This window comes from Hypomesus nipponensis, chromosome 10 (genome assembly GCF_054491055.1).
Source record: "Hypomesus nipponensis isolate SF chromosome 10, ASM5449105v1, whole genome shotgun sequence".
NCBI classification, from domain to species: Eukaryota; Metazoa; Chordata; class Actinopteri; order Osmeriformes; family Osmeridae; genus Hypomesus; species Hypomesus nipponensis.
The window spans coordinates 14,563,101-14,838,761 of NC_140370.1; the positions used below are offsets into that span (position 1 = coordinate 14,563,101).

The window sequence follows — 275,661 nt, forward strand, 5'->3', positions numbered from 1 at the left end:
AGATTTGGTTTCATTCCAGTGTAGGTAAATATATCGATCCACTTGTAAGAGGGTCTGGACTTTAGTGATACCTATATTTATCAATGATAACAAACACGGAGCCTGAACGATACACTCTCCAGCTGACGCTACCAAGCTGAGCGTGTCACAGGATGTTTACAAGGGAGCTCAAAATATGAATAAAATATGAGCTTCACAACTGATTAGGTAGAGAACAACACGCAGGTATCCTCGGGGCTATACCTGATGTAAAAAACACACACTGCACGTTTCTTAACGCCACACTAATACATGCCATCTTCGCATACCAGCGGTGAAAAGTGCTGGTTAGTGCAGCATACCGGTGTGCCAGTTTGTCATTGAGGACAGGTGATGTTGAGTGGAGGTGACATACAATGTTTACAGGTGACAGACATCTTTTGCTGCTTCTCCTCCTTTTCTGATGCCAAAGAATCCTGCCATTTCCTATCTGTGCTCTACAATCCTCTTAAAATGAAAACTGATTGCCACAGCCAGAAGATATCGTCGCAGTTCTCATAACACAACATTATATTCAGAAATAGGTGAATATAGATGGTATTCAACATGGATTTACTGTACCTAAAAACTATTCAGCAGTCTTCCTGTGTGTGCCGGTAAGAAAACAAATTAGCCACTCGTAAAGACATCAGTCTTACTGAACCCCAGCATCAGTCTTAATGTTTCTTTCCGGTATCTAAAACTACTAAAGAAATACAAACAGAACAATTGACACACACACATACGTACACCACCCCACCCCAGACACACCCCGGACCCCCCCCCCCCCCCCGACACCCTACAGTACCGGGTCTTTTGGCAGGCGGAGCAGAGCCAGGTTTTGTCCTTCTTGCTGTAGGCGCGGCAGGCCTTGCAGACGTTGTAGCGACAGTCCCGGCAGGACCTCTTGGGGTTGAGCAGGAAGCTGAAGGGAGAGCTGCAGCGGATGCAGCAGCGCTCGTTGAAGTGGCGCTGGCGAGACAGCAGGGAGCAGCGTTTACCCTCCTCATCCAGATCCAGCTTCATCTCACTGGAGAGGAAGGGGGGCGGAGGGAGGGAGGGAGGGAGGGAGGGAGGGAGGGAGGGAGGGAGGGAGGGAGGGAGGGAGGGAGGGAGGGAGGGAGGGAGGGAGGGAGGGAGGGAGGGAGGGAGGGAGGGAGGGAGGGAGGGAGGGAGGGAGGGAGGGAGGGAGGGAGGGAGGGAGGGAGGGAGGGAGGGCAACAAAGAGAGACATTTGGTGTTAGAGATCTAGTGGAACTAATCTCTTTTGAATGCACAGTAATTCCAGTAATTGGTGTATGTTGCATACTGGACATGAAAGCTATAGCATCTCCCACAGCAGAATCTGTCGTTGATCATCTTCTCACTTTCATAATACACAACAACTTAGATGAGTACACCCCAAGCAATACCCAAATTGACATATTTGGAGGGAAAATTACAAATGTGCATTATCATCACATGACGCTATTTTAACTCGAGCAGAGTTTCAAAAAGAAATTGCAGTAGTCTGTGCACATTCAATAGTCTTGACTTCATTCCTGTGATGGTTTGGCTGCACATTTGCAGCTAATTTCAATGGTGCCCAGAGTTGTGTAGGTCCCTATAAATTAAATATCTCTACTCTGCATCTAGAACTACGGCACCATGGCTACCAGTCAGACAGAGAGAGACCTCAATAGGGGGGAGAGAGACCTGTCAGACAGAGAGAGACCTCAATAAGGAGGAGAGAGATCGGTCAGACAGAGAGAGACCTCAATAGGAAGGAGACAGACCAGTCAGACAGAGAGAGACCTCAATAGGGAGGAGACAGACCAGTCAGACAGAGAGAGACCTCAATAGGGGGGAGAGAGACCAGTCAGACAGAGAGAGACCTCAATAGGGAGGAGACAGACCAGTCAGACAGAGAGAGACCTCAATAGGGGGGAGAGAGACCTGTCAGACAGAGAGAGACCTCAATAAGGGGAAGAGAGACCAGTCAGACAGAGAGAGACCTCAATAAGGAGGAGAGAGACCTGTCAGACAGAGAGAGACCTCAATAGGGGGGAGAGAGACCAGTCAGACAGAGAGAGACCTCAATAAGGAGGAGAGAGATCGGTCAGAAAGAGAGAGACCTCAATAGGAAGGAGACAGACCAGTCAGACAGAGAGAGACCTCAATAAGGAGGAGAGAGATCGGTCAGACAGAGAGAGACCTCAATAGGGTGGAGAGAGGAAGGGATTAAGAGAAGAAGCAGGGTGGGTAAAGAAAGAGAGGGAGGAGAGAAGGAAGAGTGTGTCAGTGAGTGAGAGAGGGGGGGTAGAGAGAGAAAGAGAGAGAACCAGGGCACTGGATAATCTTGTCAGATTAAATAGGAGCGGAAAAAAAAGGCTTAAGTAAACAAAGATTGCGTAATGACATAATATGCAAAGATAGTATGCTAATGCACCTTTTTCCAGCCAATGTATGTTGAAATTAGAGAACAATATAAAGTGAAAAAATATATTTTCGAATTTAAGTACTATGAATCATGTTAATCCAAAACATTCAACGGAAAAACGGAAATTAAATTCTTCCAATGAATCCTTGATATTTCAGGATATGTGGTCAAACCAGCAGAAGTGTGCTTACACACACGGCCAAGGGGCCAGCTCGGGGCAGGGAACAAGCCTCAGAGAGGCCTGTGCTGAGTCACGGTGAATAATCCTCAGAACACTCCTGGTGATCTGATGAAAACAACTTGGCCACCACAGATTCCTAGTCTCAATCAGAGAAGATTATTATCAGTGTATGTGTGTATTTGGCAGGGAGAATGCCATGTGCCACTGAAGAGAAGCACATGTCTACCATCCTCGCTCCCTGCATTTGTGTGTGTGTGTGTGTGTGTGTGTGTGTGCGTTTGTGTGTGTGTGTGTGTGTGTGTGTGCGTGTGTGTGTGCGTGTGTGTGTGTGTGTGTGTGTGTGTGTGTGCGCGTGTGTGTGTGTGCGTGTGTGTGTGTGTGTGTGCGTGTGTGTGTGTGTGAGTGTGTGTGTGTGTGTGTGTGTGTGTGTGTGTGTGTGTGTGTGTGCGTGTGTGTGTGTGTGTGTGATGGCATGCATTCTCATTCTTGAGGCTGAGAAAGAGAGTTTTTATGACTCAAGCTTTCTCTGTGCATTATTTGTGACCTTTAGTCAACATGTAATTGCTTCCACCTTCCATGGTGTCCTCTGCAGCCCTGCTAGCTTATAGTAACACATGATTAATTCACTCCATGTAGCTTTTACTCATACCGCCCACCGATTGGCTGAACCCTTTCACAAGGTCACCGTTGACTACACAATCCAGAGTGCACCAAAGTTCAGAAAGAAATTCTGTGGACTGGGACGACTGGTTCACAGTTATTTTATTGACTGACCCCCAACATTTTGGCCTTATTCTGTAGAAACAGCCTTTCCTTGCATCATGTTTAATTCCATATCTTTAAGCCCATATTACCATACAGCTGAGGGGTATTAGCTGAGAGAGAGAGAGTTAGCTTTAAGCATATGGAACACTGCAGTGGCCTACATTAGATACAGTACATCACAAGACCAGTTGTACACATTAACATACAGTACATATACAACATCAGGAACCAAATGACTGTTGTCCACGGCTAAGTGACCACGTTGCTAAGTGACCACGTTGCTAAGTGACCACGTTGCTAAGTGACCATAACATGGTAACCAACCAGTCACCATGTTAAATCTGAACAACAAGTTGTTTTTATAACGGGTATGGGCAGCATGTCTAGTCACTGAGAAAGGGGGTTTTGTTCAGCTTTACCCTCTGCTGTAGAAACACAGCACCACATGGACTGCTGGACACGCCATGATCTACCAAGATAAAGTAAGACCACACATGCACAGGAGGAAGAAGTACCGTAGGCGTAACTATGTGCTGCTATGCCCTTTTTATAATCAAGTAGCTGTGTAAGTCTACCAAAGTTCCGTCGAGAAGCCACGGTAAAAAAAAAGACAATAAATGTGAAGCTGTGAATTTTCTATCAACAAAACAGAAAATAAATCAGGTATTGGTTATGGTATGTTATGAGAGACTTAAGTCCGATGATGCTTTTACAATAGCTGCCGGAGTGGAGTGGGTGTGTGTGTGAGTGTGTACGTGTGTGTGTCAGTGTGTGTGTGTATGTGTGTGTGTGTGAGTGAGTGTGTATGTGTGTGTGCTGGGGGGAGAGCAAGGAAAAGCTATGTCTTTCTGAGTGTGTATGTGAGAGGAAATTGATATTGTGTGTTTTTCGGGAGGAAGAAAAAAGTGACTTGACGATGAACCCAACTTCCACATTTTGTTTTGCAAAAGTGGTTTTACGTGGGAAACAAAAACCCAGATTAGTTGTTGGTAAGCACCCGGTAATCAAAGGGACGTAATCACCTCTGACGGAATATCACGCGGAAGCACGTAAGACGACCGTCTGGTTGGAAAAGGTTGCAGACAACAAGTGCGTTCAAGATTATACATTTCAAGTCATGAATCTCCAAGTGGAATTTGGGTTGCATTTGCCACTGTGTGAAAGGGTTTATTTAAAATGATGCCAAAAGTAATGAAAGCAATGTGAGAAGCAGTGACTGATATGACCAGAAAACATTTATATTAACAATTAAAAAGTGTATAACTGCCTTTATCTCCTTATTGTTCCATTAAGCATTTTCACAGTGTTTATCTTTGGTAAACTAAACTAAGGGAGTGCTAACACACTGTGGAGGCTGGGCTTCACAGGCTTGCAGGCGTGCAGTGAAACTCTACACACAAGTCTGCATTAACCAGCCAAGAAAGACATCATCGTGTAATTCGTAACCTCTATATGGCCACTCGCTCACACTAATGGCTTCCTGCCATTGTGTCCATGGAATGACGGGAGTTTACACAACACAAAGCAAAGAAAACCTCAAAGCCTCAGAGAAATCTTACAGTAAGCAAGACATATACTGGAGGGTCTATCATCATTGTGTGAATCCTTACATAAAGTATGACTGGCCCTGGAACCCGGCCCCTGGAAGTGGAAAGGAAATGAGTCATAGTAGGAAAGGGCTGGCTCTTCCTGTCGCCTGTTTAGGGAACATAGAAAGTCGAGGCAGGAAGGGACATATCCGTTGGTCTCAAACAATCCATTTACATTTAGTCATTTAGCAGACGCTCTTATCCAGAGCGACTTATAGTAAGTACAGGGACATCCCATAGGGGGAAGTGCCTTGCCCAAGGACAAAACATCCTCTGGCACGGTCCGGAATTGAACTGACAACCTTCTGATTAATAGCCCGACTCCCTAACCACTCAGCCATCTGACCCCCCCAACAAAGCTTGTCACAGAACTAGAACATTGGATCACTCGACTGTTCGTGTTCTGTCAGTGCTGAAAAACGACACCCTCCACCTTCAGATGAGGATAAGGTGAAAGGGGATTTTTTCATCTTCATAGTCCAAAACAAATGGCCTGACTGACCAGATATAAACAGACAGAGATGAGAGAGTGTGTGTATGTGTGTGTGTGTGTGTGTGTCTCACCTGAGCCGCTCCTCCTCCTTCTTGCGGAGCCTCATGTCCCTCTGGACCACCTGCAGCACATGCTCCGCCTCGTCCTCTGTGAGACCAGACAGGTCCAGCTTACGACCCATGGCTCACTCACCCCTCAAACGCTGTCACTCGAACACTGAGACCGATAGGACCACTCTGGTGCCACCCCTGTGATAGGAGCTATCTGATTCCTCTCAACCTGTGAGGGATGAGAGACAAACATGAATTTAAGGGAGGGTCAGATGGCTGAGCGGTTAGGGAATCAGGCTATTAAGCAGAAGGTTGCCGGTTCAATTCCTGGCCGTGCAAATTGACGCACTTTACCCTACTTGCCTCGAGGGGAATGTCCCTGTACTTACTGTAAGTCTCATCACTCTGGATAAGAGCTAATTGTTTGTTGTCTTTGCTCTGTGATTTCAGTGATAACCACAAGGAATATACCCTTTAATCGCCATAGAGATCGAAATTAACACAGTAACACACTGAACCCTTTGTAAAGTATCCGATATACAGGATGACATAGAGATGGCCTTACAGCAGGAGCCTGGGTTCAAATCAAGCCCCAGCTGTTTCTTAAGTGTGCTACATCTCTCTCTCCCTTACATTGTCTTGTTTCTCAATCTGTCCCATCATAGCAGAAAGGTCTTGAAATACATGTTTAAAATAAGAGACACTTAAATAGTTATGTTTGGCAGCCATACTCTCAGCCTGAAAGCACTGCAGTGGCTTGACTATTCAGGTACCATACTTGCACACCTGCAACTGGTTTACAAACCCCTGATTAAGACATGAGCCATTCTGCTTGGTGAGGATCGTGACCATTTTACTTAGAGGTTAAGTCATCCAGTTCAACCTGATACTGCAATTTAACACTGACCTGGATTGGGTTTGACTTGACCTGACTCTATTAATTTAAACACTGCCTGTTCGTTTTAATCAAATTGCCCAAACATGAACATTCTGATATAGCCATCTGAAAATAAGGAATCATTTCCGAAAATATGTCTTACATTTACATTTTACATTTATTCATTTAGCAGACGCTTTTATCCAAAGCGACTTCCAAGAGAGAGCTTTACAAAGTGTATAGGTCACTGATAATAACAAGATAGCCCCCAAAACATAGCGAGGTGCCAAAACATCAAGCACATATTGTGAACAACCTAAATAAATGCCAAAGGGAAGAACCATAAGAACTACATAACCATGTAGTTAAGCAAGTTACAATTAAAAAACATGAACTGATATAATTGCAAGTGTACCTGTAGAAAAAGCAAGCAACAATACAAATATATATATTTCCCAGCGAGTACAACTATTTAAATCAGTGTCTTAGACTCTTCTCAGAATAACTGAACATGAAATGTTGTTAATATCAGTCTTTCACACCACAATTATAGGCTTGTGTCGGCACCAAAAAGGGTATACAGAACTATGCAAAATATGGCAGAACCCTCCGTTCATGCGCTTCCCATTGATCCCTTACCGGAAAAATTGACCGATTAAGGAATAATATAACCTTGCATACCTTAAAATGGTTGGGAAAAGGTTTAAAAGCATAACTGGAGTGTCTGCAAAAAACAGCAGTTTAGTACCATTGCTCTAATTGTCCGAGATATTTACAGGGAAAATGTTTAATACTCACTGAGCCTTATGTCGCCTAGCTCCCACCGTTAATTCTCCGGATTGGTTTTGCGCAAAGCAGCTGCGGGCGCGTATTGAAACGAATATTCTAATCAAAGGGAAATGAATCACGTTTATCCGAATGAATCTAGTTAAATCCTGCTTATTTCCATTATATATCGTTACGAAAGAACGCAAGAATTTGTACAGTATGAATCAAAAGAAGAAAATAAGTTGGTTACACCTGCACCGTGCACTTCCTAACCAACCAATCGGAGTCCTACCAGAATCATTCTGAGCTAAACGGCAAATCTCAGCGTCTAAATTGTCCTGCAAAAGTGAAAGACTATGGTATGTGCAATCGTGTTGATCTCTCACTCTCTCCCTCCCCCTCTATCTCTATGGGACTCTCTCTCTCCCTGTCGTTTTTTAATCATTCCAATCATGTATCCACTTAAATCGCAGCAACAAAACAGTGAAAAATGTGAGTATGCCATCACTTTTGGATTCTTCATCCCTCTCCTGTTCACATCTGAAACTTACACTCTCCAAAGTGTAAAGTGCACTGGGCCGCCCAGGTGCTCACTCAGGTATCTTGCCAGTTGCCACCTCTACTGTGTGCAGGGGCGGTTCTACACGGGGGCCTACAGGGGCCAGTGCCCCTGTAAAAATACCTGGCCCCCCCTGTGGCCCCCCTGAGCTGACTGAATTTTTTTTTTTTACACGTTTTTCTCCTTCTAGTAGTCATCATGAAAAGAAAATGGAATATTGCTGCCTTTTTTTCCCCAGTAAATAAAAAAGTTAGAGAAACATATCAAGATATTGAGAGAGCTGAGGAGCTGGAAGAGGGAGAGCCAGAGCCGTTTGTATGATTTAATGTAAAGCAAAATTAAAGTATTTAATGTTTAAATCTAATTTGTTTTTCATGTGCCCCTCTGATTAAACACTGGCCCCCCCCATGCCCCCCCCCCCCCAGTAAAATTTGTCTAGAACCGCCACTGACTGTGTGTATGTTCTGGAGGAGTTTTTAGTTCTCTGATTCACACATACATTTGGGACAGAGAAGGTGGAGGAGAAGAGATCATGCTTGGACCGACTGCAAATAATGTAATCGTAATGTAACGATGACACCTCCCAAAAGCAGTGGTGGTGTGCAACATTTGAGCAATTGCAATTTCAAAATAGTGTTGTTCAGTTCCAGTAACATATTAGTTACTTAACTCAGTGTGGAAATCAGTAAGAGTATAAAGTGGTGCAGACCATTTCCAGGCTCTCCACTGGATCACAATGGAGTGGACTGTGCTGCTGTGTCTGCTGTGTGTGCAGGTCTGTGTGCTCACCTCCACATCCCTGCAAGCCCCACACAGAGCAGCTCTAGCAGAGGAGGGGATCCATGACAACAAAACTACGGTATGAATTTTACTCTCAATCTAGAAGTTGTGTTGTCACACAGAGGCTTTTAGATGACATGGTTTGACTAAATGTGTGTTTTGGAGTTTGGGGTGTATTTTTTGGGGGTCTTGTAGCGCGACCAACATTTAAAATCTCCATGAAGCATGTTGAATCAACTCTCTCTACTTTTTACAAATTATGTTCAAGTCAAGATTTATATTTTTGAGCTGTACAAATGATCTCTAAGTCATCTGCTGAGTTCACTTAATGTCTACACTTAGTCCACAAAAGAATATTCAATATAGAACTACTCACCCTAGAAGTGCTCACTCTCAGTTCTGTCCTCAGAAGGACACTTGATTCATGTGAGGCATTATGGAGTTATGTGAATCACTTGAAGTTATAACGCGAGTCTTATTCTGATGTCTGGAGGAGGTCCTTGATGAGCTGTGGAATCAAGTGGAGGCTGTCACAGACGCTCCTTTCCCAGAAGTAGAAGGATGCCAACACAGACGAGGGGGGTGTTCCCCTTTAGCCCCCAACCAGGTGAGACACGTTGTCCTGAATGCAGGACTGGTCTGGTCGGACTGATCCAAGTTGTGTTCTTACAAAAATGTGTTGTTCAAATTAGCAACCAAAACTGCATTCTGTCATGCCCACATCCAAACTGAGTACAAGTGAGTTGTACTCAGGAATTTAGTTTTTAATTTCTGACATCATTTCTGACGTAATATCAGGTGTGGATAATAATTTGGATATTAATTTCCCTATTTAACTTTTAAAGGGGTTAGACGGCTGAGCGGTTAAGGAATCGAGCTATTAATCAGAAGGTTGATAGTTCGATTCCTGGCCGTGCCAAATGACGTTGTGTCCTTGGGCAAGGCACTTCACCCTACTTGCCTCGGGGGGGAATGTCCTTGTACTTACTGTAAGTCGCTCTGGATAAGGGCGTCTGTTAAATGACTAAATGTCTAAATGGTGAAATTTGAGGGACACCGGGAGAAGGTAAATCCTGCTAACAGAACATGTACAGGTACTGGATGTTTGTCTCATTTCTGTTCGTCAGAGTTCCAGGATTAAGAGGCAGACTAGACGAAGGAACAGACGACAAAGGACTCGTCTGGGATCCAGAAGTCTCATTGGTTGTAGACCCTCTGACACCCAGAGGTCTGGATGTTTGTCTCGTCTTTCTGTTCATCAGAGTTCCAGGACTAACAAGCAGAGAAGGAAACGACCAAGAACTCGTCCGGGATCCAGTAGTGCCCTCCGTCCTGGACCACCCAACCCTACGTCTAATATTCTCTCAAGCTGAAGCTTCCCTCTTAAGATGTTTTGCCTTAGACAAGCAGCATGCGCCATCTTGGGTCAACTGATTGCAGATCAAGAGGTCCTGGGTTTATGTGTCCTTTATTTTGCTTTCATTAGAAGCGTCTGCTAATAAGCGGCATTTGTTTCCTCTTGTTTTTGACTGCTGTGTCCATTTTAATGAGTCTTGCAGTTTTAAACTGACTTTGGAGTGCGTTTAACAAAGATCCTGAAGAAGTATAGCTTCGGCAGAAAATGATTTACTTTGGTTACCAGATTCAGCACGTAATTTCTGTTTCTACCACTGGGTGACAGCAGTAAGCTGTGATGTATCGTGCAATTGTTTTGTTATTCATAATTTGAGTGCTTGGATAGCTTGTTAAACGCTAAATAAAGTCAGTAACAAAAATACACATCAACATGCATATTAACTGTGTGAAATCACTCACCTCACAGGCCTGAGAAGTCAGTGTTTATTCAAAAAATATACTAAGATAATTTCATTCCAGAAAGTGCGTCTCTTAATTGGCTGTGAGAAATTCAACAGACATCTACCATATGAGATAGACACACTGCAGAGAGAGCAGGGATGACACTTATAATGAACACTGATGAAAACAAGTTACAACTCCAGCTGTCAGCAACGTTCCAGTAGAGCTGTTTATCAGCTTGGGACTTCACTGGGTGGTGCCCTGGGCTCTGTATCAGGAAGCACAACTCAAGAGAAACACATTTAAGAAACCAATCATAAACTGGTTCATAGACTTTTCAGGATCTTATTAATTGCTCTTCCATGCTAATGAAAGTACCAGGAATACTCTGTTACTCTTACTGTGGAATTTCAAAACAGGGTTGTTCTGTTCCCGTAAAATAGTCCAGTTGATTAACTCAGTTTGGAATAATCAATCAAGTCTGTTTTTTTCTGACCAGTAAATTGTACTCTGTGTAGATGTGTATGTGTGTGTGTGCGTGTGTGTGTGCGGGTAATGCGTGTTTGTGTGCATGTTATCAAAGGCATTCTTACTCTCATCTGGAAGTGGTTAGTTGTGAGAGTATAAAGTGGTGCAGACCATTTCCAGGCTCTCCACTGGATCACAATGGAGTGGACTGTGCTGCTGTGTCTGCTGTGTGTGCAGGTCTGTGTGCTCACCTCCACATCCCTGCAAGCCCCACACAGAGCAGCTCTAGCAGAGGAGGGGATCCATGACAACAAAACTACGGTATGAATTTTACTCTCAATCTAGAAGTTGTGTTGTCACAAAGAGACTTTTAGATGGCATACAGTAGTTTGACAAAATTTGAGTTTAGGAGTTTGGGGTGTATATCTTTGTGCTTGTAACACAACCCAAATTTAAATATCTCCATGAACTTGTTGAATCCACTCTTTCTACTTCTTACAAACTATGTTCAAGTCAAGATTTATATTTTTGAGCTGTACAAATGATCTCTGTCATCTGCTCATTTCACTTAATGTCTACACTTAGTCCACAAAAAAATGTTCAATCTAGAAGTGCTCACTCTCAATTCTGTACTCAGAAGGACACTTGATTCATGTGAGACATTATGGAGTTATGTGAATCACTTGAAGTTATAACGCGAGTCTTATTCTGATGTCAGGAGGAGGTCCTTGATGAGCTGTGGAATCAAGTGGAGGCTGTCACAGACGCTCCTTTCCCAGAAGTAGAAGGATGCCAACACAGACCAGGGGGGTGTTCCCCTTTAGCCCCCAACCAGGTGAGACACGTTGTCCTGAATGCAGGACTGGTCTGGTCGGACTGATCTGAGGCATGTTGTTCTGCTTGAGTGTGCCTGATGATGTTATAAGAGCACTGGTGAACTTAAGTTGTTAGTTTGTGTTCCTGCATCCTGTCATGCCGACATCCAAACTGAAAACATGTGAGTTTGGGGGGGGTGGGGGGTACAGTGTGTGGTGGACCACTCCTTTAATAAAAACATTTGCAACATGCAAGAGATACAGTGTGTTTGCCATACTGGCAGAGTTTAGACATTATGTGATCTGTGTTATACTGTTTGTTCTTACACAGTACGTTATTCTACATGGACCTATGTGTCTGATACGGAGTTCAATTGTATTTCAACTGTCAGAAAATTGAAATGTTGACTGAAGAACCAGCATGAATAAACTATAGTACTGTGGTGTGGAATAAGGTTGTCAGATATGCAAGCTTCAGATCCTTTTCCAGGTTTTTAGGGACAAACGACAGACCGACTCCAAGAGAAAAAGGGAAAGGAATGCAAAGCGACCGTCCAGAAATGGAGGTTTCTCCCTGCTTGGTGTACGTCCTTCTGTCTTATACATCAATCTACATTAGGAATTTGGTCTTTCAATTATGACATAATTTCTAACTTAATGTCAGGAGTGGCTGAACTTTAATTTCCTATCACCTACTTAAATTTAAATGGTTTAATTTAAAGAGACACCGGAAGAAGGTAAATCGTGGTAACCGAACATGTAGCAAGTACAGGATGTTTGTCTCGTCTTTCTGTTCGTCAGAGTTCCAGGAAGAAGAGGCAGGAGAAGAAACGACCAAAAAATCGTCCGGGATCCAGTAGTGCCCTTGAATCATTGAAGATTGACGTCTCAGATTCTCTCGAGCCGAAGCTTCCCTCTCAAGATGTTTCAGCTTAGACAAGCAGCATGCGCCATCTTGGGTCAGTCGTAGAGCAACTAATTGCAGATAAAAAGGTCCCAGGTTGATGTGCCCTGTAGTTTGCTTTCATTAGAAGCGTCTGGTAATAAGCGTCATTTGTTTCCTGTTGTTTTTGACTGCTGTGTTCTCTTTCACGAGTCTTGCAGTATTAAACTGACTTTGGAGTGCGTTTAACAAAGATCATGAAGAAGATCAGCTTTGGCAGAAAATCATTTACTTTGGTTGCCAGATTCAGTACGTCATTTCTACCGCTGGGTGATACAGCAGTCAGCTGTGATGTATCATGCAATTATTTTGTTATTCATAATTCGAGTGCTTGCATAACTTGTTAAACGCTGAATAAAGTCAGTAACGAAAATACACATCAACGTGCATATTTACTGTGTGAAATCACTTACCTCGCACAGCCAGGAAGTCAGTGTTTATTCAAAAAATCATTTCATTCCAGAAAGTGCGTCTCTTAATTGGCTGTGAGATATTCAACAGACATCTACCATATGAGATAGACACACTGCAGAGAGAGCAGGGATGACACTTATAATGAACACTGATGAAAACAAGTTACAACTCCAGCTGTCAGCAACGTTCCAGTAGAGCTGTTTATCAGCTTGGGGCTTCACTGGGTGGTGCCCTGGGCTCTGTATCAGCAAGCACAACTCAAGAGAAACACAAGAAACCAATAATGGACTGGTACATAGACTTTTCCGGATCTCATTGATTGATCTTCCATGGCATGTTCTGGATAAGCTCCACCACTTGGCAGTTTTTAGTTTTCTGATTCATACATTTGGGACAGAGAAGGTGGAGGAGAAGAGATTGTGCTTGGATTGTCTGCAAAAAATGTCATCATAATGTTACGATGATATCTGCCAAAAGCAGTGTTGAGCAACAGTTGAGCAATTGCTCTTATTGTGGAATTCAAAACAGGGTTGTTCGGTTCCCATAAAATGGTCCTGTTGATTAACTCAGTGTGGAATAAATAAAGTCAGTTTTTTCTGACCAGTCAATGGTACTGTGTGTAGATGTGTACGTGTATTGCGTGTTTGTGTGCATGTTATTGAAGGCATTCTTACTCTCATCTGGAAGTGGTTAGCTGTGAGAGTATAAAGTGGTGCAGACCATTTCCAGGCTCTCCACTGGATCACAATGGAGTGGACTGTGCTGCTGTGTCTGCTGTGTGTGCAGGTCTGTGTGCTCACCTCCACATCCCTGCAAGCCCCACACAGAGCAGCTCTAGCAGAGGAGGGGATCCATGACAACAAAACTACGGTATGAATTTTACTCTCAATCTAGAAGTTGTGTTGTCACACAGAGGCTTTTAGATGACATACAGTAGTTTGACAAAATTTGAATTTAGGAGTTTGGGGTGTATATCTTTGTGCTTGTAGCATGACCCAAATTTAAAGACCTCCATGAAGCGTGTTGAATCCACTCTTTCTACTTCTTACAAACTATGTTCAAGTCAAGATGTACTTTTTTGAGCTGTACAAATGATATCTAAGTCATCTGCTGAGTTCACTTAATGTCTACACTTAGTCCACAAAAAAAAATTCAATCTAGAAGTGCTCACAATTCTGTACTGAGAAGGACACTTGATTCATGTGAGACATTATGGAGTTATGTGAATCACTTGAAGTTATAACGCAAGTCTTATTCTGATGTCAGGAGGAGGTCCTTGATGAGCTGTGGAATCAAGTGGAGGCTGTCACAGACGCTCCTTTCCCAGAAGTAGAAGGATGCCAACACAGACGAGGGGGGTGTTCCCCTTTAGCCCCCAACCAGGTGAGACACGTTGTCCTGAATGCAGGACTGGTCTGGTTGCACTGATATGAGGCATGTTGTCTAGTTGTACTGCTTTAGTGTGCCTGATGATGTTATGACTGCACTGGGTTGGTAGTTTGTGTTCTTCCAAAAATGTGCTGTTCAAAGTAGCAACCAAAGCTGCATCTTGTCACATCCACATGTCACATCCACATGTCACATCCACATCCACATCCACATCCAAAGTGAGTACAAGTGACTAGTACTCAGATATTTCGTCTTTCAATTATGACATCATTTCTAAATTAATGCTAGGAGTGGCTGAACTTTAATTTTCCATCACCTGTTTAAATTTCAATGGTTTACTTTGAGAGACACCGGGATAAGGTACATCGTGGTAACTGAACATGTAGCAGGTACTGGATGTTTGTCTCGTATTTCTGTTCGTCAGAGTTCCAGGACTAAGAGGCAGGAAAATAAACGACCAAGATCTCGTCCGGGATACGGGAGTGCTCTTCGTCCTGGACCACCCGACCACAACGTCTTAGATCCTCTCAGGCGGAAGGTTCCCGATATTTCACCTTAGACAAGCAGCATGCGCCATCTTGGGTCAGTCGTAGAGCAACTGATTGCAGATAAAGAAGTCCCAGGTTGAAGTGCCCTGTAGTTTGCTTTCATTAGAAGCGTCTGGTAATAAGCGTCATTTTTTTCCTGTTGTTTTTGACTGCTGTGTTCCCTTTCACGAGTCTTGCAGTATTAAACTGACTTTGGAGTGCGTTTAACAAAGATCATGAAGAAGATCAGCTTTAGCAGAAAATGATTTACTGTGGTTGCCAGATTCAGCACGTAATTTCTGTTTCTACCATTGGGTGACAGCAGTAAGCTGTGATGTATCATGCAATTATTTTGTTATTCATAATTTGAGTGCTTGCATAACTTGTTAAACGTTGATTGTCAGTAACAAAAATACACATCAACGTGCATATTTACTGTGTGAAATCACTTACCTGATGAAAACAAGTTACAACTCCAGCTGTCAGCAACGTTCCAGTAGAGCTGTTTATCAGCTTGGGGCTTCACTGGGTGGTGCCCTGGGCTCTGTATCAGGAAGCACAACTCAAGAGAAACACAAGAAACCAATCATAAACTGGTTCATAGACTTTTCAGGATCTCATTGATTGATCTTCCATGGCATGTTCTGGATAAGCTCCACCACTTGGCAGTTTTTAGTTCTCTGATTCATACATTTGGGACAGAGAAGGTGGAGGAGAAGAGATTGTGCTTGGATTGTCTGCAAAAAATGTCATCATAATGTTACGATGATATCTGCCAAAAGCAGTGTTGAGCAACAGTTGAGCAATTGCTCTTATTGTGGAATTCAAAACAGGGTTGTTTTGTTCCCATAAAATAGTCCAGTTGATTAACTCAGTGTGGAATAAATAAAGTCAGTTTTTTCTGACCAGTCAATGGTACTGTGTGTAGATGTGTACGTATATTGCGTGTTTGTGTGCATGTTATTGAAGGCATTCTTACTCTCATCTGGAAGTGGTTAGCTGTGAGAGTATAAAGTGGTGCAGACCGTTTCCAGGCTCTCCACTGGATCACAATGGAGTGGACTGTGCTGCTGTGTCTGCTGTGTGTGCAGGTCTGTGTGCTCACCTCCACATCCCTGCAAGCCCCACACAGAGCAGCTCTAGCAGAGGAGGGGATCCATGACAACAAAACTACGGTATGAATTTTACTCTCAATCTAGAAGTTGTGTTGTCACACAGAGGCTTTTAGATGACATACAGTAGTTTGACAAAATTTGAATTTAGGAGTTTGGGGTGTATATCTTTGTGCTTGTAGCATGACCCAAATTTAAAGACCTCCATGAAGCGTGTTGAATCCACTCTTTCTACTTCTTACAAACTATGTTCAAGTCAGGATGTACTTTTTTGAGCTGTACAAATGATATCTAAGTCATCTGCTGAGTTCACTTAATGTCTACACTTAGTCCACAAAAAAAAATTCAATCTAGAAGTGCTCACTCTCAATTCTGTACTGAGAAGGACACTTGATTCATGTGAGACATTATGGAGTTATGTGAATCACTTGAAGTTATAACGCAAGTCTTATTCTGATGTCAGGAGGAGGTCCTTGATGAGCTGTGGAATCAAGTGGAGGCTGTCACAGACGCTCCTTTCCCAGAAGTAGAAGGATGCCAACACAGACGAGGGGGGTGTTCCCCTTTAGCCCCCAACCAGGTGAGACACGTTGTCCTGAATGCAGGACTGGTCTGGTTGCACTGATATGAGGCATGTTGTCTAGTTGTACTGCTTTAGTGTGCCTGATGATGTTATGACTGCACTGGGTTGGTAGTTTGTGTTCTTCCAAAAATGTGCTGTTCAAAGTAGCAACCAAAGCTGCATCTTGTCACATCCACATGTCACATCCACATGTCACATCCACATCCACATCCACATCCAAAGTGAGTACAAGTGACTAGTACTCAGATATTTCGTCTTTCAATTATGACATCATTTCTAAATTAATGCTAGGAGTGGCTGAACTTTAATTTTCCATCACCTGTTTAAATTTCAATGGTTTACTTTGAGAGACACCGGGATAAGGTACATCGTGGTAACTGAACATGTAGCAGGTACTGGATGTTTGTCTCGTATTTCTGTTCGTCAGAGTTCCAGGACTAAGAGGCAGGAAAATAAACGACCAAGATCTCGTCCGGGATACGGGAGTGCTCTTCGTCCTGGACCACCCGACCACAACGTCTTAGATCCTCTCAGGCGGAAGGTTCCCGATATTTCACCTTAGACAAGCAGCATGCGCCATCTTGGGTCAGTCGTAGAGCAACTGATTGCAGATAAAGAAGTCCCAGGTTGAAGTGCCCTGTAGTTTGCTTTCATTAGAAGCGTCTGGTAATAAGCGTCATTTTTTTCCTGTTGTTTTTGACTGCTGTGTTCCCTTTCACGAGTCTTGCAGTATTAAACTGACTTTGGAGTGCGTTTAACAAAGATCATGAAGAAGATCAGCTTTAGCAGAAAATGATTTACTGTGGTTGCCAGATTCAGCACGTAATTTCTGTTTCTACCACTGGGTGACAGCAGTAAGCTGTGATGTATCATGCAATTATTTTGTTATTCATAATTTGAGTGCTTGCATAACTTGTTAAACGTTGAATAAAGTCAGTAACAAAAATACACATCAACGTGCATATTTACTGTGTGAAATCACTTACCTGATGAAAACAAGTTACAACTCCAGCTGTCAGCAAAGTTCCAGTAGAGCTGTTTATCAGCTTGGGGCTTCACTGGGTGGTGCCCTGGGCTCTGTATCAGGAAGCACAACTCTTATGGACTGGTACATAGACTTTTCCGGATCTCATTGATTGATCTTCCATGGCATGTTCTGGATAAGCTCCACCACTTGGCAGTTTTTAGTTCTCTGATTCATACATTTGGGACAGAGAAGGTGGAGGAGAAGAGATTGTGCTTGGATTGTCTGCAAAAAATGTCATCATAATGTTACGATGATATCTGCCAAAAGCAGTGTTGAGCAACAGTTGAGCAATTGCTCTTATTGTGGAATTCAAAACAGGGTTGTTCGGTTCCCATAAAATGGTCCTGTTGATTAACTCAGTGTGGAATAAATAAAGTCAGTTTTTTCTGACCAGTCAATGGTACTGTGTGTAGATGTGTACGTGTATTGCGTGTTTGTGTGCATGTTATTGAAGGCATTCTTACTCTCATCTGGAAGTGGTTAGTTGTGAGAGTATAAAGTGGTGCAGACCGTTTCCAGGCTCTCCACTGGATCACAATGGAGTGGACTGTGCTGCTGTGTCTGCTGTGTGTGCAGGTCTGTGTGCTCACCTCCACATCCCTGCAAGCCCCACACAGAGCAGCTCTAGCAGAGGAGGGGATCCATGACAACAAAACTACGGTATGAATTTTACTCTCAATCTAGAAGTTGTGTTGTCACACAGAGGCTTTTAGATGACATACAGTAGTTTGACAAAATTTGAGTTTTGGAGTTTGGGATGTATATCTTTGTGCTTGTAGCATGACCCAAATTTAAAGACCTCCATGAAGCGTGTTGAATCCACTCTTTCTACTTCTTACAAACTATGTTCAAGTCAAGATGTACTTTTTTGAGCTGTACAAATGATATCTAAGTCATCTGCTGAGTTTACTTAATGTCTACACTTAGTCCACACAAAAAAAATCAATCTAGAAGTGCTCACTCTCAATTCTGTACTCAGAAGGACACTTGATTCATGTGAGACATTATGGAGTTATGTGAATCACTTGAAGTTATAACGCGAGTCTTATTCTGATGTCAGGAGGAGGTCCTTGATGAGCTGTGGAATCAAGTGGAGGCTGTCACAGACGCTCCTTTCCCAGAAGTAGAAGGATGCCAACACAGACCAGGGGGGTGTTCCCCTTTAGCCCCCAAGCAGGTGAGACACGTTGTCCTGAATGCAGGACTGGTCTGGTTGCACTGATATGAGGCATGTTGTCTAGTTGTACTGCTTTAGTGTGCCTGATGATGTTATGACTGCACTGGGTTGGTAGTTTGTGTTCTTCCAAAAATGTGCTGTTCAAAGTAGCAACCAAAGCTGCATCTTGTCACATCCACATGTCACATCCACATGTCACATCCACATGTCACATCCACATCCAAAGTGACTACAAGTGACTAGTACTCAGATATTTCGTCTTTCAATTGTGACATCATTTCTAAATTAATGTCAGGAGTGGCTGAACTTAAATTTCCCATAACCTATTTAACTTTTAAATGGTTTAACTTGAGAGACACCGGGAGAAGGTAAATTGTGGTAACCGAACATGTAGCAGGTACTGGATGTTTGTCTCGTCTTTCTGTTCGTCAGAGTTCCAGGACTAAGAGGCAGGAGAAGAAACGACCAGGAACTCGTCCGGGATCCGGCGGTGCCCTTGGACCACCTGGAACACCTGAACTATATGGACCACCCGCCCCAAAGTCTTCTCTCAAGCTGAAGCTTCCCTCTCAAGATGTTTTACCTTAGACAAGCAGCATGCGCCATCTTGGGTCAGTCGTAGAGCAACTGATTGCAGATAAAGAGGTCCCAGGTTGATGTGCCCTGTAGTTTGCTTTCATTAGAAGCGTCTGCTAATAAGCGTCATTTGTTTCCTCTTGTTTTTGACTGCTGTGTTCCCTTTCACGAGTCTTGCAGTATTAAACTGACTTTGGAGTGCGTTTAACAAAGATCATGAAGAAGATCAGCTTTGGCAGAAAATGATTTACTGTGGTTGCCAGATTCAGCACGTAATTTCTGTTTCTACCACTGGGTGACAGCAGTAAGCTATGATGTATCGTGCAATTGTTATTATATTCATAATTTGGGTGTAACATAGCTTGTTAAGCAATGAATAAAGTCAGCAACAAAAATACACATCAACGTGCATATTAACTGTGTGAAATCACTCACCTCACAGGCCTGAGAAGTCAGTGTTTATTCAAAAAATATACTAAGATAATTTCATTCCAGAAAGTGCGTCTCTTAATTGGCTGTGAGAAATTCAACAGACATCTACCATATGAGATAGACACACTGCAGAGAGAGCAGGGATGACACTTATAATGAACACTGATGAAAACAAGTTACAACTCCAGCTGTCAGCAACGTTCCAGTAGAGCTGTTCATCAGCTTGGGGCTTCACTGGGTGGTGCCCTGGGCTCTGTATCAGGAAGCACAACTCAAGAGAAACACATTTAAGAAACCAATCATAAACTGGTTCATAGACTTTTCCGGATCCTATTGATTACTTTTCTATGGTAGTGAAATACCAGGAATACTCTGTCATCTATTTTACTTCATATACTGTCATAAAGGACACAATTTTAGTCTCCAATTTAATGCAATATATGAATCTTGCCAACTTTTTGTCTCGCCATATTCATCTTTTGGTTTAAGGAATAATCTATTCACAGTCCATTTAACAAAAAATTCCTAAAACCAAAGAGCAGAGTAAGGAGTGTCTTCTATTGGCCGTCTCTCTCTTTCTCTCTCTCTCTCTCTCTCTCTCTCTTTCTCTCTCTCTCTCTTTCTCTCTCTCTCTCTCTCTCACACACACATTATCTCTCTCTCTCTCTCTTTTTTTATCTCTTTCCCTGTCTCACTCTCCTCTCATTTGTTCTTCTCTCTCCTCTTGCCCCCCCCCCCCTCTCTCTCTTTCTCTGTCTCCCACCCTTAGTCAGAGTAACAGTACAGTGAGGTGACATATTCCCAGAAGCTTATCAGTAGATTCAGACCAGACCGGTGGATCTAAACCAGGGGATTTTATAACCTTCCCAAGACAGAGGAACAAAGCACACAAGGTAAGAAAGACAGTCAGTTACAGGTATTATGAGTATTGTTATCATACATTATCTTCAGAAATGTGAAGGAAACTCAACCTGTATAAAAAGTATTATGTATACAATATTTGATTATTTACTGCAAAATTCAGTACAGCCAGAAAGTAATTATAAAACTATAAAGTTTAACTAAAAGGCTTCACCATGCTTTCCATTAGTTTATTCAACACTTCTTTTGTGTTTACATCTATAAATTGCATTTTCAAATCCTATGTGATGTTGTTCAGCTAATTCAGTTCAGAGTTTGCTTACCTAGTAAACAGACTTCTGTAAATGAGCAAGAATCTAACACAAAGACCTGAGCTTGGGTAGGTGTCGGATTTTGACAGAGTGCCGTCTCCATCTGGACCCAAGGAATGTGTTTGTTTTGTTGGTCCTCACGCTTCCTTTCTGGAAGTTTGGAAAAAAACTTTAAAAGGGTTAAATTAATATAGTCTTCTATTTGCAGCTTTACTGGTGACACATTGCACAGAAAAAAAGCTCACTCGAATTAAATTAGATCAAAATGGGTTAATTACTACCAACTTGCACCTACTTCCTGCTTGTCTTAACAGAATCATCCAATCAAAATGGATCTTTCCGAGGGAGAAGACTACGAGTACCATGACAACATGAGCCTATTTTACCATGACAACTACAGCTACGAGGACTACCACACCGTATGCGAGAAGAGTGACGTGCGCTTCTTTGCCCGGATCTTCTTGCCTGTGGTCTACGTCTTGTGCCTGGTGGTGGGGCTGGCTGGCAACACCTTGGTAGTGGTCGTCTACGCCTACCGCAAACGCCTGAAGACCATGACGGACGTATACCTCACCCACCTCGCAATGGCCGACCTCTTCCTGCTCTTCACCCTTCCGTTCTGGGCCGCCAATGCTGTGCAGGGCTGGGAGCTGGGCGTGGCTCTCTGTAAGATCGTCTCAGCCTCTTACACGGTCAACTTCACCTTCTGCATGCTGCTGCTAGCCTGTATTAGCCTCGACCGCTACTTAGCCCTGGGTCGAGCTCAGGGTAGACAGCAAGGAGTCCTGGGAAGGGCTCTCCAACGGCGTCACAGCGGGAAAGTGTGTGTGGCGGTGTGGGCCGTGGCCCTGCTCTTAGGCCTGCCTGAATTGATCTTCTCCACAGTGAAAGAGTCCACCAGCAGGAGGATATGTCTGACCGTGTACCCCTACATCATGGCTCAAGAACTCAAGGCTTGCCTGGAGGTGGTGGAGGTCCTCCTTAGCTTCCTGCTGCCTCTCCTGGTCATGGTATACTGCTACTATCATGTGGGGCAAGCACTACGGGGTCTCCCTGAGCAGAGCAGGGGCAGGAAGTGGAAAGCTGTGCGGGTGATGCTATTGGTGGTGGGAGTTTTTGTGGTTACCCAGTTGCCTTACAATACAGTGAAGGTGTACCGTGCTATGGACTCAGTCTACACGCTGGTGACCCACTGTGGGACGAGCAAGGCTTTGGATCGTGCGGCTCAACTCACAGAGAGTTTGGCTCTGATACATTGTTGTTTAAACCCAGTGCTTTATGCTTTGGTAGGGTCCTCTTTCCGTCAACACGTGCTGAAAGTTGCCAAGATGGTTGGAGAGAAAAGGAGGAGAAGGAGAAGAGAGGCAGGTCAGAGGGAAGAGCAGGCGGTGGAGATGTCCTTCAACTCTCATTCAGCCTCTCAGAAAACAAGCACTTTCTCAATATGAATGACTTACTGCTACTAAACTATTACTGTCAGACATGGGTTGAAATACTTTTTTTGTATTCAAATTAGGTAGGGTTACCTACTACCTATAATAGCTGTGCTTGAAAGGTTGTTGAAATGTTGACATGTATTTACATTATTATCAACATTGTTAGTTATTAGAGTTAGTCACATATCAACATATTTAGTGAAAATATTGTAAATGTATATGGAAGCCAATAAAAAGTATGTCTAAATACAACAAAGCATTTTTCCCATTGTGGAACTACATGAAAAACAGATAATAAGGTACAGTATTTGTAAACAAAGCTATTATCTGGGCTGGCATTAGCTATCCGAAGCCAGTCGTTTCCAGAAATGTGGTCAGTCTAGATTTCCGGCAAATGTTTACATATTTGCCTATTAAATGTCAACACATCTGCATTGCAATTGTAGAGGATTTCAAAATGATACTTTTTCCCCACATCTCCAAAAGTAGTTGTAGGCTAAGCAAATTAAGTTAGTTCAAGCACACTGTTTCAGTCGTAGTCTTACATCAAGGCCTTTAGATAAGGGTATAGTTAACAAAGTAGCACAATCTTCTCTTTTTTCCCAAGCAACCAAGTAAATAGTGCTGCAATTAGACAGTTCTAGGAAGTTGCTGTTTGTTGTTGCATGGTCTCAAATGTAGCACTCACCCTTGTTAGGGTTAAGGATCGTCGCTTTGGATAAGAGCGTGTCCTAACTGACTAAATGTAGGATTCTTCCCCATGCTGAAAAAGATAAAGGGTGTTTTTCACCCACAAATTAACAATACCGTATCAAATACCGTCGGTTTATAAACAGCTGGGTAATTTGGTAGGATTGTAGAACCCGCCAAGTTGCCAGGCATGACGGAATTCACTCTTTTTTTATGTGAACAGTTGCTTATTGTGACCTAAATTCCTCAGGACATCTGAACCCCACATTTACTCCACATCATTCTTCCGCGTGACAATAAGCAGGAAGCAAGCATCAACCCTCCAGGAACAGATAACGAGCCGCTCCCAGGATGAGGTAAACGCGTGTTTCTGTCCTTCCACTTTGAAAAAAAGATTACCTTGGAGTGTACAGTGTAGTATACTTCGTGTCTTTACTTACAATGCCCTTGTGAAAAAAACAATGGGACTTCTGTGGTGAGTTTCAGGTAAGTGTTTGTAGGATCTGCCGATGTCCCTGCCAAAAAAACCTTGCCAGACAGGATGTGGAAGGAAAATTGAGGCTGCAATCATTCATTTCCTTCAGGAAAGATTGAATAAATGCTGCACTGGTTGGCATTTGAGCTTGCAAAAAATGTGGGATATTCATGCCATTCTGTCATCAATATTTCCTTTTTTGTAAATTCAAAGAGGGACTGTTGATGCTTTGCTACCCCATGTGTTTTCACATATGGGAACTCCTACCAATACCATCCATCTGTTCTCCCCCCCAAACAAATAACACATGTGCAACACACACACAACTTTCCACAATCTGGGGTTTCTTTGAACACCCTGTATTGTTTGTATTTAGTTTTTTAAATGGTCAAAGAAAGTAATTATGTGGGTGATTAAAGTTGAGAAGCCCCATGATTTAACAGTTCACAGCAGTTTAATGTTTATTATAAAAACTTTGGTCCAAAAATGTGCAAATATAACAAAACAAAAAGTTATTTTGATTAGAAAAAATAACATAACATTCAAAAGTGCTAGATATGGCACTTCCAATTTGTCTATGAACATAAAGACAATAATTTTCTAAAGGCTGATTGAATCATCACAATAAGGCAGTTGACTGGCATTCTTCAAGTTAACAAAACTAGAAAAAGGAATAATTTCCTTATAAATTAAGTACAAAATAAAATAATATCTATCCAAATATATAACTTTAAATACTTATTAGGAAAAATCACTTTAGCCTATGATGTGGCAGTGTCACAGTCATTTAGAAATAATAATTAAACAGTAACGATCATATTAGGTTTGCAGCAATTCAACATATTATGGTTACTAACAAAACCAACATCATGTGAACTCATGCAATCTACAGCACCAATCTAGATAGTGATGGGATATACTGCCTGTTATCAGATTATACTCTGTAACTGTATAAAGAGACATGCATGGATTCGCTTAGACATTAAGATGGTGTCCTTCTCAGTAAACAAATGTTTATATCTGGGTCTTATAAATCTGTTAAGCATCTAGAAAATGGTTAATAACAAGTACAGAGAACACTGAAGGAAGGGATTCTGGGTTAGAAAACCCTGCAGACCTTCGAAGCACACTACACCCCTGTTGGATACAAAACTGAAGAAATTGAGGTCAACATATAAGGATGTCTACTCCTTTTCTACAGCGCTGCAGACTTCTTCCCTTACATGGAACCTAAATACGGTTTCATTATTGTTAACATCCCAAGCTGTCCCAAAAACTGAATTAGCAGTTTTTCCATGCATCTATATCCTATGGTATATGTGTTAAATATATCATTATTGATTTGTACTTAAATCCCCTCTTATTCTCTTTATTCTGTCATAATATGGCAGTTGGAATCGAGAAATGAAACAACGCCCATGTTTGTGCGGGAGGAAAAAAAAAAAAAAACAGGGAAGGGATGAAAGAGTGCAACCGTTAATACAGGAATAGGCAGTGAACCTGAGGCTGGTAATGCAAGCCTTATTCTTGGACATGGGTCAATTCAGTAATTGAGAATCTGAACGTCAAACAGGTCGCAGACTCCTTCGTTGTCGTCCAGGTTGAAGTTGTAGTCCCCGGCCGTGCTTGGGGACAGCCGCAGCAGGGGGAACACTGGAGGGGGAGGGGGAGGAGGAGGAGGGGGAGGAGGAGGAGGGGGAGGAGGAGGAGGAGGAGGAGGGGGAGGAGGAGGAGGAGGAGGAGGGGGAGGAGGAGGGGGACACAGGTCAGGCTGCAAAGTTTCCAACCTCATTATGGATTTTCTTTGTAACACTTTAAAATTCAGTCTCACCATCTGAGGACATCAGCTCATCTATCAGGTCAGCAACTCCTGTGAGGGACGAGGAAATGTCACAGGGTAATATAGCACATACAGGCACAAACACTGTGTCTCAAGCACACATACATTTCAAGATATTTATTGTCATGTATACGGTTTAACAATAAAACAATATAACAATAAGAGAAATACCAAATATTCAGAATTTCACCGTAACAGCCAACCTCAACCTTCACTCTGTTGCTCCCCCAATCACCCTTCCCCATCTACCTCTTCCACCACTCCTAGTCCCCCCAGACTCACCCTCTCTCTCTCGTCCCCCCAGACTCACCCTCTCTCTCTCGTCCCCCCAGACTCACCCTCTCTCTCTCGTCCCCCCAGACTCACCCTCTCTCTCTCGTCCCCCCAGACTCACCCTCTCTCTCTCTCGTCCCCCCAGACTCACCCTCTCTCTCTCGTCCCCCCAGACTCACCCTCTCTCTCTCTCGCCCCCCCAGACTCACCCTCTCTCTCTCGTCCCCCCAGACTCACCCTCTCTCTCTCTCTCGTCCCCCCAGACTCACCCTCTCTCTCTCTCGTCCCCCCAGACTCACCCTCTCTCTCTCTCGTCCCCCCAGACTCACCCTCTCTCTCTCTCGTCCCCCCAGACTCACCCTCTCTCTCTCGTCCCCCCAGACTCACCCTCTCTCTCGTCCCCCCAGACTCACCCTCTCTCTCGTCCCCCCAGACTCACCCTCTCTCTCGTCCCCCCAGACTCACCCTCTCTCTCTCGTCCCCCCAGACTCACCCTTTCTCTCGTCCCCCCAGACTCACCCTCTCTCTCTCGTCCCCCCAGACTCACCCTCTCTCTCGTCCCCCCAGACTCACCCTCTCTCTCTCGTCCCCCCAGACTCACCCTCTCTCTCGTCCCCCCAGACTCACCCTCTCTCTCTCGTCCCCCCAGACTCACCCTCTCTCTCTCTCGTCCCCCCAGACTCACCCTCTCTCTCTCTCGTCCCCCCAGACTCACCCTCTCTCTCTCTCTCGTCCCCCCAGACTCACCCTCTCTCTCTCGTCCCCCCAGACTCACCCTCCCTCTCTCTCGTCCCCCCAGACTCACCCTCTCTCTCGTCCTTCATCTGATCCCCAGTCCCGGGGTGGAGCTTCAGCAAGCTGCCCACGTCCAGCAGAGACTGCAGCTCCTGGCCCGACACATTCACCTGCTGCTGGGGGCTGCCCACGTCCAGCAGAGACTGCAGCTCCTGGCCCGACACATTCACCTGCTGCTGGGGGTCCAGAGCCGAGCCCAACTCTGGCAGCTGCATGCTCAGCTCTGGCTCAGTCTGGGCGTGGCACTCTGCAAGAATACAACACAGCCCGTCTGGTAAACACATAAAAGATATGTTCAAAGCTTTCCAGAAGCCTAATCGATGAGTCTTTTAGGAATACATTTAAATGGCATTGACTTTTTTTTTTTTGCCTTTAGGCTTGAACTGATTTTTCTTTCCAGAAGATGGCCTAAACTGCTGAAGTGAAGCGAATATACCACAAGAAAAATTGAAATCGGAACCGCTGTATCCTGCCCACATATCTGGAGCTCTGGCTCATTTCCGTACCCATATGCATGTCAGGAGGGGTGGAGGAGGGCGTCAGGTCCTCCTGGCGCCCCAGCGGCGCCATCTTGTGGCTGACGGCGTGACCCACGTCATGCATTCCAGAGGGACTGGAGGACGGGGTATGGGGCTGGCCCTGGGCCTGGGCTGAGAGCATGGGGAAGGTCTGGAGGCTGGCAGGGGTGGTGGGGGGGGTGGGCATGGAGGACAGGTCCTCGAGAGGAGGCACAGAGAAGACCACAGGCTTGGAGGATTCATGCTCCCTGTTAATGAGCATCACCTTGATGGGAGCCGACTGGCTCCGCAGGTTCACCTGATATTTCTTCTGGCCCTTCTGGCCCTGGATGGAGACGGGGGAATGGTGGTGAAGATCCAGACTTTATTTTTTGACAATATAAAAATAAGACGATGTTATGTAATTTTAGGATGTTCAGGGATGTGTATGTACATGTGCGGGGCATGCCATGACTGTCCATCTGTGTGGAGAATAACGTTTTTCAGTTTGATTCGAACATACTGTATGAGAATGAGACAGGACCAGAGAGGAGACTATGGAAATGGGTCAAACAGCACACGACAGGCTGCAGGCCATGTTGGATGAAAGCAAAGTCTCTCCACACAAGACATTACATGAGACCAAGCTCTAACATGCATTTAAATCATCCCACTTTTATGACAAGGCCTCATCTAATATTGTAAAAAAAAAAAATAATGTGTGGAGAAAGAATGTGAGGGGAGAAAGAATATTCAAAGTTACCGTCTCGGGCATTGGTACCTCCAGTTGAGTCCCAGAGGGCGCCACCACAGCCAGGAGAGTGTCTCCGACGAAGGCATCACACACATCCTCATGTGAAACGTACTTATATGTATGTAGGGTTAAGGAATAAAGAGGGGCTTCAAGGGAAGGGGGAAAAACTGTACACGAACAATCATGAATAACTGGAAAAACAAGATCAAGTGGCTTACACTTGCAGGAGATGAAAACCACACCACTGCACAGACACAGTACACCTATAAGAAACCTTCCTCTGTTCAAAGAGCAAACAATAGATGACTGAGAAATGCATTTCTTTCAACTGATGTCAGGGAAATCTCATGACTGCTTAAGACAGTCACAGAGACTAGTGCTCACGTGTGTCAGGAAGGGAAACAGATATGGCCTTGAAAGCTGAAGTGGAAAGGAAATGGGAGTAAATAAGTAGTATCAAATCGTTTTTAGGAGAAAAAGATATCGACTGACAACGCTGTCCTCATTCATGTGTGTGATGCTCTGCTCCAGCCAGGCCTTCTGACTGTCCAGTTCCATCTCTTTTCTCTCCAGTTCAGATATCTGAGCCTTCAGCATCTCCACCTGGTCCAGAACCTCCTGAGTCTGACAGCCCAGGTTCTCCCCCCTGAAAAGCCAAAGACAAAGGGAGTCAGATGGCTGAGCGGTGAGGGAGTCGGGCTAGTAATCAGAAGGTTGCCGGATCGATTCCCTGCCATGCCAAATGACGTTGTGTCCTTGGGCAAGGCACTTCACCCTACTTGCCTTGGGGGGGAACGTTCCTGTACTTACTGTAAGTCGCTCTGGATAAGAGCGTCTGCTAAATGACTAAATGCAAATGTAAAGACACAAACACGGCGTCACACATCTTTCTTCCATGCATGTGTGGCTTGTTTAGAACAACGTCCACCTCTCGCTAACCTCCACTGGATGATGTTCTTGGTTTTCTTCTCGATAAGCCCCACCCCTTCCAGCACGTTTGTGATGTCATAGATCCTCCTCTTCTGCCGCACTGCCAGACTGTCAGCAGCCTGTGGATTAAGATGGGGGGAAAAAAAGAGACATTTTGTAGGTTGTGCTTACAACTTCCAACCATGGAATTGTTCACAAAGATGCTGGCATTTTGGCAGGCATTACTAGGGACATTCTAGTGAAGGAGAAAGCACTCAAGCATGAGCAGAGGGAAAGGCACTTAATTAATTCAAGACTCTTACAAAATCAAGCTTTACAAACAAACCAAATGCACTCCACACACAGAAACTACTAACAATTACAAGAAGGGAGGGGGGTGAGGGGGAAGGGAAAGGAGCCTTGCTGAGTAAACATTAGCTTGCTTTGGCGCGCAAGGAAGGAGGGAAAACTCCTTATCATTACAGTGAATTGAAAGGAGGAAATGAAAGAGTAAGACTTGGCATCTTAGTGAATACTGAGTAAGTGCTTAAGGTATTAGTAGCAATGGTCACACTACAAGTAAAAGCCATAGTACTGCAACAATACCTGGGACTAAATACCCAGCAGTATTAAACACAAATGGTTTCTTATTTCATAAATCAGACGGGAAATCCCGTAAAGAGATTTTGGAGCAAAGGTAACGAAACAGTTGAGATGAAGTGAACAGAGGGAGAGGGGGAGGGGATGAGGGCGTGAAGGGGGTATGCGCAGGTGTCCCATAAACGTGAGTGGGGAAATGAAAAGAAAAAACAGGAATGACTTGAGAGTCTGAATGGACCACTTTCACAATTGTATTACGTTATGCCGTTTTTCAAATTTTATTTTAATCACTGATTGATGAATAAGGGGAAATTGGCTAGCTTTTTACTAAGCTGCGTGGGGAATTTAATGATGTTGATAAAACGTGACTGTCACAACGATTACAAACTGACTTTAAGCCGAGAAACAAAGCACTTGTTTCTCAACCCAACCAAGGTATCTAGCTAGTACAGTACGTGTCTAAAAAGTCTTATCAGTTCGCGTTGCCTGCGGTAGTCTACCTGAATGAATATAACCAATGCACCTGACTTGACACTGGTGGCACGATGGTGAAAGGGGCTAGCTGTCCTTTGTTCACGTTTGCTGACTGAACAGCAAGGAAAACAGACAATTTACAAACGAAGCTTGACCAATACAAATAATTGCTGTGTTCCAACTAAAGTTCATAACTAACCACTTTGAGATCAAGTACGCCGTCCTTTGCCTCTTGTAGCAGTGTCACAAACTTGATGGTAAGGAGACCCAAACTTTTCTCGTGGCGACTAGATCCCCCGTTCGACTGACTCGAGCGCACAGACTCAGCCATTGTCTCGAGCTCCAGTGTAAGAAATGTTTCTTCCACAGAAAACTTTGATAGCAGTATTACTTATCTGTAAGACAACGACTTTGATTCACGATGAGTTGTAAATTCACCTAATTTACCTCAGGAAGACAGCAAATCGGTTTGAGGGGTGTTTAAATGAACGGATATTACGTTAGGTTACAGTTGTCAAGGCAACGACACCTCCTTAACTCCACCTCTACCCCTAGTCACATCCCCCTTTAAAAGATTACTAATTGAACTTCATATAAAATGCAAACAGAAAATAACTGTTCAAGATAAAGACGGCGGGTTTATACTGATTTTAGGAAACCACAATTATTTTATTGCGATGTTGACGATTCATGATATAAAAACAATTGTTAATAACTTAATAAAATATTTACAAAACGTAAACTTGGCACAAGGGGTGAATTTATAACTTCATATTCACCTATCACTTCACAAATATTGGTAAAGATTGAATCCTTTAAATGAGTTTAATCCAACTTTTTCGACCTCATGTGTGTAATTAATCATGTAAACTGAGGTTAGAAGTCTTTCAGCACACTGGTCAGTCGTTTCATTTTGTCCTCCATGGTTTTCTTGCTGCTCTCCGTCTCCTCAAGAAGCTGTCGCATTTCCTCCTCCACCTGAAACACTCTCTGATTGGCCTGTTCAATCTGTTTCTGCTTCTCATTAGCCAGTCTCAAGAGCTCTGTCTGATGGGACACCTGCAGACACTCCAGCTGCCTTCGAAACGCATCGTCCATGCTGTGGAGCTTCTCAACTACAGTTCTGGAGGACAAAGAAAATAACACAATTCCACATCGAGCTGAAAATAATTCTTACTTTAGGTCACCAATTTAAAGATGTAAAAGTATGTTGTAACTTTAGTCTAACTTGTGTTCTTCCAAAGCCTTGTCCCTCTCCTCCAGAAGCAGGGTTTCTTTAGAGTCAAAGTTGTCTTTCATGCGCTTCACCTGGCTCTCTAGCCTAGTCAGCAGGTCTGCCTTCTCCTGCCACTTCTTATTGGAGGCACTATGGGAGACAGGAGACTGTAATCACACACATGCAAACACACACACCATCTCACACACACACACACACACACACACACACACACACACACACACACACACACACACACTACCTGTAGGCCCTCTTGACCTCGTCCAGCTCCAGCTCCTTATCCTCCAGCTGCTGTTTGAGCTCCTCCTTGCGGAGGCTGAGTTGCTCCAGCCGGTCGCGGAGCTCCACCAGGGGGCCCGTCTCCTCCTCCAGCTGCTGCTGGAACCTCCTCTGGGCCTGGACGCTCTCCTCACGCAGCCGGCGCACCTGCTCATCCCGCTCCTGCACAGCCTGCCCACGGGGAGGGAGGGAGGGGGAGGAGAGAGGGTGGGAGAGGGAGGAGAGAGGGGAGGAGAGAGGGAGGTGTGGGGGAAGAGGGGGAGGAGAGAGGGGGAGGAGAGGGGGAGGAGAGAGGGAGGAGAGAGGGCGAGAAGAGGGCGAGAGGGAGGTGTGGGGGAAGAGGGGGAGGAGAGAGGGCAAGGAGAGAGGGCGAGAGGAGGAGGAGAGAGGGAGGTGTGGGGGAAGAGGGGGAGGAGAGAGGGAAAGAGGGGGAGGAGAGAGGGCGAGAGGGGGAGGAGAGAGGGCGACAGGGGGAGGAGAGAGGGCGAGAGGGAGGTGTGGGGTAGAGGGGGAGGAGAGAGGGGCGAGAGGAAGGTGTGGGGAAATAATATAAGGGAGGTGGGGGGGGTGAGGGGTAAGAGAGGGCAAAGGAAGAGAGGGGGAGGGAGGTGAGGGGGAAGAGAGGAAAGATAAAAGATAGTGGCCGTGACAGAGATGCCAAGTGGGTACATATAATATGCTGTATTAATATACAATGATGTATCAAAGTGAATCCACGACTGATGGTAGTGATGACACTGACGTCACTAGCGGGCTAGCTAGCTACCTCTTTGAGTTTGCGGATGGTCTCCGTCTGGTCGTCGATGACCTTGGCTTTGATCCTGAGGGCGTCGTTGTCTCGTTCGTTCTGTTTCTTCTGCGACTCCAACTCCGTGGACAGCACCTCGATCTTAGCCTCCAGACGACCCCTGTCCTGAGCCAATGACGCGCCTGCGTGAGAGAAGGGGGAGGAGTCAGACACGGATGAGTCAAGGACGGGATTGGATGTGTGAGAGATGGGTTACTGGGTTGATTCGGAATATAATAAAGAAGACGTGAAGGCTGTGAGTGAAAGTGAATGGCAGAGAGCCTCAACGTCCCACATGGTGTCATGACGCAACAAAACAAGAAGCGGCCCAGTCATTGTGGTTATGCCTGCGTATATTCAGATGTCCACAAGATGGCAGTAGCATTACATTTGCTCCTCTAAATTCAACACAGAGTACGTCATGATCTATATCTGTATTTGTTTAACAGTGTTGTATACTGCGGGCGCCCTGTAGACTGGCGCCGTGGTACCTTGCTGTGCCAGCTCCTGGCCCCAGATCTTCCTCTCGGCCCTCAGGCCGTCTATGACCGACTCCTGGGCGCTGAGCTGAGCCAGGAGGCGGGACTTGTCCTTCTTCATAAGCTCCAGCTGCAGGTTGAGACGGCGGTCCTGCTCCACCCCCGCCTCCAGGGGGCGCAGGCGAGCCTCGGGAGAGCAGAGGGACAGAGCGTGACCAGGGGGCCGTGAGAGACAAGCAGAGGGAGAGAAAAAGAGAGACAGGCAGAGGCACAGAGACAGAGACAGACAGTGAGACAGGCATGGAGACAGACACAGAGAGACAGGCAGAAGGGAGAGAAAGAGAGACAGGCAGAAGGGAGAGAAAGAGAGACAGGCAGAAGGGAGAGAAAGAGAGAGACAGGCAGAGAGACAGGCAGAAGGGAGAGAGAGACAGGCAGAAGGGAGAGAAAGAGAGACAGGCAGAGGCACAGAGACAGACAGTGAGACAGGCATGGAGACAGACACAGAGAGACAGGCAGAGGGAGAGAAAGAGAGACAGGCAGAAGGGAGAGAAGGAGAGAGACAGGCAGAGAGAGACAGGAAGAAGGGAGAGAAAGAGAGAGACAGGCAGAGATACAGAGACAGACAGTGAGACAGGCATGGAGACAGACACAGAGAGACAGGCAGAGGGAGAGAAAGAGAGACAGGCAGAAGGGAGAGAAGGAGAGAGATAGGCAGAGAGAGACAGGCAGAAGGGAGAGAATGAGAGAGACAGGCAGAGATACAGACAGACAGAGGGACAGACAGAGGTCACTCTCGACAGAGGAAGCCAGATGGATGGTTAGCTGCCGCGGCATATTTTATCACCGTAAGTCCCTGAGGCTTTTCCCTCAACCTCTCACTGAGACTCATCATGAAGAGGGGAAAGACACAGACAGCTTGCTAGCTTTTGCTAGTGAAAATTAAGACTTCAAATACAATCTCAATGCCACCTGGAAAACCACACATCCCATGAATACCTTGAGCTCGGTAATTGCATCCTTCTTGGATTTGATGAGCTCAGCCATGCGATTCTTCTGCTCCTTGACCATAGCAGTGAGATCCTGCACCAGAGAGCCAGACTGTTTCTCTCTCTGCTGGGAGCGGGCCAGGGCCGCCCTCACCTCCGACACCTCCACACTCAGGTGATCACATCCCTCCTTCACCTAGAGAAAGAGGGGAGATCGAGAAGGTGTTCAAGGCCCTGCTCAAAATCTCTTCAAATGCCACGTTCCTTCGACATTCACCTGGATGATTCAGAGTCTATTCAGTGTATCTTAGTGTTATATTATTTATATGTTAGTTATATTGTCCAGTTAGGGTGGAAGGATACATTTCAAACAAGAGCATTTGAATGACATTAATTAATAAAGAATGTCAGCAAAAAGTTAGTCAGATGTCAGATTTGACTGCACATGTTTTTCATTCCATAAACTTGATGACTTTGGTCTTGGTCTGAAAGTATGCAAACTTCTTCCATGGCATTTACATTTTTATCAATCAATGTCTAAACGTTCATCAATCAAAGATTATACAAGATTATACTATTATACAAGGTCATCTAGAAAACCTGTCTGTCTCAATTGGACCAGCAATTTGTAGGTACTCAAAAACACTGTGGTTAAGGTCAAAGTTCAGTGTTTCAGAATTGGCAAGTTGGTACCATACATTAGTCTCTCAAAAGGGAGTGATTGGAAAAAACAACAATTAAGATAGAGCTGTATTGGAATAGTTTCAGTGTAGACTGACAGGAGATGTAGAGGAGAGGACATACAGGAAATGAACATACAGGAAATGGCTATACGGGAAATGGACATACAGGAAATGGCCCAGGCTGGAATCGAACCCTAGCCTACGTGATACGCTCTCTCAACTGGTAAGCCACTGGGGCGCCCTCACGACGATTTTAGAGGGTGATTAAACTCTTTCCTCTCAGGGGACGCTAGCAGAAACACGCTACTGTGTTTCAGCTGAGGTACGGACAGACCTCAGTGAAGCCAGGACAGACCTCAGTGAAGCCAGGACAGACCTCAGTGAAGCCTGGACAGACCTCAGTGAAGCCAGGACAGACCTCAGTGAAGCCTGGACAGACCTCAGTGAAGCCAGGACAGACCTCAGTGAAGCCAGGACAGACCTCAGTGAAGACTGGACAGACCTCAGTGAAGCCTGCACAGACCTCAGTGAAGCCTGGACAGACCTCAGTGAAGCCTGGACAGACCTCAGTGAAGCCTGGACAGACCTCAGTGTAGTCTGCACAGACCTCAGTGAAGCCTGGACAGACCTCAGTGAAGCCTGGACAGACCTCAGTGTAGTCTGCACAGACCTCAGTGAAGCCTGGACAGACCTCAGTGAAGACTGGACAGACCTCAGTGAAGACTGGACAGACCTCAGTGAAGCCTGGACAGACCTCAGTGTAGCCTGCACAGACCTCAGTGAAGCGCGTGGCCTCGATGGTGAGGGCCATGCGGAACTCGTCCTCCAGGGCGGCGTACTGATGCTTTCCCTCTGCCAGCCTCTCCTCCAGCTCCGACACCCGCTGGGCGTGTCTCCGCTCGGCAGACTCCGCCTCCCTCGCCACCGCCTCGCGGAACTCCGCCCCACCCGGCACCAGCCTGGACTCCAAATCCTTTCTATGAAAAATAAATAAATAAAGAGCCCATCAAAACTAAGTACAAAATCAACTTTCATCTACATTGTGATAGTTTCATTTTAGTTGTATTGGAATCTTTGGGCCCGTAAATGTGTCAGCCAGGGTCTCTAGAAAAGCAGCAGCACTGTAGCATGAACAGGTCTGGTGTTTCACCTGTGCACCTGTTCCCTGGAGGCCAGCAGTTCATGCAGCTGCTGCTGCTTGTCTTTGTGCTGCTTGGCCATGGCCTTGTGGATCTCCACCTCTCTCTTCATGGCAGCAGCCTTGTTCTCCAACTCCTGCTGTCTCTTCATCTGGAAGGTCAACTTCACTGGTCAGAGGCTAGGAATCTTCTGGTAGCCATGACGCTTTATCCGTAATGGTGGCCGATTATGACCATCATAAAATAGACGGGCCTAATCTGCATCTGATTTGATTAATCTGACATCAAGGTAATCCTATCTTGATATTCAAATCATCCCTTGCCCAGCTAGCTACCTCCTCAGCCTGTTGGCGGGCCCTCAGTGCTTCCTTGTGGGCCACGCTGTCCTCCAGGCTGCGTAGCGCCCTCTGCTGGTGGTCCTCCTGCTGGCGCGCCTGCTCCAGCTGCAGGGCCAGACCCTGGCACCTCTCCTCCAGCTCCTCCACCCGAGCCTGCAGCCCTGAGCGCTCCGAACGCTCCTTGAGGAGCAGGTCCTTCAGCCTGGAGGGAGGGGAGGAGAGGAGAGGAGGGAAAGAGAGAGGAGAGGAGAGGGGGAAAGAGAGAGGATAGGCACAAACAAAAAAAAAAAAAGGAAAAGAGGGAGGGAACAAAAGATGGACACAATTAGACAAGGTAGAGAGTGGAAGATAGGGAGCAAAGTCAGCCTGTGATGGGGGTGGGGGGCGGACAGGGTCATTAGTGCTGGCCGGGGAGCTGCAGCGGAGATGGCAATTAAGACAAATTCATGCGTCACCACTGACATATGCTTGTCACCGTGACTGCCATAAGCACGATTTATCTTGGGAGGGTGATAAAGACAAGGGCAGTACATCAGGACACAGCAAAGCGCCGCCATCTATCTCTGCAGAACTCACCAGAAGGATGCACTGTTTTAGTGACACAGACTCTTTGAATGGTTTAAATTATGGATAATTAGGCCCCGCATGATAAAATGCCAAGGCACACGCAGGGTAGATACACTGTAGATAGGTGTGAAAGCTCTTGCTAATGCAAATGGTCCTTCTAGGTAGGTGTGTTGCTTTTATGTAATGGAAAATGAAAGCCTGAATTTCAAAATCTACTGTGAAGTACATTCCATTTAATGTGCCATTAGTGCATTAGGGTCTATCTAGTACGGCAGTGTTAGTGTGTTTCAGATATTTTTTATGGGCTGTACAGGACCGACTAGAAGAATGTGTGTGTGTATGTGTATTTATGTTTACATGGCCACGTGTATGTGTGTGTGTGTGTGTTGTGACCTGTCTGTGGTGTGCAAGGCCAAGCTCTGCAGGTCTTTCTCCTCGCTGGCCTGTGTCTGTAGGCTCTTCATCTGCTCTGTCAGCTTCCTGACAGCCTGCTCTGCCTTCCAGCGCCTCTCCCTCTCCTGGTCACGCTCCTCCACGATGGCCTGGCACACACACACACACACACACACACACACGCACATGCACACGCACACACACATAAACAAGAATCCTTGATCTTCTGCTGTACTTTCTTTCTGCACAATTCCTACTATGTCTCTTTGGATAAAATCGTCCGCTCAAATAAATCAAACGTAACCAGAAGAGACACAAAACACACGGCACAGACACACACACACACACACACACACACAATCTAATACACAATCACAGAGTCGTGCACAACTGGCACACTAAAGAGACTACATCCCTGCCCCTATTAAATCAATCCAAGTACAAGTACATGGCCAACAGCAATGCACGAGTCCTCGTCCATCACGGTCCTTACCCTGTAGGTCTCCTCCTCCACAGCAGACCTGCTGCTCCTGTCCCCTGGGGCTCTGGGAGGGTTGAGGCCCTTCCTGGCTGGCCCCACCATGTCTGCAGGGCCCGGGGCAGCAGATGGGCCTCCCGCCTTCCTCCAGGTGCCCGCTGCACACTTTGAACCTCTGCTTTTCCGGCTCTCTGGGTCGCTGTGCGTGTAAAAAAGCGGTTTATTTGAAACAGCTGAAAAAGTGACATTGTAAAAATAAAAAATAAAAAGAGGAAAAAAAAGGGTGTCTTCTCCGATTAACCGGCTTGCTTTGAAAGGTTTCTAAATGAGTCTCAAAAAAACTATTTGGTGGACCGGCAAACTTTTCACACCACCTTGTCTTCCACGAGGGCATCAGAGACTGCCAAAACAAAATGAGGGTGAGTCAAAGCAGGTGTCATGAGAGGCTGATGAAGTAAGATGAGGGGGCAGAGCCAGCCTCGGAGTGTCATCTATCACATGTAAGTGATGACAGGTGTAATCTGAAGGAGTAGAGGAGGAGAGTTTAAACCATGGGTGGGTGGGAGAGATTGATGGGCCAACCTACCGAGGATCAGGGGAACTCATTATATCACCCAGGTACTCATTAGGCTGTTGGCTCATAAACAAGGCAAAGAAGAGAGGCAGTATATCCTCTAACCCTAACGTACCGTCATCCTGACAGTAAAACGGTATATTGCCAATATATGAGCATTTATGGGCAATATTGTTTGGGAACTATTTAGACAGAGGACACGGTGCCCTTTTGTACATTTTGTATGGTATAATTATATATATTTTTTTAATATATCATAATCATAAAATGACAGGTTATAATGCTTATCAAGTAATTTAAGTGTTCAGTATTAGCCTTAACCCATGTCTTGTGTTTGTAGTCTTAGTACCCAGTGACTGCATTAAGTGTAGATTGACATATGGAAGACAGACAATGCCTCCACCTGTCTGTTCTCCTGGCCCCGACCTCCTTAACGGGCCTCTTCACTGCGGCTCTGCCTCTCCTCTGCTGGGCTGCCGCCATCCTGGAGCCACGACGGGTCTCCTTCCCGCTGTCACAGTCACTTTCTGACGTGTTGTCAATGTCCCTCTTGGGCTTCTGTAGCTCCACTGAGGGGGCAGAGTTGCTGCTGGCATCACCGGCAGGTTTCTGAGACAGAGGTTTCTGACTAGGGGTTAACACGGGTAAACAACAATATCCAAAAACAAACATCTTCGATAATCCCCAGAACAAACCAAACTGGGGCTTGTGGGTAAATGGTGTTAACAGGTGCAATCTTCTACAGTTCCAGGCTCACCTGGTGGAAGAGCTGGGACACCTGGTGTTCTAGTTTCTGAATGCGCTGTTCGTTGTAGGGGTCTGCTGCTGGGCCAACCTGCAGTGGGTCGGTCCGTCCGGTTGGTGAGGGGGGCTCCCTGGGGCCCGCCCGCTGGCGGTACTGGCTCATCACTTTATTAATACGTGGGGTGGGGAGAGCTTTGTCTCCTCTAGCCTAGATGTGCATGCATGACACGTGTAAAGGTCAGACTAGATTGGATCTTTGGTTGCCGGATCGATTCCCCGCCGTGCCAAATGACATTGTGTCCTCGGGCAAGGCACTTCACCCTACTTGCCTCGGGGGGACTTACATACTGTAAGTCGCTCTGGATAAGAGTGTCTGATAAATGACTAAATGTAATGTAAATGTAATTCTTGATAACACTTGAGGATGGAAAACAACCAATATACCTATGGATAACAGAGGTTAGATTTCCTGCCAATCTAGTTTAACATACAAAGTGTTCTTTTTTTCTATGAAGACATTTATTTAAAGGCAGCTTTTTTTCTTTTGAAATACAAACATCCATTATTACCAGGTCATTAGCACTGGTGTCTGAGGACAGCAATAATTCCACATAGTCATCCAGACCAGGGATATCGATAGGACAGTCCTCTCCCAAAGAAGCGTGGTTTCCAAGCCGGTCCACCCTGTCCAGGCTAGAGATGTGAGGCAGGGCCTGAAACACCATCTCCCTGTAACCTGATGAAAGAGAACACTCGCATAATAATCACAGCAAATACCACAAAGATCTAAAATGACAAGAAGACTATAAATCATTCACAGCGCAGTCTTACCTGGTGAACTGCAAAGAGGGTTATCTTTGCCATCCACACACAATGTGACTTCCCTCAAGCTCTGCAGTCCCAGCATGCACTGCAGCAACTGGTTGATGCTGCCCAGGCGGTTGCTATGGAGACTGAGGTGTTTCAGCTTGTATTCGGCTCCATGAAGGTACAGTAAGCCTGTAGATTTTAAAGTGCTTATGCGTTAAATTTAACATCTGGATGTGATATGTATGATATATAAATTTGTGTAATAAATGTTAACCAATAGTAGGATGGATTCATGACCCACCTGTGAGGTCACTTATGTGATTGTAGGATAAATTTAATCTAGTCAAGTTCACTAGTCCATTAAGTCCTGTGTTACAGCAAGAAAGGGTTTTAATACTACACACAGTGGGGAAAAGTTTTCAACATCTGAAGTAAATTAGGTAATCTGAAGCTCACCTTCAACTTTTGTGATTAGGTTGCAGGACAAGTTTAGGGTTCTCAATGAGGTAAGGGAGCAAAGTCCCTCAATACGAGTAATGTGATTGGATGACAAGTCCAAGTGTCGGAGACGCCAAGCCGACGTCAAACCCTCTAGCCTCGATATTCTGTTACAGTGAAGATTCAGTGACGTAACACTGCTGCTCAGCGGGACCTCCAACAAACTTTAAAACAAATAATAATAATAATAGAAATCGGAAGATGAGGGTCAGGAAGAGTTACAGACCAGTGGCCTTGTTTTTTTTTTTTTTATACTGGAGTTTCAATAGATAATTGGAAACGTGTAGGGAAGAAAGTGGAGTTGGGATTACCTTGATATGTTCTTGTCTATCAAGCACAACTCTCCATCCGCCATAACCTATAACATTAATTACGAGCTCTTGTAGTCAGTATCTTAAAAGGCTGGTTTAGATGGTGCAAAAACAAATATATCACAATTCATAATAACATTTTATATTTCTATGCATTTGCTGATAATTTGGTGAAGAGATGACATGGCAATGAACATGGCAATGACGGATCCAGTCAGAGCTACTTGGGCAAAAAAAAGTCGTGAACGACTTGCTTAATTGTATGTGTTAGCTTGCTTATGACATTAGGATATTAGGCGTGTAACCAAATATATACACAATATGAAACTGCTTCTAACTTTACATGATATCATTGTCTTTCAGGGTTTCTTTCAGTCAAACATACTAGTACTGCATGCACTCGGCACAAGCTGCTATGCTTACCAATCGTTTCCACACCAGTCATACAATGCAGACAGACAGTTTTGCTAACTTTTTGCTGTTGTTGACATATCAATATCAGCAACTCAAATACAAGCAAGCCCCCATCGGCGTCTCACAAAACAGTATTTACATTACAACATCAAGATAAACTAAATGAACTTTTTTCATAATAGTTTAAGCATTTGTTTTTGTTTTACCGCCGCTTGAATTGAATTAGCCGCTTTTGGCAACCCACTTGCCACTTCCTGGTTACGCTAACTTAATGACGTTGCTCCACTTCCGTTTGTCCGTGGACCCTGGAAAAAAGTTAACGCTGTGCTGCAAAGCAAGGAATCTCTGTGGTTTTATAGTGGGATTTTAGGGCAATGAGTGTTGACTGTCCAACGATTATCTCAAGAACCGAGCACCGTGCACAGTTGTAATTCTGTAAGTGTCCGTGTCAGAACCCAAGGACGTGCGGTGCCGCTGGTGACGTTGTGTGGATGAGCGCCTGGAGATCCCTTAAAAACAATTCGCCACCAGATTCGCGATGGATCCCTTTCAGCGATGCTGAGCCGGTAGGGAGGCTACTATATGTAGAAGGCTGTGCACGAGAGGTAGATGCCATAGATGGCTCTGCACCAGCCATACGAAAGAAAGATTGCCATACGCATACAAATTCAAATTGTACCATTACCGCTGCAGGCAGCAGTCCATTTGGGAAACAAAGGAATATGTAGCTAAACACATTTTAGTGTATTGTGCAGAACCTGTAAAAAAAAAGGAACAAAAGCATGACATTAAACGCTGTTTATTGTCGCCAAAAATCTCACCAGAAGTCACTATTGGCTCTGAAAAGTCGTTCACAGTGGCGAGATTATATGTGATGACGGATAATTGGGCCTCATCCACATCCAGTTTTCTCCCGGGGCGAGGATGCGACTTTGTTTGACAACACGAAAGACATGGCAGTTATTTTGCTGCTGCTCCACAATGAAAACGGAAGATATCCAGTTGCATAAAGTCATGACACCTGATTTGTCGCTAGATTTTAAACTTTTAAAGATACTTTTGGAGTCTTCTTCAGTTCACCTTCAACTGTTGTGAACACTACTGAAGTGTTGTGTCTAGAAGGTGTGACTGCATTGTCATTTAACATAACAGTCCTTGTGGTGCAAATTAACGACTGTCCAGTGAAAAAGGGATTCAATTACGCAGGTCTTGACCAATACAGCCAAAGGCTAGAGTATTAGGATACTGATTGGATGAACGGTTTGCGACAAATAGACAGTTGCCACCATGTTCGTCTGACATTCTAATAGCAGACTTTTTTCAAAGTTTCTCAGTTTGTTGATCGTCACTCAGCTTTATAGACATTTCTCGAAGGACACTGATTTTTGGGGTCATCATCACGAAGGTGCTATAGGCCTTAAATTAATGGAGTAGGCCTAAGCCTGTGTTTTCGCTACCCCCAAGCGAGCCAATTTTGAGTAATTGTAGCCTAAAGTGTGGACATTGCTTAAAGTTGTCGTGTTAGTAAGCATGTGTTGAGTATTGAAAGTCATGTTACCATTTCCCAACCGTAGGCCTACATGCATTGATTGTTGTCTTTCCTTCCACAGGATTTTTGGTTCCACGCCCTGAGTGAGCAGGTTAACGTTCCAGTAACATGCCTCGAAATACCCGGACTACGCGGGAGAAGCAACGTGATGCAAAACGCCGTATACGTGCAGCTGCGTGCACCAAAGCACGAGATGAGGAGGCCGCTCAGCAGCAAGCACACCGTCGGGCAATCAACGCTGCGTGTGCGGCTAAGGCGAGGGCACAGGAAACGGCCGAGAAGACAGCAGCCCGTCGTGCCAGCGACGCTGCGCGCATGGCTAAGGCGAGGGCAAGGGAAACGACAGAGATGACATTAGCGCGTCGTGCCAGAGATGCTGCGCGTATGGCTAAGGCGAGGGCGGAGGAAACGGAAGAGGTGAGAGCAGCCCGTCGTGCCAGAAACGCAGCGTGTGCGGCTAAGGCGAGGGCACGGGAAACGGCAGAGAAAAAAGCTGCCCGTCGTGCCAATGACGCAGCGCGCATGGCTAACGCGAGGGCACAGAAAACTGCAGAGATGCAAGCAGCGCGCCAGGCAAGGGACAGTGTGCACCATCAGGAAGTTAACCGTGCGCCCCAACAAGCGCAACCTTGCACGGTATGATGATACTGATTTATTTCAAGAGGAGCTTCATGGCCGTTACAGTCAGACACTGAGCAAAACCTCACTGCTTCTCTGTTCAGAATGCTCACATTGTGGTGCTCTTGTGTGTTTAGTTCTGCTCCTTTCCGCCTAAAAGGACTACAAAATTACTATTGAACAGCCCAGCCGGGCAACGCTTTATTTGCTTACTCAAAACGTACAGTGCAACCAACGTGCATAACACGATCAACTCCCCCTTCCCGTGCCACATTCCAACAGGTCCGTGTTGACACAATTAATATTGTTACATTGTGTAACATATGTGTGTTTGTCATTGTCTGCTATGTGGAATAGATTACAGGCATAAGGGGTGTCCATTTGTATTTGATGCCATTGTTAACGCACATGATGTAGGCAAATATGCTTTGTAAGATAGCCTTCTGCACATTAACCTCAACAAAGTGAACATGAACAGAACTCATCTGACAAGTACACACTCAGGCTATGTCATGAGTATTCGGTGCAGAATAATGCAAAATACCTATTGCTGTATGGTATGCATTACCCTAACAAGTGCAAAATGGTGATTTATGCAGTCAGTCCCACACTGAGCTACTACCCATAGTGGAGCAATGAAAGATGAGGGTCGTTAATGGCTATTGGCCATGCAACGACTGATTTAACCAATTACCTTCAGTACAGCAACTGCCCTCATTAACCTGGGGAAATGATGATCTTGTGCTAATGAAAAGAGGGAATTAGACGCACCATCTGTTGCTGTCCCAATGCCACTCATCTCTCAGTCCAGCTAATTTGAATTTTCAAGGGCGTTATCTGAGAGCCAAAATAAGGTTGAGTAAATCTGTCCAAACCTATGTCTTTTAACACACAACAACATACTGTATGGTGGGAAAGTTGTGGGCCAAGGTTATATGACATATTTTTGGTGAGACCCGCTCTATTTGTCGTTTACGTGTTTTTGCATTGGATTTCAAAAAGCCCCTTAAATTCACCACCATGTATACCTGCAAATAGTTGCAGAGTGAAAGATTTATTTCAAAATGTGGTTTACTCCATTAAATAATATCTTTACTGTACAACAGAACAAATAGACACATATTAGTCATCACATTCCAACCTACTGTATGTGCCACCCCTACATAAAAATAGTCTTTAGCTTAGATTTTGCCAACCATGAACAGGACCATTCCATAATAATGCCTTTTGTGTTTGTTTTTCCATCCACAGCCATGACAAAACAATCTTCAACATCTTGAAGAAATCTCATTCAAATCTCATACATATTTTATCTCTTCTTAACGTGGACAGAGGACAACAGAGCAGAGACATTACTTTACGTTGTATTTGATGAAACATTGACTTTTGTATACATCAAATAAACCACAACAGATTGATATGGATGATTCCTGCCCAACCACTGAAGAAAATAAAACGCAATAGTTATTCATGTTTGCCTTATGGTCTGAGCACATTTGCCCAGAAAGAAATGACACAGCTCCCAAGTGCTACCAATGTCGTAATAAAGTCAACAAGCGCAAAGTTTTTGAGTCTCTTTTTTTGCAGGCATTTACTTCATTTCCCTTTCATGATAAAGGTCCTTCTGGCCAGATGGTCTGAGCTGCTGGTATCAGGTCTTACAGCTCCCAATAATGCTTCTTTTTGTTAACCTGAAGGGAAGACCAGACACAAACAAACAAAAATCACTGGTATCATCCTCATCTTCTCATTACTGCAAAAACTGAAAGGATTGTTGAAATCAAAAGTACTCAAAACAAGAATTCAAAAGAAGAATTGTGGGACTTCTAACATGTGTTTGCTGCAGGAAAGAGGATTAAAGAACTGTTTTGTTTTTTTTGCAAGTTACCAAAAGATGAAGAAAAAGCTGTCCTGTTAATGCTGAGAGACACATTGTCTATTACATTTAATTCAATTATTTTCATAGTTTGGTCAGGTTAAAAACAATTACTTGAAAAATACAATTAAATGATTGTATACTGCAAAAAGTCGAACATACCTAAACCTGTTCAGTTATCTATGTCCGATATGTGGTTTTCTATCTGAAAGCCGAAAAAAAAACTGTTAATAGTCCTGTAATTCCACCCACCTTCTGTCAGGCAGACATATTTCAGTGACTCAGCTAAATACGTAGTCCAAAGTAAAAAAATTCCCATCTGATACTATACTCCATCCTGTCTGGGAGACAAGCAAAATGACCTATCCAGACTCGAGATTACACAGTGGACTGATATCGATCCATTCACCATGCCGTTGGTGCCATCGTCGTCAAAGTCATCTTCGCCGCCATCCGTCATCTCCCCCACCTCCACAGGCCCTTCTGCGTCATCTTCTCCAGACAGCTCCGCGGTCCCTCCTTGGAGAGCCTCGTAGATCATTTCCTGTTTCCTCTGGGCCTCTAATGTGGAACAAAAGTGAAGAGTGAGAGAAACAAAACCAGTTCAGGTGTCGTTAACATCAACGCCAGAAGAAAAGATACATTCAAGAACATAATTATTTTCTATGCCACAGCTTTCATAATACATTCAAACGCTTAGTGTCAGACGAAATTGTGCATTCAAGACTGTGTTCATGACAGGGTTAACCCTTGTGTTATCTTCAGGGTCATTCTGACCCATCAGTCATTGTGACCCACCGTCGTATTGCGATAACTTTACCGCATACAAAAACAAAGTGAAGCATTTTCTTTTAGCCATCGGGCTGTCTCAGACCTTCCACATCGCGAAGGTTAAAAGAAAATACTTTTTATTTGTTTTTGTGTTGGGTAAAATTGGGTAAACAACGATGGTTCGTTGTGAACCTTTGGGTCATGTGACCCGAAGGCAGCACAAGGGCTCATGCAGTCTCTGTGTGGGACCTGTCAGCCGCGTACCCGGCTCTGTGCGCTGTTGCCTCTCAAACTTCTCCAGCCTCCCCAGCAGGGAGTCAATCTTGGTCTTGATCTGAGACAACTCCCGTTTGATGGTTTGGAGCTGGTCGGATTTCACTGAGGACAGACGCACATGGAGGATGAGACAGTGTTTGCCAGGCACATGACACTCGTTTTGGACTAGACAAGGCGCCGTTTTTCACCTTCTGATCACACCCACAGCACAGAAACGCCTGTTAGTGGCTGGTGTCTTCCAGCATAATCCTCCTGTACAAGTCTAAACTTTAACTCCAAGGATGTCAGTGATAATGAGGCATCTCTACCTGAAAGAATAGTTAACTAACTAGAATGGTGTTGTAGGGTGTTTGGTTAGGAAGAATGCATTCAAGCTACAGAAAGGATGCATAATGAGCTATGGTGAGGACCTATCAAGGACTATCTGAAGGAAGGGAATACGGAAGGCGGAGGGATGGAGAAGATTTGGGGGGGGGGGGGGGTGGAGATATGGATGGCAGAAGATGGGAGGTCCATGACAGAGACAGGTAGCTACAGAGACGTACACCGAGGGCCTGTGGCCAGGGACCCTGGGGTGAGCAGTCGAGAGGAGGAAGAGGAGGAGGAGGAAGACGAGCAGGTCCTGACGGGGAAGGAGGATTTTGCCCTTCGTGTGGACGGGGCAACGACTCTGGAGCGCTTGATGGGGATCGCCGCCCTGGTGGGGGGCAGCACACGCCCCTGGTACTCAAACAGTCTGGAGAGTTTTAAAGGGGCAAGGGGGCAACATTTAAAAATGATTATAGTTGCGAAACAGAACGGCCCTCTATCACATCTGCTCAATTGACGTCAGCAATAACCTGTCTTAACTAAAAAGCTGTAACTAAAAGCTCTTACAAAGATGGTCCATTTATGCTGTTTAGCCAGTGTCTTCCCCAGTTGCGAAAGACTCATAATGTGTAGTTTAAAGTCCCCATGAAAAGATTGCCCTTTTTGAATGCCTGCAGTCCTTCAAAACGGACAAGGTAAACAAAATAATAAAAATGTCATAGTGAAGATGCATGCACTTCCAGGTCGGCGTTAAGCGGAAAGCTAGACAATTGTCTGACATTCTAAATGTGCCTGTACAGATAAAAGAACCATTAGCTGGCCAAATGGAGGGAAATAAACTCATAATGACATTCACTACCATTCTTGTAATGTGTTCCATTCTTGTTGCATTTCAAAATACTATTCCTTCCAAGTCTTCCTCAGTAAACAGTAACTTGATAGAGGTCATAGAAAGATGCGAAGGTATAACATTTAGAGTTTGAAATTGAAGGATGAGCGAGGGTAGGTACAGATGGAAGGAATAAAAAATAGAACAGGGAAATTATTCTACTTTTTTGATGACACTGTTTACGTCTCAGACTGCCGTCTTGCTTTGTGAAAGACAAATCAATTTAGACTTTCCTTAAAAGCCTTTCTTTTAACATACCTGCTGTAGAAATCATCTCGGTAGTAATCATAGTCAAATTCATAACCACTGTGGAAGCAAGGAAGGGATCACAATAAACAAATACTGACTGCAGGTGTACATGAATTTGTAAGAAGGCAAGGAGAAAGAGAAATTAATCTTGATGAAGATGGAAATGAGCGAATATATCCTCACCTGTAGATAGACGACAGAGTCCGTTTTGAACCAATCTTTGGCCTGTAGGGCTTAGGCTCTCCTGCCATGTTAATGTCTGTCACAGAAACATGACATGATATTAGACGTGTTGTAGTAATAACACATTTCACTGTACTGTAAAATGAAATGAACTGACACAGAAAAATACAAACACGGAACATCCCTTTTTCATGCGTAAACAGACTTTCAGATAGAGCAGATTACTTTTTAAGACACAAAAATATGTCTTAAAAAGATAAAAGAGAGATAAAAAGTGGTTTTGACAGACTAGCTAGGCAGCGCTGGCTAGCGTCAGACAGCAAGAACTCCTCACACGGTGATGCTGCACAGGGTTTCACGCCGAGTTTGAGTCAGATCAACATTGTTTTCCGAGAAATTCTTCTCAGACTGACACTTGCATGCAACAAAACCCAACCTTTCAAAGTGAGAGTGTCTACAGAGTGTTAGAAAGCAACTTTTTTTTTGTCAGGTTTCCAAGCCTGATTTAGTTTTTGTTTAAAAAAAAAATCTCTTGCAGTAACATACAGTACACAGCCATGGTTAAAAAAAAACGCTTCATCACTTTCTCACTGTGAGTGACAGCTTCTTTGATGCTAGTCTCAGATGGTGTCAGTGGTTCAGCATGTCTGCCTGTCTTTGTCCCCACTCAATCTCCACCCAATCAGCCCTGAGTGCTTCTCAAGGTCAACTCAGACACAGCAGCTACAAAGTCTCTACAGACAAGCTCATTGCTTGTGAGGAGTCACTATTCATGGCTTTGAAACTCAAACAGGCAGCCAGGATTTTCATCAACCGCCTTTGGTGATGAGGGGCCTCTGTAATAAAATGTTATTGGGAGGTAAAATGTGGAGCAAGACATTGTGGGCGGTTATATTTATTGTTTCCAGTTCATTATGAAAAACAACTTTACTTTTTCCATTCCATGCCCAAGAAGGAAGATGTGCTCAAACCAGTTTGGTTTTAAGTTCCCCTAGTGGGAAATTAAATAAGTGAGGCACTTACTTACAATCTTTTGCTAATGGATGAAACTGTGTCATTTCATGTCACACTGTATTTTCTTAATATTAGACTTGGTAGACATCAGCGATCATTCTAACTATAAAGCATATTCTTCAGGTCCCTGCTGGGGTCACTAATGAGAGTAGGGCACACAAAAGCACTCGAAATCAATGCCAGTGCAATTCAGTCAGGGACACACTGAGCTATGATTAATTGTAGCCATTACTATAATCATATACAAGAGTTAGAGGATGTGTGTGTGTTCACATGTTCTCAAAGTGAACTAGAAAGATGTGGGTAATGTGTTGCTAAGCAATAGATTGAGGAGTATGCTGTAACGTTGGTAACAGGATTTGATTTGTTGAAAAGATGATGTCAGGTCTAATTCTTTTGAACTTTGAAACGAAAAGCCTTCATTCATCAAATCAAATCCAATCAAAATGTATTTGTATAGCCCTTTTTACAAGCAATATCACAGAGGGCTTCACATACGCCCATAGAACTGACCCTCAACCTAAATCCTCAAGGTAGACAAGAAAAAAACTCCCAGAAAAACTGACAAGGAGAAAAAAATTAAAGAAAACCTTGGGAGGAGCAATTCAGTGAGTGATCCCCTCCTCCAGAGACGGTTAATGAAAGAGAGGTGCAGAACACCAGTCACTGGGGGTGTACTTGTTAAGAGGGTTTTCCAAGGCTTCTAAATGACGATGTGCCTCTAGGTTGTGCAATTTTTCACGTCTTTGTGTGATAGAAGTAGTGTGAAGACTATCGTACTCCAAGTGTTTCAGGGTTTTTTGTTGTTGCCTGAGACCCAGTGACAATCAGTAGGCTTTAGCTTAGCGAGATAAGGTGGTTCGAGCAAGAACCATTCAACCTTGGAATGAGTTTGAACCGAAAAATCAGCATTTGAACGAGAACGTCTCAGAATGTGTGTTATTATAATTTATTTTGTGGGATTCAGTATAATCAAGGTAACCTCTGCTCTTTCTACGCACCCTGGGAGTATTATGAGATGAATCGTTGATCGTTATTCAAGAGCATGAAGACTTTTCTCTTTTCATTTAACATCCGAGTGTGTTCCCTCAGGAAGGGAGGGCATGTGACAGACGGAGACGGAAGTAGAGAGGGAGGGTGGTGGAGTCTGTCGCCAGGTGATGACTTCCAGTTCACTCAAGAGAACAAGCTTGATCAGTTTTGTCTCGATACAGCCGTCATATGGGAGTAGTCACACACTGTAGACCTTCAGCTGATTTAAAAAGAGTACCTCCTTGTTAAAGTGAAGTACTTTGATTAGTATATTGTTTGTCGAGGTTGGCCACGAAGACGCTAGACAATTTTTTATGATGGTAGCAGACTGTTCTGCACTGCTCCATGGTACTCCATGTTCCCAATAGACGCACTGAAAACAAAGATTGTGAGGACATTTTATGACCAAGAGGCTCTGAACAGCATATTGCAATTTACTCTGGAAAGATAATTAGGCCACCAAGGCTTTTACGGAACAAAAAATACAGTGTATTCCCAGTCCTTGTTAGAAACAGCTTTTTTAGTATACCAACAATCTTGGGTTTAGTTCCTTTGAATGATGAAATCTAATGAACATTACAGTACATAGCCCAAAGTGGACATGATTGCTCGACTTTCATCTGGTCCTCTTCTTTACATTTCACAAGTCTTTCCTGTTCTGTTTTTTTCCTCGCTTTTCATGATGTAACCGTGTGAGTGGCGAGTGCAATGTATTGTATTGTAACGATCTGTCCCCGGAGGAGGGACATCACTTCCTCTACACTCACACTGGCTGATGTGCGCTCCGGTTCAGCGAAGCACGCGCCCACACATCTGCTAGGGAACTTTGATCTCTCATTCACGAGTCTGTTGTTCTGAAGTCTGGACAGTTACCAAGACACAAAAGCCACAGCAGAACCTTGTTATTCACTGGGCTGTTCATCACTTGGATTGGCCGCCTCACCGTCGAGGTACAGTGATTCAATAGGATAGGCTGATTCACAACAACGTGCGATTTACAAAAGTATCTTAGACAGATTTTCTGAATAATGGCTATTTTAGATGAATATGCTGTAACAATGTAGCTCAACATGACTTTGGGAAACACTGTCTTAAACGTTAACACTTGTGTAAAAATCCCCTTGTAGATACAGAATTAATAGAATCTATAGCTTATGTATTTCTTCATGGCTTGAGTGTAGGCCTATATTTACAACAACTTTGGGTTTTACCGATTCTGCTTCAAATGCAGTGAAGGAGTTAAAATAGTTTTCAACAAAGAAGGTATTGAGCTAGTAGCCTATGGTGTTAATGTCGGTTGTATAAAGCTCAATGTCATGTCACGTTTGACTCATCTAACAACATTGTAGGTATAAAGGTGTAATCAATGCATCAACAAATGGGTCGTAATAATGTTTAACAAGTAATTTAGCCTTGCTTTAGTAACACCACTCTGTTGCCGTTATTTTCATAACTATCCTTAGGACAAAGAAGGGACAAGGCTAGTTTACTGTGACACCCTGCAAAAATGTCACATCTGTTTGACAATCAAGGCAATAAAGGTCAAATCAAGCGTAGCCTAGGCTACATGTCAGAACCTTCTTAAGAACTCAAATAACTAGTTCAGCATATTTAAAAACGAAATAATTAAGCAAAGCCTACTTTTGTTTTCAACGCCAATTTCACATAAAATTGTAATGTTCAGCAGGTTCTCAAGCTTAAGCTGTATAAAACATTTTACAGCGTTTCGATAAATCTTTCTTCTAAACTAGTTCATAAACGACTGTTAATATGTTTTACAATACTTACATCGTTGATTGCGGCGCCGGCCTTTGTACATCGTCATGACAGTGATAAACACAGTTTTATGCGAGTAGGCTAAAGCTCCAGTCCTGCTGACGACGTGCCGTTTCCTTTGCTCAAAACGCCCGGCGCAAATCAAGTACACTGGGAGGCACAAGCAACACAGCCACCTCAGACCATACCATTGCTGGACTGCTTAGGGGAGTTCTAAAGGTTTCCTCAACACAGCGATTAAATTCTATAGCTCACAATCGGAGAAAAACATTCTTCAACTACACATTTTCTTTAACTGAAGCATAACACCAACTGGCATATTTTGCGTCAATGGTCGTAAAGTTAAATGCTACCCTGTAATATTCAGCCTGTCTCTCCCTGACACAAACACATTTTTATTCACATTTGAATTAATTGTCTACAAAACAACTAATTACCAGTGTCATCTCGTACAAGTCAGGGGGGATGATATTTGTGGGTCAATAAAGTACAGATAGAAAATATGTATGAACATGTAGGCCTAATGTGTGACAAACTCATGGTAGGTATACATTTTTGGTATTCAAACTCACTCTCATTTAATTGTACTAAAAACGTTAGGCTACATAAAAAGGGGGATTATGCTTAATTGGTTTACACAGGGCAAGAATTAGGCAAGACAATAAAACATCAATTCTCAAGCCCTATTCAATTAAGTATGTAAGTCACATGAGACCTGCCTATCCAATGATGGGCTATAGACTCCAAATGTATGTCTTCAGCACAGAAAAAAATACTCTGGGAGGTTCCCCAGCTGTTCCAGCAATTATGCCTGCTGAGGATGAAGTCTCTAAATTGTTATATCTAATTACACTGACAGGGCCTGTGCAGCTGTCTGGCCCCCTGGCTCACGTTCTTAATAGTCTCACAGTTCTTTTGTTCCTCGCCAGAAAAGAGAGGCTTGTTATGAGCCTGACAGCTTGATACTATGGTAAGAAGCCATTCTTTTTAGAACTACTGACATTTTACTAAATCATATATAAGGAAATCTGTAAAGAATCTAATTGAAATAAATTGGTTAAAAACCTGATGGTTGTATGAAGGAAATTTAAGACTCACCATTTTTCTCAATCAAACCATCATCCAATCTTCATCATAATCACCATGAAGTATGGTGCATGGGCACAATACAGTACACATACAGTATATATTGTATATGTACCATGTCTGACACTTTATCCATGGGAAAATTGCATATCAAATGCCACAGACTAGCTACACATCCCAGCATTAAAGCCTTCATTTCTATAAGAAAAATAAAGGGATCATATCTATATATTTAATGTTTTGTAGTTCAGCACCTTGTAACTTTTGTTCTGAAAGGCACTTTATAGATAAAGTTCACTAATTGAGTTGACTGATTTACAGTCCTAATGATTTCATCACTGTTCCAGTTGCGCCATCTAGTGTTTCTAATAAGTGTGACATTGATTTTTATACTTACATTATCCTGTCATTTATACCTGCCCCTACCTCTGTCTATCTTTCCAAACCCCAAATACAGACAGCAAGCTATCAACCATCTATTTAAGACAGCAAGTAGGTATAAACGAATAACATCCTCTTTATCACCATTCAAATAGAAGTGTGTGCTTCACACACGCTTTACTATGTCTTTGCTTTTTCAAGCACCAACAAAAGACCATGAGAACCACAGATCGTTCAGAACAGACAACTTAAACTGCAGTAACTACGTCTTCCACCAGAGGGCAGTCACAGACCATGACGAAGTCACTCATTGAAACAACACATCGGTTTGAGTCATCCTCAAAAAGATTAGATTCCACTGTTTTGTTTATGTGACCAGGAGACATCTTCATGTGCATCTCTATGGTCCCAGGTTACATTAGTGTGGACCTCATCTTGGGTCGCATTCATTCATATTTGGAGAAGGCAGGCTACCTAAAGTCCTTGTGTTGGCAATCAAGCCATGTCCAATGAAATTAAATTGAGTGAATGAAAAGACTGAGCTGCAATATCTCCTGGCTATTAAAGTCACTCAAGCATTCCAGTGTCTCCTCACCTGCAGTCCACACCTGAAGCGCTGTCACAACAGAGCTGAGCTCAGTATTATTTACAGCAAATGGCCTATCGAGGCTGCCGAACAGAAGTATATGCAGTGGGTGACATTTACCAAACCCAGATATCAAACAAGGACATCTACAGTTCATCTGCAAAATACAGATATGCATACAGTTTTTAATAGTCTTTGTTTGACTGTGGATGTGTGTGGGTGGGTGTATGATAGAGAAGAGAGAGAGAGAGAGAGAGAGAGAGAGAGAGAGAGAGAGAGAGAGAGAGAGAGAGAGAGAGAGAGAGAGAGAGAAAGAGAGAAAGAGAGAAAGAGAGAAAGAGAGAAGAGAGAGAGAGAGAGAGAGAGAGAGAGAGAGGGAGAGAGAGAGGAAAAAAAGACAGAGATTAACAGGCTGCAGTAATCCCAGTTAGAATGTTCCTGTTGGTAAATTACCTTAAATTCCAAATTCTCAAAAAGGGAATACAAAATAAAACAAAGTTTGGACTTTTACACATATGTGCAGACCAATGTATAGTTTATTTTGGCTCTAGTTTTATTCCTGTGCACACTTTGGCAATTCCAAGATGTTTTTAATGCCAATAATGGAATATTACATTGAAGAGTGATTCCACGCATCTTTTATGTTCCAGGAAATGTGTCTCTGCTGGTCTTTCACAGTCATTTTTATAAACAAATTGTTGGAAACCAGTGCTTAGCCATGAGACAAGCTGTTTTGCATTCAGTCACATGCTTACCAAAATAAACATAAACAGCATCTCTGCAGGTATAGTCACGAATGAGGCACACATTTCCTTTAGATTTGAACATGTCCATACAACTACAACAAACTCATAAATTTGATATGCCATAGTAACATGGATATAGTATGAACATTAACTGAACTATGACATTACTTCACCAAACATATCCTAATCCTACTCTTGCTTCAACAAGAGCTCTATGAAATGTGGTCCGGTAAACAAAATGCTAGCTTTGCAATCTGCAAAGAAAAAAAGTGTGTCCGAAGATGCATGGTAGGAGAAGACGAGGATGGAATTTCAGATATGACCTCGGGAACCCTTATTCATATTTAATAAGAGTCAGACTTAGAGAGATTTTATTTTTCACAGAGGAAGGGGAAAAACTAATCAATAAGTAATATAAAGAAGATTTATTGTATGGGAGTTTAGTGTACATGTAGAGATTGGTGCAGTGTGCGCTCTTTCCTCTTCTTCTCCTTCCCATCTCTCATAGTTCTCTTTTTCCTACAGTATATATGACGTTTTGACACAGTCCTCCATCGATTCACGTAAGCAGTGAAAACCAAGGTGTTGTGTTCCGACCTTGGGGCTATTTGAACACCATGTGTTCTGTGAGTGGGCTTATGACTAAAGAACACATGAAGATGTGCACACAGAATACAGGCACAACAAGATACAAGACACACACAAAAACACACACAGACAAACAAACACAAACATGCAGACAAACACACAGACACACGCAGACACGCACCAATATCTTTACCCATCCCTACCCATTCATTATGATGCCAATTCATCATACCCATCAATCACAGAGCAACCATATATCACCATAGCAACAGAAGTTTTTTTATAAAATGTTTTTACCTAGCGACTGTCCGGCAATGACCCTGGTGTTCTCACCGGTCACAGCTGCGCGGGCGTTCCTCTCGCTGACGTACTGGACGAAGGCGAAGCCCTTGTGGACGGAACAGCCCACGATCTTGCCGTACTTTGAGAAGATGGCTTCGATGTCGGCCTTGGTCACCACGGCCGTGTTGAGGTTCCCGATGAAGACCCGGGAATTGAGGGAGCGAGGGTCATTCTTATTGGTCACGTTGCTGGTCTGGGTCTTACCAGTCATCCTACACACACGCACGGGCCAGCTGGGGAGACAGGAAGAGGTCAGGGCTAGAGGGGCGGGGTCAGGAGGACGAGGACGCAACACACTAACAATCATGCACTCACACACTCTTGGTTCATATTTCTTGGTTCAACGCTTTCGCATGTCTGGTTGACTTGAAGTACAGGCACAGATGTATGCATGTTTTTATTCCAACCATGCAGCATGTCTGTTACTGTGGACAGGTCATTCTCGTCCTCCCCAGGGCTTTGCCGAGACGGAAGTGTGGTCCGTGTGAGACAGACGCTGGCATGCAGGAGGTGAGGGACGCCTCGGCTCAGGAGGAAGGAATAAAAAAAATGGACGACCGTTGCCACGCCTTCATAAAGTTTGTCGCACTCACTTCCCTCTCCGCCTCTCACCTTCTCTCTCCGCCTCTCACCTTCACCTTTAGTGGCAGAAGAGTAATCACGTCTGGAAAGCAGCCTTGCTCAGAGGTGTGGTTTGTGTCTTGCACACACGGGAGCTTTGTCATTAATCTTAATACGTCGCTGATGGTGAATCTACGCCAGTGACCAGAACAGCAAACTTTTAAAACGAACTATGGGAAACATTGAGTGTCCTCGTGTCTTTAATGACTTAAAGACAACTAAATGGACACGGCTTGGGCAGAACTATAACAAGGAATCTCAAAGAAGATCTGGGGCTATTCCCACTTTGGTGTCCCTTCCCTCACATCCAACCCCCTTTTACTCTAATTACAATCAATTTCCACTGTAATTTTCTAGGTAAGAAAGCGTCCCCACTGCAATGGGCAACACACCTTTTCATAAGGAACCTATTAAAGGAAGCTCCTGGAAGGTAATTGGTTCCCAAAAGATTCCTTCAACAATTTTCTGTTTTTGTCAGGAAGTATATATCGTGCAATATTAATAAGACCAAAGCAATTACAAGCCTTCCTTGCACACATCTCACAGGCCACTATAGTCATGACAAGTGGTATTAAGTCACCACGCCTCATTGTGAATCTGGAGTGTGTGTGAAGTGTGCCAGAACCTGAGGCAGCTGTGGACATGAACCTGATAGCTTGCCACGTCCTTCAGGTAAGTCCACACACACACACACACACACACACACACACACACACACACACACACACACACACACACACACTGACAGACAGGCAAACACAGTTCTCCCTCTGTCTCTGTCTCTCATACACAAAAACCTGACACATTATAGTTCAAGGTTGTGTGATTTGAATCATTAATGTAAATTTGTGTTCATTTCACCAGTGTCAGCTTTGTACACTGGCACATTATGAACCTTCTGCGATAAGTGGAGTTTGAGTACGTTACGTTTGAAACTCAGTGGCCATGCTGTTATATCCATTAGAGCTAGTCTATAGAGACTATCCCATTAGCGGGCTAATCAACCAGGCGGGGTACATGTTAAGTGGGTTTAATTGAGAGAAAAATGAGAGCGAGCTTACCTCTGTTCACGCAACTGGCCACAGAATATCAGTCTATTGGTGGCAAGTAGGAGTACATGACGTCGTTGGACAGTGAGTGATAAAGGATGTATTGTATAGTTACCTATTGACCTTTTTTCTTAAAGAAATAAACCTGTGCATTATTCTTGAATAATGTCAAAGGTTGTGGAGTTGATATGGTCAACCAAGCGTCAACCAATAAGATTTCGAGGTCGCAACTACCTGTTGTACAGATCACATTCCCATAGATTCTTCAGTCTATTTGCCCATATTGACACAAACATTTCTCTTGTTTCTGATAACTAGACTGCAAATCTGCTTAAATGTAACATTTTTCCAGAATAATTTTCAGTTACTAACTTAATAAGAAAGATCAGAGCATGGCGATATTCAAACATTGCTACAGCACGGTAGAAGGGTTGTCCAATTGGAAAAAAAAGATAACTTCAAAGGGTTACTTTACAATATTCATGAGGCTTCAAATCCTCAAAGAATTTTAAAAAGCATAACAAGACTGCTGGCAAACACTCATGGAGACTGTCCCAGTCCAGTGACACTACAGCATTGCTTCAAACCAGCTCCAGATATATTATCAAAGACAGAGAATGTATTCAATCTCATACTTGGCTCTAACATAAATGATTAATAATATGTTTTCAAATGCATTGTTGATGCCGTCTATGGACCCATTGTTGTCATGGTATCCCAAAAACAGAAGCGCTGACTAACTAGCCAAGAGTTTATTTGGGAGTCTTTTAGCTTTCACAGACTTTGGAAGGGATTCTAACTGTTAACTGTGATCAAGCCAAGGATTACTGCATCACAGGCCCTTCAACACAATTAGACCTCAGGCAGATGTAAAGTATTTGGATTCTCCTGGGGAGAAACTGGGGGAGGGAGAGGGGAGGAGGGAGGGAGGGAGGGAGGGAGGGAGGGAGGGAGGGAGGGAGGGAGGGAGGGAGGGAGGGAGGGAGGGAGGGAGGGAGGGAGGGAGGGAGGGAGGGAGGGAGGGAGGGAGGGAGGGAGGGAGGGAGGGAGGGAGGGAGGGAGGGTAAGGAAGGCCCTTTTAGTACTCACAGCCTCTCAGTGACTCACTCTGCTGTCTGCCAATGATGAAACAGGCCTGTCTTCTGTGACATCCATGACATGTGAGGAATAGGAACAGTCCTCACTCTCTGGCAGTGTGGTGTACGTTACGTTTCATCCACATAATATGTTGACAGTTGACAACTGAAAATGCCAGAGCCAATGTATCATTATTAAGGGAGATGCTCGGGTCTGACTCGCCTACTTCTTTATTCATTTCCTGTCAACAGTGAGATATCAACATTTGTCCCACATACCGAAGAGTGAAGGAATTATGGTTGCCTTGTCAGGAATTACACCCCTTAAGACGGTTCCAAGATGACGGTTCTTTTATCACTCTAAACTGGTTTATTCTGCGGAAATCTCAGATTTGTAAAAAAAAAAAACCAGCCATATGGATTGTTTGGGAAATTGAACTGCTGTGTAGAGAATCAGGTTTTTGAGTTTACACAGTTATACAGTTAAATGTTTCACTGGTACCACGCAAGGACACTCTATTTATAATGTTCTGTCCTTTAAGAAACAATGACCTCTTCAGCACTCTGTCCTACATTCTTGTTCCACTGCAGTCATGAGTTACTCAGCTAATACCTTGACTGCAGCGCAGCTATTGCTGAATCATTAAATATACCTCAATTAGCAATTAGGACCAAAATCATAGAGGTTCTTACTTGGCCCTTCTGGACCTAGCCCAACAGAAATCGGTTGAGTCTAATCACTCCTTCAGGACCAAAACAATCTGCTGCCTCACTCACCTACACTCACAGTGCAGGATGTTATGACAAACTAGACTATTTTAGAGTCTACTGACAATACAGTATCAACATACAAATAAATCATATCCCTATACTTCATACTCTATTAGTATCTGTTAGTTAGTATTAGCTGTGAGGTGCTTCACATTAACAGACAGTCTGACAGACAGACAGACATACATACATACAGACAGTCTGACAGACAGACAGACAGACAGACAGAGTCTATGTACCACATTGGCTGAAGCCTTACTGCAGTGGGTTCAAATCCAGCCTGGGTCCTTAGCTGCATGCCATCTCCTCTGTCTCCCTTGCCTTTCCTGTCGTTCTAAACAGTCACCATAAAAATAGTAAAGGTAGAAATGCCACAAAAATCTATATCTTTAAGAGAGAGAAGGGGGGGGGGGGCGGGTACAATGGTTGGTGGAGAGGACTTCAAAAACGGGGGAGAGGGGCCTTTTCAATGCCAATCATCTTCAAGGAGCTTAGAACTGAGCCAAGGACCAGAATATCAAAGACCAAACTGCAGGAGAGACACACATACTGTATAGGGTTAGTAGTGAGTCGCTGTGCATTTTCATAGATTTACATATTCCTTTTTTCTCCATCCAACATTTTAATTCTTGTTTTATTTCTTATTCATTTGTGTAGAACCAGCATACATATTCTAACAGCCCAATCTCTCTACCTCATGGGAACTATGTTTCTTAGACCATGGAGACAGTGGGAAAATACCCAAGAGCTTTATGGGGATGCATTCTGATTCTGAGTTTAACATAGATGGGCAACACACAGTACGACACCACAGATGTAGGGAGAGGAAAAGGGAGGGAGAGAGAGAGAGAGAGAGAGAGAGAGAGAGAGAGAGAGAGAGAGAGAGAGAGAGAGAGAGAGAGAGAAAGAAAGAAAGAAAGAAAGAAAGAAAGAAAGAAAGAAAGAAAGAAAGAAAGAAAGAAAGAAAGAAAGAAGAGATGCAGCCTGGTGAAGACAGTCATTATCAGTCTGATAAATCATATCTGCATCTTATCATTAGAAATTGCTGTGAGAAATAACTGCTTACAGTAGATGTGGGCTTTGATAATGTGTGCAATAGCTCATCGCACAAACTTTGTTTTTCACACTGTCCTGAAGTCACCCAGTAAATACATTAGTTCCACATTTCTAATAACTCTTCAAATATTAAAACACAACCAGCACTATAATGTTAAGAGCTTAACACTTAATCTTGTCAATGACGAGTAATGCCCCTCATAATGGAGTAGAACATTTGGATTCCACACAACATGAAAACGAAAATCAACAATACCTTGCAAATGGTTTTCTGCACTAGAAAATGTAAGCATTACAATATCGTACATTGTAATAATGGAATACATTCCATCAAAGCTATAATATATAAAAGTCTCACCACTACCCTAACTCAAACAGAGACATGAAGCAATGAGTATCCACAGCCTCCTGCTGGCCAGTTTGCTCTGTGCCAAAGGCCCAGCAAACATATGCCATGCTTTCGCGTACCTCTTGGCACACTGCCAAGTGTGGATATTTCTCCATTTCTTTAATTCCTCTCTTGTGTGGATGCCAAATATAGCTTCCATTCCACCAGGCTAAAGTAACTAGGTCACTGGCACTGGGAGTAATTAGCTGATAACACAATATGGCTCAGCTTTTAAGTGGACAGATAGAGGCAATGTGACATTGGGCAACACCAACACTGGGTTGTAGATTAAATGACTGTAAACAGGGCAATGTCCGTAGGGTTCAACAAAAGCATTCGCTGAATTCCGTCAAACTTTATAGGCCTACGGTTGTTGTTTTTATGAAGTGGTTGTTGTCACCCAATGGCTAAATTACATAATAGAATGGATTAGAAACTAGAAGATACTCTATTTAGAATTCCCTTAAGTCCCCTGATTGGTTGACACTTCAAGTTTTTTTTCTTTCTTCATGATATGTACGAGAGCAGAGGCTTTGTCTAGTAACAAACACACCGCATACACACCGACTCAATGGAATCCATGGAACAGAACGCTTGAATCAGAACGCTGTCTATGGTGCTGAAAGCTGTGCCGCTTAGAACAACGAAGGAATGGAACTGACCATGGTTCTGAAACAAATAGCGCAACGTGAAGGGTAAGGTATTGCTATGAGTCTGCACGAGATACTGCAGACAAGGCAGAGGTTCTGCATCTTGAGTTCACTGAGGGTTTGTCTGGCCATGCTGAAACCGATGGATCCCATCAGATTTGTTTTGTCAAACATGACATGTTCATGATGCGTGGAATACACTAAACCTTCTAGAACACAGGAAATGCAATGGGGTGCATTGGTAATGGGTACTGCAGAAAATATAGTTCAATGAAACGCCAGTTTAAACGGTCATAAATACATATGTTCACAGGAGCATATACATGCAAAATCACTTTCCCTCTCTCTCTCTGTCTCACGCACATGTAGACACCCACAACACAAACACACACAACATAAACACACACAAACAAAAACACACACATACTGTGAGGTTTCTCAGTCCGAGCTTGTCTGGATTCCACGCCCTATCATGGCACGGGATAGGAAACTCTGATGGTGCCAGATATCCACACCCCGCCACAGAACAGAAGTTAAGCTCCTTCCTCCAACAAACTTTGTCCACACTCAGAGCTCATAGACATTCATTTCAGAAGAAGCATTCAGAGCTTGTTTCTCTCAGTCGCCATTCCAGGCCCAGTCTCCCCCAGCATTCCCAGCGAGAGATAAGTATTGTTTGCATTAAAGCATATTTCATGCTTGGCTTCCCCCACCTGTTCCCAGACCAGCCTGTCAGTCTGTCTTCAAGTCTGAATGGTGCAATGGTGATTTCTTCCCTATCTTCAGTTTAACTCAAGTTGAGCTTAGACGTAATTGGAAAAAATGGGATTCTAATGTTATTCATTGAGACAAATGTAGCCTGCAAAAGGGAGTTTTGTTGTCAAGGTCAAGTGATTGATCGTATTTGTTAATTAGGCGACCTCCGTTTGTATTTGCATACGAAATTATACCGCATAACTGTAGGTCCACTGCACCACCTGCAGTACTGTTTACTTTAAAACACTCAATTCCACCAATAAAATGTCTAGCCTATTGTTTTAAATGTTGTATATTACATAGTATAAGTTCAGAGTCCATTTTGCAAAAATAATACTTACAATAAAAAAGTTTATAAAAAATCGAATAGGATATACAGTACACCTATGTGAATTGTACCATAAGCATATTTTCAATATAATAATGTTATTTTGATCATAAATAGGCCCTAGGTCTCTAACGAAGTTTTACAAAACAGTAGGGACTTGACTTGAAAGTAAAGTGGTTTAAAAAGTTTTTTTAAAAGCAACTCGAATGAAAGTGAAATTCTCACCTATGTCAAAAAGAAAATCCTGTAAGGTGAAAATCAAAACACTACATTTTCAGCACTGAGAACAACAGCAGGAACATCGAGAAAGACCAAAATCACACCAAAATAAGTCATGACAAAGAAAAGGTAAGAAAGAAAGAATAAGAGGCTGCATCTTTCTGATTGGGCTGATTCTGAGTGGGGAAAAAATACCAAAAGGTCCGCGAGCATGTATTTATCAGCGGCTGTCGCCGGAGCCCCAATATTGTGCGTCCAAAATTTAAATCATTGCATGCAGAAAATGAGAAAACACGGGTAAAACCATAATTTCCCATGTCGACACACCAAGACAAAGAAGAAAAAGAGGATAAAAAATATGTTACGAAAATGTCAAGAAAAATGTACTCACCGAGCGGGAGTAAAATGTTTCAATTAAAAACAAATTGGGCGTAAAGCGTTGTGTGGCGTTGTGTAAGCTCGTGTGTCGAAGCTCAAGCTCTGCGTCCCTCGCGCTCTCATTCTCTGCCTCTGACTCTGTCATGTGACAGGGGATTGGATTGGTCAGTTTTTGAATTTATCCACGTTTTCCACAGCCAAAGTATTCAGTGTACAGCCATTCTTCACGCTATGTGCTACTGTACCGACAAGAGCTATCCCACACTAGATGTGCAACACTCTTCGTGGTTCACGATGGGTTTTCATTGGATGATTTAGACCAATTCCTGTGAGAATATATCGAGAGCGAGGTCAGGCTTGCATTTGAAAAGATTCTATAAAATAGCCTTTACTTTACGTGGTATGCTACAGTATTATCAAACACAATGTGATCCAATATCGTTATTAAAACTAATTCGTGATTATTTCTAAAACTAAATAGTTTGCACTAACAGCTCATTTCAGTCATGTACTATAGATGGTGTACATGGATAAAAGGCTCAATCACTAAGTGATTGGTAGACCGACAGTAGATAAGTATCTATTATTGGCCTATTTACCATCTATTAACTAGGACTGTGTCATTTAATATTCACTGCTATGTTTGTATTGTAGGTTTGATGCTTTGGGTATCTTTTTTCTTTCTTTCTTTCTTTCTTTGCCAAATGAAAACACAGATTTCGTAGCTAATACTAGTACAGACTGGGTGACACAAAGGTTGTACCCAGGTAAGAAGTAAAACATTCAGTTAGACATAATCTTGGGTAAGCTAAGTGAGGGGAAAAAAAAGACCTATTCAGTTCCCGCTCTCTGAAACACATTTCTGGAGGCCATTCCAATTCCAGACAAACATGGGACTAGCAGGGATTGCAGCTTTATCATTTTATCTCCTTCCACTTTCCTCTGTCCAGTGCACATGGTAATGCCTTGGCCCAGCTCCTGAGCATGTGGATCGGATAAACAAACAGTAGCTGACAGATAGCTTACGTGCTCAGCTAGCTTCCCTGACACCCGGCCATGTCCATGTGTACGTATAGCTACAGCACTGTCGGACGTCCGGGGGGGGGGGGGGGGGGGTTGAGGGGATTGGGCTGTGGCCCTTTCCCTACACTACCTCACAGAGAAGCATCTAGTATGTTGCTATGGTGAGCAACTGTGCGGAACATCTATTCCGTGGTGGGGGACTGGGCGAAACGTCTGTTCTAAACAGTGGAATTCAGCGAGGAACATGCATTCTATAGCAGGGAACTGTGAGGAACGTCTGTTATCTACTGAGGAACTGTGAGGAACGTCTGTTATCTACAGTCTGTGTTGAACCAGGGCTATAACTAAAGTAGAGACAGGGAGATGAAATAGAATAAAATGAAAAGTGTCCAAAGTGTCTTTGTGCTAGACTCTTACACAATATCCTTGTCTGATGCATCCTTCCACGGAAAGGAGGTAAGACACATTGAAATGGAGTAAGCTATATGATGTACTGTAACTACTGTGGGATTGTGCAAAAGCCAAGACAACATCAACAATTGAATATTGTGACAGAAACACAATTGAATGAAGGTTTTTCGTGATTGTTTGAGGGCCTCAATCCATTAGGGCGTGATTCAAGGGAAAAAAACGGTGCCACTTACTCAAAGGAAATAAGAAAAAAGTTGTTTACCTTTCCTTGCACCTTTCCTGCTGTTTACAACCTGGAGCTACTTGGGTGCGTGTGTGAATGTGTTTGTGTGTGTGCATGTGAGTGTGTGTGCGTGTGTGTGTGTGTGACCAATGAAGTTAAAACCTTATAATATGTTTACACTCTGACATTTCCCGGGAACTGTCAGGTTTCTCACTGAAACAAAATGCACTTGACATTCTAAGACACACTCTACTCGGCTGTCACAGCTGTCATACTGCACAACACCAAGAAATCACAACCACATAAACGATACCGTGGTGAAATGGTTCACTCTATGAAATGTGATTTAACCTTCCTTTGTACTGGTTCAAAACAAAAAGCATTATTCTAGTCAACAGCAAGACAAACCGTATACATATGTTCATAAAAAAAACATAATCATCGCCACTTCCCTATTTTTGTCACAGCAATTTAGTGTTGGTTCAGACTCGTAAAACGCAGGTCTGAGCCTTTAACATTAGAGGTCAGTCATTTAGATAATCTTCCCTGACTCTACACCTCCTGACTGTTGGAGTTTGTGTCCATCTGGTTTGTTCCTATCTCAATCTGGCCTCCCATATGGTGGCAGCAGCAACCTTAATGGTGTGCACAACCAGGAAGAAAGAACCATAAATACAGTTCAACTCAAAACGTAAATCGCGTTATAAAGAGATGGAGTGGTTCATATGTATTCCAATGCTGATGTACAAACAAAATTCACAATGATCTGTTTCCTTGAAATGAAATGAGTAAAACGAACATTAGGAACCCTTTGTTTCTCATTCAGGCAGTATGTGCTTGACCATTTGACATGGGTACTGTTGTCATTGAAGTGGACAGTGTATCAATATTGCTGAATGGGTGAATGGGAATGGGACCAGCTCCCTCAAGGCTTGGCTCCCCGCTTCATGTGCGAAGGCTTGTCGCTAACCCAGATTGGGGATATACTGCAAATGTTGCATGTCATCCCCTCTCTCTCCCCTGCACTTCCTGTCTCTCTATTTGGTAAACACACCACACACACACACACACACACACACACAAAGTGACTCTGATTTGTGAAGTGTTAAGTCTTGTTCAGATTGCTCTGGTAAGAAAAAAACCCTAACCCTATACTGTCGTGTCAAGTCTACCAACATTACATTACGTTTACTCATTTAGCAGACGCTCTTATCCAGAGCGACTTACAGTAAGTACAGGGACAGTCCCCCTGAGGCAAGTAGGGTGAAGTGTCTTGCCCAAGGACACGTTGTAAGTTTGCATAGCCGGGAATCGATCCAGCAACCTTCTGATTAATAGCCCGATTCCCTAACCGCTCAGCCATCTGACTCCCCTACCTATCCTCCTGGGGATAGTCCTGGGCATAGTCTTGCCACTTAGATCTTAGTGCCGACTCCACACTATTACGCAAAAGGCTAATGGAGGCAGACTGTTACTTATCTCTATTCTGCTCGAGGGTGGGAAGTTCAGTTTGGGACGTGTGGCGTCAGGAGACACGTCACAGCAGATGGACAGCCGCACTGTCCCGAAGAGGACTGGACTCTTAATACATTTAGACAACAGAGAAGTTTGAAGGGACCTCATCTTCCCCTCTCCACGATTCCAACTGTAAGAGGATACTGACAATTCTCTTGGGATGAAAGGTTCTTAAATCTTCCACAGACAATTTCCCAAACACCATTTTTGCACACAGCTAATCACAACTAGATTATTCCATGGCAAATTAAAAACATCCTATTAAATACTTACATAAGTATAATATACGTATAGAAATATGCCAAAGCAATTGTAGCACACAATAAAAATCATTGCACGCTGTGCTCTAAATCCCACAACAGTAGGTTTCTGTCTTTCCTAATCCATCCAGACAAATCACTGGAGGATTGCTTTGTCCTGTTCAGCACACGTCATAGCCCAGCATGCTTCCTCTGTCTTCCAGCCCTCAGACCCACAGCTTGAATTATAAAGCCGGTTCCGTTGGCCCGGAGCGGACGACGAGGTGGTGGATTACTCCTCCGCGTCCCAAGTGGCAGAGGGGGTGTTAGCACTGGCACGACGGAGCGTCTCAGGACCACGCTCCCTTTGGGCTCGGAGCAGAGCAGTACCGGGAGGAACGGTGGGATTCATGAATACATCAAAGGTCACGCCGCAGCGTGTAATAGAGGCTGGGGCTTACGGTGATAAGTAGATAGAGCTGTGCTGACATTGCCTTTGCCTTTTGATATTTCAAAACACAAGGGAGAGGAGGAGGTTGGGAACCATGCCGGCTACGCGACGATCTGGCCCCAGGCTTGTGGTTGGAACTGATGCAGCTCATACATAAACCACATCTGTACGTTAGGAATTAGGGAGGAACAGCAGGCACCATCCATATGGACTAAAATGGCTTTCATTCTCTTCATAATGAGCCTCAATGAAACATTTTTAGGGTTTAGTGTGGGTTTCGGTGTTTCTGTTTGTGTTCTCGTGATGTTTAGTTTACCTGAGACTGAGAGGGATCTCTCTGAGAGGATCTTAATAGGTCAGACTAAATATGCATGTCATCTAGTTGCTGGCTTTATAACTTTGGCTTAAATGATCTCCTGGTCTCCTTCCTTCCCTGATACTGTGGATTTGGCTTTCCGTTTTCCTTCCAACGCCTTCCGTCACCCAGTGAGGATCTCCGCCCACGTGTTGCAGGCGGAAGACCGGCGGGCAGATGTTCTCTGAGAGGCAGCAGGCCTCCTTCTTCAATCGAATCTTGACAAAAATCATCCTCTCTCAAAGTCTGTTTCCATCTAGGTTGAAAGTTGAAGAGCTCTGCTCCTCCACTGAGTGCAGGTCTGTTCCTGCAAAATGTTTTTTTTTTTTTACATCGTTCTCTCAAGGCCTGATATACGGTGTACTGAAGCGGTTTAATCTCATGGTGTTTCAAACCTGGTGACTGCAAATCTCGACCTCTCTCACCGACCGTAAGGATTGCTGGTTTGCTTGCAGCCGATGATGACGTCCACTTCTGACTTCAATGGTAAGTTCTCTGGTGACTGTATAGTCCTGTCCTGGATCCACAGGTCTTGTCACAAGTGGGACATGTGTAGGTACGAGTCAGGTGGCTGAGCGGTTAGGGAATCGGGATAGCAATCAGAAGGTTGCCGGATAGATTCCTGGCTCGCCTAATGATGGTGTGTCCTTGGGCAAGGCACTTCACCCTACTTGCCTTGGGGGGAATGTCCCTGTACTGAATGTAAGTCGCTCTGGAGAAGAGCGTCTGCTAAATGACTAAATGTAAATGTACTAGTGGTGGTACTGGCAGCCTTGGTTGTGTTTCTACACATACACACACACATGTACACACAAGGACAGGACAGACACACAAACGTAGCCACACATAGACACACACACATACACAAGTTAGAGGGAACACGGTTGCTGCTGAGGTATGTTCTTACTGTGATGTGAAAATGACTTTTTCAACGGAAGGAAACTATTTTTTGATTCACCTTGAAATCTGGTAAACATCTGTTAGCCATAGCACCCAGTCATTTACTGCGTACTGGTCAACGTTTCATACCTTCAACATACACTAAACATAAAACCCTCATAGAGAGCACTGTTCTCCTACTGCAGTAATGAGCAGCCACTGAACTTTTGTTAGACACTATGTTCCGGAGGCTGAGAGTAGTTTTTTGAAAGAAAAATAAGCTCAGAAAAGAAAAGAGAGTGAGCCTTCATTCAAAGGGAACTCCATATGAGTCCTCTGTTCTCGTCGCCCAGAAAGAAGAGAGAAGGATTTCACGCCTAGCACAGTGTTGCTGCTGAATCACGCTATGAGAAAAAGAGGTCCCAGTGGAACCACTTAGTTAGAGCGAGTCTCCATCTGATACACCGCAGAGAAGAAGCAAATATTCTAGTCCGAAACAGGTGGATGACAATCACCAGAGTCCTCACAGGACATCTACTGTACAGCCATGCATTTACAGTGACAGGGGTGTAGGGCTTGCTCAGTGTGTTCGCTGGTGATTTTGAGGTAAATTACAATTAACTGCAAAAATAACATATTGAGGTGAGAGACTCCAAGAGAGGGAGGGTTCAACAGATTAACAAACATCACATTTTCTTCTGCTCTGGATCTGTCAACCTCCGTGATGTTTTCTAGGGCTGCAGCAAGCTGTGTTCTTCTACTGCCACAGATGTGGTGTGACTGTGTCAGAGGGTGAACATATCAGCAAGAGATGTTCTAGTTGTCCTGTTGTGGAAAGCGTACAAGATTGATTGGGATGAATGAGAATGCACTCAGAAGGCTTCAGAGGAACATGTGTACACATCTTTTTTGTGTGTGTTTGTGTGTGTGTGTGTGTGTGTTATGTCTGTGTGTGTGTGTGTGGGGGGGGGGTGTGTGTGTGCATACATGTGATCTTTTAGTAAATAATTGAGACATCTACTGAAAAACAGAAAGGTAGCACTTCAATCCACATACCTATTTGTCACTTAGGTGAGGGAATCTCAGCCAGGTTTGTTGCAAACATGGAGGCCTCCACATTTCAAGGTTCGTCTTCATTCTCATTTGGAGACCAACTGTCAAATTTTGCTTCAAACATTTGATGAACAGTCTGTCGCCTCTCTCTCAGGCTGTGTGTTGAATTCAAATGCACTCCACTTTACACCCAAACTCACAACCAGAGGGTTCTACAGATATACCCAGGCTCAAGTGAATGAATGTAAACAAGGCTAATTTTTGGTTGGCGTTTTCACCCACTCTCGCTGATCCTCATTACAATTCATGAGCCAGTTTGATAGGAGCTAATGCTGTTCCTCTGGTCTCCAGGGCTGAGGAGGCCACAGAAGGCCAGTCAGCAGTATTTGTGTTCGGGGCTGCTAACCACAGCAGCTGAGCCACTCCTGGGTCTTCACCAGCCTCTGAGGCTACAGCTTACGAAGGAGCTGTTAGAGGGTGGTCAGTCAGCTAAAAACCCCAGTGCACCCAGAATGACAAGAAGGTACGGATAAAATGGATTCCCACTGTGGGCCAAAAGTCTTTATCTCTCTCTCTCTTTCATTCTCACTCTGTATGTCTCTTTCTCGTCCTCCTTCCTTTTTTAGCCCTCTAAACACAGCTGTAACTTAACACAATGTACTATTGCGTTTGACAGTCTCTTGTGCTCGTGCAGTGGCAGGATGGAGGACTCCATCGCAGAGCAGAGCCAGCCACAGAAGCGATGCTCTACAGCATGTTTGTGAGGGGGAAACAGATCGATGACAAAGGCTGTCAGAGCAGCTCAGTGTCTCGTCTGTCTAGATTGGGTTTGAAAGGCCATGTGTCATGTGGTTAATGAATTAAAGAGGTGCACTGCCAAGTTGGATCAGGGCTTGTGACAACCATCAATATCTCACATGCGTTGCGTTCTCCCCTGGAGGAAGTGATGGAGGGTAATGTCACAAGAGGAAGTGATGGAGGGTAATGTCACAAGAGGAAGTGATGGAGGGTAATGTCACAAGACAATATGACAACGTCCTCACATCATATGCTTTGTGAACATGCTTGATGTCTGTGGTTCTCAAATCTCTGATCACTACCCACATATAGGGATATAGGCATATTGATTTTAAGGCGTTGTTTTAGTTCAGTCTGGTAATCATTTATCACAGGCTTTTAACTGCTTGACATTGGTTTTGGACTAAACATTTCTAAAATTTAGAATCTGTGGTTGTTATGTTTTAAAGATCAAATTCAAATTGTAAGAAGTGAGCACTTCTATTTAGCTCTGAATGAGATAACAGGGGGTGAGCAACAATATAAGCAATTCAACAGGTTAATCTACCGCATGCATAATATCAAAAAGTTGGAACATAATTGCTTGGTACAGTATAATTACTGGCCCGCAAAACACCACAGGGAGTATAGAGAAAGAAAACAGCAACAGTCAGATTTCCTCTATTTATTTATTGCTGCCAATGTTTATGTGTGAAAATAGATTTGGAAAGTACATGCAATAATATACAAGAATACAGATCTCTGTGGGGCTCCTCTTCACAATTGGCATCTTGCTGTGAGGCTCAGCTATGTTTTTAAATTGAAAAGTAATGAAATCTTCAAGGAATACACTTCAAGGTAGAAAGAGAAATGTGGGTTTGAGTTTGGTATTAGGTTTCATAACCTCAGTTGACTGCAGTTTACTGTTGCTCCTCTTAGAAAGCTACGTGTTGTCTTCATACGTGATCTTTCACAGAGCTTCTCCTGGATCTGGAAACAAGTGAAAGGAAACCATTTCAAACACCACATCAAACAAAAACAACTGAACAATCATGCAACCTTAAAAACAAATACATGTAAACTGAATTTTTGTCATCATCATCGTCGTCATCATCATCACTGATTAGTTCACTGATCCCAGGCCCTCTGTCGACCATTCCCACCTTCCTTTCATTCAATCTTGTCATCCAAAACCAGAGATCTTAACAACATCCCAGAACACTTTAACATGTTTTATTTGACATCAACAACAAGCCATTACAACAACATTCAGGTTCTCCACCCCCGAGTCAATCCCCATTTAATTATCCCTACTTTAAAATTCCATCACTGAAATAGTTACAGCAGTGTGTAACCTACAGTGGCAGCACAGCATGCAGTCCCAGACACTATAAAGCCGGGGACCTGTAGACACACCACTCCTGCTCCAGTTTGTAGTGTTTTACTACATGGACACTGAACTGGTGCTGACAAATCAAGCAATAAGTAACACATCAGTGCACTTATATCTCTGCTTTTATTGTCCCTTACCTATCAGAGAGAAAACTCGACACCAATACATAGAAAAGGAAATTAAATTCCATGCCTCATAACGGCAGTTGACTTTATCAGTGCAGTGGAGAGGGATTCTCTGTGGTTCTGTAAATGGGAGGTTAAGACTTCACTGGGCATCTGACAGCCCTCCAAACACACATATCTCTTCCGGCCCACTCCAATTTCAGATTTGTCCAGCTGGAAACCAGCCCAAAGAGTTATTAGTCCATGTCAACTCTCTTGCTCCCATTGGGCCATGTAGCTGCTTATGAAAGCTAGAGTAAAGGCTGAAAATAAATGATGTTCAGATTGCAATCATAATTTAAGGTTACAGTTCTGGTGGTGTACTGAAGAAGTAAAGAGACTATTTGTGCTTCATGAAGAATCAGCAAATTACCATGACATGGGCAGTTTGGATATAGGATACGTGTACAGTAAATCCTTTTATAATTCAACATGGGGGTTTTCAATCCTATTATCATGTAATATTAAAATGGTGTTGAAGGAATTTACAGCAGAGAACCACGTGAATCCCCATGACAGAAGGAGACAGACAAGCATATCCGTAGACTGTCTCATTACATGGAATTATCAGTCAATAATTAACAGTAAATGCCTATCTAGGAATATTCATTTTGATAAATACGTTCCACGCACTGAATTGCTCAAAGTCATTTTATAACATGATAAAATCTGAATCCCAATAAATTCATTCTCAGAGGTGTGAAATTAATTCATAAGATATTCTATTTCCTCTAATTTCTTCAGACAATGATTTGATCTTGAACCTTCAGAGAATAGTTTTTATACAATTCGATAATGAACAACAGCATTCTCTCTTCGTGATCTTTTTACCAAGGGAGTGTAACATTACTCTGCATCTCCCCTGTCCTGTGGCGCTTGACTGATTTCTGCTTAAGAGAACGTAGTGAGTTTCTGATGCCCCCTTGTGGAAGTAGCAGTAAGCCTAACAGTCTCTTCCTTCATTTCTTTATATTTTGAAGGACGCTTCGTAATCCTTGTTTAAATATTGAGCTGTTACAACTAGTCAGTCAGTCTCCCTCCGCTTCTACATGTCTGTTTTTTTAACTACCGAATGCAGCTGAACACGCGAAGAGGAAGGTCCGTTTCAACCCGAGGAAAGGAGAACCCTCCATAAAACCATACGTTTACTAGGAGACACCTGCAATTAGGGAGCATATTTCCCCCGGCTTCCAACGGAGCGTGTTGACGTTCAGGTACTCATTACTGTGTCCCGCTGCGTGCTAGCTGCCTTTAAAACTGTCAGCAGCGGCCGTAGCCCTCAGCTTAGGGTGTAGCACGTTGGTGACAGCTCAACCATAGGGTAGGCCTCGAACCCCTCTGTTTGACACAGATGCTGTTATGCAAATTGATAGCCATGGTAAGCATCCCAACACCAGTCTTATTCAGTCCTTTGTTTGTGCGCAAAATTGATCCAACATCTTGATCAAGATGACACAACTGAACTGAAAGCTGGGTTTGCTGGGTCTTTGTTGTTTATTGGTCTGTCAGTTCTGTAAGGTGCCAAAAAGGTTGGTTCTCTGAGCGTTTCATCTCAGCCTCTCTACTTCTTGAACATGTTAGGAATGTGTGTTGTTAAGAGTACGTGAAGTGGCAATGTAAAAGACAAGACAGCAGTGGATAGAGTTTGTGACTTGCATGTGGGTCTGTGTCTAAGTAAGTACAGTAATACGTACAGTGTATCTTATTGTACAGTTTTAAGATGTGAAGGTAACTTGAAAAAAATCATCTTGTTTTAGTTTCATTGATGTTTCTTTACAATTCGGTTGAATGTGCTTGTGACTTGACTTGTCAGAGCAATAGGTTATCATGTCCTCAAAAGTAAACGACAGCTTAGTTTCAGAACATGTCTTTATTTGGAACTTTAAAAAAACAAAATAGTGGAGTGTGTTTGAGGTCTACAGCTACAGAAAAGCTATGAAAACAACATTAAATACACTTTAGAGAGAATAATGTTCACAAATCAATGTACAACACGGGGAGATGCTTTGCATACACATGAATTATGACTAATCCACCTTCAAGTACAGTACTCTACTCTAGAACACACACCATTTACACAGAGAACTGCTCCTGCAAACATGCAATGTTGTGTTTAATTCACACATTTGACCTAGTTTTCTATGTGACCATAAAACCTATAGAAACGTATAGCCCACTAATATAACTGACTGCAACTGGAACATATCGGGACATTAAAAGTCTCTGTGATCAGAGTTTGGATCCCAGATCTGGGTGTCAGTGTTGATTAGACCCTGTCACCCTGCTAGACTGGGTGTGTGTGAGTGGGAGAGGGTGTGCCAGTGCGACACATAGAATGGCTCGCTATCGTGACCGTGTTACTCGGATGATTCACTTCTTCCTGTACTGGCTCATGTATCCCCTGAGGAAGTCTTCGAACCGTGGGCCGGCGTACTCGGGAGCTGCGTAGCCAGCAAAGGGGTGTGGCGCTGCGGCCTCGTGGCTCGGCTCCTCCTGCTGAGCGGGTTCATCGGCGGCGGCGGGGTCGGCGCGACGCAGGCGGCAGTTGTAGTCGACCTCGGGGTCGCAGTCGGGGTGTGGCTCGATCACACCGTTCCTGGAGGGGCCGGCGACGGGGGCGGGAGCAGCGAACTTGCTGCAGGCCGGGTCAAACGGGTGGCAGGCGGGGGCTGCGGGGGCAGGTGCAGCAGCCTTGGCATCATCGCTGGCCTCCACGACCGCGCAGCCCTCGTCGTAGTGGATGTAGCAGTCGTACCCCTCCTTCGTCTTGCCCTTGACTCCCAGGCGGGAGCGGACTTCGTACTGGGGCAGGAGCTGGGGTGGCTTACGCAGGGCGGCGGCCGCCCTCAGCAGGCAGAAGGGGTCGTAGGCGGGGTCACAGGGCGCCAGGGCGGGGCGGAATGGGGCCGGGGCAAGGGCGGGAGGCGCCGGCTCGTCCTTGGGGGAGAACTCCAGCACGGGCTTGGTGAGGCTGGACAACTTGGTGGCAGTCAGGGGGTTGCAGCCCTCGTCGAAGAGGGGGTTGCAGTGCTGCTCCTTGGGGGCTTCCTCGACCGCAGCAGCCTCGGGAGCGGGCGCTGGCGGGGCTGCCACGTTGGCCACACACAGGGGGTCGATCTCGGGGTTGCAGGTGGGGTACAGGTGGTAGTAGCCGGTGGGGGCCTTTTGCACCAGCAGGGGCTTACAGTAGGGGTCCTTGGTGGGGTCGCAGCCCAGGGCCGAGTAGGACGGTGCGGGGCCGGGGGCGGGGCGGTATCCGTAGGCGGCACGCAGGTGGTACTGGAGACACTCGACGTCGGAGGGGTTGCAGATGCGTAGGAGCTCCGTCTTCTGCTCGGCGCTCAGGAAGGGCTCCAGGACAGGGGCGTAGTAGTAGAAACCTGTGGGGGACTTCATGGGGATGGGCAGCATGGGGGTCAGGATGGGAGCTGGGACTTTGGCCGGGGCTGGGGCCGGGGCAGGCTCTGGGGCTGCGGCCTTGGGCAGCAGAGGGAACAGGCAGTAGGGGTCGTAGTAGGGGTTGCACAGCCTGACGGGGGCTGCCTTGACGGGAGCGGGCATGACCAACTTGGCTTTGGGCTTGCTGGTGGACTCTGCGATGCACTCGGGGTCGTCCGAGTCGGCGCACGACTTGTAGATCTCGCTGAGGTGGGTGAGGTAGTGGTTGAAGGTGGGGCCCTCCTCAGATCTGTGCTTGTTCTGCAGGTAAGCCATGTACATGCGGTCCAGGTCCTCTACCTGGGGAGCACAGAGAGGGAGAGAGGCAGGGAGGGAGAGACATCAACATCAGGAAATAATGCATACAATGGGAATGTATTCCCATGGTTGCTTTCATACAGTGTACATACTAACCCTTTACCCAAGAGTGACTGACTGTCAAACTGTCAAAATGTCAAGTTATTTTGTACCCAGAGAACAAAAAAGTCTAATAATAATCGTTCCCGCTGTCACTCACTCCTTCTTGATTTCCAGTCTCCATGAAATACTTGTACCACCCCCAGAAGTCTGGCAGACGCTTAAACTGGGGCAGGCTTCTCGTGTTGCGAACCAACTTCTTCAGGTTGGCCATGGCATGGCTTTTCACCTCACTAGATACGGCAGTGTCTGATCAAAAATGGAGAATGTCGATAAATCCTATGTAAAGCTGTGTGTGTGTGTGTGTGTTTATGAATGTACCATACAGGAGTTGCATCTCCCATCCTCCATGAGCGATACATCCAGACTCAGCATGTTCCTCTCACTCACCCTCCCCCTGCTCCGGCTGCCCCACAGGCACGGCCCCCAGCAACTCTGTAAAACAGGAACAGGGACATGAGAGGACTGGAACCAGATGTTGTGTTCCCTCCTACAGCAGGGGAAAATGCTGACCCACTAACAAGCCCGAGGAGGAGGGGAGTCGACGGCAGGCGCAGGGCAGCGTTCTGTAGACCCCCACACTGCTGCCTACCTTTGAACACAATCACAAGTATACAGGGTCGCAGCGGGGGGGGGGGGGGGGGCTGTGTGCTCCTGATATTGGGGGGCCCACTGGAAGTCGAGCCATAAAACTACAAAGCAACATGCTCAAAGCAACCCAACACGTACACACACATACACACCCACACACCCCCTCCACTCCAATTATTGAAACATTGTGAAGATGACAAGAGGGGGTGACATGTTCAGCGGGCATCACAGCTCCACACGTATGTACTTAGCGGCAGGGGTTGCCTTTAGAACTTTACGACTTGGAGGAAAAAGCACAGTCAGCTGATTATACATAAGCCCCTAGTCGCTCACCTTCACCAAGGAGAAATAGGGCTGCTCTGAAGTATTAATGACATACTGTCCTGACAGAGTGAAACACACATAAAAGGCTGTAACGAACGATCATCTGAATCCATTACATTTCATCTAACGACCTACGACTATCCATCATCTCTGACATTTAGGCATCTCATAAATCTATTTGTATACTCTTTATCAATGACTTGTTGGTAAAATGTTTGCATAAAGTTTCATGAGACTTTGGCTTTATGGGAGACAGCTGCAGTGTATTGTGGCTAGAGTCATTTACTTTTGTAGTATGTTTGCCTATCAGTTAACGTGTATATGACAGCTTAGACAATGAAACCCTGAAATCTCACCTGGTAATAAGACAACTGCCAGCAGGATTCCAGTGTAGATCAGGGAAAACCGTCTTCCAACAGGCGCCATTTTCTGTCTCCTTTTTCTTCCTAAGGTAGATGGAGGAGATTCTGTCTCAGTGGATCCAGTGGGACAAACAGTTACCTTCGAGTCCAGAGACATGACCTCTGAAATGGGATACTGACAGTCTCCTCTAAGTGCCTTGTTAGGTGATTAACTTTAAGGTAAAGTACTTGATCTCAAATGGAATCTGTGAAATGTCCATTTGTAGTTAGCGACTGTATACAAGTCAAGAAGATCCATTGAAGCAAAAAACACATGTTAAATGTGAAAAGACAGAAAATATGAGAGTTAGTGGAACTCAAAGCTGAACTGGTGTGAACTGAGAAACTGTATTTTTTCACAACACTGTTGGCTGTGACTATAACCGTAACCCCAAAAAGTACATCTCAATTCATTTACAAAAGCACTAAAAAGGCATTATTTCTGTCCACACATTACCCAGTTTTGGTTGAAAAACAAGAATTGCTGGACCCCTACCTGTAAAGGTGTTGAATGTTCAGACCTCCTAGGATCACCTCAAGAGCCGCCGCAGGCTCTCTGGACTGAGTGCTGAGGAGGTGTTAGTCTGAGATGTGTACCCTCTATCTCTCTGCTCCCTGTATGGGAGAGTTGGTCTGGGCAACATTTTTAAGGAGCCTTTTAATCATTAAAAACAAAAAGACATGTCATATGGCTGAAGCACGCTGTTAGGAGCGACAGGATTGGCTCCTGTACCGTTGGGCCAGCCAATGGGAGTCCTGTAATTAGGGCGAGGTGAACAGTAAGACGAGTCTGCTGAAGGACCATCCACAGGGTGTTATTTATGTGTTGGATACAAGTGTCTGCTCTGAGATGGAATTTATGTGCATGATGACATACAGAAGACAGACAGGAGACAGAAAAAGAAGAAGAAAAAAAAAGTGATTTCCACAGACAAACGGCTTGTGAACATTTCTCGCTCAATTACAGTCAGGAGTAACTGTGTTGGGGTAACAGTATAGGAGAGACCGTTACTGTATGTCAATGTATGTGTGTTCTGAAAGAGAAGACTGAATAAAGCAAATAACAGAAATCACCCTAGTTCTTTTAGCCACAAGTCCACCTGGTCTCTGAGAGATGCAAAAACATTGAATGAAGCCAGAGAAAAGCTGTTGCAGGTTTATATCAAGTGATGGTCTCTTATGTAAGAACACGCCATTTCACTCTGAATCCAATGGACGCCCTCTTTGTACCCAGTGAATCTAATACATACGTTTGACCAAGCATGTTGATCATTTGGGACAATCTCTATCTCTCTCAATCTCTCTTGATACTTTTGAAAGACACAGTGAAAATGTTGACTTTTGATTTCTGTTTCAATAAAATGTATGTTCAGATTCTGTATGTTATGTGTGTATACATATGTATACATGCATTGTGCGAATTATACAATGACAATAGGGGGGGTCAACTTCTTCTCCAGGGCTTGTATTGACCCCCCCGACCTGTTGAATTTACCTCTTTTGGGGGGGTCCAAGTCTTACTTGGGGGGGGGGGGGGGGGTTCAGACCCCCCTAAACCCCCCCGTAATTCGCACCCTATGTAAATGTATGTTAAGGTGTGTGGCATTTAGCTAACCTTTTTCTTTGTACTTCTCATGTCATTAAGGGACAGTGTGTGTCCTACTGGAAAAGTATTGAATTTAATGTCACAAATTGTATTTAATGCTATTGCAGCCATAACAACAAAATACAGAAATTCTTTTTTATAAAGATGGGGGGGGGGGGGGAGGTTTGTGTGAAAGGTTAGAAAGCTGTTAAAAACTAAATGTGAAAGGAAAACTCATTAGAAAACCAGACCCTTGTTGTAAAAATAATGACGCCCTGACAACCACTTTCACATAAGCAGTTTTACTATTGTGCTCCTTAACATGTAATAGGCCTGTACGCAACAAGAATTTAATGTTATGAGTTTTTATTATTATTATTATAATATTATAACTTTTTCAATAGTTAATACATTTTAACACAATGTCACAGAATATGCTGTATTTAATATAGAGGCATACTGTACATTTTGTGAGATTGTCATAGAGTGATTTGTGTGAGCATAAATAATTCTTACAATTTTTTCTTTTTTTGCAGACCTCAATTCATCATTTGCCATCTGCAGTAAGTTTAAGGTGACTACATATAGGACTCTGAAATTACATATGTAATTATTTGTAAAACAGGTGTTCTTCAATGCTTAGAAACCTACAATTCAGTCTGGAAGCAGTTTAGAACACGAACATGATAGAAACTCATAATTTTTGCATACCATATATGGAGTAATTTGGGGGATTTGGAGAATTTCACAACATCTGGAGCCAGTGTTGACTTTTTAAGAATTTGGTCAAACCTGGAACTTACATGAATGAAAATGACATGTCATTTACACTTTAAATTGATAGTGTGGCAAGTAAAAAAGGATGAAAATAGAGTTTTGTGCACTTATCTGTTAACATATCAAAACTTTAAAGATGTTGAAACATTTTACAAGATGCCATCATCGTCAAAGAGGTCTTCAAAATCTGTGAAGACGAAGATGAAACATAACAAATGATGTCATGTCGGCCATATTTCAACATCATGCAAGCAAAGCATTTTCCTATGAAGTTTAAAGTGGGAATGTTGGGTCGCAGAGGAGCAAGGGGATAAAAGCAAAGAGCTCTGGGAATGCACTTGTTTCCAGTTCCTTCCTGGGTGTCTGAGTCAAGGTCAAAGGTCAATCTGAGAACTCTGTACAGACACGACCAGGATATCGTCTAATCCTATCTTGTAGAAACACATTATTTTGCCTTAAAACCCACATGTGGGTTATTTAGAAGACTGAACCTTCTAAACTCTAACTGTTCATGTCAGTCTTTGCATCAAAATGACATGAACCATTGAAGGCATGTCACATGTGAGCTCTCATAAGACTGTGGTATGCAGACAGCACTGAGCTGTCTTTGTTCTCAGTCTACGTTCCGTTTTCTGTGCTTAAAAGCTGTCATCTAAAACCGCAGCTACACACAAAAACAACAACACTGACGGAAATTAAAGACTTTACCTATGAAACACACATATATATTACCTGTTCCCCCAGATAAACTAGGCACTTAAATGTTTGTTTTTTCGTCCTATGTCATGTTGGAGATTTTTGTACATGTTATTTACTTTTAAGAGACACATTTGTAGACACAGTGCAAGCCTTCTCAATCTGCTTTTGTGAAATGCATTGGAAGAAACATATCAATTTAAAGAGCCACAACAGTGCTTGGGTGGTGCACATGTCTTTGAATAGATATGTGAATTTAATATTTTCTCCGGTTGATCAACATCTAAACTCCTCATCTAAGCAATTGCTCCTGGATTCAAGATATCAGTTATCTGTCTGGTTTACAAAATAACACTTTTTCCACTTAGGTTTTGGGATGTCTTTCCAACAAGACACTGGATACCTATTTAAAGCAGTAAAGCCGGTCTCTTAAAGTGAGCATGCACACCTAACGAGTCAAAGTGTTCCCACAGTGGAGGTCTGGGATGAATCTGTGTGGCATATGGGAGAAGTCATGCCTGTTTGATGTTGTTAAGCCTCAGGGCAAGGATCACACTCCACGATACAACTCACTTTGTAAAAAGGGAGGGCAGTAAACCTTTTCCTGCTGCCCCAGAGCCAACAGACTTCTGAAGTCTACAAGTGGAAAGCATCTGCTAATAGATTCAATGTGGCCCTTAAAACTCTTCAACTCTAAAACTATTCAAACATTTTTTTTTTTAAGAAAACAGGATAAGGTTCGATGCCAATCTACTTTAATCAGTTGAAAAGATCCACAGAAATCTTGGTGTGAGCGGAGTACAACTGGATTTATGCTATAAGATTTGCATGTGTACCTTTATAGACTACAGCCTTGGCGAGCCGGCGAGCCGTCGAGCCAGAGACCTAGGAGCCGGGGGTTGACACGTTCGATGAATTAAACTGATTTGTTGGAGGTCGTTCGAATAAAAGGCCTCTGCTGTTCTCATCCCAGAAAATGAAACTATGACCTGATAAGTGCCGGTGTGTCAAAGAAAACCTGCTAGTTGTAACAAACAGTGCTTTCCTTTTCAGTAAAAAGCCTAAAAAATATAGCTACACGAAGTAGGCCTATATTGTTTCAAGCGAAGGCTTTTCAATTTCGAGGGACATCAGCAACCATGAGGCTACTACACTGCTGGACCTGGCAACTCAGTCAGCAAATCGCATCAATACCTATTTACGCATGGCCTTCTAGGTTATACAACTGTACTTTACAATAATGCCGCATTCATATTGCCTACACTAATACTGTAGGCCTACCTCACTTAAACTTTAGTTCATATATCGAACTCCCTAAACGTGTCTCAAACCACATGGTGGCAGTAGACGTCCGCCAGTGCTGCATGACCGAGAGAAAGGTCTTGAGTCAATCAAGTAATCATTGAACTTTATTAAATCTAATACGTGACCTCACGTTTTCACTTTATGGCATAAACATGTTAATTAGGTCAGTTAACTTCCTGCGATACGACACAAATGTACTGTATGCCTGAATAAAATACAATTTAAATACAAAAGACAACATATTACTGTACATTACAAGTAGGACTCCGCTCAAGAAACACGTCTGAAAACCCATCAATGAGGCATAGCCTACATTTGTCTTGGTAACATAACTTGGACGTGTGAGTTTATTTAAGTAAATTGATCGAGTAAACAGACTAATAATTCTGCACTGAAAATGTCAACTAAGATCACTCAAAGTGTCTTGTCGCACCCTTGCTGCCTGCTAGCGATCATTCTGCTAACGTCAATGTTGTTGTTGGTAAAAGTTGCCTTGGATTTTTCAATGGTGGCCTCTGGTAGAGTTCTCGTGCGACTGAGGATCCAGGCGAAGTCCACGTGGAACAGTCTCAGGACGTCAGTACATGAGTAGATCAAGGCAAAGTTGTCATAGTCCGTGGACAAAATCCAGTATGGGGAATAAGGCAGGACTGTGGGACACACAGAAACAACGAAAACGTTTATTTCAGTATTTTCAGTGAAGGCTAGATTAAACCAATGCGATCACATTATCCTTCTTATAAGGTCAACGAAAACAGGGGCTAAGCACACACTGACACGCACACACAAACACACATACACACACACACACACACACACTCAAACACACACACACTCACTCACCATAGGAGTAGCTGATCCCAAGCTTGGCAGGATTCTTCAGATCCTCTGTGACTCCTGTCCCCTCAATAGTCCTCACCTCTCCTTTTCTGAGGGTCAAAAGCTCATGTCAGTATCAAAATATGTATCCACTAACTGCACTATATAATAAGGCCTACGTCTTTAATCGAGCTAAAGCTAAAACCGTCCAACTGGTTTGTTATCTTGTATTCAGTAAGTGCTGATACTCACAGTATTTCTGAGCTGACAACTCGAATGGTTTGATCAAGCTTCATGGTAAAGTTGGTTTCAATGCACCTTCCTTTCTCAAACTGGGCTGGCAGCTTAGCGATTTCAAACCATCTTCCCATGAACTAGAATTAGGCAGAAAATAAAACACGCAGCCAAAAAAAATTGAGTGCATGGTTTTAGCCATGTAATTTAGGGTTAAACAACTAGAGAAAGTAATCATCTTTTATGTTTTATGTTTTTTTTTTACATGTACAGTATAGGGGTCAAGATATGTCCTCGTCGGTCAGATAAAATAAGAGGTGGTGTGGTACCTTCTTGATGCTGAAAGAAGCTTGGACTGCTGGTTCTGGGCATGGGCCCCAATGGGGCACTTGGGCACTGACAAGGGGCAGGAGAAGGGGCAGAACTAGGCTAAAAGACAGCCTCATGTTTCCCAGGGTTACTGTCATCTGAGAGGAATCAACAACATTTTTTAAGTTCGTTTTTAGACGCCTGTTTTGTCACTTATCTGTGTGTTCCAGTGTTCCAACCAAACCTACGCCCTTGTCTAAAATTCGATTTGTCTGCATCCAGCAGTTCTTAACCCTTGTGCTGCCTTCGGGTCACATGACCAAAAGGTTCATAATGAACCATCATTGTGTTTTCCCAATTTTACCCAATACAAAAGAAAATGAAAATAATTTTCTTTTAACCTTCACAATGTGGAGGGTCTGAGACAGCCCAACGGTTAAAAGAAAATGCTTCACTTTGTTTTTGTATGCAGTAAAGTTGTTGCAAACGACGGTGGGTCACAATGACTGATGGGTCAGAATGACCCGAAGAGAACACAAGGGTTAAGCTTAAGCATCCCGAGAGCATGCCGGGACATTAAACATTAGATTATAGATATTTATGTTAAATATGAAATTAATCTTAACTCATTTAACAAGGGCTATAGTAAAGCATGTGAGATTGGATGATTTATTTGTAAATGTACAACAACAATGGACACTTCTTCTATCCACTAGTCAAGTCATATGAAAATAAAATGTTTAAAAAATAAAATTACAAAATCCCCCCTCTAAAGATATTACAGCAATAGCCATGCTCCACATATGAATACAGTAAACAGAAAAGTTATCACAATCTTTAAATCTAAACCAAATGTCAATTTACATGACATCTTACATTATCTGTAAATAATAAACATCTTGTCTTACCTCTGTGGGCTCTAGGTCTACAAATCTGGTGCAGCTCTGGACACTGTGTGTTTATAAGCTACGTTGGCTCCCTTAGGTCACGCTGCACTTAGACCCAGACTCCTGAAAGAGTTCCATTGTAGACACCAGGGCTTATTTCTGACATAAAGTAAACAATTATCTAATTAAAGTCATGGGGGACACACCAGGATAAATGTTATAAAACAATCTGGCCGGCTGGCCTCTTCTTTCGGGTGGACAGATCCTTTTCTAGGATGTTTTTGTGAGATTTGTGTGGATTTCCAGGCCTTCTGAGGCCTTTGAGATCAGCTTTTTTTTAAATTCTCCAGTGCCTGTTACGGGTATTTATTTGCAGAGGGAATAATTTATGGTTTTGTTTGGAAGCAACACACAATTTTCACAGCACGTGTGAAAATCTAAATCAAAACAACTTCACACAAAACACATTTTATTATTCAGATATTTAATAAGGGAGGTTCATTGAATCAAAGGACGGTGAAATCATTACAAGTATTCCCACTCCTCTCCCTCAATCAGCGGAGTCTCTGTCACTGAGGCATGCTGCTGCAGTCGCTCTGGTTGCTGACCTGGAGCTTGTCATAGATGCCTTGAGACCTCAGGATGCTGAGCAGCTCCTCCACGGTGTCGGCAGAGAGGGTCCTCTCTCTGCTCATGATCCAGACAAAGACCCTGTGCTGCAGGTCTTCAACGTTGGTACAGGAGTACACAAGGCTGTAGCTGTCGTAGTCGGTGGACAGCACCCAGTAAGGGCCGGGTCTGGAACCTGAAACAGACAACACCATCGAAGCAAAAAGCAAGATGGACTTATTTAGCTTGTTTTGATTATGTTCTGCACATTTTAGGTTACGACTAACTGTGAAAATTCTACCATAGATAAGTGGATCAATCTAATTCTACACAACATGCACTTTCAAGTACAGTTCATGATTTTACTAGAATTAAACTCAGACGGAAGGGTTAGATAGAAACTTTGGGACCAGATGTGTTCAATGTGAAGGACTGAAACTTATCCTCAACATTGTGAAAAAAGTTGGCCCTACCTGTGAAGAAGTTCACTTCCAGCTTGGCAGGGTCAGAGGGGTCTACCACACGGGCGATTCCCTCGGAGGAAGTGACACGCCCATCGGACCTGCAACAGCATCGTCCACATGTGTTCAAACAACCGACACATTCATTTCCATCCCTGCCTTCAAAAATACAATTTTCCTCATACTCACCGATTTCTGTAAATGCTCTCTCACCTGTTAACCCCTCCCCTCAGGATTGTTGTCCTATTCATCCCCATGGTCTGTCTGTATGATCTGTTGCCAATTGTCTAGTTTAGCCCTACTGTTGCACCAATGTTGCCCTGTCTGGTTCTCACCTGCCTGTATCCTCTGTTCATTCCTGCCAATCAGTCTGTCTTGATTGTGGTTGTTGTCTGGTGTAAATAGTCTGTGTCTTGCTTTGTATTCTTGTGCTTTATATTTTTATCCTCTCTGATTCCCTATGTACAAATTCCCTGCTTGTTTTTCTTATGTATGTTGTACTGCTGTAGTTGTGTGGTATTATGCTTTTAACCAGATTTTTATTCCATAGCTCCCTTCCCCTGTCCCTCAAAAAGCTTTTGCTTTTTGCCAGGCCATCTTTAGAAATAAGAATTTGTACTTAAATGATAATGCCTGGTTAAATAAAGGTTAAATAAAAAAATAACAAACAACCCTCGCTATGCTCTGTAAACCCATGGACATTGTGTATACTCACTGCAGGGACTGATTGATGACCTCCACTGTGCCGTCACTCTGAAGGCCATAGGTGGCCTGGCTACATTTTCCCTTCTGGAAGAAGGCAGGCACTTTCTGTATGCCGTGCCACCTTCCCATGTACTGCACACACAACACAAGTCTGCTTTTAAACACTTACTGGGAGACTGAATGTCTTTGAGATTCATAAAAAAAAGCCTCCATTTACGTTAAGTCATTTAGCAGACGCTCTTATCCAGAGAGACTTACAGTTAGTACAGGGACATTCCCCCCGAGGCAAGTAGGGTGAAGTGCCTTGCCCAAGGACACAATGTCATTTGGCACAGCGGGGAATCAATCCGGCAACCTTCTGATTACGAGCCCGACTCCCTTACCCCTCAGCCATCTGACTCCCTGAGAAATTTACCCGAGAGATATCAAAGCCCTGCTGCACTGGGGGCACAGGGCACTTCCCAGGAAGGATCATCTGCCCGTTGGTCGTCCACAGGGACAGGAGAGCGACACCAAGCACCATGAACATCTGCATCTTAAGAGCTGAGACAAAGGTTCAGTCAGTCCAGTGAAGAAGGTTCAGAAAGAGAGAGACATAACATCTACAAACTAAAAGTTGATGAACGTGAGAATGAGTCAGGAGGAGCCAATAATGTCCACGTTGTTCATGTTCACCATGTTGTGGTTTAATACGGTCACAAATCTATTTTAATGCTTGACAAAAATGCAATACCTTAACCCCTTAAAGGTAAAGTAATTGCAGTAGGATTTAATTTCCGTACAATGGATACTGTAGCATTTTCACATGACACCTTGCCATGTAGTGGTGAAATTGGTGCTTACCTGTGCTAGAGACAGTCTGTGTGTCCGATGAACGTGGCTACACATGGTTTCTATACATATACAGTACATAAAGATTGTTTGCATAATGATTATACAAGTGTCGGTGTTGCGAAACAGTTAAACCTTCACATGCCACTGTGAACAGTCCAAATGTTGGAGCATGACACCTGTATACACACTAGGGCTCTAACTTGCAGTCGGACAGACTCTCGCACACACACACTCACACACACACTCACACACACACTCCTGCAACTCTGCCTTCTGTTGATAAACACCTGAGGTTCTTCCTGATATTTGATGTTATCCCTGGATGTTACATAGACACTTTCTTTGATTAGGAGTCACAAAAATGTATTTATGAAATTGTTTTATGAAACGTTTGTTTTTATAAATTCATGTATATCTCTGATCATTTAGATTAGTCAATGATTGACTTAAATTGTCCGGTCCTAATTGACCTCACTGTATCAGTCATGGCTATGTTTATTTTTTTATACAAAAACATATTATGATGGTTATATTTGTTGTATCTAATTCATTGATATTTTTTTATAATTAGCAGTTTAAACATTTCAATACAAGATTATTTGACTAACAGTCATTTATTAAACATTGTAGATGGGTCAGCCAAGGGCATGTTTGCTAGATCAAACAATGTTTACAGGTGTCTCCTTTCTCACCAATCATCCATAATGAGAATAACTGTGATAGCAAATCTATACGCTTGCAAGGGGTTGGGCCAGAATTTTGCACAAGAAATGGGTAGTTTGGTATCTATAAATACACATGAAAATACTTAATTCGAACCACAGAGATCTCCGAGGTGTATTTTCTCTCTCTCTCTTATAGTAAGAAGATGCAGGCTCTACAAGTGCTCTCACTGACTCTGCTGTCCGTCCTGGCAGCCAGCGCTCAGACCTTTGTTTCTGGGAAATGCCCCAACCCTCCCGTCCAGGCCAACTTCGATGTTGCCAGGGTAACTACTTTTAAAAATATCTAATCAAACAGCATCCACCATAGTTTAGTAGATGGCAACAACTAGGTGTAGGGGAAAAAATCGATTCACATTTGAAGGGTTAGGGTTAGGGTTAGGGTCACTAAATCACTAACCGATTTACATCGATTCACAAATGTAAAAAATGTGGGCTTTTTTTTCTCACATTACATTTTGTAATGTACATGTTTTTGTTTATTTTATAATTATATATATATTTTTTTTTTATGGCAAAAAATCGTGAATCGATTTGTGACCCCAAGAATCGAATTGTGAGGTACCAAAAGATTCCCACCCATAGTAACAACATCAGTAGATTTCCGAAAGAGGCTAAATGAAACATTTCAGTCTTGTTGACCTGTAAGTTAGTCATCCACGTTAGTAGCGTGAAAAAGTAACATGGCTAGACATTGTCTTTACCAGTCCACCCAAGTGTCGAAATCGACATGGTTTTTTTAAATTTTATATGATGCTATATTACGTAATGTCTTCTGCAGTACCTGGGCAGGTGGTATGAGATCGAGAAGCTGCCTGCCATCTTCCAGAAGGGGGAGTGCGGCCAGGCCACCTACAGCCTGCAGAGCCCTGGAGTGGTTGCTGTTCTGAACGAGGAGCTGCTGTGAGTAAAACACACTGACCTTTAAAATGTACTTCTGTCAGCCATGCTAGGGATATTTTATTTATATTCTCTCCCTCTTTCTTTCTCTCTCTCTCTCTCTCTCTCTCTCTCTCTCTCTCTCTCTCTCTCTCTCTCTCTCTCTCTCTGTCTCTCTCCCTCTCTCTCTCTCTCTCTCTCTCTCTCTCTCCCTCTCTCTCTCTCTCTCTCTCTCTCTCTCACTTTCTTTCTCTCTCTCTTCCCTCAGTCTATCTTGACTAATCCCGTTGCCTTGCTGTCTCTTCTTCTCCTTCAGGGTTGATGGGAGAGTCAATGCTGTCACTGGCACTGCCAAGGTCAAGGACCCAGCCGAACCCGCCAAGCTGGAGGTCAGCTTCTTCGAGAGTAAGAATCCTTCCTCACACCTCCACAGTTGGAACCACAGAGTACGGCTTAGACGTTGATTTGAAGCAAAAAGAGGCGCTACACTGCAAAAATACACTCTCAAATTGAAGTAAAAAAATATCAGTTATGAGCTTAGTTATGCTTACTGTAAAACTAGTAAATCTGACTGCTAGTAAAGTAAAAAAATTTCACGTGAGAAGTTTTCTTAAAATAATTTGTCTTATCATTTCTTAAATTAAGTCATTAGAAAAGCCATTTATACTAGAAACAAGTCCAACTAGATTACAAATGTTGAAACAAGATTTTTATTACATGTACAGTTTTTGCAGTTCACCTCGTTTTGTCTCCCTCTCTGTGTCATCTAGACCAGCCCCCCGGTCCTTACTGGGTGCTGTCCACCGACTATGATAACTACACCCTGGTCTACGGCTGCACGGATTACTTCAACCTGTACCACGTGGAGTTCGCCTGGATCCTGAGCAGAGAGCGTACCCTCTCCGCCGACACCATGGAAGAGCTACGCAGCATTCTGATGTCTCACAACGTTAGCGTGGACAAGCTCCAGCTCACGGGCCAGAGCGACTGCAGCAGCATGCCCGAGTAACCGGGACTCCCGACCTCAGAGGGGGAAGAGGAGGATGGATGGATGGACTTCCAGACACTGCATGCATATATGATGTGGTTGATGTTCATTGACTGTGTTTGTGCTGTACATGGGATATCTGTGCATCGATGCAATACACCTGCAATTGGAAAAGAGACTGATGTCTTGCTTACTTATTTGAGGTGTTTGATATATATAATACATATCCTTTCCTGAATCTTCAAATTCTTCAAATCTTAGAGATGGCACCTGTGTTCACTAGCGATCGGTTATAAGAACATTTTGGAGTCAGATGATACACTGTCAATTATTATGAGGTTTGAGAAGTGGGCATTTCTCACAGAAATCCACCTAAAGCACATGAAATCAAGACATAATTTCACAAATAAATTTTCAGCAATGCATTTAAAGGGTTCTGTATATAAACAACTGCAGATACATGATGAAAGGATCTAATCAGACCACAACTCCCTCACAATAGCCCTATAAACTCAACTTAATGTCAGTGTTTACTCAATGTCTGATGCACTTGGTATATTTGGATAGTTCCACCATACTTCAAGATACCTGTAATAAATGGACTCTCAAGCCACTGTGGAAAAACTTTCTAAAGGTTTTTCAAATATTTTCACAAAAAGTTTTTAAAGGTTGAAAGACATTTTCAATAAACAGTTTTAAAAGTTCAACGTCTTTGGCGAACTATTTCGCTGGTGATCAACACTACGAATGGTAAGAACAGCCCTCCGCTTCGGGTCGGGGTGCTGTTCGCCCTGTCGGGGCTTATTTTCCCGATAACGACAACGGCGTTCTACACATTATCCCTTACTAAACGTTCTTTTTGGCCAAGCAAACTTTGTAGTTTGTTTTCACATGCCGTTGCAGCAACTCCTGACGTTAGAAAAACTACACACCGGTTCCAGCTAGACCGGAAACAAAACAACAGGCACGCAGCAGTGCACACACTTTGGGCTTGCGAGCCGGCTAAGTTGTAGTAGTAGGCTAGTGTTACATGTTGAGTGGATGGCGAGCGCGAGACGCCGAAATGGATGTCAACACAATTCTGAATGGAACAGTTACTTTAAAAAAGTTGCCAAATGGTTCCATTGACAAGACTATAGTGATTTTTGTGTTTTGTTGTTGTGAACTGAGCTATCATCGCAGCACTTCCAGTCTGAAATACCACTTGATTGCCAAGCACACAGCTGATGCGAATTATCCGCTCCCTCGTCAAAGCCAGGCTATTGCAATGTTGTTTTCAATAAAAATAAAAAAACATTTGCACTAAGCAGTCCGATCCACTTTTCCGTGTAAATAAGAGCATCAAAATGAGAAAAACTAATGGGACAAAAAGAAATCAATGGACATTTAGAATAGATAAAAATGTGTGATGAATTCCGATTAATCGCGAGTTCACTATGACATTAATGTGATTAATCGCGATTAAATATTTTAATTGTTTGACAGCACTAGTTTAAAGACGAGAAGACTTTTTCTAAGTTTTCTCTCACATGCTACTTTACACAACATAGGAACATTTCCTGGAAAAATGTGAAAACCATTGCCAGGTAACCTTGTTTACAAACATGCCAGTCATTAGAAAGGTTAACCAGATGCCTGTTTAGTATATATAACATCTGTTTGAACAGGTGTGCCCTTCTCATGTATTCTCTATCTTGAGTGCACTTCTGAGATAGCCCTACATGTTAAAATTGACCCCCATGATCAGGCTAAAACCACACTAACCTTGTAGTATGGGACCCATACATCTCCGACCAGCTGCCAATCCAGTTGCACATGCTGATTGGACCTATTATACTGCATTTGAAACAAAACAAAATAAGACAAAAGAGAAATACTCAGTGTTGCTGAAGATAAAACAAACACAAGTTTGTGCTGCATTTTTGTATTTTATTACAAACCCTAATTTTGTTAGTAAATAAGCCAAACTCAATATACCCATGCTTTACATCAATGGCCAAATGTGATTTAAACTATTGAAAAATCTTGAAATATGCATTATGCAACATATGTTTTGAAGCAAATGTTTTGACTCCCACTCTCTGCGATAGCCTGATGTAAAGGTGAGGGGGCGGGACTGAGTTGTGCATAATCAAAAACAGGCAGTGTGTTTTTTCTTTAAAACAGCAATGAAATCAGATTGATCTCATTACCTTGAAGTGCAAGTAAGAAGTCTCTCTCTCTGTCTCTCTCTGTCTCTCTCTGTCTTTGTGTCTGTCTTTGTTTCTGTTTTTGTGTCTGTCTTTTTCTCTGTCTTTGTCTCCCTCTCTATCAACCTCTGCTCACATTTTGTGTTTTTGCTCTCCTCCAGGTTAAAGTAAGAAGATGCAAGCTCTACAAGTGCTCTCACTGACTCTGCTGTCCGTCCTGGCAGCCAGCGCTCAGACCTTTGTTTCTGGAAAATGCCCCAACCTTCCCGTCCAGGCCAACTTCGATACAGCCAGGGTGACAACTCAACAATCTAACTAAGCAGTATAAAGTACTATTAGTTTGATGGGATCTGTAGCTATCAATTAACCACTTTTCCTCTCTTTTAATGAAAACAAATCTCCACGTACAAATCAGACATTGTCTTTACCAGTATACCCAGTAACATTGTTATGTTGTCCCTTAACCTCTGCAGTACCTGGGCAGGTGGTATGAGATTCAGAAACTGCCTGCCATCTTCCAGAAGGGGGAGTGCAGCCAGGCCACCTACAGCCTGCAGAGCCCTGGAGTGGTTGCTGTTCTGAACGAGGAGCTGCTGTGAGTAGACTGACCTCAAACGGGACTTCTGTCAGACACGGTTAGGCATTGATGGTGCTTCTATTTTTTCCTGGCTCTGTCTCTCTTTTTCCGTCTCACTCTCTCTCTCTCTCTTTGTGTGTCTCTCTCTCTGTCAATCTCTCTCTCTCTCTCTTTGTCCGTCTGTTTCTTTCTACTCTCTCGCTCTCTCTATTATGTTTCTGTCAGGGATGATGGAACCATCAACGCCATCTCTGGCTCTGCCACGGCCATGGACCCTGCCGAGCCTGCAAAGCTCGGAGTCAGCTTCTTTGAGGGTACGGACATTACAATCAAAATACTTTTTCATTTCAAAATAATCTCAGACGAATTCCATAAAGGTCCAGCGGGCTTTTATTTCTGTATTCTTCTGTTTCTTTTGGAGCCAAAGTAACCCCCCCCCCCCCTTCACGGTTTTTTATTACTCTCCCACTCCATGCAGGCTCTCCTCCTGCTCCTTACTGGGTGCTGTCCACCGACTATGACAGCTACACCCTGGTCTATGGCTGCACTGACTTCCTGGGCCTGCTACACGTGGACTTTGCCTGGATCCTGAGCAGAGAGAGGACCCTCTCCGCCGACACCGTGGAGGAGCTGCGCAGCATCCTGAAGTCTCACGGCATCCCTGGTGACAAGCTCCAGGTCACCGACCAGAGCATCTGTAGCAGCATGCCTCAGTGATAGAGAGACTCATGACTTCCGGGCTAGAGAATGGATGGGTATGACATGTGGTGCATATACAATGTGGCTGATTGGCTTGGTTGTGCTTGTGCTGTTCGTGTGATGTCTGTGTACATCTGTGCAATACAACTGCAACTGGAAAAGAGTGGTGTTCTCCTGTCTTATTTGAGGTGTTTTCTGTTTTCCTGAATCTTCACATTTCACATGGTTCAAATCTTAGAGGATGGCACTTGTGTAAACTGGCATTTTGTCATGAGGAAACGTTGGAGTCACATGATAGGCCCGTAAAACAAAACTTAGAAAGAGAAATGGATGTTGTTGATCTTCTTTGGGTTAGTGTGGGTACTCCTGGTGTCTCGCTACTTAGTTAATAACAAAGTGTATTTGTTTTCAGGCACTTAGTGAACTCTGTATCACAAATACAGCTGCTCTGTTTCTCACAAGGACATGATGACGTACAAGACAACATAAACAATGAAGTGTACTTTACATGGTTTACACACTAGGTGGCGCTATGAGTTTGATTGAGGTTTAGCTGTTCGACTGACCAGCACCGACACACTATACAGCCAACAGTGTGTGAACACCGCATATGGACGCATGCTCTTCAAACCTCTCATTTCAAACTCATGTGCATAAATATGGAGTTGGTTCCTAAGGCTTCTCCCAATGGGGAAACAGATTCTGGATCTGCTTCCATTCAGCCACTAGAGCCTTAGGGAGGTTGGACTATGATGCAAGGTGGTCAGACCTGGCTTGTAGATGGAGCTGGAATTCATCCCAAATGTGTTTAATGGTGTTTTGGTCAGGGATCTGTGCAGGCACTCAATATTTCCACAGCAAACACAAAAAAATATGATTACACGGACCTCGTTTTGTGCTTGGGGCCATCATCAAGCCAAAAGACAAAAAGGCCTTCCCCAAATTGTTGTCACAAAGTTTGATTCACAGACTAGTCTAGACATTCTATGACAGTCTATGGCATTTTGTTTGAGCAAAGGTTAGCTTTAGTATTAACATTTCCACTAGCAGAAATAAGAGATCCAGGCTAAAACCATCCATTTAGTCATTTTTAGCCATCCAGCCCTTTAAAGTTATAAACCTGATGTTACTTCTTTATTACTCTGCAACTCGTTTGAATGCATTTTACAGTAGTATTGTTTAGTACATTTGTGTTGTCCTTCAGTTTCAAATTGAGATTCAGTTAATTAAAAGATACAGTCCAACACCGGTTTATCCAGGGCGTGACGTGCTCAAAGCCTGTTTAATGTATGCATTTGCAAACAGGATTAGGCTTTGACACAGTGTCCAGACAGTTTTCATCCAAGTGAAACCAATTTAAGGTGTAAGGCACAACAAAACAATATGTATTCTTGACTTAGTGGATACCAAACTGATAGAGCAGCAGCTAGTCAGTCATTTGCAACTAGTTGTCGAATTGAGAAAAATAAAAACATCCAAAATTACCCATGGAATTTATAGGCAGAGCTGTTTTTAAGGTTAAATCTCCTCTGATCCCTTCGCCTCACTGTGACACTATAATACTGGGTGCAAACAAGCCGGTCAGAAATCCCCTGGTAAAAAGCTTACATCTAGGAGATTCTTAAATTAGCGGTTTAAATGTCCTAATACTCAGTTCACTTAACTGCTAAATCCTTTATTAGAGATTTCCTTTTTTGGTTCAAATCAGCACTGTCTTGACAATATGGCTGTCTAGTCCACCGCCCAGACAGGCAGACATACTGTCTAAGTTTGTTGTCATGGCACTCAAGGAAGAAACAGAATGGTTGTTGTTTTCCGTCTAACTTATCTTGAACAACATGTAGTATTCATATCCAATTCCATACAGTTGTGTCGGGCGTGAAAAAATCCCTTATTTTAATGTGTTCTCCCCAAATCGAAATAACGCATGTGTGTTTGCATGCGTGGGTGCGAGTACGCGCGCTTTTTGTGTGTGTATTTAGTCAGGTCAGCAGAGGTGTGTGTGTGTGTGTGTCTGTGTGTGTGTCTGTGTGTGTGGCAGCAGTGTAATGACCCCTGAGCCTGCTTAGCCCCACAGGGGAGTAGCATGCATGCTGGAAGAGACCGAGGGAGACACACCGTAGCCTGTCTGCCCCCGATGAGAAACACCCTTAACCCACCCAACCCACACACCTACTTGCAGACTAAGACCCTTTATCCTTTAATCACAAATAAAAAAAACATAACTGAAGCAACTGCAGACCTTGCTGTAAACATGTGGTGAGCACAAACTGCCAGATTAGGAAGTCTGGGAGGATGATCCCGGCAACACGTTTAGGAGGATTTCTTGCAAATTATCAGCTAGCATGTTTTGGCCAAGAAGTGACCATGGGGAGTCTCATTTTACTAGTACTCAAACGAGACACCTGATGAAAACAACACAACTATAGTCAGCCCCCTTTACCACCACTCCCCCACTCCCCCCACTCCCCCCACTCCACTCCACACCCAACACTCCCCATTGAACACCCCACTCCCCACTGCCCCCCCACTCCCCACTGCCCCCCCACTCCCCACTGCCCCCCCCACTCCCCACTGCCCCCCCCACTCCCCACTGCCCCCCCCACTCCCCTCTGCCCCCCCACTCCCCTCTGCCCCCCCACTCCACACCTGACCCCCCAGGTCCTTAACCAAACACCCCACTCCCCACTGCCCCCCCCACTCCCCACTGCCCCCCCCACTCCCCACTGCCCCCCCCACTCCCCACTGCCCCCCCACTCCTACCGCCCCCCCCACTCCCCTCTGCCCCCCCACTCCTACCGCCCCCCCCACTCCCCTCTGCCCCCCCACTCCACACCTGACCCCCCAGGTCCTTAACCAAACACCCCACTCCCCACTAACACCCCCATTCCCCAGCCAACCCCCTCCCCCCCAGTCCCCACTGACCCCCCAGTCCCCACTGACCCCCTTGTCCACCCAACCCCACCGCTCCCCAGCCAACCCCACCACTGCCCATCCTGAGGCATCCCCCATTGCCTCTCTGTATTTGGCTATCCTCTGGTCTTCTTTTTGCCATCGGAAAAGGAAGCTGAGCATTTAGGTGTCTTAACCGCGGCCTAAAGTGCTAACAAGGGATTAGTGAGGTAAATGTTGAAAGAGGGTTAGCCTCCATGCTTAGGCCACTACTCCTGCAGTAATTACACTTTAGTGCGGGGTCCAGCGAGCAGTTGGACAGGAGATCACAGTGATGTCAGGAAAGGGAGGGCTTAACTGAGGAGATAAAGGCAGCTAATAGAGATGAAATCAATCTGTATTTAAAGGTCTTTTTTGGTTAAGGCTGTTGGCACTGTGTGTTTGTATAGTTGGTGGTCGGAGGAAAGCCAATCAATACCACAGAACTGTTGGGAAAGTTCGACAGAGACTGGGAGAACCTAAGTGTCAGTGAGGTCAAGGTTTCCAACTGGCTTTGAATAAGCATTTTATTCAGCTATTTTGTTTGCTCACTTGGGACCAAGTGCTTTGCTTGGCCAGAAGCTGAAGGTGAGTCCAATAAACTTCAATCTACCCTTGTATGCATCATTTGATTGTGTTTAACTGGTTGGTTGGTTGGTTGGTTGGTTTGTTGGTTTGTTGGTAGGTTGGTAGGTTGGTAGGTTGGTAGGTCGGTAGGTTGGTTGGTACATTCATACAATATTCTGATGCAACTCTGGCATTGTGTTTTTGTTCCTTTAAATCACATTGAATGCATGTGATTTAGAATACAGGGAAAAGCACCTGTCTGAATAATCAGTCATATAACACGATGGTCATCATACATCCAGGAATTAATGCTTCTCATGTAATGGAAAATTATATATTTTTAAGATTAATTCACAATTCCCTCAGTGTTTGGACTAGTACAGTACATCCTGCTTTAGGAAAACATGGCCTATGTTTCCTACATTTATTTCATGCTATTTCCTTGACAACATAATAATTAAAACAAATGAGAAGAGAGTGTGTACTTCACAATACAAGTACAAGTATTGCATCTTTATGATAAAATATATCTTTGCCATGTAGATGATTTAATTAATATACCCTAAAATAAATACATTTCAAATCTGGCATTGGGTGTTTATAATAACAAAATTTGCTTGTTAGATGTTATTTGAGATATTATTGTAAATGTTTCTGCAAATGGTCAACCTTAAAAAAAACCTCCCTCTCTCTCTTTCTCTCTCTCTCTCTCTCTCTCTCTCTCTCTCTCTCTCTCTCTCTCTCTCTCTCTCTCTCTCTCTCTCTCTCTCTCTCTCTCTCTCTCTCTCTCTCTATATATATATATATATATATATACACACGACAGCTTGCCTCCTAACAATGTATCATTCAGTTTATTGGAACTGGAAAGTGGCTAAAACCGTTGTCTCAGAAAGACTAGCATTGGTGTATTGTCAAGGGGAGGATTATACAGGCTAGACGATTCCTCTGTATGTCTGTTATGACCTCAAGGCTTCATGTATTGTAAGTCGTCAGCAATTTTCCCTTAATTCATTCTTGTAATGAGATTAACCAGGCAGGCCGCAAATCCATGTAGTACAATCCGTTATGTGGTGTCCGCCAATATGGTGTTCATTTGTGGTGAGATAACTTTCAGATGCTAAAACCAGATATCTCATTTAATTTCATTCAGTTACGTCACCATCGGAAAAAATGTTTTACCTGAATGAGAAGCACAAGTGGAATGAGACTGTATTTAACTATTTAAAAAAAGTTACAAGTGGACAAAGAAAGGCTAGTTTAACAATCCATCTTTGCGTAATATTACTTGTATCATTGTTTGAAGGCAACTATAAAAATAAACTAATTAGAACAACAGAGAATTCAAAATTTACCTAAAAAATTCAACTAAATTTTGTTTAATGAGCTTTTGAACCTACCTATTCTTTTACATTTTATCAAACCACAACAAGGCCACTATAATATACCGGTCAGCTATATCTAATGAAAAACACCATGTAAAACATTAAGAATGAAGGCATTTTGATGATTGACAGATGTTTTTAGCTCCGATGGAAGGTCAGGCCACCGATAAGAAAAGCCTGGCAGCTAGTGTCAGTTGGTGGAAGCCACTCTTCCTGCTTTTATGATTTATTACTGAGGTTGACTTTTTCCATCTTAACACACTCACAAAACGATATCCTTTGCGTCTTGAACAGTGTCTCACAGAATGAAAATATTGTGCTTACACGTATTGTATAATTCAACGCTTGTTGTAGAAGATTTGATCTGATCACTAATAAGGTGAGTTCTAATCCCTTTACACAGGACAAAAAGGTAACAAGAGAAAAATTGCCTTTCATCATATCTGCCGGATTTATAGTATGAGAGACAAATCATTATTCATACAGTAGTATTCATTGAAATTGTTCAAACACTTAAATGCGTATATCTACTTTCAATACAGGGCACTTTGCTTGCTTTGATATCTCCAACAACCTATTAGACGATGTATCAGCACGAGACACATCCATCTGCTTCCTGAATTTTCTACCATAGATCTTCTTACTGTGTCGTATTTGCTGACAGTGGTGTTGTGACATTGGTGACAGGCTGGGTGTTTGCGTGCGCCACATATTTTAACATAATCCGATTGCGTCCCAGATTTATCCGCAAGGTGTTTTTAGGACATCTCTGGGGCTAATGGAGGCTAATAGGATTAGCACTTAGGGTGCATTGTCCATGATGCTTACAGGCAAGGTTTGCTGAGGGTAAAACTCTAAACGCCCGGATTACCTCCAACACATCCCTTTAAAGTGCTGTATAGCCAGGACTTAGCTAATAGGATCCTGAGGTAGCCCTGGGAGGTGGGATGGGGTGGGAAGGCTAGTAGGACCCATACATACACGGGTCAGCAGATGTTACCGGCAGACTGCTGGACTAACAGGAGGATTACAGCCCTTGGATTAGATTGGTTTCTAATGGGAACCTTAGGGTACTGTGGATAATGCAACAAGGCTAGTGCAAATCTTATGGCCATGTTTGAGATGGTGGTTGGGGGAGGGCAGGCATGGGCAGGAGGAAGGGGCTGACGCTAACGTGCCATGTGATAAAGTAGACACATTCCTACCCTGTTTAAATGTGAGGTCTGATTGACCCCAGATTATTAGTCGCAGATTACCCATCCGGGATTATTTTCCATATTGTAAAGGGATTTATTGAGTGTAAAGAGCTAACTGGAAGTATCTAGATCAATTAGAAGTGTGTAACACAGTGGAAAGTATAGCTGGGCTACATATGCATGTAATGATGTGCCAGTCAATGACTATGTCAGAAGAAATTGAGTGTGGAATGTCTGGTGCATTCCAGTCAGGTAGACTGCTCACGTGAAGGATGTACTACATCTAATTTATAAAACTATAAAACAAACTGTTTCATTGCAGTGTTATTAATAGCGATTCTGAACGCATGTCTTAAGTGTCATGGCCACGCTGCAGTCTAGAACAAGGGCGCCACCTGTTGGTCACATGTAAACACAACAAGCGTTTTAAATTTGGCTTCAGGGAGCGTCCACAATTTCCACACGTTGTATTAAACGTGTGTTTCATTGAAGACAATAGCTTTACCTCTTGGTTATCCCTCCTCTACAGGAAGACAGGATTTCTGGAAGAAACAGATTGTGTCATGACCCCGAGGGAGCAGCTGAGGAAGATGTCAGCGCTTGGGGAACAGGGGGCACTGGAGGAAAAGCACTGGTACCGCCTGGTCAATGGGATGTCTGCTGGAGGTAACAGGATCAGTCATTCAAACCTCACTAATATGTCAACTTCTCACGACCAAATGTGTCTTTGAAATGTCTTTTTTCAAAACGACTTATTCCGAACAACTAAACTAAGATTCACGGTTTGCTAAAAACTGCAGGTGTTGTTAAGCTATTTTGTTTCTGTAAGCTCGTATCTACGGTAGAACAACACAAAAGGAATGCCGTAAAAGTACCTTACATCCAACATTCTAGAATATCCTTGTTCACGTTCATCCTTGAACATCCATGGTGTTTGTGGGCCAGCAGTGATGGTGGCTGTGTGTTCCGTTATCCTGCAGAGCTTAGACAGAGACAAGAGATGATGATGAGGAACCAGATGGCGATGGCACCTCAGATCTTGACCCAGGGGCAGCAGAGGCTGCAGGGGGTTCCCACCCAGTTCGAGCCGCGCTTCATGGAGAGGTGCGTTCTAACCAATTGTCACAAAAAGCACAATGTCACTGGATCCATCAGCACAATGTCACCTAGGGAGAGCAAGACTGCAATGACTTTTCATTCGCACCGCATTGATTCGGCTTGACTGTTTTTCCATTTCTTTCTCTCTTCTCAGAGAACTGGGCCCCCCCTCTGAGATGGTATCTTCCGATGGCAGGCAGATGCACATGGGGGCACACCTCGGCCCCCCCCTACAGCCACACGCCAACATCATGCCAGGGAGGGGCTTTCCTGGAGCGGGTAAGTAAGATACTCATGTATCTGTTGTAGGGGGGGACATTCACTATTTGCTACATAACAATCAATACTTGACTTGTGAGGTTGTTGATTATGGTCTCTATTCGCACATTGATAACATGCTGTGATGTCTACGTTCGGAGTAAAACATATATAATTAAACTGCTGGGTGTTTAATGGCTTTATTGACAATGTATTTTTGCCGTTTTTCTCTTCCTGTCCCCTGCTCGTCTCTTCATGTCCCCTGCTCGTCCTTCTCTGTCTGTGTGAACGGCCAGCAGGATACGGCTTCCTGCCCGCAGAGCCCATGGAAACAGTCGCTCGACGTCAGGAACTTATTCACAAGCAGAACATTGCCAGGTACGGTCACAATGGCGTCTCACAAAACACAGTGTGTCACTCATTACAAAGCCCCTGAAGCTATCCAGCATCCTTTCCGAAGAATCACTTCTCAACGTTTGAACACATTTGTCACTCTTATACATACAGAGATTTTAACAGTCTTACCGTCATGTGAAAAACAAATAATCGAACAATCTTATTGTTCTCATTCTTTCTTTAGAATGGAGATGAATGCCATCCTGCACCAGAAGGAGTTGGAGAACGCCCACCAGAAGGGCATGATGGGGCTGGAGACCCAGCTGTATCAGTCCAACCCCATGGCGTTCAGAGGACGCCAGCGCCTCCCCGACGGCCACGACGTCTTCGTCCACCGAACCACCCTGGAGGACCTGCAGACCAACAGCCTTCTTATATCCTCCAGCCCCTACCCACCAATCAGCTCTCTGCAGAGGGAGAGGGGCCGAAGGGTAGGAAGGAGGGCGGCCAATCAGAAGAGCTCAGAGAATCACATGACCGGGCCGAAGAGCCAATCAGAGGACAAGAGTGTGGATCAGAGTCCTGGGGCTGCTTCTGGGGAGGAGAAGGAGGCGGAGGGGAAAGGGGACAATGGAGTGGAGGCAGCAAGCAGCAAGACTCAAACCAACATGGACACCGAGCACTCGACAGGAAGCAGAAAGAACTACAAGGAGGCGGAGCATGTCCTGCGGAAGAGTCAGGAGGGCTGCTCCGACTTGCCCAACTGCAACAGTGGTGCCAGCGAGAAAGACCTGCCCAGTCAATGCTCAGCTTTCCAGGAGAAGTTCATGTGTGCGGCTGGACCCTTGGCTGGGATGCCTTACATGTTTCCAGTCCCAGGGAACGGGTTACTTCCAACAGGTGCATTTAAAATCTTCCATAGCCCTTTCAGGCATTATATTCATCATGTATATGAATGGGTGAATGAATGTGTTTAGTTGTTTCATTCATTCATGATTGAACAATACCAACATCACAGTTCACAAGCAGCTACATTCCATTAGAACATGAGTGTTCATAGTTTTCTTCTTTTTTTTTGTGTCGATCAGTACCACCCAATCTCTTTCTCAACGGAGATGATGTTTCCTCACTGGAAGACATCAGGAAGTGGACAATGGAGGATGTTTACACCTTCATCCACAACATACCCAGTTGCTCTGAATATGCTCAGGTCAGTGGCCTTTCTTGCTTCTATGCCTGCCGGATAATCCATCACTCCAGCTAATCTGTTAATCTGGGATAATTATTCTCCACAGACATTCAAGGACCACATGATAGATGGAGAGACTCTGCCACTCCTGACAGAGGAACACCTGCTGGACACGCTGGGCCTCAAGCTAGGACCTGCCCTCAAGATACGATCACAGGTACAATACACACACACACACACACATACTCACACTCACACAGTCACTCACACAAACACCCACTCACACATTCACTAACACTCACTCACACACACACACATACACTCACTCACACACACACACATACACTCACTCACACACACACACACACACACACACACACACCTACACTCACTCACACACACACACACATACACTCACTCACACACACACACATACACTCACTCACACACACACACACACACCTACACTCACTCACACACACACTCACAGTTGCAAGTGACAGTTGCCTTTCAGTGACCCATCGACACCCATGTGCATTATTTCACTTCATTCTGCTATGTGAGAGCAGAGATGTCCATATTAGCCATTTGTAATGCATGCCCTTGCACTCTTTTCCCCACAAGGTGTCTCGACGACTGGGAAACATGTTTTACATGATGAACCTGCCGCTCTCTGCCGCCGCCCTTCAGGCCACCACTGAGAAGACAGGAGATAGGTCCTCAGAGATCAGCTCTCCTGCCAACTGCAACAGTGTAGAGATGATGGAGAGTCCTTGCACGAGGGACACAGAGGTCCTGAAAGCTACAGAGCAACTCCCTGAATCAGAGAACCTGTCTCCCCCTTCTGCCAACAGTGAGACTGTCTGAGCAACATGGAAGACACAAGGCCACATGGACATATGAAGTGTTTCAGCCCCAAGACCAGTTTAAAGCTGCTAACTGTCTGCCTCGTACGAGCTGTTCGGTTTTCTAGTGTGTATAACGCATTCTTAAGTGTTTGGAATTAAGTTCCTAATCAGTTGTCTGTTATGTTCTTTTTCTTTCGTCCTTTTTTTTTTACCATGTTTTAAAACACAATAAAGACTTTAAAAAGTGTAGAGCAGCTCAACACGACTGTAGAAGGAAGTAATCTAAAAATGAATTATGAATGCTGAAAATGTTTTGTAACATATTTTGTAATGAGAATAAAGTCTGACATAAATCTAAAATTATGCTTGTTTTATGGATATGATAGTATTCACCTGACATAGACTAGTAGACTATACCATAGTAATATAACTTCAGAGTGTAGTTTTTATAGCGCATTTCTGTCATCACTGACCGTTTACAGTTTTGCCTGGAAGCCTATTTTCTCTCGCGAGGCTAGAGACGTTACGCGTGTCTAATACGTCAGACGAAGAGTGAGCTGGAGGATCATGGCGGAGCGTAGAAGGCAAAAGAAACGAATTCAGGTAACATTTTTTAACAACCACCCGGAAGGGGAAAACGTTTTTCCCTTGGATGTACCTCGTTTAGAAAAATACTTTGATCACGGAACAGAATATAATAATTCAATTTTGAACAACTGGTCAATACTGGGAATCACTGGTGAACTGATGCAGTGGATATGACCAGACAGACAAAATCAAGTATCTAACTAGTAGCTAGTATCTAGCTATGTGGCTAGTTGACTATTTAATTTTAGCATTTTACGTGGCTACTAGTAGCAAGTCAATTGTTTAATAACTACGTTAAACTAACGTTTGAGCCTACAATTGATTAAAAACATACAAAGCTAACCAAGCTAACCTAGCTAACTTGCGTTGGCAGCTTCAGTGTTAGCAACAGTAGTTTGATAGCTCGAGCTGCCAACGATGTTGACTAATCTACTCAAATATGGAATTTACTAAATGCACTTTACCTAGTTGTAGCTTGCTAACTATGTAATTGAAATTGGCAAGGCAAATAACACTATTTTTGGTTGATTCAATATATTACAGAGCAAACTAGCAATGCCTACGTTGTGTCTTAGTATTTTTTGTTGCTCAGTTATGCAAATAGTAGAGATATAGTAGACATGCCGCTATTCGATTGTGTGCCATTATGACATTTGCTCTCTTTTGCTAGAAGTTCAATTGTGCAGTTGCATAATGCCGCGGGTTCGTATAATAAAATGTCAATAGGGCATCCTCATATCTCTTCTCTAACTGAACACTTCCCAGAACAGAACAGGTCATTATGCAACCAATGGAATTCAATTCCCCCCCTTTCTTTCCTTAGCTGGCCCATGTCACTGAAGACATGTTTCTTTATGATCAGATTTGGGGTTATTTGTTAGATCTTGATTGTAGATTACAATTTAGCAGCACAATATCAATTTAGCAGCACAATATCAAGCATCTTTTGTTCATGGGATACGTTTTTTGTTTGTTTTTACATCCAATCAGATAGTACGTTCTGACCCCCACAATGCCTGGCACAAGCAGAGGAATGAGTTTGCCGGCAGCCCAGGTCATGTTCTTGATATATGTTTCTCAGTGTGTGGGGTCAGACGGAGAGAGCCTGAGGTCTGTTGGTGTTGGCCAGTGTAACAGTGGATCCATACATGACTGAGCCAGGTTCCAGGTCCAGTCTCTCTGACGGAAGGGGGAGCCTCTGGATGTCTGTCGTAGGATCTCAAATAGCCTGGAAGAGTGACTGATAGCCCTACCTTAACAAAGCCCTGCTTCAAGGCACATCATCACACTGTGTGTGTGTGTGTGTGTGTGTGTGTGTGTGTGTGTGTTGTCTGAGCCAGCTGGGCTGGAGGACAGCAGCATTGGCTCCCATTGTGCTGATGCTTTTAATTCCCTTTATGTTGGCATTCAGTCCAGTGCCTTGGGCCAGAGACGCAGTGAGACCCAGGGTGCTGAGGGTCTAAGCTGGTCTGCTGGGCTCAGGAAGGGGGCTCGGTGCTGTGTCAGTGTCGTCTATACACATAAGCCTGCGATTTGTACCATAGATTTACCGGTTCATGGATCCCTGGTCTCTCGACATCCTGGCTGTCTGTGTCATCCTAAATATAACTGTGAGACTTGGATGTGCAAAGCTGTGAAAGCAGTTTCGTAGGAGTTGTCTGTAAGTTGATTGGACGAAAGCCGTTTGTTCTGATTGGACGAAAGACGTTTGTTCTGTCCATCCCAAGGGATCTCATAGTGTAAGGCTGTTATTGTGTGTCACTTCTAGTTTGGAGTACGGTATGTGTGGTAAATATGGTACGCTCTGTGTAACTGTGTGTGTGTGTGTGTGTGTACATGTGTGTGTGTGTGTGTGTGTGTACACGTGTGTGTGTTTCAGGAGGTGAGCGAGCCGTCCAAGGAGGAGAAGGCGGTGGCCAAGTACCTCCGCTTCAACTGCCCCACCAAGTCCACCAACATGATGGGCCACAGGGTGGACTACTTCATCGGTCAGCATCCTCTCTGTACCTCTCCTCTCGCTAACCGTCTCTGACGGCATTCTGTGACATGTGACATTCTGAGGCCCTGCACGACTGACACATCGTAGCATTACAGTTCCGAGTGTCCTGATATTGCAGGCAATGCTTGTATTCCTAGCAGTAGTAGTCGTGGTGTTTACACTTGACCGGTGATGTTGGCCCCTGTAGGTGTTTGGCCTGCAGGAATATGCTCTTTGGACTGCAGCCGTGGGTTTTTAGTCAGCTGTGGAACTGGCTTGTTGATCTTCTGTACACACTGAAACATCCTCCCACAAGGCCAGATTATCACATGGTGGCCTACCGTTCGTTATGTGTTTGAAGTTAACGCGTGTGTGTGTGTGTGTGTGTTAGCTTCCAAGGCAGTGGACTGTCTCCTGGACTCTAAATGGGCCAAGACCAAAAAGGTGGATGAGGCTGTGTTCACAACCAGGGAGTCTGTAGTGGACTACTGCAACAGGTGCCCCCCTCTCTCTCCCTCTCTCCCTCTCTCCCTCTCTCCCTCTCTCTCTCTCTCTCTCTCTCTCTCTCTCTCTCTCTCTCTCTCTCTCTCTCTCTCTCTCTCTCTCTCTCTCTCTCTCTCTCTCCCTTTCTTGATCTCCCTTTCTGTCTCTCGCCCTTTCGCTTGCCCTTTTCGCTCTCTCATTCTTGTCTGTATCTATCTGTGTCTCTCTGTGTTGTTGAGCTGTGCAAATTCACACCATCCCTCTCTCTCCCCTCCAGACTGCTGAAAAAGCAGTTTTACCATCGAGCTCTGAAAGTGATGAAGAAGAAGCCAGAGAAAGACACCAAGAAGGAGAAGGAGAAGGAGAAGGAGAAGGAGAAGGAGAAAGAGAAGGCCAAAAGCGACAGTGGCAGAGAGGAGGAGAAGAAGGGCAAGAAGGAGAAGGAGAAGAAGAAGGATCCAGAGGTTTCCGACTCAAAGAAGGAGAAGAGTGTAAGCTGTTGTCTTTTTTTCCAAAGCTCTCGTCTCGGCAGTGGTGACGTCAGTGCATCCTCTCTGGTGCTCCTCACAGCTCTGCATCGAAACAGTGTTGACATGACGTCAGCTACCTTAGGATACATCACAAGTTTGTTAGCGTAGATGACAGCTAGACACTGCTTGACTTGACATTCAGCAAATTAATGTGTGTGTGTGTGTGTGTGTGTGTGCGCGCAGGATGATAGCCCTGGAACACCAAAGAAGAAGAAAGACGTGAAGAAGAAGTTCAAGCTGGAGCCTCATGACGACCAGCTCTTCCTCGATGGTAACGAGGTGAGTGAGGCAGAGGCAGAGGCAGCAGTGAGGCAGAGGCAGCAGTGAGGCAGATGGAGGCAGAGGCAGATGGAGGCAGAGGCAGATGGAGGCAGAGGCAGATGGAGGCAGAGGCAGATGGAGGCAGATGGAGGCAGAGGCAGATGGAGGCAGAGGCAGAGGCAGATGGAGGCAGAGGCAGATGGAGGCAGAGGCAGATGGAGGCAGAGGCAGATGGAGGCAGAGGCAGAGGGAGGCAGAGGCAGATGGAGGCAGAGGCAGATGGAGGCAGCAGTGAGGCAGAGGCCAGACGGGAGGTGTGGCAGCAGACCATGTCAGTGAGATGCTACGAGGGGACAACACAACATGAAGAGACTCCCCCCTCACATACGTGTTCACTGCTCTTCTTCCCAAATGTTTGACAGTATAGATATACTCTATAGTATAATATGGAGTATGTAGAGATGATATATTATAGATATTATTATAGCGTGTAGAACAGGATGAGGTGTGATAATCAAGACTGATTGTCCTCTCGGCAGGTGTATGTCTGGATCTATGATCCGGTCCATTTCAAAACCTTCGCCATGGGCCTCATACTGGGTGAGAGAAGGATTTCAATTATACACTGAGAACACATCGCCTTTCTTGCTGTTGATAAGAATCTATTCGATGTGATCAGGTTCCATAGACATGACTCAGGCTCTCTGGGGGACACTGTTGTGTGTGTTGACAGTAATTGCAGTGATCGCGGCCACGCTGTTCCCTCTGTGGCCTGCGGAGATGCGGGTGGGCGTGTACTACTTGAGCGTAGCGGCTGGATGCTTCGTTGCCAGTATACTGCTGCTAGCTGTCGGTAAGAAGCACACACACCCTCCCACCATCTCTTCCTCCCTGTTCCTTCCTGTTCCACTCAGCCAACAGATCAATCATAGAACTTCAGGAAGGGGGTGCTTTTAATGAGATTGTCGCAGGTGGCAGGATGCTTTTAGACTGAAACCCGACCCCGTGTCACTTCCTGTCTCTCGTCAGCTCGCTGCATCCTGTTCCTGCTCATCTGGCTGGTGACGGGCGGGCGCCACCACTTCTGGTTCCTGCCCAACCTCACTGCCGACGTGGGTTTCATCGACTCGTTCCGGCCACTCTACACGCACGAGTACAAGGGCCCCCGCGGCGCCGCCAAGAAGGGCGGGGAAGGCAAGGGGGAGGACGGCGGCAAGGCCGGCGAGGACGGCCAATCAGAGAGCACCGCGGCCCCGGCGGCGCACAGGTCCGACAGCGAGGAGAAGTCCGACAGCGAGAAGAAGGACGGAGACGAGGAGGAGGAAGACGAGGAGGAGGAGGAGGAGAGCAAGGAGGCGGGACCGGAGGAGGAGGCGGGGCCGGAGGCGCCGGGGGCGGAGCGTCCGTCGGACACGGACAGCGAGCGGCAGGAGGATGAGGCGGGGCCGGAGGATGAGGGATCCCAGCACAGCAACGGGAATGACTTTGAGATGATCACCAGAGAAGAGCTGGAGCAGCATACAGGGGGAGAGGAGGAGGAGGAGGAGGGAGGAGGGGGGGAGGAGGAACAGCAGGGAGAGTCTGAGACCAAGCCCCCTTCCGGTCAAACATAAACATTTCATCCCAACCTCGCCCCCCCCCCCCCCCCCCCCACCACCACCACCTGCCCACCTTCCCTGTGGTCCCAGGACCTCCTACAGTACTTCTTCCCATGGTTAAGGAGAGGCTCCCATCTGTCTGTTGAGACGTTCCACTCAAGAACACAGATACCCCCTCTGGATATGGAGAACCGTGAAAAGAAACAACAGAAAAGCTATGACAATGGAAAAGATGAAAAAAAGCCTTATTGTAGATCGGAAATCCCTTCTTTATTTAAGAGAGAGAGATAAAATGCAATGTAAAAACTTCTAACAGAGTTGTCACCCATTAGTTTAGTTCAGGCCATGTGATCCGACCCTCCTTTTATGATGCTGGTTTGAGTTTGTTCACCCATGTCATGTTAACATGACTAGTTTACCTGTTCTGTTGTGTGTCTCGGTTTTCTTGTCATCGTTTTAACATTTTGTATGCCACGCCAAGTCCCCTGTCAGTCCGTACAGACCAGGACAAGGCATCTTAGTCCTCCCTCTCAGTGGGGAAACTGGCTGTCTTTTTTTGCCTTCCAAATTGTGTGTTTTCTTTGCAAAAGATTCTGTGTGATTGGTACTATCAAGGTAAGGGTGAGCAGAGTGTTTGAGTGACTGTGTCCAGCTCTCACACAGCTGCTCTGACTGACTGTGTCCAGCTCCACACAGCTGCTCTGACTGACTGTGTCCAGCTCTCACACAGCTGCTCTGACTGACTGTGTCCAGCTCCACACAGCTGCTCTGACTGACTGTGTCCAGCTCTCACACAGCTGCTCTGACTGACTGTGTCCAGCTCCACACAGCTGCTCGCCACACGCTCCTCATCTGGGAACTTCTCTCAGTCTCAGGCCCTGATAACATGTAATATAACTGACCAATAATTCACTAACCTGGATGGACCAAACACTCTAGTTTATCCCCCCCCCCCCCCCCCCCCCCCAGTGTTGGTAGTATGCATGGCTAAATGTGACTAAGTGACCACCGGGCAGCCGTGATTACTTCCTGTTCTACAAGGAAGTGATGTCCTGTGTCGTTGTTGATGATTATAGTGCAGTTGTGTACACTCAGAACAATGGCTGACAGGCATGCGTTTAGTCTACGCAGGCCAGAGTATGTTTTTGAGTTTAAAACATCTTATCAACAGCATATAAATGGAGGTGGAAAAGGTACCGTTCAAGTTTTGTTTTTCTATTTACTCCTAGACTCAGACCTCAAACATGAAATGAATACTAGTGCCAAACTCCAAACTGATTTCATGCATGCTGTTTTCACATAGGAAGACAATTGTAAGCAAGGCACTTTGGTACATTTGTTTGTTTTTGTAAATCATAGTGTCAAATTCCAAACCCAGCACAGTTGTAGTATCTAATTGTTGAGTTTAGGCTCTTACCAAAACCATGGTCCTGGTGTGGATTCCATTTCCTGTATTCAACAAGCCACGCAAAGCAGACAGGACTCGCTCTGATGCTCCTACAGGTTCAGCTGAGGAGGCTGGAGGCGTGTTCCGTTCCATCGCCATCCCTGCTTTTGTTGCTTCGCCTTCGTTGGTATTCTAGTCAGATGGGATCACTGGGATTGAGTTCCCAGTAAATGACTAGTGACTCCACATCCATTTGAGACCAATGGGGCAGTGGGTCAGCATTCTAAATAAGGCCAGGGTTTGACACCGGCCAATGGTCAGTCTGCATTACTTTGTTTAGAGTCGTTTTAGATGCTTTTTTTTACTCATAATGAGGACAATATTTAAGCAAAGAAAAATGTATCATTTATAAATGGATTCTATTGATATATATCGAATATAGGTATACATACTTAACAGTCCAAGAAATTATAAACCAACTTGTTCAACATGAACAGTATCCTAGTTTATGGTGTCACTTTCAGTTTATTTCAATGTGATGCTTTTCCATCATTCTCTTTGTTTGTTTTGTAGTATCACTTATAGGAAAACTGTCAAGAGATTGTTATGGGGACCTCTTAGCAAGCTCAGGCTGAAGTTGAATCATTTTAGTTGAATTCTATTCATCTTTCATTAATATTGTTGAATGTGTGGAATGAATAATGGTATGTAGCTAGTTTTTCCATATGGGGGCTTACTTTTGAGTTCACGCACGACTCGTTAACTATAGTTGAAAAAACGTACTGTTCTACACAGCCAGTACAGTATATTGCAGCCACACACACACATTGTAGTCAAGTTTACATGTGCTCTGTTGCATCCAGAGTGTGATTGAGATCCCAGACCTGCACACGATGAATCCAACGTCTCCACACTCAAGTCATCGACCGCTCTCTGTTCATTTGTCTTCATTGGAAGAGCTCGTTCATCTCGTTAGCTTCTCTCCAACTCGATCCCCCAACTCTGGTCCCCCTAGCCACCTGCCTAACCTGAGGGACGTGTACTTACAGTTGAACAATATGTAGCTTCCTTTGATTTGTTTTTTCCTCTAGTGTCAGCGTTGTCCTAAACCAGGTGATACATTTCTCTGTCTGTCTTTTGGAGAGAGACAGTTGTCTAGTTTTATTCTAAATATTCGGCAGAAAGTGTTGCACAGTATCAGTCTGTTGTATATGGGTGTATTATTCTCTATGCTGCTTTTCTGGAATTAAAATGAATAGAAAATTACCGTCATGCTTCATCTGGTCAACTGTCTTCAGCTACCTTAGTTGTCCATGTTGGCATCAATATAATTTTGAGGACTGTCCCATGCAATATTGAAGTATAATTTAATTGGATGGAAGTATATCTGTATGTTATCATTGCAATAAAATATAGAAATCAACTTTGTGTCCTAGTGAGTGATTATGGTTGAAAGGAGAATACATGTGGATATTATTAATCACAATCTTTGTACTCTTAATTCTAGAAGTGGAAATAAAATGCTGCCTCCTAGTGCTTGGGAAACAGCATAGCCACAGCAAGCTATGCAGCGTTAATTAAATAACATTAACACAGATATAGAACTGAAATGTAATTGAGCATAAAACTCAGTATTAACTAAGAAATACATTTTAATTTAACATAAAATCACAAATAAGATGAGCCAGTGTGCAGAACATTTAGAAACGCTTTGATCTAATGAATAATGATCATAGGAGTCAGGTGGCTGAGTGGTTAGGGAATAGTTGCCGGATCGATTCCTGATCGTGCCAAATTATGTTGCCGGTGCACATGACGTTGTGTCCTTGGACAAGGCACTTCACCCTACTTGCCTCGGGGGGAATGTCCCTGTACTTACTGTAAGTTGCTCTGGATCAAGGGCGTCTGCTAAATGACTACATGTAATTGATCATGGTTACTTCCTTTGAATAATTTGCTAGATAATGGCACACCAATTCTGCTAGTTTAGACACAAATGCCGTGTTCATCAAATGTTCTGAGGCTTACATTGTATATATTTATGCTTTAATCTGCAAACATTAGAAATCTAGAAATGATTGATCTAAATGACAATCATTTAAAGTGAAACAACATCTGTGTCAATCCTTTCAGTCAATAACATGGGTTTTTTAGCCGCCATAAACTCAATCAATAAATATTACTCAAAAGTAACCTTACTTTGGCAAATATGTACAAATCATTTACACTGATCACTCTAAACAGAACGCCAGAGTTCTAGAGATGCTGTGCTACACTTTATCCAGATATATCACGCTACCTATTTACTTGGTGGCATTCATTCCATTAATTTGCAGTAGGGTAAAACCATCGGATAGTCAAGTATCATTTCATAAAGATTCACTGCTCAGGTCGATTACAGCGTGTTCAGAGTATGAATACCCTGAGAGAAGTTGATGTATGCTTATGTGTGTTGCTCAGGTCTCCAGTGTAGCGGGAGAAGCCTTCTGCCAGAGCTCTGGTCCCTACAGCTCAACTGAAGAGTTTCGCCGTGTTTTTGAAAATGCTCGGAATGTAACCGTTTTGAGGCTAAAACAGCCGTTTCAGTTCTCGGTATCCGAGTCGTCGGATAGGTCATCGGCTAGCCTGGCCTGCCTCTTCCTCACGTTCCAGTGCAGACACTGGGCCAGGCTCTCGAACCAGTCGTACACCAGGTCGTGGCAGCAGATAGAGGGCAAGGGGTAGCAGGACGTGGTGATCTTGATACTACAGGGACAGGCAGGAACAGAGTATGAGGATTGCTCAATGGTAGGCAGAGATGGGAAGAAACAGTACAAATACAAGGCAGAGGGCAACTAGGAGAATGGCTAACAATGTGGAAGAGACAGAAGGAGTTAGCCATGTCGACATGACTGAGAAGAGACATTCCTGATGACCCAGGCTGAGGGACATGTTTCAAATTGTCTGTGTCAAAAAGGATTTCTGGCGAATGTGCCGCATGTCTATATATAGTGTATTTTTGAATTAATCTAATGTGAGGTCCAGTTACCAGCGTGAGACTGAAACAGGTAGTAGTAATGGCTACTTCTTAAGTAGGCTATATGTCAGAGCCTATTCTTCTTTACTTTACCTTGAGTGAAAAAGTGTAGTCAGCACTTCAACCTTTATCAGAGTCTTTTTAAGAGTATCTGTACTTCTACTTGAAGTGAAGGATGTGTGTACTTTTGCCATCACTGCTTTTGCCATCACTAACTTACGAGTTCATAGTCACAACCATCCTATGAATTAGTAGAACTAGGTTGTTGTTACTTAGTGGATGGCAAAGGGATGTTACCACCATGACTATCTCAGAAAGGGAAGCTTCTGAACAGGAACTGACCAGTCTCCATGCTGGATCTCCTGTCTCTTCCTGCCATCGAAGGACACCCAGGCCGTGTTCCGGGCGTCCGGAGACAGGGTTATCTGGAGAGAGAGAGAGGCGGGTCATGAAGGAACAACCACAGTTGATTAGTCAACAACAGGGAGGACAATGGGTGACATTAAGACAGCATAGCTCCGGTTTAACAAAAACACAGTATAGTCGCCAACAACCCCCTATCCCCTCCCCTATCATTTCTGTTCCCCCCCTTACCTCTCTTCTCCCCCCTCTCTATCCACCTTCCCTATCCTGTTTCCCCTTCCTGTCTCCTGCTCTTCCCCTTCCCCTCTCTCTCCCCTTTCCTTCTCTCTCCCCCTCCCGTCCTCCCCCCCCCCATGGTGACCTAGACGCTGTGGCCTACCATGAGCTCCACGCCGGCAGGCACCACGATGGGCCTGAAGGAGAGCGAGTGAGGGCAGATGGGCGTGACCATGATGGCCGGAACGTTGGGGTGGATCATGGAGGCTCCGGCCGCCGCCGCGTACGCTGTGCTGCCTGTCGGCGTGGAGACAATCACCCCTGGGAGAGGACAACCAAGAAGAGGGGGAAAGAAAGAAAGAAAGAGAGAGAGAGAGAGAGAGAGAGAGAGAGAGAGAGAGAGAGAGAGAGAGAGAGAGAGAGAGAGAGAGAGAGAGAGAGAGAGAGAGAGAGAGAGAGAGAGAGAGAGAGAGAGAGAGAGAGAGAGAGAGAGAGAGAGAGAGAGAGAGAGAGAGAGAGAGAGAGAGAGAGAGAGAGAGAGAGAGAGAGAGAGAGAGAGAGAGAGAGAGAGAGAGAGAGAGAGAGAGAGAGAGAGAGAGAGAGAGAGAGAGAGAGAGAGAGAGAGAGAGAGAGAGAGAGGGGGAGAAATAAGATGGAGAGGGAGAGAAAAGGAGACGAAAGAAGATGGAGAGATAGAGAGGGAGAGAGAGGTAAGAAGATGGGGAGATAGAAAGAGAAAGTTATCAGTATGAAGGCAGTGAAGTGAGAGGTTGAGAGTAGGCAGGAAGTAGGCAGGAAGAGAGAACCCCCTGTTCTCCTCACCGTCGCCCTGCACAGAGGTGATGAGCCGTCCGTCCAGGTACAGGTCAACATTAGACAGGTAGGAGGAGGGGCCTCTGTCCACCACCACTTCATTCAGCACCTGCCAAACACAAAAACCCCTTCACAGTTACACCAAAGTCTAACCCACTCAAATCCTTTCAGGATGCCAGCCTCTCTTGTGACCAGCAGGGGGCAGGATTGAGTCAAAGCCACGGCAGCCTCGCTAGCATTCGTCCGCCTCCATCTCTGACACGGGTCAAGTCAATGTAATATTCATTTCATGTTGGTCAGTTTACCAACTTGTGTTGATCTTTTGTCCTTCAGCTCTTGGATTCTTTATCTTCCTGAGGTTATTTAACAGGCGCCATGGTTTCTACACTGATGTAGGCAATGACTAATCCCCATTCAAACTGTTTGTTTGACATACAATCTCTCTTTTCCTCTCTCTCTCTCCCTCTCTCTGTCCATTTCTCTGAACGTCACACACACACACACACACACACACACGTCAGGGTGGGTGCAGCCATGAGGTATGTTGTTCCAGAGAGCGTCAGACAGGAAACATCCAAGCAGAGCCCATTAGGATCCCAGTCAGAATCCAGGATGAAAGTTACGCTGCTGTCGCCATGGCAACAGGCTCAACAGAGCCGCTCACCATCCAACCAGCTCTTGTTTTCACCCTCGGGTTTATTATGACTGTCTCCATGGTGACCGGCTGAAACGTTCGCGCACACGCACACACACACAGACACAGGCAGAGTTCAGGACCAGCGGAGGGAAATGAGTGTCTGGTTGGTCTCAGAGCACAGGATGTGATGTCTGCATCCCCATTGGTAGTCTGCTCTCTCTCTCTCGCTCTGTCTCTGTCTGTCTCTGTCTGTCTGTCTCTGTCTGTCTGTCTCTGTCTGTCTGTCTGTCTCTGTCTGTCTGTCTCTGTCTGTCTGTCTGTCTGTCTCTGTCTGTCTGTCTCTGTCTGTCTGTCTCTGTCTGTCTGTCTCTGTCTGTCTGTCTCTGTCTGTCTGTCTCTGTCTGTCTGTCTCTGTCTGTCTGTCTGTCTCTGTCTGTCTGTCTCTGTCTGTCTGTCTGTCTGTCTCTGTCTGTCTGTCTCTGTCTGTCTGTCTCTGTCTGTCTGTCTCTGTCTGTCTGTCTCTGTCTGTCTGTCTCTGTCTGTCTGTCTCTGTCTGTCTGTCTCTGTCTGTCTGTCTCTGTCTGTCTGTCTGTCTCTGTCTGTCTCTGTGTCTGTCTGTCTCTGTCTGTCTCTGTCTGTCTGTCTCTGTCTGTCTGTCTCTGTCTGTCTCTGTCTGTCTCTGTCTGTCTCTGTCTGTCTCTGTCTGTCTCTGTCTGTCTCTGTCTGTCTCTGTCTGTCTCTGTCTGTCTCACACACACACGCCTCCTACATGACTTCATCACATTAAGTGCCTATGGACTAACACCTGCATCTCTGCTGTCGTTAGGGTAATAGGACTAAACTGGGAGGAGGGATAGCTAAGCACCATATGGTCGATGAAAATGGAACGAACTGTAAATGATGTTCGACTGGACATCAGTGGCCTAGAGAGGACAGTCCCTTAGCGTCATTTGCTGTTCATGTCCCAGCCAGCATTAGTACTGCCTTTAACTGTTCTGGGAAACCAAATGAACACACACTTAACAGGCCTTCTCCAGGAAATAGAAAAGTCCTATTCTAGCCCATAGCCACTGTTTGGTTCAAACCCCCAGGTGCAGTCAGTTTGTGTATTGTTCTAATATTTGAGTTGAAAACAAGGGTTCAACAGACCTACCAAACAGGTATTACACTGTATCATGTAACATTGAGTATAAACATCCGTTAACTGCCCAGTACTTGAGAGGATGTTTTTTTTCCTTTTCACATGCTCCATTCTGACATGTGAGGAGGATCTTGTTCAGAGACTGGAAGCAGGACTGTTGGGCTCTAATCCAAGGTGAGGATTGACCATGTAGGCTCTAATCCCACAACTAACCAGTTGGGCTCTAATCTCAGGTGAAGACTGATCAGGTGGGCTCTAATCCCAGAACTAACCAGGTGGGCTCTAATCTCAGGTGAAGACTGATCAAGTGGGCTCTAATCCCAGAACTAACCAGGTGGGCTCTAATCTCAGGTGAAGACTGATCAGGTAGGTTCTAATCTCCGAACTAACCAGGTGGGCTCTAATCTCAGGTGAAGACTGATCAGGTAGGTTCTAATCCCAGGATTGACCAAGTGGGCTCTAATTCCAGGACTGCCCAGGTGGGCTGTAATCCCAGGTGAGCACTGACCTGCAGCTGCAGGGTGACCTTGCCAGCCTCGCTGGTGGTGTGACCGGGAGGCAGCAGGCCATTGTGCTCTTGCTGCGGGGGGGCTCTCTGGAGCAGGTCCTTCACCACCTTCACTTTCAGACGACTCCTCAGCGTGATGGCAGCGTTGCCTGGCAAACATATAAACTACATATATTTTACCCGCACACATACTTATATATATATATATATATATAAATGAGAGAGAGATAGAGAGAGAGAGATAGAGAGAGAGAGAGAGAGAGAGAGAGAGAGAGAGAGAGAGAGAGAGAGAGAGAGAGAGAGAGAGAGAGAGAGAGAGAGAGAGAGAGAGAGAGAGAGAGAGAGAGAGAGAGAGAGAGAGAGAGAGAGAGAGAGAGAGAGAAAGGGAGAGAGAGAGAGAGAGAGAGAGAGAGAGAGAGAGAGAGAGAGAGATATTACAGATGTTAAGACAAAGACAGTTTATTGCAATACATTGCTATTACACCTCTGCGTGTGTTTATCTGTGTGTGCATTTTCATTTGTGTTTTAAGTATACAAGGATACAGATTTGCATAAACACACACAAGTAAAGACAACCAATGAGGGTCGTTTCGGGGAGATCAAGTATTTGACATTCTTTTGTTTCAAAGCAAACTTTACCTTCCAACACTTTGGCCACCTCGGTCTTGTAAGATTCAAACTTGAATGGCGTCAGGAAACCCAGGGAGCCCAGGTGGAACGCCATCACAGGAGGAACACTGCCCTGGAGAGGAGGAAGGGACAAAAGAAAAAAAGGTTTATTCTAACAGTTACGAGTTTTTCTGGAAAAAAAAAAAAAAAAAAGGTTTCTAATGGTTTTCAAAATATTTTCCCAAAAGTAAGTCTAAAGATCTCTCTAAAATATATTTCTAAAAAATATTTACAAAAAGTTTTATATGTTTGAAAATATTTTATGGAAAAAAAAGTTTGGAAAGGTTGAGAACTCTAAATATTTTCCATTTCCATCCATACACACCATGAAGCAGTGTGCTACAGACAGCTACCTGGAACAAAGAGGACGCGTAGAGCAGAGTCCCATCTCCTCCCAGACAGATGATCAAGTCTATGCAGTCAGAGATGTCGTCGTAACCTGTAAAAACACAACAACAAAAACAGCTCTGTTTAACGGAGGGCTCTGGCCTTGATGTTACAGTAAAGAGCATACATGGCAGAGGACACTGACCTTCTCTGAAGGTACACAACTGGTCACGGATCGATCCGAACGTCTCGTCCTGGGACAGAGTGGCATCATCCACAACCCTCCTTTCCACGTACACCATCATTCCTTTCTCCTGGAACACAGACAATAACGGGATTTCATAATGTACTTGTGTAACAGACTTATTTATTCACAGTGAGGAACAGTACAGGAAGGGATTTGAACCTGCAAACAACTTTTATATATATTTATATATATATTATTATATTGGGACTACCTCGTTGTTGTGATCAGTGACCTATGCTCTTTTGTAAAGCTCTCTCTTGGAAGTCGCTTTGGATAAAAGTGTCTGCTAAATGCATGAATGTAAATGTAATATTATTATTTTATTTTTTTCAGGATGTAGAAACATATTTTAAGTTTCAAATATTTTCCATAAAGAAAATACAGCGTGTGTGGATGGTGAGGGTGTGCGGAGCATCTGAGGATCATTATAAAAGTGATTTGAAGTGTGTGGTTTGGGCCCGCTCAGTTGAACTGGACACAGCTGGGATTGTTGTGGCTTCTGTCCAAAAAAGGGTGATCTAATCGACTGGACAAAGTACCCAAGGAACTCACACAGGTTTTTGAAGAATTGAGCAAGTTTTTGGACCAGTGAAGGTGATAAAGCAATAGACAGAAATGAACCATAGACAGAGGTGACAGACAGCAATGAACCATCAAGGACTGCCACTCTCATCCTCGTGTCTGAGTCGCAGAAACGATGAGGTGTTACTGTGCCAGAGCACAGCGATGACTGGATATTTCACATCTGAGGAACTGTTGTTCACCTTCGCCCCAAACACACCTCAAAACACACCCCAAACACACCCACACCCTAACCAACAGCACAATACCTCCACCAGGAACCTGCAGAGTTCTTTAAAGGGCTCCACCAGGCTCTCATCCCTGATCTTCCTGATGACGAGCACGTTGGCTGGGGGCTTGTTCCAGGTGAGCCTCTGGCTGGCTGGGTCCTGGATGTGCCTGAGACAAACACACACGACACAAGCCTTGCTACGGCAACACACGCATTGCTACGGCAACACACGCATTGCTACGGCAACACAAGCATTGCTACGGCAACACATCTTCCTCAAAGACAAAAAAAGACTCACTCTACGCTACTATCCAGTTACATTTGAAAATCATACCGGGCTTCTTTTGATTTTGACCTTTCTGAGGACATTTTTTACCATGCCAACAGGAATGCCCAATGACTGTCCAGGAAAAAAAAAATCCTCATATCAGTAACTCGGTTGTTACTCGTTAACATGACAGTTATGAGAGATTTGATGTTGACATCGTTTGTTGAGCAAAGGTCCAAAATCGGAATGATCTTTGATCTGAGCCTTAATATTGCACTAAAATGTCATTTTACCTTTTGGCTTTCTCTTGGTTCGAAAGATGGATGGCAGGCATTGTTGCTGCTGTGTGTCGTCACACAGGAACCGTCTTCCAGCTAAATGTTCTGACCCAGAGCCAAGCAGGGCAGCACTGAGACACTCGATATTCACTCAATCTGTGGTGTCATCAGTTCCAACCCACAGACCCCTTGGCAACCAATCACAACCATCCTCCCACCCCACTGCACCCCCACAGACCCTATCTTACGACACTAAGTTATATAGGACTTTGTCAATGATGCAACTGACCTGACCATAGACCTGGTTTCTCTATTCTATTGGTGCATTCGAATAATGTGTATGTGTACAACTACCTGCTATCCATTTCCCACCGATGCTTACATAACTGACGTCGGGTTGGGAAGAATACAGGCTTTGGGTCCGAAGTGAGTGGCAGGATATGGCCCATGAAGAAAGTGGGCCCTTCTGTGAAGAGGATGACAGACAGTCAAATACAGTGTAATTCGCATCAGGTTTGGCCAAAAATGTCGAGGGGCAACTCTGCGTCAGCCTCCCTCTCTCCCATCTCAGACCTCTTAGGGGAGCTCTCTGCTGTATCTGACGCGGGGCCTGCCTGGTCAGGCAAGTGCTCGTGTTGGCCTGGCAACCTCGGCCTCTCCGACTCCCCGAGCATCTGTGACCGCTTTCCCTCTTGCTGTCGCCGTGGTGACCTGGCCTGGTGCTCGCAGTGCTGCTTTGAGGGCGGGGAGGACTCCGTCTGCTGCTCAGGCGGCCTGGCACGCCTCTCGGGAACGGGCGCAGCTGTGGTCACACCCTCCATCTCATCCATGCTGGACAAAGACACCATGCAACAGTATAATATGTAACATGTCAGTAAAGTAACCAATAGGCTGCTGAGAAACCAAGTGCACTGTACAATGCCGCCTTTTAGACTAGATATGTATTGCTATACAACACTAGCGGTACCTACAGTAGCCTACTAACGCTAGGTTAAGCTGCTAAATTGCAGTACAGTAGAGCTAGTAGTCAGGCAATCATTAAGTGACCCACATTTGCCAGTTTACAATATGTAAGTAACTTGACTGTTGTCGCTAGAGCTAGTGGTGTGGTACAATACGTTGGCACACAGTAAGATCATGCCCGTCTCACAAACAAACTTAACCCCACCTCTCACTTTTACGCCGTCTCACGTGTGTCTGTGAGCGTGACCTTGGCTTCGGTTAGAGCTACCTAGTTTGGATTAAAAGTATGGTACATGGTATACATTGATATTGGATGTATGTATTTACCTGGGCAGGCCTACAGTAGCTAGTTAGCCAGGCAGTATTCAATCTGTTGGTCCAAATACTTTCGTTGGCTAGCAAGCTAGCTGGCTAGCACCCCGGACATAACACTAGCAACACTCTTTAGTCTTTGTAGATCACTGACTGGGCAAGGAATGGTAATGATAGAACAATTATATTAACAATGACAATTATATTAACTATTAACTAATTCAACCGCATGTCCAGTTAGCTAGCAATGGACTATTTTGCACTAACCTAGCAAGTATTAATGCAGGTGACGAATCTAAACAAATCGTGTAGGCGTGGCCTAATAACGCGTCATCGCCGTGTGGGTTGCAATGGTCAAACGCAAGTACGTAAGAGCTGCTGATAGATCTTCATGTTATTTATATTGGTTGATTTTTACGATTGAGAAGATACAATAGTAGTTTGCCAACTGCAATGGGTTTCCGAAATTAAATTCACACGTGTCTACATGAGCGGTAATGTGTGATCATTGTTACTACTGGGAGAATACCTGTCATACCTGTGTATGTTCAAACTATTACGAAAAGAAAGCCTATTATTTGTGCATAGAGTTGCTCTAAAGCAGGCCCTTATAGACCTAGTTTACTAGGCTAGGGATTATGATGATGTTAAACACAGCATGAAGATATAACTGCCATTATATGCAATGCGACTAAGATTGTATGCTGAAGATGTTCAATGGGACTTGCAGATGGTTTCTTTGCGAAGGGTACAACGCTTGAATGAAGTCGAATGAAAACAAAGCCGAGAAACAGCACAAACAATTGTTTATTGTATCTGTTTAGTCTAGCTTTCACGCTCTCCTCATACCTATAACGGATCAAGATTACACTTGAAGTAAAAAAAAAACATTCATAGGAAACTTGAGACCTGTTTGTACATGCCTGGCCTACCAAGCCCCTCGGCATCGTCAAACCCTATAGTTAAGATCCACACAAATGATTACATAATACAACACACACAGTATTTTGCAATGCTCTTCTGTCAGTTCCTTGTTCTGAAAACGTAGTGTGGCAGTCACTCTTTATACTTCCTCTTGCGCATAAAACCAAGCAGGATTACTGGTGTGTTTATTATGGTATTCAGTGCATTTCCTCAAGGTAACTCAGATTTGTTTTAATACAATTATTGTATTTCCTGCTATCAATCTATGTAAAGTTAGCAGTAATATAAATCTACCGCACTACTTACCTGTGTATCATTGTATGTATATTAGTCATCGGGGGGGGGGGGGGGGGGGGGGCTTTCATGGTTATTCTGTGGGGAGGGGGGGGGCTCATGTGTTTCCCTTACGCTACTGGTCATTTTGTTGGGTTATTTCCATGGTGCTGGGTAGATTTAATGCAGCCCAGCCACTAACCCAGTGTCTCGACAACATTCTCGACGACAGTTGAAACAAAGCAGATTGTCCTCCACCTTTCTTTCACCCCTACGTGACCTGGTACCCCAGTGGCTGCCTCACTATAACCCAGCTGCTGGTTATCTGCAGCATAAATTTAATTTTGTCAACGGTCTTATCAACGGCTCTTAAGATTTGTACACGCTAGCCTGACGTTGTCATACTCATAATTCTCAGAATATTACTCTGAAAACTCTTTTGGGGTGTGACTATGGGGCGTGTTTCAACCGAACTCGTAAAACAAATGCCTCTTCGCTTGGATAGACCTTATAGTGATGTGTCGTTCGTGAACGATTCGTTCATTTTGATCGAATCCTTATAATGACTCGGGAGTAATGTCCTCTCAACGAGTGATTCGTTCATTTCCCGATTCGGTCTTTCTACGAGTCTTTGGATCATTTTTCACGTGACCTGCATAGGCTCTGTAGCTAGAGGAAACGAGCGATTGTTCTGTGTCACCTGGGGAGTTTCCCATGCCTCTTTCAACCTTAAATTCATTTTACTTCCTCTGTTCTCTACAGTGTTCTTGCAACCCAGTGTGAGATCAGAGAAATCCAGGCATCGTCATGGAAATCTCAGTACCATCCATACTGCTGGGCTTCGGAGGGAAGAGTCTGCTTAACTGGGCCTTGGTTCTGCTCCAGAAGAAACACATGTTCTGGAGCTTTCTAGGAGTGTTCTCCTGTTCCCTGGCGTTGGTGGACTCTCTCTTGACCCTCAGTCTCTCTGTCCTCCACCTCCAAGGAGACGTTTGTGTCCTGGGTGTGCGTCTTACTAGACATCACGTGTGCCTGTTGGTGCAAATCTTCTCTTACACCTACGATGCCCTGAACTGGCCAGTTCTGATCGCGTCTGCGTTGGATCACTTTTGGATCCTTCTCCCTGGTCCGACATCTGCGTCAAGGGGACTGAAGCTTTGTTACATCACGGCCACCTGCCTTTTGTGGACTCTTGTCCTTTTCTATGTTTTCTTGGAATCGGGGTTCAGTCCTGTGTTTGGGAACGAGCCCCACCACCACCTGTTGCACCAGTGCTGGGTGCTTCCCAGCACTCGGATGCCACAGGTTGCCATGGTGCTCTTGCTGACTATTGTGTGTGCGGTACTGCACGTGCTAACAGGGCTTCCCATGCCCAAGAACAGGGCTTCAAAAGAAACCAAGACCGATGCAAAGTCCATCAAGGATACAATTGGCCGGTGTTTGTGGATCTTTCTGAGTACCTGGGTTTGTTTCATAGTGCTCCTGGCTGTAATCTTGATGCTGCCTGACAGGATACCTGCCTACCTGGGATTGAACGTCGCCTGGCTTTGTTTCACCCGCAGTTTTATCATAGGTGTGTTTGTTTGTACAAGGTGGTCAGCCCCACAGTTAGAGGAGTGTTCAGCCTTCAGTGACTATTTCTGCGACTGGAGGTTAAATTTCCTGTCCGATCAGGAAAACCCATGAAGCCGTAATGCAACACTCACAAACTAAAAGGACCTGAACATGGTGTTTGTGTTGACACAGGATGCCACTAAGAAAATAAATGCCCTCGCAGAATAGTGAAGCTGTTACGGTGACACTAACTTAAGTGAATGACTCCTGAAAATGACTCCTGAGAGTGAATGACTCGCCTTCTTAAACTTGTAATAAAAGAAACAGAAAACACCGGTTTGACACTACAGAACTTTACTTGAATTTGATCCAAGTTCATTGTCTATACAGGGTATATACAATATCTGAAATCAGGGGAGGGGTGGAAAATAACTAACAAAACAAAACACTAGATACAACTGAGGTATTAGCTAAAAGCATTTACAGGTATGTTGTTTACTAGTAAATATCAATTATGATGAACGGTTAGAGATGCAGTGTCTTCTGCTTAAAAAACATATTTTATATCACAACATGAGGTAGGAGAACAGTGTCTCGTTTCATGCAAGAACAAACTTCTCATCACACTGTAGGATTGGCAACATAGTATGCAATGGTCATTCACAGACACTGTGTTTCTTGTTTTAGAATAGCATCGAGAAAAATAAAGTTTGAATCATTAAACAAAGCCATAAATATTGTATCTTTCTCATATAACGTGTAAGGTGTACAAATTGATTAACATGGTGTGCCTATCTCAAATAACAAGTCAAACCTTATGTTAGAAATCATATCACAGTTGTTGCCTACACCTTAGAACTCTATACTGTTATATCATAATGCTGCTTGTCAACCTAAACGCAACAAAGCATGAATGGATCCCTTCAACGGGTAGGAATCCTGCTTGTTTTTGATGAGCCCTAAATACGTTTGATTATTATTCTTATATATTTTTTTTAAATTATATATCAAGGGCACAACTCTTGGGTATGCTACTTCTGTATAGCGAATGCTAGGAACTGTACACTTCAAGGTAGGCCAGAACAAGTCCTTAAAAGTGAGTTGGGCAAACTGCACACCAATAAAAAAAATCTGTACAAAGCATATCTAACTTATCATAACACTGCAAGAAAGCCCAGCCCAGTGTTCCACCTACTTCCTCCTACTTCTAGTCCTTTGTTTATTATCAATATGGCATACAACCAAGTAGATATACAGCACCCCCCTGTGTATAAAACGCAATTTACACACACAAACTTAAACATACATCAGACACCCCAACACCTGTGTAAAAAAATTAAATAAAAACCGTTGCCTGCTGGAGAGGTAATTATGGCAATAATAAAACAATACTGATTATCGTGTGATTGATGTAAACACATCAGAACCATGCATTCCGTTATTACAAGGATGACCTTCCCCAAGAGTGAAATCTCAGCAAGTCAAACTAAACGACCACACACACACACACACACACACAACCACAGAGCAACGTGAACACGTGTATCCCTTTTAAGCGACCGTGCTTCAGTCCCTGCCAAGCAGACGGTACACACCCACAACACGCATGCCTCTCGTCAAAGGCCAATCAAAACGAGGCTACATGTGTGGTAGTGGTTTGTCTGCCGAACAAACGTTTAGTTCACTTCAATTAAATCGAAAATTGTCCCATGTTCGCCCCATAAATCATCATGCTAAACAGCGACCTTAACAGTTTGTGCGTTTGGGTGAGGGAACAACTACGTCAACAATAAACATTGAGTGGCTTGGTGACAACAGACATAAACCATAATGGGTAGAAACACATGCAGGAATTACTTTTTCGTTTAATTTCAATTATTCTTCTTTCTACAAATATTCAGAGCATTTCAAAATGTGTCGGGGGAGGGAGGTCAGTGGAGGAAGGAACGAGGAGGTTTTTACAGTACACAGTAAGCTATCAAGATGAAATTCACAAAAAATTAAGTAGTCAGTTAGTGTGGGGAGGGGGGGGGGGGGCGTACTGTTGCAAAAGCACTTCAGTTCCTATTCCATTTCAGTCCTGTGGGTCGGGTATCACAAATCCATGCATTTCACTCTCAACACCAATTTACACCCTTCAACAGGGCTTAACCAAATACACAAGTCAACTCTGAATTCTTCAAATATTATTCAAGCAAAAATAATAAAAAAAAATATTCAAAAAAACAAAACAAAAACATTTAGGCTGTTTGGAGCCTCTGTTCTGGTCCAATTTATATAACCTTTTAAAGATTACTCATAAGAACAGCTAATATATTAATGACTACCGTATATACAAAGTGAATATAAATCTTTAGTTAATACATTAAATATCGCATTTCTTATTTTCAGGAAAAGTTTATATGGAACAATAGAAGGGTGTAAATTTGCAATATAGACTTCAGACATCAAAGTAGCTGTCTAGTTTTTTTTCTCCTCGTGAAAATAACTGGCTTAACGTGGCTGGTAACAAATAGGAACTGTACTCTCCCTCGGCATTGATTGGCCTGTTATTGTCAAGGGAGCTCTTTAGAAATCTGCATTGAAAGGTTTGGAGCACAGTGGAATGTCTATCAATTTGCATTTATAGCAGATGCATAAGAAGCTTCGAAGTTAAGCTGACGCCGATCCCGTCTCTTTTAAACAATTATTTACACATTCACTCTCTGGGATCCCACTCACTGGCTATAAAAGATTTTCTCCCTGGCAACTCCACAATGCTCCCTTTTCCTCTTCCCCCTTTCCTCTTTCCTCTGCTGTGTGTCTGCTCGCTCTCACGGGCAGCTTCAGAACTGCAGCCAAGACCCCAGCTGATCTGGCCCTGCAGATGAGTGTGTAGTGTGTGTGTGTGTGTGTGTGTGTGTGTGTTGAAGAGGGGAGGGAGCGGGGTGGTTGTGGGAGTGAGAGGGGTGGGGTGGGGAGGGTACAGAGTTGGGGGATCCTGTACTGGGTACACCCTGGGGCAGTGGAGGCCCCAGATAACAGCAGCTGCCCCCCATTCTGCCTGGGATAAAAGGGACTCCCCCCTGTACCCCGGCGTCCGGGCCACCCAGCTAGGGAGACTGAGAGAGAGAGAGAGAGAGAGAGAGTCAGCGAGAGGGCGTCAGTCCTTCATCTATCTCTTCTTTCCTCCCTCTCTCCTCAGTACTGTTTGTTCAGCCAGGCGGAATAACACGGAGCAGGGGCCACATCCAAGGACCAAACCGTCCTGGACTAATTCCTTTCACCTGTGACCCACATTTTCATAACAAGATGAGGCTTTCACAACGAGGGGGTGACAAAAAAAATAATAAAAGACGTCTCTGCTAACAATGAGGTTAGCGTTAAGATAAACAAAGACTTGGAAGGGGTAGTACTGTAGCATGGATCCTCTACTTGGAAACTTTTTGTTGTGGTTTCCTGTCTGATAATGTGGACCAGACAGCCACTGTGCAGTGTCTGTGTGCATGTATATGTAAGATACATGCACCATGCTAGACTAGCGCTGTGCTACTGCCAACCACAGGTCAGAACAAACAACAACAGAATGGATGGTTTCTGAGACCTTGTACCAAAAAACAGCGTGAGTGAATTCAAAACGCGCCACATTCCATTCCCAGAGGGGGGATCCGATTGATGCACAACATTTTCTCTCAGCCTTAAAGCTTGGCTGTTTCAAGGGCAGTGTCAATTCCTGTCTCTGGCCTTTGTGACTTTTACCCCCCCCCCCCCCCCCGCTGTGTACAGGAGGTTGTTTTCCCAGTAGAGGGCATTAGTGTGTTTGCCAACAGGTGTATAAATTGTGGGGTCACGAGGTGGAGAGGGGGTGGAGGAAGTGGCTGGCTGTAATCACAGTCAGACTGTTTGGTCTAGAGAGGAGGAGGACGAGGACGAGGAGGAGGGAGAGGAGGAGGACGAGGGGGAGGAGAGGGAGGAGGAGAGGGAGGAGGGTGAGAGGGACTCCAGCTGCAGCTATGCAGACAGACAGACAGACAGACAGGAGGAGGAGTAAAGGAAGAAGTCTAAAGAGTTTGTGTTTGGAGAAGGCCAACTCTGCTCAGAATCTTTTCATCTTCAACCTATCTGACTTTCACCACCATCTATTTTCATATAACTGCAAATGCTATGTACAATAACGTTCTACCTCCCCCCACCCCCCCACATACTTTGTTTTTATACACATAGAACCTTTTTTTCTCAGCTGTTTCTTAGCAGAAGAAACAAAATATAACGTGAAATGAAAATGTCCATGCAGTTTCCTGCTGTGGCTGGTAATGAGCACTGGCTGAATGTACAGAGACCGGCCGCATGGCCGCCATTTTGTGTCCTTGGGCCCCGGTTTCCGTGCCAGGTAGTTGTAGTACGAAGTAGAGTTCCACTCAATCAGAGTAAAGAGGCTGGGATCAGAGTCTGTGTCAACTCCCAAGTGTCTGTAGGTTTACGACACGTCAAGTCCAGTGTCCAAGTAAGAAGAAAGAAGGAGCGAGGGGACAAGGGAACGAGGGAAGGAAAAAAACAGAGCCTCAACTCTGTGAAGCAGCTGTTTGGTTTCAGTAAAACTATAAATAAAAACAAACATATACATCCCCAAAAAGGTTTTAAATACTGTTTTAAGGATCGAGGGAAATGATTGAAGAGAAAAAAAGAAAAAAAAAGAAAAAAAAAGAACTTTGAAGTGATGTAAAAAAAATAAAACAATGACAAGTTTTTCAACATTGCTAAAATATATATATGTATTTAAAAAAATCGAAGGGAGGTGTGAAGGAGAAAAATACAAGTTGTTGAGACAACAAGCAACAGTTATGGGTGTGGGGGGGGGGGGTAGTGGGGGCTAAAGAAGTCAAGAGAGTTCTTCTTTCAGGCTCAAGCTGTTTTGTTTTTGTCTACAGTATGTAGTCTTGAACTGGTGGCAGGGTGTGGAGTTGGAAGGGCGGCAGGGCTGGTGGGAGATGAAAAAAAAAAAAAAAAGATTGATGGATCGAGAAGGGGGGGAGGGGGGGGGGGCGACGCGACGGCGGCTACTTTTGGCCAGAGGCAGACTCCTCGGGGGCCTCCGAGGAGGCGGGCAGCGGGGAGAGGCTGCGGGGGCCAGTGGAGGAGGACGGGGTCGGGGGAGGGGAAGGGCTGCCTCCCGCCGTGCCAGACTGGGCCATCTGCTGCCGGAGCTGGGAGATCAGGCACTCCAGTTTCTCCCGCGCCTCGCGCTCTCGCCTCAACTCCCCCTGCAGCTCCAGCCTGTCGGCCTCCGCCCGCTCCAACCTCTGACGCAGGTCCACCAGCTGGGGGAGGGAGGGAGGGAGGGAGGGGAAGAAGGGAAGGGGAGGGAGGGAGGGAGGGAGGGAGGGAGGGAGGGAGGGAGGGAGGGAGGGAGGGAGGGAGGGAGGGAGGGAGGGAGGGAGGGAGGGAGGGAGGGAGGGAGGGAGGGAGGGAGGGAGGGAGGGAGGGAAAGTGAGGTCAGGTTAGTCTGAACGGTACTCAGACATTGGCATGCACTGGACACATACACAGATGCAGACACACACACACACACACACACACAGTCCTACAGCCAGACAGTCTGCGCTAGATGCCAGAGAGCGAGTGGAGGGAGACTGTACGAGAGCTGGAGGGGGGAAGAGGGGGGCTAGATTCCAGAGTCCAGGCCAGCATAACAGCCCCTATCTCAAGATAAAGTCTAGTGGAAACCCAAACAAAGGCCCAGTGTACTGCACAGACTGATCACACTGCATGTCTGGCTAGTAGTACACACACTATCTCTATATCACACACACTTCCCACTGAGTGTCAAACATGAAATGACTCAATCAATAACATGCAGATTTCCCAGGTGTGGTGTGTGTCTGTCTGTCTCAGTCTGCCAGTCTGTCTGCCTCTCTGCCCGTCTCCGTCTGTCTGCCCGTCTCCGCCTGTCTGCCCGTCTCTGCCTGTCTGCCCGTCTCTGCCTGTCTGCCCGTCTCTGCCTGTCTGCCCGTCTCTGCCTGTCTGCCCGTCTGTCTGCCCGTCTGTCTGCCCGCCTGTCTGTCTGCCCGTCTGTCTGCCCGTCTGTCTGCCCGTCTGTCTGCCCGTCTGTCTGCCCGTCTGTCTGCCCGTCTGTCTGTTTGCCTGTCTGTGTGTCCCCAGCTCCAGGCTGTGTGCTTGCGTACCTGGGCGGTGTACTGGGCCTCCTGCAGGTGCGTGGCCCCGGGCTCACACACGCAGCTCTGCTGCCTGAGCTGGTCCAGACGAGCCTCCAGCTCCCTCTGCTCCTGCCGGGCCTGCTCCAGCCGCTGGGCCTGCTCCGCCTGCACCGCCTCCAGCTCCACCTGCAGCTGGCTCCGCTCTGCAGACAGCTCCCGCAGGCGCGCCGCCTCGCCCCCGCACACCGCCTCCAGCTCCTGGACACAACGGGACACGCTCCGGTCACACACTGAGTCTCACTCTCTCTCTCTCTGGGTCTCTCTTTCACTCGCTCTCTGGGTCTCTCTCTTTGGGTCTCTCTCTTTCTCACTCTCTCTCTGGGTCTCTCTCTCTGGGTCTCTCTCTCTGGGTCTCTCTCTCTGTCTCTCTCTCTGTCTCTCTCTCTCTCTCTCTCTCTCTCTCTCTGTCTCTCTCTCTGTCTCTCTCTCTGTCTCTCTGTCTCTCTCTCTGTCTCTCTCTCTGTCTCTCTCTCTGTCTCTCTCTCTGTCTCTCTCTCTGTCTCTCTCTCTCTCTCTCACTCTCTCTCACTCTCTCACTCTCTCTCTGGGTCTCTCTCTCCGGCCAGCCTGACTCACCATCTCCAGCTGCAGCTGTTTCTGCAGGGTGCAGTTGAGTTTCTCCTGCTGCCTGCTGTACATCTGCATGATCTCCACCACGATCCTGTCCTTGTCGTCCTCTCCCCCCGCGTCCTCGCTCGTCACAGCCGACGCCCCCGAGTGAGGAGGAGGGGGGGCGGGGAGTGGGCGGCTTTCCTGCTGCCCGGGCTGGTCTCCATGGAAACAGCCCGCGGTTCGCATTCCCGCTCTTGCTCTCTCTCTTCGGCGGCTGTTCGCTGGGATTTGGCGTCCTCGGCTTCGGAGGGGGCAGGAGGAGACGCGTGGAGATCTGAGGAGGGAGGGAGGGAGGAGAGAAGGAGGAGAGAGAGAGAGAGAGAGAGGTTGAGAGGCGCAGAAAACAGAGGACGGTCTACTGTGCCCCCCCCCCCCCCCCACGGCAGTTGAGTCAGAGTCTCCATTGCCACGGGATACGAGGCCCAGCCCCCAGACACGCCCACACACCAGGGATGAGAGGGATGGCAGTGCTGCCTTTCCTGTCCGGCTGATAATGATGGTGTGTCGGTGTCAGTGTGTGGCTGACAGGAAAGGTTAACCCTTCCAGCGCTAGCGGCGGCCCGTATGGGGCCTGGGCTAGTGCCCCGGGCCGCTCACCAAGGGGGAATGTCAGACTAATATATTCATATATGCGTGACAGGAAGCAGGCGGTGCCTTTTAGACTCACAAACCTAAATGGGTGACTCACAGAATGAGAGACAGGCAGAGAGGGTGTCAGTGAGTGAGTGAGTGAGTGAGTGTGTGTGTATGGGAAGGGGGGGATCAAAGCGAGGAAGGTGGAAGAGAGAGTGTGAGCGAGAGAGTGAGAGAAAGAGTGAGCGAGATGGAAAGACAGTGAGAAAAAAACTAAGATGAATTAGGAGGATGGGAAAGAAACAGAGTAGAAAAACCTGTCAGGGTGCCACAGAGGGGGGAGGTGTGAAAGAAGATGTGAAGATAGCAGCCAGGGATAGACACAGAGAAAAGGAGAAGGAGATGAAATGGAATGGGAGGAATGAGAGAGATCTGGATGTGATGAAGAAGAGGAAGCGGGAGTAGGAGGGTGAGAGACAGAATTTTTGGGGGAAAGTAAGCAGGTTCTGCTGCACTTTGACCCCAACACCTCTCCCCCAGAGACTGGTACCTCAAGGTGTGTGTGTGCGTGAGTAAGTATGTCTGTGTGCATCTGGTGTGCGATTGTGTGTGTGCGTGTCTATTTGTGTGTGTCTGCATGCGGTGTGCTTGTGTGGGCGTGTGCGTGCGTGTACTGACCCATGGCGGGCTCCTGGGCAGCCAAGCCTCTCCGGCTGTAGTGGTGTTTGAGCAGAGCACCCAGCACATCAGGGCTGACCTCCTCCTCCCTCCTCAGAGATACGTTGGGAGCCACCATCTTATCGTAGGTGTACAGGTAATAACTGGAAAACACATGCAGGACATTTAGTCATTTAGCAGAAGCTCTTATCCAGAGCAACTTACAGAAAGTACAGGGACATTCCCCCCCCCGAGGCAAGTAGGGTGGAGTGCCTTGCCCAAGGACACAACGTCATTTGGCACAGCCGGGAATCGAAACCAGCGACCTTCTGATTACTAGCCCTATTTCCCTAACTGCCTCAGCCATATGACACCCACAGTTACACAGTGACGGGGGCATCACCGCAGCACACGGCTAGCCAGCCTGGTCAGGGTGAGGGTCAGGTCATCCTGACTGTTCATCCTGGTGTATCCCTGGGCTGCTGACCCAGAGAGCAGGCTACTCTGAGCACTACCTGAGGTCACACTGTTCATCCTGGTGTATCCCTGGGCTGCTGACCCAGAGAGCAGGCTACTCTGAGCACTACCTGAGGTCACACTGTTCATCCTGGTGTATCCCTGGGCTGCTGACCCAGAGAGCAGGCTACTCTGAGCACTACCTGAGGTCACACTGTTCATCCTGGTGTATCCCTGGGCTGCTGACCCAGAGAGCAGGCTACTCTGAGCACTACCTGAGGTCACACTGTTCATCCTGGTGTATCCCTGGGCTGCTGACCCAGAGAGCAGGCTACTCTGAGCACTACCTGAGGTCACACTGTTCATCCTGGTGTATCCCTGGGCTGCTGACCCAGAGAGCAGGCTACTCTGAGCACTACCTGAGGTCACACTGTTCATCCTGGTGTATCCCTGGGCTGCTGACCCAGAGAGCAGGCTACTCTGAGCACTACCTGAGGTCACACTGTTCATCCTGGTGTATCCCTGGGCTGCTGACCCAGAGAGCAGGCTACTCTGAGCACTACCTGAGGTCACACTGTTAATCCTGGTTCACCCTACAGTCTGGACTAGCCTACCGCCCTGACTGGCTGTCACGGGGCTAAACACACATAATACCAGCCTTAATCTGGGGCAGATTAGTGGGGACCGCAGACTGTGCCCTCACGCCAGCCCCAGGGAATTCTGGGAATGGCGGGACGGTGAGAGGCAATGGTTTAGGGATTATACTGTACGCACAATCCAGAATACCTACAGTCATGCATTGTTGCACGGATTCACAGTGTAGTGGATGGATGCCTTTGTAGCAGTGTGTGATTCAGCAGGGGATGATCTGAGCACTGTGGAGAGGGGCAGTGGGCAGGGTAATGTAGTACCTGGGATGCAACAGAGGAGCGTGGCCGGACTCCTCTTTGATGTCAGAGAACAGCCGGTTGAAGACCAGTGAGGGTGGACCTTTACCCTGGAGATAGGAAGGAAAAACAAGCCAGAGGGAGTCAGGACGTGAGCGCGTGGCATCCACAAAGGGCAAAGGCATGCACGTTCCACTCCCCTCACATGTGTGTCTAACGGCTGTAGCGAGGAAGACAAATTATACTAACAAATCGAGTTTGTATTGTGAGCAGAATAGAGCCCCGAACACACACAGTGAGGAGGGTGTGTGTGTGTGTGTGTGTGTAACATGGCTCTGCTGTTCAACTATCTGTGAGGGCTAACCCATGCTTGTGGAGATGGATGGTTTCTAAGAGCCGGGCCAGATCCCTACTAGGCAGAACACACACACACACACATCTTGTGATGACCGCTGCAACACAGGGGGGAGGGGGGTGGGAGGCAGGGTGTGTCTGTCCTTGTTTGTGTGTGTGGGAGAGTGAAAGATGAGGAGTTGTCTTTCAGTGTTTGTGTGTTTACTTGTGTGGATGTGTCTTGGGGGGCAGGGTAATGATAGCAGGGGAGGGTCGTAGGTTGACAGAGATGAGAGGGGGGGGGTGTGTGAATGGTTGTTTGAGAAGGGGGGGGGGGGGGGTGAAGCGTGCCTTTTGAATGGAGGTGTATGTGTGAGGGGGAAGGGGGTGGGTGACCTGGGAGTCTGACCCTGTGTGTAGCAGGCTGGGGAGGAGGACACCGGGGGGGAGGGAAGAGGGAGAGGGAGGAGGAGAGAGAGCTGACCTTTCTTCCGGAGTCGGTGTCAAGCTGCTTGACGCTGGGGGAGCACAGCTCTGTGGGGGATCTCCTCACCTCGTCCACAGGCTTCTGAAACAAGCACACACAGGGGCAGGGACATGGGTTAGGATCCACGCCGCGTATCAAATCCCATTTATCTGTAACGCCCTTTTATGTAGCAGAGAGAGGGCTTCACACACGGCCAGAGAACTGCATCTAAACCAACCCCAAACCCTCACGGAAGACGAGGGAAAACCACCAGGCAAAACTCGTATACCGTCCAAGCAGCAAGCAGAGACGAGTCTGAGGAACTAAAGCGACCAGGACACAACAACGACCCTCCAGAGAGGAAGACAGTGAACTACCACCGACGTGGACAAGGAAGACGAACTGCGTCCTACAGGAACACAGAGGAAAAGGAGCGGCATCGACACGCAACAAAGCAGACCAAGAGATGACAGATAGTGGTAGGAATATAAATAAAACAGACATGAGACTGAGTTTTGTGTGTGCGGGGGGGGGGGGGGGGTTGCCCTACATGAAGCACAGCTGGAAGTAGTATTTCGTTTAAACACAAAGACCTGTTTGTGTGTGGGAGACATGATTCTGTCAGTCTGGCACACACACACACACACACACTCGTGTGTCTGTTTGGTCAATACTGCTGGCGCGGCTGCCTGTGTGTGTGTGTGTGTGTGTGTGTGTGTAGACTGTGTGTGTGTGTGTGTGTGTGTTTCTCTGAGCTTATCCAGGCCACAGTCAGCCAGAGACCATGAGCTGATGGGCTGATGCTTATCTCTAACAGACAGAACTGACAATACAGACTGCCTACAGTTCCACTGAGCTGACACACGCACACACACCTGACCAACTGGTTGCCCAGGAACCAACGAAACTAGACTTTCCTGCAGAGAAGGGGGAGGGGAGAAGGGGGAGGGAGAGGAGGGGTGAGAAGAGGGGAAGGAGATGAGAGGAGGAAGACAGGAAAAGGTGGAGCTGAAGACAAAGACAGATGAACAGTAAGGAGAATTCCAAAACCAAGAGAATTGGAGAGGTGAGTGAGGAGGAAGAGTGAAAGGAAAGCCATATTGTACATTATTGACACACACTCCCTCTAACATATGTACACTAATCCACAGATCCAGACCCATCGCCGCCACACACACACACACACACACAATACAGTTTAACTGAATAACAAACAGGCTCTCTGATGAATTTTTTCCCTATTTACCCGTTACACTAATTATCCTGGGAGCCAGAAGGACAGATGATATGGTTATATTTCTCCATTCATTTCTGCTGCTCATTTGTTTGTGTGTGAGTGTGTGTTTGTGTGTGTGTAGTGTAAGGGGTGACTACCATTGTAGTATCTATAATGATATGGATGACCGTGTAGGCCTGGCATGTAAATGTGTAAAAAGGTTGTAAACGCGAGTGTGTTAAATATTAGCCCGGACTTCTCCTTTAACGAGCATGTGGAGGCAGGGGGTGTGTCTGAGGCTGAGAGCTACGTGCGTGAGGTGGGGGGTGTTTTCTCAGAGAGCCAGAGAGCACTGCAGAGGGGTAGGGGGGGGGGATGTGGTGGTGAGGACGAGAGAGAGAGGGAGGGAGGGAGGGATGACAGGAACAACAATAAGCCCACTGCAGTGGTGAGAAAGCCTTGCAGAGCCCTCTAACTGTCATAGCCTGCGTGCGATCGCGCCCGTGTGTGTGTGTGTGAGTGTGTCATCGCGGGGCCAAACCAACATTAGCAGCAGGTCAGAGAGAGACCTCTCATCTTCTTGACCTCTACCGAGAGACATGACCACTGACAGGGACACTCCCCGCTGAGCGGCTCGTTAACGCGTCTGTGTGTGTGTGTGTGTGTGTGTGTGTGGGAGTATGGTGCGGTGTGTGTGTGTCTGGGTGAAGGTGTGTTTGTGTGTCACACACACACAGGAGGCTACATCGGCAGGTTTAATGGCTGCCTGTTTCTCTCTCTCTCCCTCTCTCTCTCTCTCTGATTCTTGCTTGTCTGGAGCTTGAAACAACCCCCCCCACCCACACAAACACATACAAAAAACACACACCAGCTCATTATTCCTGGTAATCTGGAAGTGGCTTCTGTGAGTCCATAATGAGTGGCAGCGTGCAGCGTGTGTGTGTGTGTGTGTGTGTGTGTGTGTGTGTGTGTGTGTGTGTGTGTGTGTGTGTGATTTAAAGCATCGCCTGGTCTGTCTCTCCCCGTCTGGTCTGTTCTTCATCCACTCATTCCACCGCTCCTTCTGCCTCATCATTCCTACATCCCCCTCTCCATATCTCTGAGTCCCTCTCTCTCCCTCCCTCCCTCCCTCTCCCTCCCTCCCTCCCTCCCTCCCTCCCTCCCTCCCTCCCTCCCTCCCTCCCTCCCTCCCTCCCTCCCTCCCTCCCTCCCTCCCTCCCTCCCTCCCTCCCTCCCTCCCTCTCCCTCTCTCTCCCTTCCTCTCCCTCCCTCTCCCTTCCTCTCCCTCTCCCTCTCTCCCCCTCCATATCCACCCTCTCCATATCTCCACTCCCTCTCTCTCCCTCTCTCCCTCTCCCCCTCCATATCCACCCTCCCTCTCCATATCTCCACTCCCTCTCTCTCCTTCCTTCTGTCCAAACCCCCCCCCTCCCCCCTCCTCCCCAACACCTGCTATGCAGCTCTGTTCTAATCTACAGTAATGAAGCACCTCTCTTATCCAGGGTTGCTGCTGTGACACACACACGCACACACTCTTCGGTGGGGGGTGGGGTTAGGGTTGGGGGGAGGGACCATCCTGCTGCATTCCTGCATGCTCCAGCCCTACAGACTGGGTCCCCCTGCTCCCTGTTAGAGCCAGCCTACGTGACAGTGTGGATTAGCATTCCAAGCACCCACTCTGCCCCGCTACACACCGCTCTAATCTAGTAGCAGTCTGCTGCAGGACTTCATATACACACACACACACACACACGCATCAGTACACCAGCGTACACACACACACACACACACACGCAAGCTCGCCCGCACACACACACGCACACACACACACGCATCAGTACACCAGCGTACACACACACACGCAAGCTCGCCCGCACACACACACATACACAAAAGCAAGCGCTCACACACTCCATTTAAAGGAAGAGTCAAGACACTGCTCGACTAAAAACGTGCACACACAGAAGCCTGCACACGGACCCATCGGCATGCAGCTGCTTCCCATAGGAGGACCATGTGACCTGTGCCCACCACACACACACACACACACACACCAGTGTCCACTCTGCCAAACTCTAGCTAAAAATACAACGATACATGCCGAACATAACACATAAATAAGCACGGCTATAAACACACCGTTACACCATGTGTCCCCCCTCACACACACACACACACACACACACACACACTATGTGTACATAGTATGAACAGACTCAACTAGGTTAATGACAAATGTATCTAGGGCACAGAGCGTGTTCACCTGTCTATACCATTCCATCCCTTGGGAGAGTTTGTGTGTGTGTGTGTGTGAGCGTGGGCACTGGTTTCCATCTCCAAGGCTCTTGTTTACACCTACGTCAACATGAGTCTTGGGTAATAAGGTCACAAATGGACATCTCTCAGGTCACGCCTGGCATTAGGATACGTCTCCAGTCACCACGTGAGATAGACCTTCTCTCCCACGCTCTACGTGAAGATAAACACGTCGCCTGCATCGTTTCCCCCTTTTGCAAAGAACAAATGCGTTTTTTTGCGTTTTTGTGCACTTCCTGTGCCTGGTCGGCCGGAAATGAAAAGAAGAAGAAGAAATCAAAACAACCCAGACTGAGTCTGTTCCTTGGGAGGGTCAGGACCAAACCAGAAGAGTGTGGACAGTCTTCCGCTAAAGCAGAGGATGTCAGATGAGGGGGCGGTCCTTCAGTGTGGCCCGTGACACATAGTTTGTGTGTGAGTGATCTCAACACGTCCTCAGCGGGTCAGGTGCATTCACACCTGTACTGAGAGCTGTCCCGCCAGTGACGAGATTACAAGACGCATGTTCACACCAGAGGTGAACAGAGCAGCATGTTAACGACACACACACGCACACGGGGACACTCTTCACCAGGCTGATCCTGTCTCCATATATTGATCCACTGGTAACAAACAAAACCATGTCCAGCTCCTCACTCTACTTCACCCAGGGTAGGGAGACCCAGAAAGAGAGGGGGAGAGAGAGAGAGACAAAAACAGAGGGAGAGAGAGAGATGTGTGTGTGTGTGTGTGTGTGTGTGTGTGTGTGTGGGGGGGGGGGGGGGGGGGGGGGGAATAAAGGGGGCACACAAAGCCGTGCCTGTGCCCCCTGCCGACCCCCCCTCCCCCATTCCGCTCCACTGGCTCCTACACTGAGCAGTGGCCCCTCTCTGAAGCTTTCATATAGCTGGCCTTCAGACCCAGCAGCGATGGCACACAGGGGGGACAGGGGGAGGCCAGAAAAGCCCTTCCTACTTCCCTCCCGAGTTAGAGAGGAATGGGGGGGGGGGGGGCGGGAGTGAGAGAAAAAAGAAAAACAGCCTTTATTTATGTGCCTTTTCATTCTTCTTTGAGACGGCGAGTGAGGGAGGCTGGAGTAACGAGAGCAAGACGCACGCAAGGCCACACACACGCATACAAAGACGCGCACACACGCGGAAACAAGTCGCTCACGCGGGCACGCACACACGGTCACGCCTTGTCTGTTTCTAACCACATCCTGTTCCAGACCAGACAGTCTGAGAGGGTGTCAAAAAGCAGACTAGCAGGCACTCCTTATTCAGAGAAAAAAAAATCTTGCTGGTAGCATTTCACTGTTAAGTTAAGTTTACCATTATGTTCCTGTTCATCCTAACAATTAAGAAGACTGTGTGTTAATGCTTACTAAGTTTTCAACGGCTGTATTTGTCTGGCGATGTTTATATCACTAGATATAACATGCCACTTGTTTCCTCAGGACAGAGTAGGAACACACACTATGCCAGTCTCAAATGCCCAACACACACACACACGTGAGTCCTTTGTACTGGACTATATAATCTGTTGGGTATTTATCAATAAACCACAAGCAGTCCCCAATTCTCTAGTGTGTATGGAAAACAGACGGCGTCACAAGCAGGCAGCTGACACAGGATGACGCTGCAGACAGACAGACGCTCAGATGGACACAGCCCATGTGACTGTCTGGAAGCTGCAGCTGGGGTGTGCACTGACACACACGCACACACACACACAGAGACAAACAAACACACACACACACACGTTACTGCGTCACATTACAGACAGAACCTGATAAACATCCAACACAGCACAGTCACGCCATACTCATTGTCTCGCGAGCACAACACACACACCCACACACATCCACACGCACACACACACACAACCAGACAGACAGATAAGGACAGGTTCATTCCTGACCAGCTTTGGTGGGGGCCTGAGGCACATTTTTTGGCCCAAATGGGCACCATGTCTAGACAGCTGTCATAGGGAGAACGCAGAGCTCTCTTACTTACACACACACACACCACACACCACACACTACACACACACACACACACACACACTACACACTACACACTACACACTACACACTACACACTACACACACACACAAACACACACACACACAACACACACACACACACTACACACTACACACTACACACTACACACTACACACTACACACACACACCACAGTCTGCCTTCCGCTCCCTGCCAGGCTCTGTTGGTTCAGCCTGTCTGGCCTGCCAAGCCTGTCTCCTGGCCTCAGTACTGACACCACCCCAGCTACAGACAGGGCCTCAGTACTGACACCACCCCCAGCTCCAGCTACAGACAGGGCCTCAGTACTGACACCACCCCCAGCTCCAGCTACAGACAGGGCCTCAGTACTGACACCACCCCCAGCTCCAGCTACAGACAGGGCCTCAGTACTGACACCACCCCAGCTACAGACAGGGCCTCAGTACTGACACCACCCCCAGCTCCAGCTACAGACAGGGCCTCAGTACTGACACCACCCCCAGATCCAGCTACAGACAGGGCCTCAGTACTGACACCACCCCCAGCTCCAGCTACAGACAGGGCCTCAGTACTGACACCACCCCAGCTACAGACAGGGCCTCAGTACTGAGGCCCCAGCTCCAGCTACAGACAGCCAGGAACCATGGCACCATCTGGGAGAACGCACAGAAGCTGACGGCAGAGTTTTTTTAGTAGGGAGACTTGCACAAACACAACAGGAATACAGCCCCCGCAGTTTCAGTAGCGACCGAGTCAGTCAGTCTAAACAGGCTTGGACACTGCCGTCCCTGAGATAAGAGAACAGGTCTGACGGATGCAACAGCCACTCTCTCCGTCTCAGTCACACTCCAGTCAGAGACACCTCTGACCTGTACGACGGCAGACCGTGTAACCCGAGTATTCCGGCAGGGTTTTAAATACTCTGAATGAGCCGTGTGAGGGGAGGGGCGGCTGCACTCCAGCCCTGGCAGGAGTGACCTACACCAGCAACCAACCACCGTTGGACGTCTCTGTTCGACCCACAGCATGTATGGATCAAATTCCGTGCAGCAGCGAGCTGAAGGCTAGTTACTGAACCTAGAGGCCTCTCACCCGGTTAGCAACACTGTGAGCGAGCAAGCTGTTCCCACACGCATGCCCCGCGTGTGCGCGCACACACACACACACGCATCATCACTTACACACACACATTTCAATGTCCTGCCCCAGTAAGAGGAAGGTGCTCCTGCCCCAGTAAGAGGAAGGTGCTCCTGCCCCAGTAAGAGGAAGGTGCTCCTGCCCCAGTAAGAGGAAGGTGCTCCTGCCCCAGTAAGAGGAAGGTGCTCCTGCCCCAGTAAGAGGAAGGTGCTCCTGCCCCAGTAAGAGGAAGGTGCTCCTGCTCCAGTAAGAGGAAGGTGCTCCTGCTCCAGTAAGAGGAAGGTGCTCCTGCCCCAGTAAGAGGAAGGTGCTCCTGCCCCAGTAAGAGGAAGGTGCTCCTGCCCCAGTAAGAGGAAGGTGCTCCTGCCCCAGTAAGAGGAAGGTGCTCCTGTCCCAGTAAGAGGAAGGTGCTCCTGTCCCAGTAAGAGGAAGGTGCTCCTGCCCCAGTAAGAGGAAGGTGCTCCTGCCCCAGTAGATGTAGGTGAGTCTGCGCTCCACTTCTGCCAGCCCTCCGGAGTCTTAATTACCCAGCTGTCAAAGCTCACCTCCCAGTCCTGCCCTGGCCGCCACACTGTCACACAATCTCACACACACACCGTCATACACAGACACACACACACACGCGCATCATCATACACAGACACACACCCACCCACCATCAAACGACTGTGTGGGAGGTTGGGATGATGATGACGATGATGATGATGACGCATGTTACAGTAAGCACACCACTGGGCACACACACATACAAACAAACAGAATACTCAAACAGGCACGTACACAAAGAGTGGTTCTGAGCAGAGCTGAGAATGAGGCCAGTGGGGACCTTGTCTGACTTAACCAGTCACCCATCTGGGCCCCCGGGTGCAACAAACAACGTCAGAGAGCCAACACAGAAGAGAGCGCAAAAGAGAGAGAGACAGAGAAGAAAAAGAGAAGGAGCGAGAGGAGAGAGAGGGGAGGAAGAAAGGAGAGAGATAGAGAGACAGAGAAGAGAGAGAGAGATGGAGGAAAGAGAAAGAGATTCCAGTTAACTGGAGGGCCGCTGGTTCATCACTGTAATGACATGGTGGCCATCTGTGCAGAAGCTAACTACAGGATGAGGAGAGAAAGTACGGCTGCTTGCAATAATGAGATATGGAGACAGACACACAGAGAGAGAGACAGAGACAGAGACAGAGAGAGAGAGAGAGAGAGAGAGAGAGAGAGAGAGAGAGAGAGAGAGAGAGAGAGAGAGAGAGAGAGAGAGAGAGAGAGAGAGAGAGAGAGAGAGAGAGAGAGAGAGAGAAAGACTTTGCCTCTAAGGATGAGTGTTGCTAAGCAGACTCCATTCAGTATGCAAGCAGGCGTTGCCATTTCTACATAGCAAGACCCACAGAGACACACACACCATGATGGGGGATGTATAGTGATGGCCGACCCCATTCTAGAGACTGGCAGTCACTCCAATCATATTGATCAGGTTGCTCTCAAGTCTGGTTAGTGCAGAATACAGCACCAGTAGACAACACTGTGTGTGGTTGCTAGGTAGCTGTTTAGCTGAGTGAGTGAGTGAGTGAGTGAGTGAGTGAGTGAGAGAGAGCTGCAGCATTATCGTGAGATACAGCCTCTGCTCCACCTGGCCAAAAGACCCTGAGGGGTAATACCACACACACATTTTAATACACACCCTCTCACACACCCACATCTCTCTCTCTCTCACACCCTCCTGTCTGCTCTCGTGGGGGTCCAGTCTCATCCATATTACATGTAGCAGCGTGTTAGAGGGCTTTACTGACTGTCTCTTTATGGAGAGTCAGTTAGCTGACAGGAGCCTTCAGGCCAGCCTGCCACACAGAGAGAGAGAGAGAGAGACAGAGAGAGAGAGAGAGAGAGAGAGAGAGACAGAGAGAAACAGAGACAGAGAGAGAGATACAGAGAGAGAAAGAGGGAGATCACCTGTCAGGTACCCATCAGGAGGCTACACCAGGCTCTGAGTCCCCCTCTCCTCTTTCAAAGGAAAATGGACAGGCACTTCACTTCAGCATGCAAGTGTCCTGTCGTTAAAGAAACCGTTTAAGGAAAACTGCGGCTCTGGGAAACTAATATAAAAAGCCGCAGGAACGACGTGTTTTCCGCCGGCGATGTACTGGTTAAAGCTGTCACTGGTTTGTGTGTTTCCATCACAGTAGCACTGTGGCTGGAAACTCATCTAACACACTGTGTGACTATGATGAGCTGGGAAGGCACACCTTCCAAACCACCAGAGACGCTCAAAGTCAGACTCAGAATTCATTACGTGTGAATCACTGTCCATAGTGCGTGACACACCTGGGCGTGGGCCGAGATCAAAGGGCTTGAGTGGTTAAGCGCTGTAATCAATCTCCTTATGATTTTATGATGAGAGGAGACATGGAGAGAGAGAGAGAGAGAGAGAGAGAGAGAGAGAGAGAGAGAGAGAGAGAGAGAGAGAGAGAGAGAGAGAGAGAGAGAGAGAGACAGAGAGACAGAGAGACAGAGAGACCACAAGAACAATGACGCTGGCCATGAGTCAGGCTACAGGAAGGAAATACACGCTGACGGGGGGAAGTGACCTCGACCAAAGCACCGAAAAGAGGTGTACGTGAGACTGTGTGTGTGTGTGTGTGTGATCCAGTTAATCACTGCCCCCCCCCCCTCCTTCTCCTGCCCCCTCCTGTCTGTGGGTAGCACCAAAGTCTGTCACTGTCACAAGAACTGTATCACAGCTCAGCGCGTGGGTGGGCGTGCATCCGTCACCGTCTGACACCGCCACACAGCCATGTCCCCATGTCGCCGCGGTCAAGCCCGGGGCCGGCATGTCTGAGCCCCGCCACGGGTCCAGTCGCGGTGACACCGCCTCTCCACAGAACCACACGGCTCCGGTCAGAGTTCAAGGCTTGGACTATGTTTCCCCCCCCCCCCCCATCACTCCTGACGAGTTTAGGAAGCCTGTTTATAAATTGGACATGTTAGCAGGCGACTGCTCCCAAACACAGCGGTATTTGTCGGCCTATCAACAACTAGCTGTCATAAAGATTGGGACTAACCCATCTGTATCATCCAGCCTGAGTGTCGTCGTTCCCTAACCCCCTGCATAGACAAAGGAGGCAGGTCATATAGGGAAGGCTTGTCTGTGATAAAAAATGCTTGGCATGAGGCATCTGAAGTATTTGATGAGATTGCTACAGTTGTTCTGGTTCTGTAATGCACTCTGACTTGAAGCCAACACACGGGCTAAACGACTTCTTTAGTGAGGTGTCTTGGAGGGAGTCTTCAGGAGAGTAGGGAAGGCAGGTTCAGATGCTGCTGTGGTTAAGGGTGTTAAGTGGAGTAAAGACTACAGGGGAAAACCTGCTCTTATTTTTACTGTGTTGTGGAGGGGGGGGGGGGGGGTCCTGGGAACATCGAAAGAGTTCTGGTGTGTGTGTCTGTGTGTTTGTGTGTGTGTGTGTGTGTGTGTGTGTGTGTCTGTGTGTGTGTCTGTGTGTCTGTGTGTGTGTGTGTGTACAACAGGGCTTTCAAACACATCAAGGAGACCTTCCCCAGAGTGCCATCCATGCAGGTGGGAATACAGGAGACAAACATGACACCACAGAGGGGGTGGAAAACAGAAAAGAAAAACCTGGCAACTAAAATGTCACTTGCTTTGACAGCCATTGTAGTTAGCAAGGTACGTGGTGATGGGTGAGGACAAGGCTGGGAAGCCTGCATCGCACACAGGTAATATGCCAATTACTATAATCCAAATAATTCAGACACCAGGTCTACACGCTTTTATGGAGCGCGTGGGCTGAAAGCTAAGCTAATAACAAGCTAGAAGGGATAGGAGCTCTGGTTTCCCCCAGGCTGGGTACACAAGGCCATTAAAAACACAGCCTATTTGATAAAAGACTCGGAATATCTCATCAAACGAGGACAGTGGGATCACTTCCATATGGAAATGGCAGCCATTATCGAACATGCTAATAAATTAGGGGTTGAAAGTCAAAGGGAGGGGGATTCCGTCTCTCTGCCTGTGTTTGCATCATGCATAATGGATCAATGGGAGCGCAGTCTTAATGTGCTGTGGCTGTGCCGAGTGGCACCCCAGTGGGACGCATGACACAGCTTTGATATCCTCCGTTTGCGCGTCTGTCTGCGACTGTGTGTGTGACAGACTGTGTGTGTGGAAAGAAATATGAAAGGAGTGAGAGTGTGTGTTTGTTTGTGTGTGTGGTGTTCCTATGGAAAGCGCCTTCTCTCCATTTATATCTCCATTAATCAGCGTTCCCAACGGGCCGCAGCACAGAGGAACCTTTCAAATGCAAACGCGCTCGCTCGCTCTCTCTCTCTCTCACACACACACAATCCTTTACAGTAGACCCTCTTCTCTCCCCCCCTTCTGACGGTCTCCATGGGAGATGAGACTCTGGACAGTTAATCTTCTCTTCAGTCATTGATTCATTAATACTACAGCTCTTCTGCTCTGCTACCCAGAAAACAGCCCAGCCACAGAACAGCCCTGACTAGTAACACCTGTCTTATCTTGTCGGAACTATCCCATAATCCTCTCTGTTGTCGTCTCTGACAGGCTGGCTGGTTGGCAGACTGGCTTGACTCTCCTCTCCTTGCTCCACTCCATATCCCCCCTCCCCTCTTTATTCTTCCCTTCCCCCTCTCTCTCCTATCCCCTTCCCCCCCTCCTACCTCTCCTCACTCCCCTCCTCTCTCTCTCTCTTTCCCTTCCCTCTCATTTCCCTAAGAGCAAACTGTGGTCTCGGCTCCTGGCAGTGGGGGAGGGGGGCGGAGCCCCAGTGGACCAGACATGCAAACAGGCCGTCAGTCAGGGCTGTCCCAGCCTGCAGTGGGCTTGGTTGGACTGTTTAGTCTCTGAGTGTCCCTGTGGCGTACGTGGCAGTTGCTGGCTCCCGTATCTGGGCGGGCCTGTCGCTACGGTGACTGCTGCGACTGTGCGCGACGGGTGCCCAAGGTCGTGGTGTTCACCCTTCACCCAGGCAGCGTCTCTAACTGGGGCACAGAGGGACTGGGTCGGCATGGCGATGCAGCACAGACCAGAGCAAACTCGGTTTCAAATCACTAGACAAAAACGGGAGAAACAAATGATTTTTTTTTTTTTTTATACAATTTTTTTTCTTCGTCTTTTCACTTGTTGGTTTTCTAAACTAGAATGATTTACTTGATCAGGGTCCAGGTTAACGTGAAGAGCAAGTGAATCAATATAAAGGACATTTGACTTTAGCGGTAAAGGCTTTACCACTAAACTTGACCTGACCTGAGACATACCAGTGAGGCCCCTCCAGACAGCGCTCAGCCCCTCCCACTCACCAGGGCCCCTCTAGCCCCTCCCACTCACCAGGGCCCCTCTAGCCCCTCCCACTCACCAGGGCCCCTCTAGCCCCTCCCACCCACCAGAGCCCCTCCCACTCACCAGGGACCCTCAGGCCCCTCCACAACAGCCTGGAGCACAAGCCAGGACTGTAAAGAGGATAAAACCCTCCCTGTAGGAACTGCTACGAAGTCTTCTTCAAGTTCTTGGTTGTACAAACATGCTGAACTAAATCTATGCCTGGAGTTGTTTGTAATTTTTGTTTTCTTTCTGGTAACGTGTTTGTGTTTGAGGGTTACGCACAAACACACAACATAAGAAATGTGCACGGGAAATAAAGAGGCAAGGAGAGACAGAAAGGCCAAACGTTTGCTGGCGCGTGATTGGGCAAGTAGGAGGGCTGATCCAGACCCCATGTTTCGTTCAGTCGAGGTCTTACGAGGTACATTTTTCACCCTGAGAGAGGGGGAGAGGGGGGGGGGGGAGAGAGAGAGAGACAAGGGAGAGAGAGAGAGGGGGCAGAGAGAGAGAGAGAGAGAGAGAGAGAGGGGGGGGGGGGGCCTGGTCAAACACAACAAGCCGTTGTATGCGGCATTTGCGTGTAGAAGCCTGGCTCGTGCAGAGAGCAGAACAGCAAGGGGAAAAGAAAGAGGGGAGAGAGAGAGAGGGTCGAGGGAAGCTGACCAAGACTACAGCAGGAGGCAGCTGTCCTAAGCCGAACCGTCCTCTCCTCTCTCCCCTCCCCCCCCCCCCCCCCATTGCAGCTCAACCTCTCCCCTGGGGCCCCTGTGTTCCTGACCGCAGTTGCTCTGAGTCCGTCTGTCTGGGTGTCTGTGTGTCTGGCCCGGCTGGTCGGCTGGCTGGATGGCAGTTTGAGTAATGAGAGGGGAGTGAAGGCAGAGGGGGGAGGGTTCGGCTAGGAGCACATGTCTGAGCACAGACGGTGCTTTACGTAACAGGCTCTGCCTCTCTCTCGTCTGACTGTAGCCCTGACCGTGCCCCCCCCCCCCCTCTCTCTCTCTCTCTCTCTTTCTCTCTCTCTCATCTGACTGTAGCCCTGTGACCGAGGAGCCTGTCCCCTCTTCTTCTACCCTTCTCTTCTCCCCTCCCCCTTCTTCCTCCTCCTCCTCTCTCTCTCTGACTGTCTGACTTGTCTGACTGTAGCCCTGACCGTGCCTGCCTGCCTGCCTGCCTGCCTGCCTGCCCTCTCTCTCACTCCCCCTTTCCTCTCTCTATCGTCTGACTGTTGCCCTGTGGCCAAGGCTGCCTTCTCCCTCCCTCTCTCTTGTTGTGTCACAGCAGCGACTCGCCCATCCATCAAGGCTGCAGACCAGATCAATACACTCTGCCGGCCTCTCTACAGTCCGCCTCCCAGACACACACAAGTGGTCTTTTGCTTATGTAACGATCAATTTATCGGCTCATTTGGCTTCTTATTTTGTTACTGTCCACTAATTGGGGCCCAGGTTCTATTGACTGTTTAAAACCACACTTGGGCGCTGGGCGCTGTCTGGATTGGTCTGAGCAGCCTAAGAGCCTGGAGATGGTGTGAGATTATATGTCGACATGACTGGTGGGAATTAGATGCGTGCGATGAAGGCGGAGACATAAGTGGCAGTGAGAGAGAAACGGAAAGAGTGGATGAGACCAATGAAAGAGAGTGAGAGGATGTCGATGGCTGGACAGAGATAACATCAAGAAGAGGGGAACTGAAGAAAGAAAATCCTGAAAGAGACAGCAAAAGACGATATGAGAGAGAAGGAAAGAGACAGACAGGCAGACAGACAGACAGACAGACAGACAGACAGACAGACAGACAGACAGACAGACAGACAGACAGACAGACAGAGAGAGCAAGACGGAGAGACAGACAAGATTGAGAGCCACAGCTGCAGTGGTGGTTATGAAGTCACTGGTTTCCAAATAGCTAAGAGCAAGCCGAATAGGCCAGATGTCTGCACTCTGTACCGCAGCCGCTGTCTGGGACGTGAAGAGACAGATAGACAAACAGGCACACAGACAGACTGGCAGACAGACAAACAGGCACACAGACATTGGGCAACACTGCTCAAGTCTTACACCAGTTAACAACTTGAGCTAATCGTGGCTTGCTCAAAGACTCAGACCAATTAAAAACGGAAGATTTTAATACGCCCTTGACCCATTTGGTTTGCTATTGACAGGGTTATTATTCATAGTGTTCAAAGGATTTTATGACAGATAGAAACATGTGCCCGGGACGTTTTGTACTTGAAGCTAATACTATTTCGCAACAGATCAACACAGTCTGGGAAGTTTCTATTTCATGTAATCAGGTGGGAGAAGTCATTGTACCGAGGATGACGCCACGCTATCAGTCTGCGAGGGAAGTACAGACACCCGTCATCGCTTCAGGGCCAGATGAAGTCATTGTTTCATCCGACGCCAAACGTATTCCTGAAAGGAGCTGTCAATTCTCTGTTGTCATTGGTGGAGTCTCGTCTGGCTAGCGTCCTGTTTCCTCTGCAGGTCTCCGTACGGCTAGGTACAGGCTCTTAAGTCTCCTGATGGGACAAAAGGGCCACTTAGGAGACCAGGGCTTTCAACTGCTCCTCTCAGACCGAACACTCCCAACAGGAAATAGGACCAGTCTGGGGAGCTGGCTGGGGAAAGGGGGTGGGGGGGTTGTCCAGAGGGCTCTCTATTCCTCCACGCCCCAATGTCCCTAGCTACCCCTCTCTGGAAAACCTTGAACTGGGTTTCAATGTGCACATTGACACAGTGTGTGTGTGTACACAGGGGCTAGCGCTGCAGGTATGGGGGGTCTGGAGTTAGGGGTTAAAACAACATGCCGGGCGGTCCATCTATCCAAAGGCATGCACTCTCCCAGGCTAGTTTCCCCTCGTCTCCCCTGACGACCTTTCACTAACATCCACACGGACGCGGAAAAAGTATGAGTCACTCTCCTGTACCGCGCCGAGCAGCAGCTCCCCAGTACCGCGCCGGGTGGCGGGCAGAATCTGGAGGATGTTCAGGGTGAGAGGCGGTCAGTGGCCTGCCAAGAGGCTTGTCTGTCTGTACCCCCCCCCCCCCCCACCTCCCGTTATCACATGCTCACAGACGGCCGCACACGCACACAATGGAGGAGGAGGGGGGGGGGGGGGGGGGGGAGGGAGTGTCCTGAGCGGAGCAGAACAGCTGAGTCGGGTCAGCTGGTCCTCCGAGCATGATGGCCTTTCACACGCTCGGACATCCTCTCTAGAGGAGCTTCTTCCAGAGAAGCTCAGTGCCCGACGTCACCTGCTTCCTGGACCCGAGAACCACAAAGGGTTTTTTAAGAATTTGGGATGCGTTTATTGAGGATTGATCTGGACAAGCTTTAGCAGTTCCGTGGATGCGTTGTAAGTCTATAAATGTCTTGTTTAAAAAAAGATTTTTTTAACCACAGTAGACACTGTGGCAATAACAGCAGAAAACTCCCCTAGCAGAGGGAAAACATCACCTGAAACTGTAGTGACACAAACGGTCCAGAGGGCCCTAGAGGTGTGAGACAAGCCTAGGCAGAGATGTGTCACGAGCACTCTTAACAGCAAGAGAGAGAGAGACCGACAGAGAGAAAAAGAGGAGGGGGGAGGGGGGGGAGGAAAGACAGACAGAAAGAGAGAGAGGGGGAGGAGAGAGAGAGCTAGAAAGAGAAAGAGCTGTGAGTGTACCTTACTGTCCAACTAACCCTAACAGTTTACAGAGTGTGTGAATGTGTGTGTGTGTGTGTAAGGTTGGTCTGTCTGAGTGGCCGCAGGTCTGTGTGTCTCCAGCTCTCTGACTGGTGCATTCAGTCAAGCCGGGGGGAAGGAGGAGGAGGGGCAGGAATGTGGTTTGGGCGCTAGACGAGACACCAGACAGTATTTCCGGCACACACACACACACACGCACGCACACCGGGGCTTCTCCCTTGCTTAGAGACACAAACAAAACACAATGTGAAAGGCAGATTATCATAGCGCACTCTCCCACCTGTATACACTATAAATAAAAAGTTCTAACGTTTGTCTGCTCCGCAGTCACACACTTAACCCACGCTGGGCCGCGGCTACTGTGAACAAGCAACTCTGAACACACAAGCTCAGCGGAGGGGGGCAAGGGGGGGGGGGGGGGCAGGGGGTTCTCAACTGTTCTCTCTCGGGCACGCACGGACGTAAACACACACACACACACACACACAGCTGGTCATGAACCACAACAAAACAAAAGAAATCCAGTTTGGTCAAGAGGGGTCATGAGACAAGGACCAGTCAATGGAGGTGGAAACAATCTAGAGCTTTTTTTCAACTGGAGTGGGTTTTCAATAGGGGCTTTGCGACCTGTGCACTAACATATTTTTTCTTCTTTTTTTTCTTATTCAAATGGTGGAAATAATGAGAAAGGGGGAAAAAAGCTGCAAAACCCCCTATTTAGAGGAACACTCCATGAGGTTCTGGTCTTTAATGGAAACTAAGAGTGATACAAAGTGGGCATTCTCCATGCAAGTTATTGCTGGTGTTGTCCATTCAGTGTAGAAAGAGAGGAAGAAAAAAAAAAAAAGAAAAAAAACTAAAAACATTGGACGATCGAGACCATAAAAAGCCATTCAGATAGTGCTCACTGAAGAAGTGACAACGGTAGCAGCGCTAAAGTGAGAGTGCGGGTTGTTTCGGCCTTTTGTTCTGTGACATTCTAGAGTGACCCCCAGATGACCTAAGGGACAAATGATACACTTCCCCTCTGGCTCTGCTTGCTATCGGGGACAGCTGGTCAAGCCTTCACCCAGCAGGCCAGGCGGGCTGGGCCAGACGCATGTCACCTGTCCCCTGGCCCTGCTAACATGCTCTACAGGTCAACACTAGCTTAAGACAACGCCGTTGTCTTCACACAAGGGGATGTGGGTCTACCTAAGACCATTACACCAGAAGCGATAACCTCATTAGAACCCCAGCTTGGAACACCTATATGCTATTCTTAGTAAACAAGGTCCAATGTTTAATTCCTCCGCAGGCAAGCAGAGCAAACACATGGAACAAGTAGGCTAGCATTAAGGACAGGCATCTGCTGGTATCAAAAGAAATCAAAGACAGGCATGAAAAGAGGCACTGAGAATAACAAAAGGTTAAGAAGTGCTTACTTTGTCTAGCGACCTCTTGAGCTGGTAGTGGAACTTCTCCTTCATCTCTTCCAGCAGCCGTCTGAGCATGGGTTCCTCGGCCGAGCCCAGGTACTTCTTCCCCAGCAGCAGGTAGCAGGGCCACTTGGCCGAGTCGAAGCCCCAGTGGCAGGTCCTCTTGTCGGGCGACTTGTGAGAGTGCATGACAAACTTCTGCGGCGAGAAGAGCAGCTGGCACTCCACGCACTGGATGCAAGGCGCCTCGGGCTGTGCGTAGAACTGGGGCACGAACAGACCTTGGCACTTCCCCAGGCACTGGTGCTCCACCTGGAAGCTGGCCTCGCTCTCCTTCAGCAGGCCCTGAACCGGGAGCTTGCCGGAGGCGTCGGCGGGGAGGGTGCCCCCCGGGCGCAGCAGGGCGTTGCAGAGCCTCTGGGCGTCCGTCAGGGTGATGAGGCCGCAGGACGGGGCGTTGAAGGGCAGGATGCCGAGCACCTTGAGGATGTGCAGCTGCTCCGCGTCGCAGCGCGAGCAGTAGACGTAGAGTTCGTCGCACACCGCGTTGATCTGCTGCAGCGAGAAGTCGCGCAGCACCGAGTTAAGGACCTGGGGTAGGCACAGTCGCTTCTCCCCCCTACGGCAAAGCAGGAGATGGACTCTCCCTCCAGGAGGGAATGGGTGAGCTCCGTGGAGCTGTCGCAGGGTACCAGCAGGGGCCCACCCCCCAGGATAGGGGGAGAGGGCAGAGGAGCCATGCCTGTGGGGGAGGAGGACTCTGGGCCGGTGCGTGCCGAGAAGGCAGCCGGACCCCCGAGAGAGCTCTGACTGCTGAGGGTGAACTGGGCCAGGGTGTGTTTGAGTCCGGGGCTCAGGTCCAGTGGTTTGGCCGAGGCTAACATATGCAGCTCTGCCCTGCCTTCCACATCCATGTCCGAGTCACGCTGGAGCTCCTCCACGTGCTCCCTCTTCACCTTGGGGGTTCTGGGGAGGGACTCCAGGCTGCGCCTCTTCAAATTGATTTCAGCCATCACCCGTTTTTTTATGGGTGCGTCTTCCAGTCGCTCCCTGTACAGGCGCTTCATGCTGCCCTTGAAAGAGGTCAAGTCTTTGAACGGGGTTTTCAGACTTGTCTGAGTACTGGCCATGTCTAAGCACAGATTTATGGTCTTGTTTTCTCTATGGTGAGCAGGGCTGAATGAGTATGGGTTCTCTTCTTTTTCCTCTTTTCAGATGTTACAAATCTTCTGGCATTCAGACACATGCATGGTGATGATGATTGAAGTTTTCAGTGATTTTAGTCTCCTTCCTAAGGGCAGAGAGAGTAGAGGGTTTTTATTTGTTTTGTTTTTAAGACGTGGACGTAAAAGAATAAATAACATCCTAAAGAATTCAAACCTTGTTCACAAATGCTCATTCTGAAAAACTACTGTAGCAAATGTAACACTTTTACATATGCTGAAATAACCATAAGGAGCTTAAATTTTTTATGGCCCCTTTCCTTGTCCTGGCTGGGGGTTGTATGACTGTTGGCATGGACCATTGGGCCAAATGGCTATTACCTTACTTCACACAAACAGGACTATTCAGTAATTGTAATTAAACAACAGAAATGTGCATATTGTTTCTTCAATGGCAGTGAAGTACAATTACCAAAACGAGGTGTTGATTTTAGCGGGTAAAATATGAGCGGCCCAGAAGAATAAACTCAACAAAGATCAAGTCATCTATCGCCGCACAGTCAAATGAAATGAACAGAACTCATGGTTTACTAAACTACAGTACCCATTCCCTACGGTTGTGCTACTATCACGCTCAAGGTCTACTTACCCCACGCTGACCCCATCAACTACGTGGAAAACAATTGATAAAAGACCATTCATTCACCTTCATTCAATTGTTACCGAAACGCAGAGCAACGTAGTGTTTCCCCTTAGCCACGGGATTTTGCTGACTTCGGCATCAATTTGGGTATTCAATCTTTTACAGAATACTCGAATGTAATCTAAACAGCAATGGCTATTGTAACGTTATAGATATGCATATAATGGATAATTCTCTACTTCATCTGTTAACATTTTGAGCTAAAACTGAATATTTGAGCTTTGGTGTATTCTCATCCAAATGCGGCCGGAGTGGACATGTAAGAATCTATTTCGGCTGTCGAATGGTTACGACGCATTCAGTCTTAGGACGGTGTCGCTAGCATCTCAACTGGATTCTGGACTAGCTGCTTTGACTATCCAAGCTTTACCCAACACATATTACAAAACATAACCCACAAAAGCAGTTGATGGATGACTTGGGGATCGTAAAATAGATTTCTATCGGCTCCGCGACATCAGTGTCAGTGCCGTTAAATGATACATTTCCAATAATGACGGTGGTTTGTGGCGAGCTTAAACGCTGTGATTCCAGTCTTGAGCATCGCTTACCCCCACAAAATGGCAATGGTTTTCGACCTCATGTATATTAATGTTAATAGAGAACAGAACTGCTCCCGTTGATTCCCTGTATTTTTTCTCTCTACTACGAAACTAGCAAGGACATCGCGACTTGCTCCACGGAACATCAAGCTCACCTCGCACTCTACTATCCCTCTTTGCGTTGCGTCTGCAAGTGCAAACTGTACTTCGCCTCCGGCGCTGGCTCGCCACGATGGCAAAGGTATGCAGACAGCACTGATAATGACATTCACTGTCTAACGTCTGGAACTGGGTGAAGGAAACCCAGACTAGACAACACCAGATAGCTCACCAAAACATTCAAATGTCGGTAAATTACATGTTGGCTAAATCACCAATTTATAAGCAGCCTAGCGTTAGCCAACTAACTAGGTTTAGCCGAGGATGTGAGACTTCCAAAAAACGTTACAGTAGTACTCGATGGCTCTCGCCGAAACACAGCTACAGTAGACGGTGTGTTCTTTTTCGACCAACCGTCCCTTTAAAATGATCCAGAAAATGTATTTTTCGAACGTTATAATATCATTATATAGTAATTCATATAAAACACAGACAGGTTCAAACATACTAGCATGATAAATGACATTAGAACGAAAGATTGCCTGCACCGTTAGCTAGCTAGAGTATTCCACTGTCGGGAAACTGAGCAGCTATCGTAGATTCCCTAGCAGCAGCTTGTTAGCTTAGCCACCAACACCAGGCTAGCATAGCGCGAGCGAGCGCTAGTAGTATTAGGCTGTTAAATCCTCATAGCGTGCCTTTTTTTCGGTAGAACAAGCTAAAACCTTTAAATAGCCCAACATGTAAACATGAAAAAAGCCAAGTGTTATCATTACAGTACCATGGATAAAAGACAAACCAAAATGTATTAACACTTGCCTGAACGAGGTCGTATCGGCTCCTCTCTATCAGTTCTCCTCCGTTCTGAAAAGCCTAGTCGACCGTCAACAAGATGCAGCTAGAAACACCAACAGTCCAGTAACGTCACAGCACGACTTAATGAGATACGTCACCCAGACTCGAATTGGGCATGTCACGGAAACTGTGCGGGGGTGTCTGTCTGTCTCGCAGTCTGGAGCTTGTGTTTACCTGCAGACTGCAGCAAAAGACAAATGTTTAATGAATTATAGGAAAATCACGCGTTACAAAAAATTGACTAATGAAGCTTACCACGTGCCGTTGACTCTACAACGTTAATATCATATATCGGGCCTATTGTGCGCTTGCGGAGTATTTGACACCTATTTAATTGCTCTCTACAAACTTATATTTATTGACTTTAAACATTTTCATCAATCCAACCATCCAAATTACAAGTGTTTTTTAATTGTTGTTATTGAAATTATATTTGTACTCTGAAGCCGCAGTATTAGAACAGAATCTTTGTTCTGTGTTAAGTCAGTAACTGAAGAGTTGTTTGAGGTTACGAAGGTAAAACAAAAATGGACAATTGGGCAATAGGCTAGTGGGTCCTGAAATGACCCCATTCAGGTTATATCTAGTTTTAGGCCTATATGGCCTATGCTTTAAGCATCAAAAGGTAGGTTGTTCTTGATTCTTCTGTTATGGTGTAAATATATTTTCATGCAAGACCAAGAATGGTCCGTTTGGATTTGACTGTAAGTGTTGTAGTTGGCCAATCTAGACAGTCTGACCTACATATGTCAAACTGAGCCTATAATTAAAGGCTTATTGGGTTTCATCAGTCTCGTCCATTCAGATATTAGCAATAGGCTAGTTGTAAAATGAATACTGGGTACTGTATGATTGGCCATAATTACATGTGCTTTTTGTTCATAAACCACACCATTTTACATTTTTTAAGCCCAACCGCCCTCTTCTCTGAGACACAAAGTGGAGTTAAATTCACCCGGAAAGACCTAGAAAAGATTAAGAAAGTTTGGACCTGGTGGGGTTTGAATCCAACTGAAAAACCTATGGTCTGATAAAACAATTGATCATAGACCTGTTTAGATTTGTTATTTAGGACCTGGTGGGGTTTGAATCCAACTGAAAAACTTTTGGTCTGATAAAACAATTTAGCATAGACCTGTATAGATTAGTTATTTAGCTATTCTAAAAACAATTAGGAAAGTAATCAACATTACACATTTTGACAAACATCAAAACCCTTCATGAAACAGGGAAAGTGCACCGTTGCTGTCTTACCCACAGTCTAATGTAGTGTGATCAGCAAGACAACAACTTGATAACGGTTTGATAAACAGCTCGACCACCAGTTCACCTCTGCCAGCCTCCCCTCTCCCTCCCCCCTCTCCCTCCCCCCTCTCCTTTGGCAGCAAGGTCAGCAGTTGTATTATGACAACAGATACGAGGCGCACACCCTGTCCAGTCGCAGAGAACAACAAGGGGACATTGATTTTCTTGTTATAACATCACTCTGTGTGCTGTGCCCAGTAAATTAATCTCATATGTGCAATAACATGGCCGACACTGATTGCTCACTCCAGTGTTATGGAATGGGGTGTGAATAGCAGCATCAAGAGAGTAGGGTTTATAGATAGATCTACTGTGGTGCGAGGGGGGACATTAATAGACCTCGAGCAAGGCACTGTTTCAAGTGTTATTGAGTTTTGCGCTAAGTGGACCCCGGAGGCAAACGGCACACTCGGACTCGTCATGGATCTTTCTTTAATCTATATAAATTTGTCCATTGCTGTCATATTGTGTGTTGTCTGTGAACACTATTTACACTGTCTGAATATTGTCCGGTTAGTATGTCAATAACCCAGATCCAAATTTCTTTTTTTTTTTTCCAAATTGTTTTTTTTCACATACTTAATACAATCCCTCAGACAATAAATCTGATTGAAACATGGCTTAATACCTTTGGAAATATCTGTGCATCTCCCACGCACTGCGCGACACTTGGATTATTTCATGCTCAGTCTGGTATACCTGCAAACCCCTCAACTGGGCTTAGTCTCAATCATATTTGAAAAAGAAATCCATGCACTGCAGACCATAATGCGCCTTTAATACTTGGCTCGTGGATACAAACAGATAATTTGGCTGTGTACACTGTCACTTGAGTCTTAATATTGGCTTCCCAGTCCGCTCTCTCTGCAGAGAAGAGGAGAGCCAAGACAGCTTGACTATTAGTCCACTGCAGTGGCTCTAATGCAAATCACTTTCTGGAACCAGGTCACATCTAGCCCTAATGATGATACAAATGAGAGCAGTAATATGAAGCTGTCTATGATCAATTACTGCAGCAGTGTTACTGTACTGAAGTCATACAAGGAGTGTGACACAGTTGGATCCAATGCAGCTTGTTGTACAGTAATGATGATCCTGTATAAACTGTGTGTTTTACTAAGGAGACTGCATTTGCTTTGTAGAGTGAGATTTGTTCATGGCTTAGTTAATCCCTTCAGGGACAGGATAAAATAGCCAACAAGATAAGAGCAATTAAAGCAGGATGTTTTCCAATCCTCTATCGTTTTACATCATTAGAAATACGAGGTTGGTCCATTCTTCCCTCCTCCAGAAGAGGCTGTGTAGGCCTTACTCATGGATCACACAGACCCATTACTCTGGGAAGACACAGAGGAAGTGCTCAACATGGTGTCTGCGAAAAACACAAAGGCGAGTTAAGACATGTTTCCCGACAACCAGAGTAATGAAGTCCTTCACTGAATGAGTCGGATTTGCCTCTTATCGAAACTAAAGTAGTAATTACATTAGACTAATATATTTCCCCCCCCCCCCCCCCCATCTTTTGAAATTGATGTCTGCATACTTTGTACATTTTTTGGCAGAGAATATACATGGCCCTATTGACTGTTTTTATTACTCCATTTATTTTTTCTCTCAACAGTCAGTTGCGAGGACTGGATTGTAGAAACTGAATTGTGTATAAACTCTAGGTAAACAGCTAGGTCTGCTCTCCTCTCCCTCCTGTCAAGGTTATTTACTTTTTTCTTATCTTGTCTTTCTCCCCTACCCTCACACAAAACAAGTACTGAAGAAAATATAAGACTTTTGTGCGATTTGTAATTAGGTTCAAGGATGTACATTGGGATGGAATGTTCACAAGCACAACATTTCTAGGACAATATGAAAACATCTGCCAAAGCTGTAGGAAGCAAAAGTTTTCTACTGGATGTCTCTGGCTCCGGCCCTGATGTCCTTCTCTGAAGTTGTACTTTTTGGAAGAATCCTCGCTTCCTTCTTTGATTTTTCTCTTCTACAATTGCTTTACCATGTCACCTTGATCCTCACTTCAGTCTGCCATTTTATATTTCTAGATGTTAAACACCTCCAAGGCACAGTGGTTAAAGTTTGGGATTTATACGGTTTAGTCTTGATTTAAGCATGAGGGTACTGAAGGATTTGCATGATTGCAAATGGATATATGGATAGTTTTCCTATTATGACAGTTCTATCAAGGTGTCCCTTGTTTTGACTACAAAACTGACCTGATAGCTGCACATCACAGGTGAGATCAGAAGCCTAAATGTCATAGCCTTCCACCCTTCAGAAAAATCTATCTTTGACTTTTACACAAACGCAAAAAGAAATAAAAGAGCATACAAAACAAACAACGGAAATAAACAGTTTTATTTCACGTTATCTTTGAGTGTTTTTAACATACTGTTAATGAGAATCAGCAGGTTTCTCTTGGAGATTTTAATCCTCCCAGATACCTTGCATACCAGCTGTTCCAATTGTTTCCAGAGGGCACACCCAATAACAATTAGGAGGAATCAATGTAGTGATAATTAGAGTTGACAGTAAATTATATCTAAAAAACTGTAACAATACCTAAACAAAAGACTTTTTTGTGTAACATTATACAAATTCTTAAGTGTGCTCGTTCCTCCAATCACCACGTTGCCCCTATAAACATTTTATTATAAACTTTCTCTTAAACATAGACTGGAAAAAGTTGTCTTGTTAACATTTTTGATCTAACAACAGAGTCAATGTCTTTTAAGCAGGTGAGTGCTTATATATAGATTTAGTTGTTTCATTGAGAACATGATCTGGGACTCAATTGTGAAGACATAAGTAAAAGTAGTGTTCAAATCAATGAGTATCCATTCTCTTTAAAACAGATCCAGCTTAATGTTTTTACTGTCCACCTCAGGACAATCAAGGGTATCAAGCACATAGTCCTGGTAATCCCCCATCAAACAGGTCATATTACATACATCTGGTCTGGGACTTGGATTCATTTGGATTCAAACTGGACATATATGGAATGGAGAAACAGTAGAAAAATAATAAAACACAGTGGAAAAGAAGGAATATAACAAACAGTTTCAGAAAGGCATTGTATCATAAAAAAAATGAACAAACAAATCTGTAAATATATATATTCTATGACTAATCTTAGGACAGCTCATCTTCCTATTGTGTATACTGTACCTTCTAAGCGTACCACCAAGACGTCATCTTTTTATTTCGTTCAGGAAATTCTTTATCTGGTCCTGTCGTGTGTGTGTGAACATAGATTGCATGGAGGGTTTTTAGTCTGGATGGATACACAGTTAGTGCACCAGCCCTAGGTCAACTTCTTTCCCACACCCCACTGAACATTTAACTATTTCTTTCACAGTTTGTCATTTGTCTATGTATATTAGTGTTGGCTGCTGGATTTCTCCGGAAACCCTCTTCGTTTACAACTGTGCATTTCCTTGACAGGGAACAAACCTGTTTCTGAGAGGAAAACAGGTTTGAAATTAACACTTCAGACATTGTATAGAGAGACTGCTGTGTCATTCATTAAATAAAAAAGCGAAAAAATATATGTGTTTTTTTTGTTTTTGTTTGTTCTTTCTTTAAAAAAGGCTAGTGTTTTTTTTTCCCCCTCCTGTACGAATGAGGTGTGAAGCTAAACCATGAAGACAACATCAGAAAACTAGTTTTGATGAAGTCTCTAGTCATCTCGCGCTTGGAGCTAAAAGGCCTTTTCTAACGTATAACCTCAATGGTGCTTGAATATGTACAGATAAAATAAGCATCAAAACATCACCCGTGGAGAAGAGAGGAAGGGTTCAGTAGTCTCTCTTTGCCTCTTTCCTCCTCCAGTCGTGTCCAGTAACTTTACCAACCCTCTGAGCTACTGAGATAACTGGCCAAAGATCAAAAACTGATACCAGTGCAGATTTATACAAAAAAAAAAAAAAAAAAAAATCAGAGAGAAAAAGGTACACTTTAAGGTCTAGTGGTTATAAATGGCAGAGTGTGAGATTGGTTTGGCAAATTAGCATCGCTTGAGGGACAGTTGGCTTTCCAACAAAAGGATGATGATGATGATGCCGCTGTAGCATAACCATGTGGCGTAACCATGTGGCGTAACCATGCAGAGACGTGTGACTGAGGAGCTGCAGGGGACAGCCGACAGCCGCTTCACACGCACTCCTCAGCAGACATCAGGAGGGGGTTGATGTACTCAAACCCTTCAAATTCCGACTGGTCGATCTTCTTCACCGCATCACTGGTGCGTGGGAACAGAAGAGTAGTAAAAAGAAAAAGAAAACAAGTTTAGGAAGGCTATTTGGGATTTAGTTTATATTTACATTTACATGTAGTCATTTAGCAGACGCTCTTATCCAGAGCGACTTACAGTAAGTACAGGGACATTCCCCCCAGAGGCAAGTAGGGTGAAGTGCCTTGCCCATGGACACAACGTAATTTGTCTCAGCCGTGAATCGAACTGGCGACCTTCAGATTACCAGCCCGATTCCCCACCGCTCAGCCACCTGACTATATTTTTATATCTTATCATAGGAATATGACTCGGTTGTGTCATGAAACACCAGGAAACACTGTAGTATTGAACTTACTCGTCATCAGGTGTAAGCTGTATGGGCTCGTTGGTGAACTGGGCGTCAAAGTTGTCCAATCCAAACTCCCCAGAGATGTTGGGTTTGAACGGAGGAACCACCTGCTTCTGTTCCATCTGAAACAGCCACCAACAACATTCATGTCATCATCATCATCATCATCGACAGAGTCTACTCGACAGAGTCTACTCCTTGAAGGAGTAGACTCCATGTAGTTATATGTCGTTGTTGTACAGAGAGCACAGTAACCACTAAGTATATGTAATAAGGCCTATGACACAAGACGATTTGAACCCGAAATCTCTTGATCTGCCGTCAAGTGCTCTCACCACCTTTTCCATAGGTACATATACATTAAACCCAATAGTTTTAGTAGTGTCAGGAAAGCTACAGCATTAATCTCTTTCTTTCCGCTCCCACGAACAGATGGTGGCAGATGAGCAGTGGTGCCCCCCTGCTGGCAGACAGGGGAGCTGCAGGCCAAGCGGGGCCAGGCCAAGGGAGGCTGGAGGGAAAGCGTAACCTGATCCCTCCAGACAGTGTGACGGCTGAGTCCCAGCAGCCCAGACCAAACAGAGGAAGAGAGGTCACGCTGCTGGCAGCTCCCTGGGCCGGTGGCTTCCCCCTCCAGGCCTGTCTGCCCCTCCTCTTTCTGTCTGCCCCTCCTCTTTCTGTCTGTGCGTCTGTCTGTCTGTCTGTGCGTCTGTCTGTCTGTGCGTCTGTCTGTCTGTCTGTGCGTCTGTCTGTCTGTCTGTCTGTGCGTCTGTCTGTCTGTCTGTGCGTCTGTCTGTCTGTGCGTCTGTCTGTCTGTCTGTGCGTCTGTCTGTCTGTCTGTCTGTGCGTCTGTCTGTCTGTGCGTCTGTCTGTGCGTCTGTCTGTCTGTCTGTCTGTGCGTCTGTCTGTCTGTCTGTCTGTCTGTGCGTCTGTCTGTGCGTCTGTCTGTCTGTCTGTGCGTCTGTCTGTGCGTCTGTGCGTCTGTCTGTGCGTCTGTCTGTCTGTCTGTGCGTCTGTCTGTCTGTCTGTGCGTCTGTCTGTCTGTCTGTGCGTCTGTCTGTGCGTCTGTCTGTGCGTCTGTCTGTCTGTCTGTGCGTCTGTCTGTGCGTCTGTCTGTGCGTCTGTCTGTCTGTCTGTGCGTCTGTCTGTCTGTCTGTGCGTCTGTCTGTCTGTCTGTCTGTGCGTCTGTCTGTCTGTCTGTGCGTCTGTCTGTCTGTGCGTCTGTCTGTCTGTCTGTGCGTCTGTCTGTGCGTCTGTCTGTGCGTCTGTCTGTCTGTCTGTGCGTCTGTCTGTCTGTCTGTCTGTCTGTCTGTGCGTCTGTCTGTCTGTCTGTCTGTCTGTCTGTGCGTCTGTCTGTCTGTCTGTCTGTGCGTCTGTCTGTCTGTCTGTCTGTGCGTCTGTCTGTCTGTCTGTCTGTGCGTCTGTCTGTCTGTGCGTCTGTCTGTCTGTCTGTGCGTCTGTCTGTCTGTCTGTGCGTCTGTCTGTCTGTCTGTGCGTCTGTCTGTCTGTCTGTGCGTCTGTCTGTCTGTCTGTGCGTCTGTCTGTCTGTCTGTGCGTCTGTCTGTCTGTCTGTGCGTCTGTCTGTCTGTCTGTGCGTCTGTCTGTCTGTCTGTGCGTCTGTCTGTCTGTGCGTCTGTCTGTCTGTGCGTCTGTCTGTCTGTCTGTGCGTCTGTCTGTCTGTCTGTGCGTCTGTCTGTCTGTGCGTCTGTCTGTCTGTCTGTGCGTCTGTCTGTCTGTCTGTCTGTGCGTCTGTCTGTCTGTCTGTGCGTCTGTCTGTCTGTCTGTGCGTCTGTCTGTCTGTCTGTGCGTCTGTCTGTCTGTCTGTGCGTCTGTCTGTCTGTGCGTCTGTCTGTCTGTGCGTCTGTCTGTCTGTGCGTCTGTCTGTCTGTCTGTGCGTCTGTCTGTCTGTGCGTCTGTCTGTCTGTGCGTCTGTCTGTCTGTGCGTCTGTCTGTCTGTGCGTCTGTCTGTCTGTGCGTCTGTCTGTCTGTGCGTCTGTCTGTCTGTGCGTCTGTCTGTCTGTGCGTCTGTCTGTCTGTGCGTCTGTCTGTCTGTGCGTCTGTCTGTCTGTGCGTCTGTCTGTCTGTGCGTCTGTCTCTCCATCTGCCTGTATTTCCACCTGTCACATTTTTCTGTCCCTCTGTCTGTCCACGTCTACCCATCTGTGGTGACTAAATGCCTGCATCTCTCAGTGCCTGTCTCAGTCTGCCCTTAAACTTGTCAGTCAGTCAGTCCATCTGCCTGAGGAGAGTTGGGTGGGAGGAGGGAAGCAGATTGAGTGACCTATGCACTTACAATTGACCTACATTATGTCTGCATTCTCAGTCTATTCATCCCCCTCCGCTGTAGCAGCAGGCTGGTAGAGGTGTAACCTTCTCCACTAGCACAACTCACCGTCTCAACGGCATGAAAATGACTGCAATCTCCATTTGGTTTGGAGCTACAACTGGTCCGGATTCAAGACACAAGCAGCACACAGACAGACAGACAGAGCGAGAGAGGGAAGGAGAGAGCGCTAAGGGGCGGTTGTGACTTACAAGATCCCAGTCAACATTGCGGAAGAACGGATGGCCCATGATGTCAGCAAAGCCTGTCTGTGGATGGCAGCCCAGACGTTCCTTGGGCTCCTGGGGGAGGAGGTGACAGACGAGAGGAAGGGAGAGGAAGAGGACGTGGGGGTTCATTATGTGGCGGTGGACAGGCTCGTGTGGGAGATGACAGCGTTAGGACTGATCTGGAGCGGTCTGATCGCTCGTTACCTTGTTTAAGAAGCCCTTGAGGACGCTGGCGGCTTTGACTGACAGCGACCGGGGAATTCGGATCTGTTTTTCCAATATTACTGCAGAGGGGAGACACCGGGTCATGAGGGTGACATACGGCGTGTGTGTGTGTAGAGTGGATTGAGGATGGGGTAATGTGTACCTTGGAAGAGGTAGTCTTCAGTGTTCTGGTCAGGGTTGTCGGAGCTCCCGACGATGTCGAAGGGCGAGCGGCCCGCCATCATCTCAAACATGAGCACCCCCAGGGCCCACCAGTCCACGCTGAAGCCTGGGACACACAGCCTCGTTATACTCGTGGAAAACACAACGGCCGCAACCTGATTTCATCGCAAAAATCACAACATGTCCATTCGTCATTCAAATGTAGGCATGACTGTTTTGTTTTTTTTGCTCTCATACCATAGTCCTCTCCTCTGAGGATTTCAGGTGCGATGTAATTGGGGGTTCCACAGAAAGTGCTGGTTGTGTCTCCTGGTCTCAAACCCTCCTGTAGTGAACATACAGATTATTAAGAACACGCCCCCCTCAGGACAGAGTGAACACACACGCCTCAAAGCAAAAAGAAGGTAGCTACAAATAAATAACTTCAGTGTTACCATTTGACAAGTTTATCACACACAATCACACACACACACACACACACCTTGCACATGCCGTAGTCTGTGAGTTTGATGTGTCCCTCAGACTCCAGCAGCACGTTGTCTAGTTTCAGATCTCGGTAGATGATGCCTCGCTCGTGGAGGTAGTTCAAGGCCAGGCTGATTTCTGCCGAGTAGAACCTGAGAAGGGGACAGCTGCAGCTCAACACAGACAAAACAAGCGCCCCTAATATAAAACAGCTGTCGGTGGGACCTTTCTTACCTGGCATGTTCCTCCGGAAGCTTCCGTTGTCTCTGCATATGGAACATCAGGTCTCCACCGTTGACGTATTCAATAACAAAGAATAGCCTGCGTAATAGCGAGGGGAAAAAAAATGGTTATAATGAAAAGCATACATTTTGATTTTCCACTGTATTTGCCTGCGTCGTAAATAGGAAGTAAAGTTGAGCACTGACGTGCCCTGAGGTCAACGGTCAGGGCTCACCTGCTCTCAGTCTGGAAGCAGGAATGGAGCCCCACCAGGAAGGGGTGATTGGAGGCCTGCTCAAACACATGCTTTTCTGTCTGGACCCAGTCTATGTCCTACAACACAACACGGACAAGACTGAGGCACTGCTTTGGACAGGAGATCATCAATCATCCAAACGTGACAGAACAGCGCAGGGAAGTGGCGTATCTGAAACACGCTGACGCTCTGTGAGACAGCTGAGGAAACGACACCGCTATTGTCTGTAATATGTGATGCTGTCACCGAGTACAAATGCGGAATTTATCAAAAACTGTTTGTGTGGGGCGGGAGAGAGAACATGTTTGCTGGAGTAAGGAGAGGGGCCAGGTAACTGGGAGGGGGGGGCAGATGATAAATCTGGAGGTGAAATCTGCTCACGTCGACACAGCACATAAGGCCGGAGAGTGAGAAGTATTGATTAGGTAGTGGTTTGTCGATTTGTCAATCACGCCAAGTGCAGCTAATCAGCGCTAACTACTCCTGTCGCCATGGACGGTGTCGTTTGGTGTGTCCGAGGTGTCATCAGTCCTTTCACGTGTGTTTCCCCTGTCAGGGCAGAGTGGAGCCACAGTCTGCTAAAATCAACTAACGTTTTGACAGACCCTTCGTTTCTCATCTTATCTGCTGTGTCTGACATCTTACCTGGGCATAGCTCAATAGTCGAGCATTTGAATTCAGATCAAAAGACTTTAGGTTCAAATCCCCCCCTGTACATTTTTTAAAAGTTTCATTTTTACGACTGCTAAATAAAATTAAATACTATAATATATATTTAATGCTGTCAGTTTAACGCGTTATTAACGGCGTTAACGCAAACCCAAATTAACGGCGTACATTTTTTTATTGTACGATTAACGCTCTTTTTGGCCTCGCAAACTTTGTAGTTTTTTTCAAATGCTGTTGCAACAACTACCGACTGTAGAAAAACTAAAACACCACACCGGATCTAGCTAGACCGGAAACAAAACAACAGGCACGTCACACACACTTGTTTGGCTTGCGAGCCGGCTAAAGAGTAGTAGCAGAACCCGTTTACGGATATTAGACATTCTCTGGTAGTAGGCTAACGTTACGTTTTGAGTGGATGGCGAGCGCGAGACGCAGAAATGGATGCCAATTCTGAATGGAAAGTTTACTTTTAAAAGTTGCCAAATGGTTCCATAGACCAAAGTGATCTGTGTGTTTTGTCGTTGTAAACTGAGCTATCATCGCAGCACGTCTAGTCTGAAATACCACTTGATGGCCAAGCACACAGCTGATGCAAATTCTCCGCCCCCTCGTCCACCTTTCCATGTTGATAAGAGCATTAAAATTTGGAAAAAAGAAAAGAATGGGACAAAAATAAATCAAGGGACATTTAGAATAGACAAAAATGTGCGATTAATTGTGATTAATCGCGAGTTAACTATGACATTAATGCGATTAAGCGTGATTAAATATTTTAATTGTTTGACAGCACTAATATATATATTTTTTTTCTTCTTCTTCTTGCGGTCCAAGAAGCAGCTTGTGTGAATGTTTTGGGGCTAGGGTGTGAGGGCGCCCCCTCCAGCAAGCCGCGCTGGCGGGCCTGGGCTCACCTCGTCGTCGTTCACCAGTTCCTTCTTCACCACCTTCATGGCGTAGATGCGCTCCGTCTTCTTCAGTCTCACCAGCAGCACCTTGGCGTAGCTGCCTCGGCCAATCACGCGCAGCAGGTCGAAGTCCACCAGCCCCAGGCTGGAGGCCGACTTCCCCGTGTCTCTGCTGCTCCTTGCCTGGATGGGGGAGGGAGAGGGGGGGGGGGGGGGAGGGTAGACACAAACACACAGACTTATCTAGCCATCTTTCTTGTCATCCTCCCCGCCGCTACGATCCACGAGGCCCGCTCCATCACCATGACGATCTGTCTCTCTATCTGGACGGCCTCGCTCCGTCTCTATCTGAGGGGCCTCTCATTCAGCCACTATCTCCGGGTTCCATCTTGTTCATCTGTGAGTGTGTGTGGGTCTGTGTGCATGTCTGTGAGTGTGTGTATGTGTGAGTGTGTGTGTGTGCCATGTGCTGCCAACACTGCTCTGTGTCTGCTGCCGGCTGTTAATCAGAGCCCTGTTCTGAGAGGCCCTGATAAAAGGCTGCTTTATAAGCTCCACTATAGGAAATCCATACTGACCACCGCAAGGGTGTCCTGTCGCAGACGTGCACGCAGGGTCATAATACTGTCAATCTTACCTAAACACACACACACACACACAAATACAATAAACCGACTGGGAGTAATTTGTCCTAGCTGACGCCACTCACCTCTTTCTCCTCTCCATCGTAGGTCAGGCTCTCTCTGGAGTCTCTCTTCTGAGGGCCTGAGGGGAGGGGGAGAGACACCAGAGTGAGGGGGAGAGAGAGAGACACCACAGGGAGGGGGAGAGAGAGAGACACCACAGTGAGGGGGAGAGAGAGAGACACCACAGTGAGGGGGGGGGAGAGAGAGACACCACAGTGAGGGGGGGAGAGAGACACCACAGTGAGGGGGAGAGAGAGACACCACAGTGAGGGGGAGAGAGAGACACCACAGTGAGGGAGAGAGAGAGACACCACAGTGAGGGGGAGAGAGAGAGACACCACAGTGAGGGGGAGAGAGAGACACCACAGTGAGGGGGAGAGAGACACCACAGTGAGGGGGAGAGAGAGACACCACAGTGAGGGGGAGAGAGACACCACAGTGAAGGGGGGAGAGAGACACCACAGTGAGGGGGAGAGAGAGAGACACCACAGTGAGGGGGGAGAGAGACACCACAGTGAGGGGGAGAGAGAGACACCACAGTGAGGGGGAGAGAGAGAGACACCACAGTGAGGGGGGAGAGAGACACCAGAGTGAGGGGGGGAGAGAGACACCACAGTGAGGGGGAGAGAGAGACACCACAGTGAGGGGGAGAGAGAGACACCACAGTGAGGGGGAGAGAGAGACACCACAGTGAGGGGGAGAGAGACACCACAGTGAGGGGGAGAGAGAGACACCACAGTGAGGGGGAGAGAGACACCAGAGTGAGGGGGAGAGAGACACCACAGTGAGGGGGAGAGAGAGACACCACAGTGAGGGGGAGAGAGAGACACCACAGTGAGGGGGAGAGAGACACCACAGTGAGGGGGAGAGAGACACCACAGTGAGGGGGAGAGAGACACCACAGTGAGGGGGAGAGAGAGAGAGACACCACAGTGAGGGGGAGAGAGAGAGACACCACAGTGAGGGGGAGAGAGAGACACCACAGTGAGGGGGAGAGAGAGACCACAGTGAGGGGGAGAGAGAGAGAGACCACAGTGAGGGGGGAGAGAGACACCACAGTGAGGGGGAGAGAGAGAGAGACACCACAGTGAGGGGGAGAGAGACACCACAGTGAGGGGGGGAGAGAGAGAGACACCACAGTGAGGGGGAGAGAGAGAGAGACACCACAGTGAGGGGGAGAGAGAGACACCACAGTGAGGGGGGAGAGAGAGAGACACCACAGTGAGGGGGAGAGAGAGAGAGACACCACAGTGAGGGGGGAGAGAGACACCACAGTGAGGGGGAGAGAGAGAGACACCACAGTGAGGGGGAGAGAGAGAGACACCACAGTGAGGGGGAGAGAGAGAGACACCACAGTGAGGGGGAGAGAGAGAGACACCACAGTGAGGGGGGAGAGAGACACCACAGTGAGGGGGAGAGAGAGACACCACAGTGAAGGGGGGAGAGAGAGACACCACAGTGAGGGGGAGAGAGAGAGACACCACAGTGAGGGGGGAGAGAGACACCAGAGTGAGGGGGAGAGAGAGACACCACAGTGAGGGGGAGAGAGAGACACCACAGTGAGGGGGAGAGAGAGAGACACCACAGTGAGGGGGAGAGAGAGACACCACAGTGAGGGGGAGAGAGACACCACAGTGAGGGGGAGAGAGAGACACCACAGTGAGGGGGGAGAGAGACACCACAGTGAGGGGGAGAGAGAGACACCACAGTGAGGGGGAGAGAGACACCACAGTGAGGGGGAGAGAGAGACACCACAGTGAGGGGGGGAGAGAGACACCACAGTGAGGGGGGAGAGAGACACCACAGTGAGGGGGAGAGAGACACCACAGTGAGGGGGGGAGAGAGACACCACAGTGAGGGCGGGAGAGAGAGACTAAATTATTAAAAGACAGCAGTCACATTCAAATCAATTCCGTCTCATTAATGATCAATTCAGTCCGTCTCATTAATGATCTGCTGCGGCTGGGTTGCTTACAGATGTCTAAGATGTGTGTGTTTATGTGAGTGTAAGAGAGAGAGAGAGAGAGAGAGAGAGAGAGAGAGAGAGAGAGAGAGAGAGAGAGAGAGAGAGAACGAGAGAGAGAGAGAGAACGAGAGAGAGAGAGAGAACGAGAGAGAACGAGAGAGAACGAGAGAGAACGAGAGAGAGAGAGAGAGAGAGAGAGAGAGAGAGTGTGTTACCTGGCTGCTCAGGGTGTTCTACAGATGGCTGGCCAGGACCTGGTCCTATGTATGGCTCCTAAAACCACACAGAAAGACCACACGTCAATACAAATCTGGTTGACAAAACAGCTTCATGTAAAAACAGACTTTCTAATCCTTCACCAGGACTGTGTATACACCACAGCAAATCTCAACAAACTAAGCTATAGAGCACAGTAAAGAGGAAACACTGGCTTGAGCTGGCTCCATTCATCTCACCGGTCGGCCACATTCCACTGTCACCAGCTTGTGACACTTCTTGTGGACCAGCAGTTTGCAGTTGATGCATTTGTAACCTTGGCGACCGAGACCCCAGATACGGTCTGTGCAGATGGCGCAGTGAGCCCGCTACGAGGACGACAGCAGGAGAGAGAGACAGAGGGAGGAGAGGAACGCATCATCCACACGCACTGGGGATTATTTACCCCTGTAGTCAGATCCACCGTCGTGTACATGAACCATCGATGTTACTCATGTCATCTACGGTTTGTCCCGCTTGTTTGAAGGGATCATGGGTGTAAATAAACGCAGCGTCACCGTGAGGAGGTGGACACTCACCCTGTTGAAGCGCTTGGCCTGGAAGGCGTGGCCGCTGGCGTAGTAAAGCTTCCTCCACCGCCTCGCCCCACGCCGGTATATAGACTCTGGAGGGGAACACAGGTGGTCAGGTGTGTGTGTGTGTCTACACCAGATACAGGTGGTCAGGTGTGTGTGTGTGTGTCTACACCAGATACAGGTGGTCAGGTGTGTGTGTGTGTGTCTACACCAGATACAGGTGGTCAGGTGTGTGTGTGTGTGTCTACACCAGATACAGGTGGTCAGGTGTGTGTGTGTGTTGCTACACCAGATACAGGTGGTCAGGTGTGTGTGTGTGTCTACACCAGATACAGGTGGTCAGGTGTGTGTTGCTACACCAGATACAGGTGGTCAGGTGTGTGTGTGTGTGTCTACACCAGATACAGGTGGTCAGGTGTGTGTTGCTACACCAGATACAGGTGGTCAGGTGTGTGTGTGTGTGTCTACACCAGATACAGGTGGTCAGGTGTGTGTGTGTGTTTACACCAGATACAGGTGGTCAGGTGTGTGTGTGTGTTGCTACACCAGATACAGGTGGTCAGGTGTGTGTGTGTGTCTACACCAGATACAGGTGGTCAGGTGTGTGTGTGTGTTGCTACACCAGATACAGGTGGTCAGGTGTGTGTGTGTGTGTGTGTGTGGCTACACCAGCAGCCCACAGTGCTGGCCATCAGCTAAACGTATCCAGTTTCCGGAGGACTGTAAAAGATGGGTGGACTAGAGGGCAGGTAGAGAGGTAACTTACTGTCTTCTCCTGGACAGGGCATGCCTGCCTTCTCTGGTACACAGGGAAAAACTGCAGGCGGAAGGAGGGAACACATGAACAACGAGCTGTTAGCTTCACAACTACACCTCGTGCCTTCTAATGCTAAAAACCTCTTGTTAATTTCCTTCATGTTCAATGTATGTATAATGTATTCCTGCTATAACAGTGAACACGTGCTCACAGATAAACATCAAGATGGGAGCATGAATGTGGTGACATGGGGTGTGTGTGTGTGTGTGTCTTAGAGGTGTGTGTGTGTGTGTGTCTCAGAGGTGAGGGGTGAAGGGATGCTCTCCCTTTCACAAAGCAGACTTTAACACCCCCCCCGCCCTTCCGCTGTCATACCCACGGTGCTCTTGACCTCTCACCTCTCCCATCATTCCCCAGTTTGATTAAACTAAACACAATTCCAGGCCGTCTTCCTCCTCTCTCCTGCTCTCTGGGTTAACCCACAAAACCACGTCCCTGTCAATCACACAGTTAATATCTCCCCCGCTCCCCAGTCCTGGCCCTGCCCTGCCCTGACCGTTCACGGGAATAAGACCTTGGTCTTTGCCTCAGCCCTGACTGTCTTTCACCTGCGGGGTTTGTCTGCCGATCTGTGGGGTGGAGTGCCATGTTTGTGTACATTGTGATGAGCTGGACTAGTGCTTGGGTCGTTTCTATGAGTCTGGACTCAAGCTTACCGTGGATGATGAGTTCAGAGTCTTTGTTGAGCTCGTACAGACGTAAGGCTTCCTCCAACTCCAGCTGAGAGGACACTGTGCAAGGGTCGCCTGGGGGGCAGAGGTCGCAAGTCAACACAGCACACGACAGGCAACCTTCAGCAACGTCTGAAGTACCCTCGTATCCAGTATTGTCGATGCCTCGGAACCTTCTATGTTGCTCAAGGATCTTGTGTTCCAGCTCCAGCCCTCGGTTGACTGTTCCGAGTGCAGACAACACGTGAGGGCTGTGCGTGGGAGAGCGTGGGAGGTGGTGCTGGTTGGAACTGGAGGAGTTCATGGTGATTAACCCTGCGGTTCTCTTCGTGTGCTGCACAAGCCTCTGATGCTAATTAGTTTGGGCAGTGTGACCTTTTCCCTAAGTCAAACAACTTGACGTCACCGTCGTCGCGGTGACAGCTTCGGTGTGCCGTGACTGACTACACATGGACTAAGAGACTAGTCTCGCTCGACTAGAACAAACACCAGATTGCGTGGGCAATATTTAATCGGAAAAGAACATACTTGGTACATACCGCAGGACAGAAATAGTCCTCCTTTTATGACCTGTCCCTGGATACAGGTGAAGGAATCTGTATATATCTCATCTACATAGTAATAATGAAGTCATTTGGATCTCAATACAAAAGTCATTTGTGTTTAACTTTCTGCATGATGCTGACCGCGGATAGTGTGAATGCAAATTCAGAGAAATTCCTTTGCATATATGTTAGGTAGAGCACATGTGTTATTTTTATGGCCTACCTTCTTCGTCGATCCACTTCATGGTGAAGAGCTGGTCGTTGTCCATGGAGCACATATCCTTCACCTCCAGATACAGCCCCTCGTAGGAGATGGAGGGCTCAAAGTGGGTGATCATGATGTCCCTGGAGAGAGGCGGGGCGGACAGTTAGGGACACACTGTTTCAGTCACAGACAACTTCTGCCATCATGGCCACAACACAGCAGCTGGACAGTCAATAGATACTTCACTATCTTTCACAGCTGATATAGACTGAAACATCTCCCAGCACCAGCCTCATCCAAGCTACCCAATTATCCTGGCATCATCAATCATTACAACCAGCTGCCCAGTGTGTGTGTGTGTGTGTGTGTGTGTGTGTGTGTATGTGTGTGTGTAACAGTTCAGGAGCCTGCAGGTGTGTTGCTGAGTCTATCACTGTCCTCTGTAAACTACCATTCCCCCTGGTGGATCACCTGTCCAGCAGAGGCCCCCCCCCCCCCCTACACCGTCCCCCCCCCTGGCCGCCCCCTACCCCCCCCCCTGGCCGCCCCCTACCCCCAGCTGTGGGTTTGATGACCCAGGTTGCTCGGCGCCCTCTGCCCAATGACGGCGTGTTTACGAGGCTGACGCCGTGCTTTACAGCTGCACAGGCGACAGGCGGCGAGGCCTCTCCTCGCCGACTGGCTGCTCCTGGCCCTCCCCAGGGACACGGGCGGGAACCGAGGAGGACTGAGGGGAAGAGGAGGGAGGGAACCGCTGGATGGAAGAGGCAGCGAGAGAGGAGGGGGGGGTGGAAGGGAGGGAACCGCTGGATGGAAGAGGCAGCGAGAGAGGAGGGGGGGGTGGAAGGGAGGGAACTGCTGGATGGAAGAGGCAGCGAGAGAGGAGGGGGGGGTGGAAGGGAGGGAACTGCTGGATGGAAGAGGCAGCGAGAGAGGAGGGGGGGGTGGAAGGGAGGGAACCGCTGGATGGAAGAGGCAGCGAGAGAGGAGGAGGGGGGGGTGGAAGGAGAGAGACCAGCGCAGCCGTTGACCCCTGAGGGCAGTCCTCTCACTCGCTTTACAACATCATCAAAGAGAAGCCCCGATCCCATCCACGGGAAATCTTTACGGCGCGCCGATAAACCGAACCACCAAAAGTGACCCGCACGCAGACGAGCATATGTTCAAGGACACAGGCAGCTCTGTGAGCAGAGCAAGAGCTCCCCTCCTCCCAACCAGCCCAGCCAAACAAGACCAAGCACTGACCGCACAGACTGCACGCACTGTTCACAAGGCCCTGGTATCTCGGAATCTTGCATTAACTCACAACAATCCCACACGTAGGTTAGCTGTATCAAAGCCCGAGCCTGTGGTTGATGTTCAAGAACTCGTCGTGTTTGTGTTTGAAGAGCTCTGAGCAGGCAGAAATCTGGCTGACAAAGCTCATACTATTCCCACACCTCTCCCTCTCCTTCACTCCCCTCTCCTCCCCTTCCCCTCCTTCTCCTCCACTCCCCTCCTTCACTTCACTCCGCTCTCCTCGACTCCCCTCCACTGCCCTTCCCTCTCCTCCACTCCCCTCCCCTCTCCTCTCCTCTCCTTCACTCCCCTCCCCTCCCCTCCCCTCCCCTCCCCTCCCCTCCCCTCCCCTCCCCTCCCCTCCCCTCCCCTCCCCTCCCCTCCCCTCCCCTCCCCTCCCCTCCCCTCCCCTCCCCTCCCCTACTTCTCCTCCACTCCCCTCTCCTCCACTCCCCTCCACTCCCCTCTCCTTCACTCCCCTTTCCTCTCCTCTCTTCTCCTTCACTCCCCTCTCCTCCCCTCCCCTCCCCTCTCCTCCACTCCCCTCCCCTTCACTCCCCTTTCCTCTCCTCTCTTCTCCTTCACTCCCCTCCCCTCCCCTCCACTCCCCTACTTCTCCTCCACTCCCCTACTTCTCCTCCACTCCCCTCCCCTCCCCTCCACTCCCCTACTTCTCCTCCACTCCCCTACTTCTCCTCCACTCCCCTCCCCTCTCCTCCTTCTCCTCCACTCCCCTCCCCTCCCCTCTCCTCCACTCCCCTCTCCTCCACTCCCCTCCCCTCTCCTCCTTCTCCTCCACTCCCCTCTCCTCTCCTCTCCTCCACTCCCCTCCCCTCTCCACCTTCTCCTCCACTCCCCTCCCCTCTCCTCCACTCTCCACCTTCTCCTCCACTCCCCTCCCCTCTCCACCTTCTCCTCCACTCCCCTCCCCTCTCCTCCACTCCCCTCCCCTCTCCACCTTCTCCTCCACTCCCCTCCCCTCTCCTCCTTCTCCTCCACTCCCCTCCCCTCTCCTCCTTCTCCTCCACTCCCCTCCCCTCTCCTCCTTCTCCTCCACTCCCCTCTCCTCTCCTCCACTCCCCTCCCCTCCAGCCCTAGAGTTGTTAATCATTGACAGGGAGGAGTGTTAGCCATCAGTCTGGGAACTCCACACTCCCACAGAGCAGCTTTGTTGCTAGGCCTCTCGCTGCTTCCTTTCCTCATACACTGTGGAGGCTGGAACACACGTACACACAGGCAACACATGAGAATTAGCGACGGCACGCACCAAGCTTCTCAAGGTAGTGAGCAACATGCAAATATGAACGTATACTTAATTATGTGAGTAATACAGCTGGATTGTGCCGAAACCCATTACATGTGAGTAACAGGAAAGGCATAACATTCCATTCAATCTACTCTACTGTCCGAGAAAGAGAGATAAAGACACAGAGAGAGAGAGAAAGGGAGAGAGGGACAGAGAGAGAGAGAGAGAGAGAGAGAGAGAGAGAGAGAGAGAGAGAGAGAGAGAGAGAGAGAGAGAGAGAGAGAGAGAGACACACAGAGAGAGAGAGACACAGAGAGAGAGAGAAAGACACAGAGATGGAGAGAGGAGAGAGAGACAGAGAGAAAGAGCAAGAGAGGGAGCGAGAATGAGTCAGATCAGGCGCAGCAGAACTGCTCTGTCCCTGCAACAGCCCCCTCTGCTGGCCAGAGGGCTTGTTAGTGTGTTACTGGTGATCACTCAGGCAAGGAGGGAGGGGGAGCAGGGTGCCTCTGCACGCAACACGCACACACAGTTATGCACACACACACACACACACATTCACACACGTGACTCTGTTGTAGCGGTCTTGCATGGATGACCCCCCTCATCTCCATAACAACACACCCTACACATTCCTGTGTGTGCCTGGATGCATGTGGCAGAGAGGGATGCTGCCGTCTCCAAGCAACACGGCTAACCCGCCTGTCCTCCACTTGTCGTCATGGGTAGTTGCAGTCACTGACAGAGTTGTTCTTGTAAAAGACTTCTGTCTACAGTCTCTCTTAAATAAAGGGAGCAGCTGACGTAGACATAAGCAGCGAGAACACTGGATGTCATTGGTTATGACTTTTACAATGATGCAAGTGGACGATGGGGGTGGAGTTTTCACGGTTTCGTGAGTGATTAGCTTGGGGGGTCTTTTACCGAGAAACCATGATGGCAGGTCAGAAATGCTTCCCTTCCTTCTAACAAAACAAGGCCTTGGAGCACTGAAGCAGATACTGGCCTATTGAAAAGTCATGCAGCGCTCGCAGGTCGAATGGGATAAAGACAAACGGTTCAGTCAGACCAATGTAATCCCAGCTTCCTGCAAAAACAACAGGCCCAGCATGGAGACTCTTAATAACGATGATTAGAAACGAAGGCATGCTTATCGCCGTCCAGATAATAGCCATTCTTAATGTACTGACGTTGGGAGTCTTTCACAAGTAAACCTGTTGTTCTGTGACGCTGCAAGCGACTGGCTCTTTATCAGTGCAATCTGTCAACGGACCAAATGATAGTGACAGGCTGAGACTGCCACCGACAGACACCCAACAATGTGCATCTGACCCTGATTGGCTGACTATGTAAGCGAAAATAGGAATGAATGGACTAGGGATACAGTAGAACTGTCTGTCTTATGTACAATACTGAGTATGGCTCTGGTGGTAGCTAATTAAACCAATGTATATCCACTGCAACACATTTCTGACAAATTTATTTCTATCGTCTGAAGACAATGTTTGGGTTTAGACTTGAATAGCCATGTATTGTGGTATCTCATTTTAGCACGGAGATGGGATTCCTCTACACTACAGAAATCTAGGAAATATTTATCATTTTTTATGCAGCAGTCATGGACAATACTAAATAGCTTACGGGGTGTGTCACATGACGGAATGGGAACTACAACAGGTCTGGCAGAAGTGACTTGTAGTACACGTTTTTCCAGTCTTGAATGGACTTAAGTCTTTGGTTTAATCATAGATGGGGTACTATGGCAACATATTGGATACACTAGCTCTAATCTTAAAGGGTCACACTTTTAATAGATCAATAAATGCAAACAGAGAAATGTGTCAGTCTTGAAAGAAGGGTGTAAATATAATAGCATATCATATCTTTAACCTATATAAAAAATCTGAGAAGCGACATGTTAAAGAAGATAGTGCTAGTGATCAGTAAACGAACTAGCCAGAATAAAATTATTGATGCAATTACAGTAAGTCCCCATGTAGCTTCTATCAATCCATCATCAAACATGGATAAGGCTGAGCTGGGACAGTTACTGTATAGCTAACTTGTTAGTTGTTTAGCTAATGTTAGCAAGTACCTGCTCGCTACAGTAGTTGATTCATTGCCTTTTTTGAAACCTGTAACTATCTAACTGGTTAGCGTTAGCTAGCAAGAAAAATCCTTCGGCCTCCAAGGAGTTTCTAGCTACACAGTAGAACAGCAACTGAACTAGTCTAGTTAACAGTTGCTAGCTAACTAGCTTGGTCAGAGGCTACCTAGCTAGCCTAAATATTCGCTACTTTACAGACATTTATAGCTAGTATATAGCCAACCATGACAAAGGCATGGTTATATTACGAGATTGAACTACTAGCTAACGATTTATAGCAGCTGGTTAACAAGTTAACACATACTCCAGATAATTGTCTGGATAGTTTCAATGTTTGACTACGCTGACAAGTTTACCAAAAGAGCTAGCTAGCAAATTAGCATTAAGATTACAATAACGATAGCTAATGGAACAAGCTAACCGGTAATCTATACATTCAAGCCAGCAACAAAATAACGCTACAAATAAACTTTTTACAACGAAATAACAGTAGCTGATGTACTAACCCTTTGTAGTAAGCTTTAACCCGGACTTGATGAGGATTTTCGCCGGGATGGGACATGGTGCTGTCCCGCAACGTCGGCATCATAGGCTCTGCCGAGATCGGAACCCCAGTCACCGAGGATCCCTTCCTTCTCACTCAACTTCGAAGTGTACCACACTCAGAATTGTTTCTTGCGTCGGTGAATAAAACAAATATCTAACTTATTATCTATGCTCACGGACTCAATATGACTTTATATATAGACAAAATCCACAAGTAAAGTTGATCAAACTTGAAGGTATCCGCTAAACAACTCCCTACTGCAGAGGCCTAACGATGGACTAATCCATCAACGGAATGTTAGGGGTGGACAGATAACTTGAAAACACTAATGCTAACAAAACAAATAATTAATGGAGATCACTATGGAAATATGAAAGCTGTAATGGTACATTATTAGGAATACGCTCATTTAATGTCGTGTAAATAGTTATGAGCGAAATACTATAAGTCGTGTTATCCATAACAGGTATGCTTGTCAACATTCCGATTATACCAAGTTAAACCCGAGAAGGGGGGGGGGGGGTACATTCTATGGTTTTAGGCTTTAGCATCAAACACTTCTGAAGGTAGGCTACTACTTGCAGAGCAACATCAGTTCAGTTCAGAGTTTTTGAAAACCTTAAAAAAATAATAACCTTTAGAAACTATTTTTTCAAAGCATTTTTAAAACCATGAGAATTTTTTTTTCTTCTAAGAAATTAAATCCAAATTTTGAAAGTGTTTTTGTAAAGCAGAGTATAGCAGAGCAGAGTACAGTAGAGGCCTCATCAAGTACTCATCAATGATGCAAACCTATTTTTGTGAGACAATATTTGTTCAACCTTTCGAAGCTTTTTGTAGAAAACCTTTAGAAGCTTGTAAAAAAAAGTCAGTGCATCATACATGTATTGTTACACATACCTAGTGTGTCCTCTCTGAAGTGAAATGGTGGGTTGTTAGAGACCTTTATTTTGAAAATAGTCTTATTGGCACAGGCTTCGAAGTAAGCTATATTTGGAAGCTAGGCTAAGGCTAGCTCGCTGACTTTCACACATGCTACTGTTGCAAACTGATCTTTTTTTATAATAGCAAACGTCAACATGAGTGTTCCACCAGCGAAAAGAGTCTATGCAGATTTGCCCGTGTGGATTGTAGAAGATCACCACGAGGTGTGTTTTCAGTGAGACGGATAGCTTCAATATCAGTTAGCTAGAGCTCACAGCTCTATCCTGAATGTCTTATGCAGTTGCACAGGCTTTTGGAACTCCGCCACAAACAGTGTTAATGTAAATGTAGCATGATATAAACCAGATGAAACTGCTAGCTAGCTGTCTTTTATGCCTTTGACATCGCGACATTGATTTCCACAGGTTGTATCACATATTTACCGCGCCATAGGCTCAAAGCACATCCCTATGAAGAACATCAAGATGGTCCACCTGGATTCTCACCCAGACCTGCTCATCCCAATCAACATGCCAGCAGATACGGTGTTTGACAAGGAGACCTTGCTAAGGTGGGTGCTAGTGGGTGCTAAGGTAACACCAGTCTCAGGGTATGCCATATCATATTGTACGTGTGCGTGCCTGAGATCGCAGTGTGAAGCTATGATAACTCAGCCCACAACCATTCATGCCTTGTCTGTCAATACCAAAAAACACGTGTATTGACAAGACACAACATGTTTTTTTGGTTTGGCAAGAAATAATGTCTTTGTTGTAACAATTTGTAATTGGTGATTTTACATAAAATGTTAAGTGTGTACGTGTGTTGATGTGTTTAAGTGAGCTGAGCATAGAGAACTGGATCATGCCCATGGTGTATGCAGGCCACGTATCCAGTGTAGCTTGGCTCCATCCCTACTGGGCCCAGCAGATCAGGGAAGGAGAACACACAATGTCAGTGGGTCGGGACTCATCCACCACCACTATCAGGTCAGCCTCAGTACACCTGTGGACATGGGTTCGAATCCCTACCTTTTGTCACAGTTTCTTCTATATCGTCTCGCTGTGTTAAACAATGTATCAGTCTATAGTAAATGGTAACACAACTAGACGATTCATCCTTTTAGATGTTTTATTTGTGTGGGCTGTTTGCTTCCTTGAGGACTTTGTTGATTGGCTAATCCAAAGTTAGGACTTTGTTGATTGGCTAATCCAAAGTTAGGACTTTGTTGAGACGAATCCTCCTATCTGTCTTGATTTTTTCCCCTCTCATCCCTTTCTTCTCTCTGTGTCTTCAGAGTGACAAGTAAGGATGATTACTTCCTGAGTGATGGCCTGTATGTTCCCCAGGACCAGCTGGAGAACCCCAAGCCCTTGAGGCTGAGCGTGGTGCGGGTCAACCCCCTGGGGCCAGCCCAGGCTGGGGAGAAGGCTCCAGATGGCTCCCAGGGCAGGGAGGCCCAGCGCAGGGAGACCCAGGGCAGGGAGGCCCAGGGCAAGGAGACCCAGGGCAGGGAGAGGACCACAGGAAAGTCTGCTGCCAAGAAACCCAAGCTAAAGGACCAGGGAGCTGGGGATGTATCTGAGACTCACCCCTCCTCCAGCGTCTCCCAGTTAGGGGGTAGTTGTCACAGCTGCACTGACAGGCTGGAGCCAGCAGGGGGCAGTAGAGCCCCAGGGAGCTGCAGGCACACAGAGGGAACAGAGTTGACTAAGCAGCCTTGTGGGAGGACTGATGATGATGATGATGAGGGCTCAACAGGCTGTGTGGTAAAGAGACTTCAGTCTTTTGTCAGTGAATCCGATCCATACATCCTGGATATTGACCTGGATTTCTTCTCCTGTAAGAACCCTTTTAAGGAGATGTATACACAGGTAAGGCCCCAGGGTACTGGGGGAAGCAGGCGGACCCCGCGATGATGATGATGGCCTACTTGGTCTTGGTGGTTCTCTCCTTCATTCTTTCTTTGATGTCCTGTTTACATTAGGAGGAGTACTCCATTCTTCAGGAACTCTACAGCTTCACAAGACCAAGCAATGACACGGATGAGGTAAGAAATATACAGGGGGTTTTCTCCTGTGTGTGTTTGTATGGTGTGGTACACATGTTTGATAGTGTGTGTGTGTGCCCAGGAGGCGCTGAGCGAGTGCGTGGAGCACCGCGTTCGACAGCTGGAGGATCTGGAGGAGGCGTTCGCAGACCTGCTGGAGGACGACGGGGAAGAGACGGTTCGACGCTGGGCAGCCAACCCTGGGTAAAACAGCCTCATCCTCCTTCCTCTCCTCTCCTCCTCCCTTTCCTCCTTTATCCCATTGAAAGATGTTCCTTTTCTTCCTCTCCACCTTTCCTTATCTTCCTCATCGCCTCAGTCAGTGGCAAGGTCCTACCTGCTGTGGTTAACGCTGCACGCGTCCGAAACGCAAAGAAAGATGCTAAATGTGTAGCCTTTCACTCATAGTATAGTGTTTGGAGAATTAAATGGGTTAAGATACATTTCTTCTTGTCACCGTGTCTCTCCTTTTTCAGAATGGGCTCTCTGGTTCAGCTGGTCAACAGTCTGAAGAACAGAGAGCAATCCCCTGACTATGAGATGGTAACCTTCAGCTCTCACCTCACACTCCCCTCTGTGACTCTGCTGTCATGCAGCGTTGTTTGTGCATCTTTTCATTCTCAGAATAGAAAATACAATTAGATGGAAAATCGAGTGATGCAGAGAGAAATGCAACACTAATGTTGACAAACGTTGCTTGCTCAAAACAGCTTCCTGTTGACAGTGTGGCTTCTATTCCTCCCTCACTCCTAGTCTGTCAGCTCCTCCCACCATCCTGTTCTCTCAACCATCACCCTCAACTACCTCCATCCTTCCCCTTTTTCTATACATCCATTTTCCCCTCAGTGTAGGCCTCCCTCCTACTTCTCTCCAGCCTGCCTCCCCCCCTCCCTCCCCCTCCTGCCCCCCCCTGCCTCCGCCTCCCCCCCTCCTGCCTCCCCCTCCTGCCCCTGCCTCCCCCCCCTCCCTCCTGCCTCCCCCTCCCTCCCAACCTCCCGCCAGCCTCTCCCCAGGCTACTTGTCAGTCTCCCTCCTGCCTCTCTTCTTTATATCTCTTCCCTTTATTCTGGGAAGCAGACTGATGAAAGTGATTGTCAGCATGTAGTTTGTTGAATGACTCATACAGTAGATACATACTACTTTCCCCCTTTATCCCCCTCTTGTTGTCTCTTTGTAGCCCTGGCTATTTCATGGCTATTTTACCATCAATATTTCCCCTCCATCAGCCAGTGTTGAAGGTGGTAATGGTGCTGATGATATTTCTCCCCAGGTGCACCAGGCAGGCCAGACGTGCGACTCCTCCGAGCTGCCTCACCACATCAGCTCTGAGGAGGAGATCCACAGACTGGTGCTGGCTGTGGATCTGGCTCTCCAGGCCCTGCCCAAGCCAACGCTCGTCACCATCTCCAGGTAGAGAGAAGAAGGGGAGAGGGAGAGGTTAAGTTATTTCTGTGACGCCTTCAGTTGTTTTTTGTATTATTTTAACCTTGCATTTATTGTCTCGCTGTGATTTTTAATAATTATGTAATGTCCACTGTACTGTTCTGTCTGCAGTGTTAAATGTATCTCTGTTTTCGAGCTCTTGGTGCAGAACAAATTTGTTTTCGTTCATTCAAGGGAGGGGGAGAGAGAGGGGGAAGGGGGAGAGAGATGGGGGAGAGGGAAGAAGGGGGGGGAGAGGGAGAGCAAGGGAGGGAGGGAGGGGGGGAGAGAGGGAGGGTGGGAGGCCACATGGGGGTGGGGGAGAGAAGGACATCCAACCAAAACAACATGTTTCATTCTGCGATCGTTTAATATACAAATAATGTACCTTTGTACTGGTTGGACACAGACTGGATGGAAATGAGGTCCTCTAAATGGAATGGATCTTATGCCGTGCACAGTGTGTGTCATGATGTCAGACATAGTCACTTTGCTCTTAACAAGATGGTCATCTTGTGATGAGTAAATGATGCCATAAAAGCATCAGCTGGTGCTCAGTAAAATTTACATTTTCAGTGGCAGAACAGTGTCTTTATTCACCCAGCTATCTCTAATATGAACCTGTGTGCGTGCTTGCGCGTGCGTGCGTGGCATGTATGGTATATGCGATTGCACAGGTCCAGTCTGGATGAGTATTGTCCACCAGAGCAAGTCAACTCAATCCAGAGCCGAATCCTGGACATCCTGGAGGGTCTCTATGGACACCTCCAGGTCCACAAGGACTATGAGATTCAGGAGGACCTGAAGGAGACCCCCGCCCCAGCCTCCAGCAGCTACGCCCCCCTCTCCACCCCGGGCACAGAGGAGCAACTGCCACAGGCCTCTTGACACACTACAGACTGGAACCGTGGTTACGACCCAATTGTTTATTTATAGGAAATAAATCTCGCTAGTGTAAACAGATACCCTCATAGTCTGTGTCCTTCAGTGCTTTGATTTCCATGAATCCACCAGAATGTAGCCAAGGTTGCCCTTGAGTAATTTGCTGCTATGTGTCTTGATTTCAAACTTAAATTAGTTGCATACTTATATATATATATATATATAAGAAAAAATATAACTACCCATTATACAAATACACCCACAGAAAGCAGTACTAATAGAAGCTGTTGTGTTTAAAGTTGCTAAGCACCAGAGGCTATTATATATTATATAAGTAAACAATATTGCGTTTGAAGTTGTTGACTACTGTCCTCTCATACAGGGACTTTGATGTCTTAATCCTAGCTCAGTGTTGTGAAGAGAAAGGCCCCGCCCAGGATTGTCTACATGAATAGGGGGTGTACAACGGATCCATGGAACATGTTCTCATGAGGAACATCTTGGCTGCCTACTGAATATGTCATATTTGGGTATATACATTGTCAGTTACATCAGAAAATTAAATCCACAATTTAAATTGAGTGAAGAGTTTCAGTAAGGAGATCATTTGAACTGAGGGCCAAGTTAGACTATAGGTGGAGAATCTCCTGAACCAGGCAGTTCTTCAGCTTTGTTTCTCACACCCTGTTCCAACCCTCCCTCTCCTCTGACCACCTTGAATGCAAACACGACAACAAACGCCTACCTTCTCCTTCTGTAATCTGTCACGTCATCTGTGCGTCACAGGGCAGCATTGTAATTCTGCGCTGCTACTACCCAGGCAATGTAATAAGTGTTATTTCTGGAGTCAGGTGGCTGAGCGGTTAGGGAATCGGGCTAGTTAATCAGAAGGTTGCCGGTTTGATTCCTGGCCGTGCAAATGATGTTGTGTCCTGGGGCAAGGCACTTCACCCTACTTGCCTCGGGGTGGAATGTACCTGTACTTGGATCTGGACAAGAGCGTTTGTTAAAATGACTAAATGTAAATGTATTTACAGGTGGGGGGGGGGGGGTTCAGAGAGAGATCTCATCCAGCACTGAAATGGTTCCCACAGTGCATGTTTTAGGCTGTGCAGCCTGTGGTCATTATGCAGTACATGCTACCATTGTACTGCAAAGGAATTCACCATTCACGTTCCTAGAGAAAAGGGCCCTTGTTATTGTGGTGGCAGATGGGGGCCCCACGGCCAGCCTTATGCACAGTTGGGGCCATGATTGACATAGATCTTCAGCAGAAACGCTCCTAGCCGGATGTTTTCGCAGTGTGATTGGTTTGGGGGTTGATTTGCTCTGTTCCATTTTAACGTAATATGAATTTTGAGTTGTTAAAATGTCCCTGTTGTATTTAATCTTCTTAATCAGATCTATAAATTCAAAATCTATATCGATAAGATCTTTTTCTTTCTCTGGTTGTTAAGCCCATTACATGAACGCAGCAGAATCCCCCCTCCCCCGGCTTCATCCTAGCAAGAAAAGACCATAACACTGAAGGGAGCTACTTGGGTAATTACTTTCTGCTGAAGTGTCTCTTACTCTAAACCCTGGCAACATCCATAGCAACAGGTCTGGATATCAATGTCTCTGTGTATAGAATGGTATACAAAGCAAGTTTTGATCCTGGTCTGAACAGTTCCTTAGCCTTTTCCACCAACGCATTTTGGATGCAGGTTCGGAGGCAGTGCTTAATATCGAACCAGTTATTTGCTTTTTGGTGTGTTCACATCAATGGCATGCATTGACTTTACCAGGGCTGCCAACTCTCACGCATTGGCCGTGACTGAGACACACGCATTTCAACCATTTCACACGCTCTCACGCCACACCTTCTCTATCTCACGCTGAAAAGGCAAAGGCAACCAGTAGCCCTGTTTACAACGGGGGGCCCTACCACGATACGCGTCAGCGAGGATGGATGGGAGCAGGGCCGGAGTGATGGCACTAGACAAGGTTTTACCAATTGAAAAAGGTCTATGTTTATTTTACATAAAGCTCATCTTGCATCACATCAAACCCATACGTACTAGGTTTGGGCTAAGCCCAGAATGTTTACAAAGTCTGGCTCCATGCCTGATTAACACTCTGATCGTTAGCAGTCTCAAAAAATGTAGCCTATCCCTTTCTGTAATCATAACACCCCCCAGAAAAGGCTGCATCTGGCCCTGTTTGGTATACAAAAAAAGTGGGCGGGGGGGCACCAAATACCAAATCTCACTCCAAGGTTTTTGCAAAAGTTGGCAGCCCTGCTTTACATGTAGGTTAATCTCGCCAAGCGAGAAATTCAGTTCGCTTTCTATGTGAACACAGCATTAGAACCCATGAATGGTTATTAGAAGGCTTGCAAATTAAACCAGCGCTGAACCGGCTCTAGCTGCTCCTAACTAGTTTCAGGTTCTCGTTGGTGGAAAAAGAAAGCAATTAGGCTACCTACCTGGCTAAATATTGTATATTTAAGCAATTAGCTCCAAGAGGCCGTGGTTTGCGCTGATTTTAGAACAGGTAAGGGGAGATCACAATCAAGGATGGGAATAACCAGTTTTAGAAAGTATTAAAAATTGTCCGTAGAGACCGGAGCGGACAAACCAGTTAAACAAGTTATTGACCCTGTAACCTTGAAACAAGATTACGATCGTAATCTTGGAAAAAAGTAGAGGTGTCGACACCTAGCTACTCCTCTTCCAGATTTAACGTAATCAATAGTTGATTAATTGCACAGGAGTGACGCAAGACACTTTTCTTGCATCAATAGGCCTACCTTGGTGAAATGGCTTATGATAAAAAGAAGTGAAAACAATTTTATCTTCTTAATGTTGTGTTATTGATGGCCAAATATCACATTCATTGATGCAAATTTACAAATAGAAAACCTTTCAATTTTTATTTTAAATAATTTGAATTGTACATTCAAACCATATTGTATTCCTTTAATGAGAAAGCTATCAAAATAATTGATGTCTGTCTGTTAGGGATGTGCATCTCCATCACTGAGAATGCCGCGATACATATCTCGATCCGATTCAATGAGATGCGATGCGAAAGAATATGCTATGCAATTTAATATGATTTATTTCTTTGTCAGAAAGCAAATCATAAATTAACTAAAAGTGAAAGTTTTACTTCACATAGGCTAACAAAGAAATTCTGACAAAAGATTAAATAAAATCAGGCCTGGACTTTGCCTTAAACCTGTCTTTCTTTCCTGTTGTATGTGTTCGCTGAAGGTAAAACAAGACACACGTGTAATGTCGTCTCGTAGCAAAATGTTGGTTGGCCCCACCAGATCACACTCCAAGGTTTTTTGAAAAGTTGGCAGCCCTGCTCTGCTCACCAGTCTTCTTGTTCGGGGTACCGGTGGAGCTAGGCACTGACTTTAGCCAGAGCTGAACCCGAGGCGGACGCAGACGTCTCCACACAAATACCAGCCTCTTCAGGTGACTACCTACATTAGCCGTGCTGCCTGTGTACTTTATAGGAGTACGACATATCTTGCCAATTGCGTGGGTGTTGTCAAATTGATCATCTTCCTTGTTGACACACCTTGGATTTATTGCAATTTGTAGAAACGTTTAACTCGTTAGCCGGACACACTCGCCCATACGCCTCCAACTCGCGAGAAACTTGGCCAAGCGACTTGACGAGAATCAGCCACTGACAGCAGTGGAGATGAGCGCGCTTAACAAAACACTTAGAGGAGGAAAGTATCTAAATATTGAATTATTTGTCACAAATAATTTCTAACATTTCTGAAAGTGTTCGTCTACACAATCCTATATAAATACATCGGATTATAACGGATAATACATCGGAAGCACCGATAATAACCGGTGAATCTTACCATCCCTATGTCTGTACTCTTTATAAGGTCTTTGTATGATTTGTGCTGTGCTGTACCCCCTTGCATTCTTGTGTGTTTGTATTATCAATAATTGATTGTATTTCTGCCTTTATGCAATCAAATTAAAAAACCTTGGTGTAATGGTAAAAGTCTGAAGCCTGTAGTTGAATGAATTAATATCAGCTGTATCTGAGAAAAGCAATGTTGACAAATAGCCTAACTGATAAAACAAGTTTTTATTAAATAACAAATGATGTTATAACACACAGCAACAACCAGGGAGATGATACAAAGTACGTATCAAAAGTAGCAACGGACTGTTCTGAGACACCGCTGAAGATGTTGAACACATTATCTTATAACAGATTCACAGTCTGTCACAATAGTAAAACAGACAGTGATAGTACCTACAGTCTGTTTTCACTTGTCAACACACACACACACACACACACACACACACACACACACACACAGTGTCAGTATTTGCTCGGTAGCTCACACCCTGACAGCAAGGCTAGGCCACAGCAGCAGCAGCAGCAGCAGCAGATAATCTCTTTGAAGGTCTTCCTCATCTCCTGGCTCCTACAGGCGTAGATCAGGGGGTCTATGACAGAGTTGCACATGATCAGGATCAGGTAGAGGTTGAAGTGGGACATGAAACAGACGCAGTAAGGGTTCTTCGGACAGGAGATCATCAGGATGAGGTGGAGGAAGAAGGGCGCCCAGCAGACGATGAAGACTCCCAGGAGGATGGTCAGCGTGACAGCTCCCTTCATGTTGGCTGCCTGAAACAGGACAAGGCAAAAGGGGACAAGTGTGAATGTAGGAATTTCGACTTTGTTACATGGACAATAACAGGGTTACAGGGTGTAACCGAAAACTTCTTTCAGGAAATTTCTCCGGACGCTTTCAAGGGGGATTCCATTAAAGTTCACACATACATTCCCCCAATGTATTCCCCAAGGGAAAACTCCCACATTCATGACCACAGTGACATGGCGTTCTTGCACTTTAAAGGCGTAATTGTACTTTCATCGTCCGGGGCCTTCCAGTATAGGGCTTACCTGCCAGACCGGGCCGTGGCCTGGCAGCACAGCGATCCTCTTCATGTGCAGGCGTGCCAGCATGAACATGTGGACATAGAGGGATGCCATCAGCACCAACATAGCCAGGAACATGGTGATGAGGCACACCAGCACTGTGGCGCTCTCAGAGTGCACGATAAACAAGACGCCGGCCACAACACAGAAGCTCCAAATGGACGTGATGACGGCGGCGGCTCGGTGAGCGGTCATGATGTTGTGGTAGCGGAGCGCGTAGAAAATGGTCACGTAGCGGTCGACCGCGATGGCCAGGAGGCTGCAGATGGACGCCAGCAGAGAGCTGTGGAGCAGAGAAATGAGATGCAGATAAAGGAGGAAATGGTTGTGTTTTTGTTGGTTTGTTGTGTTTATGGGACACGTTTGTGACATACTTGGGATTATAGATAGAGGCATATAGCAAGAGCTTTTAGAAGTTCACTTGTTGAAACAAATGAGAATTCCAAAACTTCAAACTCAAACACGCTCCAAACAAAAAAAATGCTAAACCTGCTAGACCTAAAATATAAAAAATATGAACCCAACACATTAACAGAATTGCACTCCACATTACACACAGTACCTGCAGATCATCGAGTCAAATATATTGTCCATGCTCTTGACGACACCAGCACCAATCCTTCCCAGGCTGCCCCCGTTGATGATAGCCATGGCAACAGTCTCCGTGGCGTTGGAGAGGCTGACCAGCATGTCTGCGGCAGCCAGGCTGCAGATGAAGAAGTACATGGGCGACTGAAGGTTCTTGTTTTTAACTACGGCAGTGATCACCAGGATGTTCTCCAGCAGGCTCACCACTCCCAGACTGAGGAAGACCTCTGTGGGGATCAGCAGCTGCTCGTAGCAGCCAGGCGATGACGAAGAGGAGGAGGTGGAGGTGGAGGAAGAGGAAGATGCGTGGGGGATGCGAGGGCTTCCTCCGGCCGAGCTTTGATTGCGGCTGGGCAGGGGTAAACCTTTGTGATGAAGGCTGGTGTTCATTCTGATGGTCCCTCCAGACTCTTCAGGAAAACAAATTCTTCATTCCGAACCTACTAAAAAGATGCTTGTTCAGCACCCTTGTGGTGAATCAGCATGTGATTGACGCTGCAACAGCTAAACACAAACTAGGATTTCATCAATCTCATGAACTCAGAATATCCAGTCTTCAATATCTCAGAAGGCCATCCCAGCCAGTCCAGGCTTGTTGTGATAGTCTGTCCCAGTACTGTTTAATAAAGTCCAGTCTAGGTTTGTTTGCTAGCCCACGTCCAGTCGTGACAGATCCTATAAACAGGCTTTCTGGCTCCACAGGCAAGGCAGCAGTCCTAGCATCTGCTGGTGCCAACACTGGATTGTGCTGACCATTTGAGACACACAGATCTGAGAAAGAGAGAGCGGGGAAATAAGATAAAGAGAGAAAGGGAGAGAAAGACAGAGCATCCTTTAGCGTACTGAGGGACTGAGAGATCTCCTTACGTTCTCCTTCTCCGCCAGCCCTCCTGGACTCCTCCCACTCCTCTGCAAGTCTTTTTTCCCTCTTTTAAAAGTGTGACCTGAAATGAGATATACAAAAATACATTCATCCCATTTCATTGTATGATTGTATAACCACGGAGACGGACATTGCAGGCTCCTTCAATATGTTTTGGCCATGGTTCATTTGGATTCCCTAAACAGAGTAGTAAATAGTGGTGTGGATGACTGTCAAATTGTCAAACTGACATCCTGACCTCATGACATGGGGCACAATCGTTTAACTGGCCACTGCTGACATTTCTGTCCTGCAATGGTCAAATGGATTTTAACAAGGTAAAAAAAGATGTGCACCACGATGTCCATGAAAAGGGGAATACATGAATTTCTCTCTGTGATGGTATCGCTCCTCAAATTTAAAGCTGCATTCACTTTATTCAGTCCATCGTGACTGTTATTCAATTATTGCAGGTTGTTTCCATGGTTCCCTTCAACGGCAAGATTAACCGTTTACTCAATGTTCATGTCTTGAAACACATTTGATGTTCCTCTTTCTATTTGTATTCTTATGTTTTGATCATATTGATGTAATTTTGTGATTCGTGAGGCAATTTTCTTGCACATTATGTTTTTCTTCATGTCTCGATCTTTCTCTCTCTTCTGTCATCTGGCAAACTGGGATGAGGAATGAAATGTGCTGACCTATTATTTGTCCTACGAATTTTCCGATGAATATTTTCTGAGAGAATTGCTAGACGTCAGAAAAGTAAAGTGAATGGAGAATGATTCAAAGAAATAATTGCAACCTTGACAGTAAGTAAGTAATTACTTATAAAAAAAATACAAAAATACAAAATAACAAAATACAATAACTCGACAAAATAGATCAATTGTAACACATAAGCAATAGTGCAAGTCAAACATAAGCCGCAATCTTTGCGCAATCATATGCTTTGATGTGGTAGGCTCCCTTGTCAGCCTTTCCTGGGAGTAACCGCCTACACAAGAGGATGGTTTTGAGGTTCAGGTTGAAAACGCACCCGCCCTACACTTAGATACTTCAGTCAACACAGCTTCACAGGGTGCAGAACCAAACTTGTTCACACTGCTCGACCTCGTCTGACTGCATGTTAGCTCACCATGGATTACATTCACCTCAAAGGTAAGATTTGAATTTGTTAATTTCGTAAGAAAGCTGTGAAGCAGCCTAATGACGGAGTGCGTCAAAAGTTGGCATTTAGTTGAAACGCTAATAGCAAATTTAAGTTTGGATCTCTAACCGAGACTGCAACATCACATTTGACACTGGTGTTACATCGATTTAAAACATTCCTTTTAGAATCCGTGTGCAAAGTTTACAAATGTGGCTACTCTAGTTCAAGTCTGCTACTTATAAGTGTGAAAAAAAGTTAAAACATTAAATAGCCTAAGTTCAAAACTTTCTACGGCACTGGTTAACTATTTATTTGCAACTGGTATGCCTTTTAAAGATATAGGCTACTGAGTGTAGCCTACACAACATTCTAATATCTTTGCCTTTTCATCTGAGGCACGTTATTTGCAATTCAATTACGGTCGGCTATGCAACTATTTAAATGCTGAAAATAATTAATCTCTACAATGGGATTTAATTCCATATAATTCAGTAGGCTACAGTCAATGCATCCAGAGCACAATTATGATAGTCACATGACACATCGGAAAGAAGATAAACAAATTAAATAAAAATAAAAAATCCTGGTCTTGATTCTGACATCTTTGGAAAAGTGTTATTTATCTAATTCTGCACTAAGTGAAACTTCGAAGAAATTCATCGCCTTCCCGAAAGTAGGTACTCTGACATACCACACAGAGATCGGGGGTTGTGTAAAGTACACAACTTGGTTGACTACAGAGCCCCTTGCGGACCTTGGAACCAACGCGCTACGATTTAAAATGCACATGATGAATATATCAACGCTTGTATGTGTGTGTGTGTATGCTCAAACTTGATGGCCGGCCTGTGTATCTTATTCACCACACATTAGCTTGATTAGGCTACATACAGCTAGATGACTTGTCATGTGAACTACAGACAACAGCACTAAGCCTGGTGGAAGGCTATCAAAGGACAAGCAAGAGAATGGCTCCTCTGACACTACTCATGATGCACCACTGGAAAAGGCCTACATCCCCTCTGATTTCAGTGGCCTTTACGGCAAAGGTGAGACGCAAAAGCCAAAGGTAAAACATAGAGATACATCTGCTGCACACTGCTTCACCGTCACCATCATTCAGGGACCAAAACCAACTGTTACAATGATGCAACTGCGACTGAAACGAGTCATTATCGATTGGAAAAACATCCTAAATTCTCATTCCAATTGATGTTACCTCAGGTTAAACCCCGCCTCCCTTGAAATGATGTTTATTACTTCCTGTTCAGACCTCCTCCCTTCTAGTGGCAGAGAGGAGGTCATCCGAGGGTTCTTCCAGGAACTGGTGAAACTTCTACTGGGCTACGTGAGCCATTCGCAGCAGCGGACCTCCAAGGTCCTGGACTTCCACCACCCTCACCAGCTGAAAGAGGGCCTGGAGGGCTTCAGTCTGGAGCTGCCGGACCAGCCTGACAACCTGGAACAGCTGCTAGTTGACTGTAGGGACACGCTGAAGTATGGAGTCAAAACTGGTAAGACCAGTAAATCACTATAGAATTGTACAGGTGGTCAGTTGGGGAAGTTAGGGAATCGGGCTATCATTTAGAAGGTTGCCAGTTCGATTCCCGGCCGTGTCAACTGTCCTCGGGCAAGGCATTTCACCCTACTTGCCTCGGGGAGCATGTCTCTGTACTTGCTGTAAGTCGCTCTGGATAGAGCATCTGCTAAATGAGTAAATGTAAATGTAAATCCTTGACTCGACTCAGGACTTGAAGCTATAACCACAAGTCTTACTTAAGAAGTAAACATTTTTTGACTAGGACTTTTTCCTCTCCTAGGTCATCCTCGATTTTTCAACCAGTTATCCACTGGACTGGATTTGATTGGTCTAGCCGGCGAGTGGCTGACGTCAACAGCTAATACAAACATGTAAGACATCTAATTGAGAGGTGGGAGTGCAATCTAAAGTGAAAGGGATTGAAGCGGTGTTTCAACGGAGCTTCACACTAATCTAACTACTGAAGCTTTTAACAGCTGAATTTCAACTACTGGAAAGCCAATACTTGTGGAGTATTTTATTGTTGGATTGATTGTACTGGTATTAATCTCCTCTACGAAGGTTTACATATGAAGTGTCCCCGGTATTTGTCCTCATGGAGGAAGTCGTGCTGAAGAAAATGCGAAAGATTGTGGGCTGGTCAGAGGAGGAAGGAGATGGTATCTTATGTCCAGGTATGGGGAGTTTAGTACCTGCTTACTTGTTCACAATGTAACCCAAAGTTTGTCTGCCGTAAAGAAACTTGTTTGAGGGGCTCACCGGATAAGTGTGCGTAGGCTACCCTGTCGAATAAGGCCGTCCACATGCAACCTAGGTTCCAATCTGGCCAAGTTCTCTCTCTCTCTCTCTCTCTCTCTCTCTCTCTCTCTCTCTCTCTCTCTCTCTCTCTCTCTCTCTCTCTCTCTCTCTCTCTCTCTCTCTCTCTCTCTCTCTCTCTCTCTCTCTCTCTCTCTCTCTCTCTCTCTCTCTCTCTCTCTCTCTCTCTCTCTCTCTCTCTCTCTCTCTCTCTCTCTCTCTCTCTCTCTCTCTCTCTCTCTCTCTCTCTCTCTCTCTCTCTCTCTCTCTCTCTCTCTCTCTCTCTCTCTCTCTCTCTCTCTCTCTCTCTCTCTCTCTCTCTCTCTCTCTCTCTCTTGCCTTTCCTATCACACACAAAAGAAAGAGACGACCAAAATAATAAAACATGAAAGTAAAAGTGACCTGTTTCTGTCACTGTGTTGTTCTAGGTGGCAGCATATCCAACCTGTATGGTATTCTTCTGGCTCGGTACTACTTCTACCCTGAAGTGAAGACAAAGGGGATGATGGCCCTGCCCAGACTGGCCATGTTCACCTCAGAACATGTAATGCTCCGCTCTGCTGGTCAAATCTGGGGAACAAATGCAGGAGTCCATACTTAATTTTGAAACCCTGTGTTTTAAATAGTGTTTTAAATTATTAAACTTATTCCTCAAACCGCAATGCTGAATCTGTTAATCCAAAGTTGACGGTTTCAAATGAGTTTTTTTTCTCTTCCAGAGTCACTACTCATTTAGGAAGTCTGCTGCCGTTCTGGGAATTGGGAGTGAGAATGTTGTTCTTGTGAAATGTGATGACAGGTAGGATGGGGGAGGGGATTGACTGGACTGGGGGATGGGCGTGAATGAACAACCTTTTGAATGTTTGTGGGGAAAAGACTGAAAAGATGTTTGCACACCTGCTGAACTGAGGGCAGACATAAAAGATTTATGTGTGTGTCTGTGTTTTTCCACCATAGAGGCAAGATGATTCCCTCAGAACTGGAGTCCTGTATCATCGCTGTCAAAGCCAAGGTTGAAAAAAACAAAAAACAGCCCTAAACAAAAACGCAATCCTCTATTATCACATCACCTTTTTGTAGACATTTGAGGCACTTTTATATTTATTACATATATATTTCTATCAAATTGTTAATACCATTATTATTTTGTCTCTCCAGGGCTGCGTGCCGTTCTTCGTCAACGCTACCGCGGGCAGCACAGTCTACGGAGCCTTTGACCCGATCCATGCCCTGGCAGACGTTTGCCAGCGCCACAAGCTGTGGCTGCATGTGGATGTAACAAGCTTCCACCTCATTCCCCCCCTCATTGCAATGTTGGCTTCAAATAACAAGGGGGAACAGCATTATATTTGGGGGCCATACCTCCCCCCCTCCCCCACGATAGTAGAGTTTCTATAAGAGAGCTATTTACAAAGTGCCCCCTCGTGCAAACCAATAGTCCGCATATCCAATGTGTTCTGGAGCCGAGCCTGTCTTTATAATCTCATTTGTTTCACACAACACTTACATGACATTTCTTGGATGTTGAAAGTGAGAGAAGCCGTTTGTCTTCGAGGTCCTTCTTCTGTACATGAGTTGTATACTTTGTGTCTATACTGTGTTATACTGTGTCTTGTCCTTGGACAGGCTGCCTGGGGAGGAGGGCTACTGATGTCAGGAATACACAGAGATAAACTGCAGGGCATTGAAAGGTAAAGGTACAGCTCACTTCCTGTTAAAGAAATGACTGCGTAGCCGACGAATGTCAACGTTGATACTCTCCAGAACCTAGGTGTTGACGTTATTTTGGTCTTCACCAGAGCCTGGTCCGTCACCTGGAATCCCCACAAGATGATGGGGGTTCCTCTCCAGTGTTCCTCGTTCTTGGTGAATAAAAAGGTGAGCGTCGCCAGCTCTTACAGCCGTTCATCTAAAGTGGTTGAATTGCAAGAATTCATCAATCTCTGTCTCTCTCTCTGTCTCTCTCTCACACACACACACACATCTCTCTCTCCGCCTCTTACCTCTCTCGCATCTCTGCTTCCTAGGGTCTGCTGCAAGATTGTAACCAGCTGCATGCTGAGTACCTGTTCCAGTCAGACAAGAACTATGACCCGTCTTATGACACAGGAGACAAGACCATCCAGTGTGGTCGCCACGTCGACATCTTCAAGCTCTGGCTCATGTGGAAAGCCAAGGTCCACTTACGCACCCTTCATGGAATTTGTCCGAAAATGGATCGACTTGTCAATGTGTGATCTGTCACACAAGGGTTGATTCAACAAGTTTCAAATTAGTCTTTGTCAATAGATCTATGAAACCTACCTTGTACCTTGTTCTCAACTGAACATACAGATAGTGTTCAAGTCAAAAAGAACTTTATAAGCGATTGCCTGTTTTCATTAGAGCAAGCAGCAGTATGCAGGAGTCGATGACAGTAGCCTGACATTGTCATACTCATAATTCTAGTCAGAATATGAGTCTGAAACCGCTCCGTTGGGCTGTGAGTAAGGGGCGTGTTTCAACCGAACCCGGAAAAAAATGCGTCTTCGCTAAATTGGATAGACCAACAACCAGTCAGAGCAATATGTTGTTTGTTGAAAACCCAAGCGCTCTTTGGTGACGTGTCGGATTACAATACTGTTGATCATCTGTCCATCATTGTATAAAGCCCGCCCTGACAATTTGATTGGTCCGAACAGCTCCTGTTCGGACATAGTTTTTCCCCAACCGAGCTTCCCCAGACCCAACTTCCCGACCAAATGTTTGTGGGCGGGGCTAAGTTGGACTGGCAGCCAGTCTAAGTCTTCAGTGCATGATGGTAGAAACTGACATTTAATATGCTGCTTCTCACCATCCCTCCATCCTTCTTTCTCCCCTTAGGGCTCTGAAGGTTTTGGCTCCCAGATCAATAAGTGCATGGGGAATGCGGAGTACTTGTTTGAAAAGCTACAACTCAGGACTGACTTTGAATTAGTCCTGAGAAGCAAAGTAAGTGTTTTTTGAGGGGTCAGACTTACAGGTCTGTGACGTAAACGGGACCATCTGTCTTCTTGACACAAATGGCCTGCATGGCAAACCTCATGACCTGTGATGTTTTTGTTGTTGTCTTACTTCTCCACTTAGCCTGAGCACAGTAACGTGTGTTTCTGGTACTTGCCCCCGAGCTTGAGGACTCTTCCCCCTGGTCCAGAAAGGGACAGGAGGCTGCATGAGGTCTGTCTCTGTCTGCCTGCATGTCTGTCTATGCCCATCGAATCTATCCTATCCAAGACTCTTAAGGCTCGTTTTTCTGTTTGCAGGTGGCACCGAAAATCAAAGCCAAGATGATGGAGCATGGCATGACCATGGTCGGCTACCAACCGCTGGGTTCGAAGGTCAATTTCTTCCGATGTGTGTTCTCAAATCCGGCCACACAGCCAGAGGATGTGGACTTCCTGTTAGATGAGATAGTGCGGCTTGGACAGGACCTGTGAGGCCAAGCAGGTTAGGGTCCACAGGCCGTGTCATCTTCCTATCGCAGGGATCCCAGAGCGACAGTTTGTTATTCTCTAGAGACCGACGTGATATGATGGTCTCGTAACTGATTTGACTAATACATAACTCTACAGAATGTTAATTGCATGTTTACTTAGAAGTATCATGACTTAATTTCATGCCAAAGCCATCTCAGCAGCATAATAAGCAGCAGAAAGGCTTTCATCTATATCCCCTTTTAAATCAAATAATTGAGAAGTACAAATTAACTGTCAATGTAAACAAGTTTTTTTTTAAAATATATTTGATATAATACCTTTAATATAAAGCATGCTTTATTGTACATTAACTGAATAATATAATGAATAAATTGTTAATCCAAAGCGTGCTTTGCAGTTCACGTAATTTCAATGTAATGGTTAGTAAAACATTGAAGTTTTTGTATATTGATGGTCATGGCTGTTTCCACTACAACAGTTCAATAGCACCACCTGGTGGTTAATAACTCATGCTGCTTTTTGAGCTTTTATTGCTTGGCAGTAAATGAAACCGAGGAAAGAGTGAAGATTTCTCTAAATGTCTTAATGAGTATTTATGGTGAGAGTAGAAAGGTGAACACAAACGGTTAAACTTAACGTAATGTTGATATATTTTTAATATGTAAAGCAATTTCAACTAGATGAACATTTTCCCAATCGCTGTATACAGGGGGGCGCCGCCAGGAATTTGGGCCTCATGAAAAAAATCATTTAATCATTTCTATTACTTTTGACATTTTTGGGGGGCCCCTGTCAGTCAGGGGCCCTTAGAATCGTCCTAATTCCCCCCCCCCCCCCCCCTTTATGACGCCCCTGCCTGCGTAATCGTCTTGCATGCTCCTCCAGTCTCATTCAGTTGCAGGTTATCATACGAAAGCGCGTCGAGTTGCAATTCACCATTGTCAGAAAGAAACACACAAAAACAAACAGAGCAACACCCACTACTACAGCGCAGACTTTGGTCCCCGATGTGCTCATACTAGCCTCCTCTTCCTCAAGCAGTCCCCTCTCACTCTCCCCCCAGGTCTCCCTCAGCCTCCTCTCCCAGAACACACTACCCTTAGGTAACATCTTACCTTGCAGGGGAGAGACAGGAAGCCCCTCCCCGCCCCTGCTCCTCCCCCCAGGTGGGAGGAGCAGGTAGCAGGTGGTGCTGGGTCGCATGTTTATGAAGACAGACGTCAACGCTGCTCTCTGGGACGCCGCCGTGGCAACGGCAGCCATTTTGTCTGGGTCGTCAGGGAGATGTGAGATGGAGAGGCTGGCAGGAAGTGGGGTGTGGTGGCGGCACCAGGGGCAGCGAATCACACAGCTTGTCGTTGTGACAGTTGGCTCGCTCCTCCCTAAGCTGCTCTGGACAATCCTCAGTTCCGTGATCTCTCTCTGTCTGGCTCCCATCTCGTCCTGGTTAGACATCGCCTCACTCGAATTGGTTCCCATCTCATTCTGCTCTGTCATCAACAGAGTACGATTGGCTCCCATCTCGTTCTGGTCAGTTGTCACCTCACTCTGATTTGATCCCATCTCGTTTTGGTTGATCTGATTGGCTCCCAGCTGGATCTGGCTGCGAGCCGTGATCATTTGTCTGAGGCAGAAGGAACAGCAGGAGTGGCTACACTCCAGCAGTTTGGCTCTTCTCCAGGGGCTGTAGATGTTCAGACAGATTCCACACTCCAACACGCAATCAGGGGAAAACGCCGCCATTATGGCCGCAGGCCTGTTTTGCTGGGGTCTGCACGGCTGAACTTGTACTTCTAATGAACATACACTCCTATCTTTCTCAATTTGACACCTTTGACTTCAAACCCATCAGTTACATCCCATCAAGGGGCTCCCTTAAGCCTGTAAGTCAGTAACGTGGTTATAGGGTAATCCTATATGACAAACCAAGGAACTGCACTCACACTCCAAACTGATGATCCCTCTCCCATGCTCTGTCCTTCATTGAGGACCTGACGAGAGAGACAGAGACAGACATTTACTGAAGACAGTCACTCGCTAACAGTACAAGACAACACGCAAACCGGTATCTGGACAGGAATGTTCAAAGTCTTACCACAATTTAAACACGTCATGAATTTAACTCATGAAAGCGCTAATAGGTATAATCTTCATGTTCAACCGTTGATATCAAGAATAAGAGAAGAAAGTCTGTCAGAAAGTATTTTGTAAGTAGGACAATTGTCTTTAAGAGAAAAGATACAAATATGTATTTTCAAGTTCTAACAAGTACTTGCATACCAACCAAACCGGATAATCAGTTCGTACAGAACTTCCAAAACCCTTCTAATAAGCAGCGTGTGAATGAGAACAGAAATGTAATGGGTAAACCGAAGCTTGCAAAATAATACTGATTGACTCCCAAGGAAAGTTCAGGACAAAGTCCGTTTCTCATGGGCCACTCAAGATAATATACCCGAATGGAGTATTAATTCTCCAGAGTCGGTAATAAAACACTTTGAAAATGTGTACACATACAAACGTACATGGCTAAAGCTAATCAAACTGGATGAAATACCGTCACTTAACTGCCAGGAAACTATTGATGGCTTGAAATGTCATTTTAAGCGTCACATTTAAATTCAAATAAGCGAGTGTACCAACGTTTCCCCAATATTACATTGTAAAAGGTGCAAATCTCTTACTGTAAATGCCACTGTTCTTTGCCGTCTCATTCACGTGCAGCCTTCTAAGGTTCAACGCGCCTGCGTTGACTGCTTTATCACCTTGCAGTAGGTGCAAGTAGGCTACATGTCATTGCCTCCTTATTCAACGCTGCAGCACTGGGGCGAGCGTTATTATACACGCATGTATTAGAATTAGAAAACAGTGCCACGTCATTGAAAAAAATATTTATTCGTTTGAAAGTTTTAGTTAAGGGTTAGTTGGGTTAAAATTGAGGTTCTTATTGACAGTCTGGTCAATTCAGTGGGTTCCTTCCATTTCCTCCTAAGACAAAACAGGCAATAAATTCAGCAGCACATTTGAGGTATTAAACCAATACTAAGACATGCCCAAAGTGTAATACCCTCCTCACTCCAGCACATAATCATCCTCAGTCATCAAAAACAGGAATATACATTTTCAAAGCAATCTTTAAACACATCACCAACTACATGGAGATTGGATGTAGTATAAAGCCCTTTATATACCTCTTGGTTTTCTAGATCTGCCATGGTAGCCATTATTGGTCTCTCTTGCCTATTCCTTTGGCCTGTCCTCTGGTTGGAGGGCCTGTTGGTGGGGTTGGTCTGGGTCTGAGATCTGTCTGGAGGAAACACTGGACATCAATTTAACCTGAAACACAAAGCACTCAAATGAATGTGATGTGTCCAACATACCCTGTTGGGGCCTGTTTTTCCATTGTATGTATTTTTTGGAGTTTCTCTGTCTGTGGCCAGTGTCGCTCGACCCCCTGTCGGCTCTAGCCTTGTTGGCTCTCTTGGACTCTGAAAGAGAGAGGATATTCATGTTGTCAACTTATTCGACATGCTGTGGACATGGGTAACATGCAAAGTACTTCAGTCTTCAGATCTCATGTCTTGAATGTAAACTCCAAGAGAAGCATTTCCAGCAAAAGGCATGAATGTAAAAAAAGAAAAGAAACTTAACAGAAACCGCATTTACTACAGCCCTACCCGTTTTCCACTGAAATCCGTTGCCCCTGCGCTTGCCCTGACGCTTTGATGCATCAGGGGGCATGTTGCCCGTGTCCTCATCCCTTCCTGTGTGCAGGGGGCTCTTCCTGTAAGCGGCTGCATGCTGCTTGGGCCTGTCCTCATCACTTCCTGTGCACAGGGGGCTCTTCCTGTAAGCGGCTGCATGCTGCTTGGGCCTGTCCTCATCCCTTCCTGTGCGCAGGGGGCTCTTCCTGTAAGCGGCTGCATGCTGCTTGGGCCTGTCCTCATCACTTCCTGTGCGCAGGGGGCTCTTCCTGTAAGCGGCTGCATGCTGCTTGGCCCTGTCCTCATCACTTCCTGTGTGCAGGGGGCTCTTCCTGTAAGCGGCTGCATGCTGCTTGGGCCTGTCCTCATCACTTCCTGTGTGCAGGGGGCTCTTCCTGTAAGCGGCTGCATGCTGCTTGGGCCTGTCCTCATCACTTCCTGTGCGCAGGGGACTCTTCCTGTAAGCGGCTGCATGCTGCTTGGGCCTGTCCTCATCACTTCCTGTGCGCAGGGGGCTCTTCCTGTAAGCGGCTGCATGCTGCTTGGGCCTGTCCTCATCACTTCCTGTGCACAGGGGGCTCTTCCTGTAAGCGGCTGCATGCTGCTTGGGCCTGTCCTCATCACTTCCTGTGGGCAGGTGGCTCTTCCTGTAAGCGGCTGCATGCTGCTTGGGCCTGTCCTCATCACTTCCTGTGTGCAGGGGGCTCTTCCTGTAAGCGGCTGCATGCTGCTTGGGCCTGTCTTCACAGGGGCAGTTTCTCTCCAGTAGTTTAAAGCACTGCAGGCCACAAGCCGTAGAGTGCCCCATATAGGTAGGTATGGACATTGACGTCAAAGCATCCATGACCATCTTCTCCAACATCTGCTGGCTGGGTTCCTTCGGGCCATTTCTGGACATTTCCTGGTCCAATTCCACTTTGTGTTTCCCATGGCCACTCTCCACTTCTTCAATGTGGATGGAGATGGTGGGTTTAGGGTGCTCTGGAGAGCAGGGGTTCCTTGCCGCATCCAGAGTCCTCGAATTTGGACTGCACTGAGCCTCTTGTTCATGTTCCATAGAACCTTCCAGAGTGACATTTTTCGGATCCCTCTCCACGTTGGGAATTGTGGAGGGCAAAGCTAGAGAACTTTCCAAACCAACTTTCTCCAAGAGCTCAAAATTCAGACTTCTCTTGGGGTTGCCCTCCTCCTGGTGCTGCTTGGAGTGACCAAGCTCAGACTCCACATTGGGTCTTCTGTACATGCCATGTTTGTCTGAAGTGCTGAGGAAAACGTCGACATCCTGCTGGGAGGAGAGAAGCAGCTTGCTGCAGTAGTAGACGTTGCCCTGGTCGGCCAGCCAGCTGGCAGAGGGGACGTAAGGGGGAAGAGACTCCATCGAAGAGTCAGAAAACACCAGCTTCTGCCTGCTCTCCTTGGCAGCCATCATCCTCTTCAGCCACTGGGTTTGGCTGCCATCGGTAGCGTCCGATTCCTTCTCCTTCACAACGTTCTCATAGTTCTGAGAGTCGTTCTGGATCAGCCAATCTGCTGAGGGCACGTAGGGGGCGAGAGAATCTACAGACCATACAGACTCATCTGCAGTTTTCTTAATATGGACATACTCAAAGGACTTCTGCTGTGGAAGAGTGTCATCTTGAGCACTCGTCTCAGGAACCCTCTGAGGGATGTTTTCTGGGTCCGGAAGATCGTTTTGGATAAGCCACTCAGTTGATGTGATATCAGGGGCCTGCTGAAGGAAATTCTCTGGGTCCAGAAGACCGTTTTGGATAAGCCATTCAGTTGTTGGGACATAAGGGGCCAGAGACTCCACCGACCAGACTGACTCGTCGACCTTTCTGGGTCCCAAAATGTACTCGTGAAGTTTAAAAGGGAGCTTCAGTATTTTGGAATGGCTGTTGACCATCTCATCCATGACAATGTTGCAGTTTTCTGGGGTGAGGTCACCGTCCTTTGGAGTGAGGTCACAATCCTCCGGGCTGTCACATTGTTCCGGAGTGAGGTCACAATCCTCCGGGCTGTCACATTGTTCCGGAGTGAGGTCACAATCCCCCGGGCTGTCACATTGCTCCGGAGTGAGGTCACAATCCTTTTCCTCTTCTTCCTGTGGTTCCTCGTGCTCACACCTGGGAACGTCAGGTGTTTTTGTTACCGCTGGCGACCCTACCCCACCCATCAAGATGTCAGGGAAGGAGACACGCCTCCCCTCCATGATATCATCGTCCCGGTTAGAGGAGCTACACACTGGGACCATGCTGTCTGTGGAGCAGACCGACATGTCAAACTGACCCAGGTCAGCGCCAACCCTTGCTAGCGCCTCTATGGAGATCCGACGAGATTGGGACTTTTTTCTTCCTGTAGGCACGCCCACTCCCTGGCTCCTCCCCTTGTCCAGGAGCAGAGCTTTGGAAGTACTGCAAGGTATCGAGTTCCTCTCCTCCTCACGACAGCTTTCCGCTTTACCTTCGCTGGAACCAGGTGAGGAAGGGGCACTGGAGCTAGTCCCACGCCCCGAGTCTGAACCAGCCAGCGGGTCTTTGTTTCCAAAGGCGGGCGAGCCTTTCCTGACGTCGGGAACCATGGGTTCTGTCTGGACCTCAGAGCTCACGGTTTCCTTGGGAACGTAACCCGGGTTTGGTTGGAAGTGGAACCTTCTGTTGGGGTTATGGGTCAGGTTCTGGTAGTGTGCAGAGGACTGGTGGTAGGGTTGCTGAATGACACGCCTGTAGTCTGCAGGGTGCAGCTGGGCATGAGGGAGAACATAGCCTGGAGGCTCCATGAATGCTGTGGGGGGGAATGGTGGCATGACCATGCCGTAACCTGAAACACATGGAGGGGGGGGGGGGGGGGGGGGGAGCACAGGCGATGGCATGATTTTACAGAAACAGTTAGCAGCGCGAGAAATTCCATTTGAACTTTCGTAACATTTCTGTACTCAATGTTCATGAAGTTTTTTTTTAAATGAACAGTTTCAACTTCCAAGTAACAACTAAAACAAATAAAACATCACACCAGTTTGTTTTTGCTTACCCATTCCTGGAAAGCCAGAGTAGGGGTTGTAAGGGATGGGCATGGGCCACTGGTAGTGCATGAGAGGAGGCATAGGGGGAGGTTGCATGTAGAAGTATGGCCTGGGCTGGTGGTGGTGTGGATGGGGTGGATGGATGGACCCATGGGGCCCTGTTCCTGGAGGGCCGTGCCCAGGGTTGGGTGCTTCAGTGGCGGGCTGAGGAACTGGCTGACGGGGCCCTGGTCGACCATGAGGCCCGTTAACACACTGAGTGGCTGCCATACTGGGGGAGGGAAGGAGAAATTGACTGTAGAACTACAACAACTTTGCCTCAGTGTCACATCCTTTAAGAGGCTTCAAAATTAGCGAGACTAATTGAGTGTAGATACACATTTTAAACCTGAATAACACTTTGGGAATTGGTTTTGTAGTCACAGTTGAAGGTACCAAACAAACATTGTAGAATTTCATTCTTTACAATCAAAATTGTTACGGTAGCATCTTGAAAAATTATTATTTTTAAACGTGCTAATGACAATGATTTGGACATCCAAAAAGAGCTAAAAGTGTCTGATATTACCTGTTTAACACCAGTGCAATAAAACCGAAACAAATTTGTCTCAAAGGAAACTGAATAAATTGAGAGGCCAAGCACACCAGACTTCAAGTAGATAATTAGAGGGGGTGGGGTCTGGTCATGGATAGTAGGGATTGGTTAGTTTGATAAACCATTCCACCAATCCACTTTCTTTTCTTGTGCTTCCGGAATTTACACAACAATGACCAAGTTTGTGAAGGTCAAGTTATCCTCATACATGACAGAGGCAGAGAGAATGTTCACAATTCTGACTCAACATGTTGAGACTGGGTAGAGAGTCGGTTGAATTTTGGGTAGGAACGACAGCTCACATTGAGATTTTCTAGTTTTCAAATGTAAATCTGCGTTATAAAATGTGCACTGTTCATAGGGAAATCTGTTAGAATATAATGTATTCAAACTAACTACAGTGCAGAAAGAAAACGTATGTCTGCTATATTGTGTATCTTTTTGGGTAAGCTTGCATTGCAAAAGCTAAAATATTAGGGATTTGGGGAACAATCATGCACACTTAAGTCAGAAATAGGGGTGCATGTCATGGATTCAAATGACTGGTACAATTTGCAGAGCAAGCATTACTCTTTATTAAACAAATGCTCAATATACGACTCCATCGATGCAGAAAAAAAATGTGCAAACACTCGACCAATAAACAGCCACACTTTTAAAAGGGGCAGTGCAAGTATCTTTAATGACAACACCGTGCAACATTGCAGTAAGAAGTCATCAGTTTAGTCAACGTTACACTGCAATGTTTAAAATAACTGCACAGTCATAAAAGACACTTCAGACTGCTAACTGGTTCTGTGAAAATGACCATTCTACCTCCACACAAGCCTTGCTGCATTTCCACAGTTTCACACTTTCATCTGACGTAGCTGACAGACGTCAGGGTGGGCAGGATTTACAGACTCCGAAACCCCTTAATTCAAGATCCAACCCCCCCATCCCACACAACAACCCTGATAGAAATCTAAGCACCGTGTCCTGGAGGAGGGCTGGGCCGACACCTCCTCAGGTCCCCCCCCCCCCCCTCCTCCCCCTGCAGGACAGCTAGGGGAGGAGTCAGGATGACGCAGACAGCCATCCAGGGACGGGTCTCAATACTGTACATGTCCCATCCTCATCACCTCAAGGAAGCTTCTAGCCATCCACTGACAGCTGGCACAATACGGGCGTAGGAAGCCAATTACAGTATTGCAGCGCATCCCTGGCAGTGACTATCCTGAACACAGCCTCCAACATGCCTGGAATCAAGCAGTAGAAACACAGGAATTCTGCATGTAGAAAGTCTTTCACTACAGTCCTACCTACCACCTCCTTTCATACCAATGCATATACATTGTATACTAATTTCAACATGCTTTGTGTACATTTGATAATGTGGGTATAAGTGAATTTAAAGTTATATATTAGGCAATACATTTAAAACAGATGTATTAGAGCGTGCAAATTATACATTTGGTTAATATCTCATGCCTCTTCTTTTTGTGGACCCTGAAAGAAAGAACACAGACTGGTTAGACCCGCTTCTACAATCCAAATATCAGGATACATAAAAAGCACAACGGAGTCAAACAAGTAAATGTAGGAGTTTTGACAACTCTAAAACCGTTCTAGACTAGCCCAGAATGTCTGGTTACTGTGACTGGAGCAAGAACTTGCTTCCAAAAACACGTCCATCCTCTCGCTCATTTTTGCAGCTAACAAACATGCTTCAAGTCATGCCCCAGCTTAAGTAAATGAACATTACAGGTTTGTTCACTGCTTAAGTCAAGACAATGAGGGTCAATATCAACAATTTCAATGCAATAAGGGTCCCCCCCCACCACCCAAAAAGCATGTATGTAAATATTTTTTACAAATTACATTTATCCATCTCGCAGACGCTCTTATCCAGAGCGACTTACAGTAAGTACAGGGACATTCCCCCCCTAGGCAAGTAGGGTGAAGTGCCTTGCCCAAGGACACAACGTTATTTGGCACAGCGGGGAATCGATCCGGCAACTTTCTGATTACTAGCCCGATTCCCTCATCGCTCAGCCATCTGACTCCCTTTTAAAGTACAATGCAACTTTACTCAATTTTAATCACATGCAAGTTCTCTCCAGTTTCAACCAAAACAACTTTACCCAGCTCTCTTTGACAACCTTGTAGGTTCCTCATACTGGCCTCACCTCTGCCCCGGGTGCAGCTAGGGAACTCAGCCTCCTCACAGTCAGCGTCTGCCGTCCTCCTGGGCCTCTGCTGGTCAGACGTCCTGCAGGCAGGCCTTCGATGAGGGGCTCTCGCTGGGCCAGGAGGACACCCAGACACGGGCGAGCATGGACCAACGGGACACGGATTAACTGAACCATCCAGTTGAGCTTCCGGGTGAATTTAGTTTGACAGTCCACTCACCTGGCTCTTGCCTGCCATTGTAAAGCCTCCAAGACTGTGGCCTGTGTTTGTCACTACCCCAGCTCTCCTGATCGGACGCCACTGCACCTTCCCTCGTGGGCCTGTCTGAAAACAGATGGTGTTATATTACAACTGGAAGAGAGCAGAAAAGGAGGCAGACAAGGTGTGTGTGTGTGTGTGTATTTCCAGAAACCAAACATTGGTCCCACAAAATGCCAAACGAGAACAACAATAAAGCCAATGTCAAGAGTGATGTGACTCAGACGAGGTCACATCCAGGGCAACGAGCGTTTCGTACCGTTAGAAGGCCTCGGTGGGCCATTCCTCTGTCCTCTTCCTTTATACTTATCAGCTTTGCTCATGGGGACAGCCCTGTAGCAGTCCTGGTCACAGCGGTGCCCACCGTGCCCAAGCCCGTGGCCTCCGTCTCCCACTTCCCCATAGCCCTCAGAGCAGCCTCTTCTCCCGCTTCTCCTAGGGGGTGGGCAGCAAGGGTAAGCCCCTCCCTGACTCTGCGTGGAGGGCAGCTGGGGTCGTCTGCCTGACACTGCGATTGGGCAGTGATCCAAAAGCCCCTCCCACTCATCCTCATCCCCTCCCTCCTCTTCGTCACTCTCCTCCCCCTCCGCGTACCCACAATACCCTGCTCCTCTGCCCTGCCTCCCCACCGCCTCCTCCAGGCTCGTCCCACAAGCCGCACATCGCTCCAGACACAGCACAAACCCCGCGGCGTCAGGAGACTTCGCCGGCACATTCTCCTCGCCGGCGTGGTCCGGCTGGCCTCCGACGCCATCGTTGGTCGACAAGGTGTCGGCGGCCATCTTGCCGCCTATTAAGACGCGCACGGGGACGAGGTCTTGGTCCTCCACGTCTGTGGGGTAGAGGTCATCCCTGGAGGAGAGCTCATCCAGGGAGGGGCTGAGGACACTCTGGCGGTCGGGGCACATGGGAGGGTAGCAGCTGTGGTAGAAGGCCTCCCCAGCACCAGGAGCTCTTCCGCCCTTGACAGAGGACAGGTAGGATCCAGGGGGCACCAGGGACGAGTCCACGTACCACAGGGGATCGTCCCTCTTCAGCATGCCTGTGGTGACCTTGAAAAAAAGGTTGTTTTTTTTACCTATTGATGAATGAGTTCTAAATATTACCGATGCTTCCACCAGAATTAGTTATTTTTTCAAAACGGAAGCTAGCTAACTTTCGTTAGCTTCCGTTACCTAGCAACCTAGCATAGTACTCGTAGCAATGTTACTACCGGCTAGTGTTACTTGTTAGCCTCCTAATTGTAAATTTTGAAGCCATACTATAGCGTTTGTCATTTAGTTTTTGTCTATCGGAAAATAGTCGGTTGGAATGTTCAGAATCACACGAGTGTGACGGTACTCTGTGGGGCCCGCTTTCCAACGATCACGTGTGACGCTACTAATTAATAGGTTTTTAAAGGTTAGTGATAGTGTCTAAAGTGTCTCCATGTCTAAAGAAAACGGGAATGAGAATGAGAACAGACCTTGTCGCAGGGCAACCTGAGGATTCGAGAAGAAAGCTCCACCAGCTCCTTTCCAACAGTGTTGTTCAGTTCTGCTGAGACCGGTTGGTACAGGATGTGAACCTCGTTGCCAGGGTCTGGCGGACCAAGACCCTGTGGTAAGAAATCTCCAGGTGACCCCTCATTCAGGTCCAGGGAGTGGAGGGGAACATCTGGCTCCTCTGGATACAGGTCTGGGTGTTGGCTCCGGCTCTGGTTCTCAAGCCCAGGTCGTCTCGAATCTTGGGTGTCGATTCTGGCCACAGGCACAGTTTTTGAAGAGCAGCGACGAAGACCAGAAAACAGATAAGCTATTTCTTCAGCCGCCGCCGCCTCCTCCTCCTCCTCTTCTTCCTCCTCTTCCTCCTCCTTGTCATAGATGGAGGAAGAGTCTTGGGGCAGCACTGTGACCCCTGAACCCAAGGACCACGTGTCATTTGGGGTCCTCTTCCGCAGAAGACTCTGCCTCGACACACTGTTATATATTGCCATCGTTTGGTCGCTAAACATGCCGGCCTGTGACTTTCTCCTCTGGCTCCTATTGGCTGACAGTTTCCTCTGTGCCATGGGTGTGTGCTCTACAGTGGAAGAATGTATTTTTTGTTCATACATTAATTCATAAAAAACAGTACATACATACATATAACACTACATCCCCACACATAATACACATCTACCGTTCATGTAGAAATGCTTCTAAACATGAGCTCTGACCCTAGGTTCTCACCCCACTTCCTGTCCTCTTCCTTAAAACCTGAGGGAGGGGTCAACATCGCAGAGAATCCAGCGTCCTGCTTTGTAGCCCCTGGCTCCTTTCCTCCAGCCGGTCCACCTCCAGCCCTCAGCCCCAACAAGCAGTCGCTCAACGGGTGAACTGGGTCGGAAGTAGGCTCAGTTTGCATCTCAGAACTTGTCATCTCTCTGCGGACGCGTCTCTGCTGGTACTGCTGGTACTGCTGATGGGAGCTGACGTCGTAGGTGGCGGCTGACTGGGGGAACTGGGGCTCATACATCCTTCTGTACTCCATAGGCTGAAAAGGTGCCTGGGGCATGACGTACCCAGGATATTGCATGTAGGGGTACAGGGCCGCGTAGGGACGCATACTGGGCAAGGCTGGAAGTCAAGATGCAGTGAGACACTGGAATATGAGCAGTCAGGGCTTGTGGACTTCAAACCATTACATTACATTTACATTTAGTCACTTATCCAGAGCGACTTACAGTAAGTACAGGGACATTCCCCCTGAGACAAGTAGGGTGAAGTGCCTTGCCCAAGGACACAAGTCATTTTTGGCACAGCCGGGAACCGAACTGGCGACCTTCAGATTACAAGCCCGATTCCCTAACCGCTCAGCCACCTGACTCCCACCAGCACGAAATGAATGCAACAACCCAAATTTACATGTTTCCTTTTGCTGAATTTCTACAGAGAGTGATAGGAAGATGGGTGCTGGATGGTTTGATTAGCAGCCTTGGTATGCTTTTGTACTGCAGGCCTACCTGTTGGAGGCAGCATAAACTGGCCATATGGACTCATATTCCATTGATACATATAAGGTGGATGAGGTGGTGGATGAGACGGTGGTTGAACATAGAAAAAGGGTCTTGTGTGGGTAGGTTGATGCTGGTTATGTTGCCCAGCTCCTGATGACTGTGAAGGGTTGTTCATGTCTGAAACAAGGACGGAAATACAGGATTAATGTCCGTAGTCGCTGGTATTGCTCAAAGCTCAAAGCCAAAAAGGAAAAACGTTCAATACCTTCCATCGTTTGGCTAGAGCCAGGGCCAGAAAACACTGCTCAAGATATTATTCACCGAAATACTAAAAATAAAAGTAGAACGTTTAAGTATCTGATCTGAAACAGCACGGTACAGAACAGTGATTTGTCGGCACTTTATATTATTGTGCCTGGACATTAATAATTTGATAGGCTACATTGTGTTCGTTAATACTGAAAATGATCACAAACCTTTAAACGTGAAAAGTGAAGAAGTTTAAGAAGTGTGATCGTAGACGTGCACTTTAAGAGAGCAGCGCAAAACTCCCTCCGATTATTATTTTTTTTAACCTCTTTTATAACCTTTGTTCATACGCCAATCAATGCTAATCATCCTCATCGATTTCAGGTGGACTGTTGGACCAGTTTGAAAAAACATGACTGTACTTCGTCCTTTTTGCCACACAGTGGCACTAAAGTTTAGAGGCATGTCAACTTTACGACTTTTCCTGCAGTGCAAAATACGGCAGTTCATTTACGCAGTTGTTTACATATTACAGCTGACTCTTGGCTGTCATGTGCCGCAGTAAGCTAGTTTGTTCTGATCCATCTCAAATGATGTTATCGAGTGTGTAGCATGTTGGCTCCAGTGAGGTGCTGTAGAAAATGGCTTGTTAAATAGAGTCATGTAGCCTACAAAAAAGCTTTTCAGTTATCGTGATTTTGTAGCTGATCACTGCTGACAACTGAATGGAAGGTAAGTCGGCTGCTGACTCATTGCTTTATTAGTCACCCGAAACGCTTGAATTTTTCAGATATGAATGCAGGGAAATGTAGCCTACATTAGGTCTGGATGATAGATAGCCTACTCCAAATATTTGTCCTACTATTCAGACATAGCCTAGGATAATAGCCTACTCGATATTATGTCTCCGGTGTTAGTGTGTTATAATAGATCTTGGTCATATCACGCCATTTCGTGTTGAGAGACGCAAATGTATCATTTCCTGGAGCATGACTGTCCGACTGTTTTCGTGCAACACAGAACGACATTTTAAATCATGCATTTTAATAGAGAGTATTTCTCAGCCTTTTTTCATGCAGGATTAGCCTAGGGTTAACTATGGATCACAACATACGAGTGTTTCTTAAAACCACTGTCTCCTCTCCAGGATGGCTACTTTGTTAGAGCAGTTGGATCAGGTGAGATGTCAAGCCGAGGCCTGCTTGTATACTACCGGTTCGGTTCTGGAGGTGCGTGCTGGTGTGTCTGCCATGGCCAACGTCCCCTTACCGCCTTCCGTCAAATACCGTTACATAGCTGCTGAGGCCATGATCATAGAGAACACCGTTGGTCTGCAGAGGAAAGAGGTGGGTGGGATCACACAGATGTTGTGCTGTTGTCTTCCTTACCAACCAGTTTAGTTCACAGTCCTAATTCTAACCATGGTCAACAACAAGGCAATAGCCTTCACTCATAGACAATAGATCTGACAACATTATGATGGCAAATAATGAGTTTACCTTTCCCTCCCAACTCCACCCTCCTCACCCCTGACCCCTCCCTCCTTGTGCCTGACCCCTGACCTCACCTCCTTTCCCAGGTCATTGGCACTCTCCAAAGATTGTCCACAGCCCTGAATATCCTGGAGAAATATGGCTGTAACCTGACCTGCCCCAGTAGGCCCAAGCACTGGCGCACGGTCAAACACAATAACCCAGTGTTCAGGGCAACCGTGGACTCCATCCAGGTCTGAACCATGCTGGAGTCTTACCTTGTCACTCATCCTCTCAGGCTGACTTCCTGTTCTATCATTCACGCAATTCCATATTTACATAAACATCCACACCCTCTCACACAGAATCAGAATTGGGTTTATTCGCCATGTATGATATACAATCACAGAATTTACTGTGGCAGGAAGGTGTAAACAATAAACACATATGGATCTTAAATTAAGTAAAAGTACAAAACTAGTTTTAAGAACTGAACAATCTAAGAATAAAACAATTTAAATATAATATATATAAGCCAGTCCGCCCAGCCATTCATACTCAACAAGTACTGACACTCTAGGTTTCTAAATCATGCTGTCCTCTCGTTTACTTGTGTGTTGGTGTGTGTGACTCTGTGTTTGCGTGTGTGTGACTCTGTGTTTGTGTGTGTGTGACTCTGTGTTTGCGTGTGTGTGACTCTGTGTTTGCGTGTGTGTGACTCTGTGTTTGTGTGTGTGTGACTCTGTGTTTGCGTGTCGTTGAACCCTAGGGAGGACGGGCAGTCCTCAGTCTCTATGGTTACTCGAATCAACAACCTGACGGACTGAGTTTCCCTGACGACGTGATGGAGCCTGATGTCGGGAAAGTTGCCGCGGTAACGTTGGAGGTCATGAGCCTTAGGATGGAGCTGGACATGCTGATCAAGGTGTGGACCAAAAGGAAAGAAGATCTCACCCAGGAAAACACTGGCTCCAGATCCCAAGAGATCTGAGATGATTTGATTGGTTAGAGTGTAGCCGGTGTGTATTGGTGAAACCCACTGCTCAGGTATGTTACAGGCCACCCGCGTCAACGAATCACTAGCTTTTCGTTGGCGTAGTTGGTAGTGGTGGCGCTTGGGAAGTCAGAGGTGGTAAGTTCGAACTCAGTGCGGGGTGAACATTTGCCCGATACCTCTGACGGAGCTTGCAAAGACCACGTCTGTTACAAGAGCAAGTTCGGACCTCTATCTCTATCTACACAGAAATCTGGGATTTAGGTTTGGGGCTGGTACTGGTTAACCTTGATCTTCATTGTTTGTGTTCACAGGAGACTCATCCTCACACAGAGTTCTTTGAGAGAATCGTCCCTTCGCTCGGCCAACAGGTATTGATCCCTTCTTCCCTCCACCCCTCCCTTCCTCATAACTCCTTTTACCTCCTTTGTTTGGTCTCTTCCTTTGTCTGTTTGTCTGTCTACATATCTGCTGTTTTGATTCACTTTGTTTAATTCAGTGTTCGGTTCTAGGTTCCAGCTGCCTCACAATCTATGTTTTAGTGTTTCCATGGAGACCTCATTCACCAAGACAGCCAGGCAACTGTTTTTGATGATTGCAGTGCACATTGCGGTACATCTCTTGCCTTTCTCCCTTCACTCCCTTCTGTCTGCACTGCTCTCCATCTTCCTAACATGAGAGTGAACAAATCCATAAAGGATGACGACATGTGTGTAGCAAAGGCTGAGCCCAGATGGCTGAGCGGTTAGGGAATTGGGCTATAAATCAGAAGGTTGCCGGTTTGTTTCCTGGCCGTGCAAAATTACGTTGTGTGGGCAAGGCACTTCACCCTACTTGCTTCGGGGGAATGTCCCTGTACTTACTGTAAGTCGCTCTGGACAAGGGTGTCTGCAAAATGACTAAATGTAAATGAATGTAGCTGGTGAGTTGCCGGTAGCTCTGCTGGTATGAATGTGGTCCTGTCTGAACCAGAGCACAGGCTAACTGCAGGGTCAACCAGTGGTCTTATCTCAAACATGTCTTGACTCCCGTCCTCCTTTCCCTGTGTCCCAGGGGGAAGTGGGAGGATCCTCAGACGTCGCGGCCATTCCCTCCAATCAGAACCAGAGCCAGCCCAGGTCCCTCCCCCCAGCCCCGCCCCCCAGATCCATCCAGGCCTTCTGTCCTGGACGCACAGCCAACGCCTCCACCTCCACCTCCACCTGCACCATTCCTGCCACCAAACACATCGGTGAGAAGCACGCCTCAGATGTGGATTGGTACTTGTGAAGTTTGTTGGATTTATGTCACTGTGCCTCCTCATCTTGGTGGGGTTAACTCACCTTATACTCAGTTGCGTAAAAAATTAGCGGGTATTTTAATTATTTTAGGTGGATGGGGTTAACATTTCGTTCGATATTTCGTTGGTTCCGTTGTGGCTGGGAAGTAGAATTACAAGTTTAAAATGTTTCACCTGCAACTTATGAATACTTTTATTGTTGAACCTGAAACGTGCCCAAACAGGGTTGTGTTGGTCTGCTGTTAGACTCCACCTGGTTGACTTTCTCTTTTGTCTTTTTGTCAACTAGTTAGTTGTACCATCTGTGGTATATTTCCTGTCGCTGCCCACTGTCCCACTTGTGTCCAATCACTGTGCACGGAATGTGACCGGCTGTATCACTCGTACCCAGAACGAGCCAATCATCACAGGACTACTGTCATGACCTCCAAAAACAGGAAGCTTCACAGGTAATGAAGTCTAAAGAGATGGAGACACCTTCATTGCTTTGCAACAGTGATTTCTCTTTCCTTTTGTAGTCAAAAATATACAATTATGTGTAACTGTAAGGCAGCCTTCGATCTGTTAATAATGACAGTGTTGATACTGACATTGCACTCCTCCTTCTGGGATCCCTGAATCATCAAACCCCCCCCTCTCTCTCTCTCTCTCTCTCTCTCTCTCTCTCTATCTACCCCCCTCTATTCTCTATTCTCTCTCTATCAAACTCCCTATATTCTCTCTCTCTCTCTCTCTCTCTCTCTCTCTCTCTCTCTCTCTCTCTCTCTCCTCCCAGTAGTTCTCAGTCTTCGTGGCGCTGTGTCCACTGCACCACCATCAACTCCCTTCAGGATGTGCTGTGTGAGGCATGTGAGCGCCCCCGTCTGGCCGGCTCTGGACCTGCAGCCTCTGAAGATGCCACCCAGCCTCCCAACATCACTGGTCAGTTCACCTGTCCATCACATCGTGGGCACCTCACTCACCCAATCAATGATCTCAAATAAACGACAACCCCCCCCCCAAATGATTGGTGTGGATTCTGAAAGGAAATGTCGGTAAAATAATAGATTAAATATGAAACCTGTGTTAGCTTGTGGTCGTCCTCTGTGTGATGTGTGTGTGTGTGATGTGTGTGTGTGTGATGTGTGTGTGTTCTGTCTCGTCAGAGTGGCAGTGTAAGAGCTGCACGGTGGTGAACGCAGGAAGCAGTATTCTGTGCGAGGTGTGTGAGCGCCCCCGCCTGGCCACACGCCCACCGGTCACGCCTACCCACCCTCCCAACACTCCACCTCGACCCCCTGCGCCCGTACTGGGCATGCCCGGTGACCCCGACAACCAGGTGAGGCAGAAGCCTTCCAATTGGCTGAAGCATTAAAAAAAATATATTAAAAAAATCAACAGACCTTTTTAAATGTCAACTCCATCAACTGAATGTCCTTTTGTTTGTCTGTGTCCTGCTCTGGTTGTCATGGTTGTCAGTGGGTGTGTCAGTTCTGTACCTACGTCAACTACACCCCTGCAACTGTCTGTGAGATGTGCGACCTGGCTCGTCCTGAGCCCGCCCCCATGCCCGCCAAGCTCCGCCCCCCCTCGCCAGTGCGGCGAGTGCCCGCCCTGCCAGTCAAGCCCAAAGCCCCGCCCCCAGAGGATCCTGATTTGAGGAGACAGAGGCTGATGCGGGAGGAGGGGCTGAAGATGATTCAGCTGATCAGGGTAAGAAGGGCTCCTCCTCCTCCCTCCCTCAGGAGTAAGAGCCTGTCCTACCATCCCTCATTACTCTCTCGCTCTCTCTCACTCTCTTCCTCTCTCTTCCTCTCTCTTCCTCTCTCTCTCTCTCTTACTCTCTCTTCCTCTCTCTCTCTCTTTCTCTCTCTCTTACACTCTTCTCTTTCTCTCTCTCTCTGTCTCTCTCTCTCTCTCTCTCTCGCTTCCCCTCACTCTCTTACTCTTTCTTCCTCTCTCTCTCTCACTCTCTTACACTCTCTTCCTTTCTTTCTTTCTTTCTTTCTTTCTTTCTTTCTTTCTTTCTTTCTTTCTTTCTTTCTTTCTTTCTTTCTTTCTTTCTTTCTTTCTTTCTCTCTCTCTCTCTCTCTCTCTCTCTCTCTCTCTCTCTCTCTCTCTCTCTGTCTTACTCTCTCTCTCTCTCAGGATGGAGAGAAGAGAGGAGTGAGCCCGGAGGAGGTGTACACCGGCATGCGGGTCGCCGGCAACGCCAAAATCCTGCCTTGCGATTGGCTGAAAGCAGAGCTCCCTCACCTTTTGGAGCAGATCTGTGTGCGCGCGGCCTCCTCGCCCCCGGGACCGAACGGCCTGTCGGGGCCCGCCGACCACGAGGACGCTGGGACGGAGGCGGAGCCTAGAGGAGGAGGGGGCGGGGTGCAGCTGTCGAGGGCGGAGGCCAAGCAGGCCTGGCTGTCTGCGGGGGGCGACACAGAGCGCGCAGCCAGACAGGCGCTCAGAGACAGACAGGCCAAGGTGAGGTGGCGCTTCACTCGCACTCCCTTCTCTCACGTCCTCTGTTGAAGCTACGACGGGGTAAAGGGGGAGAGAGGGAGAGAGGGGGAGAGGGAGGGAGGGGTAGGGGGGAGAGGGGGAGGGGGGTGGGAGAGAGTAAAAACGTCGAAGCATCGATGTTCTGTGTTTTTTTTTACCACGTTTGGGTTCGACCTCCCCCCCCCCACCAGGTGAAGGAGCTGTGCTCTCTGGGCTTCAGCGACCTGGCCCGCTGTCACGAGGTCCTGAGGCAGAGCGGGGGGGAGCTCCGGGGGGCTCTGTCCCTGCTGCAGCGCCCCCTGCTGGAGTCTTTCCACCAGCGCATGTGGAGCGACCTGCCGGAGCCACCCATAGACATCAACCACCCAGACAAACAGGTAGGAGACGGAGCTGTGGCGCGATGCTGGGCGATGATGTCACCTTGCTGGGTGGACTGTGACTGGGCATTGTCTGTAGAGAGTGGACCGTTCTGTAACGTCACAAATGTCACACATCAGACCTCTTCTTGTGATTCTCTGTCTGTTTTTTGCTCCTTATCACTATCTGCATCTCTCTCTCTCTCTCTCTTTCTCTTTCTCTTTCTCTTTCTCTTTCTCTTTCTCTTTCTCTTTCTCTTTCTCTTTCTCTCTCTCTCTCTCTCTCTCCAGCGTGTGTGCCGCAGGCTGCTGGCGGTGTACGGTCTGCCCAGCTGGGGCCGCTGTGAGCTGGCCCTGTCCCTGCTGCAGGAGCGCAGCGCCCCCTACAGCCTGGAGGACGTGGTGCAGGCCGTGCGCGAGTCTCATGACCGGGACTTCATCCGCCGTGTGCTGGCCAAGGAGTGTCCCATCTGCCTGTCTGTCTTTCCACACAGCAAGGTACCCGCACTGGGACGGCTGGGGCAGTTGTGTGTGTGTGTGTGTTGTGTGTGGACAGGCTGGTGTCGTTATGTGACTGTGTGTGCGTGTGTGCGCATGTGAGAGCACAAGCTTGCCTTGGTGTACAATGCCGATAATTGAGAATAGAAGCTTTTCTGTGTCTCATCTTGCCCTGTGCCACCCTGGCCTCTCTCTCACCCTCAGTGCTCATCCTCCTCTCTTCTCTTTCCACACCCCTCCCATCGCTGTCCTTCTTCTGTGCCTTCCCCGTCTCCCCTCCCCCCTCTCCTCTCCCCCCCGCCCCGCCCCCCTCTCCTCCGTTCTTCTCTCCCTCTCCCCTCTCCTTTCCCTTCTCTCCCCCTGCCCCCCTTCTCCCTTTCTCCTCTTCTCTCCCCCATGCCCCCCCCTCCTCCTCTCCTCTCCCCCGGCCCCCCCTCTCCTCCTCCCCTCCTCCCTCTCCCCTCTCCTCCTCTCCTCTCCCCCTGCCCCCCCCCTCCTCCTCTCCTCTCCTCCTCCCCTCCCCCCTCTCTCTCTCCCTCCCCCCTCCCCCCAGATGCAGTCCCTGACGTCGTGCCAGTGCTCAGTGTGTTGCGGATGCTTCCAGCAGCACTTCACCATCGCGGTGAGGGACAAGCACATCCGGGACATGGTGTGTCCTGTGTGCTGGGAGCCCGACATCAACGACCCCGAACACCTCAACAGTTACTTCTCCACCCTAGACATCCAGGTAGAAGACACAGAGTGTACACAGAGCTGAGACACACACACACACACATACTTGTACTGTCCAGACTGCAGCATCAACTGCTGTTTATAAACTGATGTTCGGTACAGGCATTATGGTGTGTGTGTGTGTGTCACAGCTACGGGAGTGTCTGGAGCCTGAGGTGTATGAACTGTTCCATAAGAAGCTGACAGAACAGGCGCTAATCAAGGACCCCAAGTTCCTCTGGTGCAGTCATGTGAGTCTCCACCACCCACACACACACCACGCACATACACACACACACGACCATGTTACACTCGTAAAGCAAGTCATTCAAGTACAGTCAGCGCTTTATAGTACAACAAACGAGTTTTAAACGGAATAACCTCTGTGACATTGCTGAAGTCAAGGTCATTTACCTCCCGTCTCATCTCTCCTATCCTCTATTCTCCTCTCCTTCGCCAGTGCTCCTATGGGTTCATCTATGATGGAGACCAACTCAAGGTCACATGTTTCCAGTGCAGGAACAGCTTCTGTGCTCAGTGTAAGAAACCTGTAAGTCCATAAGATATATCAAAACTGTACATAACATGTAATATAACGCAGACTGCCTGAAAGATTCTATAGATTTCTTGAACATGTGTCTGTGTTTCCCTCCCTCCGCTAGTGGGAGTCTCAACATGGGGGGCTGTCTTGTGAACAGTACCAGTCCTGGAAGAGGGAGAACGACCCCGAGTATCAGAGACAGGGTCTGGCAGGATACCTCCGAGACAATGGCATTAGTCAGTACCACACACACACACACACACGCATAATACACACGGGTGTGCGCACATTCTTATCTCGATCCAATATACACACTATCAGCCGGTCATATCACATTACTTGTGTCCTTTGATAATGGTGTTTGTTCTTCATTTCCTGTCGTCCCCCATCCCCAGCCTGTCCTAACTGCAGGTTCCAGTATGCCCTGTCTAAAGGCGGCTGCATGCACTTCAGCTGCTCCCAGTGCAGGTACCAGTTCTGCAGCGGCTGCAACAACCCCTTTCACACCGTGAGTCCCTGTCTGTTAGTCCTGTCTGTATCTCCCCTGTCTGTCAGACTGCCTGTGTAGCGAGCGTCTGTGTGTGTTTCTCCTGTCTGGATCCCTGCTGCATGCCTGCCATCATTCTGCTGATGACTGACGTACACATTCTGCAGTGCCATATTCACTCCATGTCTCAATCCTCCTCTTCTCCTCCCCCCTCTCCCCTATTTTCTGTCTCACTGTTCACCTCTCAATCCTCCCCCCATCCTCTGTGGTTACCTCCTCCCCTCCTGCTGCCCTCCCCCCTTCACCCCTCCTCCCCTACTGCTGCCCTCCCCCCTTCACCCCTCCTCCCCTCCCCTTCACCCCTCCTCTCCTCCTGCTGCCCTCCCCCCTTCACCCCTCCTCTCCTCCTGCTGCCCTGCCCCCTTCACCCCTCCCCCCTTCACCCCTCCCCCCTTCATCCCTCCCCCCTTCATCCCTCCCCCCTTCACCCTTCACCCCTCCCCCCTTCACCCCTCCTCCGGTTCCCCTCCCCCCTTCACCCCTCCCCCCTTCACCCCTCCTCCCCCCTTCACCCCTCCTCCCTTCACCCCTCCTCCGGTTCCCCTCCCCCTCCCCTGCTCTCTTCTTGCTGTCGTCCTCTGTCTTTCTGCAGACGTGTGCGGTGAACCAGTGTACTGTGACAGGCCTGCATGCCCATCACCCCAGAGACTGCCTGTTCTACCTCCGAGACTGGGAGCCTAGCAGGCTGCAGGCCCTGCTGCTGGTACACACACACACACACACACACACACTCACACACACACACATTACATACATACCACACACACACACACACACACAAACACACCACATACACCACATACATACACACTCACACACACACATCACATACATCACACACACACACACCACATACACCACATACATACCACACATACACACACACACACACACACATAAAGGTCCACGTGCAGCAACACTCACATACTTAAATACTTAATCACACACGCAGACTCACATGAAGGAAGACTCACATAAAACTTACATTAAATGCACACACACACACACACACACACACACACTCGCATACACAGACACACTCATGCGTGCGCACACACTGGCCCACCCAGAATGGAACACTCAACCTCAAAGGACAAACATTGTTCAGTGACGTCATGCTGTGTTTTCCCCCAGAACAAGGGGGTGGAGTTTAACACAGACACTCCTCCAGGAACGCAGTCAGGTAGGACTCCTTCTGTCCTCAGATGAGCACCAGGCCTCTGGAGGGCATTCTCCTGAACTCACTGTCTGTCTGTCTGTCTGTCTGTCTCTCTCTCTCTCTCTCTGTCTGTCTGTCTGTCTGTCTGTCTGTCTGTCTGTCTGTCTGTCTCTGTCTGTCTGTCTGTCTGTCTGTCTGTCTGTCTGTCTGTCTGTCTGTCTGTCTGTCTCTGTCTGTCTGTCTGTCTGTCTGTGTGTGTGTGTCTCTCTCTCTCCCAGGGCTGTGTGGAGTGATAGAACAGAAGGATGAGGGAGGTCAGCAGAGCGACTCTGCTTGCGGGGCTGAGACACTAACAGGACAAGCTGGACTCTGCGAGTACGAACGCTGTCGTCAGTAAGATGTTATCCAGGGAGAACGGCAGAGAACGGATCAATGTTTACTCCTGTGTGTGTGTGTGTGTGTGTTCCAGGAAACACTACCGGGAGTACCTGGTGAACTTAATTAACGGCCACTCCATTGACCCCGCCCCCCTCTTCAACGCTAACGAGTTGGTACTGGCCTGCAGGAGATACCAAGTGGACGACACTCGGGGGGAGGCGGAGGAAGACCTGACGTACTACAGCAGACTTCTGGAGGTAACCAAGGAAACGCCCCTGTAGAGTTGCTGTCTCTCACGGCTGTCTTTAATGATCCCAGGGATCTCCTTAGATGTATTCATTAATTGAAATAGAGGGAAGGGGGTGGGGATAGCTAACTCAGAACGGTTTCATTATTTATGAATTAATTCATGTTGGTGTCCGAGTTGGAGATTGTGTTTTGTGGCTACGTCAGGGTTTTGACCAGAAGCAGATCTCCTCATCTGATTGGTTGTCATCTTTCGTCTCTGCAGAAGCTGGTTATCGAGGTGCCTCTCGGCGACAAGGTTCCTCGCAAGAAATGAGAAGGCTTGTTTGGCTGGGGCTCTCTTGCCCAGCTGTGTATTATGGTCTGTCCCATCTGGATGTCGACTGTAGATTCTCTCGAGCATGTCATGGTGACTGTCTGTCGTGCTATGGTTGTGCCACAAATACTTTGAATCATTGCTTAAGGTAGCTGAACCCCTGGCATGTATTATGTTGAATGAGTGTGTGTGTGTGTGTGTGTGTGTGTGACAGGTTAAGTACTTAAGAAGCATCACTTCATCACAATGTAGGTGCATGCTCTCCTCCCGCATTATCCAGCTAAGATCTTACCACACGAAGTCCTTCATGCTTAGCAGAAGCACACTACAGGTTCAGCAGTTTGCTCTCCAGGAAGAGTTACTGTGTTCATCTGGACTCAATGCCATACTGTACATGTCGATCAATGGCCCTGAATGAGCTGCCATAGGCATTGTGCTCCTCTCAGTGTGAAGATGTTGACAGTTTAGGGCAGATGTGTTCAAGTCGAAGGGGCGAGGACGGGGTCCGAGGAAGTCTAATCTTTCCCTGGATTCCCAACCACAGTTCAGAGCTGATCTTTTGGAAACCAGACGTGTTTGATGCTGGTTTATTGCAGTTATACAATTGTTGGACGGCTTCCTTCTCCCTGTCTCTGAACACGAACCCTCCAGTGTGGCTCGTTTGGGACTGATTTCACTCCTCTGATCAAAGCTAATTATGAAACAACAGTAAATATCTCCATACATGTTTGTTTATATCTCCTGTGCATCTAGGAATACACCACAAAAGGTTTTTATGGAATGTACATTATATGTGAATATTGCTTTCGTTGGATCTCAGTGACACTAAAACAGTAAAGAATGTGAAATACACATTGTTGTTCACCGGCCAAAGCTTTGGGGTTCATTTTCTGTTAATCTCTTAGGATATCAGTTCTCCTTCAGTACAAATGCTGCATCATGATTAAACCAACCTGAACCACAGTAAACCATCAATGTTGGACAATAAGGAAGATTCTCGCTGCATCGACTGAGCCCTCGTCAGACTGAATCTTCGTGTCGTGCTAGACTGGCATTATGTCAGCGGGCTGATAATCGGAAATACGTTTTCTTGTGTCGGGCGGAATGATTAGCAATTTAGATTTTCTTGCCGTCTCAATTGACAGTCTGATCTCATGCCCGAGCGTTCCTGCACACGGTGTGAGGTAAAAAGGAGGTGAAGCGCTGAGTTTACCAATTAGACCTGGAGCAAGGACCCGCTTCAAAACAGGATTATAAAACCAGTGCAGAAAGGTTGAAGTTCTCGACTATTCTGTGGTCGACACTGTCCTCCTGTAGTTAACACAGCCTGTCCTCACTTTGAAGAGGCAGGGAGTGCCTGCCTCGTGTACGCCAGGTGCATGCGAAGGGCGGGACGGAATATAGCTTTGCATTGCAACCAGGCTGCAGCTGTCTAGGGAAGATAGTGTTGGTAAAAATCGGCACGGGTGATGTGAATATCCTGGAGTTGGAAAAGCAATCAGGAACTGTTGTCCACCTGGCTCTGGTGTCAGAGCAAAAATATATATACACATGCATTTTTCTTCTTTTTTTTACACAGGTGAAAATCAATTTCCACCCATTTTGTGAGTATTTGCTTCATAGTAAAGCAAGTTGAGTAGAGAGAGAAGTGTGAGTCAATGGACACCAGGAGTAGAATAATGTGGATAAGATGTCCTCACTGTATTTCTATGTCCTTATCTCTGTCCATATATACTGTATATACAGTATACACTCTATATACAGTATACTGTATATACAGTATATATATGATGTTCATTTGTATAGAAGCTTCATTAGGATACAGGAGTTATGAAACACAGAGATGCACAACCTGATGTTGCTCCCTCAGCCAGCCAGAGAGAGAGGGGGGGAAGACAAGGAGAGAGAGGGAAGGGAAAGAAGCGGAGGGAGAGAGGGGGTCGAAAGAGACAGGAAGAGGAAGAGACAGAGAGAAAAAGAGAGAGGCAGAGAAACTGAGACAGAGGGGAAAAGAGAGGGAGATAGGGAACGAGAGAGAGAGAGAGAAGTGGGGATAGAGAAGGGAACAGTACAGAGGTCTTAGAAAGAGAGAGATATTGGAACAGTACAGAGGTGGAAGCCGGGGGATGTTTAGTGAGGTCATCCTTGTTCCTCCCATCCCGTGCGGTGGACTCTGTGATCGCCTGTGGGGTCTGGCTACCCAGGCGTGACGCCGCCTCACGCATACTCACAGGCGACACACACACACACATGCTCAAATGCACACCACAACATTTAGACACATTAGATGCACATTTCCTCTTCCTGTGTCTAATCAATCTAGGAGAGACTGAGATGAGACCGGGTCAGGGTGTAGAACAGGGAAACATCACATTACTTTAAATAAACCCAGTAGAACTGTAATTTGTACACATTTGCACAGTTCTGTGGCAGGATTTTGGCTTTGAACGATGGCTTCAATAAAGGCCTTGGTGAACTGACGTTTAAGAATGCCGTAGTGGAGGGATATTTAGAACTCGGGCTCATGACAGGATGCCTGTATGTGTTGGTACAGTACTGTGTTGTACAGTCTCTCTGGTGACAGACAGCACAGTGTAACATTGTTGACGGCTCATAAGTAGCTTCCTCATAAAATGTCAGTGATGCATACATCATTGTGTCTGTGTGTGTGCCTGTGTGTGTGCCTGTGTGTGTGTTTGTGTGTGTGTTTGTGTGTGTTTGTTTACTGATGAAAACATCTAATTTAAAATGCCATGGCAATTAAGCCTGAGCAAATGAACGCTTGCGCCATCCGTTGGACACACACACACAGACACACACAGACACACACAGACACACACACACACACACACAGACACACACAGACACACAGACACACACACAGACACACACAGACACAGACATACACACACACACAGACACACACAGACACACAGACACACAATGTGCTTCCTGTGAGAGACTGTACATACAGCTCAGGCAGAATGTGGTGCCATGCCAGGGGGAGCCAGAAGACAGAACAGAGGAAGGGGCGGGATTAGAGGAAGGGGCGGGATTAGAGGAAGGGGCGGGATTAGAGTAAGGGGCGGGACTAGAACGGTGAGCTCTGACATCACCCACTCCTGACAAGAAGACTGACGGTGAAGACCACTTCCTGTCTTGATCTCTTCCTTTCACAATCTTTTCCTTTTCAATTTTTTTCTTTCTCTGCCCCCCACCTCCCTCTCTCTCTCTCTCTCTCTCTCTCTCTCTCTCTCTCTCTCTCTCTCTCTCTCTCTCTCTCACTCTCTCTCTTGTACTCTGTCTTTTTCTCGGTTTTTCATTTCTATCTCTAGCTTGTCATCTCTCCAAATCAATTTGATATTATTTAACTCTTATGCAGAGCTCTGGGCTCCCATTGACAAACTCCTTGGGAGTTGTCCATTTCATTTTCAGTTTTTGTTCAGCTGAACTAATGTTTTCGTGTGATAGTGTGACGCCTATTGTTGTAATGCCCCAGTGCACCAAGAAATGTTAACCCAGTTCTGGAAAGTTTTCCTTCCACTCAGTCTCTCGTCACTCAGCCTCTCCTCTGCTGACAAGAGTTGTTGGGTTCGGTTGACAGGGTCACACTGCTGTGACACAGAGGCTCCAGTCTGTCTGTCTAAGGAGTTATGAGGTTCTTGAGGAGAGTGGAGGGGTAGAGGGGAGAGAAGAGGAGAAGGTGTAGGAGAAGGAGCAGGGGAAGGCCATTGGCCCACTTACTGTATCAATGACACACACACAAACACACACCAGACATCCAAGCGCACACACACACACATAGGCACATATATAATAACACCTGAACAAACACTCACTCTTTTGAAACGCAGATGTGTTGCTGGGCAACTACAGAACCGGCATGTTCTAACTGTGCAAGATTGCGTCCTTCCTTCTGTGCTTGACAAACAGATCACACTCAGGAATTCAAATCTATTCAATATGAAGAGCAGAACCAGCCATCATGTTTTATACACGACCTGCACATCGATCCTAAACCTCGAAATTCATAAGTACCACCTGTGAATGCTGTGTGTGTGTGTGTGTGTGTGTGTGTGTGTGTGTGTGTGTGTGTGTGTGTGTGTGTGTGTGTGTGTGCGCGTGCGTGTGTGTGATGACACCTGAGCATGCCTGCCCATGTCTTGCACAGAGACAGATGACATGTGAGGGGTGGAGGTCTGAGAGGCAGAGAATCACTCCTCGCATCTTAACTGACTCGAGAACAGACAGTGACCATGCACTCTGGGCAGGGTCCAGGGTGACATTTGAGGTTGGAAGGTCAGATATTCTGGGTCTGTTTTCAAATTAATTTAAAAACTGTTTTACAATTCATGACAGAGTGAGAGTGGGATAATTAATATGCCGAGTGAGAAAGAGGATTAAGGCCGGGCATGGTGACGTGCAAGACTCAGATAGTGCTGCTCTATAAATATTCCATGGCTCCAGTCCAGGTTTCAGAAAGAACAGAAGCTCTTTGCATAGTTCAACGTCATCTCAGCTTCCTATTTCAACCTCAAAACAACCGGTGTGTGATCAGGTACAACTAGTATTTCCATTCTTGTGATGCGCTTTCGTCACTTCGATACTGAATAAATAAAAAGAACACAACATGAAATGTATATTATACTTCCCAAACCTCAAAGCCTACTGCCGTACCGTTTCTGGCTTATTGATGATAAGGACATCAATCGATTTCACTAAAATAACTAATTTCCACTTAGTATCCATTCCCTTTCAATAAAAAGAGAAATCTCAGGTTTGTATGGACATATGTATCTAGTATCACCGATAGTGTCATACATAATAACTGCTGTCATGTCAGAAACTCTGTGTTTGAACCATTAGGAAGGGATTTATGGCTGGTTCCACCCAAGGCATCCTTCTCTCTCTTTCTCTTAGCTGTTCTCTCTTTCCTTCTCCAACTTCTCTCTTTCAATTTCTCTCCTCTTTCTCCAATTTTTCTTTCTCTCGCTCTCCCCTTACCCCCCCCCCCCCCTCTCTCTCTCTCTTTCTGGCAGAGCAGAATGGAGCGGAGCCTGTTGCGATCGATAGGAGTCGACAGCAGTAATTACATTGTGGTTGCATGGGGAGCGCATGTCTTATCAACACAGCGGCCTACTCACTATAACTAACATGTCCCATACCAGGGACCCTCACCAGTGGTTTATGGTTCACTAAGTGAATTTCTCATGATATAACACAAAAATGTGTGTGTGAGTGAGTGGGGAGGACTAAAGAGAGGGGAGGGGAGGAGGAGAAATGGCAGTGACACAAACATGAAATGGAAGGTAAGTAAGTTCACGAGGTTAGTTGGGGTGGTGGGGAATTAAGGATGTGGTGAAGGTGAGGTAGAGAGAGGTTGAGAATGTATACTTGAGATGAGGAACTATAAAGGAAGTATAGTGGACGTTGAGGGGGGTCAAGGACCTAGAGTGGAGGTGAGATGGACAGGGGGTAAGGATGTAGGAGAAGTGGAGAGGGATTAAGGACCTAGAGTGGAGGTTAGAAGGAGAGAGGGTAAAGATATAGGACAAGTGGAGAGGGGTTAAGGACCTATTAGAAGGTGAGATGAAGCGGGGGTAAGGATGTTAGAGGGGTGGAGAGGGGTTGAGGACCTGTACCAGAGGCGAGGTCGAGAGGGGGGAGAATGGAAGGTCACGGGCCCATGCCTGGTGACAGAGGCAGCCTCCAGCCAGACCCAGGAAGCGGAGACCACTCATCTTCCCGTCAGCAGGCTGTGAAATGGGCCAGGCCCGCGCGTCACGCCAAGGTATTTACCTCTGTCGTCGTGGCGCCCTGAAGGCCTGATGGAGATGAATGGTGAAGCTTCTCAAGCCTGACCAGGCCTCCTGCACCTGCTGCAGGGGAGAGCTGGCCCACTGATGGACCTTGTCTGACTGGGAATACTGACGTGGAGGGAGGGAGGCAGGGAGGGAGGGGGCCAGGAAGGGAGGGGGCCAGGAAGGGAGGGGGCCAGGGAGGGAGGGTGGGGGCCAGGGAGGGGGCCAGGGAGGGGGCCAGGGATGGAGGGGGCCAGGGATGGAGGGGGCCAGGGAGGGGGCCAGGGAGGGGGCCAGGGATGGAGGGAGGGGGCCAGGGAGGGGGCCAGGGAGGGGGCCAGGGAGGGGGCCAGGGAGGGGGCCAGGGAGGGGGCCAGGGAGGGGGCCAGGGAGGGAGGGATATAGGCTGTCTGTGGCAGTATCTCAATAAGAGATATCTCCATAAGATTACTGGATTTCTACATTGAGCCAATAAGAGACATGTTGGATGGCCATGTATCAGGCCCACGCTTTCACGAGCAAGCAGACCTGCCACTCATTTCGACCTTCATCAAATTACAGCAGCTGATGTATGCTACTAACCTCGATTTCTCACTGCGTTGTTAGAATGCTGTTGCGCGGAGGCCGGTTGCTATGCTGTGTGTAGTTGTGCTGTATTAACGTGGACGCCCGGTCATACGAGCGGTCCGTTGGGAGGGCGTGTCAATAGCGCGACCCTTCGCAGCTTCGAGCCATCTCAGATACTCCGTGTTGCCAGCTCTTCCCGTTACCCAGGTGAATAAGAGCGTCTGCTAAATGAATAACCTTTAGCACAATCCGCAAGCCGACATGCCACCGTTTGTCTCGAGCTTCTTCAACAGGGGTTTCATGCAGCACGTTGTGCACGCGGGTTGTGGTGAGGGGGGCATCAGAGAGAACACCAGACCTAGTCCTCGCTATGGTAATGAATCTCATTCAGGGCTTTGAATACACTAAGTAGGCTACTTCTTCCACCTAATCAACACGTGCTTATGGTGCGTCACTTAGTGTTCCAGTTATTTATAGCAAACGTATTATGTCTTCGTGGCCACACAGAAAAAAATCATAAGTGCCCCATAATGTTTTAACGGGTTAATATTATCGTTCGTTTATACTGCAACTCTTCTCAAGTCTTACACAATCCGTCCATAACCGCTGCGGCCTATGGATAATACAGGGAAGACAAGTTATTTATTTAAGATAAGATATTTAATCATAGCCTATTTGTAAACTGATAGCCCGTTAGGCTACGCTGACTAAGGTCGGTAAACACGATGAAAGGTTGTTTTTGAATGATCTTTCTCCTGAGTATTTTGCACCAGCCTCCAGTGTAGCCTGCTCGTTGCTATTTAGAGGTGCTGTGCACCGGTGAGCGACTGAGAAAGAGTTGCAAAGCAATGATGTCATAGTTTTAAGCGTGTGCCATGGGAGAGCATATGGTTCGTACCCGCTACTGAGCGGCAGTGCCGCTTTGTTATGAGCAGGCGGCGCTGTGGCTGTAGCAGGCGGAAGCGAAGCTTGCCCAGCCCAACCTCTCTTCGCCGGAGACAGAGAAGCTGCCGAGGGAGATACGAGAAACCGGGAGGAGAAAAGAAGACGGTGTCGGCAGGAGAAAAGAGAAATATACCATAATGGCCGCTAAATCGGACGGGGTGCTGAAGATTAAGAAAAGCGATGTAGCGTTCACGCCTTTGCAAAATTCGGATCATTCGGGCTCAGTGCAAGGACTCGTTCCAGGATCCCAGCCGGAATCAGGGACCGGAGATACGGACTTTGTGAACGGGGAATCGCGGTGTTGTGGTCCCAATTCGACGTGTCTTCGACTAGGAAGGGAGCAGCAAAAATATACGGTGTGGGACTGCCTATGGATTCTCGCCGCAGTGACAGTCTATTTCGCCGATGTGGGTACCGACATTTGGCTCTCGGTCGACTATTACCTGCGCCGCGACTATTGGTGGTTCGGTTTGACGCTATTTTTTGCGGTGCTCGGCTCGTTCTCCGTCCAGGCATTCAGTTTCAGATGGTTCGTTCACGATTTCAGTACCGAGGAGAGCGCCACTGGTGCGGCAAACTGCTCCCACATGGACGGAAAGCTGCTCAGCGGTTCTGCCTCACAAGGCGATGTGGGCGCCCACCCGTCCACACCTCAGAGACAAGCGTCCACAGCCAGCAAGAACACCACAACCAACAGCAACAGCAGTACGACCACCCGGACTAATAAAAAGAGGTCGTCGTCTTGCTCCATCTTCATTTGGGTCGTGCAATCCCTCATCCACATCTTGCAACTCGGCCAGATATGGAGGTATGCGAGCAGCGTTTAGCCTGCCCGGGAGGCTACGGTATTTTACAATGAATACAGTGGGTGTTGGTATAGTTTACTCGTGTACTTACTGCACGTAAGATAATGCATACAGCAGCATCATTATGCATAGAGCGAACCCTCTCCTATGCAAGAGTTAAATACACTAGCGTGTTCATACGCATACATGTATCCATAAACCGTATATGTATTTTTTGATGGATAAATAGCCCTAATCTGCTACAGGTAACGGATGAATACGAGGCCTGCACCTTCTCCCTGTGTTAGCTCAAGAGTGGGGTCGCTAATCAAAATATTGAGTGCTTTGAGATGATGAGGTTAGGGTGCGCTGTTGTGACAAACGTGAACCAGAATAGTCCTTTCTACCATATAAGGCATAAGGGAGTATTTATTAACCAATCAATTATTAATGGTCAATGGCTAAGGAACCTAGGTTTATGCAATCACACCCTGATATCAAGACTGCATGTGTTGGCTTGGAAGAGCCTTAAATTAAGTCTACAGACAACATAGGTTGGTGTCGGTCAAAGCTATGAATACATTAGTCTTTGGATTGAGTTTGAACTTTTTAGAATACAAAGCACTGTGAACATTACACGCTGTGAGCGTATTGGTTATTATTGGGCCAAGCCAGTTTTATGCCAGTTCCCCTTTGTATGATTGACTTCATTTCAAATCACATGATCAGATCACATGATCGTAACGAAAGCCTTTTCGATTGTGTTAAATTGATATTTTTGCACATGCTATGACAGAAGCCTCAAAAGTACTGACAGTCTGAACAACAAGAAACCCTTACACACTTTAACATTATTTCAGTGTTGCACGTGTAAGAATGGGTGTGCGTTTGGAAGTGTGTGTGAGCATGCGTGTGTGTGATACCTTGTGTATATGTGTGAGCCTGTGTGTGAGTGTGTGTGTGAGTGTGTGTGTGAGTATGGCCTCAGCCTGATCACTGTTCACTTTCTCCTTTGACTGAGGTTTCATCATCCTTGTATCACACGGCTCAGTGGGATAGGAGGTTAGTCCTCAGTGACTGTACGTCTTGCGTGTGTGTGTGTGTGGATGTGTGTGTGTCTGTGTGTGTCTGTGTGTGGATGTGTGTGTGTCTGTGTGTGGATGCGTGTGTGTGTGTGTATCCTCTGAGGGCTGGCAGTATTGTTGTGACACGTTGTGTGCACATGGTTCTGAAGGGGCTCGTAGTCTCCCGCCCCGCCTGACGTCATGCAGGCCGGGAGAAGCCGTGTATAAATAGCTTGTGTGTTAATGAAGGTGATGAGATCACACCTCCGCCCTGGCTATTTCTGACCACGTTGAATTTGGACCTGTGGAAAAATAAGATCAGGGCTGTGTCTGTGCTATCTGAACAGCGAAGAGATGGATGTCGTTTGGGTGGACCGTGCCTTTTATATACAAAAGGAAAAATTAACGTACTGAATGCAAGCACGCACGCACACGCGCACACACACACCAGCTAGGAGATAGTTTTGCATGGTGTTCTTTACACCACCATCCTGTGCTATGTTCACACTTGATTGCATTACAAATGGGCCCAAACTCACCTCTGCGCACGCCTAACGTAGCCTAGCCTAGCAAAACGTAGCCTAGCCTATCAAAAAAGCAAAAGCCAGGTGTTGCATATTTATCAGTGTAAAAATGCTAAGCAGCTGTCAACTCTCACAGTCATTATTTAGTCAACAGGACACCATGCAGAGCTGCAGTAATGGGCTACCACAGTTGGCTTTTGGATCTAATGGTAGTGTTGTAGGGTAACGTTGGGACAATGCTTAGCAGGGGGGTCAAAGTGGGGGGAAAGTGGGCCTGACTACTCAGTGCCCCAAGGGGGGGAGGGCCTTCGAAAAACAGACATAATCAAAATGGGGAGGAGGTGGGGAGGGGGGCAAATTGCAATCTCTTCATGGGCCTCAAAATTTGTACAACGTTTGGGCTAGCCTTGGGTCTGGCAGGGCTAGCCCGTTTGACATCTTAGCAGCATATGAAAACAGAGTAGCAGCACACCTTTCACTGACATTACTGTCTTCCAGATGTGCTGAAAGACTGCCAAGATGGTCCAGCTAGCTAGCTGTGGGTTCTCTGTGTTTGCTAACAGCCAGTCAGATCTCTTAACAGCCCAGAACGAAGCCCTGTGGGGGGTCGCTGTGAGCACACGCTGCTCTCCTTACAGACGACCAGCTGCAGCCATTTGTCAAGATAGCTGCCACCTCTCTGTTTGGATTCGACCCGAGGAAAACCTCTGTCAAACCACCTCCCCCTCCACCCTCCTCTCTCCCTCTTGTAACGTTCAGAAGTGTTTCTCTCTCCCTCTTGTAACATTCAGAAGTGTTTCTGTCTCCCTCTTGTAACGTTCAGAAGTGTTTCTCTCTCCCTCTTGTCACGTTCAGAAGTGTTTCCCTGCCACTTGTGGACACGTTACGCAGCAAGGTGCAGGCAGCTCTTCAAGCGAGGCTCGTTGAGTTCTCTAGACCTGGTGTGAGGAAGCTCTTGGAGAGAGAGTTGATCTCCTGCCCTCTGAGGCTGTCAGCCTCTCCTGTCCTCTGAGGCTGTCAGCCTCTCCTGTCCTCTGAGGCTGTCAGCCTCTCCTGTCCTCTGAGGCTGTCAGCCTCTCCTGCCCTCTGAGGCTATCAGCCTCTCCTGTCCTCTGAGGCTGTCAGCCTCTCCTGTCCTCTGAGGCTGTCTGCCTCTCCTGTCCTCTGAGGCTGTCAGCCTCTCCTGTCCTCTGAGGCTATCAGCCTCTCCTGTCCTCCCACACACAGCTGAACCAGGGGAGGCTCAGCCTCTGTGGTCCGCGGCTGGTTAGGACACGGTGTGTGTGTGTGTGTAAATGTGTGTGTCTGTGAGTGTGATGCCTGTGTGTTGGTGTCTTTGCGTATCCGTGTGTGTTTACGTATACATGTACATGTGCGTATGAGTGTGTGTGTGTACGTGCGTGGGCGTATGTGTGTGTGTGTTTCTCTGCTGTACAGCTGACATCCTCCCTGCAGGAGCAGTGGGGCCTGCGAGGTCCCAGCTGAGAGAGCACGGGAGTGCTTCCAGTCAGACGAGGAGGCTACCCAGGGGGGCAGTAGATCTGGAGAGGAGCAGCGCTCCTCGGAGCTGGCTCCCTGCTAGCGGATGGAGATCAGGTGCTGCATGCACACTCACAGTGTCTGTACACACCTACCAACTCTGTTGGGTGGATGCACCTGGCCTGATTAGCTATTGTACAGTGTGTGTGTGTGTGTGTGTGTGTGTGTGGGGGGGGGGGGGGGCTGTGAGGGAAGGCAAATGTGTTTTAACAGTAGGCTTACTGTCCTCCCAGTACAGTCTAAACAATTGGTGTGACTGTCTTCTAATTGGCCCCTCTCTGTAACAGTCTGTGTACGCTCCCCACCAACAACACTGCTCTGCTCAAACCTCCCTCTTAATTAAAGTTGCAAAATACAATTATGGATGGAGAACATGCCTCATTAAACAAACAAACAGCTTCAAACAAAACCAGCGTGAGATGGTGGGATCTAACTGAAATGTGTGTGTGTGTGTTTACAAGACTGACACATGCCAAATGTATGCACACACACACACACACGCACACACACAAGCACTGCATAAAAACACAGGGATACTCAGACAGGCACTGAGAAAAGACGGAAAGAGAGCGAGTGACAGAGAGACCGAGACAGAATGAGAGAAAGAGAGAGAGAGACAGAGAGACCGAGACAGAGTGAGAGAAAGAAAGAGAGAGACAGAGAGACCGAGACAGAGTGAGAGAAAGAAAGAGAGAGAGACAGAGTGAGAGAAAGAAAGAGACAGAGAGACCGAGACAGAGTGAGAGAAAGAGAGAGACAGAGAGACCGACACAGAGTGAGAGAAAGAAAGAGAGAGACAGAGAGACCGACACAGAGTGAGAGAAAGAAAGAGAGAGACAGAGTGAGAGAAAGAAAGAGAGAGACAGAGTGAGCGACACAGAGTGAGAGAAAGAAAGAGAGAGACAGAGTGAGCGACACAGAGTGAGAGAAAGAGAGAGAGAGACAGAGAGACCGAGACAGTGAGAGAAAGAGAGAGAGAGACAGAGTGAGCGACACACAGTGAGAGAAAGAGAGAGAGAGAGACAGAGTGAGCGACACAGAGTGAGAGAAAGAGAGAGAGAGAGACAGAGTGAGAGAAAGAAAGAGAGAGAGACAGAGAGACCGACACAGAGTGAGAGAAAGAGAGAGAGAGAGAGACCGACACAGAGTGAGAGAAAGAGAGAGACAGAGAGACCGACACAGAGTGAGAGAAAGAAAGAGAGAGAGACAGAGAGACCGACACAGAGTGAGAGAAAGAGAGAGACAGAGAGACCGACACAGAGTGAGAGAAAGAGAGAGACAGAGAGACCGACACAGAGTGAGAGAAAGAGAGAGAGAGACAGAGAGACCGAGACAGAGTGAGAGAGAGAGAGAGACAGAGAGACCGAGACAGAGTGAGAGAGAGAGAGACAGAGTGAGCGACAGGGTCGGGACTGACAGACTCTTAGAGAGAAGTGCATTACGATGTGCGTGTTTAGTTAGGGTTAGAGCATGTAGAAACAGAATGATGAAGGTGGACGTCCCTGGGCAAGCACCCTCTAATGTGTTCCCCCTATTGATCCCTATTAGCTGTGTGTGTGCGTGTGTGTGTATTGTTTGTGTGTGTGTGTATTTGTGTGTGTTTGTGTGATGCATCATGCCCCCCTTTAGCATTCTCTGATGGCTATTGGCAGCAGAGTATTTCATTTATGGACAGCGTTATTGCCTGGGACACAGAGGGCAGAAGGTGGACTGTAAACTATGATCGTTCCATCGACTGTAACTCGCCCCGTGAGAGCTATCAAGCACACACACACACACACAATTATGCTTTAGTGGGAAGGAGGATTGGACGAAGTGGCAAGTTGACAATGGATGTAACATAAACATTATTACTGTCGGAGTGAAGTTGTCAGTGAGCCAGGGGTGATGGTAACTGTATTGCAGTGCATTGTCTGTAACGCAATAACACACTGAATCATGTGTCACAGCCCTTGACGTTCCTGCGCTCTGACATTGAGCTATTTCTAAAGAATCATTCATAAGACTCAGTATGAATGGTTGCAAAATCCATTTAGAGAAAGGAAGAGAAACCAGGCATGAAAGTAGATTGCTGGCTGAGCTCATGAGCGTGGGGGTTTATGGAGCGGGGGGGGAGGGGGGGGGGCTTGGGAAGAGCACACCAGGTGTGTCGAGAGACACCTGTCTCCATGGAGACTCCTGGTGAGAGAGGCGGCTCTCTATTGGCTTAGAAGAGCAGGGGAGGAGCTAGAGCACACACATGCACACAAACACATGTACAGACACACGCGCGGAGTGCACCTATAGCACACATACAGGAGAGGTCTACTCCTCCACTGAGCCTAATCATAGAATCTCCATCAGGGAAGCCCACCTTGGATGAATATTTGATGTCAAGCATTGCGTGCAGTGTGTGTGTGTGACTGTGTGTGTGTGCAGTCAGCGACCTGCCTATCTCTTGCATTATTAAGGTCCTACTTCTGCTTCTCTCTCTCTCTCCCTCTGTCTCTCTCTCTCTCTCTTTCTCACTCCCTCTCTCTCTCCCCCTCTCTCTCTCTCTCTCTCTCTCTCTCTCTCTCTCTCTCTCTCTCTCTCTCTCTCTCTCTCTCTCTCTCTCTCTCTCTCTCTCTCTCTCTCTCTCTCTCTCTCTCTCTCCCTCGCTCACTCTCTGTCTGCCTCTCCAGTGGTTGCCTATCATGTTCACAGTCTAAACCATCTGACAACCCCGCTAACACTTGTCTCTCACAAACCCACGCTTCTGAATGTGTGTGTGTGTCTTTGTTTGCTTGCTTATGTGTGTAGATGCCACATGCGTGTGTAAGCTTGTGTATGCGTGTGTGTGTGTGTGTAACGCTGTGGCTCATCTTATTGGTGTGGCCGTGAAAGCAGTAAGAGTTGAGGGTGTGTAAAACCAGGAGCGTCTCCTTCCTACATGGTGTATTTACCCTGTCTGTCATCCTCCCTTCCTCCCCCTCACCTCTAAGTCCCGCCCTCCTCTCCGCTCCTCTCTATTTTCACAACATTCTCTTTTCACTTCACTTCATCCCCCACTTTACACGCGCGGACACACACACACACACACACCCACACACACACACACCCACACACACACACACACATAACCTCAGCTCTGGATGGACCTGTCAGGCTAAATTTGTTCTCTGGTGACAATGAAGCAGAAAGTGCCAAGACCCCTAACTCTAGAGGACTTCTGTGTACCCCAGAGGATTACAGAGCAGAGCAGAGGAGACTGAATGTCCATTCAGTTTCAATTCTGACATTTCAACATCTCGAAAATGCCCTCACATCGCCAATAATAAGGATAACAATTAGACAGGACGCATTGTAGGGTCTTTTCTGTATGTTGATTGTTCTTCATTTTGTGTTTTGTTTGCATTGTCTTTGGCAAACTGTGTGATATTTTTAAGGACACAGGTCTGAATGGATTTCTAGTATAACAGCAAGAGACCAAAGGAATGGTGCCAGAGAACCCCAGGCTGGCTGTGTGTGAGTGTGTGTGTGAGTGTGTGTGTGTGTGTGAGAGTGTGTGTGTATTGTCCTCATGTGTATAACCATGCATATAATGTTTGTGTGTGTATGGGCCTAGAGAGACAGAGACAGCAGTGTGTGTGTGTGTGTGTGTGTGTGTGTGTGTAGCCTTAGAGCCTGTCTGGAATTGGCTCTCTCTAGGTGACCAGTCGACAACATCTGGCTGTGTGTGTGTGTGGTGGGCATGGGGAGTGTGTGTGCCAGCCAGGCTGGGCACCATGTCCTTGTGTCAGGCTGGGGCCGTGGATGTCTCACCTTAACAGCTGGCCAGCAGGCTGGACTGAGTCTCCCGGGGCTAGCCAACACATGACATGCATACACCAGATAGGATTACATTCTACAGACGGACAATGACAATGAGATGGAATCAAAAAACGACAGCGTAGAAAATGTTTGAAATGTTTTCTTGTGTAATTGCAGCCCGTCCTTATATGAACAAAACGCCTCTCAGGTAAACATACATGTTACTATATGTCCAACACATGCAAAGCTCTTGTAAAAAAAAAAAGAAAAGAAAGATGGCTGTATTGTTACCTATATGAGTGTGAGTGTGTGTGTGTTTATTAGTGAGAGTGGATGAGGGTAGAGAGAGAGGGAGGGAGAGAAAGAAAGAAGGAGAGAGGGTCTTGCATCGTCCCGGAGGATACCTTTGATAACATCCACATACCAGAACAATAAAGCACACAACCACACCGGTGTGTGTTTGTGAGACACACCTCACTCTCACACACATATAGGGAACAATACATCCATCTTTCTGATCAGACTACAACCTGGCTAGCGACAGAGCGTAGCCACAGAGCGTAGCCACAGAGCGTAGCGACAGAGCGTAGCCACAGAGCGTAGCGACACAGCCCAGCGACACAGCCCAGCGACACAGCCCAGCGACACAGCATAGCGACAGAGCCCGTGTAGTATGAGGAAACAGTGACGCTGCTCTAGCTTGATGTCACTTCTGCTTGACTGTTGCTCCCTGAGTTTGGCCTGGGGGCGCAGGAGCAGGCATGTCCACTCGCACCCTGGCACCTCTCTGCTGCAGTCATAATGCTGCTCTGGGTTTGACTAATCAAGCCTGGGAGGCTAGGCTATTAGATGGACTGGCTGCAGCACCGGAGTTGATTATACTGGCCTTAAAGCTTTGTTGCTGATTGTGTGTGTGTGAGAGTGTGTGTGTGTGTATTCTGTCTCGGCACGTCTCTACATCGAAAGGTCAGGTTGGTGTCACAATCCCACCTTTTAACACAAACCACACTTTCAATTTTGAGTTGACCCTTTTTTTAAATACAAAACTTGATTGAGTTTTGTATTAAAAAAAGCAAGGAAGCAGACGTATGAAGGCACTGGCTCAAGTGGTTTATCCCTCTCTTAACGGAGAGCCCAAATCCATCTTGCAGGGAGTTGGATATTCTTAGAGGAAGTACTTGTCAGCTGACAATGCAAAGCCTCTCTCTCTCTCTCTGTCCTCTTCACAAAGCCTCTCTCTCTCTCTCTCTCTCTCTCTCTGTCCTCTTCTCAAAGCTCTCTCTCTCTGTCCTCTTCTCAAAGCTCTCTCTCTCTGCCTCAGGAGTGGAGAAGCAATGTTTACTACCCAGCATGCACTGTACTGACGACAAGTTCTGTGAGGACAGAAGTGCTCGACTCAAACCTGGGATTAGGATTGGAGACAGGTTGGGGGGGGCGGGGGGGCGGGGCGGGCTGGGGGGTGAGAACGGGGAGAAAATCCCAAACAAATTTGCTATGATGGTGTTGGAAAGCCAGATCTGTTGCATGTGAAGATATCTAAAATGTTGGGGTCACAGGGTTTTACTTGTTAATGTTGTGACTGGAGTCACGTGATGTTTTCCAGTGACGGATGAAGAGTCTCGTTGGCCTCACGTATGTAGGGGCCTGGGGAACTGTGCTTTGAGATGGCAAATGCTCTGTAGAGCTTCAGGCAATGCCATTTTATATATAGTGGTTAAAACCACACGGTGGTTAAAACCACACACACACAACACACAAACCACCCTCATCCCCCGCCCCCTCCCACACACACACATAAACACTCACACACACATAAAATACATCCACCAATAAGTGCAAAGCAGATAGCGTGATGCAGTGAGGTTGCGTGTTGCTTGACGTGTGAATATTCTCCAAAACATCTTCTAGGTCACAGGCTAGGCAGGCTACAGACCTCCGACTGTGCGCAACCCAGTTTCTGTGTAGCTGGCCCAGTCTGGGAGTGATTCCCTCTGAAAACTCAGTTTATTAGCATGAATGTATTTTAGGTGCAGGGGGAGCCTGTAAGAGGGAATATGCATGACTGACAGCAAACCAAACCTTTCTGTAACACTATCATGGGCATAGAGACATCCCATATCTTGATATGACAGTGTTAGCCACCCTTTGCCAGCCCCTAGATGTGATAGTATTAGCCACTCTATGCTAACCTTTAGTAAGCTACATATGGTGCTATTAGCTACCTTATGGTAACTCTAGAGACCGTAGCTACCCTATGATAGCCCTAGATACTTTAGTGTTAGCCACCCTATGCTAACCTTACAGGTAGTATAAGCCACCCTTTCCTAGCACTAGATGTTTGAACAGCTCCATTAAGAGTCTGAGGGGTTTTGTCAGGTCTCAGTATACAGCAGGTCAGTCAATGGGAGTCCTCAGTTTGACCTTCAGACTGGCAGGTAAACAGACACACAGTCCATGGGCCTGAATCAATCCAAACCAACCAGCTTTTTACTGCCCTTTACCCCCATGTTTTCTCTGCCCCTGAACACAGATGATGTTATATGATACATCTGAAGGGTTAAACTGAAGCCTAAACTGGCCACAAGCCGCGTGTGTGTGGTGTGTGTCTGTGTGTGTGGTGTGTGTGGTGTGTGTCTGTGTGTGTGTGTGTGTGGTGTGTGTGTGTGTGTGTGTGGTGTGTGTGTGTGGTGTGTGTCTGTGTGGTGTGTGTGTGTGGTGTGTGTGTGGTGTGTGTCTGTGTGTGTGGTGTGTGTGCTGTGTGTCTGTGTGTGTGTGTGTGTGGTGTGTGTCTGTGTGTGTGGTGTGTGTGGTGTGTGTCTGTGTGTGTGTGTGTGGTGTTTGGTGTGTGTGTGGTGTGTGTGTGTGTGTATGGTGTGTGTGGTGTGTGTCTGTGTGTGTGGTGTGTGTGTGTGTGTGGTGTGTGTGTGTGGTGTGTGTCTGTGTGTGTGTGGTGTGTGTCTGTGTGTGTGGTGTGTGTGGGTTGTGTGTGTGTGTGTGTGTGGTGTGTGTGTGCTCCAGGTTGTCAGCTCGTGGGAATGATCCCATGGTGATGCATATTTTGATCAATGTGCTGCTGAAGGCCACTCTGCAAAACCAACAGCAGGGGGAAAATGACAACCACCGTGACACACACACACTTTCTCACTCACACACACACTCCCTCTCTCACACTCACATACACACACACACTCTCACACACACAGACACACGCATACTCTCTCTCACACACAAACACTACTATGTCCATCCAAAGGCCATCCTCCTAATGCCTCAGTAGATTTAATTTTCAAATGTTTTATCTGCAATGGAACCTAATTTCAGGCCCCATTAGGTTTATATGGAAGAGGAGAAGAGGTGGTATTGATGATATTTGGGGAGAGGTGCCTGACCTTACTTGGCTTTTGAAACTAAAAAAGGGTTCTGTTATGCTGACACAGACTAAAGTCCTGGAATACCAGGAATGTATCTATTTAGGCTTGGGAGTCATCGATTATCTCTCATTCAAAGAACATGATATCCTTATCTACGGTTTGAATGCAGCTATTAAAGTCCAGACTACACGAGAGGATGTGTGGTGAATGTGCTTCACCTGCTCTACTCTGTACTCTGGAATCTGGATCACAGTTATATACCCAGGAGTCAAAATCACTCCTTCCCATCAGTCCAACTCTCACCACCGCTGTGAGCGTTTTGATTGTTGCCCACAAGGATGGATGAGTCACAGGGCAGGTTCATTGATCAGACAGAAGTGCGTATTGTGTGGTGGAGGCAGAGTGATGGATGGGTCCTGCCAGGATGGCAGCACGCAGGGGGCATCACAGGAGCTGGCCGCGTGCCACACTGGGACATCATCGTCCTGGATCGATGGACACAGACAGCTGCAGTTACATTAGATAAACACACGCCAGTATTGTCACTCACACACAGACATGCAGTATACACACACACACACACACACAAAGCATACTCTGCAGACCCGACGCTACAGGACACTCTCAGCCCTGTCCTGATTGGAGGTTGGAGAACCTCCAATCAGGACAGGGCTGAGAGAGGGAGGGCGGGACAAGAGAGGGGAGGAAGGACGGGGGGGAGGGGTGAATATCAGACGGAGAGGAGAGCAGGAAGGAAGAGAGGGTGGGTCAGAAACATGAGAGAAACCGTGGACAGTGGGAGGGGCACGGAGGGAGGGTGTGGAGGGGATTAAAGCGGAGGTATAGTGGAGAGAAGAGGTGGAGGGAAGAAGAAAGCAGGGAGGAAGAGAGGAGAGGAGGTGAGGGAGAACGACCACTCACCTAGGGAGTAATGTCTACAGTGGATGTTCAGAAACAGCAGAATAATGTTCCAGAACATGCACATGAACACTCGTCTGTCAGTGGGACTCAGCCCTCACCACTCAATAGCAACAATTTGATAAACTGTGAATAAGTGACAGCTTGACTCTCCCCCCCGCTGTTTCTCTCTCTCTCTCTCTCTCTCTCTCTCTCTCTCTCTCTCTCTCTCTCTCTCTCTCTCTCTCTCTCTCTCTCTCTCTCTCTCTCTCTCTCTCTCTTTATCTCTCTCTCTCTCTCTCTCTCTCTCTCTCTCTCTCTCTCTCTCTCTCTCTGCTGTCCTCCATTGTCTGTGTTTCCAGTGCCGTGCCTCAGAGCTGTGAGTGACAGGCCCCTCGTCCAAACATGATTGATGGCGACGTTTCAGTGCGACATTCGTCTTTTCGTCGATACGCCAACTCGGCGCGCGTTGGCATGGTGACGGATTCCTCCGGGATGGGGGGGGAGGAGGAAATGACCGCCCTAATATCCTTGGTTACCGCCGCCATTGGCAGAGTCTCTTGGCTGCTCTTCAAGGGCCATTTTGATCAATTCCATACAGTAGACTGCCCATTGATTCCAAATAGGTGGGGCGAGATGAGGGTCTGTATAGGCAGGCGATTTGTCATCAGGCCAATAGCCCAGCTAGCCGTTTAGGCCATCTGTTAGACTGGTGCCTGATGTATGGCCATCCACGCCTTCCCCTGCTTACACAGCACAGCAGAAGATTTCCAAGGAGGCATTTTCTGACCATGAATGATTCTGATGGCAGCCGTGTGTGTCACTGCATGAACGATGTAGGCTGTATGTCCTGTTCTGTTGAAGGACTGCATGCGCTACTACGAGCCCACACACACACACATATTCACACACTCACTCACAGACACACACACACACACATATTCACACACTCACTCACAGACACACATATTCACACACTCACTACCACGCAAGCACACTTCCCTTGCAGATAAGCTTTCCCATTCTCAAACAGGAAGGGCTGAGGGACATGCAGCAACTTGATGAGGAATAACTAGATGTTGGTTAGAAACATGCAGCCTCACTGTGGTCCTGTTCACCTGGGGGAGGGGGGAGGGGCCCATGGGTGGGGGAGGGGCCCTCAGGTGTGTTCTCTGACAGGACTGGAGAGACAGCGTAGACAGGAGCAGCTGATCTCCGACCAGCCTGGGCCCCCCTGAGAGAGTACCCCGGGTCCCTGGAGAGGAGAGAGGGGAGAAGGAGAGTTTGAGAGGAGAAGCAGAGAAGCTGCTGGACATGCCTGGCTGTCTCTACTGGCTGAATGTAATTTTCCAGCTTACTCATGTGTGCAGCCCCCCCCCCCCCCTCCCCTCCACATACACACTCCTCCACTTGCTCTTCCTCTCTCTTCCTCTCTCTCTCTCTCTCTCTCTCTCTCTCTTTACCTCTCTCTCTTTACCTCTCTCTCTCTTTACCTCTGTCCTCCTGCATGCTAGCCCTTGGCTCGCCCTGTCAGCCATTTTGTCTGAAGGGGTTCTAATTGGACCGACAGCCTGGGTGGTCCACAGGAGCCACAGCAGCTCTGCTACACGGCAGCCCACCGAGGGGCCGTTTTCATGCATGTGGATGTCGTCCCAGCCAGAGGAGAACTGGGAGGAAAAGCTGGAATGCTGAGAATACTTTGTTATGGTTGAGTGAAGCAAGAGACAGAGAACAAAAAATGATGTGTGTGGTAGAGTGGGAGAGAGAGAGAGGGAGAGAGAGGTAGAGAGAGAGAGGGAGAGAGAGAGAGGTAGAGAGAGAGTGAGAGAGACCACTGGTCATGTCAGTTCTGATTATAGTACATTCTCAGGTTGAGGGGTTGGTATGGCGACAGAGTAAATGGCACATATAGTGCTATTTCTCAGAGTGTGAGCTAAGGTGAACACACACAGACATGCACTCACACACATACACACACGCACACACACACACTAATGTATGAGTAGTTAGACCTAGGGCGACAGGCTCTCCATGGGCCTCTAATGAGGGACACATTAAATGAGGGGGGAGATGCTAGTTCAGTTGCGAGTCTTTGTGTTTCGTGTGTGCATGCGAGTGACGCTATGCGTTTCTGAGAGTGTGTGTGTGTGCATGGGTGTGGGTTTGCCTGCCTGGTTGTGTGTGTGTGTGTGTAAAGTGTGTTTCCACCTCGCTGGAGAATGTCAGGGGCAGCTGAGAGTGGGGCTCCGCTGGGACGTGCACAGGGCTCCACAGCAGAGGGCTGTGACATGGCAGCCTCTCATTGGAGGAGGGGCCTAGCGGGGAGATTGGAGGGTTTGTTTTTCATGCAGTGCAGCCTGACAGGACAGGGGGGGGGGGCTGGGTGGGGTTAGGGGTGGGAGGGAGGGAGGGGGTAAACACAAAAAGTACGTGTCACTCAGGCAGGCATGAGATGCCTTGTCTGCTGCAGAGCGTGGACCGCTGCCACGGTAACGGTTATATAGTGTAGCTCTATTGTCTCTCACTTGTTCTCTCTCTCTCTTTCTTTCTCTCTCTCTCCGTCTGTGCACCCCAGCTACTGACTCGAATCCCTGCTCTGTAGCGTATGTGTGTTCACCCACTGGTAAGCCCAGGAAAGATGGCCCTATCAGGAATTTACAGCCCAATAATATCCTGGTGGGAGTTTATTTATGACAGTGAATCCCATTGACCTTCTCTGCTTGGTTTCTTTGCAAGAGAAAGGCTCTGTCTGTAACTGCTGAATAACAGGGTTCAACTGATCTGGAGCGACTGGGTTCCTTCTTGGCAGATGGACAGAGAGCTGGAGCCCGGACTGACTGCAGTTGCACTTGCTGCTGCTGGTTCTGGGTGAGGTGGAAAGAAAGCTTCAGACTGAGAGCCAGAATGGCTCCTGTAAAGAACAGACAGGTTGATGTGTGTGTGTGTGTGTGTGGGGGGGGGGGGGGCGTTAAGTGACTAAATGTGCTTACGTCTGTGTGTTACAGGATTTGCGTGCGTGTGTGTAATGTGTGTGTGCTGTGTCAATGACTGTGTATATGTATGTGTGTGTGTGTGCTGTGTCTGTGAGCGTATATGTGTGTGTTAGTGTGCTTTGAGTGTGCATATGTATGTATATGTGTGTGTGTGTGTGTGTCTCCCAGGGCTTGTAGACTGTCAGAGTCCCCTCCTCAGTCTGTTCCTCTAAGAGCAAAGCCTTGTTCCTCTGACCGGTCTCTGGGGGGTCCCAGCTGGTCAGCCTCTAGCTCTGCAGGCTCATTCAGTCCCTCTCAGGCTGGCAGACAGCATCTCTCACCACCAGCCTGCGTGGCGCCAAATAAACGCCTCTCCCTCTATCATTACCCCCATCAATACAGCTGGACCCATGATAAACACTATAACGTGCCATTCAATCTATTAAGTAAACATAGGATGGGTATGGTTCAATTGTAGAGCATTTGACTGCCGTTCAAGAGGTTGCGGGTCCAAATCTCATTTAGCTGCGGCTAAATGAATGCGTTATTATTTAAACTATCTATCTATCCTGCTCTTAGTGTTCCATTAGAGTGTGCCACGTGAGCACTGGGACTGACAGTGGACTACTATCGGTTAGAAATGGTTCATGTTAATGGTTGGTTATTTTACATCATTTACATGTATTCATTTAGCAGACGTTCTTATCCAGAGCGACTTACAGTAAGTACAGGGAGTGGGACATTCTCCCCGGGGCAAGTAGGGTGAAGTGCCTTGCCCAAGTACACAACGTCATGTGCACGGGCCGGGAATCGAACTGGCAACCTTCAGATTACTAGGCCGATGCTCTAGTCATAGGGTTGTCTGTGTTGTCTGTGTCTCATTTAACCACAGGCTGCTCTGGTCCTCACCCTCCTCACCCTCCTCACCCTCCTCTCTCACCTCGCAAGGCCAGCCAGGGAGATGTCAGTCAGCCCAACTCACCCAAACTGAACCTGAAACCTGCCTGTCCACACACACACACACACACACACACACACACACACACAAAACAGGCACAATATCTCTCTCATTCACTCTCTCTTGCTGGTTGTCTCTTTCTCTCTACCCAGGGGCTGTCCATCATGTTGTACCACTCGAAATCTTTCCCGGCCGCTCCGCTGTAGATCCACAAGCTCATTGGTCCGTTGCTACCAAACTGGAGCAGTTTTCTTTGGATGGCCCAAGGCTAAGATCCGCCTACTGGTATAGACATCTTCCAATGGCTGTGCAGGAAATCATCTAGCCACCCCTGCTCAGCAAATGGCAGCATTGGCCCTGAGGCAGTCAGAGCAGCATAATTTAAATGCACACACAGTCACACAGGCAGGTCAAAAATTAATTTGACTATATTGTGCACAGTATGTACAGTAACTCATTTGAACAAATCCCTTCGTTTCATTTGGAAATGGTCATTAGAATGCATACACACGCATGTGTCCATACACACACACACAATTCTAACCCCAAAACTAAGACACACACACACACATACAGAGCAGTGATAGTGTTGGTGTGTGTGTCTCCTTGGCTGTTTGGTGCCTGGCTCTGGCTGAGTGATACAGCTACAGCAGAGCTACAGCAGGACTACAGCAGGGCTACAGTAGGACTACAGCAGGACTACAGTAGGACTACTGCAGGGCTACAGCAGGGCTACAGCAGGACAACAGCAGGACTACAGTAGGACTACTGCAGGGCTACAGCAGGGCTACAGTAGGACTACAGCAGGACTACAGCAGGACTACAGCAGGGCTACAGTAGGACTACAGTAGGACTACAGTAGGACTACTGCAGGGCTACAGCATGAATACAACAGGACTACAGCAGGGCTACAGTAGGACTACAGTAGGACTACAGTAGGACTACAGCAGGGCTACAGTAGGACTACAGCAGGGCTGCAGTAGGACTACAGTAGGACTACAGTAGGACTACAGTAGGGTTACGGCAGGACTACAGTAGGACTACAGCAGGGCTACAGTAGGACTACAGTAGGGCTCCAGCAGGACTACAGTAGGGCTGCAGTAGGACTACAGTAGGACTACAGTAGGGTCACGGCAGGACTACAGCAGGGCTACAGCAGGGCTACAGAGGAAGAGGAGTGCTACAACATCTGTCTAATCCTATTAAGGATGGAGATTACCACCACGCCAGCCAACAACACACACCAACCCAGCGCTCTCTCCTCTCAACAATACACAGCAGACAGTCCTCTAACTCTCTGCTCTGCTCTGCTCTCAACAATACACAGCAGACAGTCCTCTAACTCTCTGCTCTGCTCTGCTCTCAACAATACACAGCAGACAGTCCTCTAACTCTCTGCTCTGCTCTGCTCTCAACAATACACAGAGCAACTCTGACAGTCCAAGCCCTCGCACACCCAACACCAAACTTCGTGGGAGGCTGCGTGGAGATGAGACACTGCAGAAGGAGACGTTTATCAGGGATTTAAAATAAACAGATCTTTTTTTCCGCGCTGCCGATGTGTTATGGTGTTTACCCGCCCGGATGCGTTGCTCTGCATTTCATCATCTTCGAGATGCTTCCTGCAGGACCATCCAGACAGGCGCTTTGTCGTCATCCTAAAAACCCCACCAGAACAGGAAGGTCGATATCCTCTCCGAGCTGGGATCGTCATGACAACCATTATCATGGCGATGGTGGCGAAGATGACGACGATGTCGAAAATGGCTGATGAGGATGAACGATGAGGATGGCGCCGACAATGAGGAGGAGGAGGATTTCAGAGAAGATCAATCAGACCTGCTGTTTGGGTCCTCCCTGGCTCCTGCCTGGGAGAGACACAAGGCCTCCGTCTCCTTGTGTGTAACGTAAGACAGCGCCAGTCTTAACCACATGTATGTAGTAACCCGAGGCCAGACTGGCTTCCCTGACAGGGCAGCCCAGGTCACAGACCGTCATTCAGGGTTTCAAGGTTCCCTGACTTCTCTTCCTCTGATCCCTCTTGGCTTTCCGCCTCCCCCTCATCTCGGACCTCTCACCTGACCTCTCACCTGACCTCTCACCTGACCTCTCACCTGACCTCTCACCTGACCTCTCACCTGACTTCTCACTTGAAACCTCTACCTCTCTCTGCCCCAGATCGACGGTGACAGTAGCGCAGCCCACCCCTCAGAGAACCACAGGGTAAGGCGAAGACAGAAGTCTTGTAGGTATCATCTACGCCTTTTCGTCTCAATCTACCTTCCTGACGCAATCGCAGGCCAGGACACAGATGGGCTAAACGGGATCATCATGCTTCCTCTGAAGTGTAATTAGTTCTACACATTAGCACCACAGATCCGACAAAGCTAATCACCGTGGAGACGTATACGGAGCATGGACGTTCTGCTCACTGCCGCGCAACACTCCCCCCCCCCCCCCCCCTCCTGAAACTAGGTCAGAATTCCAAAGAATGAACATTTGCTCTGACACTTCTAGAACACTTGCTTAATGCAAATGAGAACATCTCCAGGAGTCGGAGACTCCCACCGCTAATTTCGTACGACGCGTCGGTTCTCCTCCCCACGCAGAACTGGGTTTTACATATCCGGAACGAGTTTGGAGCCAGAAGATCCACATCAATGGTAGGCCATACCTAAGGTCACTGGTTCGATTCCCGGCTGTGCCAAATGACATTGTGTCCTTGGGCAAGGCACTTCACCCTACTTGCTTCGGGGGGAATGTCCCTGTTCTTACTGTAAGTCGCTCTGGATAAGAGCGTCTGCTAAATGACTAAATGTAAGGGTGTCCTCTTTGATTGATTTTTTACTGAATTAAACAACTCACAGGCCACAGTTTTGAAAAAGTAGCGGTTTCCAGTCTTAGATGTGTCTGTGACTGTGTGGAAGCTTCTAATGAAGTGGAAATAGAATACTAGGATACTAAACGCAACTCAAATATCCCAGAGGTGGAGAGACTGAGCCAGCAAGCTCTGAGGCTTCTATCTGGACCAGTGCCCACACACACATACACACACACACACTCACACACACACACACACTCACACACACACACACACACACACACACACAGACAGAGGGCTGGGATGCAGTCCATTTACTTTGTTTGTGAAGACTGTGGAGATTTGAACAGCTCAGAGTTTGTTTTTTCCTGGTCCGTTCATTCCTCTCTCTGTGTGTACTTGTGCTGGAAACCTACGTCCCATTACAGATGCAGGTAGTCAGCAGCAGGAAGTGGCTCTGTGTGTGTGTGTGTGCGTGGCTGTGTGTGTGTGTGCGTGGGTGTGTGTGCTTGCGTGTGGGTGTGTGTGTGTGCGTGGGTGCGTGTGTGTGTGTGTAAACAAGCAGATGAGTGTCTGCTTTCTTGCTAGTAGGGACCAGATATGGAAGCCTAGCTCTGCAATCATGTATACCTAACCTCATCAGACATTTCATCATCATACATCTGACCCTAACCCTTGAAGGTTATAATAACTGAAGGACCATTTAGGTTGAACATGAATCAGTATGCGGATGTTAGTTTTGTAACTAACTGAGAAGGTGTGTTTTAGTTCATTGTGCACTTTTAATCATGTTCTAACTAATGTTCCCACACACCTGATTCAAATGAACAGGTTGAAGCCTGATAACAACCGTTCACATTTGAATCAGGTGTGTTGGAGCAGGGAAACATCTAAAACATGCAGAACAGTGAGCCCTGAGGACCAAGGGTTGACCACTGTTCTAAACGTCTATTTGAATCTGAACGTGAATCCCGAGGCAAAATTGAATCCCTACGCCCATCTGCTGCGTCCAAATCTGAATCTGAAGCTTCCCCGTCTCTCTGTGGTCTCCGGCAGGTATTTCCACACCATCTACCTGGGGATCCGCAGTCGCCAGAGTGCGGAGAACGAGCGCTGGCGGTTCTACTGGCGGATGGTGTACGAGTTCTCAGACGTAAGCATGCTGCACCTGCTGGCGACCTTCCTGGAGAGCGCCCCCCAGCTGGTCCTGCAGCTCTGCATCATCATCCAGACACACAAGCTGCAGGCCGTGCAAGGTACTGCGGCCCACACACACACCGCACGCACACCGCACACACACAGCAGCACCCACACTCCCACCTGTGCACCGACACATGGATACACTTGCACACACACACACACACCAGGGGCACTCGCAACACACATTCACCCATGCACACACATATGCTCATGTATGCATACACAGACACACACACACATTGGTGGACTACTAGTATGTTAACGTCAACACTGTAGGGCCTCTCTAGGAGACACGTAAACCCTGCTGGTGTTGACGCAGGGAGAAGAGACTCTCTCTCTCTTTTTCTCAGTTTCTCTGCCTCCACAAAGCTGTGATTCATAGTTAAGAATGCTGGCCGGGTTGGACTGCTGCTGGGTTTGCATGGGAAGCAGGGCGAAGGGAGGAGAGAGGAAGAGGGGCTGTCATATAGGCCATCAGAGAGCTCCCAGGGCTGCTGGGGGCTCCGTCTCTCCTCGTCCTCTCCTCCTCTCATCTGTCGCTGCGCTGCGCCAGCCAACTGGAGAGGAGAGGGGGAGAGAAGAGAAGAGGAGGAGAGGAAAAGAGAAAAGAGGAGAGGTAAAGAGAAGATGGAGAGAAACGGATAGGAGAATAGGGGAGGGGAGAAAAGAGGAGAGGAGAAGAGGAGAGAAGGGGCAAGGAGAAGAGAAGTGTGGAGAGAGAGGAAAATAAATCGGAAAGGAGAGAGGCAAGAGACAAAGAAAGACGTCTCTGCAGTGGAGAGCCGCTCAGACAGTTTCCCCGGCTGCTGTCTGCAGGTTGAGGGAGAATGTCCTCTCTGATTACAAGAGCTGCACCAGGACGAGGGGGCAGGAAGGCAGCGAGGGAGAGGTGGAGCCAGATGGAGGGAGCTGGAGGGGTGGGGGGGGGGGGAGAGGGAGAGGTATGAAAGAGGGAGAGAAGGGCAGTGAGATCGAGAGCGATCAAAGTGAAGCAGAAGATATCAGTGTTTCAGAGCGAGCCGACAAGCCGACCGCGGGGAGGGGATATGGAGCAGTGTGGGGTTTGCGGTATTGTGACACAGTTGGGGTGTGAGTGTGGACGTCCTTGTGAGGCGCCGAGTCATACTCTGTCGTGTACGCTGTCAGTCAGCCGTCACCAAGACAACGCTCGGCTGATTCTCATCGCTTGCGTCACAACATGTACGGGTCACACAACAAGTGAGATGTTCATCACTGATTACAGTAAGTGACACGAGGCCAAGAGGAAGACAAGAGAGGGAGGGAGAAATAGAGTGACTGAGAGAGAGAGAGAGACAGAGACAGAGACAGAGAGAGAGAGAGAGAGAGAGACAGAGAGAGAGACAGAGAGAGAGAGAGAGAGAGAGAGAGAGAGAGAGAGAGAACAAGAGAGGGAGGAAGAAATAGAGTGACTGAGAGAGAGAGAGAGAGAGAGAGAGAGAGAGAGAGAGAGAGAGAGAGAGAGAGAGAGAGAGACAGAGAGAGAGAGAGAGAGAGAGAGAGAGGGAGACAGAGAGAGAGAGACAGAGAGAGAGAGAGAGAGACAGAGAGAGAGAGACAGAGAGAGAGAGAGATGAGACCTATACATAGTAAGCAAAGTGTTCCTGCCTCCTCGTCCAGGCAGACTGCAGCACGGTCCAGCAGACACAGAGAGGTGTGGTTGCAGTAAAGTGTACATTCACCACAATCTGATGCAGCACCTGGAGCCTGCTGGTGGTAGAGTTGGCTACGCTGACCTCAGCTTGACCTCTGTGAGCTGCTACACCACTGGGTCTATTAAGTGCTTTATACGTAGTCATAGAGATGTTACTGAGTCTCTTTCAGTCCTGGCTCTTAGAGGGCTACGCCACTGAAGGCTGTCTTTAGACTTGAAGGAATGACAAGCACTTTCTAAGATGTTTTGCTCTGAGGAACAAGTTTACTTACAAAGGCGAAGGGTTGTGACATTACCTTTTACTGCCTTGTTGCTTTTCAACCCCTTTTTAAAGTTTCACCCAACCTCTCTCTCTCTCTAGGTTTTTCTCTTTCCTTTTTCTCTCTCTCTCTCTCTCTCTCTCTCTCTCTCTCTCTCTCTCTCTCTCTCTCTCTCTCTCTCTCTCTCTCTCTCTCTCTCTCTCTCTCTCTCTCTCTCTCTCTCTCTCTCTCTCTCTCTCTCTCTCTCTCTCTCTCTCTCTCTCTCTCTCTCTCTCTCTCTCTCTCTCTAACCACTATTCTCTCTCTCTCTGTCACCTTTCTCTAAGCTTTTCTCTCTCCATTGAAGTTGCCATAGCTACAGTTCTTTTCGAGACGTGCAAAGCAGCTCAGCCATTGACACGTCAACACGTGGAAAACTGAGCATAGTCAGTGGGTGAGCGTCGTACTTTAAGCTGTTCTACTGTCACAGTTTGAAAGGACAGACGTCGTGCACTTCTGTCAATGACAATGCATGCGTTGTGCACCACAGTGCTGTACATACATAAGAGCTGTCCACAGCAGTGGAGGAGCATTGTTCTGGATGGCAGCAGTTTCAGTACCAGGGAACACGTGTTTGACACCACACAGGATGGATGTGCAGTCATGACCGTGATGGCCGAGGACAGGAGAGAGACGTGGGTTTTGAAGTCCATCTTAGGCGTTAGCAGTTAACATGTACAAATACTTTGTTAATGTACTTGTGTAAATGTTTCTGGTATTATTACTTTTTAAAAAAAAGTTTTGAAAGGTTGAAAATAATTGTTTTTATTTATTTTTAGTTTCTAAAGGTTTTACAAATATTTTGTCCCAAAAGTTTCAAAAGGTAAAAAAAAAAAACTTTTTTAAGGTTGAAAACCATTTTTTCCAAAATAGGTAAAATAGGGAGGACTCTACTGTACTCTACTGTACTCTACTGTACTCTATTGTACTCTACTATACTCTACTGTACTCTACTGTACTCTATTGTACTCTACTATACTCTACTGTACTCTATTGTACTCTACTATACTCTACTGTACTCTACTGTACTCTACTGTACTCTATTGTACTCTACTATACTCTACTGTACTCTATTGTACTCTACTATACTCTACTGTACTCTACTGTACTCTACTGTACTCTATTGTACTCTACTATACTCTACTGTACTCTACTGTACTCTATTGTACTCTACTATACTCTACTATACTCTACTGTACTCTATTGTACTCTACTGTACTCTACTGTACTCTACTGTACTCTATTGTACTCTACTGTACTCTATTGTACTGTACTCTGCTCTGTTTTAGGCTTGTCTCCATTCTACTCCTCTCTCCTCTCCTTTCACTGTGTGAAAAAATGCCATATATGAGATGTTGGAAATTCAAAAAGCATCAAAAGGGATTCCTGGCAAATATCCCAAAGTGTCTATAGTATATTTTTTATTAATGTTTTAATAGGATGTGAGGTCCGGTGAGGTGACACTAAAACAGGTGTAGGGATGACTACTTTTTACTTAAGTATATGTCAGAGTCCACACTTCTTCACTTTAACTTGAGTGAAAAGGTGTAGTCAGTACTTTGCCCAGAGTCTTCTTAAACATGAGTATCTGTACTCCTACTTGAGGGAAGGATGTGTGTACTTTAGCCATCTCTGTGCATTAGTACACTGCACCGCTAGCCCAGTCTGGTGGATGGCTACTAGGGAGGGAGGTTATTGCAATGCGAGTCAGGTCTATGTCTGTTCTGTGATTAAGAAAATGTTTTACCCAGCTGTGCAGTCTGCTATCCACTTCTGTCTGAAGCGTTTAGGACCCCCCCCACCCCACCCCTCCGCCTTCTTCCATCTGAGACACACTCCTGCTCACACACTCACCCTTTCTCTCATTTTCTCTTCTGTCTTTTTCTCTCAAATTTACTTTCTCACATCCCCAAATAATGATGTGTTGATGGATTTGTAAAGGCCGAGCCAACCCCTGCTCCAGCCCTTGCTCTTGCTCTTGCCCCTGGTCCTGCCCCTGCTCCAGCCCCTGCCCCTGCCCCTGCCCCTGCCCCTGCCCCTGCCCCTGCCCCTGCCCCTGCCCCTGCCCCTGCTCCTGCCCCTGCCCCTGCTCCTGCCCCTGCCCCTGCCCCTGCCCCTGCCCCTGCTCCTGCTCCTGCTCCAGCCCCTGCCCCTGCCCCTGCCCCTGCCCCTGCCCCTGCCCCTGCCCCTGCCCCTGCCCCTGCCCCTGCCCCTGCCCCTGCTCCAGCCCCTGCCCCTGCTCCTGCCCCTGCCCCTGCCCCTGCCCCTGCCCCTGCCCCTGCCCCTGCTCCTGCTCCAGCCCCTGCCCCTGCCCCTGCCCCTGCCCCTGCTCCAGCCCCTGCTCCTGCTCCTGCCCCTGCCCTAAGCCTAGACCCAGACTAGGTAATGAGTGTATTGTGTGTCCTGGTGCAGGAAGATAATACAGAGATGATATCTCCCATGGCTCTCAGCTTGTCTCTTTCCTCTATCCTGGCTCTGCTTCAAATCCCTGCAGTCAGGCAAGGTGTTGTCTTGATTATACAGCCTTGAGCTGTCCATAGTACTCCCTCCCTCCCTCCATCTCTCTCTCTCTCTCTTTCTCTCTCTCTCTCTCTCTCTCTCTCTCTCTTTTTTCTTGGTCTCTTGCTGTATCTCCCCCTCTCCGTCTGTTTCTCATCTCTACACCTCTTTCCCCCTGCCCTGAGCGAAGGGGTGGAGCTGTCAGGGATCTCTGACTCTGTTAACCGGGATGACTTGGAAGTAGAACATTCCGAGGAGCACGACTCTGTGTAGCTTTAAACTCTCCCTTTGAAGTCATGCAGAGACTGCGAGTCTGACTTTGTCTACCTCGGAGTAGGCCCTGTGTGGAGTGTGCCGGAAGAAGGGATAGCTTGCTTCCAAGACATCAGAGAGTCTGGATAGACGCCACGGATGTCAGGGCTAAACCTTTGAAACCAGATCAGGGAGAGAAAAAGTAGACCTGGGACTTCAGCAGACTGGAGAGGAGCTAGGCTGGGTTTGGGAGGATGAGGAGGATGAAGAGGAAGAGGATGAGGATGAGGAGGAAGAGGATGAGGAGGCGTGTCACATCCCTTGTCTCTCTTACAACGCAGTAGTCTGTAGGACACATTCACACAGACACACACACACACACACATGTTTAGTTTTGCTATTCTCGTGGGGACTCCCCCCTTCCAAATCTTGTTTTCTTAACCTAAACCTTAACCTTAATTGTATTCATACCCTTAACCACAATCTTACATTTACATTTAGTCATTTAGTCATTTAACTCTTAACTGTGAACCAGAAACATAACATGAACATTAACCCTAAATCTATCTCTCCAAACCCCAACCTGTAATTCTAATGCTAACACTAACACTAATTCTAACCCTAACCCCATTAAACCCTTCTGGTTCCCACAAGAATAGCTAAACACACAAACACACACACTCCCAGTCAGTTCAGTAACACTGCTGCCCTCTGCTAGTCAGCTAATGATCCATCACATCCTTTCATCAGGCAATAACTCCCATGAGGTAGGGTTAAACACGCACGCACGCACGCACACACACGCACACACACACACACACACACACACACACACACACAAACACAGTCCTTAATATATTAAGTCATAAGCATAGGCTTCTTACTGTAACCTGTTCTAAGCTTTGTGTGTGAATGTGTGTGAGCGTGTGAACGTGTGTGTGAGCGTGTGTGTGTGGGTCTCCCTTTGAGCGTCAGAGCAAGAGTCAGCCGCATGCTGAAGTCTGATAACTACCACAGCTGACTGTCCCAGGCTGGCGGGGCGAGAGAGGCCACAGAGAGGCCGATAACAACGTTCCAGAGAGTTCCAGAACTTTCCAGAGAGTTCCAGAACGTTCCAGAGAGCTCCAGAACGTTACAGAGAGCTCCAGTGAGCCTGTAGACCAGAGAGTGTTTGGAAGCTCATTAGACACAAAGGAGTACGGCAGGAGAGGGTAGCGGCCACCTCGCCGCTGCAGAAGTGGAGGAGGCGCCATGGTATTGCACCACAGAGTAGGAGTTTCAGTTGCATCAGGGGGGCGTGTGTTTCAGTATACGTGGGTGGGACGCGGCAAATCTGTCCCACCCACTCTTGGAACCCCCCACCCCCCACCCCTTCACTTTTTTTAATGAAGAAAATTCTAGTTAACAGTCGCATTTTCAGTTCTATTATGTGGGTTGCTAACACACCTACGCCTGTGAGCATATTACTGTAACACACACTGAGGCCCCGGCGGTTTCATCCAGTTACACTTATCAATTGCTCGGAGAGATGTGGTTGGCTAATTATGCCAGGTGTCGAGACATACACACACACGTGTGCACACACACACACACAGGCACACACCAACACACACACACCTCTACTTTATCCCTCCTTCACTTTTGTCTGCACGCAGCCCCCGGGTGTGTGCGTGTGTGTGTCTACAGAGGCTTGTCTGAGTTTTACTGCTCAGAGTAAGTGGCTGTCATGCCTATAACTACTGTTGCGCTCATTTGATCCAGCCAGTGATTGACTAACATGCTTTTGAAAAGCCTTAGCACAGAACCCCACAGCAGGCTGGGCTTGAGCATCCAGAGCAGACGATGGAAAGGACAGACTCTTAATTGGGCACGAGGCTGCTCTATGAGCTGTGGGCTACAGTCATGTCTTACCGGGCAGCCATCTAAATAATGCATGGTCAAATGGCGTCAGTGTGGAACTCCTAAGGGACAGAACCATCTTGTTTATGGGTCGTGCGTGCGTGCGTGCCTGTGTGTGTTTGTAGTAAAAATGGCTGCCAATTAGCACACTTATTGCTACTCTATTCAGTGTTTGTCGTGTCAGAATGTGGTATATATAAAGTTGCTTTAACCCCCAGAAGGGTGCTTGCTGTGGAGTAGATGTGTTAAACAAGTGTTTACTCAACAAGCATTCACTAAATGATTTCCACTTATGTGAGTGTGTGTGTTTGTGTGTTGCAATGCGTATGTGACTATGTCTGTGTCTGTGTGTGTGTGTGTGTGTGTGTGTGTGACTGTGACTGTGTCTGTGTCTGTGTCTGTGTCTGTGTCTGTGTCTGTGTCTGTGTGTGTGTGTGTGTGTGTGTGTGTGTGTCTGTGTCTGTGTCTGTGTCTGTGTCTGTGTCTGTGTCTGTGTCTGTGTCTGTGTGTGTGTGTGTGTGTGTGACTGTATTATAACATAGACCAGTGTGTGTGAATGTCAGTTCCCCTCTCAGATGATGGAGGAAGATCACTCAAGCTACATGGGCACTTTGTAACCATGGTAGCAAGCTCCTCAATGGAGAGACGGGTGCATCTCCATGCCCCAGAGTGTCTTCCGCTCCTTGTCTCTATGCTCCCGCTGCACAGAAGGCTGAAGGCCATGCGGAGGTTAAACAGCTGCAGTGAGTCATGGTTGGTTTATCCCAGGGTTTGTTCGTTCCTCTGCTTTCCTTGGGGAAGACGGTTAAACTCTGAGACAGGTTTGTTTATCAATTAGTGTTAAATTTGGTTTAACGCTTTTGTTTTTATTTAACAGGCTTTGGAATGTCGTTTTTTCTTCTTCTTCTTTCCAAAGCCTTGTGCTATACCTGTGTGTCTTCGTGATTCTAACGACTCTACCCCTCTATTTCGCTCTCTCTCTTCCTCTCTTTCTCTCTCCCTCTCTCTGTCTCTCTCTCGCTCTGTCTGTCTCTCTCTCTCTCTGTCTCTCTCTCTGTCTCTCTCTCTGTCTCTCTCTCTGTCTCTCTCTCTGTCTCTCTCTCTCTCTCTCTCTCTCTCTCTATGTCTCTCTCTCTCTCTCTCTGTCTCTCTCTCTGTCTCTCTCTCTGTCTCTCTCTGTTTCCCTTTAGGCATGACGACGGCGGCCTCGCTGGTGTCCCTGGCCTGGGCCCTGGCCTCCTACCAAAAGGCTCTGAGAGACTCGCGCGACGACAAGAAGCCCATCAGCTACTTGGCGGTGATCATCCAGTTCTGCTGGCACTTCTTCACCATCGCGGCGCGCGTCATCACCTTCGCCCTCTTTGCCTCCGTGTTCCAGCTGTACTTTGGCATCTTCATCGTGCTGCACTGGTGTGTCATGACCTTCTGGATTGTCCACTGCGAGACCGACTTCTGCATCACCAAGTGGGAGGAGATCGTGTTCGACATGGTGGTGGGCATCATCTACATCTTCAGCTGGTTCAACGTGAAGGAAGGGCACACTCGCTGCCGCCTCCTCATCTACTACCTGGTGATCCTGGGGGAAAACGCTGCCCTGGGCGCCCTCTGGTACCTGTACCGCTCCCCGCCCGCCACCGACGCCTTCGCCGTCCCCGCCCTCTGCGTCATCTTCAGCAGCTTCTTGACGGGCGTGGTCTTCATGCTCATGTACTACGCCTTCTTCCACCCCAACGGCCCCCGCTTCGGACGCTCCCCCAGCTGCCCCGCCCTCGACGACCCCACCGCCGCCTTCGCCACCCTGCCCTCCGAGGGCGCCACCAACTCACTGCGCTCCAACCGCGGCGGGGGCGGCAGCGGCGGCGGCAGCGGCGCCCACACGCTCGACCGGGACGGGAAATACTCGGAGCGCGACGGCTGCATGCCCGTGTTCCAGGTGCGCCCCACCGCCCCGTCCACGCCCTCGTCCCGCGCGCTGCGCCTGGAGGAGACCGTCATCAAAATAGACCTGTGTCGGAACAGATATCCAGCCTGGGAGCGCCACGTGTTGGACAGGAACATACGCAAGGCCATCCTGGCCATAGACTGCTCCCCGGCGCCCCCTAGGCTGCAGTACAAGGACGACATGCTGGTGCAGGAGAGGCTGGAGTATGAGACCACGTTGTAGCCCAAGCCCATGCCACTGGCTCTCCTACATGAAACCCTGACTCCTCCTCAGCTTGGATATACTGTACAGCAGGACTGTGGCAATAAGTTAACATGAGCTCCCTCTCTCTCTCTCTACAAATACACAAACACACATAACAGTTCACGATAGCGTTGAGCCGTGACGTTGATTGTCATGGATGAGAACAGACACAACTTCTTAGTTGATTGGAGGGGGCTTTTTTTTTTTTGTGTGTGGTTTTTAAATCAGACTTCTCTTTTTGGGTTGACTTGTTGACTGGTTATTGTTGTTGTTTTTTTTTTAACTTTTTTTTTTACTTACTTACGTATGTCTGTCAGGGAACATTGTATCAGATCAAATGTTGTCATAGGAAGCTTGATGAGTCAAAAACCGTCCACTCCTTGTGATGTCCCCCTCACTGAAAACCAGCCTGACGGTGACCCAGCCTGAACTCTGCCACCCTGACGGAAGGAAGGGGAGATGAAACAAGTGCTCCTCACGTCACCAAAGTACTTGCTGATAATCCAATTATAAACACAGAATTCCTATAGCGCGTCGTGAATCCTGCAAGCACTACAGTAGATAGTCCTTTCTCTCATATACGAGTTGGTGGGACTCTTCATTCAACGAGAAGGTGATCAGGACAACTTGGTATGTACAAGCCTGGTTGAGTATAGCCCTGTGTATCCAACGTGGTGGTCACTTTGCGTTCTGATGTCATCAGTCGTGTTCTCCTAGTGCCAAAAGCTCCGTCGCCCAATTCGTCTGGATGCTGTGGAACAATGTGGAACACTGTAGAACACTATGGAACGTGGGTTCTAGCCAGTGACAGTTTTCCACACACACACACACAAAGATTAACAGAAAATAATGACTGTTTACTGGAATTTACAGTCAACAAGCGGTTTGTATACGGTCATAGCTACATATACCTGGAATGTTCTGGAATGGGGAGACTGAGGGACAGACAAACTCCTCAGCATCATCTCCCACTGGGAATAAAAACAGGTGTCACAGGCCAAGAAAACCTTCCTGGCAGCTCAACAATAACAGACCAGCCTCACACAACAAGGAGAGGAGAGAAAAGGAGAGGGGAGAAGGAGAGGAGAGAAGGAGAGGATGGGAGGAGAGGATGGGAGGGGGAGGAAAGGAGGGGAGAAGACAGGAGAGAAGGAGAGGATGGGGGGAGAGAGGAAAGGAGAGGAGAGAAGGAGAGGATGGGGGGAGAGAGGAAAGGAGAGGAGAGGATGGGGGGAGAGAGGAAAGGAGAAGAAAGAAGGAGAGGATGGGGGGAGAGAGGAAAGGAGAGGAAAGAAGGAGAGGATGGGGGAGAGAGGAAAGGAGATGAGGGAAGGAGAGGAGAGATGAGGAAACAAAAGAAGAGGAAAGGAGGAGAGAAGGAGAGGTAAGAGATGAAAAAAGAAAGCAGTAGGATGCTAGAAGAGGAACAGAGGGGACAAACAACCTCAGCCAAACCAACTATACTCTCACAAGCACCAGGTTGTACAGCAAAGCCCTGTGTACATGATACTCACATTAAAGATGCAGCATTCTTTTTAAACATCGTAAAAAAAATATTGAAATCATCAATGTGTGTGTGTGTTTGTGCTTGGGTATGTACATTTGTGTGTGTGTGTGTGTGCGCGTGTGTATGACAGAAATAAAGTGATCTTGGTACAGGATGGGATTAGTACTGTAGATGTGTATAGAGGAGGTTGTTTTGTCTGCAGCTCTAGGATCGTGTCGAGTGGTAGAGATGTGTACTTGCAGTACAGGAATATTGTTTAAACTGCTGCTGTGGACCACTGAACACACAACTCGAGTTACAGCACACAGAAGAGTATGTACTGCACACAGTGTTGGCATCACTGGCTCTGTCAACGCTAAACAGTCTATTAGTCAGTGTTGTCAAGAGATTGTCCTGTAAGCTGGTGACACACCTCACCTAGCAATCCAGCTGTGGAAGTCTAAAAAAGAAACATTGTAACTTAAAATATTGAAAAGAAAGACTGTCTTTACAAAAGGAGAGTGTGTATCTGTTTTACATTTAGGCCTTCTTTTTTTTTTTTGTCACAAATGCTTTTCTTCAGGACTTTGTTTTGAAATGTCGAGAGCAGATGACGAGAAAACAGAGACAAGCACAACGTTGTCTGTAGAATAACTTGCAAAGCACCGCGGAAATCTTGTGATAAACGAAATTTGACGAAAAAACGTCAAAGAATACAAAAAAAAAAGTCCAGTTAGATGTGCCTGTTATCTTGAGCTAGGTTACAATATTTCAAGTTTGGATTTTTTTCAATTTGTATTATTTTTTCTACAATGATCTTTAAGTGTCTTTCTATTTAGATGTATTCCAACAGCTGGTTTGGAGAACGGGTAGTTTGTGGTTAGATGGGTAGACGTCGTTTGCTTTGCTGCCCTACATCATTTGCCTTGTTGCCGCACTATCACGCAACCGTCTTTGCACTTGCCTGTCTGTTACCTTTCGTCTTTTACTCAACACTTTTAAATATTAAGTGTGAGCGTCGACGCTCCCTCAGTTTCCAGTGACGTAAACCGTTTTTTTTTTATATACTATCACCATGTCCTGTTGCGTGCATGTCAGACCACTTTTAGAATGTCTTCTACCACGACCGAAAGGTCCTTTCACACTGAGTGCGAAATTTTCGTATGCGTTTTTTCGCAATCGTCAGCCTCTAAATTCGGTGGCTCTGAATTGTCCCCCCCAAAAAAAACTGTCAAATGCTGGCAATAGATGCGAAAAACGCAGATAATCGAACCCGATCCAAACTTTTTTTGACGAACGAAAGTTTCGGAGGTAGTGTGTAGGCCTAACGTGAGGTCGTATTTATTTTTTTTGTGTGCAAAGGCCTTCGGTATGCAAAGGCCTTTAGGGTACCAGATTTATCTGTTTTCGTTTTTCAAGATCTAGTTGTATTACTTTGCACTGAAGATTGGAAGGACATTTGGTCGTTAAACCAGAGTAACCAAAATATCAGCATGGAAGAAAAAGGAAGCACATACTTAGAAAGATGGCACAATTGGAAGGTCCGACATCAGGATTCTGTGAAAGTGTAGAAAGTTTAACAAAGTGTTATCTAATCACTGCTTAATGTTGGTCGTGAATGATGCATTAACCATAGATAGCTACTCCTAACATAACAGCACACGACTTCAGACCTTTATCTACGCTTTAATTCAGAGCACATTGTGTCAGTGGTGTGATCCACGATTTCGCGACAATTAAGCCCGCTCAGAAAAACAAAAACAAATCTTTGGTCTCATTATGTTCTTTGATGATCAGCTTACTTAAATGGGTTTACAGCCGCCATCGGCCCTCTGAACCATAACGGCTAGCCTGGCCGCCGTCCAAAGCCTTATAAATGAAACATTAGGGATAATTCTCTCAATGTCACCCTCACACTCCACGGTTTTGTTGACTCAATCTGCTCTGTGTTAACACGAGGCCACGGTCATTGTTTTTTTCCCCTCTATCTTGTGTTAGCCTGCCTTTCATCTGATTATTTTCATTTGGTGCAAAGCTTCCCATCTAATGTTTATTCAGTCTGACTACAGATCTAGAAATCGAATTCCCGTTGTCACTGAAAAGACTGTCAGATTCACTGTCTGACACTCATGAAATGTCCAAATTGTTGATATGTCTTTGAAGAATAGCGGTTGAAATAGAATGTGTCGATCCTCTCGCTGCTGTTATTGTTTGTGGGGGGGGGGGGGTCATCAAAGTAATCAGAGGACTAAACAGATAGGATCGGTCACAACCAGGAGAGAAACTCTTTTCAAACAAGTGTACTCATCCAGGGTTCCCATCAACCCTCTCTTCTCTCACATATATTGTACATATACCTACCTCAACTCGGTATCTGGTCAGAACACCCTTCACCCACAGCGCAGTAGGCTACTGTCCATGACCAGGTAGCTAAAATATCTCTTTACGGTAATGTCATTGTAACGTCTGTGAGAAGCTGAGAAACTTTCAGAATTCGAGCAGTGGAGGGTGTACTGGTCAACACAGGAAGTGCATAAGCAGGCTTAAAAGACAGGAAAATGCGCTTCTCAACAAACCCACATCATGGTTCTGACGATTTAAGCTGCTTATGTATCTGTTTTGTTTGCCTTAAGATATGATAATTCAGTGCTTTTGTCTTTTCTTTCAGTCTCAATCGGGCATGGTTGTAGTGCATCGTGCCCCCTGAAGGTGTGATCTGTGTGGTTTGGAAGGGTTAGAGTTCGCTTGTTCATCCGTTAATGGGCCAATAGCGACGTGTATTCATAATGCTCTACTGTGGTTACTGTGCTTGTACTAGGAGTAACTCATTCACTGCTACATCCAACCACCCCCCCTCTCTCCTTCCCAATTTATTTTGCCATCTCTGTCTCTTGGTCCCCTCTTTATCGCTCTCCCCCTCTCTCTTTATCCCTCCCCCTCCCCTCGCTGTCTCTCTCTCTGTCTCTCTCTTGATCTCTCCCCCTCTCTCCCTCCTCTCTCTTTATCTCTCCCCCTACCCTCGTTGTCTCTCTCTCTGTCTCTCTCTCTTAATCTCTTCCCCTCTCTCTCTCTCTCTCTCTCTCTCTCTCTCTCTCTCTCTTTCATGATCAGCGCTTTCTTTCTGACACTGTTTGGGAGAGGTGGATCTCCGATGCGTGGTCTGGCGTTTAGTTGAGAGGTATTTGCCATCAGAACATCATATAGTAAACTAGCCTCTGTATGTAGTGGAATACGCTGTCATGCTGCCCCACCCCCACCCCCCCACCCCCCGTAGCCTGTGGGAACATGAAGAACAAGCACACTAACAAAGGGACAAGGGGACAACGACTTCCTGTTCACCTCATGATGTACAGATGTCCTTTATATCTCAGTGGCAATGCAGGATCACAGTAGTAATTGATAAAAAAAACTATCTTACTGTAAATAAATGTATGCAAATGTACATGTTTAAAAAGAACATTCCTCTTTGAGTCCTGATTGTGAAGGGTGTCTATTTGACTAGAGAGTTGATGCCACAAGTTGGCTGGTACTATGATGTAATACAGATAAAAATTGTGTGGTGTATGTGATGTATTAAATGACAAAAATGCAAAAGACAAAAAAACAGTTCATTATTGGTCCTTTCCGTAAGTTGCATTGTGTGATGATGAAAGTCGGATGTGATTAAAAACTGCATTCAATCGGATGAACAATTTTATTGTAAATTGAATCGAGTGAAAACAGAACATGACATTTTTGTATATATTGGATTTTTGTAAATTTTTATTTGATTCTAATGCAACACAAGTACCAAAATTCATTTAATAAAGTACACTGTGGTCATTTTTTCAGCCTCTTCTTTGTTTATTTGGGATTGTTTGTTTTATGCGTGTTACTGCACTACTCCTCTGTGTTACCCGAAGGACTAGCCCCCCCCTCCTCTGTGTTACCTGAAGGACTAGCCCCCCCCTCCTCTGTGTTACCTGAAGGACTAGCCCCCCCCTCCTCTGTGTTACCTGAAGGACTAGCCCCCCCTCCTCTGTGTTACCTGAAGGACTAGCCCCCCCCTCCTCTGTGTTACCTGAAGGACTAGCCCCCCCCTCCTCTGTGATACCTGAAGGACTAGCCCCCCCCCCTCCTCTGTGTTACCCGAAGGACTAGCCCCCCCCTCCTCTGTGTTACCCGAAGGACTAGCCCCCCCTCCTCTGTGTTACCCGAAGGACTAGCCCCCCCTCCTCTGTGTTACCCGAAGGACTAGCCCCCCCCTCCTCTGTGTTACCCGAAGGACTAGCCCCCCCCTCCTCTGTGTTACCCGAAGGACTAGCCCCCCCTCCTCTGTGTTACCCGAAGGACTAGCCCCCCCCTCCTCTGTGTTACCCGAAGGACTAGCCCCCCCTCCTCTGTGTTACCCGAAGGACTAGCCCCCCCTCCTCTGTGTTACCTGAAGGACTAGCCCCCCCCTCCTCTGTGTTACCCGAAGGACTAGCCCCCCCCTCCTCTGTGTTACCTGAAGGACTAGCCCCCCCTCCTCTGTGTTACCTGAAGGACTAGCCCCCCCTCCTCTGTGTTACCTGAAGGACTAGCCCCCCCCTCCTCTGTGTTACCTGAAGGACTAGCCCCCCCTCCTCTGTGTTACCTGAAGGACTAGCCCCCCCCTCCTCTGTGTTACCCGAAGTACTAGCCCCCCCCTCCTCTGTGTTACCCGAAGGACTAGCCCCCCCTCCTCTGTGTTACCCGAAGGACTAGCCCCCCCTCCTCTGTGTTACCTGAAGGACTAGCCCCCCTCCTCTGTGTTACCTGAAGGACTAGCCCCCCTCCTCTGTGTTACCTGAAGGACTAGCCCCCCCCTCCTCTGTGTTACCTGAAGGACTAGCCCCCCCCTCCTCTGTGTTACCCGAAGTACTAGCCCCCCCCTCCTCTGTGTTACCCGAAGGACTAGCCCCCCCTCCTCTGTGTTACCCGAAGGACTAGCCCCCCCTCCTCTGTGTTACCCGAAGGGTTAGCCCCCCCTCCTCTGTGTTACCTGAAGGACTAGCCCCCCCTCCTCTGTGTTACCTGAAGGACTAGCCCCCCTCCTCTGTGTTACCTGAAGGACTAGCCCCCCCCTCCTCTGTGTTACCTGAAGGACTAGCCCCCCTCCTCTGTGTTACCTGAAGGACTAGCCCCCCCCTCCTCTGTGTTACCTGAAGGACTAGCCCCCCCTCCTCTGTGTTACCTGAAGGACTAGCCCCCCCTCCTCTGTGTTACCTGAAGGACTAGCCCCCCCCTCCTCTGTGTTACCCGAAGGACTAGCCCCCCCCTCCTCTGTGTTACCCGAAGGACTAGCCCCCCCCTCCTCTGTGTTACCCGAAGGACTAGCCCCCCCCTCCTCTGTGTTACCCGAAGGACTAGCCCCCCCTCCTCTGTGTTACCCGAAGGACTAGCCCCCCCCTCCTCTGTGTTACCCGAAGGACTAGCCCCCCCCTCCTCTGTGTTACCCGAAGGACTAGCCCCCCCCTCCTCTGTGTTACCCGAAGGACTAGCCCCCCCTCCTCTGTGTTACCTGAAGGACTAGCCCCCCCCTCCTCTGTGTTACCTGAAGGACTAGCCCCCCCTCCTCTGTGTTACCTGAAGGACTAGCCCCCCCCTCCTCTGTGTTACCCGAAGTACTAGCCCCCCCCTCCTCTGTGTTACCCGAAGGACTAGCCCCCCCTCCTCTGTGTTACCCGAAGGACTAGCCCCCCCTCCTCTGTGTTACCTGAAGGACTAGCCCCCCTCCTCTGTGTTACCTGAAGGACTAGCCCCCCCCTCCTCTGTGTTACCTGAAGGACTAGCCCCCCTCCTCTGTGTTACCTGAAGGACTAGCCCCCCCCTCCTCTGTGTTACCTGAAGGACTAGCCCCCCCCTCCTCTGTGTTACCCGAAGTACTAGCCCCCCCCTCCTCTGTGTTACCCGAAGGACTAGCCCCCCCTCCTCTGTGTTACCCGAAGGACTAGCCCCCCCTCCTCTGTGTTACCCGAAGGGTTAGCCCCCCCTCCTCTGTGTTACCTGAAGGACTAGCCCCCCCTCCTCTGTGTTACCTGAAGGACTAGCCCCCCTCCTCTGTGTTACCTGAAGGACTAGCCCCCCCCTCCTCTGTGTTACCTGAAGGACTAGCCCCCCTCCTCTGTGTTACCTGAAGGACTAGCCCCCCCCTCCTCTGTGTTACCTGAAGGACTAGCCCCCCCTCCTCTGTGTTACCCGAAGGACTAGCCCCCCCTCCTCTGTGTTACCCGAAGGACTAGCCCCCCCCTCCTCTGTGTTACCCGAAGGACTAGCCCCCCCCTCCTCTGTGTTACCCGAAGGACTAGCCCCCCCCTCCTCTGTGTTACCCGAAGGACTAGCCCCCCCTCCTCTGTGTTACCCGAAGGACTAGCCCCCCCTCCTCTGTGTTACCCGAAGGACTAGCCCCCCCCTCCTCTGTGTTACCCGAAGGACTAGCCCCCCCCTCCTCTGTGTTACCCGAAGGACTAGCCCCCCCCTCCTCTGTGTTACCCGAAGGACTAGCCCCCCCTCCTCTGTGTTACCCGAAGGACTAGCCCCCCCTCCTCTGTGTTACCCGAAGGACTAGCCCCCCCTCCTCTGTGTTACCTGAAGGACTAGCCCCCCCTCCTCTGTGTTACCTGAAGGACTAGCCCCCCCTCCTCTGTGTTACCCGAAGGACTAGCCCCCCCTCCTCTGTGTTACCTGAAGGACTAGCCCCCCCTCCTCTGTGTTACCTGAAGGACTAGCCCCCCCTCCTCTGTGTTACCTGAAGGACTAGCCCCCCCTCCTCTGTGTTACCTGAAGGACTAGCCCCCCCCTCCTCTGTGTTACCTGAAGGACTAGCCACCCCCTCCTCTGTGTTACCTGAAGGACGAGAACAAGGGTTCCTGAACACTTGTCCCTGTCGTACCTGTGACATGAAAGACAAAGCGAGAAAGAGATATCTATCATAATAAAATATATTTATTGAGATTACATTGTAGTCCTGAATCACAATGTTTTTTACCGGATCTCTGTCTGATTTTAAAGTGCTGGTAGTATGCATCTACATAATTCAACATAGTGAACACATTTGGAAATTTCACAATTAAAGAAATTATAAAATAACTTCAATTAACCAAAGAAAAAGGCAAACATTTCAGAAATGAGAAGGATCCAGTTTCATCTCCCATATGACTAGGTTTAGCTGGTCTTTGGAAAGGCTTTTTTACAGAAGGAAAATTACATTATTGTTGGCAGTGGTATTGAACAAATCCAAAGTGTGCAAAATTAGTTGTGGAATCAATGACTATACATAACATCCAAAATATATACACAAGACAATATCTTTTTACTCCACATCTCACATTAACCAAATATAATAATATTAAAATTGTGCATTATTATCTCACCACATAACAACAAGATATGTTGCTTAGTGATAAAAAACAACAACAACAACATTAAAACAACACTAAACTCACACAAGGTGAAATATCAGTAATTCATATAACAACAACAACAACCTGTTTGTGACATAATAACAAAATCAACATCCACCACCTTAACTGACCAATGACAGTAGACTCTAACAAGAGTTATAACACGTCAAACCCTGCATACATACAGTACTGTAAAAGACAACTGAAAGAGGTGCATGTCCACCCTGTGTCCAGGTTGAGCGAATACAAAACGACTATACAGAGACCAACTTCTTTGTAACAGAAAGGTCAGTCTTCCTTCTGTCTCCTGTGGAAACGTTCTAGCAGGGCTCGGAGAACGTTCCCTGGAACCTTTTGGTGTGTGTCGATGAGAGCCTGAACGGCCTGCTGGACCTGAGGACAAAACACCGTCAGGATTAGACAGAAAAATTCTAATACTTTTTTTATTAACAAAAATAATCATCTGGGTCGCCCTGCGACGATTTAATCTGAGGGAAAAATATTTAGAGGATGTCAACGGTTCTCCAACCTGTTCTCGAAACTACACCAGATATGCCAGAAAACCCTTCTTTGAATGGGGGGGGGGGGTACAAGGCAATCAAACACCTATGATCCAGGTGTGATGTAATGCATAGGACATAAGCCTTGCCTTTTCTGCTAACTCTGTGGCATTCGTGTTGGGGTCATAGGGGATGGGTTCACCCAGAAATGTCCGGAACTTCACCGGGAAGCCTCCGTACACTGGCGCTATTGGCAACCGAAACCTCTCGTACACCCATCGAAAAAACTCTGAATGAACAAAACAAAACAAACAAAGTTTCAGTTGAACTTCCATGTTCAATTGGGTCTGGGATTACAGCAGCTGCAACATTCATAACAGGTATGTATGTAGGTGTATGTATGTATGTATGTAACAGTATGTAGGTGGTGTCTAAACCAGCAAACAGCTTCGCATGCGTGAGTGAATGTGTCATTCTATTAACGGGAGGCTTCGGGAGAGTTTACTTTGGGAGAGTTTACTGGTAAGGAGGTTTTGTGACTTTAAAATAGCTAACCACTTCCTGTCTAGCTGCAGGCGTGAGATCAGAGCCCCAGTGTGTTGCAGCTACTTACTCATTCTTCCCAGTGATCTGAATCCTTCCCTCACATTCTGTGTAAACATTGGAATTATTGGCTGCAATGTTAAGGAGAACAGAGGTGAGACACATACCTCGGCTCTCAATAAACAAGCCTCGGAACAAAATACTTTTTTCTGTATACTTTAACCAGAAATGAAACACAACAGAAGCCCAAACCGACACACCTTAGCACAACAACTTAACTAAAAAACCTACCGCTTTGGAATCGATGGCGACCTGAGCGAAGCCCTTGCGTTTTCCCCAGAGCAGGGGGTAGGTCTCATCGCTGAACAGGGCCTCCCTGACGCCCCCTGGGGAGATGCCCAGCAGGTGGCCGTTCCTCAGGGCCTTTACACACTCCTCCTGGGGCCCATGCATCACACTGAACACCTCCAGCAGCAGCTTGAACCCTGACACAGGCAGGGATACAGGGAACCATTGTGACACGGGGAACCATTGTGACACGGGGAACCATTGTGACACGGGGAACCATTGTGACACAGGGAACCATTGTGACACAGGGAACCATTGTGACACAGGGAACCATTGTGTCACAGGGAACCATTGTGACACAGGGAACTATTGTGACACAGGGAACCATTGTGACACAGGGAACCATTGTGACACAGGGAACCATTGTGACACAGGGAACTATTGTGACACAGGGAACTATTGTGACACAGGGAACCATTGTGACACAGGGAACTATTGTGACACAGGGAACCATTGTGACACAGGGAACTATTGTGACACAGGGAACCATTGTGACAGGTTATGAGTACTGCTGTCAACATAGGATAGACAGATGTTCTGTCCGGGTGATGAACACACTGTGTTTACACTGACACATTTTCCAACGTGGTCCCTGTTCGTGGCCAAACAGAACTAACAAACTCTGAATACAATGCCACAGCATAGCACTTTCCAAAAAGTAGCCTCGTTTTTTTAGTTATTAACATATTGATTAAATTAAGTTTAGATTAGGGTCTTGCCTGGGACTTTGAACAGGAAGTGGTCAGCGACCGAGTGGCAGGTCCGTCCCTTCTGAAGGATGATGTTAGCCAGGAAATAGTAATAGTCAATAGGTATAGCGCCATGGTAGTACACAATAAGAGCTGCTCCCTCGTCTGGGATCTTCTCCATTCCATGGATCTCATACCCTGACAGTAGAGACAGGATTCACATACAGTCGGTCGATGAGTCCATGCAAGATGCTGAATGATAATAGCTGTATAAACAGAAAACACCCTCGACACTCACATGTATAAATAGGCAATTAAACAAAGCGTCGAATATAGCTACCAAATCAATCGCACACTTACGCACAAGATTACTCACACACCCACACACACACACTCCCTATTCTTCTCTCTCGCACCACACCTTTCAAGACACAATTTCCCTCTCCTCAGCCAACCCTCCCCCCCCCCCCCTCTCTGTCATACCGTGCCATATGGCCCCGTGCCCGTCCCAAAGCGTGGCCAGAGTCTTCCTCGCCCCGTCCCACAGGTTGTTACAGTAAGCCTCCCTCAGCTGGTTCTTCCTCTTGTACACGTGGAGGAAGAGGATGGACAGGTAGAGGAGGATGACGATGAGGAAAGGCAGGATGAAGACTATGGCCAGAGGTGTGAAGACCCACACCAGGTACTCCAGCACGCTGAGGTAGTCTTCCAGGCGGCCCAGATCGGCCCACTCTTCCCACGCGTGGAACACGCACGCCAGGAAGGCGCCTGTGCCTTCTCCCGTCATGCAGGACTCGTTGCCATTGGACATACTGCCACACAGTTAGCCTTGCCCACTGGAAGCCAAGGCCAGCGTGGATACCATCTGCCAATAGCCAGACCTGGGGCTACAGCCTAGCCGAGGGGAATGGCGTTGAAGGCTTATGTAAATGTCAATTAAGTCAATATTTTATAAGTAAAAACCGAGAAATTGCTACCGTACTGCATATTACAGTCCGGGCAACAGTGGGCACTGAATACGTGTCAAGATAATGTTATATAGTGGATATGTTTTTATCTTGAAATTGTATTATCATTATTGAATAAGGGGTGAATTATACCCAAATTAGCTAAATTGCATATGACAATGCGAATACATTCCTTACTGCATCAACTTCAGATAATGACAACAAACATTCATATGTTCTTAATCACAAACCTTGTAGTCTAAGTAGGACAAAATGTGATCAATGTAGATAGACCATGGTAGTTTTTTAAACGGAAATTCTGAGAAGACAAAGGCAAAGGCAAAATTAGCCCGTTTCAACGTCACCGGTCCGTCTGACACAAACGGGCAAACGCTAGCTAGCGAGTAGCACTAGCCAGCTAGCAAAACTGCACTAGCTTGCGTTCACAGATCGCTACTCTAGCTAGCTAAGGTTAACCTTAGAAGAGACGTCTTAATATCGGTGACACCAACAAAGGCTAACCTGTCGCTTTATTAGCATTTACACATTTTTGTCCACGCTATGGTTGTATAAAATCCGACAGTATCATTGTGAAATAATAATCAAACTTCCTTCCTACATTGCCCTTTTCCAGTCAAAATAAGAGAAGTCGGCTGTCATCTTTTCTTCCTGGTTCACCCGGTTCCTTTTGAGTGTGACACAAACAGGAACAAACGTTGCTCCGAATAGTTAATCGTTGCTGAAACGTGCGTGTTGATGGTCATGTTCACTTAGAAATCTAGCTTGCAAAAGACAAAATACAAATGCTCGTGAAAAGTTGTCAAGTCCTCCAATGACAGGCTAATATCGTAGAATTATCCATATGAATAGACTTGGACAGATTGCTAGTAGTCCTCATCATGATTGATAATAGCAAGTGGAATGTGGTTGCTGATATTATTTTCAGCCAAAAAAGCCTGCACGGTGACGAGGAGATACACTGTCTCTGTTCCAGAGCTTTTGTTCAGTAAGTTACATAAGATTCGTTGTCACCTCCTCCGTTTTCTTATCCTATTCATTCACCTTCTTCTCCTTGCTAGCTGAAACAACAGCGGGTGAGAAAGCAACGTTCTCTTTTATCCACTGTTTACATGTCCGTTTTCCACTCCGCGTAGGGATCGTGAGCTGTACAGATCTGACAACAGATACCTCATCTCTGGCCTGACGGATGGAGGGCAGCCTGGTAATAAGTTCTCAGAGTTAGAGGAGGAGCTGCCAGGTGAGCAGGAAGAGGAGGATTGCGAAGAGGAGGCTGAGTCTGAAGATGAAGAAACCAAGTTAATGGCCAGTATGGGGTTGCCAGTGGCCTTCATCAGTTCCTCAGCAGGAAGGAAAGTGGTGAGTACAATAGTCAAGTATTACTGTCTGGGATTTATTAACTGACCAGCAGACCCGATGGTACAGGAGTCGAGAAAATAGGGCGGAAAGAAGATGGCAGACAGAGGCAACAAGTCTGCTCCCCTATCAAACATTATATTGTTGTTTCTGTTCACAGAGAAATAAGTCCAAAAGGAGAGTAGCCAATCACTGGCAGGCACCCCCTGCGGAGGAAGAAGAGGAAACTGACGAAGGTGACCCAGTGCTCCAGATAAACGACTTCAGCATCGGGAGCACAGAGGTGTTGGAGCCCAGAAAGGAGGGGGAGACACAGAGAGGAGAAGAAGGGCAGGAGGAGACTCAGGACAATGGCTGGGAGTCCTACTGGAGTAAGGATGACAGTTTACCCACTACAGTATGTTGAAAAACATATATTGATTGAAACATGTCTACCTGGCGGTTGGTAAACGTTAAAACACTGACTCACATGACCTGTGGTTGTTGGGGACGGCTACAGCTCAGTGGTAGAGCGTTAGACTGCAGGTCAAGAGGTTGCAGGTTTAAATCCCTCCTGTTCCTATCGGCTAAATAAAACACATTCATAATCATTGTTGTGATCCTAGGTGAGCATGGGGAAGGTTTGCTGTGGCAGAGTTGGCTGGAGAAGCACCCTGACAGAGACCCAGGAGCGCTTCCCCCTGGGGCTGTCCCGACAGCCAGCCTGCCTGGGAGCAGCACGCCCAGGAGACCTTTCTGCTCTACTGGGAGCAGTTCACCTACTGGGCCTCCCAGGGATGGAGCGCCCACAGCGACTCCACCGACCCTGGGCTGGAGGGGGAGAGCAGGGGCCCTGGAGGTGTGGGAGGTGGATGTGAAGCCGGGGCGGAGGACGGAAGGACGCATGCAGAGTCGTCCCGTGCTGCTGGAGATGCTGAGGTGTTGAGTGGACAGATGGGCCCGGCCGGTGCCGGGGAAGTAACGGATCTGATTGGTCAGATGAGCCTGCAGTCAGAGGGAGGGAGCCGGATTGGCGTTGGAGAACAGACAGCAGATGATGATTGGCCGGTCTGCGGAGGGGGCGGGCCTTGTGATGGTGGGGATCGTAAGAGGGCTGCCTCCCCCTCAAAGCAGAGCACACGATCCAGAGGTGAGTCTCTCAGTCACTGATGCTCTATTGAACTGACTGGTCCCCTTACCTAACCCAACCCTGTCCAGACACAATCACTAGCTTCTTCCTCTCCAGACAACAGGGTAGATCTGAGTGGATCGGATTGGTCTAAGCCAGCCGGCTGTATCTCAACCTTTACTTTAGAGAGGCTTCTACCATTTTACTTGATCCTACGTACTCATGTGAAGTCTGCACACCGACTGTGTCCTCATATAAATCAGTGATCTATGTATTACTGGAAGCAGCCAGACACCTAAAATCTATTCAAGCGATATGTCAATATTTTCAGAGCATGTTTCATTCCATGTAACTCAGAGCTTTAGTTCAAACATGCGGGTCTGATTCCCTTTCAATAATTGATGGATCATATCAAAAGATGTCTTCCTTTGAATGAAGGGAGCATGTGACTGGAGCACATGCATTATTTATGCTTGCTCTCGTCAGAGAGAGGGAAGAGAGAGAGATAGGGAGAGTGCAGAGTAAGGGAGGGAAGAGAGATGTATGGGAGGGGTGGGAGGAGAGAGAGGGAGGGAGGAGAGGGAGGGAGGAGAGAGAGGGAGAGAGGGAGGGAGGGAGGAGAGAGAGGGAGAGAGGGAGGGAGGGAGGGAGGTAGGGAGGGAGGGAGGAGAGGGAAGGAGTTGGAAAACGGGAGAGTGGTAAAGACGGAGAATAGAACTGAAAATAGAAGAGAGGAAAGCGACTGATACTGTAGGTAGACAGGGATACAAATGGAGGGAGAGTACAAATGGCAGACAGAGAGAAACGGAGGGAGCGTGAGGGCAACCTCTCTAAAACGGGTTGGCGCCATCCCGAACATGACTCATCCTATCCTGTTTGTCACTGCCTGACATCACCACCAGGACACACAGACACATCTCCAGCTTTTAGAACGCTGCTCACACACCTCCACCTGTGGGTACTGGAGCGGTGTGACCCCCTTTGAATGGATGTGTTCCAGGTTCAGAGCAGAAAGGCCAGAGCACATCCAGTGAGAAGGGTTCCGGCCAGAACAGACTGTCTAACCACCCTGTTGACGGCAGCGATGGTGAGGAACCGCCAGAGAGAAGATGGACCCAGATCAAACGAAGGTCAGTTTCCGTGTGGTCTCCGGGGTTCTCTGTGCCTAAGACATATAGGCACGGATATTGATATATTGTTTTTATTGTTGCTTGTTTTTTACAGGTACACTTGCAGCGGTTCATGTTGTTTAATTGTAACTTGTTTAATGACATGCTCTTATGGTTCTTCCCTTTAGCGCTTATTTTGGTTGTTCACAATATGTGCTTCATGTTTTGGCTACTCGCAATGTTTTGGGGCTATCTTGTTGTTATTATCAGTGACCTATGCACTTTGTAAAGCTCTCTCTTGGAAGTAGCTAAATGAATACATGTAAGACACACCCAACATCTCAGCCACCTCAGTAGCAGGTGGCGGTTGGAACCTGGTATCTCATATTAAGCGTGTCTCGCTGAGAGGCCGTGTGAGTTTGGCTTCTCCGTCATCTCCTGATGTGTTGGTCCAGCAGCCACGAGCAGGACCTGGAGGAGAGCCCACCCATGTCTGTGGACGAGGCCTGGGACAAACTGGGCCTGAAACGCAACCCGGAGCCCAGGTAGGTAACATGATCGGCCTGAAGTTGAGGCTTATTCTGGGTCCGTGAAACGAGCGAAATATCGGAATCGTCTTTGGTTTATTCGCCACCAACCAAGCCTATTGTCAACAAGACAAATGTTTGTGTGTGTAAGGTTCGAGAGTGTCCTGAAGTTCAAGCCTAGCCCCCGTGTCCCAGCATGGTCTGGGAGGGCTAACAGGAAGCGGCGTACAGTGGGAGGAAGTGCCGCATGCCGCATCAACAAGCACACCTTCTTCACAGAGGACGGAGATCAGACTCAGCCCCTCGAGAGCAGGACCGTCCTGAAGGTACTGCCACTTCCTGTCCTGTCAGCCACTTCCTTTCCTGTCAGCCACTTCCTGTCCTGTCAGCCACTTCCTTTCCTGTCAGCCACTTCCTGTCCTGTCAGCCACTTCCTTTCCCCCTCAGCTGCTGGGTGCGTTTGATTTGGTCCCTCACACACCGCAAGCTTTCTAACAAGACGGGTGTTTTTCGAACTGTCCCAATGTATATTATACAAGACGTAGTATTGCAAGTGCAGCTCCCCTACAATGTCAAGAGATAGAAATCAGGGGCTATTAGGGTCCAGTTTGATCAGGGCATCTTGATTGCAGTAGGTCGGTACTGTGTGAGGCCAGCCAATGAGATGTGTGATGCTGTCTATAGAGGAAAGAGTTGGAGCCAAAGAAACCCTGCCCCCCCCCCCCTGACAACCTCACAACCCTTACATCTTCTGACATCACATCTCTTTATACAGCCAGCCTCTCTCCCTCTCCCCTTCAGCTCCCTCCCTCTCCCCCTCAGCTCCCTCCCTCTCCCCCTCACCTCCCTCCCTCTCCCCTTAACCTCCCTCCCTCTCCCCTTCACCTCCCTCCCTCCCTCTCCCCCTCACCTCCCTCCCTCCCTCTCCCCCTCACCTCCCTCCCTCCCTCTCCCCCTCACCTCCCTCCCTCTCCCCTTCACCTCCCTCCCTCCCTCTCCCCTTCACCTCCCTCCCTCCCTCTCCCCCTCACCTCCCTCCCTCCCTCTCCCCCTCACCTCCCTCCCTCCCTCTCCCCCTCACCTCCCTCCCTCTCCCCCTCACCTCCCTCCCTCTCCCCATCACCTGCCTCTCCCCCTCACCTCCCTCCCTCTCCCCCTCACCTCCCTCCCTCGCGTATTGGGCTCTCCGCGTGTGCGTGAACATGCATGAATCACAGCTATTTGATCCTGTCACATTTCATTGGGCACCGTCTGACAGCCAATGGAAGACGTCCATAACCCTGACCTTGGCAAAATAAGGATACTCAGCGTGGACATCACCTCAGATCCTGTCTCCTTTTGCCCAATGAGAGAGAGGCGGGGGGGATTCTGCTGAGTGTGTTGCTGACGAGGCAACGTTTCAGACATTCTCCAGAAAAGGAGAAGTGTCAAAGTACTGCAGGGTTTTTTTTATGTTTGATATCAGGCTATTGTTTCTAGGCCTGCATGGTCGTTCCAGCTCATCCCAGAGGTCCTGGAGATGACTGGATCATAAGCTGACAACATAACCCTCCCCCCCTCCTCTCTCTCTTCTCTCTCTCTCTCTCTCTCTCTCTCTCTCTCTCTCTCTCTCTCTCTCTGTCTCTCTGTCTCTCTGTCTCTCTCTTTCTCCATCCTCCCTCCCTATCGCCAATCTCAGACCTACAGACACAGCTCTGTGGTATAAGCCCATGACAAACACTCCTGACCAGAATGAGAAACAGCTACGCTATACAGTGGCCTATGCTGGTTTAATTTACATGAGATTTACATGTATTTATTTAGCAGAAGCTTTTCATCCATGGCTCTGTGTGAGTAGTGCGCGTGGGAAGGGCTGCAGGGGAACCAAGGTCCAGAAGAGCACAGCTCTGAATAAACCTGCTGGGCGACGGTGAGTTTGGCAGCGCTCTGCTGATAGCCATGCTGATCTAATGACAGTCACGTACGTCTTCAGGTGCAGAACTTCCTTCAAAGAGTCAAGAGGGAGACCGAGGGAGACGCAGTTCACCGTGACCCGCCAGCAGGGGGCGCCGGCGAGACGCAGCCCCACAGAGGGAGCCGCACATCTGTAGGGGAAGAAGAAGAAGAGGAGGAGGAGAGTAGGGGAGAAGCCGAAAACGAGGAAGAGGAGGCTGGACCTGCTCCTCCTCCCAGTACGGAGTTGGACACCAGTACGAAACTCCGACCTCCAGCTCCCCTGCATGTCTTCACCAGGACGGATGATGACGATGAAGAGGAGGAGGATGAAGACGGAGGCCGGGTGCTGGTTCCCCTGGATGTTCCGGACTTCTTGATACCCGACCCACCCGAGAACCAAAGCCATCCAGGTGAGTTCTGCTCAGGAACATCTCAACCTCCCTACCACTCTCTCCTTCCTCTTTCTTCTTCCTTTCCTTCCTCTCCATTTCTGCTCCCCCTTCCTGTCTCCCCCCTCCTTTACTCTCCCCTCTCTATGAGACGTGCTCGACTCGAGGTGTTGATTCTCGGGACGGCATGATCACGTCTTGTGTTTTGTCCAGGAGAGAGCAGGAAGAGTAAGAAACAGAAGAAGAAGAAGGTGAAGAGGAGGGGGAGGTGTGGGGCGATGCCGCCTGAGATCGCTGCAGAGCCGGACCTGGCCAAGTACTGGGCCCAGCGCTACCGGCTGTTCTCCCGCTTCGACGAGGGCATCAAGATGGACCACGGTGAGCCCCTCCTTCCAATCCCAGCATGCTTTTAGGCGCTGCCGTTCAATACCGGCTCTTAACGGTGTTTTGATGATATCATGTATTTTTACGGAGTGAGGGTACCTTTTCAGTGCAGTCCTCGTGTACAACTGCGTTTGACTCATTTTCTAAATGGGTGTGTAAAACGGACGTAAAAGTTGATAAAAGCTCAACTTGTGGGTTGGTATGGATGCGAATGAACAATCGGAACACCGATGTTTCACGACTGCTGCACAGTAGCCTGTCAGTATGTAACACAACATTTCAGGGGCACGCCTGCCCTCTGCGTACAGGTAAGCATACGCCTTAATTGAAACCGGGCGTGAAGAAGGGAGAACAGTCCTTTGTCTACCTGCCTCGGTTCCATCTTTCGCGTAGTAATCCAGTTGTGAGGAAGCTTTCTGTATTCCCAGTATTATGACTATTATGACTAATATGTGTTTGCGTATGTTTGTGTGTGCCGCTGCCCCACTCCCCACCCACCCAGCCCTCATAACTCATCGTTCCCTCCCAGATTATTCGGTATTCCGTTTGAAGATGAGATCTGAGCTCTGGTGGAACAACTCACACATTCATACAAACACACACCTGTGTGTGTGTGTGTGTGTGTACATGCTCTGTGGCTCCGTTCAGACACGGTGAGCGAGAGAGGGACATCCACTCATCCACCACTGTCCCCCTTACCTCCTCCACTCCTCTCCTCCTCCGAACCACTCGTTGGGACAGAGAGATGGATGAGGCGGGAAGGTGGCGGAGGAGTGAAGAGGTGATTGAAGTGAAGCGTGAAGTGGAGCGCTCTCTCCCCCCTCCCCCTCCCGCCGGTCCTTGTTGTCTTAGCAGGTATCTGTTCTCAGCGGAAGGCACAGACACCTTAGAGAGAGATGGAGGAGGGAAGTAGGAATGGAGGGATGGCTGGTGAGAACGAGGAGGCAGATGGTAGATTTCTCGGTGGGGAGACAGCAGGAGGAGGAGGAGGACAGTCTATGGAGTGTTCGAGTCTCCCGTCCTTTTCAGTCTATAAATAGAAACTGTCCTTTTCACAATCATCACACATACTGGGAGGGTTTTCAAAATCATTCTTTGTGAAATGAAGAGTTCCACTAAGGCACTTTGGTTGTGTGTGTTTCTGAAGAACCTTCTCTAGTCACGCAAAAACCTTTATAAGTAGTCCTAGTTGGAACAAAAATTGGTTCCTGAAAAGTATTTACAAGTAAGAATGTAGTAACCTTTTTTCCCCCTAAGATGGAGAATATCAAACTATTTTGTTTGTTTTTCACCTCATCCCAGTCCAGCAAGAAATTAGAATGATCCAGGCATTAGAAATAAAGTCATTTTATTTAATTAAGCAGCCTAGACACTGGGGAGCAAAGCCATAATGATTCAGTCAGCTTGTGTTGGTTTCACAGTGAGAGCAAGTCAACCAGGTTATTTTCAAAGAAACCTTGTGACAGTGTGCCGCCCTCGTGTGGATGTGTAGTGTGCTGCAGTTGTCAAGTCTACGGTCGACAAAACAAAACGGCAAAGGCTGGTACATGAAGACAAATCACATCAACTACTCTTATGTAATTTGTCTCACCGAAAACTCTTTCAACTCTGTGCAGTTTTTAATGGGAAGTGTGTGTATTTCAGAGGGCTGGTTCTCAGTGACTCCAGAGAAGATAGCGGAGCACTTTGCCTTGAGGGTCCAGGAAAGCTTCCAGTCTGACCTCATCATCGATGCCTTCTGCGGGGTCGGGGGTAACGCCATTCAGTTTGCCCTCACAGGGAAGCGAGGTAGCGAGCCCATTCTTTCCAACCAATCACAGGAGAGGGAACAACAGCCTCAATCTACCCATTTCTTCAATCCGTTACAAGCTTCACATAAGCTTAGGTTGCTTGTATGTTTCTCTGTGTGTGTGTGTGTGTGTATCCGTGCGCGCACGTGTGTGTTCCTCCAGTGCTCGCCATCGATATCGACCCTGTGCGCCTGGCTCTGGCCCGTCACAACGCCCAGGTCTACCAGGTGGCCGAGCGCATCGACTTCCTGCAGGGGGACTTCCTGCAGCTGGCGCCACGGTTACGAGGCGACGTGGTGTTCCTCAGCCCGCCATGGGGGGGCCCCGACTACCTCACTGCAGACGTGTTCAACATCAAGACCATGATGGACCCAGACGGATATCCTTTGCTGTCTGGCGATGAGCTGTGTGCAGAGGGTTAGGGGCAGCTGCTGTCAACTTTGACCTGGGGCTCAAATACTATTTGAAACTATTTCAATTCCATTTTAATAACTTTTTTGAATGTTTGCTCTTGCTTCCAAAACGACTGGGTGGTTAGAAAATGTAAGTAAAAAAAAAAAAAAAAAGAAGTTAGCCGACATAAAATTGTGAAAGTTTAAGCCACATTTTTGTAACTTAGGGAGGAGATATCCTGGACCAGACCTCTGCTTGTGAGTTTGCTTGGTCTGCTACCACGGTCTTAATGAGGACACGTCCCTAAATACTGTGGATAGACAGTGGTTGTAGTACAGAGAATGACATGGAGGCTGCTAGTAATATGTTATGATTAAACATCTCTTTCTGACCTTGTTATCTGTTACATTATGTAGGTATTTGAAATAATGTCATTTTCCTTTAACGATTAACACGTTTGACATTTTCCAGTTGTCAAAAATGATATCAGAGAATATAGTGTACTTCCTCCCTCGGAATGCGGATATGGACCAGGTGATAAACTGCTTCTGTTCAGTCCATTAGTTTTCATTTGGTGTCGCACACATAAAGGTACCCATTACGATAAGAAGGGGCTTTCTCTATGAATGAAACATGCATACACTTAACCCAATAATAAGTGGAGGCAACCTTCCACAGGTTGAAATGTAGTCAAACAAAACGTGTTGATCTGCAGTCAAGTGATCCTTTACAGAGATAAACAGTCTGAGACTATTCAGACATGAACTGCTACTGTAGTTTTGTAACTTCTTGTTTGCCGTCCAGATCGCTTCCCTTGCCGGACCAGGGGGCAAAGTCGAGGTAGAGCAGAACTTCCTCAACAACAAGTTGAAGACCATCACTGCCTACTTTGGCAATCTTATTAAATCGGACTAACTTTGATCTGTTTATGGTTAGTTAATCACTGATTTTAGTCATTTTTTGTGTAATTTTAATTGGGTGGTATGCTTATGGAACGTTACTGTTATATTTTATGTGTAAACTGTTGCCCTCCATTTATATTGTTTTATTGGTTATATTTATCGAAAGACAGTCCTTATCTATTTTTGTAATAAAGTGAATCATGCCGGTTCAAAGTCCAGGAATGGGTGACCCTCTTCACTGTCTCATATGCACGGTGGGAATGTCCATTTGTGTAAACCACAACACGTTTGTTTCTACTTTTTAAATTACATACTGTTTTGGGGGGGGGGGGTATCCGCAGTGGGGCAGTTAGCAAGCAGTCTATCATGAGACACAAGGCAAGACAGTCATAGCACAGTGCAGAAGTGGGTTTGGTGTAGGGTTAGGTTAGGTGACATGGCGTTAGGGTACCAAACAGTGATTTGGTGTGGTTAACATTAGTTTCAGGAGTACATCAGTAGTGCTATTTGCAGTAGGCCCAGTGTTTCCGCTATGTTGATTTTTCCGTGGCGGCTCGCCACGGTTAAATTTCTGCCGCAACGGTATCAGAAATAAGGCTGTACAACATTTTAGATCAGCCGTGATTGTTAGAGTGCATGTCGGAGAATAGCGACACGCGCTTCACAGCGGAGATGAGATTGCGCGTGTGCGTCCTTGAGAAATGTAAGTCGTTTAACTTATGTTGTCAGTTCATTTAAGCCTGTTATTGTATTAGTCTATAGTTCTTGCAAATTTAAATTCAGTAAACTGGTGATTTTCGTTGTTTGTATTCTTCCCCTGCCAGCAAAATTGCACGTCTGTTGATTCGATAGCGATTGCTGCACGTGCTCACGTTTGTACTTTAGGTGCATTATTATAGGCTACTGAAGTAGTTTTAATCAATAAATATAGGGTATATGTTATAATTTGCTACAGAATGCTTAGCTTATCAAGATCGAATCAAGCAGACAGTGTACATGCTTCCGAGTGGCCTACCTTAATCGATATGCTATAGCCTATAGGTCACTGACCATTTACAATGAGTTGTTACGTCAATCATTAATTGGCAGCATTTATACCATTTAGGATATACTATAAAGTGTCTTACAAGTATGGTAACTTAATTTATTTGGGGGAAATAGGACGAAAATATGTGCAATATTACATTAGACTATTACATTAACCTGATTCGAAGTATAATATATGTATAATTTAAGCATTGGACTACCCTTACTTTTCTTATTAGCACCTGTCCACAACAGTCACTTGTGACTAGCAATCTACCTTCTTGAGAAACACCGTGCAAGGAGGAAGTTCCTGTCGTGTTATTCTCATGTAACAAACGCGAGTCAACTGTTATCTTCAAACGTGACTTTATTGTAAGCCTGGAACATTGGCCTCAAGCCTCTTTTATCTACATCTACATACATGTCATTAGAGATGACCAGAGGCAGAAATCCCAGGGGGGACTCGACCCCCCCCCCCCCCCATCCTGGGA

At 46.9% G+C, this 275,661-nt stretch overlaps 28 protein-coding genes and 2 long non-coding RNA genes across 49 annotated transcripts in view; 15 read left to right on the forward strand and 15 right to left on the reverse strand.

Moving 5' to 3' along the window:
* Positions 1-7,494, reverse strand: part of myripa (myosin VIIA and Rab interacting protein a) — a 22,183-nt gene extending 14,689 nt beyond the window's left edge. For 2 of the 3 annotated variants that reach the window (XM_084708060.1, XM_084708058.1), the window contains exons 1-3: positions 7,191-7,479; positions 5,537-5,744; positions 827-1,048 (exon numbers count right to left, since the gene is read on the reverse strand). In XM_084708060.1, coding sequence (XP_084564186.1) covers positions 827-1,048; positions 5,537-5,646 — 332 coding nt within the window. In that variant the 5' untranslated portion in view covers positions 5,647-5,744; positions 7,191-7,479. Of the gene's footprint in view, positions 1-826; positions 1,049-5,536; positions 5,745-7,190 lie in introns of all 3 variants that reach the window. The other variant, XM_084708059.1, reaches the window with a different exon arrangement.
* Positions 7,495-8,428: 934 nt separating this feature from the next.
* Positions 8,429-15,195, forward strand: LOC146271907 (uncharacterized). Of its 5 annotated transcripts, none has more exons than XR_014767173.1 (8): positions 8,429-8,578; positions 8,993-9,106; positions 9,627-11,085; positions 11,483-11,599; positions 12,058-12,162; positions 12,381-13,806; positions 14,203-14,319; positions 14,750-15,194. It is a non-coding gene; the product is annotated as an uncharacterized LOC146271907 (long non-coding RNA). The 5 variants fall into 5 exon arrangements; XR_014767170.1 differs by having other exon boundaries at positions 12,070-12,162; positions 14,750-15,193; XR_014767171.1 differs by having other exon boundaries at positions 8,996-9,106; positions 12,070-12,162; positions 14,750-15,193.
* Positions 15,196-15,848: 653 nt separating this feature from the next.
* Positions 15,849-19,726, forward strand: LOC146271908 (uncharacterized). Its single transcript, XR_014767175.1, has 5 exons — positions 15,849-16,027; positions 16,428-16,544; positions 16,975-18,234; positions 18,635-18,751; positions 19,184-19,726. It is a non-coding gene; the product is annotated as an uncharacterized LOC146271908 (long non-coding RNA).
* A 637-nt stretch (positions 19,727-20,363) lies between these two features.
* Positions 20,364-22,590, forward strand: ackr4a (atypical chemokine receptor 4a). Its single transcript, XM_084708079.1, has 2 exons — positions 20,364-20,652; positions 21,246-22,590. Exon 2 carries the CDS (start codon positions 21,261-21,263, stop codon positions 22,377-22,379), a length of 1,119 nt encoding a protein of 372 aa, XP_084564205.1. The 5' UTR covers positions 20,364-20,652; positions 21,246-21,260; the 3' UTR covers positions 22,380-22,590.
* A 1,362-nt stretch (positions 22,591-23,952) lies between these two features.
* e2f5 (E2F transcription factor 5) lies at positions 23,953-30,201 on the reverse strand. Of its 2 annotated transcripts, XM_084708078.1 has the most exons (9): positions 29,874-30,201; positions 28,631-28,740; positions 28,172-28,337; positions 27,701-27,805; positions 26,947-27,283; positions 26,611-26,687; positions 26,451-26,550; positions 25,364-25,402; positions 23,953-25,185 (listed from the first exon to the last, which is right to left on the reverse strand). In XM_084708078.1, exons 1-9 carry the CDS (start codon positions 30,003-30,005, stop codon positions 25,076-25,078), a joined length of 1,176 nt encoding a protein of 391 aa, XP_084564204.1. In that variant the 5' UTR covers positions 30,006-30,201; the 3' UTR covers positions 23,953-25,075. The 2 variants fall into 2 exon arrangements, with proteins under 2 accessions (XP_084564204.1, XP_084564203.1); XM_084708077.1 differs by having other exon boundaries at positions 26,451-26,687.
* Positions 30,202-30,322: 121 nt separating this feature from the next.
* On the reverse strand, positions 30,323-40,689 carry lrrcc1 (leucine rich repeat and coiled-coil centrosomal protein 1). Of its 2 annotated transcripts, none has more exons than XM_084708062.1 (19): positions 40,601-40,689; positions 39,981-40,027; positions 39,628-39,833; positions 39,473-39,538; positions 39,193-39,360; positions 38,931-39,097; positions 38,375-38,569; positions 38,021-38,241; positions 37,059-37,242; positions 36,566-36,714; positions 35,603-35,807; positions 35,279-35,418; positions 34,904-35,105; positions 33,456-33,641; positions 32,469-32,643; positions 31,957-32,120; positions 31,153-31,361; positions 30,903-31,040; positions 30,323-30,797 (listed from the first exon to the last, which is right to left on the reverse strand). In XM_084708062.1, the coding sequence occupies exons 2-19, from the start codon at positions 40,022-40,024 to the stop codon at positions 30,551-30,553; spliced, it is 3,066 nt and encodes a 1,021-aa protein (XP_084564188.1). In that variant the 5' UTR covers positions 40,025-40,027; positions 40,601-40,689; the 3' UTR covers positions 30,323-30,550. The 2 variants fall into 2 exon arrangements, with proteins under 2 accessions (XP_084564188.1, XP_084564187.1); XM_084708061.1 differs by having other exon boundaries at positions 40,404-40,647.
* Positions 40,680-44,127, forward strand: LOC146271912 (uncharacterized). 3 transcript variants are annotated; one of them, XM_084708086.1, is made up of 3 exons: positions 40,680-40,829; positions 42,005-42,579; positions 43,813-44,127. In XM_084708086.1, exons 2-3 carry the CDS (start codon positions 42,052-42,054, stop codon positions 43,816-43,818), a joined length of 534 nt encoding a protein of 177 aa, XP_084564212.1. In that variant the 5' UTR covers positions 40,680-40,829; positions 42,005-42,051; the 3' UTR covers positions 43,819-44,127. The 3 variants fall into 3 exon arrangements, with proteins under 3 accessions (XP_084564212.1, XP_084564211.1, XP_084564214.1); XM_084708085.1 differs by having other exon boundaries at positions 40,683-40,960; XM_084708088.1 differs by lacking the exon at positions 40,680-40,829 and adding an exon at positions 41,306-41,799.
* On the reverse strand, positions 44,118-55,106 carry LOC146271913 (RNA-binding Raly-like protein). Its single transcript, XM_084708090.1, has 8 exons — positions 54,621-55,106; positions 47,115-47,190; positions 46,941-46,988; positions 46,030-46,220; positions 45,473-45,586; positions 44,847-44,998; positions 44,600-44,642; positions 44,118-44,252 (listed from the first exon to the last, which is right to left on the reverse strand). The coding sequence occupies exons 1-7, from the start codon at positions 54,970-54,972 to the stop codon at positions 44,610-44,612; spliced, it is 966 nt and encodes a 321-aa protein (XP_084564216.1). The 5' UTR covers positions 54,973-55,106; the 3' UTR covers positions 44,118-44,252; positions 44,600-44,609.
* Positions 55,107-72,421: 17,315 nt separating this feature from the next.
* and2 (actinodin2) lies at positions 72,422-76,210 on the reverse strand. The gene is made up of 5 exons (XM_084708068.1): positions 76,108-76,210; positions 75,567-75,656; positions 74,686-74,730; positions 74,396-74,544; positions 72,422-74,178 (listed from the first exon to the last, which is right to left on the reverse strand). The coding sequence occupies exons 2-5, from the start codon at positions 75,634-75,636 to the stop codon at positions 72,811-72,813; spliced, it is 1,632 nt and encodes a 543-aa protein (XP_084564194.1). The 5' UTR covers positions 75,637-75,656; positions 76,108-76,210; the 3' UTR covers positions 72,422-72,810.
* A 3,852-nt stretch (positions 76,211-80,062) lies between these two features.
* apoda.1 (apolipoprotein Da, duplicate 1) lies at positions 80,063-82,310 on the reverse strand. The gene is made up of 5 exons (XM_084708082.1): positions 82,245-82,310; positions 81,357-81,494; positions 81,046-81,167; positions 80,818-80,903; positions 80,063-80,624 (listed from the first exon to the last, which is right to left on the reverse strand). The coding sequence occupies exons 2-5, from the start codon at positions 81,492-81,494 to the stop codon at positions 80,389-80,391; spliced, it is 582 nt and encodes a 193-aa protein (XP_084564208.1). The 5' UTR covers positions 82,245-82,310; the 3' UTR covers positions 80,063-80,388.
* Positions 82,311-82,776: 466 nt separating this feature from the next.
* Positions 82,777-84,533, reverse strand: LOC146271916 (apolipoprotein D-like). The gene is made up of 4 exons (XM_084708089.1): positions 84,414-84,533; positions 84,009-84,130; positions 83,306-83,394; positions 82,777-83,028 (listed from the first exon to the last, which is right to left on the reverse strand). Exons 1-4 carry the CDS (start codon positions 84,531-84,533, stop codon positions 82,793-82,795), a joined length of 567 nt encoding a protein of 188 aa, XP_084564215.1. The 3' UTR covers positions 82,777-82,792.
* Positions 84,534-85,482: 949 nt separating this feature from the next.
* On the forward strand, positions 85,483-87,595 carry LOC146271917 (apolipoprotein D-like). The gene is made up of 4 exons (XM_084708083.1): positions 85,483-85,820; positions 86,336-86,457; positions 86,750-86,838; positions 87,204-87,595. Exons 1-4 carry the CDS (start codon positions 85,701-85,703, stop codon positions 87,440-87,442), a joined length of 570 nt encoding a protein of 189 aa, XP_084564209.1. The 5' UTR covers positions 85,483-85,700; the 3' UTR covers positions 87,443-87,595.
* Positions 87,596-89,777: 2,182 nt separating this feature from the next.
* LOC146271918 (apolipoprotein D-like) lies at positions 89,778-91,049 on the forward strand. Its single transcript, XM_084708084.1, has 4 exons — positions 89,778-89,905; positions 90,084-90,205; positions 90,413-90,501; positions 90,666-91,049. The coding sequence occupies exons 1-4, from the start codon at positions 89,786-89,788 to the stop codon at positions 90,902-90,904; spliced, it is 570 nt and encodes a 189-aa protein (XP_084564210.1). The 5' UTR covers positions 89,778-89,785; the 3' UTR covers positions 90,905-91,049.
* A 6,479-nt stretch (positions 91,050-97,528) lies between these two features.
* samd7 (sterile alpha motif domain containing 7) lies at positions 97,529-100,713 on the forward strand. Its single transcript, XM_084708074.1, has 8 exons — positions 97,529-97,631; positions 97,946-98,069; positions 98,218-98,342; positions 98,618-98,699; positions 98,902-99,557; positions 99,746-99,867; positions 99,953-100,063; positions 100,471-100,713. Exons 1-8 carry the CDS (start codon positions 97,529-97,531, stop codon positions 100,711-100,713), a joined length of 1,566 nt encoding a protein of 521 aa, XP_084564200.1.
* Positions 100,714-101,210: 497 nt separating this feature from the next.
* On the forward strand, positions 101,211-108,942 carry sec62 (SEC62 homolog, preprotein translocation factor). The gene is made up of 8 exons (XM_084708076.1): positions 101,211-101,297; positions 103,162-103,270; positions 103,652-103,757; positions 104,021-104,234; positions 104,457-104,552; positions 105,074-105,134; positions 105,268-105,387; positions 105,564-108,942. Exons 1-8 carry the CDS (start codon positions 101,262-101,264, stop codon positions 106,145-106,147), a joined length of 1,326 nt encoding a protein of 441 aa, XP_084564202.1. The 5' UTR covers positions 101,211-101,261; the 3' UTR covers positions 106,148-108,942.
* A 211-nt stretch (positions 108,943-109,153) lies between these two features.
* nadkb (NAD kinase b) lies at positions 109,154-118,390 on the reverse strand. 3 transcript variants are annotated; one of them, XM_084708072.1, is made up of 12 exons: positions 118,086-118,390; positions 117,369-117,626; positions 117,178-117,261; positions 116,287-116,416; positions 115,415-115,523; positions 115,236-115,321; positions 114,853-114,955; positions 114,214-114,362; positions 111,937-112,036; positions 111,278-111,435; positions 110,878-110,960; positions 109,154-110,264 (listed from the first exon to the last, which is right to left on the reverse strand). In XM_084708072.1, exons 2-12 carry the CDS (start codon positions 117,623-117,625, stop codon positions 110,102-110,104), a joined length of 1,422 nt encoding a protein of 473 aa, XP_084564198.1. In that variant the 5' UTR covers position 117,626; positions 118,086-118,390; the 3' UTR covers positions 109,154-110,101. The 3 variants fall into 3 exon arrangements, with proteins under 3 accessions (XP_084564198.1, XP_084564197.1, XP_084564199.1); XM_084708071.1 differs by lacking the exon at positions 118,086-118,390 and having other exon boundaries at positions 117,369-117,643; XM_084708073.1 differs by lacking the exons at positions 117,369-117,626; positions 118,086-118,390 and having other exon boundaries at positions 117,150-117,261.
* A 535-nt stretch (positions 118,391-118,925) lies between these two features.
* Positions 118,926-122,168, forward strand: gpr160 (G protein-coupled receptor 160). The gene is made up of 2 exons (XM_084708081.1): positions 118,926-119,209; positions 120,030-122,168. The coding sequence occupies exon 2, from the start codon at positions 120,075-120,077 to the stop codon at positions 120,951-120,953; it is 879 nt and encodes a 292-aa protein (XP_084564207.1). The 5' UTR covers positions 118,926-119,209; positions 120,030-120,074; the 3' UTR covers positions 120,954-122,168.
* A 3,656-nt stretch (positions 122,169-125,824) lies between these two features.
* skila (SKI-like proto-oncogene a) lies at positions 125,825-151,544 on the reverse strand. Its single transcript, XM_084708064.1, is given in 10 exon segments — positions 125,825-126,118; positions 126,983-127,213; positions 127,592-127,749; positions 127,752-127,901; positions 128,879-129,021; positions 130,225-130,310; positions 131,018-131,101; positions 148,137-148,744; positions 148,747-149,421; positions 151,457-151,544. Coding segments are annotated over 9 exon segments (2,235 nt in total). The 5' UTR covers positions 149,261-149,421; positions 151,457-151,544; the 3' UTR covers positions 125,825-125,857.
* A 3,598-nt stretch (positions 151,545-155,142) lies between these two features.
* Positions 155,143-173,992, reverse strand: prkci (protein kinase C, iota). Its single transcript, XM_084708067.1, has 18 exons — positions 173,665-173,992; positions 168,546-168,667; positions 167,763-167,852; positions 167,056-167,106; positions 166,293-166,378; positions 165,954-166,082; positions 165,714-165,771; positions 163,556-163,611; positions 162,853-163,029; positions 161,249-161,346; positions 161,026-161,112; positions 160,808-160,943; positions 160,564-160,651; positions 160,307-160,432; positions 160,144-160,223; positions 159,922-160,011; positions 157,393-157,508; positions 155,143-157,043 (listed from the first exon to the last, which is right to left on the reverse strand). The coding sequence occupies exons 1-18, from the start codon at positions 173,745-173,747 to the stop codon at positions 156,956-156,958; spliced, it is 1,761 nt and encodes a 586-aa protein (XP_084564193.1). The 5' UTR covers positions 173,748-173,992; the 3' UTR covers positions 155,143-156,955.
* Positions 173,993-174,657: 665 nt separating this feature from the next.
* Positions 174,658-179,064, forward strand: c10h5orf22 (chromosome 10 C5orf22 homolog). Of its 2 annotated transcripts, none has more exons than XM_084708069.1 (9): positions 174,658-174,853; positions 175,055-175,200; positions 175,469-175,618; positions 175,927-176,503; positions 176,617-176,679; positions 176,762-176,883; positions 177,156-177,222; positions 177,950-178,089; positions 178,779-179,064. In XM_084708069.1, the coding sequence occupies exons 1-9, from the start codon at positions 174,785-174,787 to the stop codon at positions 178,987-178,989; spliced, it is 1,545 nt and encodes a 514-aa protein (XP_084564195.1). In that variant the 5' UTR covers positions 174,658-174,784; the 3' UTR covers positions 178,990-179,064. The 2 variants fall into 2 exon arrangements, with proteins under 2 accessions (XP_084564195.1, XP_084564196.1); XM_084708070.1 differs by having other exon boundaries at positions 175,513-175,618; positions 175,979-176,503.
* A 4,226-nt stretch (positions 179,065-183,290) lies between these two features.
* mc4r (melanocortin 4 receptor) lies at positions 183,291-185,441 on the reverse strand. The gene is made up of 3 exons (XM_084708080.1): positions 184,517-185,441; positions 183,919-184,237; positions 183,291-183,639 (listed from the first exon to the last, which is right to left on the reverse strand). Exons 1-3 carry the CDS (start codon positions 184,930-184,932, stop codon positions 183,331-183,333), a joined length of 1,044 nt encoding a protein of 347 aa, XP_084564206.1. The 5' UTR covers positions 184,933-185,441; the 3' UTR covers positions 183,291-183,330.
* Positions 185,442-186,421: 980 nt separating this feature from the next.
* On the forward strand, positions 186,422-192,695 carry gad3 (glutamate decarboxylase 3). The gene is made up of 15 exons (XM_084706896.1): positions 186,422-186,568; positions 187,481-187,609; positions 187,832-188,074; positions 188,381-188,471; positions 188,662-188,774; positions 189,324-189,439; positions 189,615-189,694; positions 189,853-189,907; positions 190,054-190,170; positions 190,522-190,586; positions 190,695-190,773; positions 190,923-191,072; positions 191,758-191,865; positions 192,001-192,090; positions 192,177-192,695. Exons 1-15 carry the CDS (start codon positions 186,547-186,549, stop codon positions 192,348-192,350), a joined length of 1,632 nt encoding a protein of 543 aa, XP_084563022.1. The 5' UTR covers positions 186,422-186,546; the 3' UTR covers positions 192,351-192,695.
* A 515-nt stretch (positions 192,696-193,210) lies between these two features.
* rnf152 (ring finger protein 152) lies at positions 193,211-194,334 on the reverse strand. Its single transcript, XM_084707636.1, has 2 exons — positions 194,294-194,334; positions 193,211-194,181 (listed from the first exon to the last, which is right to left on the reverse strand). Exons 1-2 carry the CDS (start codon positions 194,332-194,334, stop codon positions 193,242-193,244), a joined length of 981 nt encoding a protein of 326 aa, XP_084563762.1. The 3' UTR covers positions 193,211-193,241.
* An 892-nt stretch (positions 194,335-195,226) lies between these two features.
* On the reverse strand, positions 195,227-199,679 carry LOC146271929 (uncharacterized). 2 transcript variants are annotated; one of them, XM_084706556.1, is made up of 6 exons: positions 199,645-199,679; positions 199,085-199,347; positions 196,028-198,874; positions 195,731-195,838; positions 195,542-195,653; positions 195,227-195,338 (listed from the first exon to the last, which is right to left on the reverse strand). In XM_084706556.1, exons 2-5 carry the CDS (start codon positions 199,344-199,346, stop codon positions 195,574-195,576), a joined length of 3,297 nt encoding a protein of 1,098 aa, XP_084562682.1. In that variant the 5' UTR covers position 199,347; positions 199,645-199,679; the 3' UTR covers positions 195,227-195,338; positions 195,542-195,573. The 2 variants fall into 2 exon arrangements, with proteins under 2 accessions (XP_084562682.1, XP_084562681.1); XM_084706555.1 differs by lacking the exons at positions 199,085-199,347; positions 199,645-199,679 and having other exon boundaries at positions 195,542-195,657.
* A 645-nt stretch (positions 199,680-200,324) lies between these two features.
* buc (bucky ball) lies at positions 200,325-205,753 on the reverse strand. Its single transcript, XM_084707638.1, has 10 exons — positions 205,555-205,753; positions 205,344-205,406; positions 205,085-205,255; positions 204,312-204,698; positions 203,567-204,162; positions 202,361-203,153; positions 202,063-202,167; positions 201,840-201,953; positions 201,122-201,159; positions 200,325-200,909 (listed from the first exon to the last, which is right to left on the reverse strand). Exons 2-9 carry the CDS (start codon positions 205,348-205,350, stop codon positions 201,128-201,130), a joined length of 2,205 nt encoding a protein of 734 aa, XP_084563764.1. The 5' UTR covers positions 205,351-205,406; positions 205,555-205,753; the 3' UTR covers positions 200,325-200,909; positions 201,122-201,127.
* Positions 205,754-205,847: 94 nt separating this feature from the next.
* On the forward strand, positions 205,848-217,169 carry rnf31 (ring finger protein 31). Of its 2 annotated transcripts, none has more exons than XM_084708372.1 (23): positions 205,848-206,059; positions 206,475-206,673; positions 206,907-207,053; positions 207,569-207,724; positions 208,108-208,164; positions 208,847-209,024; positions 209,362-209,521; positions 209,848-209,993; positions 210,218-210,390; positions 210,531-210,764; positions 211,200-211,526; positions 211,736-211,921; positions 212,192-212,398; positions 212,952-213,125; positions 213,262-213,360; positions 213,570-213,659; positions 213,772-213,886; positions 214,046-214,158; positions 214,790-214,900; positions 215,332-215,380; positions 215,635-215,731; positions 215,826-215,991; positions 216,246-217,169. In XM_084708372.1, exons 2-23 carry the CDS (start codon positions 206,476-206,478, stop codon positions 216,294-216,296), a joined length of 3,234 nt encoding a protein of 1,077 aa, XP_084564498.1. In that variant the 5' UTR covers positions 205,848-206,059; position 206,475; the 3' UTR covers positions 216,297-217,169. The 2 variants fall into 2 exon arrangements, with proteins under 2 accessions (XP_084564498.1, XP_084564499.1); XM_084708373.1 differs by having other exon boundaries at positions 209,851-209,993.
* A 6,249-nt stretch (positions 217,170-223,418) lies between these two features.
* LOC146271932 (XK-related protein 4-like) lies at positions 223,419-225,683 on the forward strand. The gene has a single exon (XM_084708168.1). It carries the CDS (start codon positions 223,747-223,749, stop codon positions 224,434-224,436), a length of 690 nt encoding a protein of 229 aa, XP_084564294.1. The 5' UTR covers positions 223,419-223,746; the 3' UTR covers positions 224,437-225,683.
* A 1,480-nt stretch (positions 225,684-227,163) lies between these two features.
* Positions 227,164-252,555, forward strand: LOC146271933 (XK-related protein 4-like). 4 transcript variants are annotated; one of them, XM_084708167.1, is made up of 3 exons: positions 227,164-227,578; positions 243,368-243,567; positions 251,323-252,555. In XM_084708167.1, exons 1-3 carry the CDS (start codon positions 227,568-227,570, stop codon positions 252,294-252,296), a joined length of 1,185 nt encoding a protein of 394 aa, XP_084564293.1. In that variant the 5' UTR covers positions 227,164-227,567; the 3' UTR covers positions 252,297-252,555. The 4 variants fall into 4 exon arrangements, with proteins under 4 accessions (XP_084564293.1, XP_084564292.1, XP_084564290.1 ...); XM_084708166.1 differs by lacking the exon at positions 227,164-227,578 and adding an exon at positions 238,005-238,428; XM_084708164.1 differs by lacking the exon at positions 227,164-227,578 and having other exon boundaries at positions 243,077-243,567.
* Positions 252,556-260,730: 8,175 nt separating this feature from the next.
* Positions 260,731-264,921, reverse strand: tmem68 (transmembrane protein 68). Of its 2 annotated transcripts, none has more exons than XM_084707938.1 (8): positions 264,853-264,921; positions 264,485-264,552; positions 263,770-264,180; positions 263,317-263,484; positions 262,541-262,734; positions 262,320-262,380; positions 261,856-261,995; positions 260,731-261,599 (listed from the first exon to the last, which is right to left on the reverse strand). In XM_084707938.1, the coding sequence occupies exons 3-8, from the start codon at positions 264,095-264,097 to the stop codon at positions 261,495-261,497; spliced, it is 996 nt and encodes a 331-aa protein (XP_084564064.1). In that variant the 5' UTR covers positions 264,098-264,180; positions 264,485-264,552; positions 264,853-264,921; the 3' UTR covers positions 260,731-261,494. The 2 variants fall into 2 exon arrangements, with proteins under 2 accessions (XP_084564064.1, XP_084564065.1); XM_084707939.1 differs by having other exon boundaries at positions 264,756-264,921.
* Positions 264,922-264,984: 63 nt separating this feature from the next.
* On the forward strand, positions 264,985-274,389 carry tgs1 (trimethylguanosine synthase 1). The gene is given in 14 exon segments (XM_084707937.1): positions 264,985-265,239; positions 265,388-265,610; positions 265,768-265,978; positions 266,213-266,278; positions 266,281-266,736; positions 267,716-267,845; positions 268,280-268,369; positions 268,503-268,677; positions 270,324-270,696; positions 270,889-271,053; positions 272,704-272,847; positions 273,012-273,228; positions 273,698-273,776; positions 274,047-274,389. Coding segments are annotated over 14 exon segments (2,547 nt in total). The 5' UTR covers positions 264,985-265,132; the 3' UTR covers positions 274,158-274,389.
* Positions 274,390-275,661: the final 1,272 nt, after the last annotated feature.

Excerpts from the sequence above, each read along its gene's own strand:
- LOC146271929 (XM_084706556.1), bottom strand. The coding sequence starts at position 199,346 with ATGGCAGCCACTCAGTGTGTTAACGGGCCTCATGGTCGACCAGGGCCC. Across the intron at positions 198,875-199,084 it reads CTCTGGCTTTCCAGGAATGG|GTTACGGCATGGTCATGCCA; the intron begins GTAAGCAAAAAC and ends CATGTGTTTCAG. Across the intron at positions 195,839-196,027 it reads CGGATTTCAGTGGAAAACGG|AGTCCAAGAGAGCCAACAAG; the intron begins GTAGGGCTGTAG and ends TCTCTCTTTCAG.
- LOC146271916 (XM_084708089.1), bottom strand. The coding sequence starts at position 84,533 with ATGCAGATGTTCATGGTGCTTGGTGTCGCTCTCCTGTCCCTGTGGACG. Across the intron at positions 84,131-84,413 it reads AGGGCTTTGATATCTCTCGG|TACATGGGAAGGTGGCACGG; the intron begins GTAAATTTCTCA and ends TTGTGTGTGCAG. Across the intron at positions 83,395-84,008 it reads GTCATCAATCAGTCCCTGCA|GTCCGATGGGCGTGTCACTT; the intron begins GTGAGTATACAC and ends ATGCTGTTGCAG.
- c10h5orf22 (XM_084708069.1), top strand. The coding sequence starts at position 174,785 with ATGAGTGTTCCACCAGCGAAAAGAGTCTATGCAGATTTGCCCGTGTGG. Across the intron at positions 176,504-176,616 it reads TTAAGGAGATGTATACACAG|GAGGAGTACTCCATTCTTCA; the intron begins GTAAGGCCCCAG and ends TGTTTACATTAG. Across the intron at positions 178,090-178,778 it reads ACGCTCGTCACCATCTCCAG|GTCCAGTCTGGATGAGTATT; the intron begins GTAGAGAGAAGA and ends GCGATTGCACAG.
- prkci (XM_084708067.1), bottom strand. The coding sequence starts at position 173,747 with ATGATGCCGACGTTGCGGGACAGCACCATGTCCCATCCCGGCGAAAAT. Across the intron at positions 161,347-162,852 it reads AACTGGTGAACGACGACGAG|GACATAGACTGGGTCCAGAC; the intron begins GTGAGCCCAGGC and ends GTTGTGTTGTAG. Across the intron at positions 160,224-160,306 it reads TGAAGACTACCTCTTCCAAG|TAATATTGGAAAAACAGATC; the intron begins GTACACATTACC and ends TCCCCTCTGCAG.
- gpr160 (XM_084708081.1), top strand. The coding sequence starts at position 120,075 with ATGGAAATCTCAGTACCATCCATACTGCTGGGCTTCGGAGGGAAGAGT.
- sec62 (XM_084708076.1), top strand. The coding sequence starts at position 101,262 with ATGGCGGAGCGTAGAAGGCAAAAGAAACGAATTCAG. Across the intron at positions 104,235-104,456 it reads ACTCAAAGAAGGAGAAGAGT|GATGATAGCCCTGGAACACC; the intron begins GTAAGCTGTTGT and ends GTGTGCGCGCAG. Across the intron at positions 105,388-105,563 it reads TATACTGCTGCTAGCTGTCG|CTCGCTGCATCCTGTTCCTG; the intron begins GTAAGAAGCACA and ends GTCTCTCGTCAG.
- rnf31 (XM_084708372.1), top strand. The coding sequence starts at position 206,476 with ATGGCTACTTTGTTAGAGCAGTTGGATCAGGTGAGATGTCAAGCCGAG. Across the intron at positions 209,025-209,361 it reads TCCTGCCACCAAACACATCG|TTAGTTGTACCATCTGTGGT; the intron begins GTGAGAAGCACG and ends TTTGTCAACTAG. Across the intron at positions 209,522-209,847 it reads AAAAACAGGAAGCTTCACAG|TAGTTCTCAGTCTTCGTGGC; the intron begins GTAATGAAGTCT and ends CTCTCCTCCCAG.
- lrrcc1 (XM_084708062.1), bottom strand. The coding sequence starts at position 40,024 with ATGGCGGATGGAGAGTTGTGCTTGATAGACAAGAACATATCAAG. Across the intron at positions 39,539-39,627 it reads CCTAATCACAAAAGTTGAAG|GACTTAATGGACTAGTGAAC; the intron begins GTGAGCTTCAGA and ends GCTGTAACACAG. Across the intron at positions 37,243-38,020 it reads GGGGCCAGGAGAACAGACAG|CGACCCAGAGAGCCGGAAAA; the intron begins GTGGAGGCATTG and ends TTACACGCACAG.
- samd7 (XM_084708074.1), top strand. The coding sequence starts at position 97,529 with ATGACCCCGAGGGAGCAGCTGAGGAAGATGTCAGCGCTTGGGGAACAG. Across the intron at positions 99,558-99,745 it reads GAACGGGTTACTTCCAACAG|TACCACCCAATCTCTTTCTC; the intron begins GTGCATTTAAAA and ends TGTGTCGATCAG. Across the intron at positions 100,064-100,470 it reads CCCTCAAGATACGATCACAG|GTGTCTCGACGACTGGGAAA; the intron begins GTACAATACACA and ends TTTCCCCACAAG.
- LOC146271932 (XM_084708168.1), top strand. The coding sequence starts at position 223,747 with ATGGCCGCTAAATCGGACGGGGTGCTGAAGATTAAGAAAAGCGATGTA.
- e2f5 (XM_084708077.1), bottom strand. The coding sequence starts at position 30,005 with ATGGCTGAGTCTGTGCGCTCGAGTCAGTCGAACGGGGGATCTAGTCGC. Across the intron at positions 28,338-28,630 it reads AAGAACATCATCCAGTGGAG|GGGGGAGAACCTGGGCTGTC; the intron begins GTTAGCGAGAGG and ends TTGGCTTTTCAG. Across the intron at positions 25,403-26,450 it reads GATGAAGGACGAGAGAGAGG|GAGTTGCTGACCTGATAGAT; the intron begins GTGAGTCTGGGG and ends CGTCCCTCACAG.
- mc4r (XM_084708080.1), bottom strand. The coding sequence starts at position 184,932 with ATGAACACCAGCCTTCATCACAAAGGTTTACCCCTGCCCAGCCGCAAT. Across the intron at positions 184,238-184,516 it reads TTTGACTCGATGATCTGCAG|CTCTCTGCTGGCGTCCATCT; the intron begins GTACTGTGTGTA and ends TCTGCTCCACAG. Across the intron at positions 183,640-183,918 it reads GCCACGGCCCGGTCTGGCAG|GCAGCCAACATGAAGGGAGC; the intron begins GTAAGCCCTATA and ends GTCCTGTTTCAG.
- tmem68 (XM_084707938.1), bottom strand. The coding sequence starts at position 264,097 with ATGTCCAATGGCAACGAGTCCTGCATGACGGGAGAAGGCACAGGCGCC. Across the intron at positions 261,996-262,319 it reads CAGATCACTGGGAAGAATGA|AGTTTTTTCGATGGGTGTAC; the intron begins GTAAGTAGCTGC and ends TTGTTCATTCAG. Across the intron at positions 261,600-261,855 it reads CCACAGAGTTAGCAGAAAAG|GTCCAGCAGGCCGTTCAGGC; the intron begins GCAAGGCTTATG and ends TTTTGTCCTCAG.
- rnf152 (XM_084707636.1), bottom strand. The coding sequence starts at position 194,334 with ATGAAGGACAGAGCATGGGAGAGGGATCATCAGTTTGGAGT. Across the intron at positions 194,182-194,293 it reads AGGGATCATCAGTTTGGAGT|GTGTCAAATTGAGAAAGATA; the intron begins GTGAGTGCAGTT and ends TTGAAGTCAAAG.
- LOC146271912 (XM_084708086.1), top strand. The coding sequence starts at position 42,052 with ATGCCTCGAAATACCCGGACTACGCGGGAGAAGCAACGTGATGCAAAA.
- buc (XM_084707638.1), bottom strand. Across the intron at positions 202,168-202,360 it reads CCCACCGAGGCCTTCTAACG|ACAGGCCCACGAGGGAAGGT; the intron begins GTACGAAACGCT and ends ATCTGTTTTCAG. Across the intron at positions 201,160-201,839 it reads TAGCTGCACCCGGGGCAGAG|GGTCCACAAAAAGAAGAGGC; the intron begins GTGAGGCCAGTA and ends TCTTTCTTTCAG.
- LOC146271933 (XM_084708164.1), top strand. The coding sequence starts at position 243,135 with ATGAACAGGTTGAAGCCTGATAACAACCGTTCACATTTGAATCAGGTG. Across the intron at positions 243,568-251,322 it reads CAAGCTGCAGGCCGTGCAAG|GCATGACGACGGCGGCCTCG; the intron begins GTACTGCGGCCC and ends GTTTCCCTTTAG.
- gad3 (XM_084706896.1), top strand. The coding sequence starts at position 186,547 with ATGGATTACATTCACCTCAAAG. Across the intron at positions 188,075-188,380 it reads GAAGTATGGAGTCAAAACTG|GTCATCCTCGATTTTTCAAC; the intron begins GTAAGACCAGTA and ends TTCCTCTCCTAG. Across the intron at positions 189,695-189,852 it reads CTTGTGAAATGTGATGACAG|AGGCAAGATGATTCCCTCAG; the intron begins GTAGGATGGGGG and ends TTTCCACCATAG.
- LOC146271918 (XM_084708084.1), top strand. The coding sequence starts at position 89,786 with ATGCAAGCTCTACAAGTGCTCTCACTGACTCTGCTGTCCGTCCTGGCA. Across the intron at positions 90,206-90,412 it reads GTTCTGAACGAGGAGCTGCT|GGATGATGGAACCATCAACG; the intron begins GTGAGTAGACTG and ends TGTTTCTGTCAG. Across the intron at positions 90,502-90,665 it reads CGGAGTCAGCTTCTTTGAGG|GCTCTCCTCCTGCTCCTTAC; the intron begins GTACGGACATTA and ends CACTCCATGCAG.
- apoda.1 (XM_084708082.1), bottom strand. The coding sequence starts at position 81,494 with ATGACAGTAACCCTGGGAAACATGAGGCTGTCTTTTAGCCTAGTTCTG. Across the intron at positions 81,168-81,356 it reads CTTCTTTCAGCATCAAGAAG|TTCATGGGAAGATGGTTTGA; the intron begins GTACCACACCAC and ends GCCTAATTCTAG. Across the intron at positions 80,625-80,817 it reads TGGGATCAGCTACTCCTATG|TCCTGCCTTATTCCCCATAC; the intron begins GTGAGTGAGTGT and ends TGTGTCCCACAG.
- and2 (XM_084708068.1), bottom strand. The coding sequence starts at position 75,636 with ATGGCGCCTGTTGGAAGACGGTTTTCCCTGATCTACACTGGAATCCTG. Across the intron at positions 74,731-75,566 it reads GGCAGTTGTCTTATTACCAG|AGTTGCTGGGGGCCGTGCCT; the intron begins GTGAGATTTCAG and ends CCTGTTTTACAG. Across the intron at positions 74,545-74,685 it reads GCAGCCGGAGCAGGGGGAGG|ACACTGCCGTATCTAGTGAG; the intron begins GTGAGTGAGAGG and ends ATTTTTGATCAG.
- ackr4a (XM_084708079.1), top strand. The coding sequence starts at position 21,261 with ATGGATCTTTCCGAGGGAGAAGACTACGAGTACCATGACAACATGAGC.
- LOC146271917 (XM_084708083.1), top strand. The coding sequence starts at position 85,701 with ATGCAGGCTCTACAAGTGCTCTCACTGACTCTGCTGTCCGTCCTGGCA. Across the intron at positions 85,821-86,335 it reads CCAACTTCGATGTTGCCAGG|TACCTGGGCAGGTGGTATGA; the intron begins GTAACTACTTTT and ends TGTCTTCTGCAG. Across the intron at positions 86,839-87,203 it reads GGAGGTCAGCTTCTTCGAGA|ACCAGCCCCCCGGTCCTTAC; the intron begins GTAAGAATCCTT and ends TGTGTCATCTAG.
- LOC146271913 (XM_084708090.1), bottom strand. The coding sequence starts at position 54,972 with ATGATTGTTAGTGTGTTGCGTCCTCGTCCTCCTGACCCCGCCCCTCTA. Across the intron at positions 46,989-47,114 it reads ACTCTGTCGTCTATCTACAG|TGGTTATGAATTTGACTATG; the intron begins GTGAGGATATAT and ends TTGCTTCCACAG. Across the intron at positions 44,999-45,472 it reads GCAACAGCGCACAGAGCCGG|AGGCCCAGAGGAAACAGGAA; the intron begins GTACGCGGCTGA and ends GTTCCACATTAG.
- nadkb (XM_084708071.1), bottom strand. The coding sequence starts at position 117,643 with ATGGTGTCTTTGTCCAGCATGGATGAGATGGAGGGTGTGACCACAGCT. Across the intron at positions 115,524-116,286 it reads TCTGCAGGTTCCTGGTGGAG|GAGAAAGGAATGATGGTGTA; the intron begins GTATTGTGCTGT and ends TCTGTGTTCCAG. Across the intron at positions 111,436-111,936 it reads CACCTCTGTGCAGGGCGACG|GGGTGATTGTCTCCACGCCG; the intron begins GTGAGGAGAACA and ends GTCCTCTCCCAG.